This window comes from Vidua chalybeata, chromosome 6 (genome assembly GCF_026979565.1).
Source record: "Vidua chalybeata isolate OUT-0048 chromosome 6, bVidCha1 merged haplotype, whole genome shotgun sequence".
NCBI lineage: Eukaryota > Metazoa > Chordata > Aves > Passeriformes > Viduidae > Vidua > Vidua chalybeata.
The window spans coordinates 45262224-45487549 of record NC_071535.1 but is presented as its reverse complement, the minus strand read 5'-3'; the positions used below and the strand labels follow the sequence as shown (position 1 = coordinate 45487549).

Here is a 225326-nt window from a genome sequence, read left to right as displayed (position 1 = left end):
TTGGTAAGGCAAACCTGCCAGGCTCTGCCAGAGAGATGAAGTCAAGCCACCTCCAGTGACAAAGCCAGGGGTTGTTACCAAAACTTCTTATCAGGATTAGTTTTTCCAGGTCCCTTCTGGCAGGAAAAGGTCAGCACCAGGAAGAATCAATTTCCACACCTAACCTGGAGCCAGGACAATCTCTGCATCTTGAGCTGTTGATTTCCATCATAAAAAGGTGTGCAATGGGTCATAGCAGAGTTGGTCTAGCCCAGCATCCTGCCTTCAACAGTGGCTGTGAATGGCTGGTGAAGGAAGAGTTACAGCAGGGAAACAAAGAGAAGACTTCCCTGAAGACATCTGCCAACTAATAGCCACTGTCGGCCTGGGGCAGTTCCTGAGCCACATGGTCCCTTCCTTATCTTCCAAGACACTTGTCCAGCCTCCCTTTGAAACTGTATGAAAGCATTCACTGTTGCCATGAATGTGCTGATAGAAATGGGGTGCCTGCTGCAGCCAGTGGGTGCTGACAAAGCTTCATGGGACTATGCCAGTTTTCTGGGTACACAGTTCAACCAGCATCAACTCCATGAGAGATGGGGTCCTAACTTCAAACCAGCCCTTAACCTCTGGGAACTGTGTTGGAGACCAAAAACTCTTCTCACAGGACCTGGGAGATATAATGGGAAGATGGGAGTGCCAGGGATCCAGAAGGCTCCAATTGCCCTAGTCAGCAATGTTCTTCTTGAGCCCTGTCTTCCCCCACCCCACGGGTTTGTCTGCCTATGCTCAAGGTGAGCTCTGATACTGCACAGTCCAGGTTTGGGCAGTATCCAACACCTGATCCAGAGTTTTGGATTATACCAGGTAACTCCTGCCTTAGTATATGCTGGGGCTTAGCAAGCTAAAATTCACTTGCTCCTGCAAGACGACTTTCCCAGAGCCTGGAAAGCAAACACAAGTCTTCTCAGACACAGCACAGAAGAGGAAATTGCCTGTCATAAAGACAGCACGCACCAGCTCCTGTATTTCTACACTCAGGAAACTCAGACCAGTCTTACATGACTATTTTAACTACCTAAGGCATAAACTGAGGTTTGTCCTCTGCAAAGCTGTAGCAGAAAGTTAGCTGGCTCCCATGGGCTTGGCATTGTTTAGGAAAAATCATAAGACTTGAATTTTAATCCTGACTCAGCTGGCCATGTGGCCGTGGGTAAGTCACGTCACCTGCCTATGCCTATAGACTGTCAGCTTCTCCAGTTTGTTTCCTGATGCTTATGACAGCAGGCACTTTAAGATTCAATATCTGAAGACTGAGAATTACACATGAAACTCAAGCATCCAAATAGTTTCAAAGCCTCAAAGCTGAAGAATGAAAAACTAGAACACAGAAACTGCAAATTTCAACAAACAGAAAGAACAGACACAAGCTGCTTTTCCTGGAAAAGAGAGATACTGCATTCAAGGTAGCATTACAAGGTCATAATTTCCAATTTATTGCATCAAAAAACTTCTCTTCTTGTAGCTGTAAGCAGTGTTAAAGAGGTACAGGAAAGTCACGGATCAAATGTTATTAACAGCCAAGCCCTTATCTCGGTGACCCTGACCACCATGTGCACATGACAACTTTCAGGCGTTGGGTTTTTTTTGTTTTTTCCACAGCCTGATGAGAAGGAGGAACGTGAGGACTACAGCCAAATTTCCACAGCTGGTCCTTAGATGACCCTAGTCACTGCAATGCATTGTGCATGCACTGACTACACTGCATTCCTAGCAGTCTCCCCAGTGCAAGACAACAAAACAACAGTTAATGAAGGAGGGAAAAACTAAGCACAACTGGCTGAGTGGCTTACCCAGGATTACTGAATGAGGCCAGTGTTTGGGTCCTGTAGAGGGAACCTAAAAGGGAAAGCTTTCCTGTACCACTCATTTTTTGGTGACAGAGTGGTAGAAGGGAAAAATCAAAGAAGAATCGTTATAGATGTACCACAAACTAAAGTGCTCAGTTACTTGCTGGGAGATTTCCCAAAAGACATCCTCCTGTATTGCGGCCTAAGACAATATTATTAGAAACAACAAAACCATCCCCATACTAAAGCTAAATATTTAAGCCATTTATTTAAACAAACCAGAACACACACCCTTTCCTTTCTACTCCTGATGCAGAAAAATAAGTCTTACAGTTTCAAAGGAAGGAATTCACCAAGTGTTTAGGTGCACAGTGATCACACTCCTAGTGCATACGCTGGACAAGACAGGTTTGATCCCATACATGAGAAGATACTACACAAAGAGGAGATGAAGGGCTGGATAAGGGATCACTGCAGCAGAAGGCTGTTGCTCCTGCACATTACAAATGCACAACAAAAGCAGGCCAAGATGCAGCCATGCATTTGTTGCTTGGTCATGGAATGGAAGCATCACTCAGGAGCAGGTGAGCAACTGGTAAGTTTTACAAGAAAAGGGCAATAAAAACTTTACAGGTCCTTATACCATTTTATATGAAACATATGCCACTTGCTCTGTTTGTTCTACCTACCTTTTGCTCCCAAGGTTTTGAAAGCTAGCAATTGCTATAAAAAGTGCTTATTGTAGGTCACAGTCACATCTACAAATCCCAGATTTTACAGCATTGTGAGATTCAGTGATCAAATATAGGCATTTACAGTTATTGTCCTAGTTGCAGGCAAAAAGCACATATGCACTGACAAAAATCCCAGCCATACAACACTGACTAGGTGAAGGCAGAGCAGAGATCTTGCCAGGGAAAGACACTGACTGCTGTGACAAACCGGCTTCCACAGATGCTGAATTTCCAAAAGCTGCTCAAAGGACCTGGGTACTCACTTGTTGAAAGGCTCTGCCAAGGCTCAGCCTGAAAAGGCTGGGAGAAGGGCAAAAAAAAAGTAGTTATTTCTCTAGTGTACTTTGTTCAAAATTAATTTTGCTCTTTCCCTTCTCTAGGAAATTTGTTTCCCTTGTTTGGAATTTGTTTGGGTGGTTGTTGGGTTCTCCCTTCCCAAAGAGAATGGCAGGAAAAGAAATACGCTGAAAAATGAGAAAAACACCAATTGTTTTGTTAAAGTTTTTTTCTTTATAAAAAAACTAAGAAATCCATACACACCCTGGGCAGAAAGCCTGAAATCAGGTGTTCATATCTAGAGCTACACTTTACTCTCTCTCTTTTAATTGCCCGCACTTGACTGTATCCCTTTAAGGAAACAGGAACAAATCCAGGAACCTTTGTGTTGTTTATTCAGCAGGGGATTAGCCCAGCCTGATAGCCCTGATCTAACCCCTGCTGCCATATCTTGGATGACTTCATCGTGGGATATGCCAATAGGATACCGAGGTATATCCCAGAAACACCGACAGGTTCAAGAGCCTTCATCATTGTGAAGAGCAACTTAAAAAGAGGCTCTACTGCAATTCACTATTTCCCTTACCAAAGCTCACCAAAGAGCAATTATCAACTTCATTATCAACTTCTTGATCTTTGCTAAAAAAATCTTGCCATGGGGAAAGTTGTTTGATTCAAACTCTATGTCTTATCACCAAGCAACCTGAGAGTGGTAATGGTTCTCTTTTTCCATTTCAAGAGGTGAACAAATAAACTTGTTAAATTTGCATTCACTCATGCTTCCCGATTCCACAGCACAACAGAAACCACCGACTGTGCCAACAACTATCAACATAAGCAGTCTGGAATACAGAGAGGTATCTACAACATCCCAAAACAACACCCTTCACCCCAGAAATTGCCACAAATCCTCCATCACACCCTTGTGCTGCTCCCTAGCTTTGGCACTGCCAGCTAGTGGCATTTTGCAGCTCCCTCACACTGGCACAGCATTGGCACAGCAAACAGTGAGGGAGAGTGTTTGCACTGGAACCTCTCCTACTAATTGGGCTTTTGGCTTTGCTGGGTTGTTTTGTTTTGGGAATGGAGAGAGAAAGCATCACTTTTTCCTCTAATAATATTTGGGCCAAGAGTTAATTCTCAGCAATTAAAAACAAAATCCAAACCACATTTTTTCCATAAACAGCTAATGGTCTTGGATCTGTCAGTGTAACTAGCACACAGCTGATTTCTCAGAAAATAAAGAGCATGCTGGCAATAAGACATGACAAATAACAACAGCTTCCTTTACCTTATAAAGACTAACAGGTTTCCTGAAACTTTTCTCTAAAGAGACAGAACAAATCATTACATCACAAGGATTCATCTTATATACTGCAGCATTAGCTGAACACCACTAACAGTGCTGTGAAGTTGGAGGTAGATGCTGCTTGGAGTTCAGCAATCAGAAATTAGATCATGTCTAACACCAAGTGTGTTGAAAACAGAATATGTGCTCTGTGGGGGATACTTACAGACCAGACAGGTAGGCAAGAGGCAAAGAAATTTTATTTGCCAGCCCAGATGTGGGAAAAAGAGGATAGAAGACAGAGGACTTGATACTTGACCTCAGATACACTGGATCATTTTTGATTCAAAGTAAAAAAACTGAGCACTGAAAGCCCAGGCTAAGGAGATCCCTGAACTCTTCTACTCCTCTTTTCCAGAGGTTGTTGAAGCAGGTAGGAATGGCCCATAAGGAAGACAAGATCCAAACTTAATCTGGCATTTAAAGCTCTTCAGGAAATTACATTAATCCAGGGCAGATCCTCAGCTCGTTTAATGGAACATGAGTGGCAACTCCCTCCTGCCTTACCTGCCCCTTTAGAGAAGGGAGCACTTGCATGCAGATCAGGTTGTACCAGAGACAGCAACCAGGATTCAGCACCCTACTGCTGGGCTCATGCCACCTTTTACTGAACAGCTAAGGTGTCATCAAGCTAAAAAGGACCTGAGCTGCTGCAGCTCAGCAGGGACACATCAGGAAAAAGGCTGCTGAGGAGACTCCTTTCACACCCTGCAATCAGCAGAGGCACCAGGTACATGAGGCTCTTCCGCAGCCCTCAGGAATGCAACCACACTTGGTGTCCTGCAGACAAAAATTCAGGATTAAAGCAGGCACAGCTCAGTCCTCTGCTGCTGGAGGGCCAGACACATTTCATCAGTGTTCTTGAAGTTGTCTAAGGCAAAAATATGCAGAAACAGCCTTTTGTTTAATAAATGGATAAAAGATTCTAAAGGATACACAAAGCTTCAAATGCTAAAATTTGGGCGTTGTGGAGTTGCGTATGTAACCAATTCCTGAATGGCAGAGATGGTGAAGAATCCAGTCACTGTTTCCTTTAAGAAAAGAATCCAGGAGCCTCAGATTAAGCTGGTGATGGCACTTGCACATCAAACAGGAGGAATCACTTCTCTACAAAGCCTTTGAGTGTGTCATCTCACTGACATGAGACGATGAGTATGTCACAGGCATTTCATGAGCTGCAGAAGCGGCTGTTTTGTTCTGCTCTGAGTTTGTCTGTGAAGGACTATTACAAAAAATAGCTGGTTTGGGGAAAATTTTCTTTTCCACAAATAGCTAAAAGAGTGTCCTAGGATAGTATCATCCCATTTTTATGCTGGGAAGATAAAAGTATCAGCCATTAGCTGCTGCAGGAGACAGGGCTGGTTCAGCCTGTTCCTCAGCATGAATAGAGGCTGCTCTCACATCTGCACAAACCCCACTCAAAGTACATGGAATCTTTGACCCAAAGGACCACAGCATTTGCTGCATTTTCACCAGCAAAAAGTCTAATGAACTGAACTTGGTACTTCAACAGCCAAAGGCCAGGCTTCTCCCCACAACTGTCATGGCCACCATGGGTACAGAAATCCACTCGGCTCTTCCTTTGAGTCCTCAGATTCTAGCTGCCTGTGTCATACCAGAACAAAGATTTTCCTTTCCAATAAGAAACTGAATCTCTCCATGACAACCTCACACCTGGTCTGGCCTCAGCAGGATCCCTCCTGGGCTGCTGTTACATATGCACCCTCACCCAGCAGAGTCACTGTTTAAGTCAGTCACACTCTTCTAGGCTTCTTTTGAGTAGTTTTCACCTCTGTTGTAAGAGAGAGAAACATTTGGTTTTATTCATGGAGGATGAGCTTTCTGCCACCCAGCCTCAGGATGCTGAACAAGAAAAGTGTTCATGGCTTCCTCCAGGTGATTCCCAATTTTGTTTTGCCACTTCTTCGTTAAATTTCTCAACAGCCCCCAACTGACTTGAGCACAAGTCCTCCCTGGCCTCCTGGCCAGCTGCAAGTTTTCCTCAGCCACTTCAGTGCCCTCTTTGTACAAAGGATAAAAATCCTGAGACAATGCCATCTCACCTGGAGTACCACAGTGTGAGCTCAGAGAAGTGCGCAAGAGCTTCACCTTTGTTGATCAAGATCCTTTGTCTTGAAATCAGCCTCACACAAAGAAAAATTCATAGCCTTATGTTGTCCTCAGATTGCTCCCCCGGCATGCAGAGATACAATATCAAACCACAACATCAGACTGCCCAATCCTCTTCTCCTTTCCCCTTTCAAAGGAAAAACAACTTTTTGGTAAAACATTCACATTGTTTACTGAATAAATGTGGTAAACAGTAATTTCTTTTCCAGCTGAGCCAGCAAGTTCTCTGCAGAACCTGAAACCTCCTTACCCAGAGGGCTGGATACAACTGCTGGGGGGATGCAAGAAATTCAAGTATACTTTCCTCATCCCAAGAAGTTCTCGTCCAATATTTTGAGAGCTGGACACCACTATCTCACCCCCATAATATTTTCTAGGCTACATGTTAGCGATGGGATCAGCAGGAAAAGCTTTACCTCATTGTTCTGAACTTGCAAGATGCACTTAAAAAAACAAAAAAGGTTTGCAAACATTAACAAGTAGGAATGAGTATGGATAGGATTTCTAGGCACCACAGCTCCCTGTACAAGTATCTCTCTAGCTGATGCCGTATTGGTTTTGCCCAGGAGGGATGCATGGACAGTTTGACCTTTCTGCAAATGTTGCTAGAACAACAAACAGAGCTGAGGCAGGTGGGTGAAGCCAATTTCCAAGAAGATGATTAACCCATTCTCTGCCTCCCAGAGAGGAAAACTGCCCTATGCACATGTGTGTGACACTTGGTTACCTCTCACCTCTTGTCAAGAGTAAGGTAAAGGTAAAAATTCACTCCTTCCTGTGAGCTCAGGAGGTGTTGGCTACGCTGTGCAAAACACCTTTCCTGAAATACCAGTGTAACCTACACACTGGAAAAGGGTGAAGTCCATGCCCTGAGTAGAGACACTGCCTGGCTGTCAGATCACTGAGGGGAGCACAGGTAAAGTCTTGAATCCAAATACCACCAGTCCCCCTCCCAAAAGAAGAAAGGATCGGTCTGAATGTGCAAGAATTCCAGGATCTAGTACAAGATACCAGAAATATCCTCTCCTTTTCTCATTCAGAGGGGACAATCACAACAAATACTAAAAGCCTCAGATTTCTACAAGACAGAAAACTAGAGAATGTTTTGAGCAGCCACAAGCCTTGAGCTTCTCCTCCACAAAGCAGGATAATACTGGCACATGAAGGGCACCTGTTCCTGGCATACCAGGCACAGCTAGTGGAAAGAGCAATCAAAGCAAGCAACAGCATTTGTAACAAAGTTGGAAGCAGATGCTGTTTGAGGGGTGCTTTTGTTCAGCGTGTACAACTGTTCTAGAAAAAGTAAAATCACTGTGGGGTTGGGGGGATATTCCTGTCTGACAAAATCTGCCACTGAGTCAGAAGCCCACAGCAGGAACAATGACGTGGTATTACAAAAGAGGGTGGAGGAGAATAGGGGAATAGCTATGTTTATGAGAGATAGTGGGAAATTTCCTGCCAAATGCTTTTAAAGAAAAATTTCTAGTTGTCTTCAGAAAGCATGCAGTGGAAAAACCTTAGTCAGACCAGCTCAAGATATCCATTTCTTTAAAAAAAAAAATTTAAAAAAATACCACAATCTCACACATTCTAATATTCAGCTATTACTCCAAATCAGCAGTTTCCCAAATCAGTAAGTCACTAGAATCAGTTAAGCATCTCTCAGAACCACATCAGAACTGAGAGCAAGTTTCTTCAATGTGACATTTGCAAAGACCTCAAGTGATCCAAACCAAAGCATTAATTAATTAAGCACCTCCAGCTCTTGAAAACCAATCAATAAATTTTCCTTCCTCTGTCACGGGACTAACAACTGGTTTTTGCAGTGACATACAATGCCACTGCACTCAGTGAGCTCCACTCTGCTGCTTTAAAGCAAAAGCAGGAAGTCAGTACAGAAAATTCCTAGGGAGAAACTCTGCTGAGACAGAGCTACTCACAAACTCGTCCAGACATCCTGCTAAAACAATTCTTTGCCCAAATGAGAGACGTTCTTCCCTCCCCTGCACCCCATTTTGTCTCTCTGCAGGTGTCCCCAAATACCTGGAGCAGCAGGACAGTGTTGCTCCCCTTCCTTGGAAGCAGCAGTATGTTCCACAACAAAAAGCTAGCAGGGAAGGAACACTGCCACTGTAAATAGAGGATCAGAGCCGGTCCAAGCCAGGAGGTGTGGTCTGCACCGCTCCCTACGCATCTCAGCCCCTTTCCAACACAGCCTCGTAGTCCTCAGTTCAGAGGGCAGCACAAGAAAACCTGCCCTTGAGCTTCCAAGGTAAATTCCTTGTAATCCCATCTTATGCACAGTTGCAAGGGAGAAGAGCTTTCTGGGCTGCCTTAGGCAAGAGGGCAAGAAGGGGTAAGAAAGCATATGATCCCTCATCTCACATTGAACTTACCTTCCCCTGAGAAACTCTAGCTGTGTTTCTACTTAGCTTGCTGCCTTGCCCCCAACCAATTTCCACCAGGCAAGGGCTGGTGAATCCTGCCTCAAGTTTAACTCCAGTTTTACGAGGCTGGCAACCTGTTTCACAAAGAGAAGCACAGAGAACTCAGGAAAAGAGAGATGCAAAGCATAAAATGACAGGACAAGGAGCACGTTTCCAAAGCATCATAAAATACACACCAGGGGTGGGATGCACATCCCAGGACTGTCTCACTAAAAGCAGCCAGAAATGACACCCTCTGTCCTGCCACTGACAGAGCACCACTCTATCCCACAACATCCCCAAAAGGAAGCAAAGCCATCCCTGCCTGCTGACAGCTGGAGATACTCATGGGGATTTGTCGCTCAGTGGCAGCTCCAGAGTCTCCAGGCAGCACGAATACTGTCAGGTCCTACTGGTTAAGCCTGAGGTCTTTTCAGGAAAGGTGACAAAGGAAAGACAAAAAGGAAAGTGTTAAAGTTTTGTGCCCTTTTCTCACCCCTACCCCAAATGCCTCTTTTGCCCAGGAAACAAGCATTGCTGTACAAATCATGAGCAGCAAGCCTACCCTCTACAGAGAGGAAAACCCCCACTTCCACCAAATTTCCACTGAGAAGACTCCAGCTGGTATATGAACAGCAGAGACCTCATCAATCTGCAAAGAGAGGAGCTCCAAACAGCCCCATTCTCCCAGCAGCAAGCAAATAGGACCTGCAGAAGGCAAAGACTGGTCCTTCCCTCTTAATTTAAGATGGTTATTTCAAAGTCCAGACTAAAAAATGGACATGAAGCCTACTACAACCACAATTGTCTTTACTAGAGTTTTAACAGGGCCAGAGCGCTCCCCTGAGTCATCTGGGAGGAATCTGTGCTAGCAGAGGGCATGATCACCTTTCCATTCCTCACAGGCTCAGCTTTGCCTCACCTACAGGACCCCAAATCCCCTGGGGCAGGCTCTAACAGAGCAGCTGTGGCAAAAAACCCAATAAAACCAAACAAACCCATACCAAGTGAGGTATCTGCCTCCAAGCAGCAGAGTTTACTCACCATTGCTGCAGAAGTCCTGCTTGACAGTGACCCATGGTTTTGGCTGGGATGCTGCTAGAATAGCACAAAAAAGGGAGCAAACTGCTTTCCTGAACCTTGCACCCTGTCCTATCTCTAATCTCCTCCTGGGGTTCTTTATAAACGTTCTCTAAGTACTGACCACAACAAAAAAGCTTATAAAACACTCACACAAAAAAACCCAAACCCCACACTTTGGAGGCACATTAATGAATCCTTAGTGTTACACGGATAAGGGCCAGGAAATACAAAAAGTTATGGTTCCCATAGTAATGCTAATTCGACCATCCTGCACATCCTGTGTATTTAGTGGTACACATCGAAAAGAAAAAGGCTTCATCTACCAATGCTTAAAAGGTTTTTGATTTAGTAAAGACACTTGAATACTACCCCCCACATGCAACATTTATTGTTCAGAGCAGTGGATTTTCAGATTGAATTGGATTAAGCCAATCTAAGCACCACTCCAGCTCCCCACATCTAGGGCAATAGCAAGAGCTCTCAAGCATGATTACAGACTGAACATTATTTGCCCAACCTGAATACAGGAAAGGGATCCAGGCATCAGAGTGGCTTGAGTCATCAAATCACAGTCGGCACAGATTCTGCACTGCGATGCAGCAGGGACTTGGTAAGGAGAGAGGGGAGACAACAACCAACCAAGCCCCCCACACCCATAGCTAGCAGGTGTTAATCCATTCCTACAAACACTCACTTTTTTGATGCCGACAGCCTGAAATATCCTGCCTGGTATCCCACCTCAAGTCCAGGAACAGGTGAGCTACAGCCATGCTGACCTTTCTCCAGGACAAATTCATGTATTGCTCTGCTCTCCCAGCTCCCGAGGGCTCATCTCCATGCTTTGCATAAAGCCCACACCACTCTTCGAGAGGGAACAGCTACAAGTGGTCCATTAGCATTTAGCGGCTTTGACTGAGCTATCTGATTTGCATAGGAAGCGAAAGACTTTGCGCCATAGGAAATCCATTAAATCAAAGGGGTTTGAGCACCTTTACCGAGCAGAGGATTATCCCTCTGGCTACATGTCTGGGAGAAAGGAAAGGTAGATCGGGCATCTTGCAAACTCCTTAAAGAAGAAAAGAGGATAAGGAAGAAGGAAGGCAGCTCTCAAGCACAGGAGCAAAGTGTGCAACAGAAGAAACATGGACATTTGTGAGAGTGCCCACATGTCCTTTCTCCCTACAATAAATCTGAACTTTTTTCTGAGTTTCCATGATTTCAGACAGTTTAGGACAACAGATATCAAAACTTCAAAAGCCAAAGGAGAAGAGAGAGACACACTGCTGCTGAAGAAGTTCTCAGCCCTACTAGACACCAGGTCACCCACACAGACCTGCTTGGAGGGCACCAAGCTGATGGGGCTGCCACGAAGCAACATCCACACCAGAGTCTGCACAGGCACACACAGCAGATGTCCTTCTGCCCACAGGGCCACTGGGTGGCTGCTCCTTCACTCACACCCTTGCACTCACCTTCCCTGTTGGGCTCCAGCATCAAGTCTCCATGTTTTAAAGAGGCTTTGCTACCCTTCCTGCAGCTGAAGAGCCTGGCTATTCCTCTGAGCTGCACAAATTCCAGTCAGCATCTAGCCACACCTGCCAAGGGATTTGGTCATGTTTTATCTTATCTAAGCAATGATGGTGCTTGTCTTTCTTCTTGGGCAAAGCTCAGTAGCTCAGCACCTGTTGAGGAGGGGAGCTGGGCAGGAGCTTCAGCCTGCAGCAATTCACCCCAAAGCAGATGGCTCTACTGGCCTGCCTGTCCCACCCCACAAAAAATGGGCATTCAGTCCACAAACTGGAGACTGGGGGGAAAATAAGGCTCAGCAATACGTACACTTCTTGCCCCACCTTCAGCTCAGGTGCTGGCACAGGCACACAGCTCACCTTCCCTAGACACAATACAGCCCCACTATTTCCTTGCCAGGAGACAAAGCAGTGCTTACAGGAAGGCAGAAGTTTTGTCTGGAGGGAAGACTTCAACATCTGTTATGCTGTCAACCTATAGGTCACCTACCACTTCAATTCCCAGCTGGAGATGAGCTTGGTTTCCTCCTCTTCATTTTCCAGAGGGAAGAAGAGGGGAAAATGAGGCAGATAAAAGCATTACTCTTACTCATAGATGTTACGCTGAACAAATTGGAGAGGAATTCAGCTACTGCAACAGTGAGGGCCACCAAGTTCCTGTAGGATGTGTTAGATCTGCCTCCCTGCACTTGAACCTCTGCCCAGCTCCCACCATGCTCAGCCAAGGGTTTACAGCTAGCCTGCAAGTTTGCTGTCTCCCTTTCCAGAGGCTTGACACACCTAGCTATATCCAAACATAGCTGAAGTTTTCCCACAAGGTTTGCTTTCCATAGCCTAAATGACATATTTAGACATTCCGCAATTTTATTTTTAACACCACACAGCTACTCCTCCAGAGGTCTGCAGATATCCTGCCTGCTATTCATTGGAAGAGCTTGAAGTAGGAAGCAGTAAACAGGTAGATCTGTTACCTTTATTGCACAGTTACAAAAATTAGGCTTTTTTCAAGCCCTTACTGTACTGCTTTACTTTCATCCAGCACATGTGCTAAAGGCTAATTCTTTCAAAAAGCTGTAGGATAGGTCTTCATAGCTTTCCCCTTATTCACAGTCTCATCTCTCCAGAAACACAGGTTGCCTCAGCCCAGGATACCTCACCTGCTGTGAGCAGGGGCACCTTTACACCTGCCAGGATCTTACCAACAACACAAACTCAAGCCAGCCCCAAGCCCACGCAGTGCTGGAGCACCACAGCAAATCTTAGGAGGCTCACGGCTCCGAGGCACATTTTCAGAGCCCTCCTGCCATCCCCAGAACAACACAAGTCTTTCCTGCAGGGCTTTCAATCCTCAGACAATCCTTCTGAATCCAGCAGTCTCCTCCACAGAGATGGGGCAGTAACTGGTGCGGAACAGTGATACAAAGTCTTGTACCAGCAGAGACTGAAGGTACAGAAGCAGAGGCAAGAGCTCCTTCTTCAGATGACATCTCTGCTAAATTAACTGCAATCACACACTTCACTGGATAGAAAGCATGGATGTTATAAGCCTCCTTGCTCTCACTCTTTTTACTTGACAGATTTTCCCCTAGTTATGCCAAGCAGATAAGAACACTGTAATCTTCCAAAGCATTGCACCAAATCTCATTTCCTCCAAAACAAACCTATGATTAGATTAAAGCCACAGTCTCTGAGAGCACAAGACAGTATTTGTTGCTGCTTTAGTGCTCTGTTACACAAGGTTAAGCAAAAAACATTTTGTTAAAAAGTCCACAGGGCTTCCCAGCCATGTTACTCCAACCTGAACTAAGCACAGGAAAGCCCAGCGTGGCTCCAGCCTTCATTTGAAAGTCCACAGTACCACAGCCCAGCTCTAGTTTGGGTGTTGTCTTCTCCCAAATCTCACAATATTTATTATTCCGCTTGAGATACCTAGGTCCTGCAGTCAAGTGAAATACAGAGATTCAAGCATTCCTGGCAGCTTATACAGACACCCAGAAATCTTCAAGACAATCAGAAATAAGCAGGAAAAAGCAAATTAAGAACGGGATTTAAAAGGAAAAAAAATGTCATTTTATGGTTTGGTTTTTTTAATGTGTGGCTGGTGGTATATAAAAGCTTAGGGTTGGCAAATCTTTTAATCATGTGGCCAGAGGGGAGCACCTGGTGCTCCTTGCCACAGCAGAAGCCCATGGGAATACTTAGTAGATCCACCCCAGTGCTCCTTGCACAGCTGCAGAGCTCAGGTTTGCTTAGCAAAATGTGCATTAGAGCCATGCAGAGGGAAATCCTTCTCAGCATCAGCCAAGAAATTAAAGGCTAGGGATGAAGGATGAGGAAAAGAGAACATTGCTAGGAAAATATTAGGACGGTAAATCAGGACATCCACAGCACTTCCCTTTCAAGTTGCTGGGCTATGGGGTACCTCCAAGGATACACAGTGACAAAGGACAGAAGCTCTTGCTAATTGTTGCAATTCTGCTGTTCTGGAAGACAGCAAATGAATCATGAAAGATTCAGATGTACAAAGTAAACCAAGTCTTTCCACCCCAGACTTTACAAGGACAAGGCATCTGGCAGGAAGGAGGGAGATGCTGTTCCACTCAGTGGAAGATGACACATTTGCTACAGATGAAGTTTCTCATCACTGTCCTTAAATCCAAGACAAGCTCCTGCAAGCAGGGGAGGAGAGGAGGGATAATTCAGTCCCCAGAGCAGCCTTATGAAATCAAAAATATTTAGACAGTGAGCAGCTGCATTATGGAAACCAAACCTAGTTTGCTGTACATAGGAATCAATTTCCTTAAAGCTCTCTGACCATGAAGAGCATTGTGCACAGAGCTGAGCCCATGTGATTTCTGTTGCTGTCGATTGTCCTCGTCCCATTAGTTCATTTTCTGAGGCTGCCTGGCAAAGTCATGAGGAACAGCAGTTCCCCAGCACTGTCTGTGTGCTGCTAAAGACAGCCCCACTTGGAGCTCTCCTTTGCAGCACCACCTTCAGGTGAGCAGATAGGAGGCTCTTGATTCATCAGATGCATCAAATTGGAGTGTGGGGGAGAAATTTTCCTATCTGATGGTGACAAAACAACCAAGCAGACTTTCCAGAATATAGTTGATATTCCCACTGTAGCTTGCCACAGGAGGCCAAGAGAAGAGTGATGCTCCAGGGAATGAAAATAATTTTTGCCCAGCAAGGTAGCTTCAAAGACATTTTATACCCTCTTATGAAGGATTCTAAAGTTTTGTATCTCAGGCCTCACATCACTCTCTGTGGAGCAGGGTGTCCTGGCAAAGAGACACCCCAGCTCACTGCAGCTTTTCAGAACCTCCTCTGGACCACCTGAACTGAACACTGAAAGGACAGACCAAACTGATTATCTGTTTGGTCAAGAAAAGCAATTTCCATAGCCCTCAGGAGATGTATATGTGTATATATATTCATCTACATATAGCTGGTTAGATGATCCTCAGAAATAAATGTAGCTTTAGAGCATGAAAAATAAGATACAACTGCCTCTGAACCTGCAAAAGGCAAAGCTAGAAATTAAGATATTCTGAGCCCCCCCCTGATGCAGAACAACCACCAGAATAAGCAAGAACTCAGCAAGTCACAACTAAACAAGTAAGCTGTGTTTGGATTATCCTGCCTCCTCAGGATATTCCTGAGCACAGCCATCTCCCTGTGTCTGAGGCTCTTTTCCCCTCAGCTGACCTCTTTTCCCCGCAGCTATTTTCAGGAAGTCCTACAGGAAGGACTTGAGTTCAACACACAAATTCACCGAAGTGCATCCCATGAGTGCAAGATATTAAAGAGAAAGACACCACAGTCTTAGGAGAGGGAAAGCTGTGGTACTTTTTTCCTTCCAGAAAAGGAGAAGCAGCACAAACACAGCTGCTGTAGGAACCTGCAGCATCTGGACCATGGCAAGAAAGAACAAAGGATAATCGAAAAAGAGAAAATAACAAGGTCTCCATTCAGGTTCAACAAGAAAGACCAAAGCTCCGTGACCGCTTATCAAAGGAGCCTGCAGGCTTCACAGCGACAGAAGAGGAGAGAAGGCAAAAGAGGCAGCAGCTCCCCATGCCGGACCCCACCAGGGCAGCGCTCCCCATCCCGTGGCACGGCCGCAGCTCCGCCTCAGGAGCGCTGTGTGCAGGAGAAGGCAGCGTTGCACAGGAACGTGGATGCTCCGTACCCGTCCGTCACCGGCGAGGGACCTCCGACAGCTGGGGACGGGGCAGGTGTGTGGCTGTGACCAGGCGAGGACCCCGCAGCATGCAGAGCCCCCAGCCCTCCGCTGTCCTCTCCCCACAGCCGCAGGAGAGCCGCGGGGAGGCCGGTGAGGCGAGGGTGAAGGGGCCGGCGGGGCCCTTCTCTGGGGCAGCCGCTCCCCAACAGCTCGTTTGCGGGTCCCGGCCGGGCACAGCCGGTAGCTGCCCCGGGGAGAGGCCTGGCCCCGGAGCACTGCACCCCCGCCCCGATGCCGCCGGTGCCGCTGCCGCCCCGGACTGCCCGCACGGCGCTTACCTGGCCCGGCCCGGCGGAAGCGAGCGGCACCTGCGGCCGCCCTGGCGGGAGCGGAGCCGCCCCTGGCGCCGGGGCGGCCCCGGCCGGAAATGAGCGAGGCCGCGGGAGGGCGGCCGGGCCGAACCCGGCGGGCAGGCGGCAGCGGGAGCCGGACCGGCCCCCTCGGGACAAGCGGCACAGCCCCCACCCCGAGAGCCAGCACCCCCGAGGGCCAGGACAGCCGCGCAGCCAGCCCCGCTGGCAGCCAATCCCCCGGCGGAGCCGCAGGCAGCGCCCGGGCGGCTTTACGGCTTTATCCATTTCACTGATTAACAGCACCGGGCTGGGGGCTTTGTTATTTTGCAGTCATTGGAAGTTAGGAAAGCTGTTTGCTTTACCAGGTGTATCCTATAATGCTAATTACAGCATTTGTCCTCGTCACGTGACAGTACATAACAAAGTCTCTTCCTAAAGTTTCCGGCTGTCAAAAGCCTGGACAAAGAGGAGCCCGAGCCCTGCAGCGTCCAGCAGACCCGCGCAGCGCCAAGCCCCAGCCTGTGCGAGGCTCTTGTCCCTGCTCCGGGCGACCCCAGCTGCGCAGCCCGGCCGTGCCCAGATCCCTGGGCTGGCACCAAGGAAAGCCCCGACCATCCCACAAGCCAAGGGCAGGTGGTTTCCATGCACTCCAGCTGTAGAGTAAGTAACCGGAGCAGACCTCAGTATCTGTCATAACAGGCAGACACACAACAGACAGTACCATCTATTTCACCAGCGAGGAAACAGACTCTCTAGAAAGACGGGTCAGTTTCCTCAAGAGGTGGTCCCGTAATGGAGAAGTTTCAGATTTGTGAATAACGTTTTACTAACCCTTTCATAGGTGCCAAACACATGCTATTCCCACAAGAGGGTGGTTAATTCCTCCTGGAAAGCCGGGTCTGCCATAGAGCTCAAATCAACAGAGGCTAACAGCACTTGGGGCATTTAGGCTTGAGTAAATCAGAACTGGACCAAAATGCACCTCTAGATCAAGGCCCCCTTTTTGTGTACTGATAAATATTGACCCCAAGAGGAACTTGAATGGGCTTGGGCTTAGCAAAACAAACCCACATCATACAGTACATCCGAAAAATATTTAATAAACCTTTAACAGAGAAGCAGCCTACCAGAGCCAAGTAAATATATTGAGAAAGTTTTTATTAGAAGATATATTTCTGCCAAAATAAATAGTTACATTTTCTTCAGCAAAACATTGGAAAATAGAAACAGGAAGGGAGAAAAAAAAGCATCAACAATTTAATACTGAACTTTTAAAGCGAACACTATTTAGTGACATTGTTACGTAAATACATAACTTGTTATGCTATTGCTGGTCTAGTTGCTGCTCTGACACCAGTAATTTCCACAGGACCTCCACATGTGTTGCGTGCTTAAGGGTCTTCTCAAACTCAGTAGCAGCAGTGGAGTCCCAGGACACACAAAGCTCAAAGAGCTGGTTTAGATGCTGTTTTCAAGAACAAGAGAAAACCCCAGAAGTGAGAGGTATTTATTTCAAAGTTACATTTCCAAGTCCTCTGTTTGGAACTAGAGTTTCATCCTCCCTGTGCAGGAGGGCTGATGTGGATCCAAAGAGTGAGGTGGATGCAGTTAGGGGCTGTCCTAGTGGAGCTGCCTGCAGGTTGGAAAAGGAGCAATGTCCCACCAGCAGGCAAGGGGAAGGAGGGAAAGGAGAGGGGAGCGAGTCCTGCTGCACTCAGAAAGGCAGACACCAGAGGGACAGGAGGCCCACTGTAAAGGCACAGTGTGTGTTTGGCACAAACAATCTGGCTGACATGGCAGCCAGGTGAGGTGGTCCATTCTCTCACTGATTTAAGGAGAAGACAGAAACAAAGCTTGAGAAAAGTGTTGGCAAGGCCCTCTGACTTTGGCGGCCCTGCCACCCACCACATCTGGCATATATTTACTAGAAATTTACTATTGTTTTATTCCCATAAAGAATAAACACAGGGAGCTTCATGTATTTCTCCCACAACCGCTTTGGCAGAAGTGAGAGCTCTTTTCTTCAAGGAAGTAGTGAATTACTAGATAATTTTTATAAATTAATAAAACCACTGGGGAATATAAAAGTACTAGAGACACACCAGTGCTGGCAGACAGCAGATTCTCTTTTATCCTCTGAGTGTTGCAGGTACACAGCCTTCCAAGAAGCCATGAGAGGACAATTCCTAGGTCCTATATATAGTGGTCAGTATTTTCTCCTACCCCTTGAAAATCAGCTTGCAACAGTATTAGCAGTAGGGCAGGCAGCAAACCAAACCAATTACACTACACACTACTTGTAGGTTACAGAGCATGCCATAGGCATGGACTGTTGTACACAAAACAACTCTACAGTGTTGTACAGGTTAGGGGCTGGTTAGATGCACAACAAGGTCACCATTAGACTTGTTAAAAGCAGCAATTACTAACACAGGAAGGAGGAAAAAATAGTGGATTCCTGAATGCACAGACCCTTTATGTGAAACAGTGGAAAGGGCAAGAGTTGGGACTCCTGCAGAAATCTAGTGAATGCTATAAGGACCATTGGACGTGGACTACAAGATGAATTTTTGTCCAGGAACCTGACCTCTCACTCACCATACACTGGAGAGCCTGGCTGGGCCACCCAGTGACACAATCTGGAGCAGAAAGGACTGACTGCCACAGATGACCTTGCTCCTAAAGACTTGGCATATGAGGGTTAATCACCAATGGCTGCCCAGAAGACAACTTTGCACACCATGAGGTACACACAGAACAAGGGGCTGAACAGTTCCAGTGAGCACTGTTGTAATAAACCCCTCCATATCCAATCCAGAGCCTATCACAAGGTTTCCAGAGATTTCGAAAAGAGTGGGGTCTCATCTAGACAAGGCAGCACTGCATAACAAAAAGCTATTCACAAGCTGACACAGCCCTTTTTCTACATCAGTGGGAAAGGTTATCTTCCCTAATTCCTTCATCCTTTGCAATCTGTGATGGACAAGCAGCAAGAATTTCAAGCAAATGGGTAAAACTTTTAAAAAGGAAAATGAGGCTAGTTTCAGGTATTTTTAACAGATCTGCAGTTCCTTTATCAGAGCTCAAATCTATAAAGCCTATAATAGCCATTGTAACACTTAGGGAATAAAAACAGGCAAAGAAAGGGTTAATACAGAGTGGTACTTTCCCAGTATCCTTCACACTCTGCAAATTAGCATAGGGAGAACAGGAATTTCCTTGTGAAGAGTTAGACCTTTATTTTTAAAGCCAGTCTTTGATTTGTGGTTATAGTTTGAAGTGTACAAAAGTTTCTTGTTGAGAAGTTATTATATTAACTTAAACTACAGATGAGGTGAAACACAGAACAAAACTCAGGCCTTTTACCAGGCACAGCTGGTAGTCTCTTGAAATGTATGAACCAAAATCCCCAAGCCTTCTGGATCAGAGCACTGGAAGACAGTGGCATCAGCCCGGTCAGTTCTGATGCAAAAGGCAAGGGATAAAGGTGCCAAGCTGCAACTTCTTAGCACGCTCTGTTGCCAAGAGTATTTTATTTCATAGTTTAGTGGTTTACATAATCACTCAGTGGTTTTACCAGTCCAGGAAGAAGGGATAAAAAAATACTTGCATCATTTTCTCCACCCATCTATTAACTCAAAAAGTCAAAAGGGCAGCAGCTCCTAAACATCCTAAACACAAGATTTTTCTTATGCAGTTTTGCCCCTCTCTGATGTTTTGTTTCTGGACAAAATGCCTTAATTTCTTGCCACTAAATATCTCTATGTTCTTGCCAATTGCTCTGTGTGCACTAGGGACAAGAGATATGTACGTAGCAATCTAAGTAGCTGTGTGTGTGCCATTCCCCCAAGAAGGTAGTCCAAAACAGTGAAAGAAAAGAAATCCCATACCAAACCACAAAATGAATACCTTTTCTCAGTTCCAGTTTTCATCAAATTCATCTTGCTCCCACTAAGTCACAGTAGCTTGTTGCTGGTTCACTTCCACTAGCATCTAGCATTTTTTTCTGTGGGCTTTAAACAATCACAAGATTGACTTGTTTGGTAATTGAATGTTCTATCATGATTTCAGAATCCTCAATTTTTTTCTCTTCCTGTAGTGACTTCCCTGTTCCCTGACTTAATTATGCAAAGCTTAAGACTAAATCTGACTGCATAAGTGCAGGCCTGCTTTGTAAACTACACAGGCCCTTGTGTTACATAGTTTCGTCCAGCAAGGGCAGTGGGGTGACAATCTAAGTCACAAGTTCATTCTTGCACTGCCTTCTGGGCAGAGGCCCACCCTATTGCCTCCCAGCTTGGCACAGCCACTGCAGGAAAGGCCTGATGCTTATCCATCTCCACACAAACACCAAACCCATGCCCAGTGCACAACTGTGCTCATAGGAAACAGCACCTACCCTGTCACCCACACTGCTCATGAAGATCTACTACTTTCTCCAGCGATTAGCACAACTTCTGGGTTTATTTTCCCTCTCTAAATCTAAGGTACAAAACAGAGTCTATTAAAAATTACTATTCTGTGTATAGGCTACATAATCAGCTTCCAATACCCTGTCCTGCTCCCCAGCAAAGACAGCATATGTTTGCTTTGGCCATTGCACACTGTTTGTGCTAGGAGAGGCAGAAGACGCCTCATGTAGCAAGACAAGCAGCAGAAAAAGATACCAGGAGCTGGGTTTGTCAGAGTGTGAAGACCTAAGTTTAAGTCCATGCAATCCCCACAGGAAGCCACGTCTCACCCTGTTTAGAGCAGGGAGTTCATACTTCTCACACAAGCCACAACCAGACCACTGTGGAGAAGGCAGTGCCTCAAGAGTCCTGCTCTGCTACAGCTCTGGTCTTTTAAGGGGCAAGACAAAGAGGAGCCAGTTCCAAGTGGCTGCATCTGCATCAACAGTCTTCCCTTCTCATGCTCCTGCTATTGCTAGCTGTAGAGCAGGACCTCTGAGCCACAATACAAGTCAGGCAGGCTGTGATGCTGGTGTAGCTACAAGCCTAAATCCTTCTCACTCCAAAGCCTCAACAACCAAACTTTCTGAGCAAAAGAGAGATAGAAGTCTCAGTTTGGCAGGAGATCCATTCTGTATCACCCACTTGGAATTTGCCTCAGTTGTACAGCCCCTTAAGAAGGAGCAAAGCCCAACTGACCCCGTCAGAGGCAGCCACTTCCCCAGCACTTGCTGTGACACTCCACCACAAGCCTCCCAAAAATAACATGCCCCGCACAATTCTCATCTTTCTACAATCACTTCATATTGCTTCAGCTGCTAAGTTGATCCTGAGATAGCCAGGCTGAGCTTTTTTCAGGGCAACCCCACACTAATTCCATTCACAGAGTCAGGAACAGGGCCTCAAATTCAACATGTTTCCCTGAAAAAAAAAAAAAGTCAAAATTACTTCTTTAAATAAGCTCAATCACTTAACACTCAGAGTTCAAGTCACAGTAGTTCCCTGAGGACCCATATCAAAAAGGGAGAGATGAGGACAACATGAATCAGGGAAAACTGATTCTACACTTCTGCAGTTCCAGTGTAGTCTTCTGCAGGACCAGCTCCAGCTTCTGGTGTGGATGCAATTAAGGGAGAGAGGAAAGGACATGGTTTCAGCAAAGAAGAAAGTCTGAAGGAGATTTGAAAGCCATGAGAAAAATTTGTTTGGCAAGAGGCTACTTCATCTTTCAGTAGCACGAAGAACTAATGTGATTTAAGGAGAGAAATCAAGACACATGCTCTGAAAAACCAAAGGTGATAAAAGCTGTATGAACTTGAGAGCGTCATCTACATCCTGGTTATTTGGTGGCAAAAAGCCAGTGGCAATTCAAAGTGCACTATTTGGGAGAGCCCAGCTGGGTCAGCATCAGCCTGGCCACAGGCAATGGCCAGGCCTCACCACAAGTCTAGAGCAAGGAATCAGCCTGTGTGTGGCTGTGAACACAAAGGTCCCTTGCTTGGCCCAGTGGGCAACAAATGGCTACAGTCAATTCCACCAGTCTCCGCTTTGCAACATACTCGGGAGCATGGGGCAGCCCACTGCTGAGGGATGAGACTGGTGCTACCCTATGTCCATTCTCCTTCCCACCCACTCTCATCCCCTCAACAGCAGCAGGCTCAGAAGAGTGGCAGGCACTCTTTTGCACAGTCTAGAGGTGGAAGCTTTAACTGAAACCCTTCCCGAGGGAAGAGGGAGGCTTGCATGTCCACGTTGATGCAGAGCAAGCCCAGCATGAGCTGGCGCTGGTACTCCTCCCACTTCATCATGACGTCAGAAACCGAGCGGTTGCTCCTCATCCACATGGGCAGTGCTTCACCACAAGGTGCCAGGGGAGAAATTGGCAGCTTCTGGGGCCCTCCGAGCTCGAGGTGGTAGTAAAGCCTGAAAGGTAAACACATTCAAAGACTCAGTACATGGGAAGACTTAAGCAGGCCACCAGACTAGAGAGCTCCAGTACCACAGTCCTGTTTTGTACTAAACTGACTACATGATTTTAGTGAGAAGTCTCTGTGTACCCATTTTCCCCCCTCACATCTCTCAGTTATTCAGACCATGAACTCTTTTGGGTAAGAATCATACCTTTGTATTAGGATCAAATCACACCTGGGGCCCCCTGACATCTACTGTGAGAGTTTCCTACCCTCATCCACACAACAGTCTTGCCACAGCCTCAAGCCAGGGACTATTGCAGGAGTTCAGTCCAGAAGCACAGGCACACACACAGGTCCAAAGCACTCAGTCTCATTTGGAAACTCTTTTGTGTTCCCTGGCCACCATATTCCCTCCCCACAAAAACCAGGCTGAGATATTGAGGTAGAAGAGGTCATTTGAACACAAGTACTTCTCAGAAAGGACTTTCAGGGGATCCTGGGCCAGCAAATGTCAAAGACAAGCACCTCTGTCTTGTAGAAGGAGCATGAAATAAGCTGGCATACTGTTTTAATCAGACTTACTTTAGACAATGTCCCCCATAACAGGGGAAAATTAGACTTTGTCTCCTATAATGGGACAAAGGAGTCTATCTGACAATTAAAGAAGCCAAGCAACCAAGGACCAGATTTGCATTTCAGCCTAAGTGCTAAATCCTTCTGGTCAATTTGTGCCTTATTTGCTCTGCTCCAGTGGAATAGAGTCTCTAGAATTCAAAGATGTAAGGGGAAATGAAGGGCCCCTCCAGAACAGTGCTGCAAAGAAAAGCAGCCATACCTGGCTGAAAGATGGCTGCCCAGTTTCTTCTTGGCTTTCTTCACTAGATAGTTGCAGATTTCTGTCATCTGCTCCCTCATCCATCTTATATCCTCAGGGATATCTGGGAGCCATTCTAGCAACCTGTAAAGAGACAGGAGACAACCATTAGCTGGGCCATGCAAAGGAATATGATTAAAAGAGCACCAGCTCCAAAGTCTCTCTTAAGGCTCAAAAATTTATCACCATATTCTGGGGCAAGTTCTAGCACACAGCAATCTTCCTTCAAGCTGGAAGTAGTGGTTGTAACTAAATGATATAGGAAGATAGGAAAAGTTTGGGGTTCTTTGTTTTTGTTTTGTTTTGGGGTTCTGGTTTTGTGGGGGTTTGGTTGGTTGGTTTTTTTAGTCATATCTGGTAAATGTCAAGAGCTTCTTCCCCAGAACACCAGCAGTGCAGAATTAGAGAGAATCCCACTCTGGCCAAACACTACAGCTACATGAAATACTTGTCTGCACTGGGAAGAGCACCATTGAGGGACCAGCCCAAGGCTCACCTGACAGTGAAGGAAACTGCAGACTCCAGAGGCAGCATGTATGGGACCATCATGGCCATGGCCACACGCACAGGCAGCATGTTGCTCAGGCCAGTCAAGAAACTTCTTCTTTCAGCACAAGCCTCCAGGAGAGCTGAAGGCAGAAGAAACCATGGCTGAATATCCCCAGTGGGACACTCTTTTCTTGTCATACTTCAGAAGTTACTCAGCCTGAGGCTGCTACCCCCCACTTCTAAGAAAATCTTGCTCAGGTTAGTAATTCCCTGAGCACAGCTAAAACCAGCAGCTTTCACCTTTATCAGACTCTAAAGGAGTGAGCAGCAAGACCCTCTCCTTACCATGTAGAACACTGTCAAATGAATCAACTTCTCTCAGTCCAGTATGAGCCACAACTTTATCTGAGACCTCCAATCCATCTAACCTTCAGCAGGTGTCATTTCAGTCCCTGGGCATGACCAACCCCAGCTATACACAATAACCACACATCCCAGTAATCTTCTGAGGCAGACCAGGCAGCACAGGAAGATTACCTGTGATCTCTCCCTTTGAATCATACCTTGGTTCAGTCTGGGAGGCAAGTGTTCAAAGATATGCTCTTCAACAACAGCAAGGGCAGTGTTGTCCTCTAGTTGGTCCTCAGCTTCTGTTTCTTCCTCTTTCTTCTCTCCTGGAGGTGCTTCTATGGCAAGGAGAGGACGGGCAGGACTTGGACGATGAAGGAGACCTGAGAAGAGAAGTTATACTGTAAGGATGACACGAACCAGCTGCCCTGCCTTTAGAGTGTCAGTCCTTGCTTCAGCCTAACTCCCCTCAGGTCCCTTTTAAGTTCCGCAGGCTGCTGTTTTGCAGAGTTTTGTTGCTATAATCTGCCAGTCACCCATCTTGCAGGCAAGATTTCCCACCTGCGGTGCAATCCCAGTTATCCCGGACACGAGGTGGCAGCAAGCGCACACCCAGCGCTGCAGCCGCTGGACACAGGAGAGCAGCGCCCAAGTGTCTGGCACTGGGACCCTGAAGGCAGCACCACACAGACCCAGCTGCGCACGGAGAGCAGCAGGGTGTCTGCAGGAGGTCCAAATGGCACTGCTGCCCAGCAACTGTGTTGGTAACTGCAAAGGTCACCACTCCACCTCTCCTTCCTGAAGGGCAAGACTCATTGAAGATTATTCCATACCCTAGTATATGAGGGACAGTTCAGTTCTTCCTTTCCTCCTTTCATATGCACCATCAACTACTCTCAAAGCCAAGGCACCAACTGTGGCACAGAACAGACAAATCAGTGCACCGTAGAAATAGCCAGTGCCTTACCATTCTTCTTCAGGAAGTGCAATGCATCGCGATAGCCCTGCTTGCACATATCCCGCAGCACCTGTGGGCAGAGGAAGGAAAGTTTCATGTGGAAACTGGTTGAGCAAATACCTACCACAATGTTGGCTTCAGAGGAATTCTCCTGACTCCTGAGCTATCCCAAAAAACAAGTTTCATTCTTGCTAGCCCTGCTCAGGCTTTGAGCAGGAATGGGAGGTATAGCATTAATACATTGGCTATGGGAATCACAGGACAATTTAGATTGGAAGGGACACCTAGAATCCTACTTAAGTGGGGGCACAGAGTTGCAGCTACCTCACTGCCCCATCAACAGCTGATGCTGCTGTGGGCATCCTTCAGGCAGTCACTCTGACAAGCAGCCCAGAATACTTCCCTGCAGGTGCCAGGAAGGGCCATTGTGTTTGCAGATATAGCCAGCTAAGACTAGAGAGGGGGTTGGAAAAAACTTGCCCAACTCATTCAGCACATGAATGCATGCTTATTATGTCCAAATGTCAGGGCTATCTGGCACTTGCATCTTCTCAGAAGTACACAACGTTTGCAGTGTCACTTGCTACACTGATATAGTAGAAAGGCTTCATACTGGCAGCTCCATCCCTACCTTAACACACTGAAGTGCGCATTGGTTCTGATGGTCAATACATCTTTGTTTACAGTGAGCCTAATTTCCAGGCAAAGACTACTCTAGAGAGAGCACCATAGGAATGCTGTCCAAGCAACTGCTACCACCTGAATTCCATATATTCAAGTAGAAAATGAAGACAAACCCTTGTGCAGGTGCTCAAGGTTTAGCAACTCACTGGGCTGATAATGTCAAGATTCAAGACAAAGCACGAGATACAAAACTAACAGTGTCTGCAATCTTCTCCTGCCAAAGTGCACACAGTATAGCCAGTGCCCAAGATCTGTGGTCCCCAAGTTTGGTGTGACCAGGAAACTCACCTGTGGCTCCGGAGGAAACAGGGCCTTTGAGAGGCGGTAGAGGTTGCGGAGGTTGAACTGGATGCTCGTATTGGTGACTCTCAGCTCGTGCATATTTGTGGAACTGTCCCGTGGGCAGATATCACTCTCTCCCGAGAAAGGAGACACTGTGATTGTGTTCTTCAGCTCATATTGGGGCAAATTGTCAGAAATCCCTCCATCAACATATCTCTGAAATCAAGACAAATGCAGCAATCTTCATTCTCACAACTGATCAAGGAGCTATTTTACTCCATGTCCCTCTTCCTGTTTGTGCCAACAACTTGGGAAGAGAATGGAATACATACCCCAGCACCCCAGCATTGGAGGAATAAAATCCAGTAATAGCGCAGCTATGTTGTTTATAACAACTCCTTTTGCTATGTGTTTTTTATTGCTTGAGTGTGCTGCTTACAAGTGTTCAGTAAGAAAGGCACATTCACTTGTGTGACTGCTGACTGACATCTCCTATGCAGTCTGACTGCTGTGCAATTAAATAGTAATACACACCAACAACTACATGCAGTGTAAATTAGCACTGATCTAAGCTGTCACACTGTGACATTGTGCCATTTTTCACTTGTGTTCAAAATGAATAAGCTCAGACACAAGTCCCCACTGGCAGAAGGTTTGTTACCTATGAGTAAAACCAGCTGATTTGTTGCTAGTGGGCTTACCAAGCAGCAATCCCAACACATGCATACACATTGGGAATCCACTTGCTCTGGTGTGATAACAGAGCACAAGGGACTTCTGGTTTTGCTCTTAACAGGCACCCTTTTATCAGAGAATGTTCTGTACTTCTGTACCATAAACACATTTTTTACCCTTGCAGGAAGGGCAACCCCAATAATATGTTCTCAAAACATTCACTGGATACTGTAATTGCATAAGGAGCTGAGCAAGACAATCCCTTATCACAGGTTTTGGCAGAGTAAGCAACATGCAAAAGATAACAGGAAAAGGATGTTGGTCACGCCAAAAGAGAAAGAAGCTGGGGGTCTTTGCAGAACAACAATTCCAGCTCTTGTGAACCTCAGCTAAAGAAGAATTCTGCTGGTTTCATATCAGGGTTGATCCTGCAAGCCTGGATCTGTTTCCTTCCTTCCCAAACACAAATCATGATTCAGGGGCTATGCAGCCCCACAAGTAGCAGCTCTAAACATCTTTCAGCGCTCTGCTGGGTGAGAAGCTGAGCCAGTAGAGGCTAAACCCTGAGGCAGAGCACAGAAACACTGATTGAAGGAGAAGGTGCTCCATTCTGCATCTTGCTTTGTCTTGTCTCACAGGCAGACTGACCGCCACCATTGCTCTTTTGCTGCACAATGCCTAGGAAAACATCGGATGTGTTGCCTGGAGGGTGCTTTGCACTTTGTTCTCTCTTGCTCTGGATGACAGACAAGATAGAGACCTCAAGCAGCTTCTCTGAACCTGAACAGTTCATGGGCTGAAAAAAATTGAATTCAGCTATAGCAAGCCAGATGCCATTGATGCAACAGGGTCAGCATGGACTGCACATTCCCTTCTTGGGAGGCGAACTAAACCTCAGGGCTACCTTTGCATAGAGCCTACAGCTTCACAGGAGACGGCTTGTGATTACAGTTGTAGGTACAGCAGCCCAAACTCAGAGCACAGGACATTTTACCCTCATGGCAGCCCTTGCTCGCCAAACACTGTGTCAAGAGAGGCACTTAGAGACTCCTACACCACCTGAATTTGGATAGTGAAGGAAGTGTAAGGACAGGATAGATTAAACTCAAGGGTAAGTACATCCTCTCAGATCAGTAACTCATCTTGCTCACAAGATGTTTTCTGATAACAGAGATGCCAACAATCAATGGAACCCTCTCTCCCATTTAAAGTGGGCATCAGTGTTCCCTAAGCCTAAAGCAACCACAGCAAAATGCCATTGTCATCCTCTTCCCAAAGCTACTCCACTGAGAGCCAGACTAGGCACAGCTGGAGTTGGAGACATCTGCCTGACTCCTTTTGCAAGGATGAGATTCCAGAATGCTGAGTGGGACCAGAAGAGCAAAGCAGGCAGCATGCACTTTGTTTAAAAAAAAAAAAGGAGGTAAGCTTTAGCACTGGACAACACTAGTTTTGCAGTAAGGATGCAGAAGACACATTTTCCTGAGGGTGGCAGCATGACTGCACAAATGCCATTAAAAAAAAAAGGCTCAACTGCAACAGAGATGACAGGCAAAGCCTTCTGACTCCATAGAAATCCAGGAGTACACCTGCACACGCCACTCTCTGGTCTACTGCTTCCAAGCAATGCTGATTAACATTCCTCAGTAAAGCTCAGCTGCCACTTCTTTGGATTTGCTTGAATCTCCAGTAACCTAAGTGTAACCACTCTCCAGCCTCCTGCAAAGCCCAGAACAGCCCAAAACCACAGGCTGGAACCACCAGCTGCCTGCAGGCACAAGCAGCAGCAACTTTAGGGGATGGCTCAGACTGGGGTGACCACTTCCACTCCTTTATCATGTTCTCCTGTGCACAGGGTCCCTCACAACCATGATTTGACAATCAGCTTTGTGACCTTTGCCAGGGATTCATCTCACCCACATGCTGCAGACAATTCACAACTATTGTCTGTGTTGCCAGGTCAGTTACCAACTTTTTGATTTCTCAATGTTTAAGTGTTTAGGGGTTTTTAAATTCCCCTGCCCATCTCCATCATCCACTCCATGAGACTACCAGATCTCAGAGAAGTGAACACTGGAAAAAATTTAGGAAGAAGGCAAAAGATAGATTTTGCACCTTGCACACAGAAACATTGCCTTGAAAAGACATTGCTTTGTGCCAGGCCTGTCAGTTTATTCTGTGGCAAATACAGTCACCACAGGCATGCTAGGAAGCATGCATTCATTTTCAAAACCATTTCCCAAGCTCATACCCAACCCAATTTAACCCCTTACCTCATCTGCAATCCCCCTTCAGAGCCATGCTTTTCTGGGGAAGAGGTAGGAATTAAATTTCCTCATCTCATATTTCTTCCCCACCTTTTCCCATGAGAAGTTATCCCTCAGTGTGCCAGGGCAGCTGCACATTCCAGAAACCCTGATGTTGTACACAGTTTTGGAATTGTGAGATTTTTTCCTGATGCACACTGACCTTAATTAGCCCTAAAGAGGTATAAGGCAAGAGCCACTGCTATGGTCCCACCAGCTGAAGGGAAAAAGCCCTGGCTGCAGCTGCTGATCAAATACCAAACCATTACTGATTCTGTCACTTCTCTGAAGGGCTGGATAACACTGGACATCTCCTCCAGGTCATTTCCCTGACCAACATGCTTGCACAAGACAAAACCAGCCCAGCTGTGTATTATGTAGGAGCAAAACTGACCTCACTTTTAGGACACAGGTAGCAATCAGAACAGATTTGATGCTGTGCTCTGACAGACAGAGGCACTTCGGACAGATCACTTATGGTAAATCAGGGCACATATTTTATAACAGTTCTTCCTCTCACTTTTGACTGTGTAGTTTGCAAAACCCCTGTCTTTTAATGTGTTCATTAACCTGTGTAGCACAAGGGAGGCCAAGCTCAACCAGGAGACCCTTAAAACATGACTGCAATATCCAGAAATGCTGCAGCTCTGCACAGCTTTCATTTCTAACATGCCAACACAGAGGGATAAATTGCTCTTGGACACAATTTAAAGAAAGCTCTGGTGTGCAGCAGAGCATTATTGTCAGAGAAAGTACAGGAAGAACTCCATGGAAAAGAAGGCCAGTATCCACACCACTAGTTAAAACCCTGCAGAAAGTGTCAGGCACATGGGAGAGGGACTACACTCATCACTTTTATCCTGAGCCGAACTTCTTTCCACATGCAGACAGCTGGAGCCTCAGTGATGGAAAGTGTTGTACCATGCAGCCATGAGAACACTCTAAGTCAGCCAGCCCTTCCCCAGACTGTATGTATTACTATATGTTAAATCCACTGGTCTTCGGGATATTTATAGGCAACTGTGAGCAGCAGTGGAAAGAAGGCCTATCCACTGCTGGAAGTTGTTTATTTGGGAATTTCTTGTGTCTCTTCAGATAAATGCTGCCAGCAGGCATGCAATAACATTGTCAAAACTTACTCATTAGTATGTAATTTAATGAAGGACCATCTTAGGATCTTACTTACCACTCCACGCAAGGTTGGAGGTATCAGCCCACAGTAGACAGGGATAAAGGTGCTGCAGATACAGGCCTGAAGGAGAAAGAGATCCAGAATCTAAGAATCAGATCAAAACCTACTGAAACTATTACTGTTCTCAGAACACCATGCTGGCATGTGCTGACAATTATACTCCATTACTAAGGACATTTGGAGACCAAGGCAAAACAGAACTGCGTGTAGTTCCTGCCCAGCCCTCTGCAGTAAGAGTCCATTCACCTGGATCAGTTCCTCCTTGGAATTGAAGTCTGACAGTATCACATTTTCTCCATCAGAGACCCGTGTCAGGGAAATACCCAAACGTCCTGCTGCAACCTCATGCCCATTCTCTGGCACCACCTTGGACAGGGACATCCGAATGGTTTTCACCAAGTTGAAAGAGGGGTGGAGAGGGCCCAAGAACCTCTTCCGGGCTTCTTTTGATACCCGAATAATGCTGGCGCCGGCCTCACCTGCAACAAGACAAATGCACCATTAAATGCTACCAAAACCAGTCTTCTCCTTTACAAAACTAGGCACAGAAAAGCCTCATTCCCAGTTTCTTCAGAGGTTTCTCCCCACTGGCTAATCCACAGCTCAACCGAAGAGGTTATTTAGAGGGCATGTTATAGACATCATGGAAGTTTGCTGTCTTGGTCCTCACACACCCCCATCACAAAGAACCACCCTCCTCTTACTTATGTTTTATGAAGTCAAGGAAGATCATGTGCATCTGACTAAGGCCTCACACTGTTTTTTAGATCCTGTTGCATTGGCCAATGCAGGGCTGGTGAAAACAGACTGAGAAAGAAAACAAGGCTGATACTTCAACAGTTGGAGCTTATGGATAAATCTACTTCAAAACATATTACACTAAAACTTTTCTAGTAAGCATCTCTTTCCTGACAGGGAAACTAATTGTCAGCCAGTAAGCAGAAGTGCCAGAACAGGAAAGCTGGTGCTTTTCAGCTAAGTGATCTCAACTCTGCTGTGAATGTCAGCCACATCTCAAGTGAGCAAGAGGGACTAATGCTCCATTAGGCAATCAGAGACTTAGTTCCTCCTGCAGAGCCTCTGGCATCCCATCCCTTCCATATCCAATTCCACAGCACTAAACTAGGCCCTGATGGCAAGCAGGACTAGTGAAGGAATGCTTGCTTTACCCTTTCACACAGTGACCCAGCTGGGTTTGAGAAGAGGAGACATCCCAGCTGCACAAAAAGGAAGGTATCTGCTAAGCCCATTATCTCAGTCACTAGGAGTTCCATCTGGCAAGCACATCAGAGCTCTCCAATAAGAGAAAAGGATGGAAGGAAACAAAAATACAAAACTACAGCATGTTGCCCTTTACACTGACTGACTGCTGCCTCCACAGACATCCAGCCATGATGAGATACAATATTTCCTCTAAGTACTAGCTAATCACTGCCTTCCAAGGAGTGTCAGGAACATACATGCTTTTACAAATGAAAACTCCTCTCCAATCAAACTAAAGGTCATTTCCTGGAAAAGGACGAAACACTACCTGTTCAAGCCAACTGGAAGTCCCCTCATTTTGCTCTCCCACTCAGCTTCTCAATTGCAAAAACAAGGCAGTAGAATGAAAGAACTCAAGTCAGACCCAGGTTAATAAATACAATGGAGATAAGAGCAACAACCCTCAATGCTATGTTGACACATCCCAATCTTTTGCAATACACGTGTGCCAGCAACATGTTTTCCATCAATGCAGCCTGGAAACGTGATTCTAGGCTTAGGAAACCCACCAACACCAGTAGCTCAAGCATGCAGAGAACTGGACCCCTGAACATGACCAGAGATGCTGAGGTCAGGATTTTAGGCACTGTGAGGCAGCAACTTAGCAGAAAAGCCAAAGTTCTCCCTCTGAAGCAATTTTTAGCCCTGTAATCCCAGTCTTCTGTCCTAGAGCAATGTTTAGCAGTCTAATTCTGATCTTACTCAATTAGCAGTAAGCCATTGAGCCCAGCTTGTTTCAGATAGTAGCCACATAGTTCAACATCCTTCCCAACGTGGAAGAAGTCAGCCCCACAGAGAAACACTTTATAATCACTGAGACATTAGCACTCAAAACACTCCCTAAGACACCTTCATGTCTGTCAAGGGGAGGAAAAACACTGAAAGAAACTGCAATCAAGCAAAACTTTAGGAATCCCAGCCCAGCACCTTAGTCACATGGCCCCATAAAGGAAAATCCTCTGCACTGAATGCCTTGCAGGGAATTGTTGACTTGGTTGAAACCCCCATTGCGGGGATGAGTGTTGAGCATGCAGCTGAGGGGAGACCCCTGTATGCAAAAGCTGTGCTAAGGAGAGTGTGGATTATCCAGGAGATGGTGCTTGCTTAGGGAACGATGCTTTCAGGCTTGGCATCTCAGTTTGCAGAAAGATGTGACAGCAATACTGAAAACAACTGCAACCAAATGGAGCTTATGACTGTTTGAACAAAAATGTGAGCTGGAAGGGGTTTGAGGTTTTTTTTTTTTTAAGAAAAACAGGAGAGCAAAGTCCTGACTATGCCAGGAAACAGCACTTGAGGGGAACCCCGAGCTGCAGCTGCCTGTTCTGTTTTGTTTTGGGTTCCTTTTATACACGTGTGCGTACACACAGGAGCTTTGAGGCACTTGTGTTTAAAGATATCTGTGATTCTGTTGGACTCACTGAATCACTTGCACCAAAGCTGGATGTGGAATTGCTCTGTGGGAAGGCATGGGCACAGGGTGACCTGCAGCTTTCTGGGAAATTAGGCCTGCTGAGGGGTCAGCCAAAGAAGCCACGTTTATGTAGCAAGATCCATGACAAATGGCAAGTCCTCTTGGAAATATATTTGGGAGGAGAGAAAAGAAGTGACAGTGTTTTAATCCTGTTACTACCAGAAGTGCTATTCCAGGAAAACCGGCTCAAATTCTGTTTGCAGTCCATCAGAGGGAGCAGCTGAATTAGAGGCGGTCAAGAGAGACAACTCCTACAGGCATCAGCCAACAGCTCTTTATTATTTCTAGGACTAGTCCAGTGCCAAATGCAGCCCGTAGGAAAGCTTCTCATTGTTTTTATGGATCTAGTGATTCAGAACACAGAGTCATGTGAAAAGGTGAATTAAATTTGTATTTCCTTATTGAAGTACATACCAGGGGGCAGAAGCAATCCCTAATAGTTAGCAGTATTTGATGTGAAAACATTTCATTCTTACACCAATTAATTCAACACCTTTCCCTATACAGATTTACTAAGCCAATATTCCTCAAAAATGTTGTTATAATATATGCAGAATATTTCATTTTCATTGGAAAACCAACATTCCCCTTTACCCTCACCCCTATCATTGCCCCACTGGGTGTTGTTATACATAAACCCAAGTACTGCAGGGCTATTGTCCTTATCTAAATTTCGGCTGTGATGACGTAAAGGAGCATCACACAGTTGCGTCCTGAAACACCCTAACATGTCTCTTGCCAGAAAAGAGAGGTCATCTGCTCCCTACTCTGCTGATTTGTCATCTACAGTGGCTACAAGGGGCAAGGTAGTGGCACCCATGGGAAAAGCCTGAAGGCAGCTGCTAGCTCACACTTCATTTTTAAGCTATATCAATCCAGCTTCACATTAGCTTATTGACACAGGGTTAGAGTGTTCCCTTTAACAACTGACTTTCATCTCTATCAGTCATGCTCAACTCCAAAATAACCCAGTAACTGAGTCTGTAGTGCCTGGCATCCCATAAACTCTAACCTGAAAAGCATTCAAGCAGCATGTGCTATTTATAACAAACACCCCAGCAGAGCAGCCTGCTGTTACTCTGCCTCTGGGACAGCAGAGCTGAAGATGGATCACCTAAAACTGTTAGCCAGGCAGTTGGGAAAACCCTTAACTGCTCCTAAGGGCTCTGGGGTGAAACAGAAAGGCTACTCCAAACCTGTGCAGTGCATGAGGACGAGGACCATCGCAAAGCTTAAACACTGCACGACAGGATGGGTGACAAGCGGAGAAGAAGAGTTTCTTCAGACCCACATCTGCAGCAGCAGGGCTTTGGCACCAAAGGTGCCATGATGGTCTCCTATTAGACCACATCGGTATCTATTTGCCAGCCAGTAAAATCACAGATGACCCATGAAGTATTTAAAATGGAAAAAAGTGTCTAAGACACAGACAAAAATAGGAGCAGAGCAAGCTAAATAGGGGAAAGGGCATTCTGAATATTCAAGCCTGCAGCTCACCCATGACACTGCAGGTCCCTCTGGAAGAGCTCTGTGTCAGCACAAAGATCACCTGTGCCAGGGACATTCCCACTCTCTCCATGCCTAGTGCAACAGTAAATAGGATGGAAACTTAAAGGAAAAGTTCTCCAGCAGGGATGGAGAGCAAAGGACAGCACAGAAAGCTGTGGATGTAGGGGCAGCACTCTGTCCCTGCTGGCAGGAAGCACAGAGAGGTCACACCCCAGAGTGCAGATGCCATAACTTGCCTGGACTAGTGGGGCAGGCAGGAAACTGCAGATCCTCACTAAACCTGCTTCTCATTCAACACCAATAAATTGACTCCTTCCTACACATCAGCAACTCTCCTCCCTCATTCCCATTACACAGCTAAGGCTCCAACTGGCCCAACACACCAACAGCTTTGAAGGAAGCCAACTAGCAGAAGGAAGCACAGGTACTTTTGCTATTCCCCCAGGCCCTGGACAGCCCTATGCCTTGTTAGTTAGGGATCACATGACCAAGCTATTCTGATGTAAGATTTTCAGTACAGGAGTCCTGCCAGCCCTATGTACTATAACCAGGGACCTCATTCCAGAACTTCTTAAGTTCTGCTCAGCTCTCTGTTCTCTGTTTGTGTGATATTCAGCACAGATGTCCCTTTTAAGAGTCCCCAGCTAAAATTTTCACACTTTGTTTTCAATGCAGCTGGTTGCTGAACACTGCTGGAATTGTCATTAACCTACTGGTAGATCCCAGTCTGGAAGAAAATTTAGGAATAGGATGAGTCAGAAGGAATTTATTAGCATGATCTTCCCCAACATTAATTTATCTCGGTTGCCCGTCTCTTGCTATTTCAGCTGTTCTGTGCCACATATGTGGAAGAGCTAAAAGTCAGTCTCTGACAATGAGCAGAGGTTTCAGGAGAGCTGTTCCATGTTCTTCCCAGGGCACAAATCCTTAAGCTGCTCGAGCTCAGCATGCACAGCTCATGCACTTGCTTCTTTTCTAAGTACTGAGAATAAGCAATGCACATGTTTTCCTGCCTGGCCTCTCCCAGGAGATGATATAGTCCTAATTGCAACACACTCCTGTCACCAGCCCAAAAGAAACCCACAAAGCTATAAACAAGAGGGACCAAAACAAAAGTTTTCAAACTGACATCTAGAAAATAATTAACAGAGAACATTATTGGATATTTCCTCATGGGTAGCTCAGATCATCATAAAGCGCCCGTTTGTTCATCCAAGGAGCAGTGCACAGCAATGTGCCAGTGACCCAAGAACAGCCCCAATTCTTGTGGGCAATGACCTCAGTTTGTGAAAGATTCCACTGCTTGGGTAGACTTCTGTTCCACTTTCCACACTCGTGCTGAAGCAACCTCATTTCCACTTATTGTCCCAAGAGAGCAAAAACATTTCAGCCAAGCTAAACAAAGGCCAACTTGTCCTGAATGGGAACTTAACCCAAGATGTTCTCTGAGGGTCCATCTGAGAGGCCTGAAGACATGTCAAAGGGGGCTCCAAAGACAAATCCATGTCAGCAGGAAATAAAGAGTGATGTTTTACAACTGGCCCTTATTAGACATGTTCAGATGATAGCTGTACCCCATTACTGGTGACAGCTCTTTAATTTCCATCTGAAATCCTGGACAGACACCTAAAAGCACTGGCTGTGGAAAGCATATCCCTCACTGGCCAGAAGTTGTAAAACTGCTGCTATTTGACACAAATAAAAAACACCCATTTTCAAACATTTAAGGCTAGGGGATGGCTGCTAGCAGTGAAGTCTTCAAAAGCACCAACTCTTTTCTCATCTGTGCACATCTTCCTGTAAGCCCATTTGATTGAGAAACACCATGTACCAAAACAAGCTGTTTTCCCTAATTTTTGTTGTTCTGATGTATATTTTTAATTTTATTTAAGGTCTTCACTCAATCCTCCTCTCCAACTATTTTGCTAACAGGTAAGAAACAGTTCAACTCACTTGGCTCCAGATAAGAGATACGGGAAGGAAACTTCTCTTTTTATTTTTGGTGATACCTAGGAAGTAAACACAACTCCCCTCACAACCACACCCACTCAGTTTGCAGACAGTCCTACTGCTTGACCAGCTGTTCCCTGTGGCAAGATCAGGGGCTCTGTGCAGGGATTTAACCTCAGAGCTCAACAAACAAACCATTTTGTAAAGCTGAGTTCTTGGAAAGCTTGGCCACCAGCTGTACATAATGGTGTTTCTTCCCCTTTGCTCTGGAATAAGAGGCACTGACACCCTACTGGAGCAACTCCTAGGGATCCCTGTTAGACTAGAGTCAGCAACACCTATTCTGACCTCACAGGTAGGGCAAGTGCAAACACCAAGAGAAAGAGACAGCTTTTCAAGTAAGGCCAGCTCTTGCAGCCAGAGGCAGATGCTAAAAGAAGGTCTCAGCCCACACTACCTTCTGGTTCAGATTCTTCACGCTCAGCATTGCTTAGACCATACACAAAATGTTTGGCCCAAGACAGATTGTGCAGCAGGAGGGCTACGTAAATTCAGATCATATGCAATTGCTTCAGAACCAGAAGCCTCCCTCTTAACATGTTTGTCCCAAGATATTTGCTTTTCTATTTCAACTTGGGAAAAAAAAAAAAAAAAAGCTGTCAGTTATATTACCTGTTTAAATAAAGCCAAACCAAAAGGAGACATTTTTCCCATTTGAGCCAAAAGATATGGTTAGTGTGCTCCAGATACCAGTTAACAGATGAACCAGAACTATTGCCACATGCTAAATATGAGGAACATAAGATGAAGATCTGCTTTTAAGTTGCCAGGGTTAAGTTGCACAGAGCAGCTCACGAGGCAGCCACAGTGACTGCCACATGACCATCCATCAGCTGGTACCTGCAGGGTAGGACCCTCCTGCAAGCCCATGTGCAGATGCACCACTCATACCTCACCTTAAGGCCCATTGTTCTGCTTTTTACAGAAGCAAACAGGGAGAGCAGGCATAAGAACTCACAGGCCTGATGATGTCTCTAGCTAAACTTTTGCACTGGACTTGATGAAGTGCTGGCACACCAAAGCCTCACTAGAACTGCTCTTCTGCAAGCTGAGACTTGCTTTGTTTCTGCAGTCAGGACAGGAGCGCTTATTTTTGCAACACAAACTCGAAAACAGCACAGCTGCCGCTGTGAAACAATCAGTAGGAAGGCCAGGAGGCAGCTCAGCAGCCAGCCAGGATTGCTCTGTCACAACCACAACAGCAACACCCACCAGCCTAATCTTTCTCCACTGTAATGCCCTAATATGAGGCTTAATGCTGCATTTCTGTTCATAGCATTAGAGAAATTAAATTACATTACAGTGCATGAAAAGGAAAAGCTGCTCAGGACCCCAAGCAAGCTGAACTGAAAGCCATGGTCCATCTTCATCCATGCATCAATCCCCATCAATGCTATAGTGCAATTCAGACAGCATGGGATGACACGAAAAGGGTATTCACAGACTAAACAAGGTGCAGCTCACATCCTTGCTGCTCACTTTGGACCAGGTAATACTGAGTTTGAAGCAATTTTTTCAAAAACAAGTACTCATCCAGAGAAAGCTAGTGGAGGGGAGAAACAGACCAAAACCCATGTTGTAATGAGAAATTACCTTTCTTCTCTGGTCTGCACAGAGGCAGAAGTGGTGGCTTTTGGTAGCTATCAGCCTAAGCCCTGCAGAAAGCTTTCCTGTGGGCTTCCAGGTGGCAATTGTTTCATGCTCAGAGACAATACCAGAGACATGCTCTGTTGCACAGCAGCCTTTCTCCCTGTCCTTTCCACTGTACACTTGTGTGACTGTTAAAACCCTAATACAGATGAGAGGAACAGCCCTGACACCCTCCACTGGCTCTCAGCCTGCATCATGCCAGCTCTCATGCTCACAAGACTCATCAACAGCTCCAATCCACGCCAAGCCCCTCCCTGCGCACTTGTGAGCGCACTGCCTGCTGGGCCCATTTTGCGCTCCCTTCTCAGGCAGGTCAAGTGTCACCTTACATCCCAAACTCTTCCACACTGGCCCTGGCATAAGCACGGCAGACTCCAGCAGGGAAGTGAGAATCAACAGCTGTGTTTCCAAAGCAGTCCTCTGGCAAGGGGTGTTGGCATTTTGCTCTAGAATGATTCTCCTTTTGTTGGAGCACCATCAGGCAGATCACAAGGTTAGGCAAGAAAATCTAGAAACTGATGCTACCTTTCTCCCAGAGACACCAGCAGGGGACCCCCAGCCAAAACATGACTGAGGTTCTGAAAACAGCTGCATGAGCAGGACAGGAGCTGCTCACAGAGGGTTGCAAGGACCCTGGCAGGGGAAAAGCCTCTGCTCAACCCTTCTTGCAGAGCTGAGCACACAAGAATAGCAAGAGATGGATGTTCAGATGAACATTTGACACGACCTCTTCTGTGTGCAAGAATATGGCTAGTAGTTAAATGCTTCCCTTAAACATTATTTTACCAATCCTGCTATGTAAGAACACTAGGATAGATAAATCAATGTAAATCTCTGAATTTGTGCTGACAGCCCACTCTGAAACAGGACTCCAAGTTTTTCCATGCATGGCATAACTATGGCATGAATCCACACTCTGCCTCCATAATACACTGGAATTTTTTTTTTTTTTTTTTTGCCAGGCCCAGCACAGAATCAGTTGCATTCAATGCAGCCAGCAAGACTGGCCCTTATAATTAACATATGTAAAGGAATTCCTGATTCATTTACACCCTCAGATGTTCACCTCCTCTATTTCAGGATGCTAAACTAGACAATCCACAGGACTGGCAAACTCAGAGATTGCCAGAACCTCCAATGCTACAATGATATTCAATCCTTTAAATCCTAAGCCTAAAAAAGGCCTCCAAAACCAATATCCATCCAAACAAACATCAGTGTATGAAGAGGAAGAGCATGGTTTATTCTCAGAAGAAATCCTCCAGGCACAGCATAGCTAAAAGCCTGGGAAACAGTGGCAGAAGACACTTCATGAAGCTTGCAGATTCCAAAGGTCTTTTCAGGCAGAAGTCATCATTGGGGATTTGGCTTTATCTGTGTCAGAAAGCACGACCAGCTCAGTTCTGGGAGAGTGCCAGAGGGCAGCACAAAGCCCTGGGTTCAAATAAAGCTACCAGCTCCCACACCTGATGTAACACACTGCACCGCAGATCAGCACAACCTCAGGGACAGAATCAGGCCCGCCACAAGCAGCTGTATCACAAGTGACAAAAACTCTCTCCTCCAATCCTCTGGCCTTTGTGGCTACAAATGGCAGGGCTACAAAATCTCCAGCAACATTTCTACACTCCCAGGCTCACTAATTGCCTCTCTCCTATGTGCTCCTTGGAAGGGATTTTCTACTGCCTCAGACTTTACCACTTCAAGGACACATTTTGCCTTTTCCCAGGGACATGGACTTATTTAGGGCCTTCCACATGGAATCATTTCCTCTACCCCTCCTTTTCACTAGCTCTCACTCTGCTTTCTTGACAAGGCACAGACATATACACAGGCTCTGCTGACTCTCACATAACTGAAGACACATTCTGACTTTCACCTCCAGTCCCAAGAACACTTAGCAGAAAGGAACAGAACAAGTATTAGAGCTGGGCAACAAAGTGTAGAAGTGCAGAGAATTCAATGGAAAAGTGGCGGCCACTTTGGAATTCAGCCACGAGTAGGGTTTATATTGCAAAGAGCAAGGTGAACAGGAGTCACCCACTCACACTGCTCCTTGGAGTAAGATTCCTGAGCTTTTGCAAAGGTCCTGTAATTAGAAGGCCCACCCATTCCCATCTCCAGAAAGAAGGAATGCTGACTAATTACCATTTCCAGCCCTTCCATGGTCCTCTTCAAGTTCAGTGGAAACTAAGCACAGAAGAGGTGGAAATCCACTCCAGCCAAGCCAGGGAGCATTTCATCTGTGCTTCATGGAGGACACAGAGAGAAACATGAAGAAACACAGTGAGCAGGGGCCCAACATCTGAGTACAATTCCAAACTCACTGCACTGGACGGTAACACAGCGCCCCCAACAGACAGGAAACAAGTACCACCAGCTACTGGACATGCAGGCAGAGCTGTGCTGTAACCATTGCAGCAGCAGGAGTTTGGAACTGAACAACACAGCAAGAAATTTGAGGAAGGCCTTTTGATTTATCAGTACTAAGCTTCCAAACACAATCAGTAAGTGGACATAGGACCCTGAAGAACATACAACAGCTTCTCCTATTTTACACAGAGGACTTGCAGTTGCCTTGAAGAGTTTGGGAAGCTAAGAGGCAGAAAGAAGTGGAACAGCTCAGACATGCTGCAAGTTCAAGAGATGTGCTGAACCTACGTGTCAGAAGAATGACCAAAGACCTGTTGTGCTGTTGCCAGTGACACTGCACAGCTGCTGCCATGGCCAACAGCAAGGCTGGGCACCGAGCTGCTCTGCACACCTGCTGTCTATGTGGGGTGCCAAAAAAAATAAACACATGCCTTGCTAGGACTGGTTTTTGCTAGAAGTGGCTCCTTTGCTTCCCTTACACTCACCAACGAGATACCTGCAAGAGCACTTTTTCTTACAGAAGCTTCCATATTAGAGCCAGGCAGACAGCAGGAACAAGCTCCTTCCGCCCCATCAAGAGGTCCTGCAGGGTGCTCTGACTGCCAGCTTACTTCTCTGGACACCTGATCCCACAGCCTTGTGACTGCTGAGGGCACTGATCCAGGCTCAGCAGCTTCTCCACCACGCCAGTGAACATTTACGTTTATGTCAGCAAAGAACATCTCCCTCCCCTCCACCTCTATTTCCACCACAGAAAAAAACTTTACCATTTCCAAGAAGCACCAGAAGGTTCCCCATTAATTATATCAGTATTTCCATGTAAGTACATAAAGGTGTCTCTCCTTCCTGGGCTGGGGCTATTGACCTCAAGAACTTTTTCTCCAGAGAGTGCCTCTGCAGAAAGTACAAGTACAAAGAGGGACCTGACTACTGAGACACCACAGATGCTACAAAACTTTCTTTCATGTCCATGAACTAGATCCATAGTTCTCTTCACACAACCAAAAAAGACAGCATCACATATACTTCCCCTAGGATAAGCATCCTGATTCATGCTTTGGCCAGCATAAACTGGCATTGCTCTGAGGATTCCACAGACTCCAAGCTGGTTTATTTCTCTCTGTCAATCTCGGATTTGGTGTTAAGATTACACAAACACAGAGAAAATAAATCTCTATAACTGTGCTTGCACAACATATGACCAGTTCTTAAGCCTTTGCATGCACATAATCAAATTGCAGAAGCACAACATTTAAGATGCTGATATTGCTAATTATCTCACTTTGAAAAGGTTTTGTTCATTGGGCTTTTTTTTTTCTCCTGCTATCCAATGGAAAACGTCTCTACAGTTCAGCAGCACATTTGCTTGTGATCACATGGTGACAGCTGACAAGCAAACCCAAATGTCAAATAACTGTTATTTCATCTCACGTCAAGCCTGAGACAGAGCCCTGATTAAGATAACAATTTAAAATAATTAAATTTTAAAATGCTGTAAACAACCCAGGAAGTGGTCTCCAAAGAGCATCCCAACAACGCTACTCAATCTAGTAACACACAGCTTCCTTTCTGTATTCTTAGTACTAAAGCATCTCATCAGCTTGTTTCTTCATTTTCTGTTGACCTTGTCATGCTGTAGGAGAACAGCTAACTTCAACAGATGGGGTTTGATAGCCAGCTTTGCATTTGACAGCAGAATCCACCCCTTCCCCCCAAAATAGAAGCAATTCAGCAGTTCCAACCCACCCTCAGACAGGGCTGTCTAGGACAATATTAACATGCCACACAGACAATTGAGATGCTGTTGGTTAACTATGAGTCAGAGGGCCCTTAGTACCAGCTCAAAGACAGCTTTTCAGTGATTACAGCTTCACATCCCATCATTTATTCAGGCTGCTATGCCCCCAAAGCGGGCACAACAAACCCCATACAGCTCACCAAAGTGAGATGATTCCAGACCTTACAAAAAATACACTCCCTACTCAGTATTAGGGATGAAAGAATCCTGCAGTAGCTGCACTTTAGCATTCCTCCTGACTGAAAAAGGATGGTCTCACCATGTCACATAAGCCAGTTTTTCTCATCCAGGCCGGTGACTTTCAGATTTATACCAGGTGACCATCCTCAAGGCTCCACACCTAGAATTTGTGAAAAGCTGCAGGTTTGGAGGTAAACACAAAGAGGAGAGTGCAATGCCAGTATGAGAACTTTTCACTTGGCACATAAAGGTGCATTTCCTGGCGTGCTGGACTCCAAGAGCCCCAAGAGATGGTACAGGCATTACAGAGGCTATTTTCCAGAATACCCTTGGGGCAAGAAGCTATTCATGCCACAGAACTGCACTATCAAGTAACTTGTAAACACAGGAGACTGCCCAATGCACCTTGATAGCCATACAGATTATTCTAGTGGAAAAACTGCACTGCTTTTTCATGCCAGCAAACAGAAGAACCTCAAAACTGGGGAGAGAGCACTTCAGATGCAGGGCAACATCACTGCTGTAACCTTGAACAACAAATCCAAGATCCCTACAACTTAATGGTAAAGTGCTTAACCAGAGCTAGGCAAGGTCATATCAGACTGCAAATACCTCCTGATCTCTTATATAAATATAAGGTGCCCTGCCTAAGTAATATGCACCAATGGTGTTTTCTTTGGTATTCTCAAGCATGCCTTTGAAGCCCACAGTGTGCTCTAAAGGCTGCAGATCACTTGGTCAGGGCTTTCAGTTCAGTGTCACCCCATAGCAAAGCCTTCCTGTCCTACACAAATGATGACAGTAAGGTCTTAACTGAAGGAGAAGGCAGAATGAGTTCACAGGCAAGCTGAACAAATGCAAAGGCCAGAGGGAAAAAAATGGAAAAGAAACCATTAAATGGGATCTTATTCTCTGAAGTCAAGGAAGATTTCTGCTCTCTCTGATCAGGGTCTCAAAAGATTGGACTCAAAGAAAAACCCCAAAGGAAGAGGTTTTTCCACTCCCCTGCAAGTATTTGTCTCTGCACAGTACAGTCTTCTTGAGTTCACAGGCTTGAGGACACTATCTACCCACAGTCAAATAAGCAAGGCTTCTGCAAAATTCCCCCATTCGTCATTCATCAAGAGACACTATTTAGCATTCTAGTGTCATGGACAGGGCAACTGACAGTGCAGAGCAGCAGCTGCCATAGGGTTCAAAGCCCATGGGCTACCACCTGCTCTCAGCAGCACAGCAAACATAGATACTCAGGACCCTATAAGAGCCTGTATGAGAATGAACTGCTCTCCTAGTTCAGGCTTAGCTGTACCTTCTGCCCTGTCCTCTTTTACCCCCATGATTTCATTCTAACCTCTGGCGCTCTGCCTGGAAGCTGCACTGTCAGAAGGGTTTATGACACGGACAAGGTACAGCGATACCACAGCACAGCCATGCACCCCATGTGCTTTTACTTTCAGAAGTCAACTCTGTTGCCTTAGAGCTGCTCTCTACCCAAGATACATGTCAGTCATGTAGGTGAGTCAGAAGAAAACAATTCCAGAGAAGTCAAACAGAAAACAGAACTGGAACACCCAAGACCCAAGCCTTGGTTAGCTTTGAAGAGCATGGTTTACCCTCCTTCAGGGGGTAGGTGAATACTTCCCAGAAGGTGGTCCCTAACCCTCTTACACTCCCCCTGTACCTCACAGGGAGTGGGAAAACCTATTCTGATTCACAGAAAGCTCTACCAGTCTGGATGCCTCCCTCACGGCAGTGCCTGGCACACCATGGATGCTCTGGTCATATAAATAGCCAGGACAAAGTAAACATGGTAACAGGATTGCTCAGCACTCAAGATGGCATCTGAGCAAGGCAAAGAATTTGGGCACTACCATCACAGTTGTGCTACACCTGCAAGTGGCAGAGGGATCACCCAGTTAGGGAACTAATTGGGGAGTCACCTCTTCAACAGAAGTAACAGAAATTAAACAACTAAATCCCTGGCAGCTACCTGCAAATGGATCCCTAGACAGGAAGGGATTAGGGACTATTATTCCTTGGCAACAGTAAAAGTTGGCACCAAGGCATCACTACAGGCTTTGAGATCTCAGACTGGGGTCTGAACAGCTGTTAAGAGCTCCAGAAGTTACGGTTGCACTTCACTGGGCATTTCTGTAAACAAAATGCTCAGGAAGGGAAACTTCAAACCTAACTACACAGAAAATGCTAACTTTTGCTGCATGAGGGCTACATCTCAAAATGGAGTGCCATGGAAAAACACCTGTCAAGGTGAGAGAACTTCAAGCAATAAACAGCTCTGGCTGCCCTTAGCTCTAGGAGAAGCTCTGAGACTAAATAAATACACCTGATTGTCTCACACCACAATCCCCTTTCAAGCTTAAGAAACTTTACTGCATTTGTTATTCTCAACATAAAAGCTTACAAGTACAGACTTTAACACGTGCTTGTTAGCTCCCTCCCATATGTAAAATTTAAAAAAAAATCCAGGAGGCACCACAGACCATTTTCTTCAGCTGTTCCCCAGGCATACGGACATACAACCTACACTGTGTGCTTGCTTCAGAGATAGCATTTTAAGGTTATTCTATAACTTGAAAACAGAGATAAAATCTAAATAACTGGAGATCTAGCTCATGCAAAGGGCAAGAGAATTCCTCAATGCCCAAGATCCCAAGGAATAACACTCTTCCAGAAATAAACACGCAGACTGAAGGCTGTGCTACTCAGAGATGCTGCCCGGCTCCCATCTGCACACACAAACTCCACGTCTCCATCTCCAGCCGCTTCACCTCCCGTTCACAGCCCCCAAAGGCCAGTGCCCACACGACGAGAGGCTCCTCTCCTCATCTAGAGCCCCAACAGACCTACACCCTAGCAAGGTAAACCCACAAACGGAGCACAACAAGTCCACGCTATACACGTCTGGGTGGGTGGGTGTCAGAACCAGGATCCCCTGTGCTGACCTCCCTGACCTCAGCCACCCCTCAGGGACCGGGGCGGGGGGAAAGGCCTTAAAAACAAAGCGCCGCTCGCCCTTCGGGAGGAGGCGGGCGCAGCGCTATTTACACGCACATACATATATACACCCACATCCCCTCGCTGTTGCTCTAATTAACAAATTAGCAGTAACGAAGGGAAGAGGCGAAGGAGCGCCGGGCTCGGCCCGCGCTTACCGAGGCAGGCGCCGCTGACGAGGGCGGTGGCGGTGAGCGCCCCGGCCGAGGCGCCGTACACCTTCTTGGCGTTGGCGACCAGGAACGGGGCATGTTCCTGCAGACAGCTGGCCACGCCGACGTGGTAGACCCCAAGGAAGCCGCAGCCGGCGAAGGAGATATTCCAGGTGGAGTCCAGCGGGAACATGGCCTCCGCGCCCCGCTGGAGGCGGAGGGTACTGCGGGGAAGCAGCAGCAGCCGCGGTGGAGTAGTGAAGCCGCGGGTCTCTTCCCGCACCGCCTCGGGACGGGCGGGACAGCCGGGAAGTGCTGCCGCTGAGTAAGCGATCACAGAACACGGCAGAGTCTGCAGCTGGGAGAGCGACGCCGGCTGCCAATTTTATACGCGGCGGCCCGGCCCTCGGGCCCGCCCCCGACATGGCCACCGCCCCTCGGCAGCCCCAGCTCGAGCGCGATCGCCCGGCCCCTCCTGCCAACCCTTCCTCCGGTGAACCCCTCTCCCGGCCCGGGGGCATTGCGGGCACTCGCCGGCCGCCCAGCCAGGGCAGCCGTGCCAGCGCCGCCCTGAAGCGGCAAGGGCCGAGCCAGCTTCTCGGAGGGAGAAGGCTGCCCCTCCCTGTCCCGGGACAGCAGGCTGTCCTTCCCTCACGGAACATCCTGATTCTTAGCATCTACTCCAAGTCCTCGGGGTTTCCTTTGTTTTTCAGGGATCGGGCAAGAAACGTGAGAGAACAGGAAATGCTTTCCCCTTTCACAAAAAGCTGAGGAGTCAGGAGGCAAGTCTTGTCACAGCAACAGGGCAAGAACTGAGAAAGAGGTAATCCCCTTGTCCCCCTTCAAAACTAATAGAATCATTGAAAGGGACCCACAAGAATCATCAAGTCCAGCTCCTGGACCTGCACAGGACATCCCCAGGAGTGTACACCATGTGCCCAAGACTATTGTCCAAACACTTCTTAAACTCTTGTTAGGGCTTGTGTTGTGACCACTTCCCTGGGGAACCTGTTCCAGTCCTCAACCACCCTCTAGGGGAAGAACCTTTTTCTAATATCTGACCTAAACCTGCTCTGACACAGTTTCAGGCCATTCCCTCCAGTCCTGTCACTGGTCACCGGAGAGAAGAGATCAGTGTCTGCCTCATCCCTTCACGAGGAAGTTGTAAACTGTTGTATACTAATCAACAAAACACACAAAGTTGCTTACCTTTGCTTACCTTTTCTCAACATTTTTTTTCTCCACATGCCTCTAAGCTCACCAAAATGCTTACAAAATTTAGTCAGGGCAACTGTGATTTTCAGCAGTACTTCTGCACAAGGTCACCACAGAGCAGCACTGGGTGAGAGGCCAGTGCTAGTTGATCATCAAAATAGATTTCAGAAGCTGTAAAGATCCCCTTACCATAAACAATACAGACTACAGTCATCCAAATCGTTAGGTAAGTATGAAAATTTACAGAGACATCAAAAAGATCAGCATAGCAAGAGAATGAGCTGCTCTACTCAAAGCTAGGAAGCAAAATCAGCAGGAGGGAGGTTTGGGGGATCCAAAACAAAAAGCATACATTTTTAATGGAACCAACATAGGGCAAAAAGCACTTTCTACCAAAGTTTAAAAAACTACTTCTTTAATTGTGGCATAAAGCAATTTGAATTAATTTTCTTATTACTGGTCAGAAGTTTCTCACTTGGGATAATGTTAAACGTGTACTTAACAACTCTTTCACCATTTATGCTAGTGGAGGTCATCCAAGTAGCCCCTCTTCAAGTTCCTTCCACTTGAAACATCCTTTCAAATGATACGAGGGAAGCTAATACCCTCCCCTAAAGAGTGGCCATCAGGTTGCAAGAACAGCTGTTTAATGCCTCAGTCTACTGTCTCACAGTCACGTGATGGAAACTAAATTCAGCAGGTAACCCTTGCATAAGTCCAATATTTGAGTTCAAGTTAGACATCATACTCCAGCCTCTACAGACAGAGCACTCTTTCATTAAGTGTTTGCCCTTTGCTTTCATCAGACAGGCAAGTGTACAGCTTTATCTTTCTTTCAGGTCCTGCCCCCAAGCCCACCACTTCACCTAGCTGCCAGGAACTTCCCTTTATACATAATAACATCCTGGAGTACATAAAGAATTAACCCTGCTTACCTTAATCCTCTCTCTATAACCTTCTTGCCCTTCCTCTCATACCCCTAGTTGCTTTTGTATCTTCCTTCCTCCCTTGCATTTGATGTAGTTACGTAACCCTTGTCAGTCCTCATCTCCACCTGGAGAGGTGAGCCCTGGCACACCTGAGCCATGACTCTCTTACAGGTCCTTAACACCAAGGCCATCATGGAGTTTCCACCCCGTGCTTCTGGTGACACAGAAAGGTATTTTCATGTAGTCAACCCCAAAGGAAACATTGTGTCTCCCCTTTTCCAGAACAGGGATTGTTCTGCAGAAGAACTGGTCACCGGGCTGTGACATGAGCAGAAGTCTGTGGCAAAACTGATTGCTGAACCTTGTCTGCCGATACCTCCCAAACACATGTAACCACGAGAACATCTTCATTCTGGAGCCAGCATTGTTCCCTCTTTTTCCAGCATTTCACAAGCCTTAATGTTCCTAGCGTGTCTGGAAAGTAGAAACAACAATGCTGCGACAATGCTGGAGTTAGTTTCACTTGATTTCCCAACAGCAATCTTATCCTGAGTTGTTTACATCACTCTGCCTTGGCCCTCAAGGTTACTTATTTCAGGAGGTTAATGCTGCCCTGTTGAAACAGGTCGATGAAATGAGCCATGTGAACACTAATCTCTTGTGAAGTGCTGCCTGGGCACTGGCACTAGCAAGCTGACAAACAAGTGTGCTTTTCTCAAAAATAAATTAACCCTCAAAACTAATCTCTTTCCCCCCAGTTAGAAAGTACTACAGTTCTGCTATTGCTCACGATGCAGCAATAAGCCAGATCAGCAAGATTTACAAGGCAGCTTTTCCTGTGTGTCAAACTGAAACTCTTCAAATCCACTTGTGCCCCTATGAGTTGAGATGCCACGGAGACAGCTTCACATGCAATCTCTTGTTGTTGTGTTTATTTTCTAGTCTAATGAATGGTGAGCTGTTAGTACCTACTAGATAATAACATACAGGCTAACAATCTCTGCTTTTTCAGGCAAGACCTTGTGTTTTTGCCAGCCATTGGGAATTCAAGGGAAGACCAAAGGCAGCCTGTTACAATGTTGATTTCAGAATGTTACTTTAGTATTGTTGTCAGTAGTCAGCAAGAAAAGCACACCAGTCACGAAGCTCAACCCTAGTGCTCTCAACATCCCAGGAAAGCTAGAGTTAAATGTCTTTTTCTTACCTGTGATGTTTTTGTATGTCAGGTCATTCCATGGCAGACTCTTGGCACTTGCTTCATAGGAGCATATCCTGAGGCAGAGGAGCGGTCCTGCTCTTTTGGGACTGAATTTTTCTTCTAGGAAAGGTACTACAGCCATCTCTGCACCTATGTAAGTCAAACCTACTGAGTTCAGCAGGCCAGCCTGCATATAGCAGCTTGCAAAACTGGGCCTTGGTAGTAAGAGTGAAACCAGTGGAGAGTGGCCCCAGGGAGCCATTGCTTATTGCTTTACAGTAGTGTCCAGGACATTCTCCCTGCTTTCCAAGTAGTGGAGGCGCCTCATCCCTCCCCCTGGTCCCTGGTGTTTGTAAGGAATGATTTTCAGTGAGAGCTGATTTGAGACAGCACAGCATTTGTGTACCAGTGAGGAAAGCCTGCACATTTCAATGTCAAGCCTATGACTAAATCACTCTCCCCTGCTGTCAATTTGGTAATGATCAGTTACTAGTATAATCTCCAGGCACAAGACTATCCCTCCCTTTCTCTTCAATGCCCTTGAGCCCATCTTTCATGAAAAATTCAGGAAAAATCTCCTCTAGCTAAAATTGATTCTGTAAGGGGGACAACTAGGCCACGAGTCCAAGTATTAGCAGGCACTAGTCTCCTCTGAGAGAATCATGGAATACAATGCACCCACCCCACCAGTACCCTTATCTTTAATAAGTCTGAAAGGGCATCACTGAGACTTGAAAATTCAGAACAGCGACTCCAGAGCAGAAGCAGGGATCCCATCTCCTTCACAGCTGAAGCTCATTGAAATCAGAAGAACAGAGTGAACTCTATGCAGAGTACCAAACAAGTGTGCAATAGACTTCCAGGCACATCACTGCTCATGTACAAAGCCATCAGGTGGCAACATTTTCATAAATAGGTAAGGGGAAAGTAAACTTAATAAGTTTGATTTTGTATTCAGAATGAATGTTCACTATGCAGAGGCTTTAGCAAATTCTGCAAAATGCGTGTGAAATCTTGGAGCAGAGCCAAGCCATGCCCTGACTTTCTCAAGAAAAACCTACGAGGTGGTAATGTTACATTGACTCCTTGTGGCACTGTAGTGAGAGCTCAATTTTCAGTGCTTTCCCTGACAGCTGCCCCTAGAAGTTTCTTCTCAGAACAGTTTACCAGTGAGCTGTCCTTTTTCTCAGAGCAGGTTAACTGACAGTTTTCATGAAAATCATGCACTTTCGCAAAGGAATTTAAAGGTTGTAAGAGGATACTCACTGCAGGATCAGGCCCACAATTCAAGGTTAAAAGGTCATATGAAGATAGAGAAAACCAGGGTGAAAAAAAAAGTTAGTCTAGATGTGGTTATACTCCTACCCTCATTACAGTAGGCAGCAACTGGCACCACAGGTTTGTTTCATCCCACGAGCCTGGGCACAGCAAACTCATCGAATAGCTCAGTGCCGTTCAAATAAATTCCTTTGTGCATGGAAAAACCCTACTAAGTGGTGTGCCAGGGCAATCCCTTCCTGTGTAAACACTGACGGTGCTCTTGAAGCAGCAAAGCAAGGCACTACTGGGGAGGGGGGAGGCACCTCTCAGTAAAACAACATCCAAAACCCACTCTTTTTCAATGACCTGAAATGGAGAAATCACCAAGAAAAAAGCAATAGTTCCCCTGCTCCCAGGGCTGAACCACTGTCATTACAGGTCTGACAGAGAACTACCGTGAACAATGAATGGTTTCCATTACTAGCAGAGCACCAGGCTTGCACTTAAGAGACAAAACAGATGAAAGGTATTGGCACTGTTACTTCCTGTACATTTTCTGGCACTAGGGAGAGAAGGCCAGTAAGGGTTAGTTGCTTAAATCATGGCCATTTTGAGGCTCTAACTTCCAACTGCTCTTTTGCTTTGCTGTGAAATACTGGGTTTTCTCTCAGTACATCAGAGAGATAAAAGTTTTTCCTACTTGGATTTCACCCATCTCTACTCCCAGAAGTACTTGCCATGCTTTGTCCAATGACTCATATGAACACAGCTGTATCAGCGATTGCTTTTCTACAAAAACAACTGCACTAGAAAAGCTCCTATACACGCTGCAGGGTATCTTTTCGACTCTTCCTGTGCAGACTTTATCACGGGAAGATCATCACACATGCAATTTGTACTCTACCTACCTACACTGACAGATGAGGATTTCCACAAGAAGCCATGTTAAGTTGCCTGCCAAAACCATCTTCTAGCAGTAGACGCTTTATAAATAAAGCAAAATTTACCTTCCTCTCAAGCTGATACGTTCTTCTTGGCATGCCAGAGATGTTTCAGTTCTCCGGAAACACCATTCTCATGTTCCTTTGCTCAGATGAAGGTAAGATTTATGTCCTGATAGCCCAGAACAGCCATTCCACATGAAGGGCACCTCTGCATTGATCTGTGTCCTATGACAGCAGAATGCAGTTAGGGTTTTTTTTTTTTTTTCTGGTTAAGACTGTTAAGCATATGGATATTACAGGAAATCCTAGTCAACCATTTTATCAGTGTTGTCCCTAGATCTTGGAAATCTGACAGTAATGAAATCAGTGCTTTTAAATATTTAAAAACCAAATTACTATAATTAGCTCTGAAATTATATTTCTGGCTAATTCAGGCCTGCTGTTCATTCAGTTTCACATTTTGGAATGGAATAAACAGATCCTGGAAAACCAAGTCCTCTTATTGCTGAATAGATGAGCAAGCCACTTCACTGAGTAACCAAGAGCAAAATAGAATGGAGAAGGCTAACATCAGGGAGATTCAGTTTCCACACACTGTTTAAGAAACAGCAGTGTCAAAACAAGCATCCAGGTTCACACAAGCATTGCCATTTCCTCAGTACTCACAGAGCTGAGTCCTATAGTCTGTCAGAAAATTCACACACCTATTGCAGAGATAAAAATCAAAGCTGTGTCAGAGCCATTTCAAGAATAGCTGAATCCAAGAGCACTTGCATGGTAATAATAATAAACACAAAAACATTTAAAACAAAGAATTTTAATAACTTCTCTATAACAAATAATTAATCAAAGAGGCCGAATCCCATGTCATCATCAGATTCTTCTGATTCCTCCTTCTTCTCTTCTTTCTTCTCCTCAGCTGAAGAAAAAAAAAAGACCAAGTGAATAGTCAGTATTAACATTGCACCACAGATTTTCAAGATACAAGTTTTGGTGGTCTCAGCTCCCCTGCCTACTGGTATTGGAGCCTCCAGGCTCCAATAATCCAATAGGCAGGTTCCAAAAAATTTCATTCCCTTTCAGCAACCAAGTAACACTGAACAAATACAGACACTATTGTGGCAGGAATGTGCTTTATACCACCAAGTCTCTTTAGTTCTGTTTTTAGCAAGACCAATCTAAGGCAGACAAAGAGCAAATGCTTCTGACTGTCCAAAGGAAAAGTAACTGTTCAGTTGACATTTCCATCACCTACTGAACTGCTGAAGTGGAGAAGCCCTAATATGTTGACTCAGTTGTTAAGCTGTTACCAGAGACAAAAGGAGTTGCCTTGGAGCCACGCCTCTCCACCCACACTCACCGGCAGCAGGGGCAGCAGCTGCGGCAGGAGCAGCAGAGCCCCCTCCAGCAGAGACTGCCACGGCTCCCCCAGCCGGCATGCTGGCAAGTTTTCCATTACCTGAATGGGACACAAGAGAAGGTATTTATTTACATGTTCATCCCAAGCACAGAAGTTAGGGGAAATGGAAGAGTGCAGGAAAAAACAGATCCTGTCTCATGGACCGAACTGGTCACTATCTGCTGAAAGGAACAAGAGGCTGCATCCATGATAAATATAAACTGTTCTGTGAAAAACACTCAGGAATTTTAAGATTCACAAAGGCTTATCCCAAGAACACTGGCAGCATATTATTAGTAAGTTTTCTTCTGTTCACAAAGTCTTTTTTCCAAAAGCTGTCATAAAAATAGCAGCAAACACATCCAATTTCACACACCCACATTGTTCTCTGAATGCAGCACAGCAGCCCAGTGACAATGTACCTCAAAAGTAACATATTGGCAGCACTGGCTTCCCCTGCTCCTTTTTTTCCCCCCCTTTAAGGATAAAGAGAATTCTGAGGGCATAACTGGATCACACTTAAAGGAGATAAAGGAAAAGACTGATTTATTTATGGCAAAGAGTACAGTATTTTAAACAAATTCCTCAGCACCCTATGAACCCTATTGCATCTCCTTTGAGATTTCTGATTTCTGCTCGTATTTGGAAAGCCAGCTAGTTCTCTGGCCTCTTGTCTTTCACATACCAAGGCTCCCTTGGCATTCAAAGGTCACGTACACACTATGTTTGCCTGTATTCCAGTTTCTGGGAATCAGTTTCTAAATAATTCCCAGTTACTTCAAGATCTAATTAAACTAGCAAAGTAAACAAACATGTTTCATATGCATGTATGTTCTAAGAGACAATTTATTTAAAGTATTACAGAAAGAGACAGCGTGTGTTATAACCACGAGTATAATAGCTCTCTCAGGTCTTTCAAACCACATAGATAGAAGTGTCCAGTGCCTACCTCTGACAGCAAGGCCAGGCAAAGTCCTGGCTACCTTTAAACAAAAACATGCCTGCAAATTCCCTTGTGCCTATACACTTACATTCATTAATCAGAAACCTTTGCTCTACCCCAGCTCTGCTTTACTTCAGCCCTATGACCCAATCAATTAATGTAATAAGTTCCAGCCTCAGTAAGAGCACAAATTTCTATGGAAATCAGCCCTCAGAGTTCTGTCTCAGGGAAAAGGAAATGCTGGACTCTGAGAGCTCTACAAGAGATGTGCACTGGAGAGGCTTGTGCTCATTGCAGAGGTGGAGCTGCACCCCAATGCCAACTGCCTGTTCCTCTTGCTTTACATTGCTGGTACACACAAGTGGGTAAAACACAAAACATCTCCTAGAGACCCCGAAGGACAGCTCAGTCTCTTATCAAGATGTCCAGAAAACTACATCATGAGCAGACTACCAGTAAGCTCACACATGCTTCAGTTCTCCAGTTTAATGTGGTCCACAAGCGAAACCCAGCAGGTACTAGCACTGACCTGCAGGGAATTAGAATGGACCTGATTCCACTCAATTCAGCTGTGATCCACGATGCTGAACAAAGAGTCTGTGACTTGGTAGCAATTTCATACTCTCAGGTCTAGGCTATCAAAGTAACAGAGGCAACTACCTGGGTCACTCAGAGACTCTACTTACCCTGGGCAATTACATCTTCAATATTTTTTCCATTCAGCTCACTAATAACCTGTAAGTTAAATTTAGAATGTTAGAGTTTCCGAACAGCATAAGAATAAACTACATTTAAACGAATAGTGATAAATCATCATATGCAGTACCTCCATCCTGCTGCTTATCTAGCCCCAAATTTCCTTACTTCTCAGTGCCAGGAACAGAACATTGACATGAAAACTTCAGCTAAATCTTTAATACTTTAAGCACTTTCATGAAATCTGTTACTGAATTCATAATTAATCCAATGACCTTGAAAAAAAGGATACAGAGCTGTGCAACCAATTAGGAAGCCCCACCAAGAGTGTAAGTCACTGAGGGACTGTTTACATTTCTTGCTCAACGTCCCCTGGGAGGCTCTGAAGCACTGGGCTCTGGACCCAAAACCACAAAGTCCCATTCCTTGCTCCAACAAATGTTAAAAGCCAAGCTATTGTATCCTTGCCCTGGAACACAGAGTTCCAACTTTAATTTTAGGACCATTGTTGTATAACCAGGGATGACAAAAGCAAAACACAAACCCCAAAACTGCTAAAGCAAGCACTTAAAAACAATGCTCCAGAACTTACTGGTAAGTCCCAAATATGAGGAGTCAATGACCAAAGCTAAAGGACTTTAGCCAAGAGCTTTTTAACAGGCTTCTGCTTATACAGAGCATGGAATGTGTGAAATTATGTGCCTGCATGACTGCTCCATCCAGGAGAAAGGTGCTTCTAAGACTTCACTACATTTATACAAGCTTAAGATACAATCCAAAAATTACAACCAAAACAGATTCCAGAACAGCTTTCCAAATATTGGAGGATCAGAGAAAGCAATTCATTTATTAAGGTATTAAACCTAAAGGAGCCAAAACCAAATGACCTGGCATTTAAACAGGAGCACCACGAGTTCAAACCAACATTCCAAATCATAGTAAGGATGCTGTCAGCTCATCCAACCCAGTCTCCTTGGGTTTATGGTAAAATACTGGGAAAATACTTTCTTTTTACCTTTACCTCTCTGGAAACACTTCACATAGGAGTATGTGACAAGTGATAAGATCATTTTATTGGTTCTTGTTTTTTTTTTCCCCATCACCAATTATTTTAGGTCCACAATGCTGAAGATCTATTATATCACAAGAAACATTATAAATAAGACAATCTTTAGAAATCTGTTTTTCAACACAACCACTTTCATATTAATTTCCAAAATCTTCCTATGCATTATCCTCAGATACTTTTAATCTCCATGTTAGGATTAGCCTGTGTTTCTTGGTGAGGAAACAAACGCTCCTTTGCAGTACACTAAATAAGAATGTATTACTGAGCATAAGACCTTCAAAAGTGTTAGCTCTGAATCAATACTGATCGAAAATAAGAAGTGAACCATTTTCAGTGCATCCTTATATGCAGCCACCATCTCAATGAGGATGATTAGACTGAACTACCAGAAGTCAGCAAGAACTGACAGAGACCTTTGCATAGGTATTGAACACATTCACCATCTTTGCCGAGGTATTGAATAAGAAAGCCAGACTTTCAACAAAAGTTGTAAAAACTTATGATTGGCTCAGCAGCGATTACAAATCACACTGGTAAGGGTCAGCAAATGTCTGAATAGCATAGGAGTAGACCAATAGGAGGCAACAGGAACACTGAAGCCAAGGAAACAGCTCCAATGTCTGGCACTGGCTGGGACATCTGGAATTAAGAGGCAACGCCACCTTGTTCATCCGTTCATCGTCCGTCTCGATGCCGACGCTGTCGAGGATCTTTTTCAAGTCCTTGGACGTGGGGGACTCGTTGCCCCCGAGCACGGCGAGCAGATAAGCTGCGACGTAACGCATCCTGCAAGACAGGAGAGTAGAGTTTCAGCATGGCCGAGTTCCGTATGCTCGGAGCTCATCCCTTCTCCCTCCGGGCCACAATCCCTTGGCTCCACTCCCAGAGGACCCGAGGCCCGCGAGTCCGCGCTCCGCAGACTGTGCCCGCACGGGGCCGGCACGCGGCGCCCCGCACACGCTCCCGCCCGCGCCGGCACCGCACACCTCTCCCGAAGAGAGAACGAAGCGGCAAGGCGGCGTTGTCCCCCTGGCGTCCGCCTCAGCCCGTCCCGTCCCTCCGCTAGTCCCGGCCAGGCGCAGGCCGCGAGAGCACATGGCCGCCGTTCTCCGCTCCTACCCCCCGCCCCGAGTGATCTCGCCCGGGCCCCGCGGCGGCGGCGGGCTGGCGCGGGGGGGCCGGGCGGCACCGCTGCCGCGGAGGGGGGCGCGCCGCGCGCTTACCTGGGCGGCGGCGGCGGCGGCGGCGCGGGACAGCGGCCTGGGACGTGCGCGCGCGAGGGCAGAGCGGCGGCAAAAGGAATGGGCGGGCCCTCGGCAACGCCTTCTTCCTGCCACCCCTCAACATCGAGCGCTGCCATTGGATCGGAGCGGCGGGCAGCGCGCAGGCCAATGGGGAGCCGCGGGTGCGGCCGGTGGCGCATGCGCAGAGCGTGGCTGCCCGTCCTGGGCGTGTTGTGCGGTGTTGTCGTTTGTGCTGGGATGGTTGTGGTTCCCCAAAATCACGGAGTCACAGAGTGAATGAGATTGGAAAACACCTCTGCGATCATCGAGTCCAGCTGAAACAGAGATTTTTAGACTTAAGTTAACAAAATGAATTAAGCATTTATAATTTAGCTTGTAGAGTTATGTGTTGAATTTTAACCTTTTACTTAAGAAACCTCTGCCTGGTACAAAGGGCATAGGAAAATGCAAATTTCTGAAGCTTCTTGCATAAAGAACAATATTAGAAGAGGCAAAGAACCCAGATAAAGAAGCTCCTCTGTCTCCAAGCCTATCAAGACTGACAGACGTACTCAGATAAGCACCAAAGGACCAAAAGCGCACGCGCAGAGAGGAAAAGTTCAAAAGTTCAATCATGAGGAAGACCACAATCTTCAGCCTCAGGACCACCAAGAGACCCCCGTACGACCACCACAGCAAACCACGCGTGCCCAGAAGGGCGTGGACTTATTTAGCATGAGAGGCGAGGACAGGCGGGGCCAGGGGTTGAATACGCATGAAAAAGTTGTGCAATGTATTGCATATGGAACATCTTTGAGAATAAAAGTGTGGGTCAGACTGAGGCTCGGGGCACAAGTTTTGGAGAACTATCTCACTTGTGCCGGGCGCTGACATACATACCCACTTCATAACTACCCCAGGTTGTGGAGTCTATTTATTTATTCTGCGTATCGCTTCACAGCCTCTGACCGAATACCATTCTGTCAACTAGAACATGGCACTGAGTGCCACATTCAGTCTTTCCTTGGACACCTCCAGGAACGGTGACTGCACCACCAGCCCTGGGCAGCCTGTTCCCATGACTGACCACTCTTTCTATGGAGAAACTACTCCTGATGTTCAACCTAAACCTCCCCTGGCACATCTTAATACTGTCCTCCAACTCTGGAATCCTGCCCTGGCCTGGCCTGGCCTGGTAGGGTCAGCACAATCCCCTCCATTTGTCCCATGAGTTGGGTTCTGCCACCAGGTGCACGTCAGGCAGATCCACACACAGAGTCCTCATATTTGTTTATTTCGCAGAGATGGGCAGTGGGTGATGAATCCAGAGAGCCAGTCCCTGGCTCTGCACATTTCTTCATGGAAAGGGTGGTCAGGCATTGGAAAAAACTCCCCAGGGAGGTGGTGGAGCCATTATCCCTGGAGGTGTTCTGGGAACAACTGGACATACCAGTTAGCTTTGGTCTAGTTGTCATGGTGGTGTTTGGTCAGTGGTGGAACTTAATGATTAGGGACGTGGTCATCCCTCTGTACTTGGCACAAGTGAGGCCACACCTCAAGCCCTGTGTCCAGGTCTGAGCCCCTCACTTCAATACAGACATTGAGGTGCTGGAATGTGTCTGGAGGAGGACAATGGAGCTGGTGAGGGGTCTGGAGCACAAGTCTTGTGAGGAGTAGCTGAGGGAGCTGGGGTTGTTTAGCCTGGAGAAAAGGAGGTTCAGGGATGACCTCTAGCACTCTGTAGAGCCACCTGAAAGGAGGTTTTAGAAAGGCAGGGGTTAACCTCTTCTCCCAGGCAATTAGCAACAGGGCAAGAGGATATAGCCTCCAACTGTGTCAGGGAAGGTTCAGCTTATACATTTGGAAGAATTTCTTCACAGAAGGGGTGATTAGACATTGGAATGGACTGCCCAGGGCAATGGTGGAGTCACTCTCCCTAGAGGTGTTTAAGGAAAGACTGGACGTGTTACTTAGTGCCATGGTCTAGTTGACATGGTGGTGTTTGGTCATGGGTTGGACTGAATGCCCTTGGAGGTCTTTTCCAATCTGAATGACTTTGTGGTTCTGTGAAATACCTCAGCTCCATGTGGATCAGCTTCTTCCACACTGGGTGACAGAACCCACTTGTGGGACAGCGCACTGAGGCAAGGCACTCCACAGGAGGGAAAGGGCTGCTGTCCTGTGCTGGGAGGCTGGGAGGTGGTAATCCTGTGGCAAGGTCTCGCCATGGGATTATGGGAGTCACCACCTGTGCTTGTTCACTTGATTTCCTGCGCTGAGGAAATGAATAGAAGTAAAAGTTAACACTGTGCTGAAACCCATTGGACCCAAACAAACCAGGAGTGCTGGTTCAGCAGCAGAGCTGCATGTGGGCTGTGGCTGTCCCTTCCTTGCTGCCCTGGGGGTGCCCCAGAGATCCCCAGTGTTGGGGCTTCTGTGGTAGTTCAGGTGCTCTCAGAAAACAACCAGGCTAAGAGTGTTAAAACTGAGCCAGAGCTTGGAGCAGTAGTCAGTGGTTACTGTCTACTATGTGTAGGAAGAAGAATTTCCCTCAGCCGTGTGCAGCTTGCATCCAGAGTCCCAGAATGAATTCAGTTGGGAAGGTCTTCTGAGATCATCAAGTCCAACCTGTGACCAAACACCTCCCTGTCAACTAGACCATGGCACTAAGTGCCACGTCCAGTCTTTCCTTAAATACTTCCAGAGACGGTGACTCCACCACTTCCCTGGGCATCTCATTTTAATGCTTGAGCACCCTTTATATGAAAAAATTCTTCCTGATGTCCAGTCTGAACCTGGACACGAGCTGGAGAGCATGTTCTCTTGTCCTGTCACTTGTTGCCTGGGAGAAGAGGCTGAACCCCACCTGGCTACAAACTTCCTTTCAGGGCAGCCCCAGCCCTGCGCCCTCTTAGGCTCGTAGCCCCTGCTCCATTTCTCTCCCTGGATTTGTATGGAATGAGCACAACACCCGAAGCTGCCCGTGCCTCGCGCTCCCTTGGAGCCTAGGGGAGCCGAAACGGGACGGGCTGCGGTGCCGGGGCCGTGGCCGTGTCGGGAAAATCTCCTTTCATGCCCTTGCTGTGGTAGCAGGAGGCCTGGATACGGTTCCCCATAGCATCCGGCCCATGTCCCGCTGCCTCTGGCACCTCCCCCGTGCCGTCCCGCCCCGCCCCGGATCGCAGCGCAGCTCCCGAGAACTTTTCAGGAAGTGGCGGGCCCAGCCCAGCCGCGACTGCCGAGTGCCCGGGGCCGGTGCGGTGGGGTGAGACAAGCGGGGCCGTGCTCAGCCGGGCAAGGGGCGCGGCTGCGGCTGCTGCCGGGGCCTGGACAGCGGGCGTGGGGTGACGGGGCCAGGGGCACAGAGTGCCGCGGACAGCCCGGCCCGGCTGTGTGTGCCCATGCGCGGGGTGTGTGTCCATGTGAAGGGCTGTGTGTCCATGTGCGGGGTGTGTGTGTGTCCATGCGCGGGGTGCGTGTCCATGTGAAGGAGTGTATATCCATGTGCGGGGCTGTGTGTCCATGTGCGGAGGTGTATGTCCATGTGCAGGGGTATGTGTGTGTCCATGTGAAGGGCTGTGTGTGTCCATGCACGGAGCTCTGTGTGTCCATGTGAAGGGTTGTGTGTGTGTCCATGTGCAGGGCTATGTGTCCATGTGAAGGTCTGTGTGTGTGTCCGTGTGAAGCGCTGTGTGTCCATGTGAAGGTGTGTGTTTCAGAGTGTCTGTGGCACCATGTCTATCCATGTCTGTTGCCTCTGAGGCTGCCTCTGTGGCTTCTGGAGGTGCCCTCTGGTTCCTTCACCACTGACAGTTTTACAAAGCTATAGCTGATGGACTTTATTCTTACATGTGTCTGTAAGGGGGCTGTGTACATGTTGTGCACAATGTCTTTGTAAGAAATGCTCACCTTTATACTAAAGCAGTAGTTTCATTTTATCCCATTGGCACTCAGTTTCACAAACCAGGTTCAACGAGGACCCAGTACAATTTGTGAGCTGCCTCTGGGCTGTGCTTCCTCTTCTTGCCTTTACATTTATGTCCTTTTAGAGTGAAGCATTTCTGCCCTTTCAGGGGATGACACCTCCCCCAGACTGTGCCTTGGGAACATCAGTGCTGCCATGTCCCACAGGCTAATAGTAAAAGCACTGCTCCTCAGGGTGTTGCTGGGGCATTATCTTCTTTCTGCTGGCCTCGGACTTTAGAGCCAAGTTTGTTATAATTCTGCATCACTCAAAGGAAACTTCTATTTACCAGTTCGATCCATGGCAGGGTTAACAAAGAGCTCCTGATATTCACACCATGAGCTAGTTTAATTGCCAAGCTCAGGAGGTGTTACTCCTGCACCACCAACATGCCTTTTCTAACCCTGTTGCTGGCCCTGACATGTTTTCTCTGCTTTCTCTGCCCTTTGTCCATTTGCTTTTATCCCATTGACACTGGTTTCACAACCGGGTTCGATGAGGACCTGTCACAATCTGTTAGTCACCTCTGGGCTCTGCTTCTGGCTCAGCTCTCCCTGCCCCAGTTTTCTTCTTGTAAAGCTTCCTACTAAGGCATCTTGAAATCTGCATTAGGCATAGGCATTTACATTTATGTCTTTTAAAGTTAATATTGGTCTTATTCTGATGGTGCATAATTGCTCCATTCCCTGCTGAGATGTTGGCTGGAAAAATTCAGAGGTTTTCTCTAGAGGAGAAGCCCCTGTGACATCTGTCATGCTGCATTTCCGTGCTCTTTGCCTCCAAAGCTTTCAGTAGCATGCATGTAATCTTTCCTGCCATCTTGCTGTGAGTATGAACTGTTTCCAGCCACTCTGGACTGGGGCAGGAGCCTTCATTTTGCACCTGTGTTCTTTTTCAGAGCCATCTTTGCTCCTCTCCTTGTCCCAGCTGCCTGGTGGTGCTGCCAGTGCCTGCCTGCCTGGCAAGTCAGAGCATGTCTAGACCTTGAGGATGAGATGCAGAAGATGGCAGAGCTGCTGGGGCTCAGGGATGAGTGTGAGGAGGGGACTGTGGGGGCTCCTGCCTTCGCTGGCTCCTGCCTTGCTGACAACAGACTGAACCTGGATGTTTATCCTGACGGCTGCCACCGTTTCCTCCAGCTATTCAAGGAGCAACAGGGAGAGGTGGTCCAGGTTGAGTTCCTCCGGCTCAGCAGCAATGATTGCCTCCTTGACACCACACTGGGCAGCCTTCCTCATCTGAAGCACCTGAAATCCCTGGTGCTTAAAGGTAAATTCTGGGGTCCATCACCATCCAGCTTTTCTAGGTTCAGATTTTTTGTTAATCCTTCTCTCCATATCTGCAGGACAAACTGCCCTTGGAAGTGTTTTGTTCCAGTGCCGCTTACCTCAGCTTTGGCTCAGCCTTGCTCAGAGCTGAATGCAGATTTCAACATGATGCAGCTTCTGGATTCATATTTCCTCTCTTTGTTTTTACAGCTGCCTGGGGACTGGGTTTTTGGAGTCTTGTTGGGTTGATGCTGCAGCATTTTCTATAGCCATTCTCTAGAAGAGCATTTTTGCAGTTATGCAAGAAGAGGGGGATTGAAAGGTGTTGAATCTTTTGGTGAATGTTCAGCCCCTATTTAGTTTTTGAAAGTATAATAAGCTGTCTTTGTTGTGTTTCTGTCTGAGTCAATCCATGCTTAATCCTTCCTTACTGTCAGTGACTGTAGGTTTAGCAAAGTTCAAGACAGACCAGAAAACGCTGTTCAACATTTTATCTAAAGTAGGACACAGGGTGTGCATGTAATTTGGCAAAGTGTAATAACTGTTAGAGCTATAAATATTAGATCATTCTTCGACTGTCTCATCTATTTATTTTGGTAGGATCTCAATACAATTAGTATAGTTTCTGTATCAGACTGAATGATTTGCTCTTTGGAAGGTAGAATTTTAAAAATAAATATTTGAGAACAAAAAGGGGGAGTTTCAGGGCAGAATTCAGGGTTTCACCTGAAAACTGAAAAGTCTGAGGTTTGTTTCTATATCTGTCATAAATTTCTCATGTGAATGATTTGTCTTTTCCCCCTTTAGTAAGGTGGCAATAACAGCAGTACCTTTTATCAGTCTTGTTTTGTGAGATGTACACACACCCTGAGCATTCTGAAGTGCCATAATGTAGTTCAGTAAGATCTTATGTACAAAGTGCAATGTGCCTATTTGGTTGTTCTCATTTTGTACCATTATGCAGCATAAAAAAATGTTTGGTGCCCTCTGCTGTATATGGATATAAATAGAAAACAGTAGAGGAGGAGGAGTATGAAACAATGAACAAGTGGAAAAGTTTGGAAATTTCCTTTTGTTTGCTCAAGTTATTTTCCAGGGGTGCAGCCCTTCTCTAATTTGAGTGTCACAAGCTGGGATACGGAACTTTCATTCTTCGCTCTCTGTGCTGTCTGCCCTACAAAATACTGAATTACCTACCTTTCTCCCCACATTTTCACTGCTTTTCTCCTGTCTGCCTAGAAAATACTGAATTACCTACTTTTTCCTCCCGCATTTTCACTGCTCTTTCCTCAGATGTGCCCTCCACTCTTGCAAGGGCAGATTTCAGTCCTCAGGGCTGTTTGCTTCTCAACAGAATGGATAAATCCTTGAGGGCAAGGACTGTTTCCTTGATCCAGAAAGCCATGTGTGTTGGCCACTGGTAGTGAGGAAGAAGTGAGGAAGGAGAGTGGGAGGCTTGGAGGTATATGGGCCACCCTGCTGAAGTGTGGTAAATGTGTGGGGTGGCCTGGCTCATTCTGAGCTTTGACTCCAGATGTGTTTAGCAGAGCTGTACTGGTTCACTGTGGCATCTCCTGATTTCATAACAGCTCTTCACTGTTACACCCCTTTCACTGATCAGGAAACTGAGGCATGGAGCAGAAAAGTCACTTCTCTGTGTACTTTGTGATTAGTGCTGCTCATTGTTATCAGTAACTCCCAATCTTGTGGATCTCTGTGCTGAGTCTCACATGAGGCTGGTGAGCTCTCCTGGTAGCATACTGACCTCCTCCATTTCCCTCCACCCAGGTGGCCTTGCTAGAGATGAGTTTGGTTCCTATCAGCATGGCTCCCTGACAAGCTTGCCACCAGACTTTGGGAACCTCAGGTGTCTCACCCATCTGGATCTCAGCTTCAATAGACTCTCCACCTTGCCGAGCTGCATTCTCCACCTCCCCAGCCTCCGTGTGCTCCTGGTGAGCCACAACAGCCTGGTGACACTTCCTGAGGACTTTGGCTGTCTGAGTAAACTGACTTTCTTCTCTGCAATGAAAAATCAGCTGAAAGACTTACCTCAGAGCATTGGGGAGCTGTCAATGCTGCAGGATCTGGATCTTTCGGAAAATGCTTTGGAATTGCTCCCTGAAGAAGTTGGGAATCTGCACAACTGCACAGAGCTGGATCTCTCTGGGAATCGCTTATTAAGCATCCCAGAATCCCTAGGTATGTATTTTACTGGGGAAGAGAAGGATATGGGCTTGCCAAGCTTTTGGTACAACCTCTGAGACCCTTGGTCTCTATCCCCAGAGTTGTTAGCATAAACCATTTTATATTGGAGCCAAATGGAAGGGGTATCCAGAAGGATCATGCTTGGTTCAGTCAGTGCCTTTGAGTATTAACAACTCTGGATCACACTTACTGTTTCTGTGAATCAGCGACATTGCTGAGATTTCATTACAATTTACAATGACTGAGGATCTGGCCTGGCTTGTTTTGGGTAGCAGAAGAGTTGAGGTTTGATGGGATGAGAATCTGGGCTTGAAATCACACTGTTCATTGTGGACCAGTCCACAGAACTGGGCTCTGACTTCTACTGCCCAGCTTCCTGGGTCCTGTATTACTTTGTGACCAAGGCTGTTTTTGATGCTGTTACAGAAGTGTCTTACACAAGTAAGCTGAAAAGGAGAGGACAGAGGAGTCTGTGTTGCCTCTCAGCTAATTCCTTGCACTCCTTTATTTTGTGAGCTAAAGGGATGTTAAGCTTTTGTGCTTTTCCCTCATTATGTGTGTGTTTACATGGGCTGAGGAGGGAGGGAGGGTTAGAGCTGATATGCAGTGCAATTAACAGCACGGATGGGGGGTCACTTCTTGTTCCAACCTGCAGCCAATTTGAAGTCTCTGCGTCGGCTGCATCTCCACAGCAATCTCCTGGTGACAGTCCCTGCCTCTCTTGCCAGCCTGCCCAACTTGTCCAGACTTGATCTGCAGAACAACTGCCTCCGTGCCATCCCTGCTGAGATCCAGACCCTGCCGTTTGCGCATGTCCGAGGCAATCCCTTGGGAGAAACTGAACCATCCCCGCAGGCTGGTAATTGCAAGGCTTCTGCTGCTGTGTGTTCTGCACAGCTGTTCCCTCACTCAGCGCAGCAGGGTGTAGATGGGTTTGGATTAGAGAAGACAAGCAGGGGGGGAATCAGTTCAGCATTTATTTCTCTGGAATAATTATTAAGTTGTAAGGATACAGACAGTATTAGTTATGGTTTTATGAGGCCTATACCATTCTGAAGGGCTCAGAGGTCCCTGGAATTGGGATTTCCTGGTAGGGTTTCACAGTGGAAGTGAAAATGGGACTCACAGGAAACAGATCAGGAGAGGTCCCTAAAGGGGTCCAGCCTTTTTAGCAGAGGTGAGCACCAGTTCCTGGACTTGCTGTTTGGCCCTAAGGCTTTGGTGGCTCATGCTAGAACCTCAGAGAACAGCAAGAGGTCATTCTGCTGTGCAGTCACCTCCTGCTTTCCTGAGGTTCACAGGCTGCAGAGGAGCAGCTCTTTGTCCAAGATGAAGGTGATGAAATGAGCAGGAATCTGAGCAGGGTTTCCCAGTGGTGCTCATGTTCACAAGAGCAAGCACTGATTCCCAGGATGGCCCCAGCAATCAAACATGGCCCTGAGAGCTGCAGAGGAAAACTGAAATATTTTCGAATTCCCTCTGCTTTTGAGTTTCCCTGGGGGAGAGCCAGCATTTTCAGTATGTCCTGGGACCTCGAGGCCACATGCCATCCTCTTGCTGCAGTGTGTTCTGGGGCCCACTGCAGTGTGACCAGGATTCCATTAGTGACTTCTGTCAGATTAGGATTAAGCCAAAACTGTTCAACCTTTCTTTGTCTACCTTGGTTTAAGTAAGGTAAGTAAGGTCTGTCTCCTTCTCCTACCCAAATCTTCTTATTGCCACAGATAAATCCAGTACTGGAAGGCTAAAAAGATTCTTCCTTGCATCAGGAGAGGGCAGGTAAGCCTCTGTTATTAAGAATTTGTATTACAGACAAGGTGCATGGTGGGTATTGCAGGAATGTATAGGAACCTATAGCCTCAGTAGGCCAGTAAAACACAAGTATGAGATTCTTCTGTTGATTTTTGGAGGGCAGAAGTCACTGCACAGTGTCATAAATTCATGCATGTCTTCTGGAAGCTTTACTGTCACCTCTGAAGGCTGCAGAGTGGTCCTGGCCTGTGGCATCCATTTCTACTTTCCGCCGGGGGCTGCCTCTGATCCTCTGCGGATCCACTTCCGATCCTTCACGCCAGATCCGCAGTGGGTAAAGCTGAGACACCATGATGTCCTGCTCAGTAGAGTCCTGGAGCTGCAGCCTCATGGGGTCCAATTCCAGCAGGTGAGGATACACCCAGGTCACCTCCTGATGAATCTGCCTTTGCAGTAGCTCAGTAGATTCTTCTGAGAGTGCCTTTTGGGACCTGTGAGACAGTTACCCCCATCCCTGGTGCTTTTAAGTAGCTGCAGGACTGCCTCTCATAGAAGCACTGCTGCAGAGAGAAAGGACACAGCCTCTGATACTGTGCTGATCTGGCACGTTTGCCTTCCCCACTGCTCCTGATGGAGCTGAGCTATAACCTTTCTCACTCACATCCCCCCTGCTCTACCAGAGAATAAGTCTAGCATCTGGCCTTAGCCTGAAAAGAGAATGGTTTGCATCCTTCTCTAAAAGTCTGATTGTGTGGTTTGCGTTCAAGCTGGGGAGTAGTCACACCACCTACCAGCCCCATCATGGCTGACAGTAGCTCACTGCAAAAGTTGCTTTGCCCTTTTGTGCTCAGAAGCTGCTGAACCTTTCCTGCCATCACAGTCCATAGCAGACCTGACATTTCCTGTCGGCTCCCCAGAGACTGCAGGGCAGAGCAGGTTCTTTGATTCCCTGCATACAGGCCATGCTCTGCCCTCCCTCGTCTGCATAGGAAGCCACAATGCAGAGCTGGCCTTGGTTTTATCCTTTCAGTTGGTGTCTCACAGGAATGCTTTTTTGCCAGGAGGTGCAGATCTGGATGCCATATGTCTCACCTCAAACCCCTCACCAGCATGAGGTTGTAGTTCGGACCTTCAGTGGGCAGAGCTGGACTGATCTGAAAGCAAGAGTGAAGCAGAAGAGAAAATCAGAGGTGAGCAGATTGAAATTACCAGTGACACACTTTGGTCCTGTTCCCCTCTTTGGTTGTGTCCAGCCAAGAGTGAACCTATTTGAAATATCTCATGAGTTGTGTTTTGACCAGCTGCAATAAAATTTAGTGGATTTCAGCTCCAAGTTTCCTCTCTCATGGAGGTGTGTCTCCTGAAGTTGATGAGTTGCATCCTGCCATGCTTCATCCCTGATCTAGTACTTTCTTCTGCTTGGCTGGTACTCATTTTCCTGCCTTTATTGTATTAAGTTATATGCCTATATGTTTTCTTCTTTGTCCTCTGTCATAGAAGTGTGTGGCCCACTGTTGTGTCCTTCACTTCTCTTGGTTCCTTGTTGTGTCTCGACTTGTGCAAAATGAATGCAAAGTGCCAGCAGAGGGGACATTGCTCTTTTCCAGTGTGGATCCAAACATCAAAGTAATCTTTCCTCCTGGAGTCACCAAAGAGCCTCGTAGTGTCAAGCTGCAGGTATGCATGCTTTTTGGTGAGCTCTGGTGCAGCTGTTTTCTTGTGTTCAGTACAGAACCAAGCAGAGATGTCTGCCCTAGGGTAAATCATGTCTAGACGTGGTTGCTTCATGGACTCACCCATCTCAGATCACCTTCTCTCTTCACTTCCCTGCAACATGGGCCTTGCTCTGTGCTGCCCTGTGTGGGAAAGGGATCTCCATCAGACCAGCTGTTGAAGGGAACACAAAAAGATTTTGCCTCTTTTTCCCTTGCAAAACTAACCCTAGGAAAACAGCTCAATGAGAATTGGGTGTGGTGAGGGAATCTAATGTGGATCTAATTCTAAAATCACCCCACTAAAATGAATTGTTCTGTAGAGCTGCTAGATGCTCTTGTAATACTTTAAGTCCAGCCCAACAGGTTGCCAGACTTCAGCCAAGGCTCACTGTGCTTTATTTCTCAGCAAATAAATCTTGCTGGGCCCTGCAGCAAAAGAGGAACTGAGTGAGCAGTGTGGGAATTTGGTGCCTGACTGCTCTGCTCATTGTGCTGTCTGCCACATCCAGGTGCTGTCAGTCTCTGCAGAAGAGATAGAGGAAATCACAGCCAATGCCGGGTGTAGAGCCAGTCCCCTGCTCTACCTCTCCCAGGACTCCACGGTGGATTTTCTCAAGCCAGTGAGAATTCAGCTGCCTCTTCCACCCAGGGTCACAGGTCAGCTTATTCCCAAAACTGACAAAGGGAAATGCCATATTTGGAAAATCACAAAGGGGAAGAGAGAATTTTATTTGCCTCTCCTGTTGTTAATAAAGCTTGCTGCTTTTCCTGCACGAACAGCAAGGTGTGTCTGCTGACTGTGTGGTGGTGCAGAGCAGTGGGAGCTGAAGGTAGTTCAGGTCCATCAGATCAGACAAGCTGGGAGAATGGTCTTGGCAAAAGGATTTCTCTGCCAAACGACATGTGTATTTTAACTGCTGGTTTTACTATGGTGGATTGGAGAGGCACTGAGGAGATGCATTGTAAAAGGGCTTTGATTCATGATTGGGAATAGCTTGAAGCAAGAAATGAACATGCTGCTCCAGGGGTCTGCTTTCTCTTTTCCTTGCACAGGAATCAGCTGCTGAGCCACTGCATTTAAAAATGTATGACTGTATGCTGAGCCACATCCCACTCTGAAAACTGCTAAAAACAGCCTCAGTCATGCCAGGGATTCCTCTGTTTGCTGAGTACCCTCAGTCTCCTTACTCATATTTTCTTAGACCTCTCCCGGTTTTCTTGTGAAGAAATACATGGCCTACATTATTATATCACCTGGTATTTGTATGCCTGAAGTGCATCAGGATTGAAAAGTCTGTGACATGTACATTAGAAAGAGGTAGAACTTAATTAATAACCCTAGATTTTAGTGATGAGAATTATCTAATGAATCTGTTGGTGGGAATGAGCACACTATCATTTTAACTCTGAATATTTTGCCAGAATATCCCAAAAGCAATGGGATAGCTTGGTCCTTTTATTGCTGCTCTTCTTTGACCAAAGTTCAGTCCTGGATGCTGAAGAGAAGGCTGTGAACCTTTATTTGGTGGCTTTAAAAAGTAAATCACCCAAACCTGTGGCTGGGTTTGTAAAGCCATGAATAAAGGTTTCTGCTGCATATAGCATCTCTTAATCATTGGTCTCCTTAGGGCTAAATTTGGATCGGTCAAGGCTGCATATACTCCATGGTGACCTGGAGGGCCAAATCTGGAATGACATCACCAGTGAGGTGGTGCTGGAATTCACCCATCTTTATGCAGTGTTTGAAGTCACTCACTTCTCCTGGTAAGTGCAAGATTAGTCCTGAGGAAAAGATGGGATGTTCCTCTGCCTTGCTTTTCCAACACTCTGACCAGAGGCCGTGACATTAACTCTATCTGTTTCCTTTTCCTTTTGCAAGTCAGGCCCATTGTAGCACTTTGTCTCTACCTGTCATTCTTTCCAATCATGTGGGTATGACACTGCCACCTTTCTCTGGGTAGTGTCCCTCCTTTTTTTTTTAATTCCTTGTCTCCAGGTACTGGCTGTGGTACACCACCAAGACCTACATTGGAGGCATTGCCAAGAAGGTCTATGAGCGGCTGCGTCTGTACCAGGTGAACTTCATAGCGCTGCAGAAAAAGAGGGATCCCGAGCAAGTCCTGCTACAGTGTGTCCCCAAGCACAAGGTCTGGTCTGGGTTGCACTGCCTTTTCCTGAGCTTCCCAGACTTCCCTTTGTAGGATGTAAAGGCAGCAGTGCACCAAACAGTCCTGTTCACCACCCCAGAGTCATGGCTGGGGTATGCTGTCACCACACTGTTGGTGCTGTAATACTGACTCACAGGGAGCTGGGGGAAGAAAAAACTCATTCTAGCAGTGGTAAATGCTATGCATTGATTTCTTCCCCTGCAAACCCTGAGGACTGGGCTGCTAAAATCAGCTGAACCACAGATACTGGCCATGTATATGCTATTATAATCCAGCAAACATGAGGTAAAACATGTTGCCTTAAATTTAAGTCAAAGTTCACACGTCACTTGTCTGACATGGGCTAGTGGTGTAGGCAGCAGCAGTGCTTTGTTTGCAGCTGGAGTGGTTAGAAATGGTAATTTTCCTTATGTTCTTGCTGTTCTCAGTTCAAGCACTGTGAGTTTATGTGATAAGTGTGAGCTATTCTGGCTGACTTTGTCAAGGAGGAGATGGGAAGTCCTCACACATTCTTTTCTGCTGCCTCTTCCTAGGCGTATCAGCCCTCAGCAGTGTTGTTTCAGATTAGTGTGAGTATGAGTATGCAGCTGTGGAGAATGTGTCCCTTGGCAGGCAATGCAGCTTGGTGAGGTGAGGGTTATTTTATCAGACTGCCATTACTGGGCTGCATATCCAGCTCTGCATAATTCTCTACCCTGGTTGCTCCTTCTCTTTACCTGTGCTCCTGTATTGAAGTGACCTGTGGACACAAACATCTGCAAGGATTTTTTATATTGGGTTCTGGGCTAAAACTGACTCCAGATGAGGCATCAATGACACTCAGAGTGAGATGGTGGTTTGGGTCTGTCTGTAATCCTGCTGAGAACGGTCATGGAGTGAGAGAGGTTTACTGTTATAAATAGAAAGAAGAATCTAACCTGACTCTTGCACTGCCACTGTGATCACAGGCTACAAATCCAAAATGAGCTTTCTGGTGTCCTCAGCTGTGTGCTGCTGTAGCATGTGTCTTTTTGCAGTGAAAATGTATTTGAACAGTGAGTGGGATATGGTAGCAAGTAAATCCCTCCTTGTCTTTGATGTTGAAAAGACCTGTTTAAAAGATAGAGACAGTGCTGAAAAATGCTTTTTTAATGGGTCTTTGTTCATTTGTTTACGTCCTTTTCATGTAAAATAGTCTTCCCTGTTAAAGGTGAGAGCAACATCACGGGTATAGAAACATGGGTTGGTCAGATGTGCTTCTGACCAAACACTGTCTTCCTTGTCAGGTTGACCCAGTGCTGAAGAAGCTGCAGGATCGCTATCGAGGACCTGAGCCATCTGACATGGTGGAGATGTTTGAGGGAGAGCAATTTTTTGCAGCTTTTGAGCGAGGCATCAGCATTGATATGGGTATGGCAGTCCTGGGCTCATTCTGCTCCTACCAACCTCCCTCTTGTCCTGCTCTGGCCCTAGATGTGTTTCTGCTGTGGTTTGTACTCCTCCATGGCATTCCTCTGTCTCCAGCTCGCCCACTACTCACAGTAGCCAGCCCCTGGACATTGAACTTGTCACATTCTCTGGTCACATAACCTTTCTGTCTACTTTTCCTTATGAAAGTGCTGTTTGCAGACTTTCATTTCTTCTCATACTCTTGTAAATCTGCAGAGGGCAATAGCCAGGTGGATTTATTTTTATGACTGATCTGCTTCTGCACACTTTTCTCCACAAGCTGAATGCTTCCTGCCTTCTCTGCACAGATCGCCCTGACTGCGTGGATGGACGTCTCTCATTTATTTTTTACTCCCACTTGAAGAACATGAAGGAAATCTATGTGACCTCCTCTGTGGACAGAAAAGGCCAAGCTGTAAAAGGCCAGGTGAACAACCAGTTACACTGACTTCTTGTTTCCTCCTTCATCATTGCTTTTACAATACTCATAATAATCTCTGAGTGCTAGACATAACTCTTTTCCTACCCTCTTTCTCTGGCTTTGCATTTCACTGACTAAACTCTGAATAATCAAGAAGTGTAATCTTGAAGGATCACTCATCACTTAACTGTCTGACTTACATTCCTGCCATTAATTTTTGGGGTGCTGGCAGAAAGTCCAGCCTTTGTGGCAGAACCTCAGTGCTTCTCCCAGTTACATATAATTGAGAGGCCATATTTGTGGGCTGAGGATAGATGGGAATGCTGAATTCATTCTTTCCCAAATGGAAAAGACATGGTGCCAATAGGCTGGGCCACTGTGTTTGAATCAGAGCCTTACTGCATGCTTTCTCTTTGCAAAGGTCTCTTTCTACCGAGGGGCAATTCCAGAGAGCATCCCTGAAGATGCCAACAAGAGGAGAAAAGGTCCAGACTCCCTCTGGCTTGCTACTCTGCCCATCAAACTGCCTGTGAGTTGTCTCCTACAGAAAAATTAATCTAGATGGGGCAAGAGCATGGCATTTCTGATCAGCTAATATTGTGTCCTCCATGAGAAGGCATGCAATGAATGACCACAAGAAATAGCTGCCCAGCCATGTCATGGTGGAGATTTTGCACTCCCTGTGAGCGTGCTCTTCTGAAACGAGAACAGGAAGAGCTGGGAGTGGTCTCAGCTCTCCTGCTCATCTTGCCTGTCAAGCACAGGCTTGTTGGATGGGCGGTCAGAGAGTCAGAGAGAGTGGATCCTGTGAATAAATGAGAATGTAGTACGCAAGGAAGCTTGCTGTAATTAAGGGAAGTGTCTGTTTTGTTTATAAATTTCTTAGTCACACAGCTCATGCAGCAGGAAGAAAGAAAGGAATAGAATGAGGTAGTTATGCTGGATTTGAACATAGACACTGAGTGTAGGTATTCTGCTGTGAGCTTTAAAGGCTGGGCTCTATGTTACAGTGAGAAATGCAACTTTTGCTTACGGAATTTAAGTGATATTTGAGAAGCCTAAAACAATAAATACCTTGGTAGGCTGAATACTTCCCTTCCGATCATGTGTGATGATCTCACAACCCTTTCTGATACACGCAGCCTCAACTACAAACCTAGACTAAGTGCTCTCTTACTGCTGAGGCAAATATGCTTCAGGGATGTGGCTTATTTTAAACGGCTCTGTAAATGCAGGAAAGGAAATTTCCGATGTGACCTACGACTGTGAGCATTACAATTTGATATTTTCCTGAGGCAGTGAGCACTGCTGGTCGCTGCTAGTGTAAGTCTTCCTTGCTTCAAACAGCCTGACCCTTCAGCCCCAAGTACTTCCTTTCTCCCCAGCAGAAGGAAGAAGATTTCACTGTGGAGACTGAGTGGCCAAACACTGTCCTCTATGTAAAGAAAGAATATTCTTTCTCTCTCTTCTTTGTGACACAGCAACTGAAACTCCGGGATGAGAACCCCGGTCCCCTGTATGGCTTCTCCTTCCCTCCCTTAAACCTGGGCAATGCTGAGACTGGGTACCTGACACAGGCAAACCTGCTGAGCATTGCTAGGCGTGTGGGAGCTGACTGGCAGAGCATCGGCCTCAACCTGGGCCTGACCTACCAGCAGATTGAGCGCATAGGATACAATAACAGGTGAGAATAGGACACAGTAATCAACAGTGATGCATTATATATGTCTGTCCATCTATCTGCAGTGTAATAGTATTAATCAGTGCTTGGCTGGTTGAAAGTTCTTCCACTGTAATTGTTTCACTGGATTAAAAATGGGTTGACTAATGGTTCTTCTGAAAATAATACCTTTTATAATGGGAAACTGATTATGTTCTCTTGCCATTATGAAATAAAGTTTTTTGTTTGAAAATCAAAATCGGGAAATAGCAAACCTGATGAGCTTTGTAGTTCAGCTGAGTTGCATTCCTGTTTTGTTCTGTGATCGGATTCCTGGCCAGACTCCATCTCTTACAAAGAGAAATGATCTATGGCTTTAATAGTGAATATCATTGTTATTCAGAAAGAGCTTGTGGTACATCACGGGATATGCAGCCTGACCAAAAAGCCAAAGCAGTAGGAGAGAATTAGACTTGTTATGATCAAACTGGTGTTCCTGTGAGGAAATTATATTCAAGAGCAGAGTGCCTTAATTTGATACTTCTATTAGGAAAATATTTTATAGAGAAGCATTCATGCAACTCCTGTATGCTGGGTAGGAAAGAGGGAGGCCCACTGAGTGCTTTGTGTGTTTGGATGGCTTCTTTAAGACTCTAGCCATGGCTGGGACTTAGGTAAGGTCTCTTTGGTTTGCTACTCAGGAGAGCATGTTGGTTACTTCTGTCTTTTGTCCTTTCTTCAGAGAGGACCTCAATAAGCAGATCCTGGACATGCTTTTCTCATGGGCTCAGCAGAACTCAGAGGATCCTGACTGTGTGAGCAAGCTGATTACAGCCATGAAAGAGAGTGGCCGCCAGGACATTGCTGATGAGGTTGAAGCCATCATTGAGCTGGGGCAGCAGAAATACAGTGAGTCCATCCGCCGGCTGGGCCTGGAGCAAGAGAGCAGCACTGAGGACTCTGCAATAGCTATGATTTAGCACCTAGCAGAGAAAAATGGAGTTTGAATGGAACCCCTCTGTGTACCCAGAGTGATGGTGCCTGGGGACTGCTCCCTCCCTAAAGGCCAGCATCTTCCTGAGGAGCTGGGCATTGATTCTCTCGGGTCTGTATTCACATGCCACTTCTGCCAATCCCAGGAAGTTTAGAGTGCATTTATGAACATTTTTTCTACTTCCACTTTGCAACTTTGAACTTTAGCTTTCAGAAATGTGGAGAAATTTAGAGACTGAAGTGTCTGTCTGTCAGCTGAGTAGTGGCTTAAGTAGTGTTTGATGAGTTAACACAATGTTACATGTATTTATTTATAACTTATTCCTGAAACTGGAAACACTGGGTGTGAGCATTTTGGTCCATTTGCTCCAGTGCTTGATAGGAGAGTGAAGGCGCAGTCATGTTATGAAGGCCTGTGATGTGGTGGGGACTGTTCAACCATTTCTCTTAATGATGTGTTCTGCTCACATGAAAATGTGATCTGTATTCCCCATCAAAATGTTTTCTATTTTTTCCTAATCTCTTCCAATTCCCTTAAGTCCAAACAAAACCTAAGTATTTATGGGGAAGAAAGAAGAAACTGATTTCTAGAAAAATTACTCTTTTTTTTTTGGTTTTGCTCCAAAAGCTATCATGAAACAAATAGCCTGCTGCACCTGCAAGCACCTTTTTAGATGACACCTACATACTGCTTTGTCTTTGACAAAGTTCCAGGTTTATTTTATTAAAAAAAAAAAAAAAGTCAAAATCCATGACCTGTTCTGGGAGACTCTGATTTAAGTGAAATTAAAATTTCCCCTTGCAGTTTCCAAGGGGTAGTCGTCACATCTTCCCAGTGAAATGTGACTGTGTAGTGGTGAAGGTGTGACCCTTCCTGAAGTTTGGTGAAAAGCATGACTTTAATTTGCATTTTAAAAACTGGTCTGACCAGCTGTGAAATAAGGCACTGTTGTGTGTTTGGCATGAACAATGCTGAGCTAACTTCCCAGTTTTTCAGCCTGAATATCTTGTATAAGGCTGGAAGCATTTGCTGCTTTTTAGCTGCTCAATGATTTATTACTGAGGTTCCCTTCTCTTCCTCTTCCCCATCTCATAATGGCCCTCAGTTAAAGACCCACTAATGACAGTGGAAAATTACATGCAAGCTTTTTGAAAGACTACTGTCATTTAAGTAAATTCAAGTCTTTCAAGACAGGTTTGAATTCAGCATAACTCTTTAAACATTACTTAAAGGGCTGTTCTTAGTCTGAAAAAACAAAATTGTGTTTCAAAATGCCAGGTTGCACCACCCAAAGTCAATGTGCTGTCACAGGTTGGATAAATCCTGGCGTTTTCTTCCCCTCCTGAAGAATCATCGGTTGCTTCCCTGATGCTGCTTCAGACCTGCCATCAAGATTATTGAAAAAGAGGCATAAAATCATTCTGCTTTTTCTCTCATTTAAGGCTGTTCTAAAATCTCAGGCTACAGAGTGCTTACTGTCCAGTCCAGAGCACTGGACAAGGACTTGCAGATTTGAGTTGGCACCTTGGGCCTAGGGACTTCCACAGACCTGGTTTCTTAGCTTGTACTGCCCCAAGTCTCATGCTGGGTTCAAGTCAGCAGTGCTCTTTTGAATGTATATTTTCTCTTGTATTCTCTGTCATATGTTATTGTTTGTAATTTTCATAGCTACCAACAAGGTATTTTTGTTCTTTCCTCCAGTTTTGGAGAGATGCATTTGAGCATATTGCTCTCACTGGGAATAAAATCAGCATTTAACTCTTCCATGGTCTGCTATTCCTTAAATGCCTTGGGTTAGATGGAGACTGGTCCCTTTAAACCTGCTGGCAGGAGAACACAGGTGAGCTTGGCTGTGCTGTGCAAAAATGGGAGAAGAGCTCCTGTTTGGATACTGCTGGTTGCAAAGCACAAGACAGACTGCATCTGCGTTTATGGTGTCCCTGGAGGGTGGCTTTTCTGTAGTGGGACTAAATCAAGAAACACAACGTTCAGGGAATGAGCTGAGGCTCAGGTGGAGCAGGTCTAGAGAGCAACAATGCTAATCGAGAAGGGACAGTGTGTAGGGTAAGCCTGTCCTCTGGTGAAGGTGCAGGAGAAGTCTACAGGAAGCACAAGGTAGCATCCACAGCTACAACAGAATGAAGCTTGGCTGCACTTAGCTTTCCATTTGTGATAGTCAGACCAGAGCTGAGTTAGGCAATGCTGGAATAAAGGATAGGTAGACTGGACTCTGTGGAGGACTCATCCAGGCATCAGCAGAGCTACAGCTCTTCTGGAAAACAGCTTGGTGCCAAGAGAGAGGAAGGAGAAGAGTGACAGGTGTTCAGGTTACTCCCATAGTGGGCTGCAGCCAGGCCAGGCGACAGCAGATACCAAACCCTAGACAGTTCCATCAGTAGAACAGTTCTCCAGGATTTGGGCTGACAGCTTAAGGAAAGGTAAGTACTGTACCCCAGAGAAGGATTTGTTATCTCCAGTCCTTCCTGCTGAGACATAGCTGCTGGGCTGGGCCTCCTTGCATGCATCTGGCTTTCTCCTTGGAGTGACACCAAAGCAAGCACCCAGCTGAGGACACCAAGGTGCTGGCAGGAAATCAGAGCAACTGTTCAACTCCTCTTTCCTCAGCTGACTTGGCAGCAAATATTTGACCGGGAAGAAAGTCAATGGAAAACATTCTTTTGAGGTGTGTTATCTTTATCAATAATCTCTTTAAGGCACAGTAAGTCTTTCATAAGCCTATAACTGCTATGACTGATAACAGTTGCAGTGGATGGTTGAAACAGCAAAAGAAATAACTAACCTGGCATTTATCTTTTGAATCAAAATATAGCATTCTTTCTGACTTCTGTCATGAATTCATCACATACTGGAGTAATATCGTTCCCTTTCCAGCTATCTGGCTTTTCCTGGTGCCTAATATGCACCTTACAGTGTCCTACAGATGATGTAGGAGATTGTATGGTTTTTACTGTGCATGATCCTGATATGTCCAAAATTCTCCCAAATAAACTTTTACCAGGAAAAGCCTACTTATAAAAATTTTTAAAAGTAAAGCAAGAAATTGTTCGGGAGTAGGAACATTTTTTCTCCTTTTTTGGCTGTAATATTTATAGCTCTTTAACTGTCATAATTAAACCCTTTTCTACTTCATAAACTTGCAGATCTCCAGCAAAATGACCTGGGTGTTTCCCACACGCCACTTCAAGTTTCTTCTAACCATGACAGTCCTCTAGCTGCCAGGAGACAGATCCAGGTAAGATGCTTCCAGCTCCTACAGATATTAATTAAAAAAAAAAAAAAAAAAAAAAAAAAAAAAAAAAAAAAAAAAAAGAGAGAGAAATGAAAGCTCAGGCAAAGCTGAAATCAGTTTATCAATTCCATAAAAAATACAAGGGAAAGCCTGATTATGTTCTGCAGGGGGTTAAACTGTTTACAGAGTCCTGTCAGTATAATGCTGTATAATTCCCAGTAAAAGACCTGACTGAAATACAAAATTGAGAGTGAGCCCACAGGTGCTGTGTTCAGTTTCTCTGTTTACTGGGGGCAGGCAGCAATGCTGTAAAACTCAGCACATCCATAGGATTGCTCTACAAAAGGAAAGGAGATCTCTGTGTTGCACTGAGGAATTGATGGTTCAACCATGAACCTACTGAGCTTGATGCCAAAACTAAAAGAGCATTAGAAGATACCCAGTCTATAAGATTTCCTTCTACTTGGTACATACTCATGTCCATACTTGACAGTGTCATACTTCTGGGTTTTTTAAAAGGGAAATGAAATCTGATGGTCCTTAAATTCACTATTTTCCTCCCAAGGGAGGATCACCCCATGTTTTCAGCCCTTAAAGCAAGATTAGCTTTCACTGGGAAAGGGAGTGGGGCTGGCTTTCAGTCACTGGTGCATCAGAACCCCAGCCCAGGGCTGCATCAAAGTGAGCTCACCATGCTTATCAGTTGGTACTGTTAAAATGAAGAAAACAGCATTCATTGCAATTAAGTGTGTGTTCATTTCCTGAACTTCATAGACATAAACTCTGTGTTCTTAAAGCACCATTTTCTGTACATCTGGGTCTTGAAAATCCATGAAGGGTGTTTGACCCTTGTTCCAGTTTCCAGGTACCTTGAAAGAATTTGGTGACTGGGAAATATAGAAACCAGGTAGGCAACATGACCATGCTTTTATTCTCCTTATCTCACAGTAGGTCTGTAGATTGAACCCATCCAGAAGTTTGTTTTGGGGAGCTGGAGCTAAGATCCTTCTTCTTGGTTTGGTCATTGAACACCAGTGCAGTTCTTATCTTTTCCAGACAGGAGATGGTGGAACAGGAAAATGTGCGAGGGGCAGGAGGGGTGCTCAGAGATGAGTACTACAGAGCATTTTTAACTCTTCTTACAGCAAAGTATTGCATCTCCTGGGAAGAGATGAAGACTGTGAATACATGGTTGCCATACACTGTTTCTCAACTAGGTGGCACCAAACGAAATAGTCCAGCATCACCTGCAAATTAGCAAAAGTGGGTACTTTTTTTTCCCCACTCTGTGTAGTTCTAATGCTGACTCCTTGCTGTGGAAAGTTTGAGGCCAAAACATAAATGCTGTGTTCATAAAGTGATTGATTAAATTGGTGGGGAAACAAAGCCTGTAAAAAGCAAACAATACACAGAGCTGAATACATTCCCATGTGGAAGGAGCAAGAGATTTGGATCAGACAGCAGCAACAGAGCATGTGGAGAAACAAAGTAGGCAGAGGAAGCCGATCAGGCATCTTTACTTGCTTTCTCTAGAAAAGCAGGATGGCTGCAAATTTTGTTTCTGCTGAGGCACTGTGGATAAGAGGAGATCATACTTGCAAGGGTCGGAGGAGGTGGCTGTTGCTTGAACCTGTCCTCAAAGCCATGTGGCTGAGCTTCACTCCTGGACTGAGAATTCCAGGTGGTGACCCAAAGCAAACCAGGTAGCACTGCTCAAAGGGGGAGACAGGATTTCTACTCTGGACATGTCAAGCTTGAAAACATCTGCTCTGCTCTGTTTTCACTGCGTCTCAGGCTGAGTACACAAAGTCCCATGTGCTGGGTCACCTGGTGGGGCCACATCTTGGGGCAGGCCCTGCATGGTCATCAGCTGCTGGGTTGAAGGAGTCCAGGGAAAAGAGACTGAGAAGAGAGACAACCCAGAACAGTCACCTGGAAGGTGCTCCTGCCCATGGCGGATGAGTTGGATCTTTAAAGTCCCTTCCAACCCATTGTGTGATTCCATGAAGTTGGGCAGTTTTGATTAAGCTAACAGGACATGAGAGCTTAAGGGATGCTTTCTGCAGACATTTAGTAAGTGACTTGGGAAAACAGCAAGATAATATTCGTCATCTCTTAGCTGCCAAGCTGTGCTAAGTTTCTGTGTTTCTACCACCCTGCCAGCCCTCTGCTTGAAGCAGCAAGGGTAAACCTTGGAATTTCTAAAAGACCCCTCAAATAGCTTAAGAAATTATTTGAGTTTTCCATCCTAATGCAGGAAACCTTTTTCCTGATCAAAAGAGGTACCAGAGTGTGGCAGGCTCACCTGTGGACAGTTCCAAGGCAGCAGAAAGAACTTAAAGCTTTGGGTGTGAACAGGATCACACAGTGATCTGAGTAACTCCAGATGTGTCCCAGCCATGCTGTCTCTGCCAGGTTTCTGCCACAGGCCAGACCTGGTCTTCTGGTGGTGTTTAGCATCACCAGGTTTAGAAACAGCAAATCTGCATGTCCCGAAGAGAGTGGGCTTTGGCAGAGGGTGGCTGCAGCCCCTATGGAGTCACCCATCTCTCCCTGTTGTATGAAGAAGAGACCTGGCTGATGAGCCTGGCTGGTTAGGCTTGTAATTCTGCTTTGTTGGGCTGATGGAGAGAAGCTTTAGATTACAGTAAGAAGTAGGATAGGAAAGCTGAATGAAGGAGGTAGTAATAGGAGAGCCAGGGGAGGACATGAGCTTAGGTATGAACCTTCACCTTGCTGCTTCTTCAGGCATGTCCTTGGAAGATTTTACTTCCTCTGGAAGCAGCAATGGTTCAGGACAAATGTTTTTGGGTTTTTTCCCTCCAGATTGGAGAAGAATGGAAATCATTGTGATTCTTAGCATCTCCTCAAGGCCAGAGCTGAGAGCAAGCATGGCTTGTGATATTGATTGCAGCTGCTCCCTCTCAACATTGCAAGTTTCTGTGTCCTGGTGTCTGCACAGCCTTCATGTGTTGCAGGAGCATCAGGCTGAGTGAAAGTCCTGGTGAGGCTTTCATCCTGGTGCATTGAAAGGAGCAAGAAAACACTGTGCCTCCCCCTCAAAAATCCCCACAACAGATGATTTGGTGAGGCTTTCATCTTGATGCATTGAAAGGAGCAAGAACACATGGTGTCTCCTCCTCAGAAGTCCCTTAGAAGAGATGATTTCTTTGCAGTCTGGGCAGAGTAAAGAAAATCCTGCTGCTTAAACAGGCTATTTTGTGACAATGGCTGTGCAGAAATGATGGCTGGAAGGCAGAGGCAGTCACAAATGGATCCATCAGCTTTTTGGGGTCCTAAAAGACCATGGCCCTGGAGGAGCTGGCTGCAGCTCTTGGTGAGATGGCAAGCCTGTGACCTGTAACTCTCCATGAGGTCCAGCTGTTTCACCCGTGGCAGGGTGACAGTGTCCTCAGCATCGACTTCATCCTGGCACCAGAAAGCCATCTCACCTTTCTGGCCCCCAAGAAACAGCCATGCAGGTTACTGCCAATGCAGATTCCTCACAGTTGTTTGTCAGCTGCTGAAAGGGGAGACGAACAAATGAGCTGTGGAAGGTTAGAAATACTGAAAAATTCTGGAGCAAACAGCATTCTTTGGCATCCATGTGTGCTCTTGGGCCATACTTGCAGGGGAAAAGAGTGATCAGTGCCCCATAAATCTGACGCCACCTCTGCATGGGGACAGATGCATATGGTGGGAAGCTGTTGGTCGTTTTCTTCCTGGGTTGAGGGGGAATGCCCTGCTGAAAGGCTCCCAGGGCAATAGGTGGCTGCCGCTGCAGGCTCCCTGCCAGCAGCTGTGCCCAGAGTGGGATCTGGAGGCCGATCTCACAGCCAAGACAGCACCATTCATCGGCACTCAATAAACAAAAGTGCCTCACTGTTTTATCCAGGAGATAAGCATGGCGGGCGTGAGATTGCTTTCCCTTGTGTTGTCTGTGCTGAGCGTGGGAGCCTGTGTTGGCTGCCAAAGGAGCTGAGGCACTGCTGCTGTGGCACATGCTGTGGACAGGCAGGGAACGGGGCTGCTGTCAGGCAGCTCCGAGGCTGAAGCCTCACGGGTACTGGGCACTGTGAGATGCTGGTGCTTACTGGAGGCTGCCAGCCCTGCAGGATGTGTTGCAGGAGCTGGGCCATTGTTAAAGCCAGCTCATGACATGTTACTCATTTGAATGCCAGGGTCAACCCAGCTACTCTAAAAGTCACTTTAAAAAGGAAGAAAATTCTACTCCATTTTTTTTTTACACACACTTGTGTGCTTTGAGCATCAGGGACTTTATTCCCAGTAATTGTTCAGCATTTGAATCAAATAGCTACTAAGAAGATGTCTGCAACCTCTTTTCAAGGAGTAATGGGCAGAGAGAATAGACAGACCACATACACTGGGTTCACCAGTGTGGTCTTGCAGCTTGAGCTTTTGGGAACAACAGAGCTGGGTTTGGGGTTAAGCTGTCCCCTTGCACTCTCCAGCTGCATCCATATCCTCTCTTGCTTCTATAATGTCGAGTATCTGCACAGAAAATTAAACCAGACCAGTGATTTCTGTGTGCTTCCTGCCATCCCAGCCGACAGCCAACTGTGAATCTGTTCATTTTACTCATTCTGTTTGACTATACCCTGGATGCCTCCCCTAACACCTCTGTGCTGTTACCTTTGGCAACACATCCTGTGGTCTCAATGGAGAACAAGATCAGGCTTGGTTGGGATTGATTTTTCCAGAAAACAATGTTGACTGGTGCTAATTACATTACTGCCTCTTCAATATTTATCAGTTGAATTGTCTACCAGTGCTCTGAGAATCATGTCCAGGCCAAGGGAGCCGTGACCAAGCTTGCCCAATTTTACTTTTTTAAGCATTGGTTTAATAACCACATGCAGCAGGCACTTGGGGATTTCACTGGCAGTTCACAATTTATTAAAACAGAAAACAATACAAATGGGGAAGGAAACTGAAAAGCAAGACCTCATTAAAGCCTCTTTCTTTGCAGCAGATTGAACTTGACCCATGTCCTTGTAGGGTTGAACAAGCCCACAGCCCCTCTGGGAGGTGGGCTGAAAGCAGTGCAGGATTTCGAGACTCACACAGGACAAGCTTTGTGACAAGCCGAGCACAGACCTGGTCTACTGCTCCTGTGTACACCACGATGACAACAATGTTGCCTTGTACAGGAGGTCCCGAGCTGTGCTCTTCACCTTCTGTCAGACACAGACAGTGCTGCTTTTGAAGTTCTGTTTTGCACCAAACAGTTTTAAATCCCTTTTGTGTCTGTCAGCAGAAAAAAACTATGTCTGAAAGCAGAGGAAACCTTGACAACCTGGCACTCACTGAATACGAACTTTCTTCCTCTGCTTCCTTTTTTTATGCCCTCTCTTAAATGCTGCCGGAAGAAACGTGTCCTTTGTGCCATGCAGGTTACAAAGAGCAGTTGTTCTTATGCAGCAGAACCAAAAATAAAAATGTGTGATTGCAGCCCTCCTGAGATGCAACACAAAGATGGACAGTGTTAACCTCTTCTTTGCCAGGGGATGGTAATGTCCTGCCAGCACATCTACACTGTGATAAACAGTAACATCTATACCTCAAACCACACTGAGTTAGTTCAGCTTTTGACTGAGAGGATTCAGCACAGTGAAACCCACTGATGCCTTTACAAAACAGGGCAGAGTGGGGATATGCCACCAAGAAGGAAAGGGGGAGAAGCAGTTTTGCAGCTGGGGAGTGAGAAGACCTCGACTCCCCCACACTGTTCCCCAACCTGGGAATTCCCGCAGCAGTGCCCACCACAGCAGCCTGCCTGCAACCCAAGCCTTGCTGCCTGTTTTTCCAAGGACATGGTGGAGATAAGATTGTGGGGTTGGATAGACTACTCTGGCATGTCCCTGCCCACTACACTTGCATTTTTCTCTTGTGCTGGATGCTCATCCAATATATGTCCATAAAATGGCCATAGCACACAGGTCTCCTTCCTTGGTCAGGCACCACCCTTCTGGAGGGAGCTTTCCAGCTCCAGTGCTGTATCTTCTCATGCTTTGCTCAGCCCAGGTTGAACAGCACGTGAGAAAAGCTGATCCCCTTTTCACCTATATCCAACTCACTACCATTGATTTCTGATGCTTCACTGGCCTCTGGTTTACATCTCACCTTGGGTTCACCCTGACTGTGATAACAAGCTCCTCTTGTTTTCATGTGTGTGAAGAACTGTGAGGTTTCTGGGCTGTTCATCGTGACTCAATATAATTGTCACTTCTCCTGGGTACACAATGTCCTCATTAGCTCTACATGCTCCTGGGAGCATCCTTGTAGGCACTCTTTTCTAGTCACCTCCAACTGTGCACTGGTGCTCTGCCAGCTTCCATGGGCCCTTGGTACAGAGCTGGAAATCCCACACTCACAGGGTGTGGTGTATGTGAGCAATGAGGGAGGCTCTTAGAGATGTATTCCCCTGGAGATCTTCACCTCTTTCCCTGGTGGTATCACACCTGTGGATGTTACAGAATCACAGAATGGTTTGGGTTGGAAGAGACCTTAAAGATCATCTCACTCTATCCTCCTCTAGTGGACACCTTCCACTAGACCAGGATAGTCAGAGCCCCATCCAGCCTGGCCTTGAATACTGCTGGGGATGGGACATCCACAGCTTCTCTGGGAAACCTGTTCCAGTGCCTCTCCACCCTCACCACAAATAACTTGGTCATCCCAAGAGGCACAGAGATCTGTTTGGCTGCTCCTGTCCTCCTTGCCTTCATGCTTAATTTCTAAGGCCTGATGAAACAATCTCTGTGGATGTTTTGTGCCAGCAAGCATTCGGATCCCATAATGTTCCTGAGAACTCTAGGTCCACAGTGGAGCCTGCCAACCCCAAAAATCAATGCCTGCCAGTGGTATTGTGGCTTTCCTGAGGGGTAGCAGGCAGCACAGCATGATGATCCAATGGGCACAATGGGCCTGGCTGATATCCTGAAGAGAATAACAGAATCACAGAATATGCTGAGTTGGAAAGGACCCATACGGGTCATCAAATCCAACTCCCGTCCCTGCACAGCACCATCCCCAGGAGTCACACCATGTACCCGAGAATATTGTCCAAACGCTTCTTGTGCTCTGTCAGGCTTGGTGCTGTAACTGCTTCCCTGGGGATCCTGTTCCAGGGCCCAAACACCCAATGGGTGAAGAACCTTTTTCTAATACCCAACCTAAACCTTCCCTGACACAACTTCAGGCCGTTCACTCGGGTACAGACTGACTTCTTAGCTGTCGCTCGCCCCGTGTCGAACCGTGTGCCGCCTCGCAAGACGGCTGTGGGCGCGGCCCAGGGCTGTTCGGGGCACGGCGGGGCAGTCCCGGCATCCCGCGCCCGGCCGGGGGAGGCGGTGGCGATCCCCGGGCGCCCCGGCCCGCGTTGCCATGAGGACGCGGCGGCCGCCCCGGCGGGGAGGGACAGGCGACGGCGGTTCCTGCGCCCAACGCGGCCGGAGGGGGCAGAGCTGAGCTGAGTCGAGTCGGGCCGGGCCGCGCCGCGCAGGAGCTCCGCACCCCGCGCCGCGCCGCACCGTCCCCGGCCCCGGCGGGAGCCGCCGCCGCCGCCGCCCGGTAAGTGTGGGCACGGCCCTTCCCAAGCCCTCCGGAGGCGCCGCCGGGGGTCCCGACACCCCTCCTGCCGTCGGCATGCAGCTCGGCCATGCACCCCGGCCTGGCTCCTGCTGCACCGGCCTCGCCGCCGCTTACCCCGGCCCCTCATCTCAGAGGTGTGCCGGCCGCCCTTCCTGCGCCCCCGGGCCCTGGAGGGGCGTCTCCTCGCCCCGGGGTCTGCAGGCTCCCCATGTACCCAACCCCTCCCCGGAGTTGTGGGCTCCCCTTGCCCGCCGCCACTTCCCCTCCTCACCCTGGGGGTTTTAGATCTTCCCAGCCCCTCCCCGGGCTGGCTCCCTGTGCCTGCGTGGGGGTCCCGGGGCTGATCGTCCCTGCTCGCCGTGGTGCGGGGCTTGCCCTGCCGGGCGCGGGGGTTGCAGCCGCGGTGCGCCTTCCTCTCCCCTGCCCGCGCCAGGGACATTGCGGGTGACACGTGTGCAGCTCCACCGAGCCCTTTAGTGCCCCGGAGCTGCAGCTTTTTATATTGAAAGCGATTTCCCAGTTTCTCCGGGCTTCTGATTCTGGGGCGATTCGTAGGATTCCCTGACCGCCCCGGTGGCAGCGCGGGTCCTGCATCTAAGCCCCTCTGAGCTCCTTCCAGACTCTCCTAAGCCAGATCCCTGCCTCTTTGAGGTAGGTCAAGGTTATTGTGCTCTTCACGCAGTGGATGGGGAAAGTGGACATGTGGAAAGACTGTGGGATTTCCTCAAGGTCACCCTGGGAATTGGACCCCAAGCATCCTCTCTCTTGCTGCACCCTCTGCAGCTGTTGGGTGAGGGTGAAGTTGTGGAAATCGGATTTTCCAGTGCCCCAGCCTTTTCCCTGCAAGGCTTCTTAGCTTTTAGTTTATATACCTTGCCAGGTGTTAGGGCAGGATCCCAGCTATATTTTTTTGGCCTGATGTGTTTTAGCTATTAGATGTTTACAGTTAAATAGTGGGTATTTTTACCATAATATGTTAATCTCTTGAGAGTCTCGCTGCTGTTAGGGTCTGACTTTGTGGTGCTGCTGCTGTTGGGATGATATCTGCAGTGATTTTGATTACTGCAAGTAACTGTGGCTTTGCTTCTCAAAGACTTGCTTCTTGTCAGTGCCAAGCAAAAGGCAGCTGAACTAGAGTGGTACTGATAAGGATGTATCCTGTGGGACTTGGGTGGTGGTTGTCTTCTTGTCTCTACTTCTGTTTTGCTTTGCAGACTGTTATAAACAAAGGAGTAGGCAAGGTTTAATAAGAGGAGTTCCTCTAACCTTTTCCTCAGAAAATAAACACTGGGATTTAATGAGGGTTTACCCCTTTGAATGTCTTGCCTGTAGGATTTTTAACTGCATGCCGCTACTTGTACTTGTTCATACAGGTGCAGTTTTTCTCCTGGTGCTGTGCCCTTCGGCTCATCTGTTCACTGGGTGCCTGTCGTAGTAAGAAGCATTATGTTTTGGGGGTGTTGGCGATCTGTGGCACAGATGGATGGCTGAGATGGAAAAGGGCTCAAATCTGTGTTGTAAACTAAAGCCCTGCTCTGCTCTAAAGGAAAGTCTGCAGTCCTGTTTGATGTCCAGCAATCTTGTTAATATCTTACTAGGATGCCAGAGCCATTGAGCATCTTCCTGCTGCCATTTTAGGAAGGAGTAGTGTGCTGTATTAAGTTACTAAAAGGTAGAAGTCACTGACAGCCTGTCAAGGCTGTTTGCTCCCCTTTTACTGCCAAGATTTAAATTAGTGGGCAAGATGGGGGAAATACCTACCTGGCTGGCCAAGGTGACAGCAACATGTGGAAGCAGCTCCCTGCTCACTTGTGTGTCATGTTTTTTCTTGTAGGTTTCTGCCAGGGCAAAGATGTGATGGAGGCATGGTGACTAGTGGTTGGTGTGCCTTGAAATCTGGGAGCCATAGGATTTGGAGCTCTCTGATAAGGGAAATTTGGGGAAAGTCTTGCTTAGAAGCTGTAAGCATTTCATATTCCTATCAGCTGTTCTTGCGTAACTGTTGTCATCCTGAGAATTGTGAAATATTAGGAGGGAGACATTTCCCAGAGTAGGGCAGTTGTGTTTCCAGGTGAGTAAACGTTGTGCTGTGTTTAGCTAGAATAAAATCTCTGTGTAGAGCCAACATCCCTGAGCAAGGGCCCAATTCTGCAGATTCCTGTGAGAACAGCTTTTCCTTGAAGGTTAAAGCCCAATCTAGGGAACATCGTTGTTGGAGGGTGTGTGATGATCATGCAATGCTGTGGAAATAGTTAAATATCTTTGGCACTTCTTGAGGAATATACCCAGTGTTGATAGTTGGATGTGCAGCTGCAGTGTGAACTACAGTTTGTCCCCTGGATGGGGGAAATGTCAGGAGTGCCAGGAAAGGGGCTGTGACCTGGTGCTGACCCTTTGGACAGCAAAGGGCACAGGGATACAGCAGGAGCTGATGACTCAGCAAGAAGACCACAGACTGTCTGGGTGCACAAACTGTAAGAGTATAAAAATCCAGGAATGCTTTTGTTAGGGGTCCCTCCCCAGAGGCACCAGGTCAAGCTGGTTTTGTGTCACTGCACCACGATTAAATTACTTAGAGGATCCAGACATCTGAGACTGCTGTGGGAAACCCAGGGCTGAGCCAGTAAGGAAACCCTGTCTGACTGTGAGTGTGGGGTGTGCAGGGAGCCAAAAGGGCCACCCATGGGGTCACTGGAGCCATCTGCTGTGAAGGGACTTTGGTCCCAGCAGTGAAAGTCTTGGAATGGGGGGAGTGTGACTGACAGAGTGGCTCCTGGGTGGTCAGAGAGGAGAGTTTCTTTAACACATTCTGGGTTATGTCTGAATAATCTGCAGCCAGTAGGCTGTAAGATGGGTGACCAATGAGTTGTTCCTTCATTCTCAGAAAGGAGTACCTGGGTGTGGAGTAAGGATGCATGGTCTCCATCTTCGGTCCTCCAAAGGGTCAGGCCTTGTGTTTGCTGCTGGGCTGGCAGTTACTTGTTTTACAGGTGCTGGCAAGCCTCTGGACTCTCACCCCACTGTGGAAATAAAATGCTCCTGGAGGGTAATTGCCAGATTCACAGTAGCTACTGGAAGTTGGGGTGTCCTTGTGAAGTCTGAGGGATGAAAGGACTCTGTGGTGGGAAGAAAAGTTTAGCATCATTGACCATAACTGCAGAGGGACTCATGTCCCCTGGTGCTGACTAGCAGCAGGTCTACCTTGTTCCACAACATGCTTGCTTTTGTCACTTGATCGCTGGTCTCACTTGCAGGCAAGGAACTGCAAATCTTTTGCACTGCCAACTTTCCAGTGCCAGCAAGATGTCTTGCACAGAGTGTATCTCTTAATGAGCTGGGTTTATCTGCCTAAAATCATATTGTGCTGTCAGAATGACATAAAAGATATTTGATCTAGGCCCCAAGGGGAAAAGAAAAGGGTTGGAAAAATGCAAAGTATTTTTGTTCTGTTGTTAGGAGAGCCTGGGCTGGGGAATTGATGTGTAACCAAACCAGGTTTGGAATGGCTGGGACAAATGATCCCGAGTGCTGCAGTTCATGTGTGTTATCATAGGATGCTAATGCACTGTGAAGGGAGTTTCTACATTTTCCCCTTTTCTAGGCTGTTTCAGAACAGAGAGATATTTCTTCCTAAGCCTGACTTCTTCCTGGCCATCCTTTTTCACAGTGTTTTTTTCCCTGTTGTTTTGTTGTGTGTTTGTTGTTTGTTTGTTTTGTTTGTTTTTGTTGTTGTTGGTTTGGGGTTTTAATTTATTTGGTTTTTTTGGTCTGGTTTGGGTTTTTTTTGCTTTATTTCATTGTTTTTCCCTAGAATGAAATTTCTACACAGCTGATGGCCCATCAGTGGTGTCCCAGTGGCCCATCAGTGGTGTCCCAATGGCCCATCAGTGGTGTCCCAGAGCGGAGAACCTTCACCCTTTACTGGAGTAAGTTGATACAGCTCTGGCAGACAGTGGAGCAAATTTAGTTTGCACCAGCTGAGCTTGAGCATCATGTGGGAGCCCTCTAGCAACAGGAAGAGTCTGGTCCCACAGCCTGTTTAGCCTGTCACTTACAAGTTTGTTAATGTCCTGTTAGGCTTCCAGTTGGACCTGTCTTTCTCCCAGCTGCCTCTGCTGTCCTGCTAAAATCTGCAGTGCTGTGTAGGACAAATGTCTGTACTGCTCCTTCTACAGCAACGGTGCAGGATGAGGAAGAATCTGCCTGGTCATAGCATTCTGCCTTCTGCTACTGCAGGTACATAAGGATTGGTAATTATTCCTTTTACATCCACGATGCATTCTCCTAAATCCTTAACTGTGTTTTCAGGAAATGCAAAAGCCTGCTTTAATGCCCGTGTTTGTATATTCAGGCTCTCTTAGAAGTGACCAAACATCTGCAGTACTACAGGTTGGGAAATATGGAATTGTCAATTAGTTATCATGGGAAATGAGCTGGAAATGCTGCCTGTTGTAGGCAGTGCATTGTTTTTATTTGTTGCTCTTGAACATGTTAAACACCATGCCTGTGTTCCATGGTGCATTCCTCATAAATGGCTGCATGGACTCCAGCCTTGCTGGAGACAGTTGGCTTGTCTGTCTACAGTGAGACAACAGGAATGTGACTGCAAGTGCCTGTTCTCTGCCAGAGAGGTGTCTGAGGTCTAACAGGGCAGTGTGTTTTAGCTTCTCTGGCACCGTGATGTAATGAAGCCATCCTCCTTCAACAAGGCTGAATCCTCTGGCTGTACCTGCTTGGTTTGGGGACTGTCACTTGGCCATATCCAGCTAACAGTGGCAGCTTGCTAGAGCTAGCACTGTGTTGCTCCAGCTAATCCTAAAGCAGATAAATATTTTTTCCTGTCCTCTTTTATTTGCCTTCCAGCACAGAGATAGCAGGAAGGAGGAGTTGGATTGAGCTGTCCAATGCCAAACTTGGATGTTGCTTTAACCTTGCAGTATTGATTGCCTGGTAGCTTGAGTTATTGTGAAGATAAAGTAACAGGAGGTATAAAAGCTATAGAAAACAAGGCAAAATCCCAGACAAACCTAATGAAAAGACCTTGTCACTCTGGGTGGTTTGGATTTCTGTCTGGCAGTTTCCTCTTACATATCTGCAAATTTAAAAACTTTGAATATTTTCTGTCTTAGGTGGGCTGTCTATGTGGAGATTATATGCTTGGGGAAGGGAGAGGCACCCAGGCAGCAATGCTTGTTCTGTATCAGAAGGAATTGATGGCTTACTGTTTATTTAATTTATGGGATCTCTGTTGATCATAATTTAGTACAGCCTGTGGTGAGCTGCTCACAGGAATGCATTCTTATTCTATTTTGTTAAACCTTTTCGTAACTGGTACTTGTTCTCATTTTGGTAGTCCTGTTGTGGATGGGTGACTTTATCTTGTCAAACCTTCCTGTGCCCTGCTCCTTCCTTTGGCACTGATGCTGGTGTATTGCGTATCAGGAGTGCTGTCTGGATATTTTTATTTCCTGTGTCTGAGGCATTTATCCAGAAGCCAGCAGGAGAGAGGCTGGTTTTGACCCAGCTAAGTTTCCCCATATAACATGAATTTGAAGAGCTGCAGATGACTAAGTCACATCAAAGACTGTGCCTGCCCCACCTGGAGTTTTGACTTTATGTTTGGGGCTCATACTCTCAATTTAAAAGCTGTCCCAGCTATGAGGAGCTTTGTGGACAGGGTGGGGAGAGGGAAGGAGAAGGAAATATTCCCCTCTTATATATGACAGCAATGCTTCTGCACTGGGTGAGTAACTGGCTTGGAGGAGGTGTTTGGGAAGAGAGTTATGTGCTTTTCTTTTTTAATTAGAGCACAAGGATAGGGGACTTCCAGCAAATTATATTAGTAGGAAAGAGGTGCTGTGCAAGTGAGCAATTGGTTTGGATCAAGCCAGAAAGAAGTCCAGTAGCCATGATCCTTATTTTCTGAATTCAGCTGCAGATTTCAGTGAACCCTTTTTGCTTTGACCAGGGGCTGTGAGATCTCCAGGCCGGACGAGTGCTGGCTTCTGTGTGGATAAGTGCCTGGAATGAAGCTGTAGCATATGGTGTGCTTAGTCTGGGCCAGACCATCTTCATTTTGCTGCTGCTGCATCTCTGTTCTTGTCACTGTGGCGTCTGACACCTTGCTGCCCTTAATGGATGTGGAGAAAAGGGCAGTTCCCTGTTGCCTGATGGGTCTGGTGGGATGGAAACACCTTCTTCAACACCATGTGCGGATTGGGAACATGTTTGGTGCCCTGTTCAGTGCTGTTCTCTTTGCTCTGTGATAGGGATTTATAAAAAAGAAGAAATTGTGTTTTAGGGACAGGCTGTGTGGGGGGCTTACTGTGAATTTGGGTCCTACTTTCTCCTTTGCTACAGATTTAGAACATGACCTGGGGTAAGCAATAAGTCTCTGATCCTTTCCCTTACAATGCAATGGGAACAGCAGCACTCCAGGAGTTTGCCACTTACAATTGCCATGGCAGCTGTTGCAGAAAGTATGATCTGATCTAGTAAATGGTCTCTTCTTCTGGGTATTTCACCTCCCTTTTTCAGTTTGTGTTGTCTTTCTCAAGGATAGCAGTACTAGCTTCCTTTTCCATGCCCTGGGCAAGCCAAGCTCTTCTCTGTAAGGCAACAGAAGCACTTGTTGTTTACGAAGACTATTTTGTTAGTAGTTTTTTTAAAGGACATAAAATTCATTGTGTTGGCCCTTCCCCTTTCTCCTTAACTATCCCACTTGCTTTATTAGCAGCTAAATGTGTGCATGACCTGAGCAGCTGTTGTCTTTTTGATGCCCCTTTTTTATTTTTTGCAGAACTTAAAATGTAGATTCTGTGGTGCCTCACACTGGTTCTTCAAAAGTAATGGAGAGCTTGAAGGAAGTAGCTTGGATACTGAAGTGATAAGCACTGCAGAAATGACAGACACTATATAAACAACTAAACTCAGCCCCCGGCCCTTCCCAAAAGAGGGATGATTTGCAGAAATACTTCAACAGATGGTCTGAATTTGGCTTTGGAAAGGGGGAAGAAATGCCAGGTCGCTGCTGAGCTGCATGTGGGCGCGTGCCTGCATGCGCCGTGCAGCGCGTTCCCTGACAGCACGCTCGGGGAGGCTGAGCCGGCTGCTCACAGGGCCCCCTGCGCTCAGAGGCACCTGCACACCGCTGCCCGGTCTCTGTGGCTCTGCCGGGGCCGTGCAGAGCTAGGTCCCGTTTTCCCTATGGTGAGGCTCAGCTGTGCCCACTCGTCAGGCTGGTCTGGTGGAGGTGAGCCATGGGCAGTTTGCAGACACACGGAGTCAGCTTGTGGGAGAGAAGCTGCATAACTGCTGTGCAGCTTGTGAGATCTTGCTTGGCACACGGCTGAGATTGTAGGAAGGCTGTAGGGTCATCTGACACTGGGTTGTCCCTAGTGCTGCTGCAGTGTTCTGGACCTGTGTCAATGCAAATTGAGGTGGTGTGGAGCTGAAAACAAATGGATCAGCTGTGGTAAAGGGCATGTGCTGTTTGGACACACCTGTACATACATGTGAGCTGGCAAACTTGCTGGCAGCTTGAAAGAGCATAGGAAAGGGTTTAAATGTCATGGCTGGGAACCCTAATGAACTCTGGCAGAGCTGGCTACTGTGGCCAGCCTCCCCTCTTCCTCTCTGCAATGAGATTACTGCTCTTGAAGGGGAGGGAGAACGTGTTTCCCCCAGAGTGCTGCATCACGTCTTGAGTGGGCTATGCGCTAGGGCATGCAGGTTCCCATGTCACTTGTCACAGCTGACTCCAGTTGGGTTTTGGATTGGAGCCCAGAAGTCCTTGTCCAAGGACCTCTGGAACAGAACAGTGTGTCTAATTACTGCATTGCCAAACTGTTGCTAGTCTTCCAAGACAGGGTGCCTGTTCCACTGCTCACTGGCATGACAATTCTGTGTGTCTACTGCTGCCTGCTGTTGCTGCCATGTGCTCTTTGTGAGACAGAGTTGCTAATTAGAGCAGAGTTGTGAGATACCCTTCAGGAGTGTTTTTCATTTGGAAACTTCTTGAAAACAGGTCTAATTCTCAAGCAGTGCAAGATGAATTGCTTCCCTGAGGATATGTCAGATAAATCCTTTTGGATGCATGTGTCACGTAGCAGCACTGCCCTGTGCATGTGGAGTAGCCAGATGAGACATCTGATATTCAGAGAATGACTTTCCAAGTTTAATATACTTCACTTTTTCATCTTTTCCCTTTCTTGTGTTACTCATCTCCCTGCACTCTGTTAGGTGAGCAGGACTAGATGTGTTTTCATTTGTCTGTAGCCTCCAAAATACATTGTCTTCCTGCTGGGAATGCCTTGCCTGCCTTGCAGCCTGCTGATTCACAGCACTCTGGGTGAGCAGGGAGCTGGTGAATGGTTTATGCCACAGACTCCTGAGCCATCAGATGGTGGTTGCAGTCCCCTTAACAATTCTTCTGCTTGTCACAGAGTGTGTATGAGTTTCCCTGTAGGAGCTGCTAACCTCTTCAGAAGCAGCATGACCCATGTGGGGCTGCTGATGTGTGTTCAGCAAGGAACCATTTTGCAGTGATCTGAACATTTTTGGCGTAAGCAAAGCAGCTGAGGTGGGAGGCGAGAAGGGCTGTTGGCAATGCAGGAGAGGAGCAGTTGTGTTCACGTACCCCTACAGCAAAGGGACTGGCAGCAGCAGTGTCCTGTGGCTGAGAGGCAAGGAATATTGACTAACGTGACATTTAAGAGTGGCATTTCTTCTAGTGCACTGGGAGCACTAGTGAAATTCTGCCTTTGGTGCTGAGAAGTAATAAGCTTTGTTCTTCAGAGTGGTTTCTGTCTGCTGTTGCAAAGTGTTTGGAAGGCTGGGAAATGTCCTTTTGTTATCCTGTCAATTCTCCATGTCTGGTCTCTTGTACAAAAGACCTTGGCTCTAGTAGGCAGCTGAGCTTGCAGCCTGTACACCACTGTGGGCATGCTTACGTGGTGGCTCCTGCTTGATGCTTCTCTGTCACTTTGCCTTAGGAGGAACCTAGCTCCTAACTCCAAAGGGTCATGCAGGAAGGATCCATCCTTTCATGCCCTGAGGTCCTGCTTCATTCACCTGTGATATTTTAGTGTTGGTTCCCATGCCCATGACTGATGCTCTCAGTGCACTGTGGCTTTGCTACAGGGACAGGATGCGGGGTTTGTGGGATGCTTTGCAGTTCCAGCCAACAGTCCCTCTTTGGGATGCTTGAGTGACAGCTATCAGTTGACATACAGACCCACAGGGCTCTGGGTTAATAGGCCTTTTAAATAATTTTGTTAAGGGCCCAGAAGCCCTTATATCCCAGGTTTCTCTGGAGGGATTCTTGTTCTGTTTTATTGTTGTATATTGGTTTACTCTATCGGTGCACTCAGCAAGCTGCTGCAGGCCGCTGCCAAGAGGAACAGCCCTGCTTCTACTCTTGCCTCTCTCTGCTTATGTCAACACAAGCATTTGTGTGTTCATAGCTGTGCGTGACCTGGGAATAGGCCTGGTCCAAAATGAGTTCTTTGAGTTGCTGGGGAAAGGAAGAGCAGTAGTCTGAAGTTATGCTGGACAAGTGTTTGAGTAACCACAGTCTCTGCTAGGAAAGTAAATAATGTGGCATTTTCCAGGAACTAAAAATCCCTGATACTGTTCCCTTCATGAAAATCTTTGCACCTTCTCCGCCAACACACCGTCAAGACTGCACCAAGCCTGTACCAATGCCTCTTTGTGCAGAAAAAATTGTGTTGTGGTACCCTTCCATGGCACTGGCTCTCACCTGGTGCCTGGTTGTAGATTCTCTCTTTGTTGTGGAGAGACAGCATCATGCATTTATAACACTTGAAATTCACATAGCATAGCAGCCAGAGAAAGGTGGTGGCTTTTCACATCTGTTAGGAATGGCCCTAAGATGTGCTGCCAGATGCATCCAGTACAGGAAGAAGTGATAAGAGACAGGGAAGAAAAACCCATGACCTTTGCTTTGCTCTAGCAGAGTCCCTAGTGCTTACAGGAAAAGCACATCCTTCAGAAAGTGCTTGGTGAGCATGTGTCCTTGGAGGTGCCAAGAAATATGACCAACTTCCTCTCATCTTCCTTTCCTTCTCTTGCATGCCAGGAAGTGGTGACAGTTCCTAGCAGACACCACAGTGTAAACATAGCTGATGCTGTGCCTTCTTCTCCAGGGGTGACAGAGTTAAGGGATCTGCTTACCCTTGGGCTGGAGAGATGGGAGGCCTCTCTCTGAGCATATCTGAACCTTGCTGGGATTGTATGTCTCTCTCCTGCTGTCCTATTGCTTCTCCCTGCTGCAGCCTGTCCTGTTTCTGAAGGGTCTGTTGCCATTTTGACATGGGAGATGCAACTGTCCCTTCTGCCTGCCTCCATTGCCAGATAGGTTTAGGGAGTGTGTTGGGATTGCCTAACTTGGTTAAGGTCCCACTGCAGGCTCTGCATGCCACCTGTCTCGCTGAGCTGTCATGGCTGACTTTGGGGTTGGGGAGGAGATGGGGCTGTATGAGGAGCATTACATGGCTGGATGATGGGTGACTTGCAGCCCTTGGTGCTGCTCCAGGGCTTGAGGCTGCTGCTGCCATGTGGTACTTTGGGAAGGGGGCTGCCATCAGGGTCCCAGGCTCAGTCCCAAAGCAGCAGGGTGTCATCCCAAGGCTTGTGATGTGCTCTGGGCCACAGAGATAGGAACAGACAAGCTGGCTGGCCCTTTGGAGAAAGCATCCTCTGTCTGTCATTGCACCGAGGGCTGGGTGAATGAGCAGGGATTAGCCAGGCAGCAGCTGGGCTGAGTGAGCCGTAGGGTGACAGCCGCAGCGGTCCTTTGCTTCTCCAAAAGCTGTGACAAGGCAAGTACTCTCCAGTGTCTCACAGCTATTATGAAAAAGCCTGCTTTGCTGCACCCTTCTCTCCCTTTGCCCTCAGGGCATGCTGGGCTTGTTTGAATTAATATAATTAGCACATGCCTTATTAGCTCACTATGGCACAAAGAACTCGTGTGTATTTGTAGCCAGGTTAAGCAGCCGCTATTAATTTAATAACTGTGTCCTCCTTAGTGCATGGCAACAGTTAGTCACTGGTGGTGACTCAGGACCAGCCAGTATGGAGGAAATTTGGGCGAGATGTGTATGTGTGTGGTTCTCTTTTATTGTGTTGTATTTTTATTAATGAGAAGAGCTGTGAGGGAATTAGCAGCAGGCACAGTAGATGGAAGGGAACTTTCAGTACAGGTTTACTAAACAACCAGCCCTGTCTATTTCCTGTGCTCTACACTGTTGGTAGAAAAGGATCTGTAGAATGAATCAGCGAAATATGACACAAACTGGGAGGCAGAAATTTACAGAAATAAACTTTAGCAACCCACGCTTGAGCTCTGCTCCAATCAGGTTATATGCTAGGTACTGATAGTAATTTTGCTTCATTGTCTACCCTATTTCCCCTTGGTGATTTTGAGGCAGAGGAAGTGGCTAGTATATTCTGGTGCTGCTCGTGTTTGAGACTGCGAAAGAGCAAGGTTCTTGTAAAAGGACAAAAATAGTTGCAACTAATTTCATTTACTGTAGCACTGTGGTCCTTGGTTCCTTTTACTGTTCTGGGTCTTGCCATGCATAGCACTTAGCTAGGTCCCATGAAATGCTTCCAAGATGCTTGCTACCAGATGTTTGGGGGGTTTGTTTTGGTTTTGTTGTTTGGTTGTTTTTGGGTTTTTTTCTTCCTTTTTTCACAGAAGCTGCAGGTTATGGTTTGTGCTCCACCACTCTGGAATGATGCAGACTGAGTCCAGGATGGTTATATGTATCTCTGTTCCAGTAGTTCTGCATGTGGGATAGTAAAGTCCTGCACTGATTCTAAAACTAGTGAGTTAAGCATTTGGGGGGCTTTTTTCAGCCAAGACCACTATGCATGCACAGGAGACTTCCTGCATTTCTTCTCTTCTTCCCCTTTCTTCAATAATCACAGGTTGTGCTCTTTGTGGTGAGCATAAGCTGGGAGGAGGAGCAGGAAGAATGGTACTGGAAAGCTGTTTGTGTTTGCTTTGTTTGCAAATGTGCTTGCGCTGTTTTGGTCAGGTTTCCTACAAGTAACAATTAGGGTGAGATGCAGGTGTCCTGCCTGCTCCTTCTCCCTCTTTTTATTTTACCTGTTTGCTGTTTCTGCCTAATAAGCTTGGGCTTGCAAGGCCTGAACTGTTCTTGGCCATCATGATCCTGTGCAGGAGCATCACTGAGAAGATGAAGTTCTTACAGTCAAAGGGGCAACAAAACCCCCATGAAACGGGATCAAAGTGTGTATGTACTTGTAATAATGTGTCCTCTTGTTTCATCTGGCAGGGGACCAAGTCCCCAGGCTCCAGCAGAGATGGTGAGTTCTTCTGGCTTGCATCTCTACTGAGAACCTGGACTTCCTGGGAGGCACAGAAGGAAAACAAATCTGAGATCTCCATGGAGTTACCAGGGATGCACACAAGTCTTGCTGCAGCAGATTGAAGTAGATAAATTTAATTTTTACTTTCTTAGAGCCTGTTCTTAGGAGAGCTAAATGTTTTAAAGAAGGCTCTGTGAGTGGTGTGTGAGTGATCTGCAGGGGTGCCCATGTGTGGTTCCTAACAGGTATATTGCAGGGGGGAGAAAAAACACCAAAGAAAGTCTGGGGGTAGATAAATACCTGCTGGGGTACCTCCAATGGTACCCAGAGATGTTGATTTCCCTCCCCTCCTCCTTTTTTCCTTTGTTTCAGGAGCAGGAAGGGACACTGCTTGGCTCATGCTGGCTCAAAGTTGTGGAATGCTTAGTACATACCAAGATAGGAGGCTTTTTCCAGGACAGCTTTTTTAGCCAGTGTTGTGGCTTTGTCTGGGATAGAATTAATCTTCTTCCTAGCAGCTGGTACTGTGCTCTGTTTTGAATTTAGTATGAGAACAATGTTGATAACTCGCTGATATCTTAGTTGCTGCTAAGTACTGCTCACTCTAAATCAAGGACTTTTCAGTTTCCCATGCTCTGCCAGCAAGGAGGTGCACAAGAGGCTGTGAGGGAGCGTGGCAGCAGGAAAGCTATGATGTAGGCACCATGGTGGAACCATGGTGGGATGACTGCCATGGCTCGAGTGCTCCAGTGGATGACTGTATGCTCTTCAGAAGGGACAGTCAAGGAAGGAGAGGCAGTGACTGTCTATTAGGGAGTGTTTTGACTGTTGAGAGCTGAAGGGTAGTGTTGATAAGGTTGAGAGTGCCTGTGGGTGAGAATCAGGGGGAAGGCTAACAAGGCAGACAACCTGGGGGGAATATGTTACAGACCACCCAACCAGTATGAAGAGACAGTGAATTATTCTATGAACAACTGCTTTGTGATTGCCAGCCCTTGTTCTTGTGGGAGACTTGCTGGATGTCTGCTGGAAGCTCGATGCAGCAGAGAGAAGGCAGTCTAGGAGATTCCTGGGCTGTGTGGAAGGTAACTTCTGACACAGCTAGTCAGAGAGCCCAGCAGGGGTGCTGCCTCCCAGACCTGCTGTTTACAAGCAGAGAAGGGCCCGTGGGAGATGTGGTGGTGTCATCACTGTTGGAGGCAGTCTGGGGCACAGTGACCATGAAATTACAGAGTTTTTAATTCTTGATACAGTAAGGAAGGAGGTCAGCAAAGGGGGTCCAGGAAGGCTAAACTTACATTAAGAAGGAAATTTTAAAGGTGCAGGATGTCCCTATGTGCCAAAAAATGAGCCAGCAGGGGAGAAGACCAGCCTAGTAGAACAGGGAGCTTTTGCAGGAACCAAGGGCGGTAAAAAAAGAAGGAAAGAAAGGGCAGGTGACTCAGGAAGAGTCATTGTTAGTCCTTGTCCTAACAAGGACATTGTTAGGTCACATAGAGAGAAGATTAGAAAGGCAAAAGCTCAGCTAGAGCTCAATCTTGCCAGTACTGTGAAAAGTAATAAAAAGTGTTTTCATAAATACACTAAAAACAGAAAAGAAAGCCAAAAAGAATATCCATCCTTTATTGGATGGAGAGGAAACTGCAACAAAGGCTGAGGAAAAGACTGGGGTGCTTAATGCCTTCTTTTTCTCAGTCTTTACCAATAAAACTGAATATACTTAGGGCAGCTGGCACCCTTTGCTGGTAGACAGGGAGAGAGAGAGCCCAAAAGATCCCCTGCAATCCAGGAGAGCAGAAAAAATCCCCAGCAATCCAGGAGGAAGTAGTCAGTGGCAAGGGCGCTGGTGGAGCTGGCAGAGCTGCTCACCAAGCTAGCCATGCTAGCCCCAGGGCAGGGCTGCTGGGAGTCCACTGTGGGCACAGCAGTGACCTGAGCTGTCAGTCCTTCCCCTCTGCAGCCTCTGGTTTGGCCACAGTGAACCAGCACCATCACAGGGCTACACACTTTAAGACATCCAACAGGAACAGCTCTGTGGTTGGTTGAGTGTTGCTCTGGTGAGGTACTGCTGCAATTTGGCCTGAAAAGATGCTTGTTCCTCACAGCAGGGTCACTGGCACCCATTTCTTTCAGCAGAGAAAGCTGAAAGCCAATAGCTCCGGTTTCATTGCTGGTGGGGAATGAATGGTCCCTTTCAGGCCCCAGGACTTCAGCTCAGTGCTCTACCTCATTCCTACTGAGTGAAACAGAATCCAACCCTTATCTTTCCCTTGGACTTCTTGGTTGTCTTTAATTAATAATTGGTTGCTTTGTACATGGTGGTTATTTTCTAAACTGGGAAGGGGAACTCCTTTCTACTCAGCCTCTTGGCAGAGCACCCAAGAGAAGGGTTTGCACCAAGTTACTCCATGGTATGTCCTCCCAATTCAAAGGGTTGGTCGGTCTGTCACTGTCAGCTGGCTCTGCCTTTTTGTTGACCCCCACAGGTTATTGAAAAGGAGTGCTGTATGTAAGTTCTTAATTGTTCTCCTTGCTCTCTCTCCCATCTGCCAGACTCCCAAAAGCTCAGCAAAGTTGTCTTCTCTCTCCAGCTAATGCTGCAGTTCTCTGAAGCTATAATTTCATAAAACCTGGTATAAAGAACAGATCCAGAGGAAGGTGGATTTAAAAATACTTAGAATTACATCAATTCAGCATGTGACTACATGATTTCTTAGGTGGCACTTGGAAAGGAGCATTACTGGCAATAAGCACCCACTTAATGTTTGTCCAGTAACATCCAAGGTGCACTTGCTTGTATGATCATGTGCAGACCATTTTACTGTCTGTCAGTTAGCTTGTGTTTCTACTGCTGGCTCTGCAGCTGCAGAATAACCTAGCCCATTATAATCTTAATTTAAATAACCATTTTATGTAAAAGTTGCTACATTATATATATATACATATATATGTATATATATGTATGTATGTATGTATACGTATAGTTCATTGTATTTGCATATGGATTACCTGTTCTGTGGCTACCTCTTACAGATCCTTTTGAATTAGTGGAGGGACTTGCAGGTTTCTACAGACCAAAGGTTGGAATCCAGCACTATTTTCAAGCAAGTGCTGGGCCTGAATTTTTGCTATGGCCATGCCCTGGCCTCGTATGACCACATCACTGAAGATTTTTATGAGATGCATGGAAAGGGTTTTCAGCCCTCTGGCACCTACTCCAAGACAGTTTGCTTTGAGCATGAGTAGTTGTCCTAAATTTAGAGGCTTGGTACTTGCGTTGTAAGTGTTCAGAGGAGTGACAGGGCAGCAGATGTGGCATTTGTGCAGAGCAGAAGAGCCAGGTCTTTTGAGACTTGACCCAATTGCCTTTTTGAGAACTTTGAGAGGAGGCAGGTTGAGATGGGAAGAGTGCCAGCAGCTCCCATGGGTTTTCTTTGCTCCCCTCTGTCTTGCCAGGGAGGCTGTGAGCACTTTTAGACCTGTTGTCTCTCTCCTGTGAGGGAAGATACTGCCTTAAGAGTGTTTTAATGTCTTGTCCTTCAGTGGAGCAGTGTGTTCTCAATAAGATGACTGCAAGCTCATTTGTCCTGCTGAAACCTTCCCTCCGGTTCCTTCAACTTATCATCTCCAATGTCTTTGATACCAAGACTTGCCACGTGAGCCCTGCGTGAGTCACTTCTCCTAAGGGCTGTCCTTACTCATTTTATCTTGCAGCTCAGTTGCAAAATCTCCAGGACAGGGACTTTCTTTGACTGAAGGTCAGAGCAGTCCCTAAAATGACAGATCCCAGGTAGGTGATGGGGCCTTTTGGTGTGCTGTAGTACTGATAACCATGCCCAGCTTCAAGATGAGCGTTAGCTTTCTGTCTCTTGATCCAGAGCAGTTACAAGACATGCAGATTTGAAGGATGTTTCTGGTGTTTCTTCCAGACCAGTACAGGCCTGTTCCTCAAGTCTTTCTGTCTTGGCAGATGGCTTGGCATCTCAGCATTAAAGGGACCATGCTGATGCAAGAAGAGGCCTCCATGGGACTCCTTTTTTAAAGCAGTAGGGCAAATGGCTTCTGCTCTAATCTAAGTAAATTGCTGTTTTTTTGGCCTGGAGAAGCTCTCCATGTCAGGAAGGCACTTTTCTTACTGCTCACAGTGCCTTTTGGAGGCCTTGCTCCAAGCTTTAGTGCTCATAGAGGTAACAGCAGGTGCTTGTTGTCTTCTTGTCTTTACTTACTGCAAAAGATTTCTCAACAAAGCAGGCGAAGTTGCATGATGCTGCTGTACTGGGAGTGGGGGCCCGACCTCTGCTTCCAGCAGAATGGAGAGCCCAAAGGGGAGGGAGTAGGAAAACTGGGTGTGTTCCTCCTACTCTTACTGCCTGGAGGCAGGAAATTCCCCACCTGCTTCCCTGCTGTTTAGTCCCCTTGCTTTCCAGTGATACCTGCTGCTCCACTCACTTTGATCCTTGCTTTGGAGTCAGTAGCTATGCTGGCTTTTCCTAGGGTGCCTGAGACCAGGCAGACAGAATGGCAGCTGCCAGGAGTACTCCAGGCTTTGCCTGATGTCTTTGGTAACTCTTTTGCATTGCAAGGAGGTGACCCTGGTGACTAAGGGCAGCAGGCAAATCTTGACTACTGTTGTGTGAATCTCCTGTAGTCGCAAGTGAATCCTGGTGGAGAGGATAGTTGCAACAGTGTGCATGCAGTATCAGAATGCAGGATATTGCTGTAGTCCCAGGGGCTTGCGGGATTGTCCCCTGGGACACTTCCAACATGGCCCTGTTGCAAATTCTCTTCTGTTGCAGCATTATGGGAGACTGCACTGGTTGGGATGTGGTGAGTAAGTATGTCTGCTAAGATGTTGGTCTGTTCTTGTTCGAAGCTTGTTTTTTTCCTAAGCTGGAATGTTGTCATAGACACGGGGTGTTCCTCAGGCTGCCAACTGTGGTTTGAAATCCTGTAGGTGAAGGGCAAGTCAGTGATGAAGCTGGAATGCGAGCTCAGGAGTCCTCATTGCTAATTGAGAGTTTTGTTCCTCTTTTTCCCCTCTGTGGGCGTTGAGGTAAATCTGTACTGAACCAGCTGCAGTTGCAAAGCCAAACACTTCTACAGCACGCCCCCAGCCAGGGAACTGGCTGTTCCTTTGTGGCACATGGGAGATGTTCCAAGGCGTTCTCTCATCACGGCGTCTCTCAGCATGACGTTAAGGCTCCCCAGTGCGCAGGGAGAGTGGAGGCTGGGCATGGGGCAGAGTTTGCCTGCAGTTTTGCAAGGGTGTCAGCCTGACTGTTCTCACAGTGGTAGGAGGGGGTGGGGGGGCACCCATGCCGACCAGCCTGAGGGAAGCTGCACGAGACAGAGGTCACTTGTGGAGGATGGGAAGGGACTGCTGGAGCTGAGAGTCCTTTCAGGGGCTATTAGGGAGGAGTGCCCTGCCTGCTGAGGCTCTGCATCCAGTGCCTTGCCAGCTGAGTGAGCGCTGTACCACTGAGCCTGTCCCCGGAGTGTGAGCAGCCAATGGTGCAGGCGGCTGGGATGGCACCACTGCGCTGGTACTTTGGCCTTTTATCACCTGAGGCAAGGGGGAAGACTGCCTTTGGCTTGGTGCTTTCACAGCCCAGTGTGCTACAGGTACAACTGGCTGCTGACCACGAGGCCGGTGAGTTTGCATGTGCAGCCCCAAGGCTTCTGTCTGGTGGCAGAATGGTGTGAAGGGGCCGTGCTGTCCCCTGTGCAGCTGGAGAGGTGACTCTCTGTGAGGGTGGAGAGCATTCACCAACGTGTTTGAAAGCTGCTTTGTTTTCCTGAGGACTAATGCCTTGCCAGGTCCTGCAAGGAAATTCATGGCAGTCCCTGCTTTCAAGGGCCTAAAGGCAAGGAGGCAGCAGATTAAACTGCCTCTTATTTTCTCTAAACTCTCTGTCCCAAACTGTTCTGAACAGGCAAGAGCCAAATTAACAGCTTCTCCCCAGGTGACATTACCTCGTGCCAACTCCCTTGTACACTTTTTGCGTGTCATGCATCTAGAAAGCAGCTTCTCTCAGGAAATATTTGCAGTTTTATTTTGATCTCCTTAAACCTTATTGTGATGACAGCTTTGCTCCTGTCATTAACAAAATTTGGCAGTGTCCGCACCTTCAGATGCATTTGTGCTATGAAGGAAGGTGTGCTGATCCCAGAGGGTTTCTCTTGTCCCAGCAGGTACTCGTTGCTGATTCCTTCCCCTTGCCATCCCTGACTGTGAATGGTTGCATGGCAGTGTTCTCTTGACACAGTGGATGCTGGCACAGCTTTGTTTCCTCTGCTCACCTTCTGAGCCCTATTTCTTGACATCAGCTTCTCTCCTGATGTCAAACTCAAAGCCTGCTCTTGAGTTTGTCTGCTCTCAAGACAAATAGAAGTATGTGGAAGGGAGTCCTGCCTTCCCATTCTGCTGTTTGTTCTTAAGTCAAGGTTGTAGTTTAGAAGTTGGCTTTTAGTGACAGCTCCAGCATGTGCTGGCCTCCAGTTCTGTCTCATTCCTGTCCGACTGCCTGGCACAAATACTTGTGCATGAAATCAGGGATGGGGACATGTTTGGGTATAGGGGGAAGACGGGTTTGCTTTCTTCGGCCACAGCACCAGCTGACATTTGCTAAAGATTTTCTGTCAAACCGGCAGCCTGTGTGTGCTCAGATAAATCAGCCTGTGCAGCAGTCTGAGCCTGAGAGGATGTGCTCAGCTGCACTGGGGCTGCTGGGGAGGGGATCTAGAAATGGGAATACTGGCAGAGGGCAGAAGTGAAGAGCTGGCCTCTGGGAGATGTGGGGGTGCTGCTGGCAGGACTGGGGGAGTTGGTGGACTGGGAGCCCGCAGCTGGCTTGGAAGATGGCAGCTGTGGCTTTGGCAGCCTGGCAGGGGAAGAGTGGAAGAAGGAGGGTGCTGTACTCGGCTCAGACTGGGGGTAGAGCAGTGGCATCTTGGAGCAGAGGTGGCAGCCCACATCTATAGGGCAGTGTGGTGGCACTAAATACAATAAGCAAAGTCAGAGATGTGTGGGTAAGTTTAACCTGTTTCTTCTCTTGTGATGTCCTGGCTTGTGGAGATGTTGGGTGCCTGTATCTCCAGTCCAAGCTTACTGGTGTGATGCATTAATGAGACATGATGAGGTCTGTGTGCTCCCCTCCATGCCTCAAGCTGGGCTGTGATTCTCTAGTAAACACTTTTCCTTCAAGTGATAAGGCAAAAACTGAAGGTTGAAAGTTCAGCCCCATGGGATGAGGAGAGCAGATACAAAGGTTGGCCTTCCTGGAGAAAGCCTCACTGTCTGAGATGTGTGGCAAGGCAGAGGAGAAAAATAGCGCCACTTTGCTGGTGACATAGGCTGTGAGGACCAGATACATCCAAGATTGCATTGTGGTACTTCTAGTGTGGCTGTTCTGTCATTGTCTGGAGCTGACTTTTGGGAGGTGAGAAAAGGGAAAGGCAGGATTGAGGAGGCTCCTGGGCCATTTATGTGTCAGCATGAGCTTCGGGCCATTTGCACTGCTTCGGTGTGCATGTGGCTCTGAAACTAATTTGCCTGATCACTTTAATAAATTGAAGAGGGATGTCCTGGTGTGCAAGTAATGGGGCATTAATCCATGCCTTAACTGTGTTAACAGCACTCTAGGAAGGAAATACTCCCATGCTGTTCTCACTCTCTTAATTATGGGATGTTCAATTTAGGAGCCCCTTCCACAAGGCCTCTTTGGCTTTCAGGTGTCTCTCTGGTGATTCTTATTTCACTTCTTAAACCAGTTTCTTCCCAGTTCCTCAACTCCTTTTACCATGCAGGTTCCCAGTTCCAGCAGTGCCATTGTCCTGATGTAGAACTATACAAAGACTTTCTGAGGCATAGGATTTCTTCGGTGCTGCTGGCTTGTCTGCTGCCCCAATGCAGGTCCTGATGGCAGATTTCCTAGGAAGATGCAAACCCTGCTCCCTGACACTTCCACAGGAAGCCTTGGAGCTACACCCTGCTTGGCTGCAGATGCTTGCCTGCTTTTATGCGCAGTTTTTGGCTCCTGAGAGCACTGTGTTCCTGGGAAGATATACTTAGGTCTTTATTTAATCTCTTTCATTTCTAGGTTAAATGTATAATGTTGTTCTGGATTTGTTTTTTAAATGTCCTATAAAATTCCCAGCATTCTCTTCACAGCAAGTTTCCCCCTCTCTTAGACTGCTGAACTGTAGCAGCTATTTTCCTGCCCTGGAAGTGACTGGGGTCTGACTCAGCTCAGAAACTCCCTGACCAGGCCACTAGAGCCTTCATCATTCACCCTCTTTCAAGGGACTCAGGGAGTTCTGTAGATTACAGCAAAGTGGTCAGATAGAGCTTGGGGTGACTTAGGGTTTGTTTTGCAAATGATCATTCGTTGGAGCTCTGTTTAAACAAACAGAGCTCAAATAAGCTTTCCACTTCATTGCATTAAAATCCCTTAATTCATTAAAATCCCCTAGCCACAGACATTCAGGCCTCCGCCGTGCCAGGTGCTGTTTAAACAGTTATCAAGTGCTGGTGTCTGCTGTAAAATGATCACATTGTTCGCTTCCCGTCGCTCATCCGCGAGTTGAGTGGCTTTTGTTAGGGGAGATGATACTAGTCCTGGTATTTGCTGGCTGTACAGCCGGCACCACGGAAACCTGTAACTTTGCCCAGTTTTAAACCCAGGAAGGTTGTTTTTACCTTATCTTGCAGTGTAGCTGCAGCAGGAGTGTCTGTTCCCTGTTGGGAAGCAACAGCAGTTTTCCAGCTGGATCAGACAGCTGTGGAGGACTCTGTAGTTACTGGGCAGGTGGGGAGCTGAAGCCAAAAGTCGAAAGAAAAAAAGATCAGAGAGAACTAAACTCAGCTGTCCCAAGTTCCTCTTGGTGCAGAGAGACTCCATTGCCCTACTTGTGTCAGCAGGTAAGAAACAGCCCTATGATGTATTTGTATGTCCATCTTGGTCTCGCACTCTTTTGGCTACCTGCCTGTGGTGAATATTGGCAGACTTGCTGTCTTTTCTTGCTGTTGCCCTTTGTGGTGGATGCCTGTCCTCCTGAATGCTCCTCTGCATGGAAGGGTGCAGCAGAGGCAACAAGGGGGGTGTTTTGCCAGAACTTGGAGCAGGCTGTCAGAACCACTTGGTGCATGTATTTTGTCAGGCCTGGCTCAATAACACAAGTTTATTGAGGGTGTAGACATTATCAAGTGAGTTTTCACGATTTAGGACTTGTTTATGACAGGGTTACAGGCTTTCAGCTACTGGTCTTCCTATATTTTAATATTTTTGTCTTATTCTGGTTAATTTGATAGAAAATTAGAAAAAATGTATAAGTGATTTTTACTTGGAAAGTGCAGACTTAGCTGATCTGGAGCTTTTTAAGGTCTGCAGCCACAGATCATTTGGGATTAGGTAAACTGTCTGAAGAGGAGTCACAGAAGGGATAACAGTGCAGTGGGTGAGGTTTGTGTGCAGTGTTTTGAGGAGGAGTGCCTTTCCTTAGGGAGCTCCATGTGCTGGTCTCTCCCAGCTCTAGCTGAATGTGGGGCTGTAGAAAAGGCAGTTTCAGTCTCATGTTGTCCAAGAGTGGGACTGTACAAATGGTTTCATGCTTTCCTATCCTTGGCACTTGATATAACAGGAGGGGACCTGAACTCCTTCCCATACCTGTTTGCACCATCACTAGCTCTTCACACTTTCAGGGACCTTCTATTCTCAGGAATGCACTGAGAGCCAGAGTTATCTCCAGAGCAGAACTGCCGGCCTGTGAGCCCCTCTGTTGGATGCGAGATTCTGGATTCTGTGTGGCTTAGGAAATCTGCAGTAAAGGAGCAAATTTCATTCCAGAGGGAAAGGGCAAAGGTACTTTGCTTCTGGCTCAGCATCCAGGTGGCAAGTGAAAGGGAAGAGGGAGGAAGTTGGTTGAATATGGCTGAGACACCTGCAGAAAGCAGAGGGCATCTGGTTCCCAGGCTGGTGGTGAGGAGATGAAGGCATCTCCAGAAAGCTGAAAGTTGTGGCTGCTTCTGAAATTTTCTCTGGTGTCCAGATTTCTTTGTGTGGTGACTTCTAACAGCTCTCATTAAACAGTAACAATTAAGAGTCTTAGAAAGAACTGATTCCTGCAGTCTGGCACTGAGCTGAAAGGAGCGGTCCAAAGGGCAAAGTGGCATCAGTAACTTGGGGAGGGAGAGGCATTGCTTAAAAAGCAATGTTGGCATAAGATTGAACAGGGGCTGTCTATTTAAGCTTGGGAATAGGGGAAAGATAGTAACCTCTGGAAGAGCAGTGTTTCAAAGGCTGTCCTTTGGACACAGCATGTGTGTGTTGAAGGGAAGTGCTAAAAGAGTCTTGTGATGACACTTGACTCTCTTGGGCTGTCTGGATGGACCTGCAGAGGGTTGGGGATGCACATGGCATGGTGTGAAATGCTCTCTGAAGTTGGAGAGAAGTGACAGACATGGCTGTCCTGGCTTCTGGGCAGAGCTTGTGCCCTGCCTGGCTGCTGCTGCCCTTCCTCGTATGCTGCAAGAACCTGATGACCCTGGCAACTCTTTCCTCCATATGTCCTTGTATATTTATATTTACACACATACATTTATAAGGCTCCCTCTGGAGCTCAGTCTCCTCTTTGAGGAGATCAGGTGCTCCCTTAAGTCACTTGTGCCTCAGCTGTCCTAACCCTACAGCCTGCCTGCCAAGTAGCCCCTGAGATTTAAGAAGAGCATAAGTGTCTCAACTTTGTGTTCTTGGTGTCCTTGTGTCCTTTCCCAGGAAGAAACTGAAGTGCGAAAGACGTGACTGAAAAAGAACAATTGGAAGGAACAGATTCATTTCTTAACAAGATCAAGTTTGAATTAAATGGCTGATAAACAGATCAGGTAACTTTTTTTTTTTTAAATTGTGCTTTAGGTTTTTCTTTTAAAATCTTTCAAACTTATTTCCATTTGGGATCCAGGAGGTTGCAGGAAATCACCTGATCATCTCTTCCATCCTTAAAAGTTTTGATTCTTTCTCTTCTCCTTTCTTACCTGCTTTTTTTGAACCTTCTCTTATTTTGTGTCTCTGCCATGTTGTCACATCTCTGCTTTCTTCAGTTCTTTTTTCTCATTGCCTTTTTCTTTATACCCTCTGCTTTCTACCCTGCATGTGTCTGGTTCCTTTTTGTTTCTTCTTTCAAAGGTCACCCTGACCTGCTGACTTCAGCTGCTGGCATCAAGGGAGCAAAGCCAGGTCCTTGAATAGCCAAGGATGCAGTACTTGTAATGACAAAGTCCACATAGCCTTGTGCAGCTTTGTGCCCTTACTCTACAGACAGTCAAGGCTTGAGTGATAGCAGGAACATGAAGTACCAGCAATGATTAAGGACACTTATGTGCACAGTGGAAACTTAGGAGTATTGGTTTTGGTGAAGGCTGCATTTGAGTCTTCCCTGGAAATGAACTGGGATTAATTTCCTGGAATGACACAGTTCTGCCCTTTGCTTCCTAAGAACTGTGGATCTGCACAGTCCTCCACGTGGGTTTAACTTTTTGCTGCTTGTGAAGTTGCTCCAGGTAAATGACTCCTGCATGCTGTGGGATTCCTCTGGGGTTTTTCACATTGCTTTTCTAACATCTACTTTTCCAGGTTACAAGCTCAGAACAGGTGGGGTGAGTGGGTGAATGAAACATAGAGACAGAGAGACAGGACTTGGCAGTGCCCGAATGCTGCAAGCAAGAGGGCTGCCCCTTCTTAGAATTTGCCATGATTAGGATATCTTCCTGTAAGCCTGTCTTCTGCAAATGTAAACAATCCTGAACTGTGCTGATAAAAATACAGCATTGTGGAGTGTTTGTGTGCCTAGATTTGGCCATCATTCACTACCCAGTTTGGAGAACACTTGGAATTCTTCCAACACACCCATGAAGGGCATGCTGAGATTCACCTCCATGGAGTCTGGCAGGTCTATGCTCCCGATAACCTCAGCAAAACAAAAGGATCAGCGTCTGTGACTGAAGATTGGTATTTTGAAGGAAGTGGAGACGTGTCCTACAAGAGGAGATGTGTCCTACAAGATGTGCCCTGGCTCCTCCAGTGTGCTCTTGGCAGTGTAAGCAGGAGCTTGGTGGCTACAGGGACTAGTTAAAAGGACTGAGGAGGAACACTAGAAGAGGAGAACTGGGATGCCTTTGTATCCATTCTTGAGCAAATGGCTTTATTTGCATGCTAGCCAGTGTTGTCCTCATTTCACTAAGCCCTGCAGGCGTAGGTAGTGAGAGGCAGTAGCTGTGCAGAAACTAAATAGGACAGAGACACCAGGCACAGTGGATTCTTATCCCTTGAGAGAGCAGAAAGCACTGATGTGTGAAGTGGGATGACTCAGTCACAGGGGAAAAAGCTTTTGATTCAGGTGTAATGGTCTTTGTCTCATGTTCTTCTCTGTGCCTCAAATCCCTCACCTCTCCTGCTTTGTTCATCTCTCCAGTTGATGGGACCATGTGTCTGCAGTGGTCACAGGCAGCCAAGCCAAGGGGATTTGTTTCTGTCACCCCTTAGTAGAACAAAACTGATAGCAAAGGATTAAAATCAACAGCAGTGCTTTGCTGCATGGTGAGATCCAGGGCACTGCATTTCTGCAGCAGTGCATGTGGAACTTAATCTCAGTGTCTTGCTGGATACTGGCCCGTGCCCATCCCTACTGGTGTCCCCCAGCAGTGTTCATGGGGAGATCTGGATGGTTAGATTCAGGTGTGGTGGGAGTACTGAGCAAGGGTTTCTCCCCCACAGGCAGAGGGAGAGGCTGTGGGGAGAGCCAAATTTTTGGCTTGCCCAGGCACATCAGACGATTCCCCTTTACTGCTGGGGTCTGGGCTGAAATTGGGGAATCTCTTGCACTTACAGTAGCAGCAGGCAGGACCTTTGTGTCTGTGTCTCAGTCCCACCTGATATAAACCATGTCATGATTTCACTGTTGGAACAGGTTGAGAAAGGCAAGTGTTTGCTTGTCCTAAGGGACACTTAGAGAAGCAATAACAGTGCTGAGGCTGGAAGGGGGCACTGGTGGTGCCTCACAGTCTGTGACCTGCCAGCAGTGACTTCAGAACTGAATTTGGGGAGGCTGAGGTGATCCTGTCTTCAACATCTTCCTTCTCCATGGTGTCTCCATCTTGGCACACTTTTATCTGGTCTCTAACCTCCTCCTTCAGTGTGACTGGATTAAATAAAGAGAACACAATGATGTGAAGCTTACTGTTTGAAATTTTCTCATGTCCTGAGAACAAGCTGAGTGTAGGAGTTTGCAGGCAAATCTATTCTGTTCTCAGACTGTGGCACAAAGATCCCTGAGGCAACAGTCTGGACTGGTGAGGTCTGAAAGCCTGGCTCTGCACTGAGCTTGTGCACTGATTTGGGCCTGCCTTCCTGAAGTACTGGGCTGATTTAATCTCAGCACTGTTGAGTTTGGAGCTGTAGGCTGAGCTCAGATCTGTCTTCCTGTCCTTGGCACCTCTTCTTCCAGCTCTGCCAGCCCTGGGGCTGTGTGTGTGTTGTATTGGCAGGTGTTGAGGAGGAAGGAGCTTAAGGTGCAGGACAGCAGAGACTGAAATGAGTGTGTCAAGGTATGTCAGTATGTGAGTCCTGAGGTGTCAAGATCATGCTTAGCCCTTGTGGACAAAGTCTTTTATATTTTTTCCACCCCTCATTTGTTTGCTTCCCTCAGGGACCCTTCAAATTGAAACCTTGAGTCTCCATATCCTGCCTTTCCCTCAAGCATGGCTGATTATTGATCCTCTCTGCATGTGCCCCTTGATGCAGAGTGCTCTGGAGTGCTGTTGAGGGGAAGATGTTTGCAGGGCTTCACCCCACCATGCCTCGGCCAGCCTCAGCACTGCTGCTTCCAAAGGGTAATGCAGTCTGTCCCCCCATCCAGAACAGCAAGTCACCACCATGAAAGGCAGTGGACCAGTTCCCCCGGTGGGAGGATAGGCCTTGCAGGCTCACCCAGCTGCAGTCTAGGGCTGCTGTCAGCCACCAGCTTAATATCTGACACATCCTGTGTTCAGGGAGCCATATCCTGTGCTTTATTGGAGGGAGCTGACTCAAACAGGCTTTCTTTGTCTCTGTGTGCAGTGGTTTATTGAGCATGTAAGTGCCGGACATTTTTCTTAATTGAATTTTCTGGGAACCCATGTTTAGCTGATGTGGCTTTCGCTCAGTGCCACTTGCAAGAATTCTCTGTGGGAACACAAAGGGGAGTGGAAAAAGCCCCGTGCTTCGGAAGCACGTGCAGTGAGCCAGGTTTTGATTTCCCCCAGAGGTACGAGCCCACATCTCCGCATCTGCGGCCATGCAGGCTGCCAGCCTGGTGGTTTTGCCGGGCTGCTGCTTTGTGTGTGTTCCGCTGGCCCTGGGAGATGGGTCTGGAAGCAGTTTCCCGTGGCTGCGGCCATCTGCTCTGTGGCTGCCAGCTGGGTGCTTCTGCTCAGCCCATTTCCACATGACGGTAGCAGCTGATGTATCATGAACCTCTCATTAGCTGCAGATCTGATGTTGGCACAGGAAAGCGTTTGTCAGTAAATCTACTGGCTCGGATGCCATCAGGCCCTAACTGAAGGCTGTCCACGTGATAGATGGTCCAGCACTCAGTCTTTTCTCCTCTAGGGACAACAGAAATCCCCAGGTCCTGGGCAATAGGATTTTTTCCTGCTCCTGGTGATGTGTGGGTTAGGTGTTTGGCTCCACTCCACTCATCAGTGGTTTGTGCTGATGGTATGTGCTGCTTTCTCTGCCTCCCCATATACACAGCAGGAACCAGGCTTTGCTTTGTGGAAGAGCTTCCTTTGTGCTGGAGGGGACAGCTTTGTCTCACAGTGATGCATTAACTCTAGTCACGCAAAAGAGCTCAGCTTCTTACTCTTTCCCTTCCCTGATATTACCCAGTGCTAAGACATTTGTTTCTCTCTCTCTCTCATCCCCTTACAGTTTACCTGCCAAGCTGATCAATGGAGGGATAGCTGGGCTGATCGGGGTCACCTGTGTATTTCCAATTGACCTGGCAAAAACTCGCCTGCAGAACCAGCAGAATGGTCAACGAATGTACACCAGCCTGTGAGTACTGCCCACACGGGCACCATCCCTCGGGGCTTTCCACGGGGAGTCCTTCCACTTTGTTACCTCTTTCAGGTGAGCTCAACATCTCTAGGAACTGGACTGTCCTCAGGAAAGCCAGGGGACAGTCTGGAGCCAAGCTGTGCTAGAGCAGATGAAGCAAATAAAGCAGCTATTGAGGCTGCTGAGCCAAGCAGAGGAGACCTCTGCAGAGGGCACATCTGTTTGCATCCCTTGCTTGGGAGCAGCATGTTCACTACTGCCAGGGCTCAGAACCAAAACAGAAGGAATCCCGATCACCTGATCCCAAACACAAGGAGTCTGCTGAGCTAGTCAGGTGCCTGAGGGAGTTTTTTCCTCTGCTCTGATATTGGAGATCCTTCCTTTGCTGTGTCAGTTTTAAAAAGAGGAAGCAGTTGCTCATTCCCAGTCTAGAGCATTGCATGTGGGCCTTTTGAAGGATCACAGGCTGACACATGCTATAGTTAGACCAGCCGTCCAGTGTCCAGAAAAGCCCCAGGTACTGTACCTGTAGGAAAAGAAGGCACGAGTGTATCCAGCCCACCAAATTCACTTGGAGGTTGTGTGAGTGCTTAGGGCCGCATATCTGCTGTGGGAATCTGTACCACACTTAGCACAAGATGCTTTATTCTGGGAACCAGAGGCAGGCCTTAGTTTTCCAAAAGAACTCGTGGTATTGAGCAGAAGAAGAGACTGGGCCTGATGAGGTATGTCCTGTCCTCCTACCACTTCGTTTAGAACTAGTGTAACCTGATCCCTGCTCCTCCACACCATCTTTTCCTCTTTCCTGCCCAGGAGAATTTGAAACAGAGTGGGAATAGGAAGGAAATGCTCTCTATGCTGATGGCTTTAGTCTCTGTGCCTCCTTGCTCTAGCTGATGACATGAGCTTAGGCTGTGGTGCTTCTCTTGATAGTTCCTGTGCTTTCTGCTTCCTGCACTGTCATTGTGCCCTGGCTTGTTGGCAGGATGTGGCCACCCATATTGCTTTGCATTCCCTTTTGTTGTGTCCTGCTCCTGCTGTAGATTGCTTCACCTCCCTGAGGATCACTTATCCTTGTGATCTGCCAGCAGGAGAGTTTGGGCAGGTTGAAGAACTTGTAGGCACCCCTTGGGGCTGCATGCCAGGATGTCTCATGCCTGGAATGGAGCTCGGTAGGAGAGAGGCTTTTAACCTCCAGCAGTCAAGTGCAAGTCAGCTCCATAGCCAGGAATTGCTGTGATATGAGGAGCTGTTAAGGAATACATAAGATTTACCCTGTATATTTGAACTGGCTGCTTCTAAGAACAGGAAGGGCTGAGCTTTCCTATGAAAGTTTCCCCTGTTACGGAGGCTTATTTTTCTGGAAGTGCTGTGTGCCCATCAATACTACATTTCCTGATTACGCCAATTACCTGGTGTCTGCTGAACACCCAGGAAAGGCAGCAAGTTCCTTTAAAATGTTGGTTCTCTTACTGTAAGATAAAATGCCTTAGTTCTGCTTGGCTCAAGAGATCTTTGGCATCAGGGGAACCTTTCACTTGAAAAAGACAAAGACACTGGAGGACTTCTGAGGGATGGAGGGACCTTGGCTTTTGGGCCAGTTATGTTATTGTGGAGGTTTAATTTTAGTATCATTTTAGTTGGCTGTTGGCTCCCTTTTTCCAGGGAGAGAAGAAAGTTGGATGTGGCCTTGGCTGCATCTTATTCTGCTGCAGCTTGAGGGGCTTTAAGTGACATGCAAACTCTATCCTGATGCAGCAGGGCTGTATGAATATGGTGGGGAGCAGCTCTTCTCACTCCTCTTCCTGCTGCGACTTGTTCAAAGCAGCATCACTGGCTCGGGAAAAATGTGTTTCCTCCAGCACTGCAGTGTGAGAACTTGATGGAAGGGACAGGGGAAAGGTGCACTGAGATTTCTGGGGCTTGCAGATATGTTGGAGGGGCTGCTTGGAAGGAGATAAGTATGTGCAAGTTGCAGGGGCTGGGGTGGAATGTGTGAAAGATGAGATGCCAAAGGATTCAGGGAGTCCCGGCAGAGGGGAAACTCGTTGCCATGACTGGTAGCAATGCAGGATGGGCTCTTCACAAATAACTTTAGAACAGTCTTTGCCCAGGTATGGCTATAAAGCCCTCAAGGGAGCTCTCTATTTCCTTCTCTTCCACCTCAGCACTACTGCAGAACTGAGAAGAAGTTTACTCCTTGTGTTGCCAAATCTTTTAAGAATGTATTCCTGTTTTCATCAGCCACACTTCTCTTACTACTGCTTAAAAGAGCCTTTTATTCCTTAAATTATGTACACATTCATGCATGTGCACCTCTCCATTCCTCTATGGCTAGAGCAAGTACCTGTCTCTTCCCAAAGATCCTAAAGGCAGCATCCCAGCTTCATGCAGCTGTAGTCCAGAGAGGGAAACCCTGCCAGGGAATCTGTGCCGCCTTCCTGAGCCGGGACTTTGGATTTGCTAGGTGTGTGTGTGTCTGTGCCTTCCAAAGCCTTTGAGCCATTCCAGTGCTCTGCAGGGTTTTCCCATTTGTAGTAAATGTGTTTGCAATAAGGAAGGTGACAGTTTTCCCTTTGGAGCACAGTTTTCCCCTTGGAGCACGGCACCCTGCCGCACTCTCCTCAGGGCAAGAGCCTGAGTGCTTGCTGCCTGCTGTGGGACTTGATGTGTTAAAAGTGCTTGCTTTAATCTGCGTGAGAGGCCACAGATGACTGACTGTTCAGGTCATCTCACGTTTGTGTGCCTTGTGTCAAATTTCACAGAGTAAGACAAACAAGTCAGCATGGAGGGTTTGGCTCCCTTCATTTACCTTCCGGAGCTGGATTTAAAAATGTGTACATGGGCATCTGCTTGTTAGAGCATCTCAAGTGCATTTGCCACAGGGGATCCTGGATAAACAGCCTTTCAGTGACACTTCTCCCTTTTGTGTTTCTAGAAAGCAGACAGCTTGTGCAGGGTGAGCCAGGGGTTTCAAAGCCCCAGTGAGTTAGGCGTTGAATTGGACTCAGGCCTCAACAATGGCACATTCAGTGGCTGACTCAGTTCCCATCTCAGCTGAGGGTTTTGCTGACAGAACGTAAATGGAAACCACTCCAAGAAATTTGCTTTGTTTTTCTCTGCACACACCCACCTTTGAGGTCCTGTGGTTCATCTCCCTCTGTTCTGTTTGCAGGTCTGACTGCCTCATTAAAACAATTCGGTCGGAAGGCTACTTTGGCATGTACAGAGGTGAGTACAGCTGACTCAGGCACAGCACAACTTTTGCGTTGGAAGCACTGGTGTGTAAGTAGGAGGAAAAGCTCTGTTCTCTGGCATATAAAGCAATAACCTACCAATATCCTAGGAGGTTGAACAGTGCAGCTGTTTCTAAAATAAACTCTTCAATGCAGATGTCTATTCAGATACCTACCACTGAAGACTTGAGTCCTCTTCATGACTGTTTTGGTGTTAAAACTCACCACTTAGTGAACTTCATCTTTACTAGCAGTTTAAGTGAAGCTGCTGGACTTTGTTTCAGGACTGTATATTATGTTTCCCAGCTTGGGCATGGTAACTTTTGACAGAGGGGCAGTAGCAAACCAGCTCTTAAAGTTCTGTGGTTAATGATTGAATTTATGTCAAAATCTTCCACCAGCTTGGTCAGGCCTGCTGTCTCAAGCATGCCCAAGTGCCTTGTTCAAGCATTAAGACAAGCTGCAATTAAAAAAATAATTAAAATAACCTACCCTCCAAAAAAAACTCCCTTGGGATGGTAAGAAGATCAGAGGTTGGCTCAGAGTAGAGCTCTTTGGTTGTTGTGTGCTGACCTGCTAGAAATCTCTTGTCTCCTTGGCTCAGGCTGTCTATTATAGCAGTGAGTTCCTCAGCTGACATTATACCTTTTATAGTTTAAACACAAAATCCCTGTAAGTTTTTAAAGATTTTTAGGAGAAGAGGCCAGCAGGCCAAATCATGACTTTACTTGTAGCAAAGGAAAACGTGGAATATCTCCTTGGCTTGCAGCACGCTCCAACTGGCTTCATTGACCCTGAGCTCTGGTTCATTTTGTGTCCTGATAGTCACTTGCTTGCATATGCAGTTTTTATCTGGGGTGCTCAGATAGCGTTCTTGGTGGCACTCAATCCCTGATAAAGCCTGATTAAAGTTATGCTTCTATCATTAAGTTGAGTCCTTGCTCTTTGTTTTTTCAAGTGGAAGTTCAGAGATGCTGGTACCTTGCTCTTGGCATGTGTAGTGTCTCTTGCTGCTTCTTCCCTGCTCCTAAGGAAACACAGGCATTGTGGCTGGCCGCCCAGGAGCAGGCACTGGATGTTCAGGCAGTGTCTCTTACCCAACTTCCTGGTAGGCGTTTCAGGGGAGTGTGGTGGATGGCAGGGATGGATTGGGGCTTTGCATCAGCTTTCCTGGGAGCAGGCAACAAGACAAATAACCTCAAGGAACCCTGTCAAGCTCCATCTTTGATGCTAGCAGTGATGTGTTCCCCTTTGATTTTTTCCAGAATCTGACTGCTTCTGTGTTCCTAGCCAGGATTTTGAGCTTGTGTTAACTTTGGCTGTGAATGTGCCCTGGCAGGCTGCTTGGCAGGAGGCAGAAGGAAGAAGCTGTTTGGGGAAACTTACAGGGGAGGCTGTAGGATCAAGAGTTTTTGTGAGAATCAAGACTTTTGGGAGAGACAGCTTAGTCCTTTAAGGCTTAGAATGGTAGAGAGGATGTGAATCTCCAGGCCACTTTGCATCCCCAAGCAGAAGCGTGCAGAGGGTTTTGCATACCTCTTTCTTTTCCCAACCTTTCCCAAGTCTGGTCAACTTGGTCCATGTCCCTAACTCTATTCAAGGTGCTGATAGTTGCTTGAAATTATTTCTGACTATTAAATCGGGAGCTGGGTTGGAGAGGCCTTTTTTTGAATAGCTCCAGCTCCTTCCAGAAAATTATAGATACTTCAGCATGGCCATGGTGCCAACGTGAGTACTCTCAAGAGCAGCAATCCTGGTCTGTGTGCCTCAGTTCTGTGAGCTGACATGAGCAGCCCTTCCCTCCCTCTCAGGGAGAGGGTTGATGGGTAAAATACATCCAAGGTCCATGAAGATTGTGTGAGTACTTTTCTGGAAAGAAGGTGAAGAGATGTCTGAGCCTTGCTGACTGAGAAAGATGGAAATCAGGTGGTGGGATTTGTTCCTGCTCCCTCCAGCTGTCCTAGTTCCCCAGCAGAATTTGCTGAATGACTCACAAGCTCTTATTTGCAGGCTTTAAGCTGAAATTGGGAGGATTATATATTAATGTGCTAAAGTAGCAGCTGCTGCTCCCCATGACACAAGCACGTCAGTTGTCCCTGCAGATCCCTTGGCCTCTGTCAGAGGAGAGAAGGAGTTTGTTTGGGCATAGACATTCCTGCTGTGTGACTTCAGGGCTTCTTCATGGGTGAAGCAAATCTCCTCAGTGCAGACGGGAGAGTGGCTTGTGTTTGTAGGATGCTTTTCTGCAAATCACCTCTTAAGATATTTGTGTGGGCAAACAGTCCTTGCTTTGTATGAGTAGCCCATAGCAAATTGTGTGATGTAAGGCAATCCCAACTTTCTCTCAAGTTCTTCCCCAAATGTTACAGGGATTTTTGGATTTGTTTGGGACAGGAAGAAGAGGAGTTCTTGTGTTTTTTCCCATAACATCTGTATAACAGCAGTGCCTCGATGCTGGATGGTGCTGTCTAGCCCTGTCTGTGCTCAAGGAAGTGATGGTGTGCAGCCTTAAAATATGATGCCAAGTGAATAAATCCATAGTGCCTGTGGGCTCCTGGTACCCATGGGCATCAGTGATAGGGGACCTTGGAGAGATGCTCTCTCAGCTTCCTAATGCAGTCCAGCCAGAAGCCACCAAAAGATCCCAGCACATGTTCTGAGCAACCCCAGTGCTGTTTGCAGACCAAGCATTTAGCCAAGCTGGCAGGAACCAAAGGCCCAGATCAGGATGAGGAAGTTCCCTTTGCTGTTGGTGATGTTTGGAGGGTAGCTGCACTTTAGCTGCAGTAGTGTGGCAGCCTTCCCTGGCCTCTGTTAATAATATCTCCCACTGCTGCACTGGGGATGACTCAATCTCCCTGTTATGTAGGTTGCTGGTGGTGTATAAGGACTTCTGTGAGAAATGTGTTTTAATAAAAAAACAGGGCTTGGTGAGAAGAGGGCACCTACAAGTTTAGTTGGCAAACAGCTAGTTTTGCCCTGGTTGATTTTGTTCTTTGTAGTGCTTCCTTACTTATTTTCAAAAAGCTTTGTTTTTTAATGATTCCTATTTATTTTTCCATTCTGTTTGTCTGTCTTTGCTTGTGGTACATGTAGCATTGCCTGTAGGCCAAGGTTAGTTTTAGTTAGGGAAATACCCATTGGTGTGGACAGAATTGAGGAGATTTTACAAAAAGAAGAAGATACTGTGGAAAGCATACAGCCAGCAGCTGGAGTATCTAATTTCTCCTCCTCCAGTAAATTGAAGCTGTTATGGATTATTCAGGACAGGGATTATCCATTCTCTGCTAAGCAGCTTTACTGAAAATATCAAAGATGCAGGAGAAAACTCAGGTTCATTAACTTTTTTCCTGTATGTTGTGTGGTTTTACCCTCTGTTTTATTTGCAATTGAAGAGAAACTTTGTGAAAGCCTCTTGGTTCCTGAAGGAGGTCAGAGTGTGGAAGTGTGTACCTCTCTTGCTTGATAGTTTGGAGTTTGTTTGCTTTCTTTCAGTGAACCCTTTGCACTAGTGTTAAGAGTAGCAGATTTATGCTTTTTTCCTTTTTCTTGTTTTTCCAAGGAAAGGGTTATTCATGCTGTGTCAGTGTACAGGTGTTACACTTCACAGCCATTGGGAGTGTCGTTGAAGTTGTCGTCAACTTGGCGTTTGAGGAGACACTTCATAGGTAGCCACTTCCACTTAAAATTAGGATGTGTGGATTTGCTTTGTAGATCCTGATATGATTGGCATTAAAAGGTGGATGTGGAGCATGAAGGTCATTTCTGTGTGGCTTCTCTTTGTGTGCAGGAGCCATGGCAGAGGGGACATGATGTGCAGGAAGAATATCAAACTGAAGCAGCACAATCACTGGTGCCCTTAAAAGTTTGCAAAGAACCAGAAGTGTGAGAGGCCTGCCCTGCTCCCTGCTAGTTGATTTGTGTACTGTGAAAGAAGATGGCATTTGTTGGATGTCATGGCCAGTGTGGAATGAAGCATTGTTTTGGCTTGCTACAAGGCAGCACTACTCTGTATTTTCTGCAAAATCTGAATATGGGAGTTGAAAGGGGGAAGATCTGTTGGGCTGCCTGTGCCGCAAAGGCTGTCTTTTCTTGCTGCAATTTTCTGAATGGTGGAGGTGTGTCTTCTGAGTAGAGAATGTGGAACCAAGGATTCCTGTGTCCCACTCCTCGTTGTAGTGGTCCCAGAAGTCCATCGCATTGTGACTTTGCTTCCTAATCTGAGGAAAGTCCCCTTAAACCTATGTCTTTCAATTTTTGAAGGGAGGAGAGTCCATCCCAAGGAATAAAGGATTGAGCTGACTTTCTCTAGGTGTGTTTAGCCCTTATAGCTCCTGTCAGCTTGGATTCAAAGTCCTGAAAATGAACCCCACCAGGTCTTTGGAGCCTAGTGGGGGTGCAGGCTTCTCTGGCTGGTTCCCTTTGGAATATGAATCTTTGGGATAAATTGTTTAAATCTCAAAGACAAGCATAAATGTCTGTATTTGTGTTTGTTCTTACAAAGGTGTTCTAGGCTATTAACTAGTCTCAAGTGTAGCTCCTTTAGAGGGCTTGGAGCTCAATATATTTCAGTGCAGGTAGGGAGAGCTTGAGGCTATCCACTGGAGGACTTTTTAAGCCTTGGGATTTAAATGGAGGAGAAAGTTCTGGACTGTTAATCTAATGGTGCAAACCCCACTTTGCTGGGAAGGGACTAGCTTTCCCTCACCCCAATTCTCCCAGGGCAGCTTGAAAGCTGCTTCCAGCCACTGTGTTGCACTAATGTTGCACTAATACCGGTGTTCAGGCCCACAGCAGCCAGACGGACCATGCAGGCCTTTAATTGTGATAGGCACAATACATGGATTTGCTGTTTGTTGCTCCTGACAAAAGAGCACTCCAGCGGGTGGGAGATGCAGGGAGCCAAGGCTTGTTTACACCCCAGGTCCCCCAGCAAGCCTTGCCATGGAGTTCAGAGGGGAATTTCTGTGTGCTGCAGCTTGTGGTGGGCAAAAAGGCACTTCAGCGGTGGCTGTTCTGGGGGTGACACACAGTGGTGACACACAGGGGAAACCACTTTGCTCTAAGGGCTGGTCTAGAGCTGATTCTGTGCAGATGAGCCAGGTGACTTCAGCCAGCCTCCAGGTCTTTGAATGGCTCTGCCTTTTCTGAGCTGCTTAGAATTCAAGCTGCTCAGGTGTTTTTTGGGGAGGAAGTAGGGAAGGGATCCATTGAGAAGGCAGGGCAGGGGGTCTTTTGCTTCTCAGTATCACAAAATATTTGCAAAGGAGTTGGGATTGGTTGTTAAACCATCTTGTACTCCTTTTCTGAAGTTTTGATCTACATCCTTCTGAATTCATAGGGGTGCATCCTTGGATGAGAGACAAGGATGTATGTATACATGGTAGGAGGTAGTAGTGAAGCTGAAGAAATTACAAAATACATATGGCAAATGGAGTAGAAACACATCTGGGGATGTTTACACAAACTCAAGGTGCTGGGAAGCAGAAACACTTGTTAATTTTCAGTGGTGTTTTGTTTTTCTAAATCCCTTTGTTGCACTGGGAGCTCTCCTGCTTCTGTCTGTGGTTTTGTGCAGAAGTTACAACACATTCCTGAAAGATCCAGTTAACAATTCCGTGATTCTCATTATCCAATGGCCTTTTTTCTCTTTTCCTTGCCCAGGGGCTGCAGTGAACCTGACTCTAGTGACACCAGAAAAGGCTATCAAATTGGCAGCCAATGACTTCTTCCGGCATCACCTCTCCAAAGACGGGTGAGTAGGGAAATGACCTTCTGCAGTCAACTTAAAAGACACCAACTTTTGCGACACGTCTGGTGAGACATCAGGAAAAGGTGGAAAGGGATTGTGCAATGACTGAAATATGAGTTGACCTTGAACAGCTCAGCTGGTGATTACGTTCAGGCTAAGGATGCAATGTCTAAAATGGGAAGCGTAAAGCACTCCACTAGATGACTGCTCTTTATTCAAGCTTCTAAAAATAGTCCCAGATTTAAGTCAAGGTTAGCAGATCCAGAATGTGTAGTCTAAGTATTCGAGAGGAACCCAATGTCACTGATCATTGCTCAAACAGCTGCTGGGCAGACTCTTGTCCTCAGCATCCTATTGGATCCTGTTATGCTCCATGTGGCTCAAAAAGGTATCAAGTTCTGTAGATACCAAACTTAGCACCCCTCTTCTTCTTCTGCACCTTGAAAATAGTTTTGGAGAGGTGGTAAATCTGAATTGACTAAGGGCACTTGCAGCAGCTGACCTTCAAATAAATGCTAAAGAAATAAAATTACCTGTTCAGCTTTCAAGTGGAGTTTGGTTCATGTGAATTAAATGTGAGTAAAAGGCATAAGCTGGAGCAGTTGAGAGGAGCTGGGTCATGAATATTTAATGCTGCTTTCACCAAGATGTTTTCCAAATTGCATGGGAAACAGTTGTGTCTCCCATCAGAGAGAGGTCTTTCCCCAGAGGCAGACCAAGGGTATTGTCTCCAGTCCTCAGTGACAGTAGCTAAAATGACAGCCTGCTTGGGATACGATCCCAGCAATTCCCATCAACAATTATGGGGTGGGGCCTCAGTGAAAATGCAAAGCGCCAGCACAATTACTGGGCTTAACAACTTCCCAAAACATATCACGTCAGTCTTGGCTGCTGCAGATCAGTGTATCAACAACTTCAGTGGAGATTGCGGACTGACACAGATTGAGAATCCATTTTTTTTCCTGTACCTTTTCTTTTTTTTTTTTTTTCTTTTGTTCTGGAGTCCTTTAAGTAGCAGCTAACATATGTCCGTATGACTCATCGGCTCACAGCTCTTCCTGATTTTCTGACTCAAGTCTTTGAGTAGTGTCTCTTCTCTGCTCTGTTCAGACAGTGGGAGGTAATGATGTCCTCTACCAAGTGATGTGTCTCACCCCTGCAGCAGACAGCCCAGCACACTTTGGTGTACTGCAGTAAACAGCAGCACAGCTCTTTGCCACCACCTACAAAGTGGGGGCTTAGTAGCTTGTACAGGCCCTACAGGGTGCCAGGCTGCCACATCTTGTACTGCCACTAAAGGAACAGTTCTAGACAGTTCAGACTAGCATTGCAACATATTTGGCATTCTGGGAGAGCAATCACTGCTGTGATGTTTCTGCCATTAAAAGGGGATATGCCTGTCAGTCGATGTCCTGCACCATGAGAGGTAAAGGCTTCCTCAGAGGATAAGTGTGTGTGTCTGCCTCAGTGCTGAGTCCAGCTTTGAACAAGTCTTTGGGTAAGTGGGATGCAGCTGTTTACACGAACAGCTGAAGTTTTCACTCAGACCTCTTCCAGTTTGAGTTTTGGGTCACTGGCTGGTGCACACATGACAAAGGTGATATGCTGCACTTAATTCAGAATAAAGGAGCTAGAGAATTCTAGCTGTTCTCCTAAATCTTACACACTGATGGGTCTGGCACTACAGTGACAGTAGTGGGAGGTCTTTGTGTCTCAACACAGAGCATTTTAGTTCCTTTAGAGAAAAGAGATGTTGGACCACAGTTAGGTGATAAGAGCTAGGCAGCATGTGGAGTCAGAGTCACTAATCTCATTTAACCACCATGGGGAGCTTGGATGAGTGAAATCTGGTCAGCTGTGCTCTTGAGGGTAGCCATTGTGAGCTGGACAGAGAGGCAGAGCCTTGATACTACTGTGGTAGATGATCTGAGGTATTTCTACCTAGAAATGTCACCCCAAAATATGATGGGAAGAAAAATGCCATACAGGTTTGCTGTAGCTGGTATAGGCTATGAATGTGGGATCTGGCACTTTTCTCCCTTGGCATGCTTCTGTCCCATCCTCCCCAGTTGCCTTCATAAGATGGAGCAGGATTAGCAGTGCTGAAATTTAAAGGCCTCTCCTACCCAGGACCCAACAGGGTGCATACATGCTAGCACATCACAAGACTGAGCCACCTATTTCACAATTCTAGCCAAAGCCTAGATATGGACAACAAAATAGCTTGGGGTTAGAAAGGTGAAGCCTGGACCTGCCTGGCACATGAATGTGATTTCATTTCTTGATATGTAATTGCATAAGTCAAGGTGTTACGTTGGGCAAAGCACAGTGAGGGGGGTTAGGATCAATGTAAGGGTGGATCAGCAAGATCTTGGTTCAGCTCCATCAAAGTCCTTTTTGCACAAGCCAGTTTGCCTGCTGTGTATATTCATAGATGCTGTGCCCTTAGGTCAGTATCCCAAAGGATGCTCTGACTCAAAGCTGCAGAAGTCTTCTAGACCTGTTTACATTGAATGCCTTTGTGCTATGCATCTAGCACTTCGCTTGCTTGAAATATGTTGCACATATTGGTAATCCTTTCTTTATAAAATATGCATGTTCTACCAGTATTTGCTGATTAAAATATGTGGTATTAAAATAGACCTCAGTGTGCAAGAGGAGGAAGCATGTGTGGACCAGAGAGAGTATGGCAAATCTAGCATGACTCAAAGTAGCCTCAAGTTAAACAGCTTTCAGTGTGCATTAATGTATTTATTTTTATCCTTTGAAAAACTTAGTGTTGAAATTGCTTTTAAACTGCTAGGATAAAAAAGTGGCATAAAGCCTATTTTTGAAAGGCCAGACTGAAAACAGCACCTGCAGTGTAGGAAGCTCCTGACTGCGCATTGCTGTAAGAGTATTTTAGGGATGTTATCACTACAGGTTTGTGCTAGACTCCCTTTTCCCTGACTCTGCTCTTGGACACTGCTGGAGTAGAGCATTGGGGCAGCAGGTCCTCACAAGGGATCTCATGCTCTTGTTGGTGCAGCTCTCTCCCTGAGTGTGCAGGTGTGTGTTCCTGCAGCCCTCTCCACGCTGAGACTAACTCAGGGAGGCACTCCTGCTCATACCATGCTTTTTCCCTCCTTTTGGTGCAGGCAGCATGTGTGCTTACAGGCTGGGGGAGGTAATTTCTGCCTCTTTGCCAGTTTCTATTTTGATGTCAAGGCCATTATGACAGCCTACAGCTACAGCTTTTTTTTTTTTTCTCAACAAACAAAACCAAAACTGAGTTGGTCCTTCCAAGCTGTCCTGGTCATTTAGGAATGAGGGAGGCCTGAGTGAGTTGTGTGTGTGCTTAAAACATGCTTGCTATGCCATGGAGGAGAGGAGAGGAGAGAGACCAAGATACTGCCTGAAGGGCACCCCATGGCCATGACTGACAAAGGCGATAAGGGTCACGTTATTCCCTGGGATGATTTTGACCTAAGAATCCCAGGAGATTTTGACCTCTGCAATTCCCAGAAGAAGAAGGTGGCCCAAAGAAGAGTCTCCAGGCAGGTCTTTGTTGCTGTGTCATTCTGTGTCATCCTGTGTCATTCACTAGGCTGGGGAAGGCAGAAGGTGGAGAGAGGGGAATCCCCAGGTCCTCAGGCTGCTGGAAACAGATGGGATTTTTTTAAACTCTGGCTTTTTGAAGCTGCATGTGTTGAGAGACTTAGTCTCATGGCTGCTGTTAAAATAGGAGTGGCTTCATTGTCCAGAACAGAGGATGTGAGGAGTCACCAGGGCTAAGTGAAGTGCTTGACTATGAAGCATTTGGGTGTGAGGCTGAGAAGGCAACTTAGATTGATAGTACACCAGCATTTAAAGTACATCATTGACTATTGGGTGCTCAGTGTGCAAGGTCTCTCTGATTTAAATATTACCTGCTTTTTATATCCTCTTTGAATCTAGATGTTAAACACTTTAAAAAATCAGTTCCTTTAAAGTATCCTATAAGGTTTTGTGTTTATCTCCCAAAGTGTGGAGTGCCAGATAGCTGTTTTTTTGGGCATGTGTTTGCCAGGTTTTGTTCATTTTTCAGGTTCATGCTTAAATATTCTGCCTTGGCTGCAGTAAAAAGTGTCTCATGCCTTCTTACATAAGCAATTTGTTGCTCATAAAAACCTTCCAGTGTCCCTGGATGAGTTTCCTGCTGCTCTTCTCCAAGATGTTAATCCCTTGTTTATCCTGTCCTCTTTAATCTTGACCTTTATTTTGTTTGCTGTTCTGAAGCAAAGGCTGGCAATCTGCTGTCTTAGCAACTTTAATTCCTAGGAAGACCAGCTTGACTGACTTAATTCTGCTTCTGCTGATGCTAGCAAATTTTCTTCCATTCTGCTTCCTCTTGTCTTGTATCCTTTGCACAGGGAAGAGAAATAGCCAACTGGTAATCCTGGGACAAGCAAGGTATTTTTCCTTCAGTCTTATGCAGATGTCGAGACTGGAGCTTCTTGTCCATTGCCTTCCCAGCTGATATATCTTCCCAGGGCTTTTTCCTTCATCTGCTCTTTCAGGCTCTCCTAAAATACTTGGACCATCTCTTCTGTAGCATGAGTTTAAGTATCAATTGCATGGCTTCGATGAGCCTTGAGCTGCAGAACACACTTAGTCAGGCTGTAAAGTGAGGCTCTCAATTTAGGAAGAAGGAGTGCTGCTGCTTGTCCTGATGTTGAGCTGCTGTATCACCCTGCGCACAGTGCTTGGTCTTTTCTTTGGCACTTTTGTGCCCAGGCAGCCTCTCCTGCAGTTATCCCCTGGATACTCAGACACTTCTCTAATGTAGGTAGCCCTCATCCAACTCACTGAGACTTGGAAGTGGAGAAATCTCTCCCTTCCCCTTGAGAAGGAGACAGGAGCTGGTAGTGTCACTGTGCCAATTCAGGAACAGCTGTCTGGGGAGAGCTCTTTTATTTAGCACACAGAGGCCAGGCAGTTGCAGTGGGTTGAAGCTGTTGACATCAAAGGTCAGCCAAAAAGTAAATGCACTTTCAACTGTTAATCTGGAGGGAGATAGAGATATGCTGTTTAATCACAGAATACACCCATGGGAGGAGCATTGTCCTTGTCATCATTCCAGGCACATGTCTTGGGATGAAACGTGGGTTGTGTCTGTGTTCAACATGCTCAGTCGCGTTACCCTGTCCATTGTTCACTTCCACAAATGTTCACATTGGAACAAAACACTTGAGATTTGCTGCCAGGGCAAACCTAATGCAGGTACAGAGTCAGCCTCCTCTTGACTTAGTCCAAACATGCAACACAGAACTCCACAGAACACATACCTGGAATAATGATTTCCAGATCAACATTTAATCTGGCAGTGTTACGTTGAGATGTATCTGTTCCACATCAGTACTTTATTTGGCTTGTCTGAGGCATTTTTGAGCTGGCACTAGAAGTGAGAGGGAGCTTGTAGTGGGAACTATATTGCTTTTACATTTCCAGCATCATAGCTCCAGCATTTCTGAAGTGCAGTTGCAGTAGCTTGTTCCCTCTTGGAAAATCAGGGGTTGGATTAAAGGGAGTGACTGGTAGTTTGTGTGCACATCCCCCTGTGACTGTGGCAGAGAGTGTGCTCTTCCTTTGAAGGACAACTCCTATGTGCTGGTCTTCTAAGCCATATCAAAGACTCACTATTTAAATTGTTTGAAAGGAACTAGCTTTGTGTGCTTTGAAACTCCTGGGGAGCTTTCTGCAACTTCTTGGGCTGACAGACAGAGGCAGAGGTTATTTTATGAGTGACGAAGGTGATGTCCAAGATGGGGACAGTAGCCTTTTGGGTAGGAGATAGAAATGGATTGCTTTGTATGAATATTTCTTTAGCTCAGAGATTTTCTCTTTGGAAATGTTGTAATCCTGATTCCAGAATGCTGATTCTGGTCCCTGCCCAAACACAGTAAATTCCCACATGGTCAAGATTCTGAGAAACTTGGAAAAATCCTACACTGCTCCCATGTGACATCAATATATCAATGCTGTCAGAAATCCTGATTGCTCCCAAAAAGCCTTCCATAAACCTCTAGTTCCTGTTTTTTGACTTTATTTTTCAGCTCTACTTTGAAACTCTAATTTAAATCAAGCATGAATCTCCTCCCCTTCCCATTTGACATTTTTGATTTGTCACAAATTAATAGCATGTCAGTAAAAAATGTAGAACAACTGATTTCTGCCAGTGCAGAATTTGAGGCTATTGTGTATATGTTATATTTAACACTCTCTTGCTGTGATAAAAGATGGTTTCTGCATTTGTAGGATTAGATCTCTACTGGTGTTGCAGTTTTTGAAGTTAGTTGAGATGTGCCAGTTTTTAAACCACTGAGGATAAGGCCAGTGCTGCCTTAAGTATTTAAACTCCTTTGTTGTATAGAGAGGAACAGTTTTCAAACTTTCCTTTTATGTGCAGACTGGTGAGGTTTTGCAAAGGCAGTTTGACCCCTGTGTGGCAGCTTTTAAACCTCCTGTCAAAAGATTTGCTTCTCTTAAGCTACTTTTTTTCTTGGACTTGCCCCAGTTCCCAGGATGTGCAAACCAAAAGCTGAAAGCCCTTGTTCTAGATGCTTTTGATGTACTTGTTTGACGTCTCTAAAATACACCCACATGTGTAAATCCTTCCTTGGGTCATACTGGCATAACTCCATGGAGTTCAGTCAAATCATGGCTGACTTTAGTTGGCTGGGATAATGGTCCAAGATGAATATGTAGGCCAAATCTTCCTGATCTTTTGAACTGGTTATCAAAGCAGTCACCCTGGATGAAAGCCAGAAGATATGTACACCAGGGATGCTCCAGGGCTCTTGCTAAAGTGGGAGATGCTCTGCTGTGCCAAAGAGAGATTCTGACAGCCAGCTCCTTTGGGTGGTGTGCTTCCTCCCACAGCCAGGCTGGGGATTGTGCAGCCTTGTTGCTGACTGTATCGAGCCACTCAGAGACTGGTGCTGTGCTTCAGGCCACCCAAAAGGCACAAGTTGGCCACCTACAAGTGGCAGTGGAAACCTCTGGATTTGCACACCCTAGTTCCCCCACACCTCCAGGAAAGTCTGTTGTGGACACTTCAACACCCGTGTGGGTAACTCCGTGGGAGGGATTGTTCTTTGCAGCTGTGGGGAAATTCAGAAAGGGGAAACTGAAATATTCTTTCTTTCAGCCTTATAGGAGAGCTCTATGTTTAGTCACTGGTAATCTCTGTGGTGGCTCTGTGCCTTTAATCCCCTGCTCTCATATCCTCCCTGGAGAAGATGAGAGGTGGGGAAATCAGTGCAGCTTATGTGGTGGGCTAGCAGGATTACAGTGCATCTGCCCTCCCTTTCCTCTAGGGTTGGCAGTGAAACTGCTTTACTGGCCCACTGCCCCACAGCTGTGCTGTATGTATGCTTGTGAAACCACTGGCAGAGGAGTGTGCCTGGGCTGTGCAAGGAAATGGGGAATATCATTGTGGGACTCCTTCTTCCACAGTGTGGGGATGTGCCTTGAGCAGGTTAAGATGAGGTTTTGCTGCAGAGCGGGGCTGGGGGAGGTAAAAATGGTACTTGCATTTAAAACAGAAAAAAGGAGGCTGTTTCTCTCTGGCTGTGTGATTTATATAGACTTCCTTTTAAAAGCCTTTTAGAAAAGAGCAGGTCAGGTGTACTTTTTAATCAAGTCTGTGTTTTCTGGTGCCAAGGCGTGAGGTTTTTTTACAGGGCAAAAACATATCACTTTCTGAAAATTTTATGAGGTTTTGCATCCTGAATTCCTCTTTTTAGCCTTAGCTGGGCTCTTTCATAGATTTGGAATGGAGGGAATAAGGAAATGCTGCATTTTGCTGCATGAGAACATGTTGCTGATAGTCCCTGCTCTGTAGTGCAGAGAATGCACAAATCTTCATTGCTGGAGGTCCATCCCATTCCTTGTCTCTCAGGGAGGACCAGTTTAATGCAAAGGCTAATTGTTCAGGTTTGGAAAACCTGGCAACATGAAACAGTTCCTAACCACAGAGGAACTGCATCCCTGATTCATATTCACTATTTACTTTGCTTTTCTCAGAGAACTCCAAAGCAGCAAGTGGAATACTTTCCCTCCTTGCTCCTTGTCCTGTGGTTTGTGTTTGTTGACAATTTTTAAAGGACTAGGCTGGCAGGAGGAAAGCTGCTTATTCCCCTTAATGCTCAGGTCCTCTGCTGCCCTGTGAAGCGATACCCTTTCTGAAAGCTGTGCCCTGATCAGGGGCACCATCAGGCTGGACGAGAGCTGCAGTGCTCTGGCTATGGGTGGAGGGGGCTGTGTGCTCCTGTCTGGGGCTGTTCTGATGGGGCTTGTGGCTTTTCTGAATGTTCTGTTTCTGGGGACAAAATGAGTCTGTTCTCCAGGTCAGATGGTGCTGGCAGAGATGCCAAGCCTGGGTTGTGCTGAACTGTCAGGCCTAGCAGGTTCTGCTGTCCCCTTGGCTGCCTTTCCTGTAACCCCCAAGGTCAGAGATGTGCCCTGAGCCTTGCACCCAGCTGCCCAAGTGTTATTGCTGGCCACCTCCTCTGATGGACTCTTTCTCTCTTTTATTTGGGCAGGAAAAAGCTGACACTGCTGAGGGAGATGCTGGCAGGCTGTGGTGCGGGTACCTGCCAGGTGATTGTCACCACTCCCATGGAGATGCTCAAAATCCAGCTGCAGGACGCAGGACGCATTGGTACGTGCGCTTTTCTTCCCTGTGCCCTGAGCTGGGAGAGGGGAAGGAGCTGGGACTGGGCTTCTAAGGCGGAGCTGAGAGAATGAGTGGAGAAAACCCTTTTCCCTCTCCCCGCTCTCCCATGTCAGAGATACCACAGATATAGCAGAAGTTTCTCCTCCTCTTCCCGGCTTACTTCCCCCTACACTTGGCTCAGCTGGCTTTGCAGAGGCCCTTGCAGTTACAAAAGGTGGTGGGTTTTTTGCTCAAAGCAGTAGGCTTGGCAAGCAAAACAGCAAATGCTTTTGGTGAATGGAGAGACAGGAGAGATGACTGGGTGGTCAGCTTGTGGGTGATTCAAACCTGGTAGATCCTGTGCACCCAAGAAGGGATTAACATCCTCCAGTGCCTTTCCTGTGCTGCTTCCTCCATCTCCATGTTTTCTGATGTCTGTTTTTTCTCTCTTCTACCCCCCTGTAGCACCTCCCTAACAGCTTCCCAAGGGGATGTGTTATTTCCAGATGACTTGTCTCCCCTTGTGCTCTTTTTTCCTCTCTGACAAAAACAGCAGTTGTCTTGGTTGAAACAGTAAATAAAATTCTTCCACTGCACTGGATTTGAATGAGATTTGGGATCAGGCTCTTGGGACTGTGGGCGTGAGCTGGCAGGCAGAGGCAGGAGGGAGTGTGAGCCTTTTGGCTGAAGCACTGTGGAGTGTTTCTGGTGAGAACAGAGACCAGAGTCTGGCATGGAGACTCCGGGGGGAAAAGCTATTTGCTCTTTCCTTAGTCTCTTCCAGAGGTCAGTCTGGGCTACAGCCTCACTTCCCCGGAGCCCTGCATGACACTGTTAGATACCATGTTTATGGCTCTTCCTGGAAAACGGGCCAGTTTGTCCTTTAATCTCTCATTTGATGTGGCATTCCTGAATAATCACAGATTTATTTTCTTTTCTCTCTTCACTGGTTTCACTGCAGACTTTATCCTCTTTGTGCGTATTATTTTAAAATGTTGGAAGGATTTAAGCCGTGGTCTGTGGGTTCAGGAGAGGTTTTCGATCTGTGAACAGCCTGTTCTCTGTGTGGCAGGAGAGCTGTGGTGTGCCAGGGATTACTTACAGAGTGAAGTGCTCTCCATCTTCTGGCCAAAGGGCCGAAGTGCATCAGTTGGAAAAGTGGGAGAAACCAGGATGTGTTTATAAATGTGACTGAGACAAACTCCCCAGGTTAATGTTTGATTTCAGGGGAGGGAGGCAAAGAACAGAACTTGGGGAAACTGTCTCATTTATGAACATCTTGTTTGTTACACTGGCAGCTCAGAGACACACCTGGAAGCAGGGACTGTCCCCTGCCTGCTCACAGCGGCTCCTGTTCTCTGCACTGCAGAGATGGTGTGTGACAGGCTTGGGCAAACGAGATGGGGGGAGAGCGCAGCCGACAGTGTTCTGGTGTGGCAGCACTGTCAGAGACTGGGACAGGCTGAGGGAGATGGGCAGACGGGGGGAAAAGCTTGCAGGGCACCTGCCTGGCCTTGGTCTGCAAGCTGCGTTGCCCCTTTCGCTCCGTGTCCCACAGCACGGGGCAGCAGGAGCTGCTGTGGGGCACCTGCAGACCGGTGCTACACTCTGCTCCCCAGCGGCACAGAAGAAGCTCATGGCGGCGCAGGCCCAGCTCTCCTCCTCCCGTGCGGCGGCGGCCGAGCCGGCTGTGGAAAGGCGCCCCACAGCAACCCAGATAACCAGGGAGCTGCTGCGGAGCAAAGGCATCGCAGGACTCTACAAGGGCCTGGGAGCCACGCTGCTAAGGTAGGGTGGCATGGGCTTGAGCACAGGGCTTTGGCTGGCGTTCCCAGTCTTGGACCTAAGGCACCACCCATCCCAGGGATGAGCCTGCAAAGGAGGTGCTGGCTTCAGTGGATGTGGGCTTGGTTTAGTTCATTTTCCATGCACAGGTTTTGTACATTAAAGAAGGGATGGTCAGAGAAGTGAGGGAGGGTATCTTTTTGTTCCTGGAAGATTTAATTCTGCTGCTTTATGTGAAAGGTTTTTGTCTGCCCCACGGTCTGTATTTTCACACTGTGCAGAAGTCCTTGTGAGCTGGCAAAGTAAAACCATCAGCCTGAGACCCCAGGGTGTGCAATGGGAGCTGGGCCACAGAGCATGTTGGATGCAAGGACCAATGCCTGCTCTGACACTCTTTGCCTGGGCTTTCACAGTGTGACTCTCCTCTAGCTTTAACAAAGGTAGAGCTAAAGCAGCACCCACGGGGATGGAGGGCAGGATGGAACCTCTCGTAATTAACAAAAGTGGTCAAAACAATTGACCTCTGAATGTGCTGGTGTCCATGGTTTGAGTGTTGAAAAAAAAGGGGGAGCCCAATGATTCTGCAGGGCTGCATGCCTCCCATGGGCCTGTTGTCCTTTGTGCAGTCACTTTTGCCCCACTGAGTTTCAGCTTCTGTCTGTACTGCAATCACAGAGCCAGGATATCTGCATTGCACTCATGGCTGTGCTGACAATGTGTGATGCTTGCAGCCCTTCCTTTGCTCCGTTTGTTGGTGTCCCGTACTGACTTTGCTCATCCTTGTTCTTTCTTCCTTTTCTTCCCGTCCCACTGCAGGGATGTCCCATTCTCCATTGTTTACTTCCCGCTGTTTGCAAACCTGAACAAGCTGGGCCAAAAAGACCCCAATGTCAAGGCTCCATTCTACGTGTCCTTCCTCTCTGGATGTGTGGCCGGCAGTACGGCTGCAGTGGCTGTCAATCCTTGTGATGGTGAGTCCTGAGCAGCCTGTGCTGGTGGCCTGGTGCCAAGTGACAGGACTCAGAGGCCCAGGCTGGGCCAGGTGAGGAGGTGGGTGACTGTGCCAGCCTTTTTGCAGCATGAGCACACAGAAAGGGACAGCTCTGCTGCCTCCAGCTCTGATGGTGTGAATTCAGCTGAGTTACAACTTTGGCCACAGCTTACACAGAGGTTTGCAGTACTTGCTAGGTATATCAGGAAGAGAGTGTTATTCATTTCAGTTATTCCTGGCAGGAAAGGCATATTTCCATGTGGAGCGATAATATGCAGACCAAGTGGACTTAAAATTGTCTGGGACAAACAGGGGAAGCCTCAGATCTGTGGCCTTTTCTCCTGCTCCACAGCATCTGCCTTAAATACCACCTTGGTTTCTCCGCTGTGAAAAACACCAGAAAGTAACTGCTCCCTCCCCAACACTGCACATACTCCAAGGTGTGAAGAAATTGTGGTGAGCAGAATTGTGTATTTTAGATACCTTTTCCTGAAGGAGATGAGCAGCTGAAAATAAGTTCCCACTTTGCAGAGAGATATCTGAATTTGGAAGGTTTAAAACTTAAGTCAGCTTTTGAAACCTTGATCACAGTGAGGGAGGGAGAGGTTGGGTTTTGGGTGGCTTTGTGTTTCTTTTATCCATTTGTAAATGGGTTTGTTTTCCCTGATAAATGTATGAAAATGGTCTGTATTCTTGGTAATTTTGTTTTGACCATTTAATAGATGTTACTCTTAGGGTGGCTCCTGCCTTCTATGCCTCCAGTGCTCACCGGTGTCTCCCCTCTCTTTCCCTCCCCCAGTGATCAAAACACGGCTGCAGTCCTTGCAGAGAGGAGTGAATGAGGACACCTACTTGGGGATCCTGGACTGCACCAAGTAAGACTCCTCATGACAGAGGCACCACATCAGGTGTTTGGCAGCTGCTGCTACCTGCTGCCAGGCAGGCAGTGCAGCTTCTAGACCCAACCAGCAGCTGTGCTTCATGTTCCCTCTATCCCTGTGCTTTTATCAATCTATCTGTCTGTCTGGAGATCTATATGAGCAGATGTATATATATAGTTTTATAAAAGAGAACTTCTTCCCATATTGAGCAAGAAAAATATAGCATTTATATTTAAATACTTCTGTCCAAATCCCAGTAGTCATAACACTGAGATTTTATTTCTGCAAAGGGAGGCGATGTTGTATTCTCTCCCAAGGCCCCATTGCTGGAAAATCCTACAGTATTGAGTCTCATATCCCTCCTGGGACCACTCTGCACAGTGTCTGCAGGAGCACTGCCAGAGTGTGCTGTCCCCAGCTGCATTACCCTCTGATCCTTTGCTAAACTATGGTCTGGCTGCTTCAAAACACAAAGGGACTTCTATGCTTTTGTATTTCAGTGGTAGCAGAATCTGTTGCCATCTGGCTCTGTACCATGCTGAGGGAGCTTTTGAGTAGGAGGACCTCTTGCTGCAAGCATGGGGTTGTCTTAGCTGTACTTCTGGACACAGGCAGCCACTCCTGCACCTAGCCAGATGCAGGGATGGGGCAAGTTTCTGCGTGGCCACTTACAGAGCACTTGGGCAGTGATGGGTGATTTGCCGTGGAGGCTGTGCCAGGCAACAGTGCTTGCCTGGGTTTAGTCTCTGGAGTGAGGCAGAAAGGCAGGTCATGGCCAGGGGCTCTCCTGGCACGGTGGAGGGGTGGGATGGACACTTACCTGTCTGCCCAATTTCTCCCCAGGAAGATCTGGCAGAAGGAAGGGCCCACGGCCTTCTTCAAAGGGGCCTACTGCCGAGCCCTGGTCATTGCTCCTCTCTTCGGCATTGCACAAGTTGTCTACTTCGTCGGCATTGCGGAATTCCTGCTGGACATGCTCCCCAAGCACCAGGCCTAGCCCTGGAGTGGCTGCGTGTGCCCTCCCACCCTCTGCAGCACTGGATTCATCCCCGTGTTCACCATCCGTGTCGATCGATGTCAGAGCAACAGCACAAAGGGTTCACGCAGGGACGTGAAGGGACCTGGTGCCCAGATGGGTAGACGTGGGGAGGGAGAGTCCTTTCTCTGCCGACGTCTGGAACCTGCCCCCTCCCGCTCCTTCCATGGACAATACTTAATTATTCCTCTCTCTATCTCTTTCCTTTTAATTTCCCTTTTTTTTGGTTTTAAATTGTCATTCTTAAGGACACTGGTAAGCACAGACTGGGCTTGTGGACCCAGAAGTCTCCTCTCAGTCTTGGGGAGGAGGAGAGATGGGAAAGAAGTAACTTCAACCCTCATCCACCTCAGTTTCCCTTTCTACCTGGAGCTGCCAGCCATCTGAGGAGGAGCTGGAGGGGCAGCTGTGTCCCCTCAGTACCTCCTTGGCTCTGCTGACCTCGGGTCAAGAGTGAAAGCTGCACAAAGGGGACTTATCTCATTGCTGCTGGAGGCAGGGATGGGGGGATGCTGGCTCTGGCAAGTTCCTTAGCCTGGAAACCTTCAGTCCTTCCTTCTCCCTTTTTAAAAACTAGTTGGACTTAAATGAATTCTGACTGTTCCTATTGATTTTGTAATTATTTTTGTTTTAAAGCAAAGGGATGTCCCTCCTAACTAGGTGTCACAGGCACATCTGGGTGAGGTGCAGAAATAAGGTGTCTGTTCTGTAGGGAACATGTCTGTGGGATCACATGAATGTCCAAAGGTATTCCCTGCTTGGCTACAGGCACGGAACAGAGAGGAACTTGGGATCAAGTTATTTTTGTTTTGGGGTGAGTTTTTCTTGGTTTTTTTGGGGGGGGTTGTTTTTGTTTTATTAGTTTGTTGGGGGGTGTTGGTTTTTTGGGGTTTTTTGGGTTTTTTTGTGGGGATTTTCTTTAGTTCTATTTTTTTGTTTGTTTGTTTGTTTGGGTTTTTTTGGTTTTTTTTTTTGTTTGTTTTTTTATTCAGGGTTGTGGGGAGGAAAAACCAAACAAAAAGAACCCATTTACATTCCTTCAGCCTGCCCACCCCTAGAGTGATGAAGCTGTGGCTGCAGGTGTAGATCAGCTGATCTGATTTTTTCCCAGCCTGATCCCAGGTGTATGGAAGGAGGCACTGGCTCCAGTTCTGTCACTGCCCAACCTCGTGGATCTGCAGCAGAAATGCTGCACCTGTGGGCTCACCCTGCCAGGTGAGAACACAAGGTCTGGTTGTGTTCTGATGTTTGCCTTAGGTGTGACTTGAACCAGTGGGTGTGGAAGAGGCAGAGGGTTCACATTCTCTGAGCAGGGAGCTGTCTGTGTGTCCATCACTTGAGGGGGTGAGTCCTGTGCATCACAAGAAAATCCTGTTTGCTCCCTGGGTGGGGATCGGTGGTGGGTGGCAGGGGGCAAATCCACACCTACAACCTGCTCTGTCAAAGGGACACTGTCCCAGCTAATATCACTTGTCAGAGGAATTCCTCATTCAGTATTATCTTGGGCTGTGTAATTAATTCTAGTTTAAATGATCTTAAGTGTGAGATCTGCCAACCCAGTGTGATCTTCTCCGTTATTTATTCCATTTGGTGCGATCCACCCAACTTTGGTCTTGAAATTAAACTGGTTGAATTCACTTTTCATTCCTTCTTTTTGCTTTATTCTCCAGGCGCCTGCCTGGTGTTTGTGTTTTGAATGTGTATTTAAATTAAATTTTAAAATATCCTTGTTTTTAATGTTTAAAAGAAAACCACCTCTGTTTCACTGTTCTTTGGTTAGGTTTTCATGAAACCTGTATGTTGAGGGCCTTCTTCCTTGATGCATCCTTTTTCTCTTTGAAAGAGTTGTTCTGTGGCTGATTTGTTACTTGTCACTTTGCATATGTGAATAATTTTCTTTTCTTTTTTCTTAATGACTTCTCCATGTATCTGGAAAGGAATCTGTGCAAAGGCAATGATAGATGTCTGTGCTGTGTGTAGTGCTGTGATGCTGCTCTTGCTCTGGATTTCCCTTGGGTGGATTAAAAAAGAAAGGTTTATTTTAATTTTTTTCTTTAAGGTGCCCCATTCCTTGCTGCTTTTTGATTTACAGGGAGGGTCCCCAAAAGAGACCTTGCTGATAAAACTTGTGGGGTTTCAGCTTGCCTTTCTTCCTGCAAGGATCGTCCCCAGAAACTGGGTGACTTGTGGCTGTGGGGATGTGTGTGGGGTGCAAGTTGGTATGGTGGGGTTAAGTTTGGAAGAAAATTTGGTGCAGTGAAGGCCTGAGGTTCAGGGAAAGCTCTCCTTGTCCTTCAGGATGCTTTAAAAAACTTCTTTGTAAAACAGACTCTTTCTCCTGAAATCTCCAGCTCTTCTTCCACTGTGCAGGAGCTGGTGATGTAAATGAGGCTGATTTTTAGCTTCCTGGACATGTCCCTGAGCCAGCAGGACCTGGGGAGGTGGCAGGGGATAACAGCTGTGGCTGTGCAGGACAGGTACCCCCTCTCCAGGCAGGTAGGGTCCTGCTTGAAAAAAAAAAAAAAAATTAAATGGGAGAATTCCCATCAATTTAATTAATCACCTATTAACTGAAACCACTCTGCATTTGATTGCAGCATTGAGGAATGAAAGTAAATAAACACTCCTCTGCTCCCCTCCCTGCAGGTGTTGCTTGTCCCTGGGGCAGGAGCCAGCAGCCAGCACCACTCCTTCTTCTTCCCTCCACTCTTTCCAGCCTTACCTTGTCCATGTCAGCCTTGTCCCTTGCTCTCAACCTGACCTGGCTCTCCTGGCTCCTGTTTGAGTTTCATGGTGTTCACTGCCCTTAAATACATTTTGCTGGATCTGCTGAATGTCCCTGTCCTGGGTTCAGGTGCTCGAGCCAGTTTTGGCTTTGTGGAGTTTTCTGGAATAGAAGGATTAAAATTCCTAAAATGCTGGGGGGAAATTCCTGCAAAACAAAAGGAAAAATCCTGGCAGCCAAGAGGAAAATTCCTGGAACACAAAAGGAAACCATCCTGGAAAGCTGAATATCCTGGATAACAAAGGGGACAAGACAATTTCTGTAAGACAATGTAGGAATTTCCATGTGAGAACTAGGGGCAAGTCCTTGAAAACAAAGGGGGAAATGTTCAGGGAATTTCTAGAAAGCAAGGAGAAAATTGCCTCAATTACCTGGTAAATTCCTGAAAAGCAGAAGTGACACTGTTTAAGAAAGTAACAGTGATATTTCCAAGAGGGGAAATTTTCCAGAATGCAGAGGAGGAATTGGTGAATAGCAAAAGGGGAATTGCCTGGAGGGGATGAATGGTACTTCTTGGGAAATAATTTGTTGCTTCCCAGTGTGAGGAAGATCCACAAATGCCAGAGGTTTATGTCCAAAAAGGAGGCAGAGGAATTCTTCAACTTTATTTAAATAAAGTGAGACTCAAATAAAGTGAGAAAGGGCAGGGCAGACACCTGTGGCGTTTTCTCTCTCGAAGTTTCAGAGGGGGCACCCTCCTTTTATCGTAAACTCCAGGCCACATGTTGCCCTCTTCCTTTCCCCATTGGCTGAGGCACTAGGAAGGTTCAGCCTTCCGGAACTGCCTACCACATATCCCACTTTGAACCTACTATTTTACCCTAAAATTCAGAAACTCAGGCTGTGCAGAGCAGCTGTTTCAGGAGCAGAACTGCTTGGGCTCTGCAGCAAACCCACTGCCCAAAGTCAGTAGAGACATTGGACCCATTTCAAAGACCTTAACACCCACACCTTCACCCAGCAAATTGTTTGTAAGCACATGAGCTTTCCTCTCACCAGGGAGTTACAGTCATGGGGAAATTTCCCAGGAAAGCAATGGAGATCCTCTAAGCAGAGGGAAAAATCATAGACAGGGATGGAGGGCTCTAGAAAGCAACAGACATTTCCCAGGAAACCAGGAGGAAATAGCCTGTAAAGTGACTGGGAAATTTCCTGGAGAGCAACGGGGGATTTTTTTAGGAAGGAAGTGGGGAATTTCCTGGGAAACAACAGGCAGTATTCTTAAAAAACGTGTAGAGTGCCTAGTAGGCAGTAGGGAGTTCCTGCAAAGAAGAAATTTCCTCAAAAACAAGCTGCACATTGGGAAAAAGGCTGCAGTCCCATACTTCACTCTCACTGACCCTTCCCACCCCTTCCTGGTCCTTGGGTAAGGAACTCGAAAAACCTCTCAGGGAGTTTGGGTTGTTTTTACTGCTCCCCACAGAAATCAAAGGGCTCAGGGAAGAGCCGGGTGGTCACTGTTGCTGCCCTTGACCCGTCTCCTGTCGGGGGCATGGGCTGGTTCGCCTCTGCCTCGGTGCCGAGCGCTGCCCGCCGCACTTTACTGGTTTGTCATTTTTGGCAGCACGGCCTTGGCGTGCAAGCCAAGGCAGCCGGGAGAAGAAGGATTAAAATAAATATCTGGACGTGGCCCGGGGGTTTCCAGCCGCGGGAAGCCCCAGCTGGAGCGGGTGTGGCTGACCCCCTGCGCTCCGGGATTCCCACGCTCAGCTTTAGGTCCGATTTATTCATTTTAATTACGGATAGTCTGGGGAGGAGTGTGCGCGGGGCTGCGCAGCGGCGTCGCCGGGGCCAGAGCATCTCGCGGGCACCCCCGGGAGCGGCGACACCGCCCCGCCGCCGGAGCGGCGGCACTTTCACTTTCAGAAGGGACACGTGATTTTCAGGAAAACGAGAGGGCCGGATAAAAGATCGGGAAGGAGGCAGTCGCCTCCGCGCCGAGGGCACGGCACAGCACGGCACGGCGGCTCTGCGGACCCGGCACCATGGCAGCACCGGAGAAGGAAGGGTAAGTGCGCCCAGCACCCCCGGCCCGCCCCGCCCCGGGTCGCCGTCTCCGGGTGGTCCCGGTCCCCCCCGGTGACGTTCCCCGCCCGCAGGGAAGCCCAGAAGCTGCGGTTCGGACAGTGGCTGCTGGACGCCATCAACAGCGGGAGCTATCGGGGGCTGCGCTGGATCGACTCTGCCCACACCATCTTCCGCGTCCCCTGGAAGCACAACGCCAGGAAGGACATCACCAGCAGTGACCTGGAGGTCTTCAAGGTGGGCGGGATGAGTGTCGTCAGCAGCGACGCGGAGATCCTCAAGGTGGGCGGGGTGGGGGGTCGCCAGCAGCAGCTTCAGGATCTTCAAGGTGTGTGGGATAGGATGGTGACCAGCAGCAAGCTGAGGTCTTCAAGGTGGGAGCTGGGGAGTTGGGGAAGACCAGTCATCCCTGGAAACCTCCATTCTCATGGAGCCAGGGAGCCCATGTTCACTTCCCTGTACCCCCAGGCCTGGGCAAAGGTCAGTGGGCGGTATGAGGAAGGCTCCGAGGACCCGGCCAAGTGGAAGACCAACTTCCGCTGTGCCCTGAGCAGCACCCGCTTGTTCAAGCTGGAACAGGACCATTCCAAGCGTGGTGATGACCCCCACAAGGTCTTCTCCATTGTCTCAGGTGAGCCTTGCCCCATGGAGGGGCTGTGTTGGATGGGGTGGGCAATCTCAGGGCCTCCCATTCCTGGTGCTCTCCTTTCAGCCACCCTCCAGGACAGCAAAGAGGGAAATTCCAGCATCCCCAACCCTGTGGTGGACCAGCAGGCAGCACAACAGCAGCTGCAGGTAGCTGGGTGGGCACAGCAGGCCAGGGGGGCTCCCTGCTGCCACTCCACAAGTATTGCTCCCAAGCTGCAGCCCAGCACCTGGCCAAAAGTTGGGCTGAGGGAGGCTGGGTGCCTGGCAACCACAGCAGTAAGATCCCATTCTCCTTCCCTTTCCAGCTGGAGCTCCACCCCCAAGACATGGCCTCAGCCATTGCTGTCCCAGGTAAGCACTAGTCCCACAATCTTTTTTTTTTGGGGGGAGGATACCCACTAGGCTCAACCAGGAGTAATTTTTTGGCTATGAGACATAATACCCACTGTGCTCCCCCTTAGGAAGCACAGACCCCACAGAGCTTCTGGAGGAGCTGCTGCAGCAGTGTGACATCTCTTCTGGCAACCTTGGCTCGCTGGCCCCATCCTGGGTACCCGCAGGTGAGAGTTGGTCTGCTCGCGGGATGCAGAGTTGGTGACTGCCTGGGTGAGTGACCCTGGAACCTTCCCACAGATGGTTTCCCTGCCAGTGACACTTCCCACCAGGACATTGTACTCCAGCCTCACCAGGACACCCTGATCCAGCCTCACCAGGAGCCCCTGTTCCAGCCTTTCTCAGACACCAGCCAAAACAGCTGCTTTCCTCTCACGACATTTCCACAATGGGTGCCCACGGTGGAGCAGCCCACCTTGGACACCTACCCGCCAACGGGCCTCATGCCACCAGAGGAGACAGGTGGGTGCCATGGGACAGGATCTGGCCCTGGCTGTGGAAATGCCATAATGGGGTGGGAAGAGGCCAGGGTGGCATCTGGAATGGTGATACAATGCTGCTCATCTCCCGCTGCAGGGGCCATGCCACCGCCGTGCCACCTGACGAAGGGCACAGTCCCCATGCAGTATGTGCCGGGCGCGACGTTGTTCGTGCCCGCTGCCAGCCCCGTGCCACAGCCACGGCTGCTGCTGGATAACACAGGTGAGGGTTATTAATTATTAATAGCTATAAATTATTATTATTACAATTATTAACAGTAAATATGCTTGGGGGGTGCTTTGGGGAGGGGGAATGTTTCAGTTTGGAGGATGCAGCTGCTGATCACTTCCTGGTGCAGATGGCATTGTCTCCATCCTGGATGTCACCATCTACTACCGGGGGAAGGAGTTCCACCGCGAGGTGGTTGGGGGCAGCCACTGCCTGCTGACGTACCAGCCCCCCAGCCTGCTGGGGGCCCCGTGCCCCTGGCATGTGGTACACTTCCCCAGCCCCGCCAGCCTGGCTGACGGCAAGCAACGGCGCATCACCGAGGAGCTGCTGGGCATCGCGGGGCTGCAGCTGGAGCAACGCGCCTACAAGGTCTTTGCCACCCGCCGGGAGAAGTGCAAGGTGTTTTGGGCCTTGTCCCAGCAGCTTGAGGGGGTTGAGGAGCCCCCACCCAACCTGCTCTGCCGAGACCAGGAAACACCCATCTTCGACTTCCATGAGTTTTGCACAGGTGGGAAGGGGTCTCATGTAGTTCCCCGTGTGTTGTTTCCTGCCCAGCCTGGTTTGGGGCTCATGGGAGCCAGCTCCAGGATGTTACAAGCATCCAAACCCTCTCAGCCCCTCTGTGGCCCCAGGCTCACCCCAAAACTGAGCCCTGTTTTGCCTCACAGAGCTGAGGGACTTCCGCAACGGCCAAAGGCGGCGATCCCCTGACTTCACCATCTACCTCTGCTTTGGGCAGGCCTTCTCCAAGGCCAAACCTAAGGAGTCCAAGCTCATCCTGGTCAAGGTGCAGTATCCAAAACCCACCACTATCCCATTGCTGCCCAGGGAAGGGGAGAGACTCTTGGAGGCCAGGGGAGCTGGGACTCTGGGTGCCTGAGGAGGGGGACCCTTGAGGTCGAGTTGGGTGGGAGATGGAGGGTCTGGGTGCCTGAAGAAGGACCCTTGGGGACTGAGGCAGGTTGGATTCTGAGTGCCCAGGGATAGGAACTTCTAGGTGATGGATAGGAGATGGAGTTTCCTCTGGGACTGGGCAGGGGGAGCCTCAGGGGCTGGGGAGGTGAGTGCTTGGGTGCACAAGGAAGGAAGCCCTCAGTGTGCAGTGGAGATGGTGATCTGGGGCAGATGGACATCTGGATACCCAAGGAGGGGGTACCTTGTGGGCTGAGAGAGGTGGGGGAATTGAGTAACAGGAAGGGGGACCCTTGGTGACAGGGGGGGCTGCATGACCAGGGAGGGAACCCTTGGGGACCAGGGAAAACATGGGTTGAAAATGGGCCAGAGAACACTAGGGGTCTGGGTGGGATGGTATGGAAGGCAGATGCCCAGGGACAGGGACTCTCAGGGGTTGGGGGAGACAAAAGGTACCCCAGACATCTCCTCCCGGCATTCCAGGAGGACAGGGCCATGCAGGTTGTTGCAGCTATATCAAGCAGCAGCCCCTAACCCTGATGTTTTGCTGCTGCAGCTAGTGCCCAAGTTCTGTGAGTACTACTACGAGCAGGTGCTGCAGGAGGGAGCCTCCTCCCTGGACAGCCACACCATCAGCCTGCAGCTCTCCAACTCCTTTGACCTCATGGAGCTCATCGAGCAGTACAACATGCAGCTGGGCTGAGCCCCCCTGCCCCGCTCCCCATGGCCCCGGCACAGACAGCAGGACCACTGGGCATCCCAGGCTCTGCAAACCAGCACCCCCCAACCCGAGGACAACTTCATTGACCAGTCCTAGAGCTCACACTGCTTTTCATCTTGTGCTTTTCCTTTCTGTCAGCTTCTAGTGTGTGTTTTTGTGGAGGGTGGTCATTTACAGATTTATTTTCTTAATTTTTCCAAGTTAAAATATATATATATATAGGAACATAGTTCTCTCTTGCCTGGATATCTGCCTCTTCTATCAGTCTGAAATCTTCACCACCCCTTTCTACCCACAAAACCGCGGGGATCCGTGCCCAGCCTTGTCTCAGCAAAGTCCCTGCTGGCAGGGGTGGGCTGGTATCAGAGAGCTTTATCAGCACGTTCTTCCCCTTAAATTTGAGTGGATGAGGTGACTTCTCAGTGTGAAGGGATGCATTTATCAATGCATTTATTTCCATGCATTAAGGCTGCAAACATGACTCGCAAGCAGAATGTGTTGAGGACAGCTTGGCTTGGGCTAAAAAAAAGTAATTCTTCGTTGAGCACTGCCCAGTTATTCATTGGAGATGTTCTGGAAAAATAAGGCAGTAAGTACAACACGAAACACCCAGAGCACCAGCTCAGAGGTGCAGAGGGGGTGGTATCTCAGGGGGGAGTGTGGAAACCAGAGGGCTGCCTGAAGATGGGGTGTGCCCTCCCCAGGCTGCAAGCAACTGCTCCCCCTCATTTCAGGAGCCTGACCATCACTGTTGGTCCCTGGGCAAGGGGAGGTAGCAGTGTCCTTACCTGCCAAGTGACATGGATGCTGCTGGGCCCAAAGGTGGTGGTCCCGTAACTTGTCACGTAATAGTGAGCAGAGGGCTGTGCCGGGGGCTCCTCCAGTGGCCTGGGTACTGTGGGAATGGGACACCCTTAGCCCCTCCACTCCATGAAACCCTCAGCCCTCCTTCCCCTGAGCACAGCTGTGGCACAAACTTGGGACACCTGGCTCACCTTTGGGCAGGAGCAGCTCTGCACCAAAACAGTGCCCACACGTCCTGCAGGTTTTAATGTCTTCCTTTGTCTTGTGGAGGAAAAAGCCCAGGAAAGAAGGAGCAGGAGCTGCTCTCAGCAATTCCCTTGGAATATGATGCTGAGGCCATGGAAGAGGCTTGCTCTTCCCACCCTGACCTGAGGTGCAGCTGTTGGTGGGACAGCCGCTGCCCTCCCAGGTGCCTGAGCACCTTCAGCTCTTCATGAAACAGGGACATGTGGGCACATGTCCAGAGTGAACATTATGTGCCTGAGCCCCAGAGTGTCAGCTTCTTCACCTTTCCCTCCATGCTCCAATTTCCCACACCAGTGTTAACACCACTTGGAATACGAGCTGCTATGGTCGGGAGAAGGGCACTGTAGTGCCTGGTGAGTTTCATGACTAATTTCACGTGGCTTTTAGAAGCCAGCTGCACGAGCATTGCAGCAGTGGCCACCCTTGCTTGGAGGGCACAGTGTGTACGTACATGCCACCTGTGCCGTCTATGTCTGGCCAGAGGAGCTCTGCAGGACAGCCGGACGTTCGGCAGGGAGTCTTCACACACATGTGCAGCCCCGGCCACTCCTCAGCAAGCTTCTGGATGATGGGCACAACTGCCACGAGGAAGTCCCAGGCAAACTGGAACCCTTCCAGGCAAAAGGAGAAGGTCTCTTTCTTACAGCCTCCAGCCACAGCAGCCCAGGAGATTCTGTTGTGACCTGCAGATCATTTCCAGCACACAGCCTCAACTGTCAGACCAGCTCCGTCCACAGTTAATCAAACTTCCGTAAGGAGTTTAATGATATGTTGGAAGAGCTCCCCAACTTGGGTGGCTCTTTTACTTATCACTTGAAGACCCAGCTTTAGACTGTTCTCTGCTGGGGCCTTCTGGGGAAGGATGACCCATTTGTTTCATGATGAGAATGAAAACTTGGCTTTCCACTTTCATGTGATACCTCTAGAGGAGTCCTGAACAGAATTCCATGGAGAAATGGGAAACCTTTAAGTGGACTGCTGGTGGACCCAGGCCATGTGGCAAAGGCTTCTTGGGACACTTCCCATAGGGTTGGAAGTGGCAGGAGCACAGCTAAGGAGAGACATGGGGTTGGGAGTCATGAAATATGGATCAGGGATCTTACCTGTCCTTTCTGATGGCTTTCTGCTGTGGAGCTCCAGGTAGCTGTAGGCCCTCTGGTTATTCTCTTTGATGAGCAGAGGTTTGCCATTGCATACAAGCAGGCAGGTCACCTTGGCCACCCAGTGCGTGGAATAAAAGGAGCAAGCTTTCACCAGCAACCTGCAAGGAGATTGCCCCTGGCTTATCCCTAATGCTGGAGAAACTGGATGAAGTTCAAAATATGAATCAAGTTTCAGTAAGAACAGACACCAAATGAGGACCTTCCCCTACTGAAAACTCAAGCACCAGGAGCAGCCTCTTAAACCAAGAGATCCTTCCAGAGTTGGCCATTTTGTCCTGGTTTTGTCTGGGATGGAGTTAATTTTCTTCCTAGTAGCTGGTACAGTGCTGTGCTTTGGATTTAGGATGAGAATGATGTGGATAGCGCACTGATGTTTTAGTTGCTGCTGAGCAGGGCTTACCTCAAGGATTTTCAGGTTCTCAGGCTGCCCTGCCAGCGAGGGGGCTGGGAGGGGACAGCTGACCCCAAATGACCAAAGGGTTATCCCATACACAGTGGCATCATGCTCAGCATATAAACCTGGGGGAGAGCTGGCTGGGGGACCATTGCTTGGGAACAGGCTGGGCATGAGTTGGTTAGTGCTGAGGAACTGGGTTTTTTTTTGTAACACCTGTTCTTCAGTTTTATTTCTGTCTCTGCTGATTTCCTTTTCATTACAATATTATTATCTCTATTGCTGTTATTATTATAATTTATTTCAACTATTAAACTGTCCTTATCTCAACCCATGAGTTTTCTCCCTTTTCTGATTCTCTCCCCAGTCCAGCTGGGGAGAGTGAGCAAGTGGCTCTGTGGTGTTTGGTTGCTGGTTAGGGTTTAACCATAACACCATCAGATAAAACTCTAGACACAAGTCCAGAAAACCAGGAGAAGTTCCAAAAACTGGATAGTTGGGTATAGTTCCATGGGTATAGTTCCAACACCCATAGAAACTAGAACATTCTTGGGTGAGACTGTGACACCTCTGCCTGTCTGGATGGACACAGATTATCCAAACACCCCCTCAAGATGAAAGGTGAACCAGAAGGAGCATGGCCTTTGCTCACATCCAGGCAGTGAACATCACAAGGAGTTCACCCAGGGCCCTACATGTGTGTGGCGCAGCTGAGAAGCCACCCTGGTATCTTGACTCCCAGCCTCAGGCCTCAGCAGACACAGTCTTAAGAGCCAAGGGCTTGCTGAGAGTCATCCTGGCACTGCACTGAACAAACTCAAACCTCACTGACTGCCGGAAACCAGTGCTTACCTCTGGAAGAAGCCCTCAGGTATTTCGGGTGAGAAGTAGGCACAGATGTGGAGGTCCTCAGGGTGATCTCCCCAGAACTCAGTCACTTCCTCTGTCTGGTTCAGATAGATTGGGAACAAGTACCCGGACTTGCCTTTATTCCGTGTTGTCTCCCACGGCTTCCCAGGCACAAACTCCCTGGCCTGCGGGTTGAGTGCTTCAGTGTGCTTCAACTCCAGGCAGAGCTCAAAGTACTCCAGGAGGCTGAAGAGCTTCCCTCTCCCTCTGTGAGGCCTGTGTCCCATGATTTCCTCAAAGACATCCCACCTCCCTTCCGAAAAGAGCTGGTGCTTCACCAAGGAACGCACAGCCTGGTGGCACAGCATTGCCTTTGACTTGAAGGTCCACACCCAGTTGGCCCTGTCTCTGATGGTGGCATGTTCCCCGATCAGCGTCTCCACAGAGATGCTCTCAAGCTGCTGGACGAGGTGGTGCCGCTGCAGGAGCTGCATGGGAAGAGAGGGAGAGATGAGGTGGCAGTGAGAGGAGCCCAGCAAAGCTGCAGAACTTGGGCTCTACAGAGATGGTCCTGATCCCCACACTCACCTTGAACATCGTTATTAAAAATATAGGCTGGAGGAAGACGGTGCTTTCCAAGTGCTTGATTTCCTCATACCACACGACGAGCCCGATGCGGTGGAGGTACCACAAGATGTCCTGGAGGAGCTCTCTGTCCAGGCTGGCCAGATGCTTGCGCTGGGAGAGTTTGCTGAGTAGGTACTGGACGTCCATCATGCCTAGAGGGAGATGCAGGAGCTCAGCATGCATCTATCAGACACAGCATTTCAAGGCAGATGCTTCAGAGAGCCAGCAAACACCCACGTCACCTATGCCATCCCTGGGGAAGTAGCTGGGATCAGAGTGCTCAGTGACTGTGACCAAAAATGTTCTGCCTCTCCTCAGATGTCCAGCTGCCACCCTGAAGCCCCCACAGCTTTGCCTTGCCTCAGCAGTGGGAACAGCTTGCCAAGACTTTCTGAAAAACAAGGCTAATGCTGGGGTTTTTTTAATTATTGTTTGAGGAAGCAGGTTTGTTTCCAGCCAGAAAACCTCAGATTGCCAGTTAAACCTCAGACTGCTGTTCAGCAATGTAGAGAGACAGGCAACAAGATCTGGCTTATCTCCACAAAAGAAAAGCATTTGCTCCTTGTTCTCTAATCCTACACTGGCCAGAGATGTCACTGGGAACTGGTGGAATTCATACCTGCTTTAGGTATACAAGCAAGGGGCTGGAGCTGCCTGCTGGTTCTGCTAAGTCACAGGACACATGGAAAAAGGGTCTAGGGAAGGGTAGGGGCCATTAAATAAGATTAGCAGGATGTAGATTTGAAAACCACATAGTTGCATTAAAGCTGTGGAGCTCCTTCCTGCAAGATGTTTTTAATTGCTTATACAGGGAAGAGAAGAGAACAAAAAACATCACTGGAAAGCAAGAAACCAGACGTGGTCTGCTCAGACATGCTTCAGCATTAACACTGCAAGGTCTTCAGCAGTGACTCCACTGCCACACAAACAGGACCAGAGGGTGCAGCAAGCACTGGAGAGCCCATCCCCAATTCAGGAAAGCCCTGGAGAGAGCCTATCCCAGGCACAGGAGAGAAGCTCCTCTCAGAAAGGCGTAGCAGAGGTGACAGAGCACTCACCATGGTCTGCCATCTCCTCGCTCTGTGCAATATCCACGATGGCAGCTTCCACCTGCCTGTAGATGGGTGGCAGCACTCGGACAACCTCAGGGAAGAGCTCCTCATTCTTCACATGCTTCAAAATAATGGCCTTGAGCTTTCTGATGTCACGGTGATCCATGCAGTTGACAGCAACTAAGTTTAAGATCTAGAAAAGAGGAAGCACATACCTGACAAAAGCACATCCAGAGGAGTTTTTTAGCCTGTGAGGTAAAGGAAGGACCTAATGCCCATGAGGTCACTCAGGGTGAGACATGCCACTGGCTCAGCTACAGAGGCACTTCCTTGACACCTCTATTCTACACCACTTCCTGAAAATCACCTGATGATGGTAAATGACCCCTCACACTCCTCCTCAGGCACTAGTTACAAGCCACAGGAGGAGATGCCCATCACCTACTAGGGGCAAGCACGCTGCAGGTCACAGCCAGGAATTACCACATCCACCCCAGCCTGGGGAGGGGCTCCAGCAGTGGCCTGATGCATTTGTACCAGGTCACTTTAGCCAGTAGCACATTGGGCTGCCAGACAGGGTGACCTCAGCCAGCCAGAACCCAGGATAATCTCAGCCCTACGGTTAACGTGCAGCTCTCCATCTCTTTCAGCCTCTCCCACTGGTCCACGTAAAACTTGGGCTCCTCGCTGCCCTCCAGGTTGTCGATGAAGTGAGCAAGTTTGCTTTTTCTCTCTGCCAGCATGGCTGTGATCCTGGCCGTGATGTCATGTGTCTTCTCTGCTACCTCCTGCTCCTGGCAGCAGTCCACATGGGTTCCCACAGGAAGCACCACGGAGTTTGAGACTCGCATGGACAGGTTGTTGATCCAGAAACCAACAAGCTCCTTGAAAGTTTTGTCATTAGTTTGGTACCTGGGGAAGGAGAAAAAGAAAATCCCAAATTCACATCTCACTCTCTAGATCTCCAGCCAACTTCTACCAGTACAGGCTTGACCACACACTCTGTGCTGTCCCAGGAGCTCACTGGACAAGAGCTCAGATCTCAGAATCTGAGATACAGCCCACTGACATGGGTTCTATCCAAGTTCATCCTTATGCTATGGGGTATAGCAGAATCAAACCGTGCTGTGGACAAGAGCATCCCTCTGTAGCACCAAACCCAAGCCTGATGCTCCCTCTATGCTCAGGGAACACCACAGGATACAGGAGGGATCACAGAGATTTGCTTCTTGCAGAAAGCAAGTCCACTTAGATGGGGTTCAGTTGTCACATAAGGAGTTGATACTTATTTAAACCCTTCCAAACAGAGGCCTTTGGCAAGGTGATGACAGAGCTGATGGATTAAAAGGTTGATCTGCAAAAAGGGCTAGAGGGAGAGCCAACTATGCCAATGGCGAGAAGACCAGGCCTCAAGGTCCAATGGAAATGGTGTGAATTTGTGCAGCGCTGTTTCCCCAGCTCTTTTTTGGTTCCCCCACTCTACCTGGAATCCAAACCAGCTCAGCACTTACATGTGAAGATTGATGACGAGGATGATGAGAGCCTGTGGGGTGATGAACACATGGTGAGTCATGTAGTATTCCAGCTGGCCAGCAAAGTTCCAGAAGAGAAATGTGAAGTGCTCGATCTGGAACTCACTAATCTCTATCCCAACCGTTCGCTCTTCCTTGGGCACCAGTTTGGATTGCCCTTGCTTCAGGCTTCTGCAGATGGTGGACTTCCCTGCCAGCGAAGCCCCCAGGAACATGGTCTTGACCCTCTTGTCCTCCTGCCCCAAACCATGCTGAAGTTGGTTGAAGTAATTCCAGATCTGCTGAATGCCACCAGCACACACTTCACTGGGAGGCTCCTGGAGGGGGTTCCCACTGGCCTTAAACATTTTCAGGGATTGTCCCTGGAAGAGCTCCCTGGGGAGCTGGCGAAGGGCATTATTCTGCACATGGAACTCCTGTAAACGTGCCAGCTGCAAGACGGGCTGCGGGAAGGTGCAGAACAGGTTGTTGGAGATGTTGAGGTACTGGAGGCTGCCTCGACAAGCTGCCAGGTCCCTGGGGAGGGCACAGAGACGGTTGTTGTTCAGCTGCAGGTGCTTAAGCCAGGGGAGATGGGAGAAAACCCCCTCTGGGATGATCCAGATTTGGTTCTGATTCAGCTCAAGCCTCTCCAAACAGACCAGACTCTGGATTTCATTGGGAAACTCCACAAACTCATTCTTGGACAGTAGCAGCCTCTTGAGGTTGCAAAGCTTAGAAATGCCAGTGATCCTCCTGAGCTTGTTCCTGTCGAGGTCAAGGCTCTCCAGCATGGAATTCCTCAGGACTGTGAGAGGGAGCACACGCAGCCTCTGGGTAGAGAGATTCACTTCACACAATCTGTCCTCCTGCTCCTGACCTGGACACATGGGACAGGGAAGGTGGTTAAAAGAGACTTTGACCCTTTGGAATTGCAGACCTTTTTTTCTTTTTTCTTTTTTTTTTTTTTTTTGCATAAGTTTGGGATAATTTTGGCCCGCAAGGAAAAGCAGAGGAGCTGGTTGAACAGTGCAACCACAATTTCTGCTTGAACAGCTCATGTGTCCTCTCAAGAGAGGAACTGAAGCTGAGGATCTTGGCTGGGACTGAAGATGCAGGAACAGTTCCCATCAGACGTTGACCTGCAGCCCAAGTGTCACGTTAACAAATTTGTTCTCATGCTTTGAGCCCTGCAAGAGCTCCAGCCACAGATGCATCTACCCCAAAACTTTCTAATCCCAGCAGTGGGCTGTGGGGGCAGAGCCCACACCAGGACAGCTGCTCCCCAAATAACTCACCCAGCCCACTCACAGCTCTTGACCACAGCTACGGGGATGCACTGAGGCCAGGGCCAGCGAGTTCAGACACTTCCTCTCTCACATCCTCCTCCCTCCAGATGATGCTGTGATTCCCAGCAGGGATGCTCCCAGCCCTGGGAAACTGGGGAAATAACGCAGGGACAATGGGGTTTCCCAAAGGACCGGGTAGACAGGAAGGGGCTCAGTGACGGCTGAGAATGTCCCCAAACAGAGGGTGTTTAGAGAAGAGAGATTTGCAGGTGAGGAGAGCATCAATGGGATGGGCATCACACGATACCAGAGCAAAACATGGTTACATTTGCTTTCCACTCCCTTGTTTCACTTCCTCCCATGACACCAAGCACAGCATCCCCTTATGCAATGCACCCAGCTCAGGACTGACTCATCATTTCTCAGCATCACCACTGAAACGTGGGATATGCTCCAAGCCCGGCAGGAAAGCGAGCCTTCACACCCTCTCCCAAATGCCCAGTCTCTCCCTCAGGGACAACCCAAAGAACTCCCACCACCACTGAGCCGGAGCAGTGAAGAGCCAGGGCAGCCTCTCACAGGCTCTGGGCTGGGCCATGACCCTGCAGCATGGCACCAGCTGGATCCTCCAGGCACTCGCCTCCCCCTTTCATTTCCTCCTCTTGTGCCGCTCCCGCCTCCCCAAGCTCCGCCAGAGAACCCCGCTCTCTCTTTCTCCATCCAACCTCAGAGCAGCTCTCAAGAACCTGAACATTTCTGGCCAGATGGCAGGGCCAGGGTTATGTCCCAAAAGCAGTACTGGAGGTCATCTATGAGACAACCATGGTGGCAGATTAGGTCCCAAGTCAAATGCCTGGTGCAGCATCCCTCCCTGCCTGTGCTGAACAAGCTTTTGGCACCACCACTCTTGCACAGGAATGAAAGGACACAAAAAAGAGGTTATACTGTTACCAAACTACTGCATAAATAAGATTTCTTCCCTTAAACAGGTAACAGCATCTGATCTGAGAGGGCCAGCCAGAAAGGAGAAAAAGAAAAAAAGCAATTAGTATACACAGTATACTAGAACTACTGTTCTAGAACATACCAAAAGAGGTATTTTTAGGTATGTTTCTCATTGCCTCTCCCAGGAAGCAGCTTACAATTTGATAATTTTATTTTAATGGCAGACAAAATGAAAGAACCAGTATTCTTATTCATGTAACTCCAGCAGAAAGCTCATGCAGAAGGTGTAGTTAGTCTCAGCACTCCTCAGGCAATGACAGTTGCAGAGGTAACAAATTTAACAGGCCTTACAGTGCAGGCATTCCTAATGCATCCTGCAACAGGCTGTTATCTATACTGCCAGTTCAAGGGTAACATTAAACAATAATTTAAAGCAGTGAAACAGCCTGAGGAATGAAATAGGCTGACACTGTCTTCCTGGTAAATAGTGTAGTTGCTTCTATTATTTGGTCAAGCCTTATTTTTCATACCACCGACCCTTTTTCATTCTGTCTACAGACATGTTATGGCAGAACTGCACCTCTGAGACATTCAGAGGTGTCCAATTTCCAGCCTAAATGTATGCACAACTAGATCACATTCTCTCATTCTTGTGCTAACAGTGCCATTAAAGTTTCTGAATTTTTATTTTGTAATCTATCAGCTGTGTTTGTATTTAAAACCCCACACCCATGTTCCATGTATGTATTCTAGCTCCAAGTTTAGCTTGAAAACTGTAACTACTCTGACAGCTGTTCTGCAGTCAGTACTGTGTCTTTTTCAAAAAATCTACAAAGCAACTCCAAAGTTATCACTTCCTAATGGTCCATCCAGGCTGCACTTCCATAGAGGAAGCATACAGAACCAAGGAAGATTAACTCCAAAATGCTCAGGATTCATCCATAAACACTCCTCTAGCACAGTGAGTGATGGGAGTGAAGCATTGTGCCAGTCCATATACTACTGGTATATAGGCTTGTTTTGTTTAAATAGTAAAAAAATAAACTCTCCAAACCAGTTCCCATGAAGGGAAAGCCGGTTTCTGAGTTGTAACTTACTGGTTTTCTCTTCAATTTCTCTGTGAAACATTTCCTCCCTAGCAGGATTTGATGTGGAATGATTCAAGTCAGGTTTAAGGGTGCTGTATCATTTAAGGGCCTGTATTTCAGACAATCACTTAAAAGACCTGCTGCTCTGCAGTACCTGCACGCAAGGAGGTCTGCTAAAGCCATCAAGATGAAAACAGAATGTGTGCTGGACTGGTTTGATTCTTGATAGGAACCTGCAGTTCTCATGCAGAGAAGGAGGGACAATTACTAATCCAACTCCAATCCTCTTCACAAACACAGTATTCCTTACGCGAGAGCCACGTGTGCAGGTTTACACGGAACAGCCAGGCCAAGAGGCACATGCAAGACAAATGACACCTGCTACAGGACAAAAACCATTCAAAATAACTTTATAAACTCTGTCACATTTCTGCTTTGTACATCAGTTCAACCTTATCCTGCGGGCTTGTTACGGAAAATTGACAATGCTTGCTTTTTGTTTTGCTTTTTCCTGAAACACAGACACAAAACCAGCCATCAGTGCATTATTTACACAAGTGCAACACAATCTCCCACCCCCAAATTAATTTTTTTCACTAACAAGGTACTTCCAACAGCATGTAAATAAACACCACAGCTTGAGCAGTGTTTCTGAAGTCAGTTTATAAAGCTTAGTTCATTTCTGCAATCCCCAAATGTCAGGGCGAGTAAAGCTTCGCTCACCATCCAATGGGCTAAAAATACAACATTTCAAGTATTTAATCAGAAGTTTCTAAAGATGATCCATATTTAGATAAACGAACACAAAGGAAACAGTATACAGCTCTCAATATACTGTATGAAAAGTGGTGTCCAGTTTCAAACTTTAGCAAGACAAGTGCACAGCCCAAAAATGTGATCAAGTAACCCTGAAAACTGCAGCAATCCGGGAGTTCCAAACATGAATCTCTTCTGTGTTTCCCCTCAAATTACTCTGCTGTTCTGAGGCATTTGATTGTTATTTAGTTCTACAGCTGTAGAAATCCAAAAGAATCCTACATTCATTCCCATATGGAAACAATTCAAGAGAAGGTTCCATAGATAAAGTCTATTATCATCTTGTTTCTCTGCACTCTGCCTACAATGGGATGCAACTGCAGGTCTGTTATTCCCATAGTGTCCACAGCTAGGACAAGCTCAGTCCAAGTCATGCTGGCTGTGGCTTGCTCTCAGTTTTCCACTTCACGTGTGTCTTCACCATCAGTTTTCTTATGTTTCCTCATATGTTTGTATTTTTCCACATATGCCTTCACCAGGTTAGCCACCTTCATAGGGTTGATCTCTCCACTTTTGCTGTGGCAGATCTGCAGGGGATCAGAAAGGGCACTTGGTCAATGACAGCAGCTCTGCAAGTGGCAGAGAGGCCCTAAGCTGTCCAGGGAAGGCAATTCCTGCACAGACCCCCAAGGCTCATAGCAGGATACATAAAGCAGAAAACAAAGACAAGAGCAGTATTTCCTTCAAGCATTCCAGGAATGGCCCAGAGCTTATCTCAGAGCACCAACTGAAGGCAGAGGCATCTCAAAGCAAAATGACTCATTTTTACTACAGGATTTCCACCCATCCATCCAGTTTTACACAACACGTGGTAACCAAGGAAGCGCTGATATCCCAGTTTTGGGATGTTTTGAGGAAGCAATGCTCAGATTAAAAGAATTTGGCAGTTTTGAGAACACATTTTGAGACAGGGGAGAAAGAACAGACCCTACACAAGTTACTATCTCTCTTCAGAGAGGAGCTCAGAATGACTTCAGTAGCAACTGGCACTGCTCAGCTCTCTTGCAAACATATGGCTCACACAGAAGATGTGAAATTGCAGCCATTACCGTGGGGATTTTTATTTATTATGGAATTTCGCAGTGATAGCAAGAATACAGAGTAGGGAGAAATTAGTTCTCCAAGTTATCTCAATTAACTGCCTTGACCACGGGAGCATTACTTCCCCTCACAAGACAACATTTACTTGCTGACTGCGTCTTTCATAGCCATGATCTACTCAGCACTAAGATTTGAGACAAAAGTTAGTATCAGCAAAATTGCAAGGCCCTCTTCCAAGGTTCAGGGACACCACAGATGCTCAAGGACCTAATGCACAAAGTATTTTCTCACTTTATCAGAAACAGAATTCTGGCTGAAGGTCCTAGTGAGGGGGATCTGACCATTCTCACCCAGGCAGATACCATGTAACATTTCAGCTCACTCAACTGAAGCTTAGCAATGTTCTTGTCCACTGAAAACATGACCTCATAAAAGGAACAGACTGACAGCTCTCATTAATGGCACCAAAGAGTCTGGCTTAAAGCAACTACTGCTTCACCACAGGACTGCAGAATATGAGTCAGGGTCCAAAGACCTGCTAGCCCAGTTATGGCATGTAATTGCTGAAATGGCAAATGCAATCTAAAGTACTGCCACTTGTGTAATGACTTGCCCAGCTCCTCCTCTCCACTTCCTTTCACTGGGCCCTCACCTTTTGCACTGCTTTCCGAAGGATGCTCTTGTACTCCTCCTTTGTAATCTCCCTCTTCTGGTAAAAAGGTTTGATGGCAAGTTTCACTTCTTCTACAGCCCTTTCTTGCATGTGAAGCTTCTTCATGTACTGCACAGGAAAGAGAACTTCATTACCTTGTGCTGTCTTGGGAATGGTTTCTGCATCTGTTTTTCTTAGAAACGCTCAAATAACGAAAATTCTCATTTCACAATTTCAACAACCTCAAATCACCTCAAAGTTATTTCCTTTACTGTCAATTACTGTCTTGAAACAAGTATCAGTTTTCACTATGAGGAGCCCTTGCTTTATGGAACATGTATTATGTATCTTAAAGAATGTGTTTTAAGCAAGTGACTACAACATACACTTCCTGATTTTGGTCTCCTCCTTTCCTTCCAACAGCTCTGAAGTAAGCACACACCCAACAAAAGGCATCAGATTCTAAAAGCAGCAAACCACAACTGTGAATATGAGGCTTCAGATAGCTCTAAAGACAATCTGAAAACTGCAGAGTTGCCTAAGAAGTAATGATTACAGGTGCCACCGAAACAAGTTTATAAAAACTGTTGCTCATAAATGGAGGCTCAGTGGGAAATGCACCTTTTGGTTTGGTTTTATGGTATAAAGCAAAATAATGGCCTAAGTTGTTTTCATTCTTGTGTTAGCATCCACTGTGCCTAGAGCAGATGGTCTGTGCAGCAAACCCAAAACTCAGCAGCAAGAGACTTGCACTGAAACATCTCCAAAGTGTTTTATTATCTTTGCATTTTCAGTGCTGATAAGGAACAAAATACAGTCCTACCTATCTATAGGACTGTTATGAGAATTTACATTAATTACAAAGCTGGAGGGGAAATGAAAAAAACAGGTGTTTAGAGAAACTTGGTCATTGTGATTCCTGGAAAATCCCTTCCAAACATTCATGCAAGAAAGTTTCAGAAGTTTAAGAATGTATTTCAGATGTTATAATCCCTCTCTGTCCTATTGTGATGAACCAATAGAAAGTAGAACCCTCAAATGAAATAAATCCCAAATTAATTCAAAGAGAATTCATTTGGGTCTGCTGTTCCTGGGTTAGCACAGTCAGTCACCAAAACCAGCAGGACTGGGAAAATACAGTACAGTATAGTACAATACAAGTTTAAAAATCCCCCAAATGAAAAAGTTCAAATAAACAGCTCTTTAATTTTATGCAGTCACTCACTTCCTCATTTTTTTTTTTATCCACTGGAGGTTTGGGTGCTTTGATCTTTTCCTCCACACTTCCAACAGAAGCAGCTTGGTTTCCTGGCTCAGATGCTGTAGCCAGGCTGCCCGGCTCTGGGGTGAGGCTCTGTCCTGCCACGCAGCCCAAAGCTGGAAGACTGCCCTGCATGATGAACTGAACCGTGGGCTGGCTCACTGGGGCATAGGGGGGCAGGCTGGAGGGCAGAGCCGGCGCCAGAGGGATGTTCTGACAGTACACCTGTGAAACAGACACCACTCTGTCAACGCTTGTGCTGACAAGACACAACATCAGAGCAGGATCTTCAGAGCACCTTCATCCACCACGAGCTACCACCAGCTCCAACCCCCTTTTAACTGGTGGACAGCACAGACTGATGGCTCAGACCAAGGCTACCAAGCCAACATTTACAGCCTGATCACAGTCAGGAAGAAGCTCACAGCTTCTCAGGCAGCACCATCTTTCTGCAAGCTAGTGATGAAAGCAGAAGCTGCAGGTACAGAGCAGAATTAAAAGATAATATGTTTCTTCAATTTTAAGGAGCACCTTAGAGATTAAATGATCGGAGGATTGCTGAGGTGTATAGGCTACATGAAATGTACCACACGCAGAGGAAGGCAAACTGCCATGAAAGGAGGGTGTTGTACAACAAGGGCACAGATGAGATGGGATGCCTTCTATGACACTTGGGAGCTGGAATAGGAACCAACCTGAGAGGAATCTAGATCAGGAAACATAGGCTCGGGAATCATATAATTGGTTGGAGGAGGCTCATTTAACTGCACCTGATTTAACATTTGGTTCAAGTCCTCTGCTTTCCAGGCCCCTTCTTTTGCTCGCTGCAGTTTGTAAAATGGCATCCCTAGGTATCCCAAGAGAAGGAAAAGAAAACATCTTAAGAACAAAATAATCGGTCAAAGATTCAAACCCAATTCTATTTTAAGAATTAAAATAAAAAGCATCAAACAAAAGAACTAGCTATAAAAGGATTTTTTTAGTATTCGTGTTTTAAAGCTTCTGATAATAGAGAACTTCTCATCCCCTTGAGCAATTGCTTTCTACTGGGTTTATCTGTTGAGAGTAACTAACAACACAGGCAACTCTGTCAACACAAGCAGCACAGGTTCCCAAGCCAAACTGTTTCTGGCAGCTTTGGTTTAGCAGCATTCACAGAAGTGAGCTACAGAGACTTGTCATGCTCCTTGATTTTGAGAAACATTTATAAATTCCAAAGGCAAAGCAAGCATTCTAGTTAAGTGCAGAAAGGGTGGGACATGGGCTGCCAGCACAGAGATGGGGTTGTTGCACACGCTTCACAAGCAAATAAGCTGCCACTGGCTGGGCTGTGCTGACAGCACGTCCTCTCCAATTCATTAACACAACTCACCTTGTGATTTCAACCAGTGCAAAATGCCAGCTCTCAGGATTGCAAACCACAGCATCATCCCAGCTCAGATGACAGAGCTCTTACACTACAACCACGTTTGGCCAGGTACCAAAACCCTAAGCCTTACACAGCTTGTTTCAACTGCTGTTTATTTTCCAAAAGAGACTTACTTGGAGCTTTTCCAGCAGACAATGTACCACTTTCCTTCTCTTGAAGATTCCAGGTAACTCTTTTTACTAGTGCTTTTGATTTCAAGGCAGGACCCTGAGGTAACACTTCCAGTTCAGGCTTAGTGAAATTACTTGTATTTTCATTTGAGACAAGGCACTCGTCTTTAACCTCCCTCACACAATCTGCGACTTTGCTTTTGGATGAGCTTTGAATCGGTGCAGCCTCAGCTGGAACGTGCATGATAACTTCCTTCTTTGGGGGTTGTTCCATCAGAGATGGACATAATGCAGTATTTTCTATTTTAACTGTAATCTCTAGGTTTGTATTGCTACAGCTACCGAGCACTGCTGCATCAGTACAATTCATTAGGTCTGTTTCAGCAAAAGAATCCACATCACCAATTGGGACACAAATGTTAGTGATCTCTGGCGCAGGGAATGCAGTTTCACTGCTCACTTCCTTTACAGTTTCTTGGACCTCTCTCAGGTGAACTGGGGTCTCAGTCTGTATTTCCTCGAGTCTGACATTTGGTTGGATGGTTATGGAAAGCCCTTCCAGTACTAGCTCCTCTTTCGGCTCTTGTTTCAGAGAATGGGGTTGCGCCAGACACCTGGTCACATTTTCAGCTGGAAGCTTTTGATCCTTTTCTGGCGCAGGAGGAAGCAAGGTCTCTTTTGATCTGTGTTTCCTTTCTTTGGAACATGATCGGGATCGCACTCTTTTTTCCTTTGATTTGCTACTTTTGTGCTCCCAAGATCGAGATGCAGACCGAGACCGAGATCTCCACTTTCTCCTCTCCCGAGATCTGGATCTTGATCTCTTTCTGTCCCTTGACTTCAAACTACTTTCTTTATCATACCTCTCATAGCTTTTGTCCCTCCTGTGCTTCCGCCTTTTAGTCCTCTCAGTGCTGTTCGACCGGGAGCGGTCCCTCCGCCTTGATCTTGAGCGAGACCGTCTTTTCTTTTTCCTATTTTCATAAAAATCAGAAGTACTTCCAGGACTACCCGAATGTGACCTAGATTTCCTTCTGTCCCTAGACCAAGAAGTTTTTGCCTTTTTATCCTTTGTTTTCTTTTTTTTAGATCGTTCGTGACTGCTAGAACAGTCAGTAGAAGACCTCTTGCTCTTGGATTTTAACGTGTGTGTTTTGCTGTGCTCTTCCGCACCTGACCAAGAGGTAGATCTGGAGCTTCGGTCCCTTGAGTGTGCTCTATCTCTTGACTCTGAACGTGATCTCTTATGCTCTTTGACAAGTGCTTTTTTCCTTTTCATCTTCTTCTTGCTTCGGGAGCTGGAGTTTGAACAGGATCTAGAACGTGATCGCCTCTCTGCTTGTTCTACCTTTTGGACTTTCTGCTGCTCATCACTCTTTGAGGGACTATCTGGTGCTATTTTCACATTAATACTAGGTCTAATCAATTCCTCAGCATTAAAGAATACATTAGGTCCTTCTCTGCTTTCCTCCTTTAAACACTTTGTATTAGAAATTTCCTTAACAGCAGATGAAGTGCAAGGACTGCTTAGGACATCTTCCTCATCCACATTGTCTCGTTCCTCTGTATCAGAGATCTGTTCTACAATCCTGCTTGCTACTGTCACGTCATCACGAGACTCTGTGTTACTAGATGGCACATCAGAGTCAGTCCCAGATCCAAATATATTTTCTACCCTGTAAGGGGTGAAACGACGGACAGTTTGAAATGTTTGAACTTTTGGATTTTCAATGGAAATAGTCCTGGTGATATTAGTTAGTGGGATCCCTGTGCCAAGCCTTTCAGGACTGCTGTTTGCTGAACTCGAGTCTGATCCTGTAGGCTCAAAGGGATCATAGATTTCACTTTTAACCTGCTTCTTCTTTACTGAGAAAAGTGGTGCAGGACTCCCCTTCTGCTGCACTTCATCGTCCACAGGGTGGAAGGTATTACAAAATCCTGGGTTAGACAGCCTGCTGGGATGTCCTGTGCTCCCAGGAATATTGATTTTAAAGCTCTCAAAAGAGCCTGGGCCTTTGCCCCTCGAAGTGCCCAGCAGCGATGAACCGCTAGAGCCACTGGGATGGGTGGAGAAAGACAATCCGCTTAGATGCATCTGTTGCTGTGGTTCCTTGGAATTTGACTTCTGACTTTCCACCCTGCTACCCTTTCCTGGCTGATTAGTGCTCTCCTTGCCAGTCAGCTGGGTTATACAGGAGCTGGGGATATTACAGCTTTGGCTTCCTGCAGGTTCTGGCTCCACCTGCTTGCTGCTGGTTTCTTTTTTAATCTTTGGTATCCTGGGAAGCTCAAAGATGTCAATTCTCTGGGAAGGTGGTTTTACTGGCTGCCTTACAGTTACAGCTTTTGAGCCAGAATTCAAGTTACAGCCCAGGGGCTTTGAAGACGAATCAGTGGGTACAAAGTTTTTAGATTTTCCATTAAATCTGGGTATTTCATCTAACTTTGAGCCATGCCTGCTCAAAGTCGCTGTATTCTGAGTCTGGACAGACCTGGGTGTCATTGAATATTCTGATTTTACAGTTGCCTTTTCTGGTGCAGTCTGTGCAGGGCTTGCTGCACACTCGCTCCTGCTCAATGACGGTGGAGGTGATGAGAACAAGGGTCTGGAGTGAGTACTCAGTCCCGAGGAAACGGAAGGTCTGGCCATGGAGCTGCTTGCTGTGGTCCCTGAGAGCACTGTACTTGGGTGGATGTTATGCCCTGAACCATCCTCCACTCTCGAGTCACTGGCTGATTTTCTGTGAAATGGAGCTATGGCACACAAACAGACAATTCAGCTTTTCAGGACATATCCGGACATTTTCTGCCAATGTTAACAAAAGTACTAAGCTAATTATTTTAAGTTCCACTGTGGTTTGCAGACATGCCACACAGTAATAGGGAAGTCCAACAGTTCTTTTGGCCAGATACTCACAGTTTAGTGCCAGACAACCACATCTTTGAGGCAAACACTAACGTTTAGGAAAGAAATGATTCTGTTCTGGATTGACAGAAATGACTGTAACAGAGGACGTTAGAGGTACTTATTTTAAGAATAAAGCTCTAAGTTTCAATTTGAACAGATTCTTTTCTAGTAATGCCATGCCAAGGGAAGACACAGCTAGAGATGATAGCACATATTTAGAACTCTACTTTTGCAAAGAAATTTCTTGCTAAGGTCCTTCATCCTGCTTTTCCAACTAAAGTACAGATCACAGGCATGGCAGCAATGCATGACACATGCCAGAAAAATTGGGTACTAAGCTAACTCTGGCCTATCCAGTCTTACATTTTTTATAACAAAGCAAATCATGAAATCACAGTGCAGTTCTTCTGAAAGAAGAAAACTATGTATTAAAACTAAAATCCTCCAGTATCATTTCAGGTCTGCATTTAAACACAGACAAGCAACACTATTTCAGAACATCCATCTTATAAAACGGACTACTGTTGGCAGCTACTGAATCTATCCTATATATTCCAAGGCTCAGTAAGAGTATCCCTAAGCTTAAAGCTATGCAGCCTGTAGGATCAGGGCAGATGTGGATGAAACAAAGAGGCAAATAACACTATGAGGTGCCAAGTCCTTACCTTCCTTTTTTGCTGTCAGTGAACCATCTCTGTTGATGACCACATCTGAACTGCTCATCATGAGAAGGCTCTGTCCAGACAGGATACTTCCCAACAGATCAGGCACAGGAGCAGCTTCTGCTTCTTGATCAGGACTCAAGGCAGGCACACTGCTTCTGCATGTTTCAGAAGGGTTACATTTCCTTTACTCTTACAGCACTTGTTCTATACACACACATTACATTAAAAAGAAACCAAAGTCAAGGGCATAAACAGAGATCAGCCAGGGAAGTTCACTTGTAGTTTTGGCTTCACCAGAGTCATTCAGTCCCCATCTTTCTCTGACAAACAGAAGGTGAAGCTTTTACTGACTTCCCACAAGAATAACACAAGATAAGAAAGTAATCATACCTTAGACTTTTGGTGAGCAAATACTGGTGCTCACTGTGTTGTATATCAAGATTAAATTTCCAGTGCATTTTAAATGCATTTTTGGAGGATAAAGCACTGATTACCACTTCAGAGATATTTCTATCCTAGCTGCCTCTCTTGCCCCCAGCAAATCACAAACACAAATGTATTCCTCAGGCCTACACTTCTATCTAAAAAAAATGACAGAGCTTGAACCAGTGTTTAACCACAAGGTGCTACTGGTAGAGGTAGCTAAGGGCATGGCATAGAGAAATTACACTGAAAAATAGCTGCAATACTCCCACATGTGGGACAGCACATTCCCCTTTATGCTTTGCTTGATCTTACGAAGATTGTTTGAGTCCTCAGTTCTTGAAATATGGACTGATAAGGTGTTTCTGCTGTTGGGTGTTTCAGTTTTTCTCTCTTTGCTTTTGTGTTGATGGGATTTGGGGGGTTGTTTTGTTTGAGTTTGCTAGAAAACAAACTTCCAAAGGGACACAGCTCTCTTTGAGGGAGCTAGATTTCATTTCTGTATGACAACAAAGGAAACTTCATTGACATAATGTACACTAAAACACCTGTAGTAACATACAACAGAGAGAAAAAAAAGGGAACACTAAAGGAATCAGCTGCTAAGACCAGACCAGGAAACTCAGTGTAGCCCAGGCCAATGGAGCCTTTAGAAGAGCTGAGTATCAGCTAAACAGTTCTATCTTCTAATCAACATGCTACTCAAATAACTCTGAGGACATGGAAAGCTTCCTGAAAGGCTCCCTTCAGGACTGAAATGGGAAAGGTAGACAAATCCAAGTTATCATAGAAATAGACTACCTTAATCCTGAGAAACCAACCTTCACCATGAGTCAGATGCATTAGAGGACAGCTATGTAACCCTTTCACATCTTTAACCACTTAAGCTGAGCTCCCTTAATTTCTCTTCAGCTCCCTCAGCCTTGCAGTTTTCTGTGACTCTACTGGTACCTGCCTCAGTGACTTTCCTCATCCCTTTTCTTCTCATCATGCTCCCAATTCCCTGTGTCATACCTCTCAGCCCTGAAAATTCACTGTGGCTGCCAGTGGGGGGCGGTCAGGGCTCCCTGGCCTTGGCAGGCTGGCAACACACACACAGCAAAGCAACTGTTAAACTACAGGATCTCCTCAATTTTCTGAACTCAAACAAACAGCAGCAGATGCTGGGTGAGGTGGGAACAGCCCTCACCTCCTCAGGATGTGCAATTGGATTCCCCAGGCCTCTCAAAGAAGCAAGTGGTTTTTTAAAGGTTAATGACACTGGAGTTTAAAACATACTTATGGGGTTAATAAATAGTCACAAAACAGAAAGTAAGAAGAGTCAGATTAGGGTGAAAACACCAACTTTAAATTTCAATGGAAACATTAAAGGCATGATGAAAGAGTGTATGTACTGAACATAAAAATAATTCTTGCACAAATTGATGTAGTTATTTATCTACACTTGTGCAGGCATGCATGTACACACACATATGCACTCTTTAGAACAAAGGGTAAGAAAAGGGTTAAACAAAGAGGATCACTAGGTTTATTCTTCTGATAGGGTCATTATACAACTAAGAATAATAAAAAAGCAATGGACTTTTACCTGGGAAGTCCCACAGAAATGGGTCTAGCTACAGGACGGTGAGATCTCAGTGCTGACTGGGAGAGAACTCTCCTTTTGGCACTCACTGGCGAATCTGGATTTGCTGGAACCTCTTCATTACTGTGATAAAACATGAACCCTGAAATCGTCTGAAATGTTTTTCACATCAAAGAGATGACACCACTACGACAGATAGAGTTAAAGAGCACTGTGTGTTTTATTATGATATATTAAAAAATATTTGTAATATTTGCAATATACTTATTTTCTATTCTGCCTAAATAGAACAGCTTGATTCAAACAGCAGAGACTCAAGTGTATATTTTCATATCTAAAATGTTAAATGGACAATTTTCTTTTATGAAAGGATCAAAAAATTGTGTTCAGTGGAAAACTAAATTTCACCAACAATAATTTCAGATGCCCCTCCCCAAAAATTCAAAGTTTATGAGTGATATGAACTATAGCATAGTAAGATTTCTCCTGAATTTGAAGTGTCTGGAAAAGTGAAGGAAAGGAGAAACATGGAAGGTTCCAGAAGTCCATTTAATTTTGTGTTTACTGTATACCAAATATGTCAGCTGTCTTCACTTAAAATAAATAAATAAAAAGCAATGGATTAGGACCAGACTCCTTCAGATTCTAACCTTTCAAGAACCCATAGATCTTACTGAAAGTTTTCAGGGGGTTGATTATTTCAGAAAAACCCTTTAGAGGAGGCTGATTCCTTACAAGTTTATCAACTCAGCCTAGAAGGAAAGAAAGAACAGGCCACTGTGTATTATCATGGGTTGTGTACCCAAAGCTGCCTTCAGAAATGAGATTCACACTCTACATGGAGACGTATGTACAAACAACCCAACAGCTTTTAAATTATCAGGTCCCTGATCATAATCCAGACATCTCTCACCTTTCATAAGGATCCAACTCATATGGATCTCCAAACACAGAGAGAGAAGCTGCACCAATATCTGCTCTCATCAGCCCAAGCGAGGGCTCTGTTGGTTTGTACATGGAAGGAAGGGAGGCCCCACGCACAGGTTTACTGAGACCAAGGGTTCTTGCAATACGGGAGCGAGTAGTAGCCTCATTTTTTCCCTGTATAGACAAAGAGATTGGGTTATTTTTATGTTAGGGCAGGTAAATTTGTGTTTAAAGCCCCAGATTCTTCACTTAAGCTGTGTACAGTCATCAGGTTACTACCATCAGCAGCACAAGTAGTGTGCATTTATTGTCTATGTTTAATACATTTATGAAAATTGTAACTATGGCCCGTATGTCACTTCAAACACAGACTGCACGTATCAGATGCAAGTGACCAGATAAATTAAGCTTCTAAAAATCTTTAATAATGTCAATTCAAAATTGGTGGTCCCTTATTAAATGCTGGAGTTCTGGCTCTAAGATGTATACTCTAGTTAAAGTATCTGACAAAAAGAATCAAGCTGGTGCAGAGTATTCTGCAAAGTAATTTACAACAGAACACTACCCACAACTGAAAGGGAGTTTGAGAGCTCTTACAGCTGGTAAGCTGGGTTTGCAACAACACAGCCACAAACACCCACAGCCTATTAGAAAGAATAGGTGCTGGCAATTTTAACTGAGCTTGCACCAGTACCAAGTAAACACTACAGATGAATGGCAAGGCAGGACACAAAGCCTGCAGGACATGCTTTACCATCTGATCCCTACTGTCCAGGTAACAGGATATGTCAGCATAGCCAGCAAGCCTGTCTGGAAGCTGCAATTCATTTCCACATACAGCATCTTTCTGGAGTACCCTGGACACATCCTGCACAGACTCCCACCAGAAAGAAAGGTGCCTGCTATGATTGAAAGGTGGCATTTCTTCCAGCTGAATTCCATGTTATCATGCTTTTACAGAAGGCTGAAAACAGCCTGGCAGACACTGACTGGCAGAAACTCACTCACATGTGATCTTACTCTCATCTTTTTCCCCCTTCTCTTCTTTGTCAGACGCTTGCGTCTCTTCAGCTGTGCCCCTGAACTCTTCTTCCCAGCAGCAGACTTTTTCTGAGTTCTTTTTTTGCCTCCTACTTTCTTCCGCCTTCCTGATGGGACAAAAACCAATCATCTGGCTAAGTGCTGGCACTGTATTTTACACTGTACTCCCCTTCTCATCCCCCCACGATACACAAAGTAGCTAAAAGAGACATACAGCATACCACCAGCAGCACGCAGAAAAAATGACATCATCAGGATTCACTTAAAAACAACCTTCATGACACTTCTGGGCAGAGGTGGTAGAGGGAAAGAAGAAAATGTACGTGGAATACCTCCACAGCTGTGCAGGTGTGGCAGCACACAGCTGATGTAGAGTATTTTGTAGGATCCAGGCTCCCCTAAGGTGCCTGATGTCCTTACCAGTTTTCCTCTTCTGCCTGGTAGGAGCACGTGGTGCCAGAGGACGCTGGTAGATCGCTGTGTTCAGGCCTGCTACGACTGCCTCAATTGTTTCATCCAGAAGAGAGGACATGAGGTACCCTGGCACGTGCTGTGGGGAGGATTAGAAGTTACACCATACAGGTACCTAAAGCTCAGCAACATTGACTTATAAAAGCATTTGATAAAAAATGGATTTGAGATTCAAATGAGGAAACCCCTGACATCACCAGGCTGCCAGTTAAGCAATTATGTCACTTTTTTAATCTACTGACTGACATATTAAGGACCTTGTCCTTCAGCCTCCTTCAGAGTTACATGCATGCTCCCAGCTTCTCACTGTGCTTGGAGGACAACTTACACTCCCTCAACCAGGGGAACTACACTTCAGTCAACTCAAGGTATGAGCCAAAATAAGATGCACTTTTGTTCAGAGACAAAGGCAATAAATAACAGTGCCTTTATGTATAGTTTGTAATCATTCCTGCACACTGAGAAGTGGAGCTAGGAACCTGAAGTGGAACTATCTCTTGAATGGGAAGTGCTGGGTTCCCAGGATTACAGTACCACGGAATAGCAAAGTCCCCCAGCACCACCCCTCTCACCCACAGGAGATGACTCCACACTACTTCTAAAACAACAAGTAGGGAAAAAAAGAAAAATAACACCAGTTACCTTGCAGAGTCTTTCACTTAAACACTTTCCTTTTTTTTTTTTTTCAACATATAGCCCTGACTACTCAGCTGTAATTGCTAACAACAATGAATCAAATAATTAATCAACTTCTCCTATTTTATTAATTCTTCTGAAGTTAAAATTGAAACATCTGGGTTTGGAGACAGTGGGGTTTGGCAGCCAAATAAGATCATCTCCATTATGGAGGACATAATGAATTTAACAACTGCTAAAGCATTCTGGGAAGTCCTTAAATCAAGGGAAAATGTGATAAAAACTTAAGGCGAGCTGGATTGTCATTCATGACAGCTATCTCAAACATATTTAATACAGTAAGACAGGGACCCTGTGTATTTGGGATACTGTCCTGCAGAGATTCTCTGGTACTGTTAATATGTTAGTACTCATGCGGCCACATTATTGAGGACACTAACATCTGTTTTTTTCCTCTTCCAACAAGGGACTGATTTTCACAAAGACAGAAACCTTAAATATACAAAATTTTTCTCTTCAATTGGGCTGAAGGCACTCAACATGTTCTATTCCTATGGGCAAGGAGGTAGGAGGGCAAAGGAAAAGAAACAACTGTCAAACAAACATACTAAAAAAACTGGTGCACAGACTTTGTATTAATAGCCAGTAGGAATAAAAAAATAATTTTGCTCACACCAGGAGGTGATAAAAATGCAGGTTAAGAGAGGAAGTTCCTGCAGCATTTCAAAATACAGCATCTTGGTCATGTGCTGTACTCCATTTGCACATGTTGTATGTCTCAGATTAAAAGAGCTCCACAGCTACTAACCACTGTGCTATGGATAGTCAACACAGACAGCAGAGCTACTGAAAGGGGGCTTATTTCAGTAACTCTTCCCCAGGGATCTTGCAGAGGCTCCCTCAGAAATCCCCCTGGATACCTGAATTTGCTGCGCTGTTGTTATGCGGTTCCTGTTCACTGTGGCCCGGACGCGCTCACTCTGCCGAGTCCTTGCTATGGCCCGGGTTCGGAGGTGAGGGCGGAGCCTACTGGTGGTGGGGACAACATCAGCCATGAGAGCAGCCACCTCCTCCTCACTGACATGATCTGCATCTTGAACGAGAATAGGCTGAGATTACTTGTCTTTCTACAGCTGAAATAATTTAAAGAATTTCAGACAAAACAAAAAATCAGCATTCTCTTTCTTAAACCAATCACCTCTGCAGGCAGCCATTACCCTCTCGAAAGGAAATGAGCACAGACACCACTGCTTCCGACTGTTACACAGTATAACACTTTTCTAGGTAACAGAAATTGCTGCTACCTTGGCAATCTGAGGTCAGGACACTAATAAATTCTTTCCAATGTAACACAGTGCAGTGCTGTGTTACACTACGGTGTAACACTAAGGTGCTGGGATTGCCTTGGAAAGGTTAAAGGATGCTTACAAGAAGCAGCTCCACAGGTTGTAACTGCAGATGAAAATCTTCATAAACAAGATCCTCTTACCAGTCAACAGTTCAAGTCTAATCTTAAGGTTCAAGAGAGAATGCTTATCAAAACAATTATTTGAAACAGATAAAGCCAGGAGGTTAAACATGTCTTCAGAACACCACATGATTCACATTATCTAACTTGGGAGAAAAATATGTACTTTGACTGGCTACCATGAAACCCTTACCTGCAGCACCATTGGCACCCATGGGGGCACAGGCAGGGCAGAACCATTCATCTACAGGGACTTCACTCAGAGGAGGATTAAGGCATTCCATGTGATACCTCGAGGGAAAAAAAAAAAAAAAAAGAAACTCAAACAGTGTCCTCCTTACCAATGGAAGACAGCATTTTATCTCTATCCAGTGCTACATAAGGCAGACTCATTTTCTTAAGCCTGAAACTATGATTCATGCAACCACTTCTACCAATCTGCAGAGAAATGATGCTACCTGACAGCTATACAAGCGGCTTCAGTTCTAGATGGTATTATCATCACTTTAGGCTCAAAAAATTCTCAGAAAACTGAGCATTTTCCCCTCACTGTGTAATTAATCACTTGCCATTTGAACCTGAGCTGCAAGAAATGGGCAGAGCCAAAACTGATGGTGGCAAGAGAAGTATAGAGGTGCTGGGAAGACAGGCAACCAGGAAAAAACATCAGCTTCCTGAGAACCAACACAGTATTAACAGTACTTGTACTTATGAGCATTTGAAGCAAATATTCTACATTTTTCTAGAGTTAATCTCAGCCATGGAGAGCTAGTAAAGACTGCAAGCTCTTTTATCAGGAAGTGCTTCTGTAAGTGCTAACTCTAGAAATCAAGCATATGCAAGGAACTTACTTTAGGAAAAGGAAACAAAAATCAAACAACTGTATCAAACTAGAAATAACAACATATTTTAAAAATTATAGTAACTGTTGGGAGATCATGATGTAAAATCTGAAGCAATACCCTGAATTGAGACAGGCTTATGGAAATTCAGAAAGAACTTAAATATGAGACTTCAGATAAGATCTATGAAACACTGTTTTGGCTTAATGTTTTAAACTCAGTGTTCTGATGATAGTCTTAACAATCTTTAGTGTTCCTGATTTTGTCTTTTTCCCAGAAGATGAATCAGTGTATATGTGTATATGGACAGTGTATCAGTGTGTATGGACATAGAACACAAAGGAAAAACTAGACTTATCAGATGTCTAGTTAGCTTGCTAGAAGTAATTTTTGACAAGTTATTTTACATACTCATTGCTAGCATCTCTCTTTGTTCAGTGGGTAACTTCTGACATCTTCAAACTGACAATGCTGGAAGACTGATTAAACAACCCAAGGGCTTTAAATTCTAGCAGAAAACTGTAGGGCCAAAGTTGTGTTCAAGTATATTCATGACTCTACTTAAACATTCATTTTATTAATCAAGGAGGGGGCAGAAACAGAAATAAGCAAGAGTAAGAGAATAATTAAGAGCTGTGGCTGTAAAGAAAATCCTCAACATTTCATAAATCTTAAGTATTTCCGCACAGCGCTAATGCCCAGTGACTTGGGACAAGTCAATCGTCCTCTCCTCAAGGAGACATAAAGGATATAAGGTTCTACCCTTCACACACACAGATGTTGCATGGATGAGCACAAATACCTTCATCACTTGAAGGTGTGGCCAACTGTTTTGGTGCCCCGCAGCCTTGATGTGTGCAGGACTCTCCACACGTACATTGCTAAATGACCAGAAAAGGATCCATCACATCATGGGGATGGATGTCTGCACTAGAACACATGGATACATGGCTGGCCACATGGCGAGCCTGAAGAGAGCAGCAAGGGGCAGCCTGCATACCAGACAGTGCCTGTGGACCAAACTCTGGCCATGTGCAATCATGCAGGGGCTCCATTCATTTCAGCCTCTTACCCTGCATCACAGCCATCACAGAGCAGCAGGCGATCCTCGCGGTCACTTCTGCCACACACCTCACAGAAGGTTGGATCATCCTCTCCATCAGTGCCTTGAGTTTTCGTGTTCTCAACAGGAATCTAAATAAAGCAGGGATTCAGTTTATGCAGAACGTGGCACTTTTCAAAACCCACTGTCATGCTAATGGTAGTACCTGCAGCAAAATCTAAAAGTGAAGGAACCCAAATGGCTGTTACATACCAGAACCTTCACTTAGCTCTTTCAGCACACCTAGGGCATGATCAAATGCCTGACAATATTTACTTAACTTGTCTACTGTCAGGCACCAATGACTATAGAAAACTGCATTTTAAGAATAGGCAAAACAAGAATTCACAAATAAGATGAAAAGTAGTCAAACGAACAAAAAGATGCCAAAAACAAGACTAAAGAAGAGAGCAAACTCTGCTGCCTCCCATATTACTTCAATGTTAACTCTCACTTCTGTAAAATGCAAACAATAATAAACCATCAGTTTATGAAAACAAAGCATCAAACCCTGAAGTGTCCCCTGGAAACCGGCACTTTTCTGCTATCAATTAAGAGCAATGACAACTCTTTAATGTTCTTTTGTGAGCAACTACTGGCACACTCAACCAGTGCCTTTCAGGGTTCTCCCACTGCCTTGTGCCTCTCTCCCCTTACAGACCCAACTGCTACACAGCATTGCTGGCAGCAGGACATAAGGAAGAGATCGTGGATAGTCTAGATTATTCCTATTCATCCTATAACAGCACTTGAAGTACATGTCCACACTCTCCACATGCGGACAGGCTTATCCACGCAGAACAGATTTCAGTCAAATGTCCATTATACAAAACAGGCAGTTACAAAAAACACCCCTTTTCTGCCACCACGAATGATGCCACAACATGATATTGCAGGAAGTAAGGTGAAGGAGGAAGAAAAATGATCAGAGCTCCTTAAAAGGCAAATTCAAAATAAGAAAAAAAAAAAAATTCATTCAGATGGCAAGTATTACATAAACACCCTAGCAGGGTAAACCTCTGAATAACACTGATGTGCCAAATGGCCTGGTGGTTTGCTACAGTAAAAGGCTTACCTTTTTTAAGATTTTACCACCAAAACGCGCCCAAATGTTAATGTAATTAAAGAGGATTCGATCCACTGGACAGGAGTTTGCATTCTAGGAAAAAAAATAAGGTTCCCAATACAGTTAATAAGTGCATCAATTTATTCAATTCTTAAAAAATAATCTTAAATTATTGATGTAATAAGCATTAAATTAATGTAGTAGTCATTTTAACAGCTATTGATCTTGACATTTTAAGTACTTAAAACTGACTTATCTGTTTTACAAACAACATGTTCTATTAAACATGCATTTTTAGAGAAGCATTTATTTTACTGAAGCAACTTAATTATTATTCAATTGCCAAAGCAACATCAAAGTTCTTCCAAACATTGCCTGGAAATAGTGCTCATGTTTTAAGGCATTTACTTTCCTTTGGACAAAGGAGCAACTAGAAATGGTTTACAAATATATTCAGTGAGAGCAATTTATTTGCTTTTTAAAAAATGTAATCACCACTGCTACTGCTGCATGCTCTGTAAGTTTGTTGTAATTCTCACCCTGGATTATGACTATGGTAGCTAGACAGGTGGCAAGGAACTGACTTAAAGCTGAATTCAGAGCAAGCTGATTGTCAGTATTCTTTTACATCTTTTCTATGCTTATATGTTCAGGGTTGCAACAGATCCCAATCCAATGGTCACAATACAGAATTCAAGAAAATATAAAGACAGATATACAGAGAAATATAAATATAATCAAGCATAAAGAAAAATTACTATCTCAACTTGAAAAAAACAAAAGAACTGTAGATGCCTACAAGCACACTTGCTTGTGATCTTACAGCTTGTAGACAACAGAACAAATCAGCATGGGTACAAGAAAAACAGATCCAAACTTAAATATGAATCCTACCAAACAGAGCAGTAACCCAAGCCTGTTTAAAAAAAGCTTAAGAAAGGAAATACCAATATTACAGTGTTTTGTTCTCATTACAGCACAACAGCATGATCACAGGGGATAGAGCAGAGCACACCAGAAGGCCACAGGACATCACAGACAAAACAGCTCACCTTAGACCACTCCACGATGCAGTCCAAGCAGAAGTAATGGGAGCAGTTCTCAGGAGTCCCAACAGCCTGATCCCTAAATGTGTTGAGGCAAATGGGGCAGTTTTCACCATCCTCATCAGAGGAGATGCTCACTCCGTTCAAGTGTGACTCTGATTTCAAAGAATCAGTCATTCCTTCCATAGTGGCCTCACTTTCTTCCTCCTCTTCTCCCTCCTCCTCATCATCTTCGCAATCTTAAGAAGCGAGAGATAAAAAACAGCTTGTGTGTGCTGCAGGGCTTCAGCAATAGGGACAGAGGGGGTGGGCAGGACAGGGTTCCAGTTCAGAGAAAATTCCAAGTAAGCTTATTTTATGAGGCTGCAGGGGTCAAGCAGAGTTTCCTCAGTTTAAGGCAATAATTTTTGCTGTTTTCTTGCTTCCTAAATCCCTTCACTAAAAAGCAATGGATTACTCTGGGGGAAAATAAAGCCTGATAATGTAAGTAGTCTTGCAAGAGATTAAAAGCACAGACACCAGAAAAACAAAATATTATCTAAACAAGACAGTTAAGATATGCCAGGCTAGCACTGAAAAATTAAGTTAAAAAATAAAGTTAAAATAAAGTTACCATGTACCCAACTTTAGTTTAAGAGATATTTCAGAGGAAAAGCAGCAGCAACACACTCTACTGCAGAACAGCAAATGAAAGATTTCACCAGTAAAATATGATTTTTGTGAGCCAAGGGATCTAAGTGCCTTAGAGTCCGCTTAAAGAAACTTGATTTTGAGTAAAATTAAACACTCAGCACACATTGTTGAAAGGTATTTTTATTTTTAGTACAAAATACAAAGATGTGTTAGTCTTTCCCTAAAACCTGTGAATTAACCTGACGTTTTCAAGAAGCAACGAAAAGTACCTAAAATCCTAATCACTTTGAGTGAGGACTGGGGATGGTTGTTGCTGGGCTGCCTTTTTTTTTTTTTTTTTTTAATAAGAATGGGACTTTTGTCTTTTCCACTGAATTCTACTGAATTCTCTGTTATGTCTGGACATAACAGACAATACTCTGAATGATGGATTAATAAAGCTTTTTGGCACCTGGCATCAATTTTTTAGTCTGTGTTTAAATCAGTCTAACTAGTAACATGGAAAACTGTGCTCTTGCCACCTCAATGAGCTTTAGATCCAATCAAATCTATTTTTGTCTATCCAAATATTAATTTGAGTGTAGCAGTTTCAGAAGTACATTTATCTCCAGAGTATGTTTTCAGTAAAATTAACAAATTCAAATAATATTCACACTCCTTTTTCAAAGAAAAATTAGTCATGTCCTCTTCCACCCTCCCTAGGTATTACAGCAATAATAATTTATTTCCAGAATTCTCCTTCACAGCATTCTCTTTAGAGCCCCATGCCAAAGCAAACTAACAAACATGCTTTTCATAAGTGAAAAAATAGCATGAGCCATTGCTGCAACTTTGACTTTTTTCCCTCCTCATGCTGGGGCAGAGTTCACTCCTGCTGACTACAATTCCACTACTTTGAGCAGCAGATAGTCTTTAAACATGCAAATGCTTTAAAAGCTTAAAAATTGGGCACTTTTGCTTGTTTGCTTATTACTGTAGGATTTTGGCATCGGCCTGACAGAGCAGCATCTGTGGATTTACATTTCATTGTTAGTTGCTGGAGAACAGCCTTCATCTCGCTCTCCCTCACTTATTAAAAAATGACTGTTAAGGCACATGAACAGACCTTACCTTCTGTTTCTTCATCTTCACTTTCTTCCTTATCCTCCCCACCTCCCTCTTCCTCAGTGTCATTATCTTCCTCTTCACTACCAGTATCATCTTCTGAATCCCAGCTATTTCCACCATTGCTTTCTTAAAAAGAGGAGAGGAAATAACTATTTGATGCGGACAGAGAGGCAGAACAGGTACCAGAGCCCCTAATAAGACCATTATGGATAAAATGAACTCCCAGATTTCCGCAGTGGTATCAAAGCTGCCCATTGGCAGGGCAGCTCCAGGGAAGCATAGCAGCGGTCTGATACACACACAAGAAATGAAGCGAAGCAAAACAAAAAAAATTGTCAGGGAAAAGGTGACAAATGGTCACAAATACATCTTTACCAGCCTTCTGAGGGTAAATCTGCAACCTGGAACTTCTCTGCACATGCAGAGAGGCCGCTTTTACCTGTTTCGCTGAGGAGCACAGGACATTGCCTCTTGCCCTTTCCCAGAGCAGCGTTCTTGTTGATCAGCTCATCCTGGCTGTCATCATCCATGGCGGGACATCAGAACCCCTGCAGGGCGGCACAGGCAGGGCGGCAGCGCAGCACCTACAGCGGCAGGGCAGGCACCAGGCTGGCACAGAGCATGTGGCGCATCCGCAGAGACCTGAGTGCAAGAAGGGACATGGCTCTCCTATGCCACTGAGCATTTTCCCAGCCTCAATTCAGAGGGGGCTACAGGTAAGCAGCTATTGCTCTGTGAGGTTTCACAGCCCTGCTGAGCTGGATGAAACCAGCTGCTTGTGAAAATCAGTGCAGGTGAGAGATTCAGCTTTATCTTGGGCTCCTGGATGACAGCAGAAGGTATAACCAGAACTCTCCACTGAAAATAGCAATAGAAAACCTACAAACGCTAAAACCATCCCATGGGCCAGCAATTCACTGCAAAACTGAAGGGACCAGAGGCCCTTTGAACAAAGCCTAACAGGATGACAATATGTGTTTTAAATCTAAATACTCCATCTTGTCTGATTGAAAAGAAGAATAAAGATTATGTAGTTTAGATACTTTATAAAAAAAAAAAGGCCTTTGCACAGCTCCATCATGAAACAGAGAAGTTGAAGACCCCACAACCATTATTCCCTGGAAGAGATAAAACCTGATTTAGTGCATATTAATGCAATCACATTAATTGCTGTGCACTGGCAGTAAAACTGACAGATACTGGGAGATGTTGCATGATCCAAATTCATAATGACATTTAAATCAGAGCTTTTTACACATAATGCTACAAAGCATTAAGGCAGACAGACCCTGGCAAGCTTCTATAAGCAAGTAATGAAAATATATAATTAACAGACACTTAAAGCTGGGTGTCATATCTCAATATGAAAAAAAAAGAATTATTTTATAAGAGTGGTAAAGAAGTTTCAATCAGGTGCTCTTCTCCCACTCTCCCTGCTCCCCATTACACATTTTGCATATTAAAAGATTTTTTGAAACAAAACACTATGTTTTATTCAAGTGCTCTTAATCCATACCTTTGCACACTCCCTCTTTAAGCCACACAGCATAGCTCTGCACCAGAGAGCCTTAAAAATGTAGGTTCTACTAAATTAGACGAAACTACAAAGTGAGTCTTCAGTGCTCAGGGAAAAAAAATCCAACAAATTCAACAGAAAGAACACTGAGCTTCAACACAACTAAGCTCCTGTAAAGATTTCTCCTAACTTCAGTAAGAATCTTGCCTAAAGACAGGTTTACATTTTTAGCTAAATTTGTGGTTGTTAACATGAGTGTTTAAAAAACTGTTTAAAAAACAATTTATGTTGGCTGAAAATACACAGACTCATCAAAAGCCAGTCACTCCATGATGTAACTGAAAAAAATACAGAATTTTTCAAGTTTCACCAGTGTGTATGTATGAATTATTCAAATGAAACTCAATTATATAATATCCTCCCAAAAGCTCAGCTACAGCAATGCAAAATTTGTGGTGATGTCACAGGCAGGACACAAAAAGGGAAGGACTGGCAACACCAGTCCCCCAGCAGGGCAGTGGCAAGCAGGTGTTCCACCCATGTACTTGGACGCTGTGCAGAACCTGGGCTATTTCTCCATGGGTACCTTGTAGGAACAGAGCAGGTTCCTGCTTACCTGTCACTGCCACACCCAGCCAGCCACGGCACTCCTGAGCCACTGAGGAGGACCAAGGCCAAGCACAGCCAAGGCAAGTAAAAAACACAGATAAGCCTCTACTTAACTATGGCTATTACCTTCGTTTCCCTGCTCTCCAGTCTTCCTTAAAGCAAACCAATAAGCACAGGGCAGAAAAGATTGTTGTTTCGAAAAGTGATTCCTACAAGCCACAGTTCTGACCAACATACACCTAGCTACATTTCCAAACAGCATGCATTTCTTCACTGTAGTGGAATAAAACCACTACCCGTGTTATTTTTGCCTTGCTACCCCATGGAAAGCTATCCTTTAGGCACAGAGGCGAACAAATCAGCACTTGTGACTTGACAATCTAAATGGACATATTCATGCTCAAATGCACGCTTGTACTTTGCTCAGAGGCAAAACTCTGAGTTAAAGAAAATCTAGTATTGCAGCAAACAATCAAGTCTTCAAATCCTGTCAGTAAAAAAAGTCTGGTTTGTGGCTAGCTGGAAAATGACAAGGAGAAACCAAGTGATGAAGAGATGAAGTGAATTTGAGATTTCCAAGCACATTACAAATATTGCTTTACAAACAACATTTTCCAAACTGAGGAGCTGCTCTTAAGAAAAAAAAAAAAGGAAATAATCGTTGACTATATACCTTATACATAGGGCTCCTTCTTTTTTTTAAGAACAAGAAGCAGCATTTCCAAGTTGTTGGGTTTTTTTACGGGAGACATTTCAAACAAATTGCCACTATGAAATACAAACAGATTCATGATACACTTCAGAGAGTTCACCCACCGGTACAAAAGCCCTGTTTTCTCCAGCACTTACCAGATCAGAATTTTTCTAACCCCCCTGAGCCAGAACTAACAAGTACAAAATAGATGGAAAGCATTTTTATTATTATGTTAACCAAGAAGTTTGGTTAAGGAGGGGATGGCAGTCATTCCTCCAAGGCAAACCTTAACTCTGCACTTCTGTAACACAAAAGGCCAGACTGCTAAAAAGCAACCAGTTATCCCTGACAGCCATTTGACTCAGGCAACTAGAGCAGCTTTTAGTTTTGGGGTGTGAAGCACATGCCCTCATGGCACCCAATCCTTGCTACTAGGTCACTTGGAAAATCCCATGGTGTGCAGTACTCTCCATACAGCACTTGCACTTCAGCTGCCAGCAGCTGTCACATGCACCAATCCTCCCTTCTGCATCCCACTTAGTAAGTCTGTTCAGAAGAATTTAGGATGGAACACAGATGCAGGGTAATCTGGCCAGAGATCCCTTGTCTTGTACTCGATACCACTGATGCTTACAGCAAACCCCACTTCAGTTCCTTGGGCAGGTGCCTCACCCACTCACATGGCGTATCAATCCAGGGTCCGGATTACAGTTTGCACACAAGATTGGCTGAAGGCAGGCACTGTCCTCCTCCTAACATCCCCTTGCTCTCAAATTCTCATTTAGAGTACCCTAAACAAACATTAAACCACAGAAGCAACGAGTGCATGGCAGGTGTTTGATCACTTTACTTGCACCAGCGCTCTCCACCGCCTTAGGTTTCCTTCCCCAAGACTCAGCCTCAGTAAGGCCCAGTCAGGTTTGCTCGCAGTGCTGTGTCCCTAGGGCAGCACAGGCTCTGCTGCAGGACATGCTGTAAGTCCAGGCTTTGCCATTAAGACAGATTACATTTTTACACAGAGATGCCTTAAGTAATTTTAATAGTACAGTCAAAGAGCAATTACTAATACCTTCTTCAAGCTGTATTAGCAACAGGGCTTTCTGTTGGCTTCAACAACAGAGAAGATTAAGTGCTTCCTCCAGAACAAGTGTTTATCAACAAGCACTTCATTTAACTTTTGAACTGAAGTCCTTATGCATTACCACAAATCAGTATTTTAATGTACTTTGAGTATGTTCCAGCAAGAAGGCAAGTGCAGGTTTCCAGCCATCAAGAGGAGGCACAGCCTGCAAAGGACACTGCAGCTCCACCTCCCCCGACACAAAGCCCACAAAGGCACTACAACAGCGAGTGCCACCGGCACTTTCCCTCCTAGCACCAGCCCATCTCCTCCTCCACCAACTTCTTATATAGTTTCTACATTTTTTAGAAACAGAAAAGCTACTACAGACAGTACTTACTTTCACCTGCTTGGGTAACACTCAGAATTATTCACAGGTGAAGAAAAGTTTCTCACAGAATTTTCTCACAGGGTGGTTTTGAATGCTGATCTAATTACATGGGCCACTAGTGAGCCATCATGTTCTAAAGACCACTTATAACTAGATTTAAGCCTACTAAATTTTCAAACATATGGACTTTCAGTTCTCATTGGCACATCTGCTTTATTGGTTTGTTGGGGGAGGGGTTTTCGTTGTGCTTTTTCTTGGTTTTGTGTTTTGGTTTTTTTTTTTTCCCAGTCAACTAAATAATTCAGTTCTCTCCGGAAAAGCAATTTCACACATCAGAAATCATTTAACTTTGTTTCCAATTTCATATGCTACATTCAACAAAAAGAAAGAGCTGTCAAAATCATTGTTGCACCCAGCTGGAAAAAATCTGGTTATGGTGTGACTACTATCTGCCATCGCCACATTCCAAAGGTAAATTAAGACAACTTGGCAGGGAAATAATTCTTATTAACAAGACACTCCTACAGCCCAGAGTTGTGCACTGCCAATCTAGCATGCACAGGAAACTTTAAAAAAAGTCCCCTAAATCTAAATTTAGATCCCTATTTAAATTAAAAAAAAAAAAAAAAAAAAAAAAAAAAAAAACAAAAAACAAAAAAAACCCAATAATCAGAACTGCCTGTGCAATAATTTAAGTGGAAGCACATAAGAACCTAATAGATAACTCACAGAAAATTAATCCTGAGGTAAGTAAGGAAATGCTTATCTGCTACCCATCCTAGCCCTGCCCTAAATTTAGCCACCCTCAATTCCAGGATGAACAATGTCCACCAAAGCTTCCCCAGGAGTTGACACTAGACTCTTTAGGGAGTTTGTAATGCGAACAAAGCAACACACAGGCTTTGCAAAAGCATTTTGAAAGTACAGAATCTTACCCAGAGGAGAAGCTAAGCATTTTGTACCTCTATATTCAAAGCAGCAGCCAAGCTCTATGGAATTCCCAGCCTCCAATTCCTTACAGCCACTGCCTGTGCTTCCCAGCTGCAAATTAACTGCTCTCCAATTCTGCACGTCCTCTTTCTTAACAGGCTTCGTTCCTTAGGAAGAGTCACCCTTACTGGCGAGTTCCCTTTCAGCATCAGCCTTTCACACCAGTCCCATCTTTAGCTACAGCTTCCCTTGCTGTTTGTGGGAATGACTGTGGGAAAAGAAAAAACCACAACAAAAACCAACAAACCCAAACAAACAAGAAAATCCAAACAAAAAGCTCACACACTTTTATATTCTGTGCACAGGCCTATGGAGAAAGACCCACCGACCTACAGGAAAAGAAATAACGCAAAAGACACCCCTGAAACACACCAGCAACACACTACGTGGGAACAACCTGCAGGAAGAACAGTAAATGAAACGACAAAAATCCACTGGCACCAAACGTGGGGTGGCCAAGGGAAGGCACCAGTGACACAACTTAGAACTTCTCCGTAAGCACAGGTTCCTCAAGGCAAAGTTTTTAAGACTAAACGTGGCCTTGTGATAAGCTAGTACACGATTAAAAAAAAAAAAAAAAAAAAAGCTTGCACGCAGCTCCTTATTTGAACTTGTCAGCCGAGCTGGCTGAAACAGCTGATAACTTCTCCGACAGCCGTGTGTGCTCCACAAAGAGTGGGAACGGGTGGGAAGAGGGAGGAAGGGACGGGGGAAAGGGAGAGGCGCGGACACAACACGCCGGAAACATTCGGGGTTTTGTTTAGTACCCTGACCATATTTATACATGCGCTTGGTACATTTCTTTCGCTCTTTGCCGCAGCAAGGGCAGCTGGATGACTACCAAGCCGAGGTGCTCTCGAGCCCAATCGGCCCTTCTGCATCCCATAGGAATCCGGGGAGCACCCGGGGACAGCCCGAAACGGGGCTGCCCTCCCGCGGAGGCGTCTCCCATCGGAAAATAACGCAATAAACGTGCTGTCGTCGTTGCTGTTTATAGGAGCGACACTAAAGGAGCGACCGGGGCAGTTCCCCGCCGGGGCGGGGGTCGGCCGCTCCGCCAACTCCCACGGCTCGGCCCCCACCCGCCCGCGCAGGCCCCGCCTGCCCCGGGCACTCACCGAGGAGCAGCCCCCGCGCTCACATCGCGGTCCGGAGCCACGCGGCGCTCGCTCACATCCAGGACCCCGCGGCCGCCGCGCCCCCGGAAGCGCTGTGGAAACACTGGCGGGTCACGGGGCGGCAGCGGGCGGAACCACCGCGCCTGCGGCGGGGGGAGGGGCGGGGCGAACCATTCGGGTGACGGGGGGGGAAAGCGGCCGCGGGGATGAACCATTGCGGAGGGGGCGCGCGGGCTGTACCACTGCGGGGCCGCGGGAGGACAGGGCCGCACCGCTCGGTCCCCGCGGGCAGCGCCGGTCCCGCTCCGGCCGCTTCCGGTTGCTCCATGGAAACAGGCTTGGCAGGGGTGACCGGCATCCCTCCACCGGTGTCTCCAAGCTTTGGGGGGGGAAAGCGGGGCGCAAAGGCCACCGTGCTGCGAGGCCAGCGTGGGGCTGCGCTCGCGGGATGATCCGTTCCGCTCCGTCGGGCGCCGTCTCTCGGGGCTGGGAGCATCCTCGCGCAGCCCGGTCCGACCCGTGCGGTCCGTGAGGACACGGATCAGTGCTAAATACCGCTGGCAGACCGCTGCGGTTTTTTTCCCCTCTAACTACTCTCGGCTGGGCCCGATCCACATGTTCCCGTGTCTCTGGCTGAGCGCACGCACGTAGAGGAGGAAGGGCTGGTTTCGCACTGTTCCATCGGCCGTGGGGCTTTGCCCGGGCTGTCCTCGGCTGTCCGCCGGCAAGGGGAGCGCAGCCCAGGCTCTGCTTGCAGGCGGACGTGACCCAGAGGTAACGTGCGTGTCCTCGCAGACACTCGGGACATTGTCAGGAATCAGGCGGGTACCGGGGAGAAAAGTATGGTCCTTTTCCAGAGAACACAGAGCGGGACAAAACCCGTGCCAGCCTTGCTGCTGTCTGCCTGCTCGAGGCCTGAAAAAGGGGCGAAGCGGGAGGGACCATGGCGAAGCCCCAGCCAGTGAGCACGCACTGCCTCGTATTAGAAACGGCAAGATCTGCGCTGCAGAGAGGCAACTTCTTATTTGCGCCTTAGTCCATGCGGGTTTTGCCAGCCTCCAGGGATAAGACTGAGGGCATGTTCCCCTGTTTGGATTCCTCCCCGAGTCCGTGGGTGCAGCACAGCGGCAGTGGCACCGCACCGAGGCGAGCACGGAGAGCAGCCCGTGACGCTCTCCCGCCATCCGCGAATGCACTTCCCTGTCACTGCACACATCGTGGCTCTGGCACCGCCGCGGGGACTGGAAGCCAGCTGGGAACAAAGGGAAGAGCTGCAGGGCTGGGATAAGCGGGAGCTCTCCCGGGGACAGCACCGGCCGTGTCAGCAGGACATTTCATCCCAGAGATTAAGGGCTGAGCCACGAACTTGTTTGGAGCTGGAGGGGGAGCGGGGGCTGAGGGCAAACCCACCAGTGCTGTAGCGAAGCCCCTGGGCCCAGGGCCTTGCCAGGGCAATAGTAATTATCCTATGAGCCGGGCGGTCTTGCCGTTCCTTTAGAGATTCTGGCACCTCTGCCGCGAGGGCCTGGGCTGCAGGAGAGTGCTTCGCCTGCCGCAGCAGCGCATCCTCTGCCCGCCCTGCGCTCAGCTGGCTCTGCGCCGGCCCTGCTCCATGCTGGATGGTTTAACACAGCGGTCAGGGACGTCCGAGCAACATCCAGAGCTTGGCAGCCAGCTGTGCAAGCACCGCTTCAAAACACCCTCCATCCCTTTGTGCTTACAGTCAGGAGAAGGATTTTTTTTTTTTTTTTTTAAGTAAAACCTGGAATGTATAGTACTGCCTGGAAGAAGAGGGACTTGGTGGAGCAGAGGAGCCAACAGCATGTGTGTCCTGTACCCTGTAGAGCAGCTGGCAGAAGCAGCAGTGCTGGTAGGGAGGTGTCAGGGCACTACCCAGCCATGTTACTTCCCACTAAAATACCTATTTTATAAAAAAGAGTATTTTCTATGGCTGTGCCTTCTTTTGTGTTGGCTCATGCCCGGAGGGTGTAGGGGTCGGTGTGCTCTGCAGACGATTTCTCTCCAATCCAGGCACCATCCCTGTGCTGGGGAAGATGTAAAATACGTGACTTTTCCCCTAAGGCTGCTGGGTGAAAACAAAAAAACCCCACATAGCATGCACACAAAATGACAACAGAGACAGCCTGTCATTGTGCAGGCTGTCACGCAGAAGAGGGGCTGTCCCCCCATCCCCCCTCCACACTGGCAATGGGAGAGCAGAGCCACGGATGAGTGTTGAAGCACTCCAGCAAAAGATGCAAGGAAATCCTTTCGATGTGGAATTGCCACCAGCTATCAGGGAGCCCGTGCTGGGTTTTGCTTCCAAATCTTGCTCCAGGTTGCAAAACACCCGTCGGAACCGGGGCAGCTAATGCCGAGGGAGTTTTCACAAGGGATGCAGAGCTCGTGCCTTTTGCCGGACAGCATGCATTACCAGTTCACCAGGGATGAGGCGTGCGGCTGCTGTTTGGTCAGTGGCCACATCTGCACCCGAAGTATTTTTTCTCGCCCGACAGCAGTCTGAATGAACCGGGGTGTCACAACAAACGTGCCCGCTCCTCCAGACGCGCTCTGGTTCCGATCTGCTAGAGGAGGGCGTATGTGTGACTTCGGGCAGATGCGAGCCAGCCTGCAAGACTCGACGCCTGGCTCTCTGAGTCTCCAGACAAGACTTTTCCCACCACGGGACAGCGCTGCGCCCATCCGTAAAGCTCTGTCTCTGGTGCTTGGCAAATCCTCCTTGAGGTGCTCTAAAATTTTCAGCATTCCAGCTGTTTGCTTGGCTGCGGCTTGTAGGGTGATGGGCGGGAGCGAGCTCGCCCCGTCAGAAGGTGAGCGCTGTTATACTGAGGACGTACAGAAAACCTCCAACTGCACGTCCCTTTTTTGGGGGGAAGTTGCTGGAAGTAGACTCCCGGGGCCGAGGGACCACCTCCACCCCCTGGCACTGCGAGGGGCACTCGGGTTCGCCACACGCCCAGCGAGAGAACAACGGAGGGGGGAAAACATACAAAAAATTAATGTGACACCGTGACATTTGATGCAGCGAAGGGAGAGGCGGCAGTGGCAGGGGCGGCCGGGGACACCCCGACTCTCCCCCCGCCCCCTCGCCCCGTCCCTCCCGCACCGCCTACGTGCGCCCCGCCACTGCCCTGATGGCACGGCCCCGGCGGGCCGTACCATGGGCCGGGCTCCGGCGGGGGCGGAAAGGGGACGGAGGGGAAAGGGGGAGACGAGTGGCGGGGCCATGGGGGTCCAGTGGGGAGGGGGCTCCTCGCGGGCGGCGGCGGCGGCAGGGCAGGGGGTCGCCCCCGGCCGCCGCCGGCCCGAGCGAGGCGGCGAGGGCGGGGGTCGGCGGGGCGGGGTGAGCGGGAGGCGGCTCAACAGGTACAAATGGTTCCTCCCCGCAGCAGCAGCGACGTGCAGAAGCGAACGCGCCGGGCCCGCCGCTGTCACCGCCGGGGGCGGGGGGGGGGGGGGGGGGCCGCCTGCCCGCCCGCCCGACCTCGCCCCGCCGCGGCCGTCGGCGGGCGGTGTCGGAGCCGCTATTGGCTGGAGCGGTGCGGGGGCGGGGCCGGGGTGCGGGCGCGCGGCGTCGCTATTGGCTGGAGCGGCGCGGGGGGCGGGGCGAGGGCCCGCGGCGCGCGGCGTGGGCCGGGCCGGGGCAGAGCGAGAAGTTGGCGGCGGCGGTGGCGGCGACGGGAGCGCAGGTGAGGGCGGCCGCGCCGGGGAGGGATTCCCCGTTCCGGAGCTGCGGGGCGCCGCTGGCCCCGGGGCCGCACGGGCCAGCCTGTCCTGGGGGTGGGAGAACGGAGCTGCAGCTCCACGCGCCGCGGAGCCCGGGCACGGCGCGGCTCCCCCCTCCTTCGCGCTGCCCGGTGTCGCCTTTGCTGCAGAGGGGCCCCGCCGCCCCCCCGTCACCCTCCAGGAGCAGGTGAGCCACTGACTAACGCACATTGTGCTCTCGGCGACTCCACTGTGCGTGTGACAGCGGCTAACCTGCTCCTCGGACATCACTGTGCGGCCGCCTCGCTTCCCCGGATCCGCGCCTCGAAGCCTCGACGCCCTCCTGCCCCCTCGGCCAGCCAGGTGAGGGGCTCCGGCGTGCCAAGGAGTCGGCTCCCCATCCGTCGCCACTGTCCTGCCTGCGGCGGTTCCCCATGCTCGGCTCTGCGGACCCCCGATGCGCTGCCGGGAGTACCCCAGGATCGGATGCACTTGCACAGGGGAGCGCGAAAAGATTCAACACTCCTGCAGCGGGGCTCGGTGTGTCCGGCGGGAGCGGAGATGGAGGGAACGTGTCGGCATGTGGGTGCGAATAGTTGGTGGTAAAGTTGTTCAGGAGGTATGGCATGCCCCCCTGTCCTCTTGCTCTTCTCCAAAGTAAATAAGTGCTAGCGGACTCCGTACCAAGTTAGAGACGCATCATCCCGGCCGGTGACATCTTGAGACCCGGTCAGTGACTAACTGAACTGCTATTGCCAAGGGTGTGTTAATAGAAGAAACTCTGCCTAGTATTGCCCTGGATGAGTCACATTTAAAGAGAGACTCTCTAGTCTGTTAAAGGAAAAGCAGAAACGAGCCTCACTTTCCTTTTTTGTTGCTGTTTTTTTTTTCCATCCCACCCCTCACCTTTGCTCGCTGTTTTCTTCATCTTGTGCCAGGGCTCTATTGGCGCCCCGGCCGTGGCTGGGCATTTCCAGAGCTGCCTTGCCCAATGTGCTATGATGTCACGCTGGGGACTCTGACTTCATGGCCCTGAGGAACAGGAAGACGAGCCAGGCAGGGACTTTTCCAGCCACCCACGATGGCTGTCACTAAAAACAGAGGAAGTGATGAAGCAGATGGCTTTTCCTACATAGTTATCTCTTGTGATTTTTCGGCGAAGAAGCTGGGTAGTTGAAAAATGTATTTTCTGAAAAGCAGCTTCATTGTCAGCTGAAGTTCTTAATTACCAGTTAGGATTCACCACAGCTGCTGAGGTTCCCTGGAAGGGCTCAAGTATTCCCCTTACTCCTGGGGCTGCTCTCATGTAGCCCTGGACTGTTGTAAAGGCATGATCTGAAGGAATTGGCAGCTCTGGTCAATAAGTAGTTAATTGCACACAAGGCAGAGCAAGGTCCTCTGTTGGTAAAGTGTCTCTCTGACAAGTTTTGCCTGTCCCTATCTCTCCTTCATGCTCTTATCATTTCTGCCTGTGGGTCCCAGAGGAACATCTGCTCTTCACAAGAAAACTCAGCTCCTTCTGTGCTCTGTGTTTCCGTAGCACTCAAACAGCCTGGGAAGATGGGAAAACCAACCAAAGTTACCCAAGATGCTTTCATGTTTGTTCAGAAGCCAAATGGGCCTTTTTATTTTTTTTTAATGGGGGACAGGGTTGAGGGGCAGACAAGTTTGCAGCTGTTTCAGCCCCAGATTGCTTTTTTCTTCCCTAGCTGCACCTACAGCATCTTCCCACTGCTGGTCCTGAGCAGGCAGGAGCACAGTGTAGCCACACAGAGAGAGGGAAACCTGGTGCAAAATCCATCCGTGTATAAGTGTGTCTGAGAGCTGAAACTGAAGGCCACAGACCTCTGCCACCCCATTTTATAGGTGACCATGCATATAACTAACCTGTGTCTGAAAATAAAGGTGCTTTGTTTCTCTTTGAATAAACAGCCCTGCATTTGGGACTGTGCTGGCTGATGACTTAACCCGGGGAGATGCCGCTGGCAGAAGTAGCTCTGCAGATCTCCTGGCAAGACCTGTCCCACTTCCCATGAGCAGCACTATGGTATGAATGCTTCCAACTTCCTGCTACCAATGGAACCATCCTGTTCAGCTCCAGTAAGCAAAAGGAAGGGGTTGAAGTGAAATTTGTTTGGTTTTGCCTTTTTTGTGTGTTTCTGCAGTAAGTGGAGGGAACATCCAGCTCAGTTCCTGTTTTTAATATTCGTCTGGCATGATTCAAAACTAACCTGCTGTGCTGTCACCTGAAGTCTTCAATAAATGTGCAAAACCAGTGTTTGAGTGCTGATTACTGTAATCCAGGGCATCAGACCAGGTGAAGAGGAAAGCTGTGCCTTCTCAGTGATGTGTCTGATTGCACTGCATGCCTGGTTCCACCCATCTCTTATTTTGCCTCTGTGGCCAGTGAAGGTGGCTTGAAAAGGAGAGCAGAAGGGTGTGACATGGTTGTCCCTCAAGCAGAAAGCCCAGTTGAGCCCTTCTGTCCTGGCCTAGCTGGAGGGTGCTCCTTAGTGATGAGAAAATACACCAGGGCTGTGATGCCCCTTGATTTCATGTTTTTCAGTAGCTAATAAACAGATTTGTAAGATGGTACTTAGCTTGATCAGAAGAGTAGTTGTGTGCTTTTGCTCAGAACTGTAAGAGTTTTGGTGAGAGGCAAGGGAGTGCCTTACAGGAGGGGAAGATGGTGAATTTCAGGCCTGTTGAGCTGAAGGCTCCTTGTGCTCTTCAAAGATTTTGTTCTTGTTTTAGCTCTTCATGGAGGGAAGGGAACAGGCTTTACCCTTCAAGCACCACACTAAGAAGCGCCTGTTGTGTTCTGTCCATAACATGTCCCAGTGTCAGGTGAGCTCACCGAAGGAGACAGCTGCTCTGTGAGGAATAGAAGGAGTACATGAATTGTTTAAGAGGAAGTCAGTTAGTTGAATGCAAGCAAAGACTTATATAATACATCCTGAAAAAAAAATATTTCTGCTGGCAGGAGGTTCCACTGGGAGAGAAACTTGCTCATCCATAAACAAAAAAATTTCCCAGCCTCCTCTAGTGCTTTATGGTTTGTTTGTTTTTTTTTTTTTCCAGGGCAAGGTAGAATGCAGTCAGTCTGCACTCTGAGATGGAGAAAGAAAAATCATCATAGGAGAGCAGACAATGCTCCCTACATGGACACACACACTGGTTCAAGCAGCTCTTCTTCACCTGCAGTGAACTATGCTGGTAGAAGCTGTGCAGCCAGGAGCAAGCAGCAGAGCATCTGTATACCACTTGGGGAGCAAAACCAACAGGCATTTTCTCCTCCAGACATTCACACCTTTCCTTATGTAACTGGTGCTGAAGTGTGTGCTTTAAAAGCTGCTTGCCAAATCCAGGGGCTGGGAGGCAGCAGAAATGCTTTTAGCACTCTAGATGAAATTGAGGGGGGAAAAAAAACCCAAACACCCAGGAACTCGTACAAATACATAACTGCAACTTGGGGATGGTTCAAGTATCTGCAGCAGTGTTGCTCTGAAGAAACTGCAGTGGCCTGGGGCAGTGCTGGCACCCAGACCACCATCTGATGAGGATGGTGAGGAGCTGACTGTCCAGGATAGAAGGGCGAGGAGCTGGGGGCCATTTTCTTACACAATATTAAAAAAAAAAATCCTAAAAAAAATCAGGTAGTGCAGCCAGGAAAAGGGTGCCAGGGAGGCTGGAGGTGGCTTAAATACTCTTCTGAATGGTGCCTTGTGCTGGCAGAACCTGCAGATTTATTTAAAAAAAAAAAAAAACCACAACAAAAAAGCAGGGCTGCTCACCAGTGAAAAACAGGTATGTCTTTCATTTTGTGACTTTTGGGTGGCACTGGAGCTAGCCAAGAGAAGCATCTGAGGAGAGAGAAACTCTGAAGTCCATTCCCACCCACTCCAGGGAAGGAAGAAGCTGCCTGAGGGACATGGGGACACGAGTCCCTGCCCAGCCAGGCACAGCATCCTCAAGCGACCCTGCATGCTTGGATCCCTGCCTTGCCTGCGAGCCAGTTGTTCCCTCCCCGGTACACACCGTATGCAGGGCTTTTGGTTTGTTTTTTAAGGGAAAAAACAATAATTTATTTGCTTTGTTTTAATCTCACAACAATGGGTAATGGTAATTTCTTCCTACCACTCTGTAGTGGCCTAGAAAAGGACAGCATCATCTCCACTGTAGCAAGAAGGCTTGTCCCAGGGCATAAAATTTTAATTAGGAACAATCACGCAGCCTTGAAATGGGAATTGCGAGCAGCAAAAAAGTCAAACCATCAATAAAATATTCAATGGCAGAAATGTATTATTGACACAGACTTTAGAGCAGCTAAAAGCGGGAAGGCGGGGGAGTGGGTATTGAGCCTCACTGTGTTAAATAACAGGCGGGATGTGCACGTTCTCCTGGCCGGCACAGGCTCCCCAAGCCCACAGGAATATAGGTCACCCTCGGCTGGGGAGCTCCCGAGGTAACACATGAGTTTGATTACCACCTCTCCCCCACGTGCACCACAGCAGCGATAGAGATGTTAATCAAAGTAACTTATTACCTCCTGAAACACTGCTGGCCTAGGCAGCAGCTGAGTGATGGTGGGTAGGACATAAAATGAAGAAAATCTGCAAAGAGACACAGTCGAGCTGAAAAGAGTTAGCCCCTGGTCACAGCCCTCTCGCTAGCCCCATGCCTGGTTATCAGTGGGGGACGCAGTTGATTTACTCTGTCTCCCACCCATGCAATAGTTCCAAATCCTGCATGCCAGCCAAGGGGCATCAGCTGAAGGGCCAAATCTGCTGTGATATATGTATTTTAAATCCTTATTTTCCACACCCTCCCACACCTCCCTCTAGGAAAGACTGGTGCTGGTTTGGCCTGTTATGATTATGATTGAACCTACAAAGCCAATAAATAATACATAATCGCAACAGAGGAGAAAAAAATCCCCCAGACATTCAAATTAATTTTCTGCCCCCATTTGGAAGTACCATAGGTGATGACCCTTTTCTCTTTATTCCTGTCTATTTTGCAGAAGGCAAAGCTACAAATGTAATCCAAAAAATGAAAGATCCAGTTTTAAACCTGCAAAGGTCAGTATTTTGGGATATGCAAAGGATGTTCCGTGACACACTAAAATTTGGCCACATCCAAGGCAAGTGGGTTTTCTAAACCTCCTTTTCCTACCCCTCCCCAAGCAGCACTGAAATGCTGTTTACAATGTCCATCACCCACTTCTTAGCAAGGCAGAATTTTTAAAAGGAAGAAAAGCAAGAGAAAAAAAAAAAAAAAAAAAAAAAGCACATGAAGCCCAAAAAGCAAACAAGCAGGGGAGAAACCAAATGCAGCTGCATGGAACGAACACATTTTTACCAATTTTCCTTGAAATACATGATTTAAGGAGGAGTGTGAGGAGGAGCTTGAAAAGCAACCCACCCAAAAAACCCCAAAAGCCCCAGTTCAAAAAAGGCAACTTTGAAACAGTATCTCCCCACTGGCAGCTCTCCACTCATAACCTAAGACACAGCAGTACCAGTGGATCTCCCAAAAAAAGCAAACTTTAATCCTTTAATATTACTTGATTTGCCTGCTGGGCTGTGGTGGCACCTTGAAAATCAGCTTTGAGAGGGGAAGATGTCCACAGGGACAAGAGCCCAGCAGAAGCTCAGGGGAGATGGTGATAGACAGCAAGAGCTGACATTCCTGGCTGCTGTTATCCAGGTGCAGACAAAGGGGCTTGGAAGCAAATGGGAAATTTCCTCTTTCCTGCTCCTGTCTGCAGCTGAGCGCCACTCCCTTTGCCTCCTGTCCTAAAATGCTCTGAGCTGCTGCTGTACATTATTAAAATGTTGCCATGTTTCATCCCAGAGATGGCCACATCTCACCGGAGAAAAGCTGCATCCCCTGGTTGTAAAGCACTTCATGATTTAAAAAAAAAAAAAGGAAAAAAAAGAAGAAAAGAGCACTGTGTGCATAAGAGTCAGTTGGTTATAAAATACGCACAGCTTTAATTCAGCAAATAGAAAGAGATAGCTGGGAAATGGAAGAAGCAGCTGTGGAGTGTGCAAACCGCTCTGACGTGTCCGTCAGGCACTGGCAGGGACGGCTCACCCTGGCCCCAACAGCACACTCACACTCACTTTGCTCAAATCCTTTCCCAAAGATTTATTGGAAACTGGATCTGCGGCACAAAGGATTTACATTTGCACGGGGGAAGCAGGGTTTTACCGGGAACGCTGTGCCCAAGTCACATTTTTCACATACGACATGGTGAAAACAGGCTCAGGGAATCTCCCAGACAAACTCATCCCCTCCCCAAACCACTTCGGTTTTGCAATTAAAATACAAGGTGACCCACCGCAACAGATGAACAGAATGGTAACTACTGGCCATCGAGTTAAAAAAAAAAATTAAAAATATCAGGGAAGTGTCACCAAGAGTATTTTGGTCCTTTTCTCCACTCACACCACCACGGAGAAGGGCTCATTCTGCAATTTTTTACTTTAAAAAGATTAAATTAATTTAAGAAAAACAACTCCTGCTGTGTGCTTCCTTGAAGCATGGTCTGTGTCACCATAGAAAGTAGTTTCTCCTACAGGTTTCTTATAATATACATTAAAAAAAGACGGGCCAGAAATTTGTTTTAAACTTGCTTTTGGGCCTTCCCCTGCCATCAGTGAAGAGGCTGTTTGTCATGACCCTACTTGCAGTGACGAGTTGCTGTAAAATCTGTTAACTTGCTCCATCCAGGTGAGCCTCCACAAGGGTCTCCACTGCAGCTTGGCTTCCCTAGTCAAAGGAACAATGACTTTTCCAAATGCACGATGGATCTTTTGAGGAGGCTATGCAGAATGGGTGCACTGCTGTCTTCTGTTCAATATAGAAACTGCTTAAAAAAAATAGAAGGGACTTGCTTTCATCCTCAGGGGAAGAGGGTTGCTTTGTGACATCAGTCTCTAGATTTACTTCACAGTCTGTAAAAATATTCTGTCTGGCCATCCACATCCATTCACAATATAAAGCAGTAAAAAAAATATAAAATATATATGTGTATATATATATATATAAAATAAGGTTTATTTATACAGTTATACTTTGAAGGCAATTGATCCTCCACTGCCTGGGCCCTTCTACCTCCAGATGCTCTGCCTGGTTGATACAACTGCAAGACAAGAGAAAAAAAAACCTGAGCAATCCCACCATGGTGGGTGAGCATTTGTAAAAAGGAAAACAGGATCTATGTGAACACAAAGCCTGGACAGGGAGATGGGAATGCGTTTGCTGCAGTGTCCTGAAGGATGGGGGTGGATGTATGGGCTGTGTGGAGGATGGCAATAGGGTTTTGCTGAAGCAAAGGTGGCATGGATGGGAGTAGAATGCCAGGGTGGAGGCAGCATCACCACAGCAGGTAGGTGTCCCTACAACAGCTCTCTTTTGCTGCACCCAAAAAACAGGCGCAAGGTGACAAGAGAGTCACAGGAGATAGAAAGGGTTTTGGGATGAACTGGTCACTACGATGGAACAAAAGTAGCTTCTGTAAAAGACAGGAGACAAGTTCTCCTCATCCTTAACTGAGCAAGGTCTTAACCCTGGGGGATACAGAGTGGCAGGAGAGGGGATGAGAACCATTCTCCACAGCTCCTGGCAGGGCAGAGAGCCAGGCTGACAGTGTGTGAGCCCCTGGCAGCAGAGCAGAGTCTGCTGGAGTGTGAGCTTTGCGCTTCCTAATGGCATCTATAAATAGCTCTGGCCTCCCACCACCAGCACACGCTAACTCTCTGCAGCCCATTTTGGGCAGCAAAAGCCTCTCCCCTCTTCCCACCCATCCTCTGCAGAGCAGCTCACGCTCCCAGGGCCCCACTGGGACATACGCACCCTCGGGGTTCAGGCTGGACACCAGGGGCTCCGGCAGGGTCCTGGGATGGCCGAGGAGCTGCTTGGTGCTGACCTGGGGAGGCAAGTCTGTACCAGCGGTAGGAGAAAAACCTACAGGATGGGGAAAAACATCCAGCTCAGGCAGGGCTCGAGCCTCCCATGCTTTCTGGGCACAGCCACTGCAGTGCTGCAGGGCAGTCACATCACCTGCTCCGGGTGCTCCAGAGGAGAAATGACCAGGTTCCTTTCCATGAGAACCTCCCACCACCTCCTCTCATGCCTGTGAGGATGCAGACAAGGCCCTGGGCACCACCCTTCCCTCGCCAAACACAGAAAGGTCATTTGTGGCCATGGCATGTCCCCACCAGCCCACAGCCCCTGGGGACTGACACTGGCCTTTGGCCACCTGCCTTTTGCTGCAGCTGCTGTGGTGACATGAGCAAGGCTGTGAAGGAAAGCTCCCTGCAGCCACCTTGGCCCTGAAAGCAGCAATGCAGGATCCGACTCCCATGCATGTTTACGAGCAGCCCCCAGGCTTCAGTGGGGAGGAGGAAGGAGCCCCAGGGGTGACAAATCTCTGAAACCCCATGGAGTGCTCAGCGACTGCCATGTCAGCACACAAACCCCCACCTGCCTAATCTCAGTGCCCAGGGGAGAACTGGTCAGCTTTGGGGCTGACCCCTCGGAGAAGGAGGCAGGGAGTGGGCAGGGGTCCCGCGGAGCAGCACCCGTGGCCGAGCCAGCAGCAGTGTGCTGACCTCCATTTCTCCAGTAGGCTGGCAGCTCGCACGGGCTCGGCTCCGGCTGGGCGTCCTCCTCCGACCTGGCCTGCAGGACGGTCACCATGGCCCCCGTCTGCTGAATAAACTGCTGCAAATTACACTGCCTCAGCTCCTTATTTAACTCCTCCAGCTCTTGGGTCTGGGCCTGCAAAACACACACCAAGGGGGGACAGGGTGAGCCGCATGTTCCCCCCATGCCCCAAGCCAGATGGCAATCATCCACTGGGGCTGCTCCCGGGCTGGGGCTCACCCTGCCGGTGCCAGCAGAGGGAACCTCAGGGGTACTGCGGCTCAGCCGCCCCTCTCTGAGGGCCTGCAGGAAGGGAGGCAATGGGGACAAGGAAGACGCTGGTTTGGGAACAGCCCTGCTCTGCTGCATCTCCACAAGAGGGTGTGAGCAGCCATCAAACAGTGGCTGCAGCCATGCTGGGAGATGCCAAATGTGAATGAGATGCTCAAGGAAAGATGCTGAAAGCATGGGCAGCCTGGGGAAGGCCTAGCTGGATAAAAGCCTTCCCATTTTGCTCCAAAGGGGACATGGTGGGTAGGAGGCAGGAGTCACGCAGCCCCTTGACCCCTGATGCTGGTAGGCTGCAACAGGCGAGCTGGGGGGGCATCACAGCTCATCCCCAGAGCTGCTATCTCCACACTGTGCAGCCCCCCACCATGAGCCCAAGCCCTGCATGGCAAAAAGACTTTGTGCACAGGCACCGTGGGGACCTGTGCCTATGCCCTTTGTGACTCCTTCATCCAAGAGGACATCGACCCTTGTGCCAAAGCCACCAACCCCACATGCGGACCACTTGCTCCAGCACCATTGTCTGTGCTGGAGTGAGGTGATGCTGTGCTCCTGGTGCTCCAGTCAGAAGGAGCATTAGTCCAGATGTAGCTTGCACAGAGCGCAATGGGTGTGGGACCCTATGCCAGTGGGGCAAAAGTGGTGGTGTCCCTTTGTTAGTGATCACTGCTGCTGAGAGTTGCGCACCCAGTCCCAAGTTCACTGGCCAGGTGGAGTAACCAACCCCAGTCAACCCACTGATCTAATGTGTCTGGAAAGCTGGTCCCACCTTCTCCTGAAGGTCTTACCATCCCATGGGGTGGCTCAACCCAATCCTATCTACCTGCAGGTTCTTTTCAGCTTCCTCCAGGGCCTTCTCCACACTGGCCAGGTTGCTCTCCAGCTGGGTGCCTTGCTTGACCTTGGCCTCCAGGTCCCTTTTCATTTTGGTGGCCATGTCCTCCAGCTCTATGGGGCTGGGCATAGAGATCTCCTTCCCTCTCTTGGCCCTCTCGGCCATCTCCCATTGGATCTCCTCCTGCAGGGCTTCAGTCTGGACACTTAGCTCATAGATCCTCTGGGTGTACTCCTCCAGGCTGGCCCGCAGGCTCCTAACCCGTTCCTGTCGCTCCCGCTCATACTCCTTTTCCAGCTGGAGCTCACTCTGCCAAAACTCCTCCTCACCCAGCTCCATCTCATTCCTCCGCACCACTTGCTCCAGATAGAGGATTTCATTCTCCTGGCCAGCAAGCTGGCTGCGCTCCCAGAGCCGTAGGTCCATTTCTAGGGTGTCCCCATGGGCCTCCAAGGAATGCAGCTGCTCCTGCTGCTGCAGCACTCTCCTAAAGAGCTCCTCCTTGGAGGGCTGGACAACACCACCACCCTCCAAGTCTAGCCCATCTCGTGTTTGGTGCCTCCATCGGCCCATGGTGAACAGGTCACTGGAGCCTGTAGGACCCAGGCTGAAGGTCATGGATTTTTTTGGCTCCCTGGAACGGGGTCCATCTATGCTGGTGAGCCTGGGCTTGATGGGCAAGCTGGCCCGGATGAATGTCCTCTCGGGAGCTTGGGGAGCACCCTCTGAGGAGGGCCGCTCGGCCATGCTGGGGCCTGTCCGCCGCAGGATGAACTGCACATCGTTGGCATACTGCCCACACTTGGCCAGAGACTCCAAGGGACACTCCAGCGGCAGCAGCTGCCGCTCCTTCTCCCGCAGCTTCTGCACCAGCACATAGCGGCCCGTCTGACCTGCCGGGAGGAGGTGAACACACACATCAGATTGGGAAAGCAGAGGCCAGCAGGGGTGTGCTGAGGCTGCTGCCCCATAGGCAGTGCTGGTAGCATCCCCACCACCACAGAGCAAGATGTCCACCCACCCAAGGACTCCTCTTCCCAGAAAGAACTCACCAATGGCCCGCGCCAGGGCAATGACCACTTCTTGGCAGGTGGTTTGCTCCGAGACTCCACACACGACCCTCTGGATCCCATCCACCCAGACCTTCAGCTCCATCCCCACAGCTACCAGCCTCAGGTGCTCTGGGTCATTGCAGGACGGGCTGCCTGTGGGGAGAAAAGAAACCAGGTTTCCATCCGACACCAGTAACAAGGAATACAAGACACTTTAAAAACAGTGTCATTAAATCATCATCCCATGGGGTGAATCCTAGACCAAGAAGTTGTTTGCTGCCACCCTGTGCACAGATTGCACTTTTGCTGATGTTACTAAACGCTGATATTCATTGGCAAATAATATTTTTTTTTTTCATCATGTCTGGACAGTGTATCCAAATCTTCCTGTAGTGGGAAATGATGAGGTCTGTGTGTCTGTGTGGTGCTCAAAAGATGCCCAGGTTATTTCTGCTGCAAGCACAGACTTTTAATGGGTTTGCTGCACTTTCACTGCAATTTCTCTGAAAATTTGACAGAGTGGCACTGAGGGATGATCTAAACAATGTTGGAAAAGGCAGATGAACTGCTGGCTGCCCACTTTTGCAATGATATAGAGGGAAGATTCAGATAATGCACATTTTAATCTTTTCATATTTACATCCATCTCAGTTTATCAGAGAGAGATTAAGAAATTAAAATAATGCCTCCTTCTGAACAAAAGCATGACCAAAGGTAGGGTTTGGGAGGGGTAGCCAGGCACAAACACCCATGACAAAGCCCAGGCTCTGACCAAAACTGGGCCCAGCTCAATTCCCATCCATGGGTACTACTACCATAAAACAACACCTGTTAACCTGGGCACACCCAACTCCTATCTCTTCCAGCAGCTCAACAACTGCAACTGGCATAAATTAAAAAAAAAAAAAAAAAAGCACAAGCTGTAAAGAACTCAAATTTTTGAGCTTACAGTGTTTTCAAACACCGTGCAAAGATCTATCTATTTTCCCTGCTATAACAGTGGTTTTGACAGTATGAGTCTTGTCTGAAAGCCCTGGATGGAGCAACATACACTAAATTTTCAGGCCCTCTATCCAGGGGGGTCACAAACTGCTTTCCCAGCTTCACCTGGCTGGTCATACCCCCCCCCCCCCCCCCAACTCGCTCCAGCTATCCCAAGTTTGCAGCCAGGCTGTGAGAAAGCTTGACCTTAGGTTAAACTCCACTGCTTCATATTTTTGTTGCCTACTTGAGTAATCAAAGGGAGGGCTTGAAGGGTCCTGTCTCCAGTGATGAGGAATTTTAATCATGGTGTGAGAAAGGCAAGGAGAAACCAAGGAAGGCATGGCTTCTTGAGGACATTCTGCGCAGGTGCCGGGTCCTGCTGGTGCCACCTCCCTGCCCACCTCCAAAACATGGGCACAGAGCAGCCGTCACAAATACCTCAGCGCTGAGCTCATGTTTGCCTTGGCTGACCGACCGGGGAAAACTGTGGGGCTGAAGGACACCTTGGGTTTGGCCCACCTCCCTGTGAGCCCCAAACCACTCAAATTTGCAAGATATAAATTTCAAGCTGTGTTTTGGCACCACTTCTCAATCCTGTGTATTCAAGGCTGCAACTGTCCCCCGGCACGGAGCAAAGTCCAGGTGCCACTGCGGCACCACCCAAATCACCCTGAAACCACTGTTGTTCACCACCCCCCAACCTCCCCCTCAGCAGCACCCTAACACCAAAACTGGAGTGCAACAAATCCACAGAGCACTCCCTGTACCCTTCTCCTTCCCTGACCAGGGACCAAGCTAGTCTCAAAGCCGGTTTCTTGTGGCACGACCCAGTAAGGGGGCCAGGAGCTTAAGAATAAACAAGAAAAATAACCCAGCTCGTTCAGTCACACCAAACAGTCTCACCTTGCTGGCAAAATCCAGGGGCTGCCGAGTTCTGTGGGAGCAGGATGGCTGCCCACACACGGGTCCCGGGCACCTGTCTGGGTTCAAACCAGGCACCAACCTCTGGCCCCGCCCTGGCCGGCGTTCCAGGCAATCATTTACCAGCAGCCCAGCATGTGGCACAGCACTGCCAAAAAGCTGGGAGAGGGGCAGCCAGCTTTGCTCCTCAAGCAAGAGAAACCCCCCAAAAAGCAGCCAGGGCATAATCCCCACCCCATTCTCCAGCAACCCAAAATACAATGGATTTTATTGCTTCCTTAGATCCTTGCAAGAACAGGGGGTCCTTGCTGTAACCTCTGGGGGTTTTGGGAATTGTCTCCAGCTTGCTGCCAAATACAGGATGTTATCTGTTCCCTCGAAGAGGACTGCTCCCTTCTCTGCCTGTCCTCCCCCTGCCTTCTGGGGAGGATCAGCTCCCACTCAAAACCAGCCTCACTGCCCCTCTTCCTCCAGATCCCTGGCTTCACAAGGGAGCTGACAGGATGAAGGTTCATCCTTATCTGAGGGGACCTACAATGCTCCCTGATCCCCTCTGTTCCTGCTAGGAAGGGACATCACAGGCTGAACTCAGCATCTCATCCCCAATACTCTACCATGACAGCATCACTCCAGTTAAAAAAAAAACACACCCTAAAACCCCATCAGGCAATCAACCTTAAAACATTCACCTTGCCCCAAGCATCGCCTTTGCTGTAACCCACTCAGTTCTTTACCATCACTCAAAACCACAGCTGGGGGTGAGTCTCATTGCCCCACTTGCAAATAGACCCCTCTCTTAATGGAGTTCTCTGCTGACCCCCTGCATTAATAGTGGGTGCCTTCATTACACCACCAGGTAGGAGAAATAATGGGCTTTTTTTTGGGCAAGAATTGCTTTTCCTGGGAAAGAGCAGCTTCTCAGCAGAAGGCAGGTTTCCAGCTGCCTCTGTTTGTATTTGCCCCAGGAGGCTGCTTTGATCATGAACCAGAAGTGCAGGCAGCTGCCAGGCCCTGCCCCTGCCCCAAAACAGCACCAGGGAAGCCAGCAGGTGACTATGGGTGCCAGGATACATGATTGCTGCTCCCAAAGGCCGCTCATTTTATTCTTAACCCTCCCCACTATGGATTTCTAAATAATTTTTATTGGAAGCAGGTTAACAAAACTACTAATTTTCTGTTCCCTTTCCCCATGTGATGGGTCCTAAAATTGAGGTGAGGGATGATTCATACCATGACTTCAACAGATTTCCTGACTGAAAATAAGACTTTCAAATGCTGACACTAAAAAAAAAAATTTTTTTTTTTAAATTAAAAATCTTAAATCCTTCAGCCTTATTTTGATTCCTGGCACTGCTGTCTCCCAGCCTCTCTGAGGGCTAAAGGGAGTGGAGATTAAGGAGTATTTCTGCACATGCAGGAGGATTCATATCTTGCTCCTGCAAACTGCCCTTCTGATGCCTACTGGGACTCACAAGGGTTTGGTGACCTCCCCAGACTTGAAATAATAGAAAATTGGCCAGTCACCCTCCTCACAGAAGTGAGGCTCACTCCTGATTTGTGAGGCCACCTGCCATGTCCCCTACAGAGTCTCTCAGAAGCTGAGACAGCACCTTCTAGCCAAGGACTGCAAGGACTTTGCAAGAGTCTACTATGTTTTGACACACACAATAATAATAATTAAAAAAAAATTAAAATCCATTTCAGAAAAAAATCACCCATTTTACATCCAACAGCAAGGCCTAGCAACCCAAATACCAAAGCACCCCAAACATCTCTACCACAGCTCCTAAAAAGGACCATCTGGGACCAGCATAAAGATTTTGATGGGCAACCTGCCAGCACTAAGGCTTCACCCATTTTTGCAGGTTTACTCACCTCCCTCACTATGTCCACCCCCTGGAAGGGAGCTGGGTACAGGGCCGGGTGGCAGGAGAGGAGTGCCACAGGGAAGGCTTCCAAGAAAGCGTACTTAAAAGTGAAAGGAATCCAGAAGACCAGCCTTTTGTGTCAGGGTTTGGGCTGAGGGTAGGGTCATAAAGACTCATAGTTAAGAAACTGCATTAGTTCTTGAGAGCAGGCTGTGATGAGCCTGCAATCCATGAAGCACCAAGATGTCCATAGGGACCAGCAGCTTTGCATCCCTTTGGATGCAGTCCAGGAAAATGCTGGGGTACTCTCAGTTGTTTTATTTCTACTTTGAACCTGACCCTCTGGCTCCTCTCCCAACCAATGCTGGGGGATGCTTATCCCAGCCATGTGCAGACACACCAATAAAAAAAACCCAACCCAATACATGAGTAAGCAGCAAGTGGGAAGGGAAAGGGGTGGCCCTGTGCTGCCAGCATCTGTGCTGGGGCGCTGGCAGGCTGGTTGTGACTCACTGCCCTGGATCAACTGCTGTAGTGATCTTACATCCAGAAGCTATTTAATACTTCCTCAAGTCTCTCCCTGCTCTAAGCACTGGGGCCAGCTCCTGCACCAAAGGGGAGAGATGGTATTTGCCCACCTACTGAAAGCTCTGGTGGGGCAGAAGCCTTCCTATTACTCTGGTGACCAACACCAAGAAGATCCATAAATAACTGAAGCCTCCTGACAACACCTGCAGCAGGTTGGAGGGGATGGGACATGGTCCAGGTTTCCCTCCAGACCACAAATTGCGTCTTCCTGCCTTGGGACCCTCTTTTGGAGTGACATCACCTGCCCTTGGCTGAGCTGTTACAGGAACTGAGCAGTTCTGCTGGGCTTTCCATGCCATGTCCATCCCAGGACAGAAGGCAATGCCGTGGTCAGGGTTGATTGCTGGCCAGTCCAACGCTAAGCGTGTATCAGCTATGGCAAGGTTTGATGTCGTGGCACATCCCAGGCTGCCAGCTCCCTTGCTGGGCAGAGATGTCCATCCACATCTCTGAACAAGCTGTCCATGCAGCAGAGTCTGGCAACCACTCATGGTCACTGCCACCACAGCTGGGAGCACCAGGCAAAGCCCCAGCCACTTGCTGCATGACCTTTCCACTATTCCAGCTTGTCCTGAGGAATGCCAGCTCCAGGATCCTGAAGGAACACATCCTCTGGCCTGGTACAAGGCAGCCAAGAGGGTCACCTACCAAAGACAGCAGTGTCCTGTCCTTTAGCATGGGGGCCATCAGTGTGCAGCTGGGACACTCACACAGAGCTCCAAACTGGAGCAGCACATGGGTTACTTCCTCCTGGCACAAAGAGTTGACAGGCGTTAAACAAGCTCAAGAGGTGACAAACAAGTCCTACCAGAGTGGTCACAGCCCAGAGAGGCAGCTCTTCATCCTTCCACCATCACAGGGAGGGTGTGCCTCACACCCCAGGCCTAGGAAAGCCAGCAGCCCTTACACAAGGCAGCCACAAGTACCCAGGAGCAAGGAAGCAGCCAGGATGGGGTTCTAATTCACACCCAGGCAACTTATTTAGGGGTGGCCATAATAGCACCATAGCCTCAGTTCACCCATCATCCCTCATCCACCTCCCTACTCTGTTATGTTGTGCCTGACAGAAAGCCCTAAAAATTGGCAAATGACCAAAATCGGTAATTTAACCTGAAGGTGCACTTTTACCAGAGATGTGTGGATGGATCTGAGCCCAAACACCTCCCAAGGGTCTGCTGCCTTTCAATAGCAAGCAGCTTCTGCTGGGGGCATCCTACAGCACACAATACACACTTGGCATTCAGCAAAAGTTACATCCGTGTTTCAAGGGCTTTTTGCACTAAAGGAGATCAAAGGAAAGCTATGTCTTGTGGCATTTGCATGCTCAAGAGCTAAAGCATTATTTGAGCCAGAAATCACAGACCACCATGAAAATCCTCTAGCAATCCAAAAGGGCACATGTCCCACACAAGGATCTTGCAATCTTGCAGGAACTGTCCAAAGAGACATTTCTGGAGAGCCATAAGCACCACCAGCAACCTCCCATTATGAGAAAAATAGAGGCTTAGAGATTTTCTGCTCCACTTCCTCCCAAAAATTACAGACCCATGCTAACATGCCTGGGGAGGCTGGCCAATGTTGAGCAGGGCAGGAAGAGTCAGGGACAAATCTTGCCGAGAGCTGTGACGCAGAATGGGGACAGTCCTCAGGGTGATGGCCTTTGGCAGGGATTTAGGGGAGGGAGGCTCACATCATGGCTGGTGTCAAAGACGCTCACTCCATGCTACCCTCACCTGCCAGGATTTCTGCTTTTCAACCCAAGCTTTTTGGTCTGCTACAGCATCAGACCCACATGGAAACAGCACTGTGAAGAAACTGGGAGACCTTTTCTCCCTCTTAGATAAGATTAAGATTTGTGGCCGTGCCAGGTCAGCATTGAGAGTCATATAAAAACATGAAGAATCACAGCCAGTGACATTTTAGGGATGATTACTAGTCAGTCCACCCCACAAATGAGCCACCAACCAAAAGTTCATTATAAATTAAAAGCAGCAAAAACACCCCTCCACCTACTGCATACACTCACATTACAGCGTTTCAGCCTGGAAGCGGAAGGATCATCTTTCGCACCTTCACACATCATGTTTCTCCCTTGCAGCACTAATGACTACTGTTCACGGGGAGAGAGCTGGCAGGGCAGGCTAGGAAAAAGTCTGCCCTAAACATGAAGGTTTGCAAGGGAACCATTAGCAGCACCTGCTATTCTTGTAACCATGACCATCACCCCCAGTCCCACATGTGAAGAGTGACATCACATGTGCAGCTGGAAATAAATCTGTAGGTTCTTCCCAAGGGGGAGAAGCAAAATTAGCAACAGTGTGTAGATTAGCGGGGAAAGAGGAAAGGCTTTTGCACTGCCATGCTCTTTTCTTTCTTTTGCAATTGAATGCACCCTGATGCCATGACCAGGATGGACCTAGCTCTGCCCCCAGTATAGGGGCAAGACTAGGTCTACACATCTTGGGGCTCTAGGCTGATCTAGATTAGGTTCATCATCTTTAGGGCATGACTCACAATCCAGCTCCTAAAAGGCAAGCTCTGAGGAGTACTTACCCAAGCATCCACACAAACACAAACATGGCACTAATATGCCAGCAGGTCCAGAATTTCTGCTGTGTTCATCTTCCACAGCAGTCGGTCATCAGCGAAAGCATGATGCAATTTGTGAGTATTCCCCTGTTATGACACATAGTCCATTCCCCACGTCAGAACACAGCTTGTATTTCTCACCACACAGAACACAAAAGGGAATCTTGAGAGGCAAGAGCCTGCTCAAGCCTTGGACATACTCTTCCTCAGCCAAAGAAGAGAACTTCCATTCCCCCCCACTCCCCACCACCTTCAAGGGCAAAACCAAAACAGGGAAAACCCAACCAATGACGTCTCTCTCCCAATGCCTCCAGAAGAGCCAGAAAGAAGCCTCAAAGAGCAGCTTCCTTGAGATGCTTGCCCCGTCCAGCCCAGAGGATGAGATGAGCCTTGACCACCTAGAATACAAGCAGAGACAGATACGCTCCCTGTCTCCTGTTGAAGTAATCAAGAATTTCATCCCCATAGGATTACAGGAGAATTCAGGCTCTGCAACTAGGACCAGGGACATAAAAAAAGCCAAATGACCTACAAATATTGTCCCTCCAACCTGCCTTTCAGCCTCCTTTAGAAGTGCTGGTGTCAGCCACCAGCAATCCTCTTTCCATTCCAATTCTCCTCCTACAGGAGAGGGTAATTAACAAATTCACAAATGCACAACCAGGGATAAACCTTCCAGATTTTATTCTCCATTTCCAGAATAACTTGCAGTTTCCTACCCTGCTTCAGAAAGCAGCCATGTGTCAAGGACACACTGCTGGGTGTCCAGAGTAGAGGATGCACAGATGAATATGCAGGTACATGCTGTCATGGATATTTATTTATAACTTTGTAGGATTAAAAAGGATTTTAATGACGCTTTGCAGAGAGCTGAATATTTCTCTCACATGCTCAGACACAAAGACAAATAAACAAGGGACTCAGAATGAATCCTGGCTGAAACCTTTGATAAGACCCTTGGGTATTTTAGAAGTCTCTGCTTTCACACTACCTGGCACATGACTAATTAGGTGGAGGTGCTATCAATCACTGCCTGAACCCACCTAGAGACAATAAGCTCTTTAAAGCAGTAAAATCACAGCATATCTCTGGAGAGGCAAGTGCATCTGGGACATCAATCCAGGGGTACAAATCAAGAGTCCTACAACAAGTGAAGGAAATCACAGCTGCATGACCAACTCCACTCCCCCAAACTGCCTTGCTGGACTTTAGGCTGAAGGGGTTTTGATGCCAGCAAAGGGCTCCATCTCTTGCTCCATATATAGGGCCAACCCTTACTGATACCTGAAGGATCAAAATGGGATTGGAACATGAGCTGGGGACTGGACCAGCATTTCTGCCTGCACAGAGTGGGAGACTCAATAAAAATACATTGTTTCTCCTGAAGCATTTAGGTACTTAATCCTCATGCAGCTAATGCTCACATGGGGTCACTTTGGGGAAATAACGTACTTTTAAACTTCCTAGCCCAACTTCTTTATACTCTCAGCAGGTTGTTAAAAAGCCTAATGAATTCAAAGAGGACAATACCAAATCCAATGTCTCAGTCTAGGCAATCCTCAAACTGCATTAAGGCAGTCAAAAAAATACTTGAGAAGGAGTTTTGAGGGACAGCTAGTTGTCAGCATGCAGCATCTCAAAGATTCAAAGCCATGTTTCTAGCACCTCCACTCCTGAGTCCCAATGATGCTTCCCTCCCAGACTGGGAGATCCAAATACCTTGGATCACGTATGATGTGGTACAACCTTGTGCCCAGGCTGGGTTAGCCCTGGGAAAGCCTTGCAGAGGCACTCCTTTGGGATGGGACCCTAAGGACTTGACAAGCTGCCCTGAGAAAGTCCCCTCCCAGAGGAATCAGGGCAGGGAGAAGAGGAAGGAAAGATGACCTCAGAGCAAGCCTGGGAAACACCTAACTTTCTGTAGGCACAAACCATCAAGCAAAGACCTGGGCATACTGGTCAAGAGTCCAGGGAGACCACGAGCTGCTTTCTGACAATTAAGCTGTTCTCAGAGAAGAGTGTGTATGTGTGTTTGTGTTGCAGGAACCAGCCAGCACTGATCACAACATGCAAAGAGGTCCACGCAGCATTCCCACTGCACGTATGTTTGGCTCTTAGCAGAAAGGAGTGCTGACACCTCCAAATGTTCCCAGAACTTGGAAAAGAAAATAAAAACTGGCAAGTGAAAAAAGCAACCACAAAGCCTCAAAAAAACCCAACACAACCCATCTTTATTCTTATGAAGAGATGCCTATGGTGTTTATCCAACCTGCTGCACACCACCAGCTGCCTCAGGCAAGCGTCCAGAGGCAGAGACCAGCTCCCTGCTGCACACTCACATTTCCTGGGGAAAGTATTGTTCACAGCAGGAACCATTAAACCAGCAAGAACCCTACAAGTGCTCTCCCTGTCAGACAGCTTCACAACACCACCTGGGTGCCAATGGTTTACCCGGGCTGGCAGGAATAACAGGGAGCAAAGGGGAGGCTGCCACGCACTGGGCTTCCCTGCCAACACAGCTACTCTCCTGCAGGATGCTCTAGGTGCCTCCAAAGTCCCTGCTGTGTTCAGGAGTGCAATGCTAGGTCTAACACTACGGAGGACATCCATGGGAGGCTCTGGACCCCAAAGGGCTGTTGAGAGCACTGTGACATGCCACTGTCATGCAGGAAGCACCTGAGGGGACACAAGAAGGGTTGAGCATGAGGCTCCAGAGATGAGCTCCAGCAGGTTCTGTGTGCTGTAGCAGGGTTAGGAAGTAGCAGCAAAAGAAGCCTTCATGGCTCAATTGTCCTGAAGTTTCCACCTATGTGTTTGGTTAAGAAGTGTTTCAGGTTATTTCTCCCCTGTACCGTACCCCCCCTTTTTTTTTCTTTTTAAGGCAACAAGTTATTCTAGATGACTAGCCTGGGGCAGCTGGAAGCACCACAACCCTCAAGAAAGTGCTGACTCCAGCCCACAAAAAGCCAGACAATCAGCCACTTTTAGGAGCTCCTGAATTTGGCATCGAAAAAAATGGAAGGACAAAAATGTTAGCAGTCCTTTACAACAACAGGATTCTGTTAAAAACCTTCAGTGGGGCCACGCTTAAGCTTTAATTTGAATACATGGGTTTGCAAGGGCATAGACAAGTTGGAGCAGATGGAAGAACATCCTTTAAAAAGATGCTCTTGAAAACAATGCATACACACAGAGCTGACACCTAAAGTGTTCTCATGCCTTTGTTTAATCTGGGGCACAGAGCTACCCATTGTCAAACAGCACCTGGATTTCTCCGTAGCTCACCACAGCACCCAACCTCGCATGACTCCAGAAGATACTCTGCTCTGAGGCCTTGGCACACACATCACTGCCTCCCAGCCAGAAAGGATTAACTCTGTCTGGAATTGCTCCCAAAGCATTCCCTCCCCAGCACATGGAGAAACAACAGAACATGGGTGAAGGTCAATTCTGTGCCACCACTGGAGGTTTTTCCTATTGAAAATGACATGAACAAGACAGGACAGAGAAATGCTGAAAAACATGGAAAGGATTATCCAGTGTGGACCATGCAGATGCACTCAAGCAATATTTCCCTGCAGCACGTGGCAACAGTGAAGGCAACCACAGGACACATCTCCACTATGGAGGTGGACAACACACACATGCTGCCAGATTAGTGCTCAGGTCTGCCTCTTTAAGACCTGGGTAAAACTAATTTCCATGTTCCTCTCACACTCATTTGCAAAGAGTTTTGTATTTCAGAGCAACTTGGCATGCCCTTGCTAGGAAATAGTACAGGATCCTGGGAACTGCAGTACTCAATGCTTTGAGTGCTGGGCACCTGCAGGTGCTGCAAGCAGCACTCCCTGGCCTCACAACTTTGTATGGCAGGGTGGAAGAAAGGCTTCAGGAAGATGTGTGCACTTGTGGCAGCTTCTGGATTTCCATGCCATTTCTTTCAAGAGGGCATAGGGAAGCCAGAAGAGATATGTGGAGAGGGAGTCCAGGCATCGTGCTCAGGCTCCCCCAGCAGATAACAGGGATGTGGGAGGATTCCAGGCATTCCAACAGCATCAACAGAAGGTAAGAACATCCCCCCTTCCCCACAGCCCCTTCCTGAGAAGACACCACCGGTACTGCCTGATAAGGAAAACAAGCAGCATTCCCACTCCTACCCACTGCAGATACAGCATGTGCTCACAGTTTGCTCTCTCCTCCATAAGAAGAGCTGCAATTCCTGCCTCACGAGGAATGCAGCTCCCCACAGAGCTGCCCTTCGAGGTGAGCTGACAGGTGTGTGTGCAGCACTGCTGCTCAATTCCGGCAGGCACCAGGGCCCCAGCATTTGACAGCAGAGCTCTTTCGTGCTCCCACACGCTCCCGGGGCCCGTGCCTGCCTGGCAAGTCCCGGCAGAGCGCGGGGCCCGGGCCCGCGCCGTTAGCACCGGCATCCCGGGGAGCTGGCCCCGGCTCACAGCGAGGAGCACCCAAAGATCCCGTCTCACCTCTTTCGACCATTTCTCACTAGTTTCTGCCTAATTTCTCCTGAAATCAGCCATTCCAAGGGGAGTGCCATGGGCTGTGCCTGAGGCAGCCACTCGGAGTGAGAGGTGCACGGCTGTGACCCTTTCTTCTGTACGGTACCCGTGAACGCACGTTTGGGTTTTTAACCTGCAATTACAAAGTGCTGTTGCAGGGCAGGGAAAAAAAAGCCAGGAGAGGAGCTTGGTGTCCCGTTCCCCCCGCCTCCTTCTCCCCGCAGCAGGCCACAAGTGGAGTTACGAAACAACCTGCCAACCTGCCGGCAGAGTTCACGGAAGGCATCAGAAGTATGTGGCTAGAGCCTGGCTCTTATCGAGGAATTTAACTCCTCTCCTCGGGGAGACGGAGACGTCTCAGAAGGGAGAAAGGACGTGCGGTTTTGCCCCACGGATGCGAGGGGAGGAGGCTCCTGGCACGGGCACCTGAGACCCCCACGCCGCCTCGGCTCCTCCGCTGGGGTCTCTGGACAGTGTTTGCCACGCCGGTGGGGCCGTGGTGCTGCTCCTGCCAGCGGGGCCCGGCCGCACCGTGCTGGTGGCCGGTGCTGCTGGGAGTGCCTCGGGCAGGCGGAAGGCAAAGCCACCCGGTTGCTCGACCGACCGGGGAGCGACAGGGGCGTCGCCGGGCAGGTGGCAGCGGGGCTCGGAGTCTCGCCAGTGCCGAACGCCGCTCCCAGTCACCCCAGCCCGGGCTCTCCTTACGGGATCCGGGATTTCTGCGGCGCCCTGCCTTAAGCCAGCTGCTCGCCGCCCCTGCCCCACTTTGCAGCTCCGTGGGGCTGCCCCCCGCCCCGGTGGGCCCTGACAGGCGGATGAGGCGCCGGCTGCCCCGGGGACGGCTCTCTCCGCGGACACCCGCGGCCAGCGGCCCCGCCTCAGCCGCAGCCCCCGAGCTCGGGGCCGCTCCCGGTGGTACCGGTCCGGCTGCGACTGCCGCTGCTTTGCAGCACCGGGCGCGGCCCTGCCCTGCCGTACCGCGCCCGTGCGCACTCACCTGCCACCAGCCCGGCCACGGCAGCGCAGCTGCGGCTCCGGCTCCTCTCCTGGGCGGCGGCAGTGGCCGCTCCGCTCCGCGGAGCCGCGCCGGCCTCAGCCCCGCCCTCCGCGCGCCGCCAGCCCCGCCCCGCCCCGCCAGGTGTGCGCCGCCCCCGCCAGGTAAGCCCCGCCCCACACACGAAACTCCCCCGCATCACCTCGGCTGTTCAAAAAAAGTCTGAAATTCTCCTTAAAAAAAAAAAAATCTTAAATTATTTTAAAACCTTCCCCAACAACCTTAAAATCTTCTATTTGAAAAAAAGTCATACAATCGCTCTAAAAACCCAAGAGATTAAAATTCTCATTTTAAAATAAAGCCTTAAATTCTCCTTTTTTGGTTGTTTTCTTAAGAACTCATAAATTCTACATTTTCCCCCTAAAGTCTTAAATTCTCCAATAAAAATAAAGCTATAAAAAAAAACTTTTTAAAAGTATTGATTCCCCTTTAAATTAAAAAGGTTATTAATTTATCTTTTAAAAAATCTGAAAACATTATAATCTTTTTAAAGAAGACTTAAAATCTCCTTTCCTAAAAAGAAACCAAGCAAAACCACCCTGTACTTCCCTATCCCTGACTCCTGGCTCTGTGGGGCCACATGTGCGGGCTCATTCCTACCTGGAAGTGCTCAGCCTGTCCGACAGCAGGGCCCAGACCTCCACCTGCCCCAGCAGGTCCCTGAGTAGAACAGAGAAAACAACCCCTTTTTAGAGAGAAGAGCTTGGTCTGGTGCACGAGGAGGGTGCAGCCCTCGAGCCCCGTGCCCTTCAGCCAGCGGGGGGCTTAGAACGCCCTAAACCTGCAGAGAGATGACAGCAGGGAGACAGGTTCAGCCAGTTTTGGAAGAAGCAGGTGTCTGTTGCCATGCTGGAGACTTTGGAAACTTCTCACCTCCTCTCTCCGTCACCTTTTCCCATCCTAACTCTCAAAAAACCAACCTGAAAGCTCCCCCCACCCTGCATGCCAGTGTCCTTCCTCCATGGTCCCCCAAGCAACAGGGATGGCTGTGGTGGCATCAGAATCCCATCCTCAAGGTCTCTACTGGTGAAGGTGCTCCAGCAAAGCCTGTGCTGGTGCAACTCATGCCAGACACGCAGTTACCTTTATATTTCTTTATGCAGAATGTCTTGTGAAATGTCCCACCACTCACAAGAAAGGATAACCCACCCATCAGACCCTGGATCCCGAGGTGACTGCTCCAAAACAGATCTTAGGTTTGCTGCTCCACCACAAAATGTGTGCTAATTTTAACTTATGGTTGGAAAAATCCCCATCTCATGCAGACCTTATTATATCCTTATCTAGGATTTATGACATCTTTAACTACTCTCTTCTCCACATGGAAGCTGCTGGGATTAGGAGGTGATGCAACACACAAGTCCGTAGCTGTCACTCGGCAGCTTTAATTGGGTTTTTAAATGAAGTTTTCTGTTGTTCTGACATATTCCTCATAATTATGATCTCCTAAAATCAGATAGTACATCTGGTGCTCCGTAACACAGGCCATGCCCTGGAGACCTTACAGCACAGGAGGAACAAAGATCAATAAAAGAAAACAACAAAGCCTGTTCTCAGGAGATACATATCTTATTTAATAGGTTGGACAGTCTTCTGAGATCCCAATCAGATACAAGCTGAGCAGAGGCTCATTTGCCCCTAGCAAGGATGGTTGCCTTTCTTTTAAGAAAAGATTTTGAGTTTTAAATCTTTCTACCTTTAGTAGGTTGTAAAAAGTTCAGAAATCTCTTTTCTCGTGTAAAATTATTACCGTGAAAAAGAAATAAACTAACTCTGTCTCTCATGTCTGCATGGTCTCTTGGTTCCTCACCCTTTGAAGAGTTCTCCACACCTTCCATCAATTAAGACGGATAAAAATGTCCAACATTTAGTTTCACACTGGTGAGCTTTGCCAGACTGGCTCATGGACCATCTTCTCCAGCCATAGCTCTGTCTCAGATTTATTCTTAAAGCTCCTGTGATGCTGAGGCCATGTTCAGGGACTGACCAGGAATAATGACTGAGCTGATTTCTGGGTTTTTGCCCACTGGTTCCTTGCAGGGATTTCTACCTTAGAGTTTTGAAAAGTCATGTCCTCATTGTACACTGAGCAGTCAGGCTGCTTTAGGGAGGAGAGCAGTGCTGTCTCAGCATCCTGAGCAGTTGAATCATAACCAAGCAGGTCCTTTGGTCTCTCCAGCAGTAGATGAGATAGTAATCCTATCTGAGTTTCCCCAAAGAAGATGATGCTGTCTCGCTGCTGTGCTCAGGAGCACAACAAGAAGTGTCCTGGTTCTGAGGCTTCTTAAGATACAGAATATGTTTGCACAAAAACCCCCTCCTGAGCACAAATGTAATGTGGGTGAGCAGCAGGTCAGCAGCTATAGCCTCTCTTAGCAGAGCACATCTTCCCGGGAACAGCCACCCAAGCCCAGCAGTGTTAGTTGGTGCTACAGTCCCTGGTCAGTGTGGGGCATGAGAGCAAAATGGGTATTTGAAGCACTCGAATCTGCAGAGCTGTTGGGTTTTGGCTTTTGGCACAAACCCAAAACCCTCTGAGCTGTGGTTGGTGGGGGTGAAAGTAGAGGAAAGTTTCTTTTTCAGGCCCATTTCTAAAAGGAAAGAATGGGAAGCCAGATTTTCAGAGGTGCCCCACATCCTCTGCTCCCCCAGGAGCTGGATGGGGTCAGCATCATGGCTGTCAAACCTTCTTGCCTGCTTTCCTCTCCTTCTCCCTTTGCCATGGACTCCTTGAGGCCTTGGGAGTGTGCCTCCAGATCCTGCAAGCCTCAGGAAATTTGTCAGTCACTATCCTTTCCTGACACAGCTACAACATTTCATGTGCCTCCGAGAAATTACCTAGTGCATCTCTTGTCTGGCTGAGCACGCAGAAGGGCAGGTTTTCCCCAGAAGATGAGCTTCTCTCTCAAATAAAGACAATAGCCCCCAAAATCCCAGCATTTCCAGGAAAGCCCTGGCCCCAGGAGAGAAAAGTGGCCAGTACCATAGGGCATGTTGACTTTCGCTTCCAGCAAACACCCTCTACTTGAAAAGCTGTAATCCAAAGCTAGAAGTGAGGACCTCTCTCTCTCTCTCTCTCAACAATATGTATAAATAATACATATAATTACATCTATTAAAAAAAATATATGTATGTATATATATACACACAAGAGTACTGCCTTCTGTTGCTCAACATACAGTTGTTGCAGTGTTACAAACTGCCCATTGGACCCTTGCTATACTTTTAGGGCTTTGGGAAAGTTTGGAGGGTATTAAGTTTTTCCAGGTTTCTTAGGAAGATTTTGAACTCACCATATATTTTCTGGCAAGGGTTTTATTTTGTGACCATACACTGTTTTAGTGAGAGACAGAAGATGCTGCTTCAAGTGTAACAAAAAGGACTTCTCTGGAAGAATTTTTTCCTCTGTTTCTAGGACAACAAGAGACATAAGAAAGAAAAGATCCTGCAGCATCACAGGAAAGCCAAATTGGGGCTTGGCACTGCAGAGCCCTGCAGCTGACTGCCAGTGTACTACAGACTGTACTCCCTCATTTCCACCCACAACCCTGCTTGGGCTCAGGCTTGCAAGAAGGAGAGACCTTGGTCTGGTGGGTAGATGAGCTCTTGTCCTTCAAGAGCAGGCCTTCTGGCCTCTGAAATGTGATGTATTTCCTGTTCTCCTGCTTTATTCAAGGGAGTGTTCTTTCTGCTTCTGCAGCAAGCCTGGAAAAGTTGCTGGGCACTTGTCTCCTGTGGCTGCAAGGAATGGGGATGCCCACCAGCAGCCTGCAAGATTGCAGTCCAAATCAGTAAACTTTTTGGCTGCACTGGTCTGATGTCTTTGGATTGCCCTGTGTAGGCAGACAGCCCTTTCCCAAAAGCACTGACAGCCACTGCAATGTCTGCACATGCCTCTCTGCTTTCCATACCTCTGGTGGTGGGAGCTGTAAAGGGAGACCTGCAAAGGGTCTCATGAAAAGTGGTGCCCAGCCCACTCACAGTACAAGATGAATATAAAACCCATGATAGAGTCAGAGACAAAAATTCCAGGTCTCTACATCCTCCAGAAGTCTGCATTGCCTGGTCTTTGCTAAAATGTGTTCTGCAAAAGGTCCAAAAATGCAAAATCTACCTTCAAAGTGGAAGTGAATAACTCACAATGAGAAAGAGGGCTCTTACATATCCCTTTTGCAATAAAAAGTAGGAAAAAAATGTGATCTAGTTAGGTTGGAGCTCCTGCATTCCCATTCAGCAACCCCAGGGGAGAGCACGGCTAGATCATTACAACTTCATTGCTATTCCCCACTTCAAACAGTGAGTTGAGCTGTGTGACACTGGGAGCAGGGGAGGAAAAAACAACTGAAACAATGGTGGATGGAAGTGAGAGAGAGAAAATGGATGGGAGAAACAGAAAGGGGAAAAGGCAACAGTATCAGGAGAAGAAAAGATGCCCAGGGCACATCCCGAAAGGTTTTGTTTCCCATCCAGGTGCTGGGCAGAAGACCTGCTTTTCACCTAGGAAATAGCCTCATTAATTATGGCTGTTGAGTATGGGAATGCAACAGCTCTTTGCCATTCTGTTGCTCGGGTAGCCTGTGACCCGAGCAGTTCAGGTTTCCCAAGCATTTAGCAGTGTGGTCATGCTAATTTAGTTCGGTTTTTCAAAGGCTTGTGGAGAAAAGTCCTCTTCTTTCCAGAGGCATTGAAAGTTTTGACCTCCTGACCCTCCCTTTTACTAGGAGGTTCAAAAGCAGCATTGCAGCTGTTAAAGTTTTTCTTCATGCCTCAGTGATTCTCTGATGGGGGACCAAGCTGGTGTTTATCTAGGCTTGACCTCTCTTCTTTGAGCCCAGAGATGTCTCTTTCGTTCAGTGCTACAGGCAGGGCAATGCTGGAAACCTCTCTGCCTTGCCATTCACTCCCTCCCTGCGTGCAAATGCACCAGTACCCATTACTAATCCATCCTCCACCAGGAGCTGGGGTTCCCGGCACTGATCCCATTTGTCCATCACACTGCAGATTCATTTACATTTAATCCACCATGACTTGTCTATGAAACACGACCCTCCTCCTGCTCTCATGCTGGAACCCATTTAGCTTCCAAAAGTCAACTGCTTTCAGGGGAAGAAAGAAATTCCCCTTCCCAACAGGCTGGCCTGGCATGGACCTTTGGTGTCTCATCCTTCCCTCCACTGCCAAGGCTCATTATTTGCAGGGGACATCCTTCCCTTAATTTACATCTTTGTCACCACATCCAGGGTGACAGGCTCCTCAAGGGCCAAGATCCATCAAGGCACTTGAGCACAGGTTTAACGTCAAGCATCTTGTTTCAGGATGTCTCTTACATGTCACATCCCTTAGCTGAGACACTGGAGAGAGATGGCCAGATTTGTAACTGTTGTATCCTCGATATTTACTCACAGCAACCTGATTTTCAAGCCAGTTCAGGGGCAGTGGCTTCTGCTTTAGCACAGGTCTCACTAGCTCATCTCAGTGCTGAAGCATTAGGTTAGGATGCAAAGTGAGGTGAGGGAAGGCAGGAGAGGAAACGTCTCTGAACTACCCGTCCCTAGAGCTGTGGGATTAACCACATTCATACCGACAGATTAGGGTCATTAACGTAGTCATTAAAAAAAGGGAGAGTCCTACTGTGAATAATGGCAGGTGCTTCACACACTGGCAGGTGCCTGGTCCCTGTGGTGGAGGCTTGAAGGTGATGAGATAGTGATGAGTGTGAGACATCTCCAAGGCAGCAGCAGCACTCACCCATTTTACAGCTCTCCTGCCATCTGAAAATGGTGGCAAGCACAGGAACGTGCACGGATAAAGGACTGAACTACCCTGGATCATGCCCCTAGTGCCTGCCCACGTTGCAGAGCACTCTGCAGAAAGGTGCTTCTGGTCGAAGCTGGGATAGGGGCTTGCACTCTGGGCTCCTGCACCCCTGCTCAGTCATTATCTCTTTAGGTGAGCTCAACTTCTCGAGCTGCAAAATTTGCATAATGTTTACTTTGCTTCCAGGGGTGTGGAGGAATAATTAATTAATGTTTATGAAATGCTTTCAGATCCCTGAACAAGAGGGGTGAGATATGCAGCAAGGGTTCATGAGGTAGGTGGGAAGCGTTATGATGAATTATTTCGATTCAGAGGTAAATTACTGTTATTGCTGCCTAATAAACAGGCACAGCCATTAGCCTCTGACAATCTGATTTCTAACTCTGTTAGCTCCTTTTCCCCTCCTTCCCAACAAAAATGTGGTTTCATCTTTGCTACTCACACCTAGTTGAAGTTGACTATAATCACCTGATAAATCATGTGAGGCTGACCCTAGTGCTGTGGATGAGACTTGCAGCAGGACAGCTCACACAACTGCCAAGAGCTACTCACATCTGATAGCATCTGGAGGAGGCAGACCACTCTTCCTTTGCAATGGGGAGCATCTCCAGATTCAAGCAGCAAACTTGCTGTGTGAGCTCCAAAGTTTGTGGCAGGTGAGGAGGCGAGAGTGCCTAGATGTGATCCCACCACTCATGGTTACCACCCCTCAGATGAGCTGAGAAATGTCCTTGTGCATGCCTCTAGCCCAGCCTTTGCTTAGAAAGGCTTAACTCCCAGGAAAGGCCTCGCAGTGGTGATGGGTAGGAGGGCACGGGAGCAGTGACACGGTGAGCAGGCACATGGGAGCTCAGAACTGCTCTAAGCTGAGCTGAAAACAGTCCTTAGGCAGTTTGGCCATCTTTACCTGGAAACCAAAGCAAACCTGACCTGTTTTAAAGCAGTATGAGTAATGTGAATCCCAGGCTGGTGTGAGCAGGTTTTTCTGGTTCTTGCTCCAGCTATTTCCCCTCCTTCCCTGCCTGGGCTCCCAGTTTCGAGCTGGGAGGGCACCTGAGCCTGGCACAGCTTCCACCCTTTAGGACACCCTTTCCTGCTCTCTACCTGTGCCATTCCCATTTGGCCTCTAATTGCTTTTCCAACACCATGCCTCAGAAGCCACCTGCCAGGCTGTGCTCCCAGAATCCCCCCCATTACACAGCCAGCCCCACATCTTCAGCCTCACAGCCCTTTCACAGCACTGGAGGTCCTCTCCCACGCCTTGCTTTGCTGGTGCCAGGTGTCAGAGCAGAGCACAGTCTTGCACCAGCTCTGTGCCTTGCTGGTACCCAAGTGGGGACCTTGGGCAGAAATAAAGAGAGTCCAAAGCCTGGATTGCTTTTGGTACTGACTTGGACATCTAAGACCACCTCTACACTTAAGTTCATAAAGTACAAGCAAACTTTCTAGTTTCTAATTGTCCTTTTATATTCAAAACCTTTCTTTTAAAATATTTTTTCCCTGCCAGGAAGACCAGGGTTATGTATGAAGACCCCAGTTCAGTAACTGAGCTGGAACCCAACACTGAAGACTGAAACCCCTGCAGGATTTAAGCCCGAGTTTCAGTCCTGTTGAGTTAAAGGTCTTTGGAGAACAGGATTGAAGGCCTAAAACCATTCCAGTTCCTCTGTGCCTCCCTGGAAATCCCAGTCTGGTGGGAAAGCAGCTGTCTCTTTTAAAAGTACAATGAAGATAACAATAGTTATCTTTAGTTGATCAAGTCCTAACTGGGTCCTATATGTACCTGAAACACACAAATAATACCTAAACAAAGAAGAGCAGAAATTATTTTGTTTTGTTTTCATCTTTGACAAAATTTTGCAGTCTTTATTTTAATTTTAAAGATAAATTGCTATAATCTTCAAGGGACTGATTTCTTATTAGCTATTGATTTTACATGAAGATGTTTTTGTCAGGATATTTATCTGCTCTTCATGTCCAGAGTACTCAAGTAGGATAGGCAATGTCAACTGGAATTCATTTGGGGAGATAAATAGAAAATAGATTTTAAAACCTAGTCTGCTAAGAATAAATAGTGCCCAATACTCTACAAAGTATCACTTAACTCAGATTTTCCTAGTAACTACATAAATCATGCAAAGTCGCTTTTCCATTTGTATGTTAGTGGCATGCCTGAAACAGAAATATCATCCAACAGATGCACATTCAGCATGTATGTTCCTTTCTATGGGAAAGTCGGTAAATTGGCTTTTGCTTCCATAATGCTGAGCTCTTGGCAATTTTTGAGCATAGCTGTACTCAGCACACAGCAGGCAGCTCTAATAACAGGCGACCTAAGCAAAAAGGGGGATTAAGACTGCCCTTGATTACTGAGATCTTCCACCTCTTAATAGTCAATATTTGCCTTCAGGCTGTGGGTTACTTAAAGAAGTCACACCAGCCCCTATGCCAGTGAGGCTTTGCAAAGGGCTGCTCATCTCCTGCAGCGTGTGTGAGCCAGCACAGCCCAAAACACACACAGCAACCCCGAGGGGGACATGTCACAGAACATGTAGTTCCCTCCAAACAGCACTCTGGCGAGTCCTGTTTACCTACCAAGCATCCCTCTTTTCCCCCCAGGCATGGGAAATATGCCTGGCTGCCATGCAGAGTGGGAAACAACTGAAAAGCCAGAAACTTTAGACGGGATGAAGCCTGGACTGTATCGCCCTCAACAAGTGGGAATTTTAGAAAACACCACCTTTGTGAAACCAGAGAGAGAAAACAACACAGAGCCTGGCATGGGCAATGAAATATGTATGTACCTAGGACTTCATCCAGCCCTCTCCTGCCACTGTACCTCTCAGCTTTGCATTCAAGGGGCACTGGATCTCATCCAAAAACGATGCAGGGGAACAAATGTAGCCCTGGCAACCCCACCGAGGGCAGGGAGGAACAAAGAGGACCCCCGGGCTGAATTTGTTTCTATTTTTAATCCTTATCTTTACCCATCACCCCCGTGCATGGAAAGAGGCTTCTCAGCTGTATAGATTTGCATTGCTATGGGAGTTTGAAGTGATAAAACATTTGGCCTGCCTATTCAGAAGCAATTAGTGATTCAAAGCAGCCTGAGACATCTTAAAGGGGCCTGGTTTTCCAAGAGACAGGTGCTCTGAGCTGACTTCAGGGGAAAACAAAGTTTTTAGACAAAAAGAAGTCACTGGCTGCTTGAAAATGCAATTCCTTCAAGACGTAGTAATGATAAATAAGTATTGCACAGAAAATTCCATATTAGTCTGGTAAAATCTGGGAGGAGGTAGGGAGATAGGCCTGATTTACAGTGCTGGTAGAAGTAATGTTTATCTATCTATTGAACACATATAATTTATATTTTTATGTTACAGGTTTCCCCTCCACCACCATGACTAATGCAGGCAGAGCCATCTCCCACTAAGGCTGCCATCCCAGCATCCCTGTCCCAACAGCATCAACATCAAGACAGAATTTTTCACCCAGATTTCCTACCAAGAGAGGAGGTATTTTTTTTTCAGCACTGCTGCCCTTAGACCTTTACATCTACTTCGGCAAAAGGGCAGTTTACCACCTTTAATCTGACTGTGGTGACTAGCACATCCTGCCACTGTTGCAGGGCAAACTGAGGAAAGGAATGAAACCTGCAGCACAGCCTGCTGTTACAGGCTCTGGCATGATGAGAAGCCCTGGAAAGGCAGCATGGGGATGACTAGCTCTCAAGGTCCCTGAGAAAAGTCGGGAAAACCCATGCTAAGGGCAAGATTGCCCGTGTAGAGACATCAGGGCAGGACAAGTTAGTATACAGATGTCCAACACAGAGAAGAAAGTGTTCACTCTCCCCCTGAAGGAGTTGTTCTGTGGTGTCCTCCCCATGCAGTTCTTTTTCTCCCTTTATCACCAGGAGACAGTTTCCCGAAACAGGCAATGAGAGCAAATTGAGGCTTTTGCTTTGTGCTGTGGAGGCTCCAGGTTCTCTCTATCCCCATGCTATCAAGTTATGCTGACACAACCACTGAATTGCTGGGTTCAGGAGAAAAAAGGGAGGAAGAGATCTCTAACTTCCATCCGGAGGCGTCTTCTCCTCCCCACTGTACTGTGTACAGCACCTGGACTCCCTGCAAAACCATCCCAGTCAGCCAAAGTCATTTCCACTACACGTGCCACATTGCCCGGGGGTTGCTGCTGGGGCTTTGCCAGGCAGAGAACAGCACAAGAAGGCTGCAGGAAAGGGTAGGGCTGAGTTAAAAAAAAAAAAAAAGGGAAGGATTTCTTCCAGAGAGCACTTGAAAGCTAACAGGGCAGGGGGCCACAGCTGGCAGGGGATGCATTTTAAACTGTTTTTTAATCGGAGAGCAGATATATCCATCACCATCTCTAACATCTGTCTGGCAAGCTGCATGGTGGGGGCAATAATCTCCCAGGCTGTCACATGCAGACTAACTAAGGGATAAACCAGACAGCAGATACATTCAGCAGCCCTCAGGGGCTTCCAAGGCAAAGCACTGGTTGTAAGCAGGTGCTGCTCGGCCCCAGCAAGCGATGGAGGAACACCCAGGTGGCACAGATATGTCCCTTTTCCCATAGTACTGCAGAGAATCAAATGCTCATTGGGGAAAAATATACCCTCCCCTACATGCAGCTCTGCAGAGCTTAGAGAGCATTTCAGCTCCAGGGCTGGCTTAGTGTAGTTCAACACAAGCCTCCTGTTGAGATCAGGGCCTGCAGCACACACTTGCACACATATGGGGACATTTCAACCCCAGCAGCTTTCAGGCTGGAAAACAGTAATAAAAGGAGAGACAAAAAATACTTCTTCCTATTTCCCAAACAGGAAACAAAAATCCCAGATGCAGCTTAAATGTAAAATACACAGCATGCAGATATCAACCTGCATCTTCAGGCACTTATATGTCCTTATGCAACTGATCCCGACTGGACTGATTTTTGCCCAAGCTACAAAGCTTCAAAAGCGTGAATTGCAATCACTTTTCCTGGTCCCAGGCTGCTAAACCTGCACTTCCCTGATCGTGAATAAATCACTTGGCCAAAACAAGGGGCCAGACATGCAAGCCTATTCCAGGTGCTCTTCAGAGTGTGCTACACCTGCAAGAATAACCTAGATTTAGGGCAAGGTCATAAGCACAAGTGAAATGCAAAAAGCAGCAGTAAGGAGGGAACCGCAGGTGTTGTGGAAGAGGCCCAAGACACCTGTCTGGGGCTAAGCCTGGAAGGTCTATCAGCCCTCATGGCATCTGCTGTGTTCCTTGTCTCCTCAACAGTAGCTGTTTGTGTGGATATCTCACTTTTCTTAGCCCATACACATGCACCATCAGGTTTGAACTCCCACTGTTGCAAAGACATGTTAGAGATGTGACCCTGAAATGCTGGAAAGGTTCAGAAAGTAAAGCACACTTGCAATTTACTTATTAAATCTTAAACCTTGGGGCTGTGCTGCTTTTTGCGTTGGCAAACTGGTGTGGGACAAAGAGACTACTAAAATGCCAGAAGTTATCCCCCTGAATAAGGTGTCAGAGAGGATAATGGCAGCTACAGGAAGGACTTTCCTGGATCTCATAGGACCCTCAAGACCATATAGCAACCACCTGGAAAAATGCACCAGACAAGAAAGAGGAGGTACAGCAGGACCAGTAAGTCCAGAGGTGGTCCAGAAGGTCGTCTCCAACCCACTGCTGGTACCACCACTTACCTGCTTCCTGCCAAAGGAAATTTCCACCCACCCTAGTTCACTCCTGTGACAAGTTTTTCCTCCCCTACCTCTGCTCAGGTGTGACTTTATCAGCTGTTTTTCAGCCAAGAGGCCGCTTCACACGAAGGGATCCAGAGACAAACCTTGTAATTAGGACATGGGTGCCACCCACCAGTTAACCCCTCCTCCTTCCTCATTTAGCTTGGGAAACATATAGCAAGGTTTGTTTATATTGCCCATACAACTTACCATTTGTGCATTCTGCTTTCTGTCTTCAAAGCACTTCAGCAGGTGTTTTGCAAGCTTCTTCCCAACTCTCATGTGACAAAGGATTTGGACAGGGGATGGAAGGGGATCAGGGGAAAGGAAAGCTAAATAATTTGCCTCAGAGCAAAAAGAGCTGGCAATAAATCCAGGATCAACACTCAGCAGTTCCTGCCTCTGAATCTCATGCTCTGATCTTTGCTGGTACCTCACTACCTTTAGGTTCAAAACTAGTATTGTGAAGCCTGTTGCTCATCTTCGTACCAGACCGTAGGTTTCAAGGGATTTCCTTCAGGTCACACCCACTGGACTGAGTGGTCCTGCACCAACAATTAAACTACGTAATTTCAAACATCTGGCAGTGGTTTGAAAACCCATGATCAGCACATTTTTCCCTTAAGAGCACCACATGTAAAAGAAGGAAAGGATTCCTCCATTCACCCAAGCTGTATATTGGCCTGGTTAAAGCAGGCAGTGGTGGACTGACAGCCTGCACTCCCCTCTTCATTGTGCCTGCACTACTCTTGGTGCAGTGAGTAGGACTTGATCAAGGACTGTCCAGCTCTAGAAAATCCCAGGGGAGAAAATGTTTGATTTTTTTTTTTCTGCCAGACCAATGCCTCTGCATCAAGCAGTTGGAGAAATGTACGTGCCAGCAAAGAAGGTGGAGCAGCGAATGCTTGGATCAGGCTGCAGAATGAGAACAGCTTAAACTCCTTTTCCCATTGCTAGCCATAACAGTAGAGTAGCTCCAGGCATGTCAATGGAGCTTCAGGAGTCTGGACCAGCACTATAATTTCTATCAGTCTGTACTTGGAAACACCTGGTCCAATTGCCCAAAATTCTTAATGTATTGATAACCCTGCCACAGCTTTATTGTCAGCACTTCTGACTTGATAAGCCCCTTAAATCATTGCTGGACCAAGAGCAGCCCCTCTCCTGGGAGGTTCTAGGTGCACAAGCTACTTATTTTCTCCCAGTCAGTGGAACAGTCTTGTAATGGAGTTTGTTTTGCTGGTTTTGCTGCAATCTTTCTCTCTTGCTACAGAGGGAGAGAAAGTTCATTAACACAGAGAGAAAAGACACACTCCCCATCTTTGTCTTTTAATCATGAGGCAAAATGAAAAGGTTCTAGCAGATAAAGAGCCACCTAACCAGAGCTTTCTTGGTCCCAGACCCACCAAAAAGCACCTCTCTGGGGTGAGGTGAGAGCACCACTGTCAGACCCTTTGCCCCTGCCTAAACCTGCCATTTGCTCTACTCCTGTCATTGTGTGTCAAGTCTCTGCCCCTTGCTTTGCTTCAACCCTCCCAGATCTAAAATAGACGTGAGGCCTATGGCATCTTTCCCAAAGCCCTCCAGGACCTGCTGCTGAAGACTCAAGAAGCATTAGAGGACTCTAATGTCACCATTGCTTTGGGGATTACTCCTTTCTGGGGTAGGAGAGGCTGGCAATTACAGGGATCAAGTCTCCAGCCCTCTGCTTCATGAGGAGGGAGGGGAAAGCAATTTTGGCTTCTCCACTGCTGAGTATGCAGGGCAAACAAACACAAAGTGCCAAGCCTGGAGACCGCAGGCGTTGGGGAGCCTGAAGCAGCACTGGAGCAGCACTGTAGACAGCCTCAAACACTGGGGCCAGGTGAGGACTACCAAATCCACATACATGCAGGCTGAGTAATGTCCTGAGGAGCCCAAACATACATGGAAATGGCTGGGACTTGAGAAATCTTGCCCAGGGGCCAGTGGGGCTCTAGTGAGTGACCGCACCAACTTATGTAGATCCCACATTCATTAAAAGTAAAATTACTGTCTCCCTTTAATAACATTATTAATGATGTCTGCTGTCCTAGGAACCAGGATTGCTTAGACCTCACATCTATAGAGGAAATCTGAGCTTATGCTGAAGTCTTCTGGTGAGTGAGCTTTGCCAGGGTCCTTCTGTTACCAGGCCTCTCTGGTGTCTGAGGTTTGGTCTATGCCAGGCCTTCCCAGGGTCAGTCAGTGACTATGTCTGTCTTTCCTTCCCTCAAAACCCATTTTCACAACACTTGAAGATGTCCTCAAGTAGAGCATCTCTACTTCTCAACAGTGTTTAAATGGTATGAAGGGAAGAAAGGGGCACAGACTTGACAGGCACACGAGTTCTGTCTTTTCTTTAAGAAAGCAACAGGAAAGAAAACAGACCAAGCTTTTTTTTTCTTGCTGAGGAGAAGGGATAATTTCCTGTTCATGATTCAGCGCTGTCATGTGGAGACAATGACTGTCCTTTATCCTCCTCACAGCTTTAAAACACCGCTCATGCCAGCACACCTCTCCAGGTAAGGTGCAATTACCTGGGAGTTCACTGGCTCATCACTAGCAATTATCCAACTGCCCTGTGTCCCATCAACCCACCCGAATCACTACAGCCCTAAAACTGGTAGCTCCTACAGTATATACCATCATTAAACCTCTGGGAGTGAATTTACTATCAGCTCTGGAGTGTTTGCTTGCTGGGGTCACTGCAAATATGCAAACTGAACAGAAGGATTGTTATAAAATACAATCCCACTCAAATAAAAGCAGACACTATTAGCAAGCAACAGACACTGTTTATTCCATAAAATACCAGGAAAGATGAGTTATTCAATGACTGACATGTTATTTAATCTGGGAAAGTCCTGCCTCACTGGAGCTAATGTTCCCAGTTCATAAACTGCCTTGGCTGAATTGTTGGGGAGGTACAAAGTGAGCTGAATTTGTTCCTGTTTATGGCCTGCAATGTGTGGGTATGTTTTCCCTTCTCTTGGGTTTCAGACTGACATTATTGTTCATGGGTTTAATAAAGCCTGAAGAATGTACTGGCCTTAACCCTTCAGAGAAACAAGTCTTACTTGAACTAATTGGAGCAGGGAGAGCTGTTGGTTCAAGTAGGAACATCATCCAGTCCCAAGCTGCTCAATTTTAAAACATGACTGTTGAAAAAATAATTAAAATATCCAGTTTGTTTAATTCACCTTTAGTGAATTTTCATGTTTATTTGTTTTCAGGTTCATCTAGGTCAAACCTTCTCTTACAACTTGGGACGGATATTTGTTCTTAACTTTCATTTAGATACAAAAAGCATCACTGATTCTCACAGATCTAGTAATTAGGTTTCGTAGGCAGAGTCTCTACTGCTGTAAGCCCACCACTCTGAGATTGTAAACTTTGGCAACATTTCAGTATGCAGGATATTTTTTTTTTTAAACTGACAACTTGTGCTACATATTCCCATTTAAACAGAGAAAAATGATGTCTGTAACAGGCATGACCCTTTCCCTCTCTAATCCCCCCACAGCCCTGGGACATGCTGACTGTGCTAATCTTGCCCCTCCAAGTCATCAGTACGAATCCAGGTCAGCAATAATGCTGCCAGCAGAACACTCCCTGCTCATTTTGTGATGTCCCTCTGCCTTTCCCTGCCACTGGGATGCTGAGGAACTGCCCTTCTACTATGAGCATGATACTAGGAGGGATCCCCAGGTCTCATCATGCCTTTGGGTCTTATAAGAAAGAATTGTTCAGGCAGGTCTTAGCCCTGTGCTCTAATAAATAACCCAAGCTGTGCTCCAAAAGGTCTTGGCATTGTTATCCCTCTCCATCCCCCACTTGCAGCAGTGAGACCTGAGTCATGGCACTGCTTTTCAACGTGTGCCACTGAATCCATGCAGTGGAAGGACACCAGCCCTTCCACAAGCTTACCACCTGCCACTGAGCCAGGAAGCTCCTCTGAGATGGCTGTTACCTTGTGGAGGTGGTTTCTCCACCTTTGGACAGCTTGTATGTGCCCTGTCATCAATGGCTGGCACATTTTTCACGGGTATGTCTCTACTAGTTTTGACAGGTGCAAAATGGGCTGTGCTGAGTGCTGCCTCCCCGTGCTGGCAAACATCTTCCCCCAGCCAGCTCCTCGCATCTCTGCTCACATCTTCCTGATGCAGGAAAAAGCCTTTTCTTTACAGCATGCCCCTGCAATGCCCTTTGCTTTCCCGCACACAGCGGAGCCCTGAGGCGCCCTTCCCTCCTCACCCCCAAGCTCCAGAGGGATGGACATGCAGGAGGGTTACACTGAGGCAAAAGCAGAGCAGCTCTCTATCAGCAGGAAAAGCTGCTTCATTTCAATGTAAAGCCATCTTCTAGCACGTCTCAGAGTCCCGGGTGCCCTGCAGGGCTTTTGTGAGTTTGATTAATCAGGAGAACCCAAAACTAGCCAAAATCACTTGCTCTGTTCTCTTGGGGCAGAAGAGCTGACCACACAACTGTTGGAAGGCTCCTTGACTCCCCCGTGCCTGCACATCTTCTCCCCAGGCATCCCTCCCCAAAGCCACTGAACGGTCACTTTCAAGGCCCCCCAAACACCAGTGATTTCCCCATCCCTAGTCCCAGCCGAATCCAGCTCCGCTGTCGTGTCTGTGCGGGAGCACAGCTGCCGCCCGAGCCACCGTGCGGAGTCACTGCCGGCGGCCACCTGACACTCACGGGGTGGAACTCATCCCGGCTCCGGGCATGGGCTAGGGCACGGCCCGAGGGCACAGAGGGTACCTGGAAGAGGGCCAGGGGCGCTGCGCGCTGCTCCTCGCCGCGATGCCTGTCGTTTCCTGCACCCGCCGTGCTCCCGGAGCCGAGTGGGGACGGGAAAGTCTGGCTCCTCTGCTTCTCGTTGCCAGGACACCTTGGCGTTCAAACCTGAGCTGGGACCAATCAGCCCCGGGGCTGGGGAGCACCAGCCCCACGTCATCCACTGCTGGCGTTTATTTGAGCGAAAAAGCGTGACAGCGGTCACAGAGCCCGTGGGGAGCTGCCTTTGTGCGGGTGGGCTCTGCCCCCACCCCTGCCGCTTACTGGAAGCCTCTTCTGTCGGGCTGCGGAAAACAAAAGAGACGTGAGGAAGGGAAGGGAAAAGAGTACTTCTCCCCAACTGCCAGGACTGCGTTAGCAAGTCTGGGTTCTTCTGCATGTCCCCTTTTTCCTCGTCCCGGCTCCAGCCCATATCCCGCTGGTCACCTTCCCAGTGAGAGCCTGAGCCCAGGTCACCTCTGCCCCGGAGCGAAGGAGCTTCCCCAGTACCGGCAGTGTGCTCCTTGTGCCCCAGTGCCGCCGCTGCCACCTGCCTAGCTCTGCCCCAGAGGGTGCAGCGTGGGTCTGGCCCCGCAGACCCATGGCTCCAGGGATGCTTTCAGGCTTGGCTGCAGTCGCAGGGGCATTTTTTTCTCCCAGCAAAAATGCAAGATGTTTTTCTCCCAGTTCCTGCAAGATGTTTTTTATAGAGCCCAGAACTGGAGCCTTAATTCCCTCATGAGCGCAGGGGACTCAAGTGCACAATGCAAACAGTCCATCCTTTGTTAGGGAAACTTTCCTATCTGACCATTCAGGAAGCACTCTGGCCATCACGCTCCCAAATGGTCAGACAGGAAAATTTCCTTAACACCTTGGTGCTGGCTTCTCTGCTCAAACATGTGCAGCTGCTGCCAAGGTGCACACCTGAAAGATGCAGCCATCACCTTGTTTCCTGCGGTGCCGGAGGTGGGAACTGGTGCATCTTGACTCCCCAAAGCCGGAGAAGGTTCTTCACAACCCACCAGGCTCCTTCCCAAGGTACAGGTGCCTGGGTAGATTCTGAAGAGAGATCTCCACATTACCTTGGTGATGATGGTAGAGGGATAGATAATCACAACCTAGGAATTCTGGCAGAGCTTCTCCCCTTGAGCTCCCTAGACCCTCCAACCCAGGCATCTATGTGGATCTCCTTCCTGCTTGGGAAATAGTTGTAGGACAACATCCTCCACACCCAAACCATGCTGACCCTCTGGGATAAGTGTATTTGGCTTCTGCTAACCCTGCTCCATGTCATTTATTCTCCCCAGAAGAAGACCACTGAAGTTTTGCCAGCTCACAAGAGAAGATGACCTGAAGAGAGGTCTGAGCATGCTGGAGGGTGGAACCATAGATCTACATGTGGTGCTGTGCCTGACTCACTTCCCCATTATACTGCACAAACACCCATTTCACTCCATTAATTAACTATGCTGCTGAGGTGCTATC

At 47.4% G+C, this 225326-nt stretch overlaps 8 protein-coding genes, 1 long non-coding RNA gene and 1 other non-coding gene across 24 annotated transcripts; 4 read left to right on the top strand and 6 right to left on the bottom strand.

Annotated features, from left to right (window-relative positions):
- Nucleotides 1-17035: 17035 nt before the first annotated feature.
- PNPLA2 (patatin like phospholipase domain containing 2) lies at nucleotides 17036-45831 on the bottom strand. The gene is made up of 9 exons (XM_053944918.1): nucleotides 45497-45831; nucleotides 30313-30545; nucleotides 30061-30126; nucleotides 25900-26109; nucleotides 24937-24997; nucleotides 24185-24352; nucleotides 23629-23761; nucleotides 23094-23216; nucleotides 17036-22268 (listed from the first exon to the last, which is right to left on the bottom strand). Exons 1-9 carry the CDS (start codon nucleotides 45681-45683, stop codon nucleotides 22004-22006), a joined length of 1446 nt encoding a protein of 481 aa, XP_053800893.1. The 5' UTR covers nucleotides 45684-45831; the 3' UTR covers nucleotides 17036-22003.
- On the top strand, nucleotides 45129-48276 carry LOC128789224 (uncharacterized). Its single transcript, XR_008431353.1, has 3 exons — nucleotides 45129-45202; nucleotides 46204-46313; nucleotides 47917-48276. It is a non-coding gene; the product is annotated as an uncharacterized LOC128789224 (long non-coding RNA).
- A 3561-nt stretch (nucleotides 48277-51837) lies between these two features.
- On the bottom strand, nucleotides 51838-56474 carry RPLP2 (ribosomal protein lateral stalk subunit P2). Of its 2 annotated transcripts, none has more exons than XM_053944920.1 (5): nucleotides 56367-56474; nucleotides 55806-55929; nucleotides 54065-54113; nucleotides 52397-52495; nucleotides 51838-51955 (listed from the first exon to the last, which is right to left on the bottom strand). In XM_053944920.1, the coding sequence occupies exons 2-5, from the start codon at nucleotides 55926-55928 to the stop codon at nucleotides 51879-51881; spliced, it is 348 nt and encodes a 115-aa protein (XP_053800895.1). In that variant the 5' UTR covers nucleotide 55929; nucleotides 56367-56474; the 3' UTR covers nucleotides 51838-51878. The 2 variants fall into 2 exon arrangements, with proteins under 2 accessions (XP_053800895.1, XP_053800896.1); XM_053944921.1 differs by lacking the exon at nucleotides 56367-56474 and adding an exon at nucleotides 56130-56229.
- On the bottom strand, nucleotides 53798-53930 carry LOC128790343 (small nucleolar RNA SNORA52). The gene has a single exon (XR_008431710.1). It is a non-coding gene; the product is annotated as a small nucleolar RNA SNORA52 (small nucleolar RNA).
- A 4694-nt stretch (nucleotides 56475-61168) lies between the features above and the next one.
- On the top strand, nucleotides 61169-75708 carry PIDD1 (p53-induced death domain protein 1). The gene is made up of 15 exons (XM_053946463.1): nucleotides 61169-61599; nucleotides 63387-63800; nucleotides 64462-64665; nucleotides 65531-65585; nucleotides 65766-65967; nucleotides 66620-66748; nucleotides 67056-67235; nucleotides 67783-67930; nucleotides 68902-69037; nucleotides 69270-69420; nucleotides 70707-70830; nucleotides 71178-71296; nucleotides 71712-71819; nucleotides 72772-72974; nucleotides 73693-75708. Exons 1-15 carry the CDS (start codon nucleotides 61326-61328, stop codon nucleotides 73928-73930), a joined length of 2685 nt encoding a protein of 894 aa, XP_053802438.1. The 5' UTR covers nucleotides 61169-61325; the 3' UTR covers nucleotides 73931-75708.
- An 8822-nt stretch (nucleotides 75709-84530) lies between these two features.
- Nucleotides 84531-136657, top strand: SLC25A22 (solute carrier family 25 member 22). Of its 4 annotated transcripts, XM_053946292.1 has the most exons (11): nucleotides 88640-88734; nucleotides 88886-89044; nucleotides 107938-108044; nucleotides 112126-112251; nucleotides 115430-115485; nucleotides 121155-121245; nucleotides 129807-129925; nucleotides 131539-131707; nucleotides 132521-132675; nucleotides 133495-133570; nucleotides 134420-136657. In XM_053946292.1, the coding sequence occupies exons 3-11, from the start codon at nucleotides 108025-108027 to the stop codon at nucleotides 134571-134573; spliced, it is 966 nt and encodes a 321-aa protein (XP_053802267.1). In that variant the 5' UTR covers nucleotides 88640-88734; nucleotides 88886-89044; nucleotides 107938-108024; the 3' UTR covers nucleotides 134574-136657. The 4 variants fall into 4 exon arrangements, with proteins under 4 accessions (XP_053802269.1, XP_053802266.1, XP_053802268.1 ...); XM_053946291.1 differs by lacking the exons at nucleotides 88640-88734; nucleotides 88886-89044 and adding an exon at nucleotides 84541-84787; XM_053946293.1 differs by lacking the exons at nucleotides 88640-88734; nucleotides 88886-89044 and adding an exon at nucleotides 85378-85459.
- A 2431-nt stretch (nucleotides 136658-139088) lies between these two features.
- On the top strand, nucleotides 139089-143036 carry IRF7 (interferon regulatory factor 7). The gene is made up of 11 exons (XM_053945941.1): nucleotides 139089-139405; nucleotides 139497-139659; nucleotides 139891-140053; nucleotides 140135-140217; nucleotides 140376-140421; nucleotides 140532-140630; nucleotides 140704-140925; nucleotides 141040-141165; nucleotides 141302-141682; nucleotides 141843-141961; nucleotides 142643-143036. Exons 1-11 carry the CDS (start codon nucleotides 139383-139385, stop codon nucleotides 142787-142789), a joined length of 1572 nt encoding a protein of 523 aa, XP_053801916.1. The 5' UTR covers nucleotides 139089-139382; the 3' UTR covers nucleotides 142790-143036.
- A 420-nt stretch (nucleotides 143037-143456) lies between these two features.
- On the bottom strand, nucleotides 143457-153137 carry LOC128789686 (malignant fibrous histiocytoma-amplified sequence 1-like). The gene is made up of 10 exons (XM_053945857.1): nucleotides 153086-153137; nucleotides 149454-150333; nucleotides 148563-148854; nucleotides 147949-148135; nucleotides 146852-147042; nucleotides 146267-146751; nucleotides 144961-145118; nucleotides 144305-144468; nucleotides 143803-143872; nucleotides 143457-143702 (listed from the first exon to the last, which is right to left on the bottom strand). Exons 1-10 carry the CDS (start codon nucleotides 153135-153137, stop codon nucleotides 143533-143535), a joined length of 2649 nt encoding a protein of 882 aa, XP_053801832.1. The 3' UTR covers nucleotides 143457-143532.
- Nucleotides 153138-153168: 31 nt separating this feature from the next.
- On the bottom strand, nucleotides 153169-180486 carry PHRF1 (PHD and ring finger domains 1). 5 transcript variants are annotated; one of them, XM_053945381.1, is made up of 18 exons: nucleotides 180383-180486; nucleotides 174444-174646; nucleotides 174008-174130; nucleotides 172271-172503; nucleotides 171228-171311; nucleotides 170123-170244; nucleotides 168402-168499; nucleotides 167661-167833; nucleotides 166054-166183; nucleotides 165601-165740; nucleotides 164579-164766; nucleotides 163669-163788; nucleotides 161658-161812; nucleotides 158088-160838; nucleotides 157241-157392; nucleotides 156510-156770; nucleotides 155285-155413; nucleotides 153169-154118 (listed from the first exon to the last, which is right to left on the bottom strand). In XM_053945381.1, exons 2-18 carry the CDS (start codon nucleotides 174532-174534, stop codon nucleotides 153984-153986), a joined length of 5085 nt encoding a protein of 1694 aa, XP_053801356.1. In that variant the 5' UTR covers nucleotides 174535-174646; nucleotides 180383-180486; the 3' UTR covers nucleotides 153169-153983. The 5 variants fall into 5 exon arrangements, with proteins under 5 accessions (XP_053801356.1, XP_053801361.1, XP_053801360.1 ...); XM_053945386.1 differs by having other exon boundaries at nucleotides 157316-157392; XM_053945385.1 differs by having other exon boundaries at nucleotides 167661-167827.
- Nucleotides 180487-190240: 9754 nt separating this feature from the next.
- Nucleotides 190241-224889, bottom strand: LOC128789464 (ras association domain-containing protein 8-like). Of its 7 annotated transcripts, XM_053945473.1 has the most exons (7): nucleotides 224786-224889; nucleotides 223827-224146; nucleotides 194939-195091; nucleotides 193875-194779; nucleotides 192730-192898; nucleotides 191972-192082; nucleotides 190241-191258 (listed from the first exon to the last, which is right to left on the bottom strand). In XM_053945473.1, the coding sequence occupies exons 1-7, from the start codon at nucleotides 224821-224823 to the stop codon at nucleotides 191227-191229; spliced, it is 1728 nt and encodes a 575-aa protein (XP_053801448.1). In that variant the 5' UTR covers nucleotides 224824-224889; the 3' UTR covers nucleotides 190241-191226. The 7 variants fall into 7 exon arrangements, with proteins under 7 accessions (XP_053801448.1, XP_053801446.1, XP_053801453.1 ...); XM_053945471.1 differs by lacking the exon at nucleotides 190241-191258 and having other exon boundaries at nucleotides 191287-192082; XM_053945478.1 differs by lacking the exons at nucleotides 190241-191258; nucleotides 223827-224146; nucleotides 224786-224889 and adding an exon at nucleotides 208063-208083 and having other exon boundaries at nucleotides 191287-192082.
- Nucleotides 224890-225326: the final 437 nt, after the last annotated feature.

Bases quoted from the DNA above. Each gene is read 5' to 3' on its own strand.
- PNPLA2 (XM_053944918.1), bottom strand. From the start codon at position 45,683: ATGTTCCCGCTGGACTCCACCTGGAATATCTCCTTCGCCGGCTGCGGC. The intron at 30,546-45,496 runs GTAAGCGCGGGC...GTCTTGTTGCAG, and splicing joins CGTCAGCGGCGCCTGCCTCG to GTGAGGCCGGCGCCAGCATT. The intron at 22,269-23,093 runs GTATGGCTGCTT...TTTACCTTTCAG, and splicing joins GGCAGCCATCTTTCAGCCAG to GCTTTACTACCACCTCGAGC.
- RPLP2 (XM_053944920.1), bottom strand. From the start codon at position 55,928: ATGCGTTACGTCGCAGCTTATCTGCTCGCCGTGCTCGGGGGCAACGAG. The intron at 54,114-55,805 runs GTGGCGTTGCCT...TTTAACTTACAG, and splicing joins ACGATGAACGGATGAACAAG to GTTATTAGTGAGCTGAATGG. The intron at 52,496-54,064 runs GTAAGTAGAGTC...TGTCCCATTCAG, and splicing joins TGAAGATGTAATTGCCCAGG to GTAATGGAAAACTTGCCAGC.
- PIDD1 (XM_053946463.1), top strand. From the start codon at position 61,326: ATGCAGAAGATGGCAGAGCTGCTGGGGCTCAGGGATGAGTGTGAGGAG. The intron at 66,749-67,055 runs GTGAGCAGATTG...CCTCTGTCATAG, and splicing joins AGCAGAAGAGAAAATCAGAG to AAGTGTGTGGCCCACTGTTG. The intron at 72,975-73,692 runs GTGAGAATAGGA...TCCTTTCTTCAG, and splicing joins CGCATAGGATACAATAACAG to AGAGGACCTCAATAAGCAGA.
- SLC25A22 (XM_053946291.1), top strand. From the start codon at position 108,025: ATGGCTGATAAACAGATCAG. The intron at 112,252-115,429 runs GTGAGTACTGCC...TTCTGTTTGCAG, and splicing joins CAACGAATGTACACCAGCCT to GTCTGACTGCCTCATTAAAA. The intron at 132,676-133,494 runs GTGAGTCCTGAG...TCCCTCCCCCAG, and splicing joins GGCTGTCAATCCTTGTGATG to TGATCAAAACACGGCTGCAG.
- IRF7 (XM_053945941.1), top strand. From the start codon at position 139,383: ATGGCAGCACCGGAGAAGGAAGG. The intron at 140,218-140,375 runs GTAGCTGGGTGG...TTCCCTTTCCAG, and splicing joins CAGCACAACAGCAGCTGCAG to CTGGAGCTCCACCCCCAAGA. The intron at 140,631-140,703 runs GTGAGAGTTGGT...ACCTTCCCACAG, and splicing joins CCCATCCTGGGTACCCGCAG to ATGGTTTCCCTGCCAGTGAC.
- LOC128789686 (XM_053945857.1), bottom strand. From the start codon at position 153,137: ATGTGCCTCTTGGCCTGGCTGTTCCGTGTAAACCTGCACACGTGGCTC. The intron at 150,334-153,085 runs GTAAGGAATACT...CCATGTGTCCAG, and splicing joins CCTGCACACGTGGCTCTCGC to GTCAGGAGCAGGAGGACAGA. The intron at 143,873-144,304 runs GTACACACTGTG...TTCCTCCACAAG, and splicing joins ACGGCACAGGTGGCATGTAC to ACAAAGGAAGACATTAAAAC.
- PHRF1 (XM_053945381.1), bottom strand. From the start codon at position 174,534: ATGGATGATGACAGCCAGGATGAGCTGATCAACAAGAACGCTGCTCTG. The intron at 168,500-170,122 runs GTAAGAGGCTGA...TTTTCCCTCGAG, and splicing joins TGTGATGGCTGTGATGCAGG to GTATCACATGGAATGCCTTA. The intron at 167,834-168,401 runs GTAAGGGTTTCA...TTCTCGTTCAAG, and splicing joins GGGTGCCAATGGTGCTGCAG to ATGCAGATCATGTCAGTGAG.
- LOC128789464 (XM_053945471.1), bottom strand. From the start codon at position 224,823: ATGCACCAGTTCCCACCTCCGGCACCGCAGGAAACAAG. The intron at 194,780-194,938 runs GTGAGTTCTTTC...TCCTCCCGGCAG, and splicing joins TGCCCTGGCGCGGGCCATTG to GTCAGACGGGCCGCTATGTG. The intron at 192,899-193,874 runs GTAGATAGGATT...TGTGTTTTGCAG, and splicing joins AAGCTGAAAAGAACCTGCAG to GCCCAGACCCAAGAGCTGGA.